The sequence below is a fragment of the Leiobunum rupestre genome, chromosome 4 (assembly GCF_980474605.1).
Source record: "Leiobunum rupestre chromosome 4, qqLeiRupe1.1.hap1, whole genome shotgun sequence".
Lineage (NCBI taxonomy): Eukaryota > Metazoa > Arthropoda > Arachnida > Opiliones > Sclerosomatidae > Leiobunum > Leiobunum rupestre.
Window position 1 is genome coordinate 9,372,823 of NC_143387.1, and position 288,358 is coordinate 9,661,180.

General features: G+C 36.5%; 2 protein-coding genes, 1 long non-coding RNA gene and 1 pseudogene across 3 annotated transcripts; 2 read left to right on the plus strand and 2 right to left on the minus strand.

The window, feature by feature from the left end:
- Window positions 1–56,248: 56,248 nt before the first annotated feature.
- On the minus strand, window positions 56,249–127,250 carry LOC149946021 (ATP-binding cassette sub-family C member 1-like). Its single transcript, XM_090171604.1, has 25 exons — window positions 127,010–127,250; window positions 111,587–111,763; window positions 109,832–109,945; window positions 106,591–106,728; window positions 106,132–106,275; window positions 104,807–104,865; window positions 104,610–104,738; window positions 102,587–102,778; window positions 98,583–98,757; window positions 88,369–88,623; window positions 85,767–85,970; window positions 85,203–85,349; window positions 84,082–84,169; window positions 83,164–83,351; window positions 73,201–73,377; window positions 72,960–73,127; window positions 72,690–72,892; window positions 72,252–72,354; window positions 71,669–72,193; window positions 66,438–66,637; window positions 65,620–65,746; window positions 63,358–63,606; window positions 62,055–62,380; window positions 57,690–57,884; window positions 56,249–56,448 (listed from the first exon to the last, which is right to left on the minus strand). Exons 1-25 carry the CDS (start codon window positions 127,049–127,051, stop codon window positions 56,334–56,336), a joined length of 4,440 nt encoding a protein of 1,479 aa, XP_090027730.1. The 5' UTR covers window positions 127,052–127,250; the 3' UTR covers window positions 56,249–56,333.
- LOC149946022 (uncharacterized) lies at window positions 94,247–94,801 on the plus strand (annotated as a pseudogene).
- An 11,303-nt stretch (window positions 127,251–138,553) lies between the features above and the next one.
- On the minus strand, window positions 138,554–173,168 carry LOC149946023 (ATP-binding cassette sub-family C member 1-like). Its single transcript, XM_090170710.1, has 19 exons — window positions 172,983–173,168; window positions 170,264–170,518; window positions 169,167–169,370; window positions 168,571–168,717; window positions 155,835–155,922; window positions 154,892–155,079; window positions 154,506–154,682; window positions 154,258–154,425; window positions 153,993–154,192; window positions 150,053–150,155; window positions 149,792–149,994; window positions 149,647–149,744; window positions 149,470–149,570; window positions 148,139–148,338; window positions 147,228–147,354; window positions 144,145–144,393; window positions 143,146–143,471; window positions 141,296–141,490; window positions 138,554–138,668 (listed from the first exon to the last, which is right to left on the minus strand). The coding sequence occupies exons 1-19, from the start codon at window positions 173,166–173,168 to the stop codon at window positions 138,554–138,556; spliced, it is 3,330 nt and encodes a 1,109-aa protein (XP_090026836.1).
- A 46,791-nt stretch (window positions 173,169–219,959) lies between these two features.
- LOC149946024 (uncharacterized) lies at window positions 219,960–220,394 on the plus strand. Its single transcript, XR_016480295.1, has 3 exons — window positions 219,960–220,076; window positions 220,156–220,285; window positions 220,347–220,394. It is a non-coding gene; the product is annotated as an uncharacterized LOC149946024 (long non-coding RNA).
- The last annotated feature ends 67,964 nt before the right edge of the window (window positions 220,395–288,358 follow it).

Here is a 288,358-nt window from a genome sequence, read left to right on the forward strand (position 1 = left end):
GAAGCTATAACAGCGTAAAAAGAGACTCCTACTGGGCAGTTATTAATATAGTCATATGTTTTTCGACAATTGTTCAACAATGGCTCGGTATAACACGTTTGTGATCAAGAAGAATGTTGTATAACCTGCAAATTCAAATCGAATGGTATATAGCACCATCCAGCGGGGATATAATTTTAATTCTGCAAAATTGATAATCACATTTTTCAAAACCAATTTTATATAACAGCATTATTTATTTTGTTCATTAAACATCAATATATATAGTTTAATATTTATATATATATATTGATCTAGTGAAAACGAAATTATTATTTTTATTATTCTGTGCGACATGATGTAATTTATTTTTCTAAATACCACATTTTATTAATCAATATTTATTTATAATAAACTATACCTTTAAGGCTTTATTTGAGAGATCGTTGATGTAATGTACGGCAATTTGGGATACTAGCATCATCGAATGAATCCCTATAAAGTCACTAGTACTTTTTCCAAGTTCGCGGGGAAATTGATCCACGGTCATTCAATAGAGTGCTAGTAGGACATTCCGTTTACGTTGAGTCACGCAAAACAAAAGTCACTTTAAACTAAACCTATCGTGTTCTTTGTCTTGAATTATCACTTTTAATCATATTTAACTAAAAGTTATAATAGCTAGCTAGCATTTGAGTACGGCGTAAAACCATGAGTTATGAAAAAGACTTCCAATGCCAGTATTCTATACAAAGTCGATCGTATAAATTATACATTTTGTGGTAATAAATACTGATTTTTCGCAAATGACTAAGCATGGCTGCGTCGTGTATATTATGTAAGGAACCTCTGGTAGGTGACGATCTTATTAAAGTCACTAAAAAAGACATTCAATGTATTATCAGTGCTAACAAAAGTAGACGAGATTTTAACTCGCAAAACTTAAATACGTTAGACTCAATCAGTGTACACTCTAATTGTCGCCGTACTTATATAAATAAAAAATAGCTCAATTTTTAAAGGTCAAGGAAAGTGAAAAACATTGTAACAAGAGTAGTAACAACACCCCTAACTTTCAATTTTAAGGAGGACTGCCTATTTGGCACAAAAAAGTGTGAAAATAAAAAAACTAATTCACGAACTCATTCAGCACGACTGGAAGCAACTCTTGAAATAAGAGTCGATTGAAATTAAGTGTAGGGATCGTCAAGATCAATGGGGCGAGGCAGTTTACCGTAGAGTGTGTTCCACAATAGACCTCGTTGCTGAAGAGGCAAGATACCATACAGTATGCCACACGGCTTTCGGGAGAGAGAAAGTGAAAGGACATCCGGTAAGACCATTGAAAAATGACCTGACCGAAGCATTTCAAAAGAATTGTACTTATCTTGTAGAATCTACCGATCTCTGTCAATTTTTTGTTCCGGAGCTTTACAGTCAATTTAATTCCTACTTGCCAATCATGCAAATAATTGGACTGAGAAACATTTTAAAAACAAATTAACGGAATATTTAGGTAATAGCATTGTGATCACTTGATAGCGCGGAAAAGTGAGCAAACTCATCAGCTCATATCTTAGTGAAAGTGTTCTTTTCCAATGAAACCAATTTCTTTGAACATTTTTAACAGCACTCTATACTACTATCTCATTGAAATGTTGTTTCTAGCACCTACCGGTGAAAAAATATTAGAGATAAGGGGCCCCGCGGGCGGGGGAAACGGGAGTGAAACGGGCCCCTGTGGGGGTAAGCATTCCCCCCTTTCCCCCCATTTTGCGTGCATTTTCGGTAGGTCAAAAGGTTAGCTGATTTACGAGGTCAATAGGTTAGATGATTTACGATGTTATAACCCCTCATAAAACCTAGGTGGTAACCCCCATTTTAGGTCAATAGGTTAGATGATTTATCGCCCTATTCGGCAGGTGGTGTGGACTGGCACGATGTTATGCAAACAGCGATAAACCATTAAATAGGTCCGTCAAAACCTATCCGTCATAGTGAATGTCGGGCCCCTGTCTTTCGAGTTGGTAATAAATAGTTCAATGGGTTTTCACCGACAAACACTTTTCCACCGTATTTTCAAACACTGTCGCTGTCTTAGGGCCCCTAAGGGTTGTAAAATGGTACCGTAAAATAGCGGGTGGTCATCGCTAAAAGTGTTTTGAAAAAAAAAGAGCAGAGTGTGTACAAATTATAAGTTTTTATTTATATATTTTTCGAGTACAGGCTGTATAATACGATTTACATTGAAAATACGTCTTTGGAAATGTATTTTATTTATATCATGGGTAATTACGTCGATCTTCGTAGGGTATATACCGAAGTTCACTCAAAGGGTTGAAACGAACCATCTGAAATTAGCGTTTTTACGAGCATTTTCATTAAATGTTCTACCTCGAGGCGTTTGATGGTAAGAGTTACGATTACGTCGCCGTGTCCCTCGGGGTGGTTGTTGGTCCGCCGGAGATGTATTTTTCGGATGGCGGGATATCTTGGCCCTCCAAAGCGGCGGTTGACGGACAGTTGGGATAAAATTTGTCGTGTTCCGCTTGGGGTACGTCGCCGGTTTCCCAACTGCCTAACTGTCCGTGGCAGAGGTAGCATTCGACTATGCCGTCCGAGTCTACAGCGAAAAGTCCGGCGTGGGCCAAGTCTTCCTTGTTCACGTATACGTTGTCCCATTGCTTGAACGTTTCTAGCCGACCAGTTCCGGTGTTGAGAACCTCGTGACTAGCTATCCCGATTCTCTTTGAGCTACGGAATAATATTTCTGGGTCTAAACCCCAAAATGACGTAATCTATAAAAATGACGTAATTTAAAAATGACTCACTAAAGATGACGTAATCTACACCATGAAACGTAAAGATTACGTAGAAGCGTTGTGGTTTTCATAAGCCAGCCTCTATGGGAAAGAAGAAGATGTCTCCGCTTAGGGTACCAAAGAAATGCTGGATATGCTCGGAAATATACCGGTCCGTGAGAGGTTTCAAACAACATTTAATGACTCATTTATCGTGTAATACAATGAAAGAAGATTCGGATCTGGCGTGTGATTGTGATGCGAGTGAATCTCTCCATTACACGGAGGCCGAGGAAATGTCAGATGATAAAATTATCGATTATCTTAACGAACTTATTGGGGCATGTAAAAAGCGCGGTGCCACAATGGTATCAACCGAGTCAACTACATCTAACCTGCCAGCCGAATTAAAAATGACAACTGAAAAGGAAATGGCTGCTCTGATTTATTTTCAAGAATATTGTAAAACTAATCAAATTCATAAAATTAAAACCATTGTAAAGAAAATGTGAATAAACGTTTTTATATTGAATACATTGTTATTTTTAAAGGTGACCGTATAAAGTAATTTTTACATTGGTAAATTGACCCTTAATATTTTTAAAATTCTAAAATACGTTTATAATATTTTTCCAACGTGGGCGAATGAATGGACACAATGAACTATTAATTACGTAATCTAAAAAATGACGATTGTTCGGTACCACACAGCGATTTTGTGAGATTTCACAACGGCGCAATTATTAGGGTCACAGTGAAAATGACAATGTTTAGGAGCACTTATACAAAGAATGGTAGATAATTTTGGACAGTCTAAATCCTCGACGTTCTTGACGTTAACTCCTATGAAATCCGATAAAACTTTGGCCTTTACTAAACCTTTACAAAAAAAAACGTGAACCCTTGTTCTTTTATATAATTTGCGATGGCTCCTAGGCTGTTGTAGTCTTCCCGTCCGTCGTCCCAACGGAGATCGCAAATGTTCCAATACAACCATCTACACTGCCATTTATCTTCTTCCGTAAGACTGGAATATGGATATGGTGGTTTAAAGGTCCAGACGTTATGCTTCTCCGTTTCCGTATCGTAAATAGCTAACTCTTTAATTATCATTTCTCCATTCACACGGAAAAAGTTTGCCTCGATAAAACATGTCCTTTTCATTTCTAGAAATAAACTTGTTTTAAAAAAAGCTTAGAACATGTAATTAAGACTTCGCTCTGAAAACACTGAAGCTTCCATCAGTCCAGTAACTTTACCATATGAAAATTTTTCATCAGGTCAATTGAACCCAAAACATTTTTCTACGTTATTAGTTTTTTTGCACAGCTATTCTGACTTGAACCGGGGTTTTTAATGCTTGTTGAATTGAACGGATAAATTATTTCAGCTTTTATACAGGGTCTTTTTTTTTGCTCGGAAAAGTGTTTTTTTTTCAAAAACTATTTATAGTACCGATTTCAAATTTGGAAGGTCAATTCTCTATACCGGGGGACATCAGTTTGAGAAATTTGAGCGTTTTCGGTAATGTTTTTCACCAATTTTGAAAAATTATTTTTCGACCACTAGGTGCGAGATAAAAAATTTCTATTATAAAGTTGTAGGCCGTCATCGAAAACCCTTAAAAATTGTTCACTCGACGAAAAACAACTTATTTATCAGTGAAAATTCGAGCTTGAAAAATTTACAAGTTGGTGAAGCCAAATTACGATTGTTTGAAACGATAATTGAAAAGGGAACAAGTCTAATACAAACGTAGTAGAGTTTCCACACTTGAAAAAATGTACACGTTTGGTTTTTAAATGCAGATATTTTATTCACATAAATTTTTACAAAACATTTTCAATAATATCACCATTGGCTGCAACACAGGTTTGTGCGCGGACAATTAAGTTCTCAAACGCTTTCTCTACCATTTCTGGTGTGACGTCTCGGCAAGCACTGATTATTCGTCTAATGAGTTCCTCCCTAGTTTCAATGGGCGTGGCGTATACCTTTGCTTTAACGAATCCCCAGAGAAAATAATCCAGCGGTGTTAGGTCAGGTGACCTTGCTGGCCAATGCACTGGACCATTTCTCCCTATCCACCTTTCAGGAAACTCGTTGTTGAGGTGCTCAGTTACTTGCCGGGAAAAATGCGGAGGGGCGCCATCTTGCTGAAACCACAACTGACGTCTTTCAGCCAATGGAAGGTCGTCGATTGCGTCACTCAGTTCGTTCTGTAGAAAATGTAAATACCTTTGGCCGTTGAGGTTCGTCGGCAGGAAAAAGGGACCAATCAAACGGTTTCCAACAAGTCCAACCCAAACATTGACCCGTTCAAATTGAACCTGGTGATGATATTCAAAACCCCAATGTGGGTTGATGTCAGACCAAAGATGGCTGTTTTGATGATTAAAGGGCCCATCTCTAGAAAATGACGCTTCGTCGGAGAACAAAACATGGCGCAAAAATTGTCTATCTTCTTGGACAGCATTTAGTAACCAGTTGCTAAATTCATAACGTCTTTGATGGTCTCCGTCAATTAGTCCTTGGTGGAGCGTAGCTCTGTATGGGTGATAGCGATTCTTACGCGCAGCTGTGACGAGGATATGCCACAAAGTACGCGAGTACATTGTTCTCGAAGTCTAAATCCGGTTGACCCAATCCGCGAAACCTAGGTTGCAAGTTACCAAATTGATTGAAATCGTGAATTGCTCGTCTTACTGTATTTACAGATGGTGCTCCATTTGGATGTCTTTCTGCGAAGATTTCAGTCACTCTTCTAAGGTTTTGCGCTGCTTCTCCATAGTAAATGGCAACTATCTCGGTACGCTCAGCTACTGAATAACGAGGCATTGCTCGAAATATTATCAAACACTGATAATAATCTCCCAAAGTTTTCCTTTAAATACCCAATGCATGTTTAGGATTGACCTATAGCCTCGTATTTTTTAAATCCGGTCGTTTTTTTAACCAAAGTTTCAACTGGATTAGGTAATTCGGTTTCAATTATCGTTTCAAACAATCGTAATTTGGCTTCACCAACTTGTAAATTTTTCAAGCTCGAATTTTCACTGATAAATAAATTGTTTTTCGTCGAGTGAACAATTTTTAAGGGTTTTCGATGACGGCCTACAACTTTATAATAGAAATTTTTTATCTCGCACCTAGTGGTCGAAAAATAATTTTTCAAAATTGGTGAAAAACATTACCGAAAACGCTCAAATTTCTCAAACTGATGTCCCCCGGTATAGAAAATTGACCTTCCAAATTTGAAATCGGTACTATAAATAGTTTTTGAAAAAAAACACTTTTCCGAGCAAAAAAAAAGACCCTGTATAAAGGATATCGGTTGGATAGAAAAAAATCTTATTCAAAAGCTGAAGTATATTTTATTATTTAACACCATCACTTAAAAACCACTTTGCCCAAGTCTGATAAGCTGAGTTGGATAATTTTTCGATTCAATTATTGTAATTCTGGGAAAAAAATTGCATGTAATTAAGTTATCGCATTGAAATAAGCTTCCGTGTTTTCATAGTGAAATGTAAGGGAAGTTGGCTTTAAATATAGTGGAAAATTACCTTTGTTATTCTATGTTCACCCATTGAGTATGGTAGCAGATGAAAAAAAATTAATTAGCCAAAGTAATACTGTTATATATGCAAATATTTCACTCAGAATCAAAATTATTGACTCCCAAAAAATATTTAGCTATTTTATTATTAACATACAGAGCTAGTCAGACTTAGGGAAGCGTGTTTTAAGATAAGTTAAAAATGAATTTGGGGAAAAAAACTGCTTGAGTTTTTAATTTTACGTTACAGAGTGGCTCCCATTTAATGTGATGATTCTGAGTGAAAATTTTTCAAAAGTCAAAGTTATTGGATTGCATGAAACTTTAGTGTTTTCAGGGTGAAATTTAAGGGAAGTTGCCGTTAAATATAGTTGAAAATTATCTTATTAAGTCGGTGTTCACCTATTGAATATGTTAGGAAGTGAAAAAATTTCATTTAGCAAGCTTTTATTAAATTTTATTTTGCAATTTTGGTATCCACCCTGTATCGTATATTTAAAAGCTCAAGCTTTTTTTTCCAACTTAATTTTAAACTTATCTTAAAACAAGCTTCCATACATATAACTGAACCCAGAAATATTTATCTACGTTATTAGTACGCTACGGAACTATTCTGACTTGCCCCCCAAGGTTTTTGTAGGGATGGTTAAATTAGAATAAAAAAAAAATAATTTCAGGTTTTATATAACTGATATAGGGTGGATCCAAAAAAAGTAATTTTTTTTTTAAATTGAACACCATCTCTTCTGAATACCTGTGTTGGGTAATTCTAAGATGGTTACATATTTTTTTCGATTCAATAATTGTAATTCTGGGAAAAAATTGCACATAATAAAGTTATCGCATTGAAAGAATCTTCAGTGTTTTCATAGTGAAATGTAAGGAAAGTGGAAAATTATCTTTGTTATTCTATGTTCACCCTTTGAGAATGGTAGCAGGTGAAAAAATAATTAGAAAACCTTATACTGTAATATATGTAAAATTTTCACTAAAAAGCAACATTATTAAACCCAAAAAAATTTAGCTATTTTATTATTACCTTACAAAGCTAGTCAGACTTAGGGAAGCTTGTTTTAAGATATGTTTAAAATTAACTTGATAAAAACAATGCTTGAGCTTTTAAGTGATACAGAGTGGATACCCAAAATTTAAGAAAAGCTTTGCTAAATGAAATTTTTGCACTTCCTAACCTATTCAAGGGGTGAACACAGACTTAAAAAGATAATTTTCAACTATATTGTAAGGCAACTTCTAAATTATCGCCCTGAAATACTGAAGTTTCCTTGAATCCAATAACTTTAGCATATACAATTTTTTCATTCGAATCATCACATTAACTGAACCCAGAAATATTTATCGCGACGTAAATACACGCTGGGTTATAAATTCATATATAGTTCTTATAACAGTTTCTAGTGAAGGCTACCAGTAATTAAGAATTAACATTACAACTAAATAATTATATATAAAAATAATGTGATTTCTAAGGTAGCTTTAAAAAAAATAACCTAAAACAATCTTACTTTTGAAAAATGACTCTTTAATATCAAAAATCGTCTGTCATACTCGGAAACAATTAATTGATCACTGATGTCGTTTCTAATATTTCTTCAGCTTTTAAAGAAAAAAAAGAGTTACTCGAGAATGGTTTAATAGTCTATATTTAAATTTAAAGTTATTCTTATTTTGGATTCCACTTTCACAATGGGAAAAGTGTCTTTCTCAAATGTTGTAATTGCACTAATAGATATGATTGTTAGAACTATTTTAATCCATAAGATAGAATCGTTCAATACTTTGCGGATATAAAAAGAGGGACTCGTTTAAATGGAAATATTTTTAAACTTCATTTTAATATCATTAGCGTGTAAGTGGTGCATATACCCAATATTGAACCGCAAGTTCAGATATGCAAATACATAGAAAATGCTATAAAAACCTCTTAACTCTACTTTTAATACATAAAAAAAAATCCGATATTCAAATATTTCAAAATACTCAATTAATGTACTAAGTTACGTTTAAAAAGAACCTTTCGTACACATTCATTCATCCAATTGTTAAACATAGATTCCAGATTAGATGGTGTATGTATGATGGGTAAGACTCTTGTCAGAAAGATGAATTCTGCATTTAATATGTTAAATACATTTCGACTATACAAATATAGTTTTCGCACTTTAAATTTAAATATAGACTATTTTACCATTCTCGAGGATCTTGCATATTGAAATTGTTACGCATACAGGGTTACCCTTTAATTTTGGAATAGATCACCAAGCTAAAAATAAAAAAATTTGGTAAAAACTTACATGGCTACGTCCTCATCCGAGAACAGCGGAGATGGATTTCTAGTGGACTTGGTTAGATACAAAAAAAGAACAGAGTTGTGATGTCTTAGGGACTAAATCCCTGGGTTTTTATACCCAAAAGGACCCCCCCCCCCATACACACTTTGCCCTCCCCCCATACGTAGGGCCATTTGGGATGTAAAAACAAAAATCTATGAGAATCCCGCGTAGTTTAAACTGAAATAGTTAAGAGGTTCTATTCCCGCTACTAGTTTATGGGCCTCCATAAAATTCTACGCGCAAAAAAACATTTTTGGTGGGAACACTCGTTTGTTATAACCATTTTAGCGCTAAGAATCCATACCTGATGTAAAAAGTTGGGGGCCACTTTTTCAATTTATTCGACATGGTCTCTACAAATCATAGAATGTCGTAGAAAAATAAACTGTTTTTATAATACACTCGGGCTCTTTTTTACCAAAACGACACTTTTAGCTAGCAAGGGGGGACACCCGCTGTGTCTATTTTACGTATGGGGCTAAGGGCACAGTTTAAAGATAACTTCCGGTATGGAAGGTTCTATTCCCGCCTCTCCCGTTAGTCGGCTTATCGCTAACAATCCTAAAAACGCATTACTATAGTGAGTTGCAGGCTAAGAAAGACAAAATATATAGTACAGTTGGCGCAAGGATACCTCAGATCATTTCCGGCCAGTCGACCGCGCGTAATTTAAATTTGACCACTTTACGGTCAATTTCAAATTTTGTGAGTTTCATCGTTTTTTCGCGCCATCTAGGAACCGAAATTGGAATCTATTTTTTAATTTCATGTTGTCACGAATTTAATTACTGAATACAACTAAAGAAGGTTCGATAATTGAAGCTCCAAATATTTTAAATAGCCCAAGAGGTTACTATAAAAAGCATGATAAAGGTTTATTGTTAACAAGTAAAGATAAAAATATAATTTTAAACGTCTATAGCTCATTAAGACAACGTTACCCCCAAGAAAGCGTGGTTACTATTTTAAAAGAAACTGCTGATTTAACTGGTAAGACGTAGAAATAAATTTACAAAAATAAATAATTATACATACTATTTTTATTGTATATTGTATAATTTATAATTTATACTATTTTAAATTTAAGAATGATAGGAATGCCTTATCTTTTAATTTTGCTCGCCACCACAATTATTAAATTAAAAAATAAAGATTCCAATTTCGGTCTCTAGATGGCGCTAAAAGACGACAAAAAGAGCAAAATTCGAATTTAACTGTAAAATGGCCAAATTCAAATTTCGCGCGGTGGAATGACTGGAAACGATCTGAGGCATCCTTGCGCCGATTGTACTATATATTTTGTCATTCTTAGCCTGCAACTCACTATAATCGCGTTGATTTTACTTTTAATGGGACTTGTAGAATCTCTTTGGTTTACCAATATGGGCGTCGCTATACACATAACACCGCAAAATTTGACTAATCGCGTAAGTCATTGAGTCAACCCATTACGTCATCCTGATTACGTCATCAAATTATTATCTATATATAAGACATTCACCCCCGTCATATTGAAATTGTTACGCATACAGGGTTACCATTTAATTTTGGAATAGATCACCAAGTTAAAAATATAAAAATTGATAAAAACTTACATAGCTACGTCCTCATCCGAGAACAGCGGAGATGGATTTTACATTTTTGGTGGGAACAATCGTTTGTTATAACCATTTTAGCACGAACAATCCACACCTGAAGTAAAACGACACTTTTAGCTAGCGAGAGGGGACACCAGCTGTGTCTATTTTACGCGCTGGGGGTAAGGGCCATTCTCTAGCTAACCTTTACCCCTTAGCGCCGATATTCCGTAAGACGGATGGCTTTGCGCATCGTGAAAGTGTTTGAAAATAATGTTACACGGGGAAAGTGTTTGTCGGCGAAAACACAAAAGGCTCGACCCATTGAACTATTTGGATTTATTACATAACACCACTCGCACGTGGAGAAACGTGTTTGACATATGCCGTAGGGGGACATTCCCTAAGATGGATAGGTTTTTGACATGTGGTTGAGAAATAATGATGGACCTATTGACCTATAGGTAAATGGGCCAATTACTCGGGTTTATAGCTACTGGCTGTTTGCATAACATCATGTCAGATGATTCCACCACCCCTACCGAATAGGGACGCTAAAGGGGAGATCCTCCAACTAGTCGCGTTGATTTTACTTTTAATGGGGCTTGTAGAATTTATATATCTTTGGTTTACCAATATGGGCGTCGCTATACACATAACACCGCAAAATTTGACTAATCGCGTGAGTCATTGAGTCAACCCATTACGTCATCCTGATTAGGTCATCAAATTATTATCTATATATAAGGCATTCACACCCGTCATCCATCGGCAGTACACTACAAACCGTTTCTCGAGCATCATGTCTAAACGAAGCTGTGTAGATAACGTTCCAGGGCCTACTAAAATGTCTAAATTTGATCCGACTCAGCGGAAAGTTAACCCTCGGTATTCACTTTCATCCGAGCTTTTCGTTACTACGGGGTTTACGTCTGAACTTGATATATCTGTAGCTCTATGCAATAAAGTCTCACACCAGGTCTTTGAGATGTCTTCGCGCGCCTGGGATGATTTAAACGGCCACTGGGAACAAATAAATGATCCCCAACGGCTGCCCTTTCGATCACCGTTCCCGCTATCTGATGCGCTAGTGACCGCCGCCATGTCTGACCAAAAAGAATTAACCTTGCAAAGTACGATATCCGAAGCGTCGGTCATAATCAAAGCGCCGGAAACTAGAGAATTGGACAGACTCAAATATTTCATTAATTCGCACATTCAACTCCTTAAAGTGAACCAAAAACTCTTTGAATTAATGGGTTACGTTATAACCGATAATAATCGTAAAATTTACGAAATATTGTATAAAGAACCATGTGCACCCAACAATTTCTTTCTATCGGATGAACATGAAAGGTATGATACCGTTGTCCGCTATGCGTCCAATTACGTAACAGCATTTAAAATTATTGAAGATTTTAAAGAAACAGTTGCCAACCAAAATATGTTTTGCGTATTTAACTTTTACAATTTGTTCACTATGGTATCTACAAACCATAAATATATTAAAAATGAATTGTTTTATCTTTAAGCGTTTTTTTTTCATCCGCTTAATGTACTGTAACGTTGAATGTATAAATAAACACTTATAATTTGTAAACACTCTGCTCTTTTTTTCCAAAACACTTTTACCGATGACCGCCCGCTATTTTACGATACCCTTTTACAACCCTTAGGGGCCCTAAAACAGTGAAAGTGTTTCTCGGCGGAAACCCTTTGAACTCTTTATTACCAACTCGAAAGACAGGTGCCAGACATTCACTATGACGGATCGGTTTTGACGGACCTATTTAACGGTTTATAGCTGTTTGCATAACATCGTGTCAGTCCTCACCGCCTGCCGAATAGGGAGATAAATCATCTAACCTATTGACCTAAAATGGGGGGTTACCAACTAGGTTTTATGAGGTGGTATAACATCGTAAATCATCTAACCTATTGACCTCGTAAATCAGCTAACCTTTTGACCTGCCGAAAATGTACGCAAAATGGGGGGATTGGGGGTGAATGCTTACCCCCACAGGGGCCCGTTTCACCCCCATTTCCCCCGCCCGCGGGGCCCCTTATCGGTAGACGCCCCCCTTATCTCTAATATTTTTTACTAAAACCCGAAATTATTTCCGAGTTTTCTGAAATTTAGGATTTAAAGCTATCCCACACTAGAAATAATACCCTGAAAATTTCGCAACTCTATCTCTTGCAGTTTGTGAAAAAAATTCCCAGTCAGAGCAATTGAAAACACCCTGTATTTCTATGTACTTTTATTTCGTTACGTTTATGAGAAAATTTGAGACGCAAACGGTACATCACGTTTTTAAACTTAATCCCATAGTCTGAGCAATCGCTATTTAGGGTTAGCAGAATCTTATTCCTAGAAGTCTATGATCAAATCACGGCTTATATACACAGCTTAGAATTCAAAAGCGATAAGTGGAGGACCGTTATGAACGGAATTATGGCGTTCGATGCGCCATCTATCGATTAATTGTTGAAATTATTTTTAGATAGTATTTGAGTTTTTATGGAATTTGGAGTCCGGTGTTTATTTTAATTTAGGAAGACAATTGAAATAGTGTAGAGGTCTGACCCCTAGATTTCAACTCAGGTTTTGTTTCTATAAAATTAAAACAAGTAAAAATAGTCAAAATAACTTGTTATTATTTAATGTAAAGAAATAACAACCACTTGAAAGTGAACGGCATTTGGCCAAACAAAGGATCAATATATTTATACTGAGAGATAATAACTTTGTTGAGAAACTCCGCTAGCATCATGGTCATTTAAACAGGAGACCAGAGGGCGAGTAAAAACCGTTACTAGGATGTGCTTGAATCGCTTTGCGAGACGTCAGTTTTAGGAACCCAATGAGATATTAGGCGATGTTGATTTAAGAAGGGGGAAGTTGCCACACCAATAATCGTCTCAACATAACCATTCTCCCTTAGTAGAAAAGATGGGAGAAGGAGCCACATCAATAATCGTCTCAACATAACCATTCTCCCTTAGTAGAAAAGAAGGGGGAAGGAGGCACACCAAAAATCGTTTCAACATAACTGTTCTCCCTTAGTAGAAAAGAAGGGGGAAGGAGCCACACCAAAAATCGTCTCAACATAACCATTCTCCCTTAGAAGAAAAGAAGGGGGAAGGAGCCACACCAAAAATCGTCTCAACATAACCATTCTCCCTTAGAAGAAAAGAAGGGGGAAGGAGCCACACCAAAAATCGTCTCAACATAACCATTCTCTCTTAGTAGAAAAGAAGGTGGAAGGAGCCACATCAAAAATCGTCTCAACATAACCATTCTCCCTTAGAAGAAAAGAAGGGGAAGGAGCCTCCCCAATAATCGTCTCAACATAACCATTCTCCCTTAGTAGAAAAGAAGGGGGAAAGAGCCACATCAAAAATCGTCTCAACATAACCATTCTCCCTTAGTAGAAAAGAAGGGGGAAGGAGCCTCCCCAATAATCGTCTCAACATAACCATTCTCCTTTAGTAGAAAAGAAGGGGGAAGGAGCCACCCCAATAATCGTTTCATCATAACCATTCTCCCTTAGAAGAAAAGAAGGGGGAAGGAGCCACATCAAAAATCGTCTCAACATAACCATTCTTCCTTAGTAGAAAAAAGGGGAAAAGAGCCAAATCAAAAATCGTCTCAACATCACCATTCTCCCTTAGAAGAAAAGAAGGGGGAAGGAGCCACACCAAAAATCGTTTCAACATAACAATTCTCCCTTAGAAGAAAAGAAGGGGGAAGGAGCCACACCAAAAATCGTCTCAACATAACCATTCTCCCTTAGAAGAAAAGAAGGGGGAAAGAGCCACATCAAAAATCGTCTCAACATAACCATTCTCCCTTAGTAGTAAAGAAGGGGGAAGGAGCCACACCAAAAATCGTCTCAACATAACCATTCTCCCTTAGTAGTAAAGAAGGGGGAAGGAGCCACACCAAAAATCGTCTCAACATAACCATTCTCCCTTAGAAGAAAAGAAGGGGGAAGGAGCCACACCAAAAATCGTTTCAACATAACCATTCTCCCTTAGAAGAAAAGAAGGGGGAAGGAGCCACACCAAAAATCGTCTCAACATAACCATTCTCTCTTAGTAGAAAAGAAGGTGGAAGGAGCCACATCAAAAATCGTCTCAACATAACCATTCTCCCTTAGTAGAAAAGAAGGGGGAAAGAGCCACATCAAAAATCGTCTCAACATAACCATTCTCCCTTAGTAGAAAAGAAGGGGGAAGGAGCCACCCCAATAATCGTTTCATCATAACCATTCTCCCTTAGAAGAAAAGCAGGGGGAAGGAGCCACATCAAAAATCGTCTCAACATAACCATTCTCCCTTAGAAGAAAAGAAGGGGGAAAGAGCCACATCAAAAATCGTCTCAACATAACCATTCTCCCTTAGTAGAAAAGAAGGGGGTAGGAGCCACATCAAAAATCATCTCAACATAAACATTCTTCCTTAGTAGAAAAAAGGGGGAAAGAGCCAAATCAAAAATCGTCTCAACATCACCATTCTCCCTTAGAAGAAAAGAAGGGGGAAGGAGCCACACCAAAAATCGTTTCAACATAACAATTCTCCCTTAGAAGAAAAGAAGGGGGAAGGAGCCACACCAAAAATCGTCTCAACATAACCATTCTCCCTTAGAAGAAAAGAAGGGGGAAAGAGCCACATCAAAAATCGTCTCAACATAACCATTCTCCCTTAGTAGAAAAGAAGGGGGAAGGAGCCACCCCAATAATCGTCTTAACATAACCATTCTCCTTTAGTAGAAAAGAAGGGGGAAGGAGCCACCCCAATAATCGTTTCATCATAACCATTCTCCCTTAGAAGAAAAGAAGGGGGAAGGAGCCACATCAAAAATCGTCTCAACATAACCATTCTCTCTTAGTAGAAAAGAAGGGGGAAGGAGCCAAACCAAAAATCATCTCAACATAACCATTCTCCCTTAGTAGTAAAGAAGGGGGAAGGAGCCACACCAAAAATCGTCTCAACATAACCATTCTCCCTTAGTAGAAATAAGAGGGAAGGAGCCACATCAAAAATCGTCTCAACATAACCATTCTTCCTTAGAAGAGAAGAAGGGCGAAGGAGCCACACCTAAAATCGTCTCAACATAACCATTCTCCCTTAGTAGTAAAGAAGGGGGAAGGAGCCACACCAAAAATCGTCTCAACATAACCATTCTCCCTTAGAAGAAAAGAAGGGGGAAGGAGCCACACCAAAAATCGTTTCAACATAACCATTCTCCCTTAGTAGTAAAGAAGGGGGAAGGAGCCACACCAAAAATCGTCTCAACATAACCATTCTCCCTTAGAAGAAAAGAAGGGGGAAGGAGCCACACCAAAAATCGTCTCAACATAACCATTCTCCCTTAGAAGAAAAGAAGGGGGAAGGAGCCACACCAAAAATCGTCTCAACATAACCATTCTCCCTTAGAAGAAAAGAAGGGGGAAAGAGCCACATCAAAAATCGTCTCAACATAACCATTCTCCCTTAGTAGTAAAGAAGGGGGAAGGAGCCACACCAAAAATCGTCTCAACATAACCATTCTCCCTTAGTAGTAAAGAAGGGGGAAGGAGCCACACCAAAAATCGTCTCAACATAACCATTCTCCCTTAGAAGAAAAGAAGGGGGAAGGAGCCACACCAAAAATCGTTTCAACATAACCATTCTCCTTTAGTAGAAAAGAAGGGGGAAGGAGCCACCCCAATAATCGTTTCATCATAACCATTCTCCCTTAGAAGAAAAGAAGGGGGAAGGAGCCACATCAAAAATCGTCTCAACATAACCATTCTTCCTTAGTAGAAAAAAGGGGAAAAGAGCCAAATCAAAAATCGTCTCAACATCACCATTCTCCCTTAGAAGAAAAGAAGGGGGAAGGAGCCACACCAAAAATCGTTTCAACATAACAATTCTCCCTTAGAAGAAAAGAAGGGGGAAGGAGCCACACCAAAAATCGTCTCAACATAACCATTCTCCCTTAGAAGAAAAGAAGGGGGAAAGAGCCACATCAAAAATCGTCTCAACATAACCATTCTCCCTTAGTAGTAAAGAAGGGGGAAGGAGCCACACCAAAAATCGTCTCAACATAACCATTCTCCCTTAGAAGAAAAGAAGGGGGAAGGAGCCACACCAAAAATCGTTTCAACATAACCATTCTCCCTTAGAAGAAAAGAAGGGGGAAGGAGCCACACCAAAAATCGTCTCAACATAACCATTCTCTCTTAGTAGAAAAGAAGGTGGAAGGAGCCACATCAAAAATCGTCTCAACATAACCATTCTCCCTTAGTAGAAAAGAAGGGGGAAAGAGCCACATCAAAAATCGTCTCAACATAACCATTCTCCCTTAGTAGAAAAGAAGGGGGAAGGAGCCACCCCAATAATCGTCTCAACATAACCATTCTCCTTTAGTAGAAAAGAAGGGGGAAGGAGCCACCCCAATAATCGTTTCATCATAACCATTCTCCCTTAGAAGAAAAGCAGGGGGAAGGAGCCACATCAAAAATCGTCTCAACATAACCATTCTCCCTTAGAAGAAAAGAAGGGGGAAAGAGCCACATCAAAAATCGTCTCAACATAACCATTCTCCCTTAGTAGAAAAGAAGGGGGTAGGAGCCACATCAAAAATCATCTCAACATAAACATTCTTCCTTAGTAGAAAAAAGGGGGAAAGAGCCAAATCAAAAATCGTCTCAACATCACCATTCTCCCTTAGAAGAAAAGAAGGGGGAAGGAGCCACACCAAAAATCGTTTCAACATAACAATTCTCCCTTAGAAGAAAAGAAGGGGGAAGGAGCCACACCAAAAATCGTCTCAACATAACCATTCTCCCTTAGAAGAAAAGAAGGGGGAAAGAGCCACATCAAAAATCGTCTCAACATAACCATTCTCCCTTAGTAGAAAAGAAGGGGGTAGGAGCCACATCAAAAATCGTCTCAACATAACCATTCTCCCTTAGAAGAAAAGAAGGGGGAAGGAGCCACACCAAAAATCGTCTCAACATAACAATTCTCCCTTAGAAGAAAAGAAGGGGGAAGGAGCCACACCAAAAATCGTCTCAACATAACAATTCTCCTTTAGAAGAAAAGAAGGGGGAAGGAGCCACCCCAATAATCGTTTCATCATAACCATTCTCCCTTAGAAGAAAAGAAGGGGGAAGGAGCCACATCAAAAATCGTCTCAACATAACCATTCTCTCTTAGTAGAAAAGAAGGGGGAAGGAGCCAAACCAAAAATCATCTCAACATAACCATTCTCCCTTAGTAGTAAAGAAGGGGGAAGGAGCCACACCAAAAATCGTCTCAACATAACCATTCTCCCTTAGTAGAAATAAGAGGGAAGAAGCCACATCAAAAATCGTCTCAACATAACCATTCTTCCTTAGAAGAGAAGAAGGGCGAAGGAGCCACACCTAAAATCGTCTCAACATAACCATTCTCCCTTAGTAGTAAAGAAGGGGGAAGGAGCCACACCAAAAATCGTCTCAACATAACCATTCTCCCTTAGAAGAAAAGAAGGGGGAAGGAGCCACACCAAAAATCGTTTCAACATAACCATTCTCCCTTAGTAGTAAAGAAGGGGGAAGGAGCCACACCAAAAATCGTCTCAACATAACCATTCTCCCTTAGAAGAAAAGAAGGGGGAAGGAGCCACACCAAAAATCGTCTCAACATAACCATTCTCCCTTAGAAGAAAAGAAGGGGGAAGGAGCCACACCAAAAATCGTCTCAACATAACCATTCTCTCTTAGTAGAAAAGAAGGGGGAAGGAGCCACCCCAATAATCGTCTTAACATAACCATTCTCCTTTAGTAGAAAAGAAGGGGGAAGGAGCCACCCCAATAATCGTTTCATCATAACCATTCTCCCTTAGAAGAAAAGAAGGGGGAAGGAGCCACATCAAAAATCGTCTCAACATAACCATTCTCCCTTAGAAGAAAAGAAGGGGGAAGGAGCCACACCAAAAATCGTCTCAACATAACCATTCTCTCTTAGTAGAAAAGAAGGGGGAAGGAGCCAAACCAAAAATCATCTCAACATAAACATTCTTCCTTAGTAGAAAAAAGGGGGAAAGAGCCACATCAAAAATCGTCTCAACATAACCATTCTCCCTTAGAAGAAAAGAAAGGGGAAGGAGCCACACCAAAAATCGTTTCAACATAACCATTCTCCCTTAGTAGTAAAGAAGGGGAAGGAGCCACACCAAAAATCGTCTCAACATAACCATTCTCCCTTAGAAGAAAAGAAGGGGGAAGGAGCCACACCAAAAATCGTCTCAACATAACCATTCTCCCTTAGAAGAAAAGAAGGGGGAAGGAGCCACACCAAAAATCGTCTCAACATAACCATTCTCCCTTAGAAGAAAAGAAGGGGGAAGGAGCCACACCAAAAATCGTCTCAACATAACCATTCTCTCTTAGTAGAAAAGAAGGGGGAAGGAGCCACCCCAATAATCGTCTCAACATAACCATTCTCCTTTAGTAGAAAAGAAGGGGGAAGGAGCCACCCCAATAATCGTTTCATCATAACCATTCTCCCTTAGAAGAAAAGAAGGGGGAAGGAGCCACATCAAAAATCGTCTCAACATAACCATTCTCCCTTAGAAGAAAAGAAGGGGGAAGGAGCCACACCAAAAATCGTCTCAACATAACCATTCTCTCTTAGTAGAAAAGAAGGGGGAAGGAGCCAAACCAAAAATCATCTCAACATAAACATTCTTCCTTAGTAGAAAAAAGGGGGAAAGAGCCACATCAAAAATCGTCTCAACATAACCATTCTCCCTTAGAAGAAAAGAAAGGGGAAGGAGCCACACCAAAATCGTTTCAACATAACCATTCTCCCTTAGTAGTAAAGAAGGGGGAAGGAGCCACACCAAAAATCGTCTCAACATAACCATTCTCCCTTAGTAGAAAAGAAGAGGGAAGGAGCCACATCAAAAATCGTCTCAACATAACCATTCTTCCTTAGAAGAGAAGAAGGGCGAAGGAGCCACACCTAAAATCGTCTCAACATAACCATTCTCCCTTAGTAGTAAAGAAGGGGGAAGGAGCCACACCAAAAATCGTCTCAACATAACCATTCTCCCTTAGAAGAAAAGAAGGGGGAAGGAGCCACACCAAAAATCGTTTCAACATAACCATTCTCCCTTAGTAGTAAAGAAGGGGGAAGGAGCCACACCAAAAATCGTCTCAACATAACCATTCTCCCTTAGAAGAAAAGAAGGGGGAAGGAGCCACACCAAAAATCGTCTCAACATAACCATTCTCTCTTAGTAGAAAAGAAGGTGGAAGGAGCCACATCAAAAATCGTCTCAACATAACCATTCTTCCTTAGTAGAAAAGAAGGGGGAAAGAGCCACATCAAAAATCGTCTCAACATAACCATTCTCCCTTAGTAGAAAAGAAGGGGGAAGGAGCCACCCCAATAATCGTCTCAACATAACCATTCTCCTTTAGTAGAAAAGAAGGGGGAAGGAGCCACCCCAATAATCGTTTCATCATAACCATTCTCCCTTAGAAGAAAAGAAGGGGGAAGGAGCCACATCAAAAATCGTCTCAACATAACCATTCTCCCTTAGAAGAAAAGAAAGGGGGAAGGAGCCACACCAAAAATCGTCTCAACATAACCATTCTCTCTTAGTAGAAAAGAAGGGGGAAGGAGCCAAACCAAAAATCATCTCAACATAAACATTCTTCCTTAGTAGAAAAAAGGGGGAAAGAGCCAAATCAAAAATCGTCTCAACATAACCATTCTCCCTTAGAAGAAAAGAAGGGGGAAGGAGCCACACCAAAAATCGTTTCAACATAACCGTTCTCCCTTAGTAGTAAAGAAGGGGGAAGGAGCCACACCAAAAATCGTCTCAACATAACCATTCTCCCTTAGAAGAAAAGAAGGGGGAAGGAGCCACACCAAAAATCGTCTCAACATAACCATTCTCCCTTAGAAGAAAAGAAGGGGGAAGGAGCCACACCAAAAATCGTTTCAACATAACCATTCTCCCTTAGTAGTAAAGAAGGGGGAAGGAGCCACACCAAAAATCGTCTCAACATAACCATTCTCTCTTAGTAGAAAAGAAGGGGGAAGGAGCCAAACCAAAAATCATCTCAACATAAACATTCTTCCTTAGTAGAAAAAAGGGGGAAAGAGCCAAATCAAAAATCGTCTCAACATAACCATTCTCCCTTAGAAGAAAAGAAGGGGGAAGGAGCCACACCAAAAATCGTTTCAACATAACCGTTCTCCCTTAGTAGTAAAGAAGGGGGAAGGAGCCACTCCAAAAATCGTCTCAACATAACCATTCTCCCTTAGAAGAAAAGAAGGGGGAAGGAGCCACACCAAAAATCGTCTCAACATAACCATTCTCCCTTAGAAGAAAAGAAGGGGGAAGGAGCCACACCAAAAATCGTTTCAACATAACCATTCTCCCTTAGTAGTAAAGAAGGGGGAAGGAGCCACACCAAAAATCGTCTCAACATAACCATTCTCTCTTAGTAGAAAAGAAGGGGGAAGGAGCCAAACCAAAAATCATCTCAACATAAACATTCTTCCTTAGTAGAAAAAAGGGGGAAAGAGCCACATCAAAAATCGTCTCAACATAACCATTCTTCCTTAGAAGAGAAGAAGGGCGAAGGAGCCACACCTAAAATCGTCTCAACATAACCATTCTCCCTTAGTAGTAAAGAAGGGGGAAGGAGCCACACCAAAAATCGTCTCAACATAACCATTCTCCCTTAGAAGAAAAGAAGGGGGAAGGAGCCACACCAAAAATCGTTTCAACATAACCATTCTCCCTTAGTAGTAAAGAAGGGGGAAGGAGCCACACCAAAAATCGTCTCAACATAACCATTCTCCCTTAGTAGAAAAGAAGGGGGAAGGAGCCTCCCCAATAATCGTCTCAACATAACCATTCTCCTTTAGTAGAAAAGAAGGGGGAAGGAGCCACCCCAATAATCGTTTCATCATAACCATTCTCCCTTAGAAGAAAAGAAGGGGGAAGGAGCCACATCAAAAATCGTCTCAACATAACCATTCTTCCTTAGTAGAAAAAAGGGGGAAAGAGCCAAATCAAAAATCGTCTCAACATAACCATTCTCCCTTAGAAGAAAAGAAGGGGGAAGGAGCCACACCAAAAATCGTTTCAACATAACCATTCTCCCTTAGTAGTAAAGAAGGGGGAAGGAGCCACACCAAAAATCGTCTCAACATAACCATTCTCCCTTAGTAGAAAAGAAGGGGGAAGGAGCCTCCCCAATAATCGTCTCAACATAACCATTCTCTCTTAGTAGAAAAGAAGGTGGAAGGAGCCACATCAAAAATCGTCTCAACATAACCATTCTCCCTTAGTAGAAAATAAGGGGGAAAGAGCCACATCAAAAATCGTCTCAACATAACCATTCTCCCTTAGTAGTAAAGAAGGGGGAAGGAGCCACACCAAAAATCGTCTCAACATAACCATTCTCCCTTAGTAGTAAAGAAGGGGGAAGGAGCCACACCAAAAATCGTCTCAACATAACCATTCTCCCTTAGAAGAAAAGAAGGGGGAAGGAGCCACACCAAAAATCGTTTCAACATAACCATTCTCCCTTAGTAGTAAAGAAGGGGGAAGGAGCCACACCAAAAATCGTCTCAACATAACCATTCTCCCTTAGAAGAAAAGAAGGGGGAAGGAGCCACACCAAAAATCGTCTCAACATAACCATTCTCCCTTAGAAGAAAAGAAGGGGGAAGGAGCCACACCAAAAATCGTCTCAACATAACCATTCTCCCTTAGAAGAAAAGAAGGGGGAAGGAGCCACACCAAAAATCGTCTCAACATAACCATTCTCTCTTAGTAGAAAAGAAGGTGGAAAGAGCCACATCAAAAATCGTCTCAACATAACCATTCTCCCTTAGTAGAAAAGAAGGGGGAAAGAGCCACATCAAAAATCGTCTCAACATAACCATTCTCCCTTAGTAGAAAAGAAGGGGGAAGGAGCCTACCCAATAATCGTCTCAACATAACCATTCTCCTTTAGTAGAAAAGAAGGGGGAAGGAGCCACCCCAATAATCGTTTCATCATAACCATTCTCCCTTAGAAGAAAAGAAGGGGGAAGGAGCCACATCAAAAATCGTCTCAACATAACCATTCTTCCTTAGTAGAAAAAAGGGGGAAAGAGCCAAATCAAAAATCGTCTCAACATAACCATTCTCCCTTAGAAGAAAAGAAGGGGGAAGGAGCCACACCAAAAATCGTTTCAACATAACCATTCTCCCTTAGTAGTAAAGAAGGGGGAAGGAGCCACACCAAAAATCGTCTCAACATAACCATTCTCCCTTAGTAGAAAAGAAGGGGGAAGGAGCCTCCCCAATAATCGTTTCAACATAACCATTCTCCCTTAGTAGTAAAGAAGGGGGAAGGAGCCACACCAAAAATCGTCTCAACATAACCATTCTCCCTTAGTAGAAAAGAAGGGGGAAGGAGCCTCCCCAATAATCGTCTCAACATAACCATTCTCTCTTAGTAGAAAAGAAGGTGGAAGGAGCCACATCAAAAATCGTCTCAACATAACCATTCTCCCTTAGTAGAAAATAAGGGGGAAAGAGCCACATCAAAAATCGTCTCAACATAACCATTCTCCCTTAGTAGTAAAGAAGGGGGAAGGAGCCACACCAAAAATCGTCTCAACATAACCATTCTCCCTTAGTAGTAAAGAAGGGGGAAGGAGCCACACCAAAAATCGTCTCAACATAACCATTCTCCCTTAGAAGAAAAGAAGGGGGAAGGAGCCACACCAAAAATCGTTTCAACATAACCATTCTCCCTTAGTAGTAAAGAAGGGGGAAGGAGCCACACCAAAAATCGTCTCAACATAACCATTCTCCCTTAGAAGAAAAGAAGGGGGAAGGAGCCACACCAAAAATCGTCTCAACATAACCATTCTCCCTTAGAAGAAAAGAAGGGGGAAGGAGCCACACCAAAAATCGTCTCAACATAACCATTCTCCCTTAGAAGAAAAGAAGGGGGAAGGAGCCACACCAAAAATCGTCTCAACATAACCATTCTCTCTTAGTAGAAAAGAAGGTGGAAGGAGCCACATCAAAAATCGTCTCAACATAACCATTCTCCCTTAGTAGAAAAGAAGGGGGAAAGAGCCACATCAAAAATCGTCTCAACATAACCATTCTCCCTTAGTAGAAAAGAAGGGGGAAGGAGCCTACCCAATAATCGTCTCAACATAACCATTCTCCTTTAGTAGAAAAGAAGTGGGAAGGAGCCACCCCAATAATCGTTTCATCATAACCATTCTCCCTTAGAAGAAAAGCAGGGGGAAGGAGCCACATCAAAAATCGTCTCAACATAACCATTCTCCCTTAGAAGAAAAGAAGGGGGAAGGAGCCACACCAAAAATCGTCTCAACATAACCATTCTCTCTTAGTAGAAAAGAAGGGGGAAGGAGCCAAACCAAAAATCATCTCAACATAAACATTCTTCCTTAGTAGAAAAAAGGGGGAAAGAGCCAAATCAAAAATCGTCTCAACATCACCATTCTCCCTTAGAAGAAAAGAAGGGGGAAGGAGCCACACCAAAAATCGTTTCAACATAACCATTCTCCCTTAGAAGAAAAGAAGGGGGAAGGAGCCACACCAAAAATCGTTTCAACATAACAATTCTCCCTTAGAAGAAAAGAAGGGGGAAGGAGCCACACCAAAAATCGTTTCAACATAACCATTCTCCCTTAGTAGTAAAGAAGGGGGAAGGAGCCACACCAAAAATCGTCTCAACATAACCATTCTCCCTTAGTAGAAAAGAAGAGGGAAGGAGCCACATCAAAAATCGTCTCAACATAACCATTCTTCCTTAGAAGAGAAGAAGGGCGAAGGAGCCACACCTAAAATCGTCTCAACATAACCATTCTCCCTTAGTAGTAAAGAAGGGGGAAGGAGCCACACCAAAAATCGTCTCAACATAACCATTCTCCCTTAGAAGAAAAGAAGGGGGAAGGAGCCACACCAAAAATCGTTTCAACATAACCATTCTCCCTTAGTAGTAAAGAAGGGGGAAGGAGCCACACCAAAAATCGTCTCAACATAACCATTCTCCCTTAGAAGAAAAGAAGGGGGAAGGAGCCACACCAAAAATCGTCTCAACATAACCATTCTCCCTTAGAAGAAAAGAAGGGGGAAGGAGCCACACCAAAAATCGTCTCAACATAACCATTATCTCTTAGTAGAAAAGAAGGTGGAAGGAGCCACATCAAAAATCGTCTCAACATAACCATTCTTCCTTAGTAGAAAAGAAGGGGGAAAGAGCCACATCAAAAATCGTCTCAACATAACCATTCTCCCTTAGTAGAAAAGAAGGGGGAAGGAGCCACCCCAATAATCGTCTCAACATAACCATTCTCCTTTAGTAGAAAAGAAGGGGGAAGGAGCCACCCCAATAATCGTTTCATCATAACCATTCTCCCTTAGTAGAAAAGAAGGGGGAAGGAGCCACATCAAAAATCGTCTCAACATAACCATTCTCCCTTAGTAGAAAAGAAGGGGGAAGGAGCCACCCCAATAATCATCTCAACATAACCATTCTCCTTTAGTAGAAAAGAAGGGGGAAGGAGCCACCCCAATAATCGTTTCAACATAACCATTCTCCCTTAGAAGAAAAGAAGGGGGAAGGAGCCACATCAAAAAGCGTCTCAACATAACCATTCTCCCTTAGAAGAAAAGAAGGGGGAAGGAGCCACACCAAAAATCGTCTCAACATAACCATTCTCCATTGGAAGAAAAGAAGGGGGAAGGAGCCACATCAAAAATCGTCTCAACATAACCATTCTCCCTTAGTAGAAAAGAAGGGGGAAGGAGCCACACCAAAAATCGTCTCAACATAACCATTCTCCCTTAGAAGAAAAGAAGGGGGAAGGAGCCACACCAAAAATCGTCTCAACATAACCATTCTCCCTTATTAGAAAAGAAGGGGAAAGGAGCCACACCAATAATCGTCTCAACATAACCATTCTCCCTTAGTAGAAAAGAAGGGGGAAGGAGCCACACCAATAATCGTCTCAACATTACCATTCTCCCTTAGTAGAAAATTACAGTATTAGTATTACATACAAAAAATGTATGTCCAGTATCTAATCATCTGCCCGTTAAATTTTGCAAGCTTTTGGCACGTCCCTAATATAGCCCGTTAGAGTTGCACCGTATACCAAAAAATGTTTCATTATATTATTAGTGAAACTAAACTTTCCAAGTTTTTACTCTCTCTTTACCTAGAAACGCAAGGCCTCTGCTTTTCTCTATGATAAATTGTTCTATGAACTCTCATTCGTTTATTTGTTGTTAAATTTTGCGGTTAGGTTTTAATACAATTGAGTTTTTCAGCTTATTGAAAAAAAGCGGCAGTCAAAATTTGCTAAAGGAATGAATAAATCACGTTTATAAAACTATTTTCAAGAAAATAGGTAAAATTTTAAACCATTAACCTCTCCGAGTCTGAAAATTTAAAAAAATTGTCAAATGTCCCGTTTTTGTAAAACGTTCGACACGGCACCTTGCGCGATTCCGACGAAAGCTTACACGTTAGTAATATAGTTTTAGTGGGAAATCCAAATTTTTTGCGCTAAATTCAACGTAGTTTCTAAAATTGTTATTTTTAAAATTGTGTAGGTTGCTCATGCCGGTGTGTTCAAACAAATAATTCAAGAAGTATTAAATGTAGTCCCGTAAACCATTTTACACTATAAATTAAGGCGGTAGAGAGTACCTAGGAAAAATTTAATTAATCTTTTGAAATTAGTTTTTTAATTAAAAATTGTAGAAAACGACGATTTTTACTCGAATGTCGCTAACTGAGTTAAACTAAAAAGGTTTCTGTCGCGAAGCTATTAAATCTGAAATAAATATTGCAGTTTATAAAAAGTAAAATGAACCCAATAAACACGAAAATCGCGTTGAAAAAATTCTAGGAAACTTAGTTTTTGAATTATAGCTACCTGAACCGATTAAATTTTTGAAAAACTACTAAACGGGCTATTGTTTGAGGGGGAATTAGGGTATAAAAGACAACGAAATACAAAAAATAATACAACCATTAGAGAGCTGAGATTTCAAGCTACAAAATGCATTATTAAAAAAGAAGTATATGAGAAACCTTCAACCCAAAACATAACATTCAATTGTAGGCAATTTCAAAAAAAAATTTTGTTTGGAGTGTATGGAATTTTTTTGGCGGGAAAATGACCGGCAAATATGTTTTTCCCCCAATATCTTCGTTAATAATACTTTTACAAATATACTATTTGAAGTTAATACAGCGATACTGTTAATTACAAAAATAATTCTGAGAACCTTCTTGGCAAGAATGTTCTTATGTGAGTTTTGCGTCTGAGCAATCGTTTCTGCGCAATCGCAGAGCCAATGTTTTTAGTACGTCTTCAATTTTTTAAAGAGGTGGAAAAAAATATGCCATACATAAAAATATCACAATCGAAAGATGGTAGGCTCTTATAGAAATTCCTATAAGTCCTTAAGTATGCGGTGCCGACTTACGCCATCATGTTGTATTCGCCTTGGGTAATAGCCTAGCTGATTATTATTATTAATTCAAAAACTATTTACCCAAACTCAACTAATGAGGTGTCATTCTTCTTCAAATTTAATTATACTTTTCAATTTCTACAAACGTTGTTTTTATCAAAAGGTTAAAGGTCAGGGGCTTAAAAAGTTAAAATCTCTTTAAATTATAACGAAAAACGGTATTTTTCTACCATATCACTTATTAATTAAACTTCTAGTAATATTACAAAGTGGCCCTATTGCTCTGAAGAAGGCTATATTTTAATTGACTTAAATTGATTAAGTAGTTATTTTAATATTAGATAATAATTGATACCCTACCCTTCGTTATCTATAATAAGAACGACCTTGGTTTAACGCCCATTGGTCAGATTCCCATGTTATATTCTATGGGAAAATTTCCATTTTGTGTTGTCAAAAACATTTTTGGTTGCCATGGCAAAACGGTTGCTTATGGAGACATTTCCCTTTAGGGTGTTTCAAGTTACATGAAGGTCTACCAAACCCCCGAGTTTGAACCAAATCGGTGAGTTACACCTCGGGTCGTCTCCTTGTGAGTATTCAAGTGGGGATTTTTTAACATTAGGTACTTTTTTGTGTTTTTTTTGGTTTGTCAAGGATTACAGTAATGCAAAAAGTTTTAACCGCAATTTATTATTTAAAAGGATGTGATCAATGTAAAATTGTTACTTGCCAGCAATTTTTACAATGGAAAATACGACATATTTCGAGATTTGTGTACGTGTTGGATGAGGTAGGACTGATGACGAGGACGATTCTTTAAATTCCTAGATTTTAATACTTTTTGAATAACAAAGGACTGATGACGAAAAAGAAAAAGGGTGAAATGCAAAACAGTACTAAGGGTTGGGAATTTTCACCACATTTAACGCTTTTTTAAACCATACTATGTCATATTATATGTCATCTGTGTGATGTTGACTTAAACAACGTCGAATTTATTCGAAGTATTGGCGCCTGACGGCGCCGCGCACTCACTTCGCTCGAGCGCTGGGGGCGCACGGTGCCTCCCCAACCCCATACTAAAAAAAGCTATGGGCCATCTATAACGCAACCTAGAGGACGCATCAAGCATCGTCAACCCGATATAAATCCAACTAACTTAATAATATAAATAACCTAACCTAACCTAACCTATTTTCCCCGCCAAAAACTCTAAAATGCGTTGAAATACGGCGAAAATACCTAAAATAAAAAAATAAGTTAGTAATGTTTTGCATTACCACATTTTTATTTTCCGTCATCAACCCCACGTTATCCAAAATGCATTAAAATCTAGGAATTTAAAGAATCCTCCTAGGGAAAATTCAGTGAAAAAGGCCAATGTTTAAAAATTCATATCTTTGTAAATTTTCATTTCCGCAAAAAAATAACATTAAAATAATCCCCATCTTGCCCTCTATCCAAAAAAATATATATAACACAAATAGGGTGGGGGCAGCTATTCTACACTATACCCAAAATGGGCTGTTTTGATGAATAGGCCAATTATATATAATTTTGAATTAACTATATCTTTTTCAGTATTTATTTCCGACAAATAATTTTATCGGCAATAGATTCCTTACGAAAAATACAACATTATAGCACAATCAAAACAAATATATAGGATAGGGACCTATTCTTCAAAATATACAAGATGGGCAGTGTATTCTCCGAAAGTTAAGGAAGGTTCGTTGTTTTTAAAGTTCATTTTGGACCTGTACATGTTTAAATTTAACTTTTTAAGTTTATTATTCATTACTCTCACTGAACGGTTCACCTAAAGCTTTATTTCATACTGTTATATTTTATATATTGAAGTTGGAATTCCAAAAGTAAGATTTGCAGTGTATTCTCCGAAAGTTAAGGAAGGTTCGCTGTTTTTAAAGTTAGTTTTGGACCTGTACATGTTTCAATTTAACTTTAAGTTTATTATTCATTACTCTCACTGAACGGTTCGCCTAAAGCTTTATTTTATACTGTGATATTTTATATAGTTAAATTGTAATTCCAAAAGTAAGATTTGGATAGATATTAAAATTAAGCTTCGAGAAACAGCAATTTCTAGAGTACATTTTTCATCCGTTAGTCTTAATTTTTTTTAAGGAATAGTATTAAATGGCTTAGTTTTATTTTGCTTCTGATTTAAAAATTAATTATTGTTTTTTTTTACATTTGTATAAGGAAGGTTATTTAATTTTTTAATAGGTTTAGTTCGAAATTTATTTTGTTATATAAAAATTAAATAACTATATAAATTTTGTAATTTATATGTTAACTGCTAATACTTGAGTTTCCAACTTTCGAAAACCTATCGTAAAAATTTAATAACCTTATATAATAAATTTAAATTCTTAATTTTTATGCAGAGTTCGTGTTATTACAATCAAATTGTACACTTGTTGCTGGATTTTTTCCTTTATCTTGTATTTTAATGTTTTGAATAAAAGTTTAATATCAAGTTTGGCTTTTTAAATTATTTGTTCAGAATACGATATCCAATGAACGTCCTAGTTTCATCCCTATTGAGCCATGATTAAACCAAATTAAAAGCCTAAAGACATCTCTAGGTTTAATAGAAAGACACCCAGGGGACGACCGCCGTAATCGCCGTTGGACGTCCGAAAACTCGTCCCCGGGACGTACTACGGACATTTGGACGTCCTTTAACGTCCAACCGACGTCAAGCCCGGATTTTGGGATGTCCTACGGACGAAGGCAAGATCCGAGTGTGACGTCTATCGGATGTCCAAAGGACGTTTTTGTGTTTGCTGGGGTCAAGTCGGGCAGTCTTGAAACTATTGAATTAAAAGTTTCATACACCTCAAATGAACAAAATTTTCTAAAATTGCCTACAATTTAATGTTATTTTTTGGGTTGAAGGTCTCTCATATACATCTTTTTTATTTATTCATTTTGTAGCTTGAAATCAAAGCTCTCTAGCATAGTATTATTTTTCTATATTTCATTGTCCTTTATACCTTAATTCCCCCTCAAACAATAGCATGTTTAGTAGTTTTTCAAAAATTGAATCGGTTTATGCAGCTATAATTCATAAACTACATTTCTTAGAATTTTCGAAACGTGATTTTCTTGTCAATTGGGTGCGTTTTACTTATTATAAACTTCAATATTTGTCTCAGATTTAATACCTTCGCGACAACAACATTTTTAGTTTACCTTAGCTAGCGATATTCGAGTAAAAATCGTTGTTTTCAACAATTTTTAATTAAAAATCTAATCACAAAAATTTAATTTAATTTTTCCGAGGTACTCTCTACTACCTAAATTTATAGTGTAAAATGTTTTATGCGACTACCTTTAATGATTCTTGAATTATTTGTTTGAACACACCGGCATTTTCGGCGATTAGAAAATGAGCAACCTACACATCAATCGTCGTTTTCAACAATTTTTAATTAAAAAACTAATTACAGAAATGTAATAAAATTTTGCCTAGGTTCTCTCTACCACCTATTTTTAAAGTGTTAAAAGTGAATTATTTTTATGATTCACCGGCATTTTTGGCGATTAGAAAATGAGCAACCTGCACATCAATTTAAAAAAAAAATCATAATTTAAAAACTACGTTGAATTTAGCGCAAAAAATTTAGATTTCCCACTAAAACTATCTTTATTACTAACGTGTAAGCTTTTGTCGGAATCACGCGTGGTGCCGTGGGGAACCTTTTAAAAAACGGGACATTTGAGATGGAATGACCCTACTCCAAAATGAATGGTGATATCCGTGAAAATTGTGTTACAATTTTCTTTAAAGATTTCTTATTGATTAAAGATATCCAGAGTTTTGTAACGTCCTTTTAAAAGCACATTTACTTCTATGTAACATGAAAGAATCATTCTTATAAATGTCGATTGTGCAATACAAGTTTGCTCATTATAAGTTTTATCATTATAATTACTCGTAAGTTCGTCAAATAAAATATGAATTAATTGTCTAAAAGATTTTCGTTCAACGGTAACACTAGCTCTGAAATTTTTTGAATCAAAATATCTATTTAGCTTGCAACGAAATCAAGGACGAGATAACAATAAGCTAAATGATAATACTCGGTTAGACAAAGAGTGCCTTGTCTCCACCCACTTCAGATAATTATAAAAAAAGAGAAGCACATTATCTTGAATTAGTGTCTTTGAACTGAAGGTTTCTTTTATTTACTTAGAAATCGTTATCAAGCCGGTAATCGCTTTTTAATCATATCAACTTTAATCCATTGACGTTCAAAGATTACCACATTTATTATCAGTAAAGTGAAAGTTATTATTTCTATATTTAAAAATCGCTCATCTTTATCTCTAATAGTAATAACAAGATGGATTTAACGTTAAAGGGCCACATAATCGTATGAAATATTCGTCCTTCAAATCAGGAAGCTCCTACTCTACCACCTCGCAAAAGCAGATCAAAGGAATGGTTATTGGCATTTTTCAAGCTCTGTTTCTGAAATCAGAACGAGTCTGTGGCCCTCTAACAAGGAGAGTACCCGAGGAGTTTATTGCCGATTTTGTTAAAAGTCTGGCGTAATGTATACCTATTTGAGATATGAAATTTCCCAAAAGGAGACGTTGCACAACCCATTCGAATTACCATGGCAACCAAACATTTTTTGACCACTTAAAACAAAAATAAGATTTTGGTGGCACAGGGAGAAAACTCGGAACCACTCCTTACTCGTTGAGTTTACAAGTTATCTCCCCACTGGTTTAATGGGTTTCCCCCCGAGTTCTTCGGTTTCCCCTTCCATTAAAACTTGTTGAGTTTATCGGTAATTATTATTATTATTATTATTATTATTAGTGAAAGGGGTGAAGGGCTAAGGACCCATTCACGCACTTCGACCAAAGGTCCATTGTGCAACCCCGAACCTTAAGACTTAAAAAGCCCGATATCCGACACAAAACGGAGAATCCTTTTGGCCGGTATATTGTAGAAATCAGAAGTTTCCAGTTGATGCATACCAAGATGCTCGAATCTTTGGGCCGCGTAGTAATCGCACCTACAAAGCACATGAGAGGCGGTTTCCTCCTCAACCTGACAAGCCCTACAGATTGGATCATCACTGATACCAATCAGGTAAAGGTGTCTGTTAAGGAGACAGTGACCTGTAAGTAGGCCAACGACCAGCCTGATATTATATTTGGAGAGCGAGAGCAGCTCCTTAGCTCTCTGCCTAGAGGGGCCAGAGATAAACTCTTTAGCCTGCCTTTGGCTATCCATCTCAAGCCAAAGCTTGAGTTGACGGTCTGTCATGGAGTTAGAGATAAGGCCGCGAACTATGCCAGAGGGGATAGGAACTGCAGGTTCGGGACCAAAGAACCCAGCCTCTGCCCCCTTCTTGGCCAGGACATCAGCCTTCTCATAACCATAGTACCCCCGATGGCCAGAAACCCAATAGAGTTGAACTTTATTGTTGGTACCTAGCTCCGAGAGGATATTCAAACAGCTGAACACCAGTTTTGAAGAAACCTGAAACTGGTTGAGAGCCTTGAGGGCTGCCTGACTATCCGAATAAATTTGGATAACCTTGCCATGAAGCTTCTTTTTGAGACAAAAGTCAACACAGAAGCAGATAGCGGCAATTTCCGCCTGAAAAACGCTAGCATAAACACCAAGGCTTTCAAAGAAGCCGAGATTGCTAGTAAGACAATACATACCCGAACCAGATCCAGAGCGGGTCTTAGACCCATCGGTAAACCAGACGATTTCTCCTCTGGCCCCGAGGGTACTATGGTTGGCCCACTCCGTACGGATTGGATAGTAAGTATTGAAAGACTTACTAAAATGCAGCTTCGTAGCCATCATATCAGAACCCATTAGGTAGACAGGTAACTGACATGAAATGTCCCGATAGATCTTGGTGTGGCTATTAACCCAAATATTCGCCTTCCACCAACCATTCTGGTTGAGCCTGTAGGCTCCCATGGCAGCAGCTTCTTCTATAAAAAGATGAAGAGGAAGAATGTTCAGGAGAATTTCTAGAGAAGCACTTGGGGCTGTTCTCATAGCTCCTGTGATGCTGACACAAGCCAGCCTTTGAAGGGTGCGCAGATCACTCTGCCTAGTCTTAATTTGGACTCTAGGCCACCAGACCACTGCAGCATAAGAGAGCAATGGTCTGATGATCATGGTGTACAGCCAGAAGACCACTTTAGGGCTAAGACCCCATGACCTGCTGACTGCACTCCTGGTCCTCCAAAGTAACATCTTAGCCTTCTTAACTATAGAGTCAAGGTGGGGCTTCCATGTTAGTTTGTTGTCAAGAATAACACCGAGGTATTTCACCTCCGTGCTTTCGCTCAAAATAGTTCCAAATAAGGAGATATTATTAAAAGAGTTTTGCAGCCTTTTACGAGTAAAAGGAACAAGAACCGTTTTATTAGGATTAACCGTAAGATCAACTTCCCTGCACCAGTTTTCTACTGATGCAAGAGCCCTTCTCACTAAATCGCTAATAGTATTGGGGAACTTACCCGTGAAGATGATGGCGATATCGTCGGCATAGCCGAAGCAGCGACACCCATCCATGTTTAGCCTCACCAAAAGCTCATCCACAACCAGGCACCACAGCAGAGGTGATAAAACACCACCCTGCGGGCAACCACGGCTGGTGGCGATCATAAGGGATTCACCAAGCAGAGAGGATACCACCACACGATTCGTCAGCATAGCTTTGATCCAGAGACACAGAGTGTCATTAATGCCAAAGTGCTTTACAGCCTTCATGATGACTGCGCTGGACACTTTATCGAAGGCACCCTCAATATCAAGGAAAACTGCTAACGCTATTTCCTTATAGTTGATAGCCCTTTCAATGCAATTAGTTATGCCATGAAGGGCAGTCTCAGTAGATTTACCTTTTTGGTAGGCATACTGAGCCGTGGAGAGAGGAGAATGAGGAATAACCTCCCCCCTGATATAGTTGTCTACCAATTTTTCCAGAATCTTTAGAAAAAATGAAGTCAAACTGATTGGCCTGAAGGCCTTAGCCTCGAGATAATTAGATTTCCCCGGCTTTGGTATAAAAATCACCCTAGCAAGTTTCCAGGTGCTAGGAATATATCCAAGGGCAATGCAAGCCCTATAGATTATACTCAACATCGGGCAGATAATATCAATGCTCTCTTGCAGCAGAATGGGAATTATAGGGCTTAAAAGACTTTATTGCCCAGATAAGTCTGGAGTGCGTGACAATTTTGTTTGCCACCGCCCAATCCTCCCTTTTGGTACGTGCAATCCTAAAGGGAAGGGGTCAGAATCAGTACTGTTTGTAATTCTGGAGTCAGGAAAGTGTACATCTAACATATGAGTTAGAGTCTCCTTACCCGACGAAGAATGGCTACCATCTTTCAACTTAATAGTGTCAAGATGTTTAGTCTTATCGTTGACCATAATTTTCATTAACTTTGCCGTGCTGGGAATATCAGAGATATTTTTACAGAAATTCCTCCACGAGTCCCTCTTGGCCTCGCGGATGGCCTTATGGTACGCAGTGAGGGTGTGCTTGTAGGCAACCCAATCACCCGACCTTTTAGCTTTGTTAAAAAGCCTCCTAGTTTCTTTGCGAAGTTTGCCAATCTCGTGGCTCCACCAAGGAACTAACCTTGGTTGGTTGGCAGACTTCACCGGACAGTTGCGGTGGTAGGAGTCGATAATGGCATGTTGCATGCGATCAACAGCCAAATCAAAATCCAGCACTGATGACAGCCTAGGCTTATCATCCTTCAGATGAAGATTTAAATCATCCCTAAAACCAGACCAATTGGTTCGCCTGGGATTGCGAAGTTCGGTATAAACCGGAACCACATTCATCCTGATTTTATAGCAGATGTGTCTGTGATCCGACAGTGATGGTTCATTGGACACATGCCAGTCATTAATTAGCGCTGCGACATTTTCTGTGCACAGCGTGAGATCAATGACCTCACTTCTATTACGAGTAATAAAAGTTGGTTCATTGTTCCTATTAAGAATATGAAGTTTTGTACTAACCACATATTCCATTAGTTTATCAACACGATCGTTGCAGTCACTGCTGCCCCAGATAACATGGTGAGCGTTCGCATCACAACCTATAATGAGTTTCTTTCCCGACCTCTCACAGTGGTTTACCAGATTGGTTACCTCCTGTGATGGTGGGGGCAGATCATCATCAGAAGGAAAGTAAGCAGAAGCCAGCGTCAATTCATCATTCCCACCAGCGATAGGGGAAATGATATTAACCACGGCAGTGTCCCTAGAGAGATAGATTGAAAGCGGAAGGGCATGAATTTCCTTACGTACCAATACACAAGCTCTAGGTGAGACGGAATTATAGTCATAATAGACATTACCTGCACTATTAAGACCATAGACATAATAAAGAAATAGACACCTTACGCGGAGTTTGATTTGCCAAAAATATACGGGAGCGATAACTAGCAGACAACCGATATTTGTTCCGTATTCCTGTGGTACCACGTTTAAGCGACGCCTGTCGATTAGGCGAGAAAATACAAAATCATCACGTGACACGTCACACATGTTCGTGTTTGTAATCTTTTAGGTACTCTGACGTGATTCGCGAATATTTTGGCCGTGAGAATTTAAAATAAGGTAAATTTTTATTATAATTTTTAAATAAGTCAATTAATTCTTTCAAAACCCAAATAAAAAGCAGCAGATGATCTTATAATTAAAAACAAAAACATTCTAATTGCGAAATGATATTTTGTCAAAGGCTTAAGTATCTATCCGGTTTGTTGTGGTTATGGCTTGTTATGGGAATATTCTGAGATTCTAAATTGTAAACAAAAGTAAATGGAATTTTGATGAAAAGGATGATTCTACCTTGGATTAATAATGATTCTACTAAAGGTATGTAGCTATTGTCCTTGAAATAAAATTAGCTTTGACAATTTAAGTTTGATGGCTTGACCCTTCATTTCTAGATTTTTGTCCTTCGCTAATTTGTGGAGTCTGAGCTTGCAATATAAATTAATAACTTTCTTAATGATGATGTTCGATGGAAACCAAACCAGAGTTGGAATGGCTTTTGGTGCGACCCACCTTTTGCCATTTACAATTTGTATATCCCGTTCTAAAAAGTGATCATTACAAATTAAATCATGATTTGAATGTGTCGCGATTTACAGCAATTGTCCATTGAGAAAGTATTGTAGGTTTCGTTATAAAAAGATTTTAAATAAGAATGAATATTCATAAAAATAATATGATAATTTAATCCTACTTATGGAATGAAACCTTTTCCGGTATTGTTTTACTTGTTATTGCAATGCATAAAAACACTAAATTAACCTTTTTTACCAAATAAAAACAAGATTTTTAGTAGAAAACACTTTTTCTATAACTTTTTAATAAAAAAATCACCAAAACGAATTATGAAACATGTTAGCTAACATAAAATTACTACCCGTTTATCAAATTCACCCCTAAAGTTTCTGCGTCTGATTTTAAACCGGATAAATATTCCTAAGCGTTAGGTACTACATGGCCTAGGCCAAGCGCTCACTACTCCTCGTAACGTCTCTGTCCTGGCTTCCACAAGCCTTTGCTTCGTAACGGAGACAATGCCTTTTGGAAGGCAGGACGGATACGAAACAGAGAGCCAGTGGGCGCCTAGTCCAAAGCGCCACTTAAGTTTAGTGGCGCTTTATAAGTAGGATTAAACTATCATATTATTTCAATGAATATTCATTCTTATTTAAAATCTTTTTATAACTATAGGTTTCCCTTATCTAAACCTACAATACTTTCTCAATGGACAATTGCTGTAAATCGCGACACATTCAAATCATGATTTAATTTGTAATGATCACTTTTTAGAACGGGATATACAAATTGTAAATGGCAAAAGGTGGGTCACACCAAAAGCCATTCCAACTCTGGTTTGGTTTCCATAGAATTAAAACAAGTAAAAATAGTCAAAATAATTTTTTTATTTAATTTAAAGAAATTACATCCAGTTGAAAGTGAAATAGAAAAAACCGGTGATGCTAACTTATCACCTTTAAATTTTGACCAAGGATCATTTCGTGTAGGTTTAATTATGTTATCAAAATTTGAGTAAGATCTCCTTGGTTTTTAGCCAATTTTGTTTACTTGTTATGAAGAGATATTCCTCTCTCTATAAAAGAAATGTAGTCTAAGAACTAGAACTTGCTGTATTACGAAATATTGTTGGCATGGACATCTTACCAGATCACCACGAACATGTTTGATGCTGAAGATGGAATCGAACATCATCATTAAGAAAGTTATTAATTTATATTGCAAGCTCAGACTCCACAAATTAGCGAAGGACAAAAATCTAGAAATGAAGGGTCAAGCCATCAGACTTAAATTGTCAAAGCTAATTTTATTTCAAGGACAATAGCTACATACCTTTAGTAGAATCATTATTAATCCAAGGTAGAATCATCCTTTTCATCAAAATTCCATTTACTTTTGTTTACAATTTAGAATCTCAGAATATTCCCATAACAAGACAACCACAACAAACCGGATAGATACTTAAGCCTTTGATCATCTGCTGCTTTTTATTTGGGTTTTGAAAGAATTAATTGACTTATTTAAAAATTATAATAAAAATTTACCTTATTTTAAATTCTCACAGCCAAAATATTCGCGAATCACGTCAGAGTACCTAAAAGATTACAAACACGAACATGTGTGACGTGTCACGTGATGATTTTGTATTTTCTCGCCTAATCGACAGGCGTCGCTTAAACGTGGTACCACAGGAATACGGAACAAATACCGGTTGTCTGCTAGTTATCGCTCCCGTATTTACCCCCCGTAGAATCTTGGGTCTATTTCTTTATTATGTCTATGATTAAGACCAAGGATTTTACCCTTGGCAATCCAAGGTTCCTGAATAAGAGCAACATCAATTTGCTCCTTATCAAGCCTACGACAAAGTACAGTGGAGGCTGCCTTGCAGTGATGAAGATTTATCTGTACCACCTTAATGCTCATGGCGACAGGCCTAGATTGGAGGTTGACCGGTGTCACCTCCCCCCCAGCGGGGGGTGTGGAGACCACACCACTCCCGCTGGTTGGGTTAGCACCACCAGTCTCCCCCACCATTGCTCCATCTGGCTGAGCCACCATGTCTTGGACCTCTTCACCGTCCGAGACACTGAGGTTTTTGATGTCCTCTGTCAGCGTATCCCCTTCCGAATAATCGCTGAGCAGAGGCTCTAGGTCCTCTAGTCCTGAAATGACCGAGTCGTTAGACTGGTATTCATTAATAGGTGTAGGATTAACCACACCCTCTTCAGTACTTACGACTGGGGTTTGATTTGGGTGACTGAGTCGTGTTGAGTGTGGTATTAAGCTAATAGTACGCAAATTGAAGAGACTTAAATTTTATTGTGACTACTACATTCCTGGCTTCTAAAAACCCACAAAACTAATTTCTTTCCTTTTTTCAAAACCTCTGCGCGTTCATATCCGCGCGTGATAAAACGCGTAATCATGCGCGTCAAAACAAAAGTCCGACTTTTTATATAAACAGATATAGCAGGATATTACATTTCTCCCTTCACGGGTAAAAGAAAAAAAAACAGAAAAGAAATTTAGTAACTTGTAAACATATAATATATATCGTTTTTTTTTTTTAAGTTAAAAATGCTTCGGCGATCAGATATTTTGTCTTGGGCGTAAAACGATTCTTCCATTGCCATTCCTTTGTATTTCCGGTACGCTATTTTGACGGGGTGCTCTGGCGCGCGGTATTGCACCTTGAACTATCCGATTCTGTATAGGTGGAGGTATTGGAGGCTTGTGGCGTAGTTTCGCATTAATATTTTGATTGAAATAATTTTGATAAATGTCATCGTGCGGCTTCGTAGTTTGTGCTATAGGGAGAGACGATTTGAGAAATTTTAATAGGGAACAGTTTCTAATCAGAAATTTTCCTTGGTTTTCAATTGTCACGCTCGAGCCTTTGATTTTGACTATTTTCCATGGTGTCGTATCGTAAAATGGGTCAAATTTGTTCCTTCGAATGAGCTTTGGTAGGACTTGATCCCCGAGACTGAACGTATGTGTAGATGTATGGAGATTGGTATCCGCTTTCTCCTTCATCCGGCTTTTGTTGAGCCCATCTTTGACTCTGACGGTTGCATCAAATGTTGGCGAGGCCTTTGGCACACCAGGTAGCTTGGTATTGATGTCGCGATTGAAGAATAACGTAGCCGGTGCTTTGCCTGTCGTCGGGTGTGCTGTAGCTCTAAAATTCATTAGGAAATTTGGGAGTATGTTTTGCCAGTTAGTTTGATCTATGATGGCAGTTCGTATAACTTTTGCTAACATGGGCATCTGTCGCTCAATAAGCCCGTTGGCCTGAGGCCAGCGTGGTGTTATCCGGTGGTGGGTGAACGCCAGTTCCTCGGAAAAACGTTTAAATTCGTCTCCATTGAAAGGAGGTCCGTTGTCACTTTTGACTAGCTTTGGAATACCAAACATTGAGAATATGTTTCGTAACGACTTAATAGTGGGTGTCGAAGATGTGGTTGAGAGGCTTATTGCAACCGGATATCTACTGTATTCGTCGGCGACTACTAAAAGGTAATCTCCGGAGGGTGTTGGTCCAAAAAAATCGATGGCTACAGAGTGCCAAGGGTGTTCCGGGAGCGGAGTCATAGATATGGGTTGATGCTGGTGATGGGGAACTGTGGCTTGACAAGCTATACAAGAGTCCAAACGCGTTTTTACTCTGTCATTCATGTTAGGAAACCACAGTTTGTCTCGAAGTGTCTGTTTCGTTCGCACGATTCCTGGGTGGCCTTCATGAGCGATTGTTATGGCTTGCTCGATTAAGCTTTGTGGCAAGATAATGCGGTCACCTCGAAATATGAGGCCGTCTTCTTCGGTTAGTTCATGGCGAATGATTTTGTATGCGTTCCAAGATTTTAGGTTGTCTCCCGTAAGGTGTGTTGTATGCCATAGCTTGTTATCATATAGAGCTTTAATGATTTCCAGCCGTACTTCATCGTGCGAGATTTCTTCACGTACTTTATTAAGATTTATAGCACCAAGAGATATTGTTTGAGCTGACGCAACTAATGAGCAATGTTTGTTGTCTATAGTTGAAAGTTGCGGGTGGCGCGATAAGTAGTCCGCTGGGTTGGATTTTCCTGTTTGGTATGAGGTTGTGAAAGTATAGTGTTGTAAGCGCAGAATCCAACGCTGAATACGGGACGAGGTAAGGGTTCTTGGGTTGTTGAAAATGGTCACAAGGGGGTTGTGGTCAGTAAGTACGTGAAAGTTTGATCCGTTAAGGTAATGTTCGCAACCAAAAACAATGGCGAGAGCTTCGCGTTCGATTTGAGAGTAGCGTTTTTCCGTATCAGTAAGGGATCGGCTCGCGAATCCTACGATGTGCTCGTGACCCTCGTGGTCATGTTGGACCAGGATTGCTCCTAGGCCAACTGGACTACCATCAACAATGACAGATGTTTGTTTTGCTGGGTCAAAGTATTTGAGGGTGGTACAATTCTTAAGATTCACCTTGATGTTATCCATTGTTGTTTGATGCGTGGAGGTCCATATCCAATCCGTGTCTTTTTTAAGCAGGTTTCTCAGTGGTTCGGTTAAAGTAGCGTAGTTGGATAAAAATCTGGCGCAGTAGTTGACTAGGCCTAGGAAACTTCGAAGTTCGCTGACGTTTCGGGGTGCTGGAAGACACGTTAGGGCTTCAATTTTTTTGGGGTCGGGTTTAATACCGTCACTTCCAAATACATGCCCAAAGAAAACTAAGTTAGTTTTGGCGAATTCGCATTTGTCTTTGTTGAGAGTTAACCCCGCGTCTGAAAGTCGCTTTAAGACCTGCTGTAGTTTTTTAGCATGGTCGGCTGGACTACTGCCTCCAATTAGGATGTCATCACTTGTGTTAAGTGTATTTTTGATGCCGGAAATAGCCATAAAGTGGGGCCAGTAGCGGGTTCGATAATGTCAGATTGAATTAAACCGTCGATCTCTTTTTTGACGAGTTCTCGTAGATGAAACGGGATACGTTGATGGCGTATAGCGGTTGGTGGTACGTTAGGGTCAATGTGAAAGTGAGCTTTGTAGTTTTTCATTTTTCCAAGCCCCATGAACAAGTGGTGATACTCCTTCACGACTGACAAGTAATTAAGGGGCTGTATCGTGGATATGGAAAACGGCGACGGAGATACCTTCGAACCCCACGCTCAACGATTTATCTTCTAAACAGCGGGAAATCACTAAAACAAGGACACTCACGTATACTAATCTTCGGAGTTCAAGCTAACCCTAACTTTAACGAACTTCAAGAATTTTTATTTCAGTCGCGAACCTCAACACGCGCTCGTTTTCAAATCATTTTTGAAACAGCTCAAATAATTTACAGCATTTTTCGTCTAAGCCTAACGGAAAATGGCCTTCCTAACGCCCAATTTCCCACCATTTTCAATCCAGGAAAATAGAGAAAACGTCGCAACTCGATGGGAGAAGTGGTTACGCCGTTTCACTACTTTCCTGGACGCCTTCGCAGTCAATGACCCGACGAGAAAAAAATCCATGCTTTTACATTATGCCGGAGAAGAAGTCCAAGACGTTTTCGACACTCTAACCATTATACCTCCACAGGCGCAAGCTGGTATACAAGCCCCAGACGTGTGCGATCTAGCAGTCCAAGCACTTACTCCACATTTTCTACCACATCGCCACACTACCTACGAAGTTTTCAATTTTCGTCAAGCTAAATAAGGTGCGTCTGAAACCATTGACGAATTCCAAACCCACCTACGCACTTTATCAAAAACGTGTGATTTCGCTGATGCGGACACCGAGATTATGCGACACATCATTCAAAACTGCAACTCCAATCAACTGCGTCGACAGGCACTTCGTGATCCAAATATCACACTCAACGAGCTATTAGCGCTAGCACGATCTTACGAACAAGCCAACATACAAGCTATGAAAATGGAAAATCGAGATACGCAGCCTTCCACAGACCTAAATGCTCTAAAAAATTCATTCATACCCACTCATTCTGGTCGACAGCAGCCTTCTAGCCAACAATGCCGTAGCCGCAATCCATCGGCACAAAATCAACCGACTCCATCAAATGCTTCTGGACGGCGCTACCCGACTCCTCATTCTGATCACTCACAACCGCCTCTCAATTGTTTTAATTGTGGTGGATTATTCCCGAACCCACAAGGACGTTATAGCTGCCCAGCTAGAAATGCGAGTTGCACTTGGTGTGGAAGGCTAGGCCATTTCGAAGCTCTATGCCGTCAAAAGCAAACCGAAACGAACAAACAGCCATCCCATTACGTTGCTAATGCTCTTTATTCAGGGGCCTCCGAGCATGCTCAAGTCCCATTTCTGAGCGATGAATATGATGATGGCAACGAAGGGCTTCAACAGGAAGGGACCCTCCATACTCTTAACTACCAACCAACTCGTGCCTAATCGGCTTACTGACAAATCTGAACTTATTCAGATCTTTGATATCCGTGGAAATGTCATGGAAGCACTTATTGACACGGGTGCTTCAGTAAACATTATAAACTATACCACATACCGAAAAATGAGCCCACTGCCAAATCTTGAAGAATCAACTTTAAAAGTTTACCCTTTCGCATCAAAGGAACCCTTACCACTGCCTGGGACCTTCGAGTCCACCATCATGTACAACGATCAAAAAGCTGACGCTGTTTCCCATGTTTTAGATCCCTCGAAAACTGCTTTCAACATAATTGGCGCTTCAACTCTTCGACACCTTAATCTTTTGCCAACGCTACCTTCCATATCCACGATACAGCCCCTTAATTACTTGTCAGTCGTGAAGGAGTATCACCACTTGTTCATGGGGCTTGGAAAAATGAAAAACTACAAAGCTCACTTTCACATTGACCCTAACGTACCACCAACCGCTATACGCCATCAACGTATCCCGTTTCATCTACGAGAACTCGTCAAAAAAGAGATCGACGGTTTAATTCAATCTGACATTATCGAACCCGCTACTGGCCCCACTTCATGGCTATCTCCACTTGTTCTAGTACCAAAGAAAAATAGCGCGGAAATTAGGATTTGCGTTGACATGCGTCTGCCGAATCGTGCCATCATTCGGGAACGTCATATACCTCCAAAAATGGACGACATCATACTCGCCATGAATGGCATGAAAATCTTTACCCGCCTCGATCTTAATAAGGGTTATCACCAAATTGAACTCGACGACGAATCCCGTGATATTACTACCTTTTCTACGCACTTGGGACCGTTTCGTTACAAACGCCTTATTTTTGGGGCTAACTCAGCAGCGGAAATCTTCCAAAAAGCCATTGAAGAGACTATTTCCGGCATCAAAAATACACTTAACACAAGTGATGACATCCTAATTGGAGGCAGTAGTCCAGCCGACCATGCTAAAAAACTACAGCAGGTCTTAAAGCGACTTTCAGACGCGGGGTTAACTCTCAACAAAGACAAATGCGAATTCGCCAAAACTAACTTAGTTTTCTTTGGGCATGTATTTGGAAGTGACGGTATTAAACCCGACCCCAAAAAAATTGAAGCCCTAGCGTGTCTTCCAGCACCCCGAAACGTCAGCGAACTTCGAAGTTTCCTAGGCCTAGTCAACTACTGCGCCAGATTTTTATCCAACTACGCTACTTTAACCGAACCACTGAGAAACCTGCTTAAAAAAGACACGGATTGGATATGGACCTCCACGCATCAAACAACAATGGATAACATCAAGGTGAATCTTAAGAATTGTACCACCCTCAAATACTTTGACCCAGCAAAACAAACATCTGTCATTGTTGATGGTAGTCCAGTTGGCCTAGGAGCAATCCTGGTCCAACATGACCACGAGGGTCACGAGCACATCGTAGCATTCGCGAGCCGATCCCTTACTGATACGGAAAAACGCTACTCTCAAATCGAACGCGAAGCTCTCGCCATTGTTTTTGGTTGCGAACATTTTGACATTTACCTTAACGGATCAAACTTTCACGTACTTACTGACCACAACCCCCTTGTGACCATTTTCAACAACCCAAGAACCCTTACCTCGTCCCGTATTCAGCGTTGGATTCTGCGCTTACAACACTATACTTTCACAACCTCATACAAACAGGAAAATCCAACCCAGCGGACTACTTATCGCGCCACCCGCAACTTTCAACTATAGACAACAAACATTGCTCATTAGTTGCGTCAGCTCAAACAATATCTCTTGGTGCTATAAATCTTAATAAAGTACGTGAAGAAATCTCGCACGATGAAGTACTGCTGGAAATCATTAAAGCTCTATATGATAACAAGCTATGGCATACAACACACCTTACGGGAGACAACCTAAAATCTTGGAACGCATACAAAATCATTCGCCATGAACTAACCGAAGAAGACGGCCTCATATTTCGAGGTGACCGCATTATCTTGCCACAAAGCTTAATCGAGCAAGCCATAACAATCGCTCATGAAGGCCACCCAGGAATCGTGCGAACGAAACAGACACTTCGAGACAAACTGTGGTTTCCTAACATGAATGACAGAGTAAAAACGCGTTTGGACTCTTGTATAGCTTGTCAAGCCACAGTTCCCCATCTTCAGCATCAACCCATATCTATGACTCCGCTCCCGGAACACCCATGGCACTCTGTAGCCATCGATTTTTTTGGACCAACACCCTCCGGAGATTACCTTTTAGTAGTCGCCGACGAATACAGTAGATATCCGGTTGCAATAAGCCTCTCAACCACATCTTCGACACCCACTATTAAGTCGTTACGAAACATATTCTCAATGTTTGGTATTCCAAAGCTAGTCAAAAGTGACAACGGACCTCCTTTCAATGGAGACGAATTTAAACGTTTTTCCGAGGAACTGGCGTTCACCCACCACCGGATAACACCACGCTGGCCTCAGGCCAACGGGCTTATTGAGCGACAGATGCCCATGTTGGCAAAAGTTATACGAACTGCCATCATAGATCAAACTAACTGGCAAAACATACTCCCAAATTTCCTAATGAATTTTAGAGCTACAGCACACCCGACGACAGGCAAAGCACCGGCTACGTTATTCTTCAATCGCGACATCAATACCAAGCTACCTGGTGTGCCAAAGGCCTCGCCAACTTTTGATGCAACCGTCAGAGTCAAAGATGGGCTCAACAAAAGCCGGATGAAGGAGAAAGCGGATACCAATCTCCATACATCTACACATACGTTCAGTCTCGGGGATCAAGTCCTACCAAAGCTCATTCAAAGGAACAAATTTGACCCATTTTACGATACGACACCATGGAAAATAGTCAAAATCAAAGGCTCGAGCGTGACAATTGAAAACCAAGGAAAATTTCTGATTAGAAACTGTTCCCTATTAAAATTTCTCAAATCGTCTCTCCCTATAGCACAAACTACGAAGCCGCACGATGACATTTATCAAAATGATTTCAATCAAAATATTAATGCGAAACTACGCCCAAGCCTCCAATACCTCCACCTATACAGAATCGGATAGTTCAAGGTGCAATACCGTGCGCCAGAGCACCCCGTCAAAATAGCGTACCGGAAATACAAAGGAATGGCAATGGAAGAATCGTTTTACGCCCAAGACAAAATATCTGATCGCCGAAGCATTTTTAACCTAAAAAAAAAAAAAACAACGATATATATTATATGTTTACAAGTTACTAAATTTCTTTTCTGTTTTTTTTTCTTTTACCCGTGAAAAGAGAAATGTAATATCCTGCTATATCTGTTTATATAAAAAGTCGGACTTTTGTTTTGACGCGCATGATTACGCGTTTTATCACGCGCGGATATGAACGCGCAGAGGTTTTGAAAAAAGAAAAAGAATTAGTTTTGTGGGTTTTAAGAAGCCAGGAATGTAGTAGTCACAATAAAATTTAAGTCTCTTCAATTTGCGTACTATTAGCTTAATACCACACTCACAACCGCCTCTCAATTGTTTTAATTGTGGTGGATTATTCCCGGACCCACAAGGACGTTATAGCTGTCCAGCTAGAAATGCGAGTTGCACTTGGTGTGGAAGGCTAGGCCATTTCGAAGCTCTATGCCGTCAAAAGCAAACCGAAACGAACAAACAGCCATCCCATCTCCGTCGCCAATTTCGTGTCTTCCGATGGTCGTGTTGAGTGTGGTATTAAGCTAATAGTACGCAAATTGAAGAGACTTAAATTTTATTGTGACTACTACATTCCTGGCTTCTAAAAACCCACAAAACTAATTTCTTTCCTTTTTTCAAAACCTCTGCGCGTTCATATCCGCGCGTGATAAAACGCGTAATCATGCGCGTCAAAACAAAAGTCCGACTTTTTATATAAACAGATATAGCAGGATATTACACCCCTGTCCAAACCTGTCTGTGCAGCAAATCATGCCGCTTTGATACTCACCATCCATCAGAAAAATCCAACGGATGGCAGCCGGTTCCTCGGACTTGCCCAGAACCTTCCAACAGCTTGTGTTCAGCGCACCGTTGAAAGTTTGAAGACGCCTTAGAAGAACTTTAGGGTCCTTCGTCCAGACGTCCCTCGTACGGACAGCGACCTTAAAAGGTTTCGGCAGGTCACTGGCCTTTGTTACCAAAAGCCTTGTTCCCTGGAGAACCTGTTCGTTACGGTCGAACTCCTGACTTAACCATTAACCTGTGAAGTCATCCTTGCACAGGTAAACCAGGGCACCTCCTTTCAGCTGGAATTGCAGGATTTGAGGAAGAGGGTTACCCGAGGGTATCCCGTCTATCCTCTCCAGAACTCCAAGCTGGATGGCGCCCATTTCTGCCTCGGTTAAGCCGTTCGAGGGAAAGCCTTCTTTTATGATGGCCATCCGCGTCGAACCCACAGCTTCGCTGAAGGTCAATGGCTTGCACTTTTTGGCAGCCTGTTGTTGAGAACTTGGAGAGTCTTGGTCCGACTCCCTTGTTCTCTTGTTTGAAGAGGAATTACCCTTTGAAGAGTCGTCTACCTCCTTCTTGTTTGTCTTACGACGCCTGTTCCTCTTGCGAGTACGAGCATTTGAAGCACTTACCTTGCTTCCCTCCGTCGGGGTACTGTCTTTGGTTGACTCCGGCTTCTGATGCTGGGTACTACCGGAGGCAGACCCTAGCACCATGGGCTCGGTATCTTCCAAGACAGACCCACGACCTGAACTTGTGGAAGGGAGGGTAGTATCCTGAGATACACCCTTCCCCTGGCTAGAACAGGGTGCTGTCAGAGACAGACCCTTGCTCGATGGTTTTTTGTTTGTTTTTTTTTGTTATTGGATTTCATAAAAGATCCCACGAGAAAAGAGGAAAGTTTAAGAGTTTCTTAAAAACCAACAACAACAAAACAGTGTATATGATATTCTCGAATGTAAATAAAAATCGTAAACATACCAAAAAAATCACAATATCCAATACACCATTAGAAGAGGTTACATCTTATAATTATCTTGGACTTTGGTCCGACCCTCATCTTAAATGGAGTGCACATATAAACATTATCTCGAAAAAAATAGCTTTTGCAATCTACCATGTAGGCCGTTGTCACCCTATCTTCGGGGTCAAAACATCTAAACAACTTTATCATGCCTTCGTGCATTCGCACCTTACCTTTTGTATTACTATTTGGGGTAATACATCGCTTCAAAACCTAAACCGCTTAGTGGTACTCCAGACAAGAATTATTCGACTAATCGAAAATAAACCTCCACTAGCCCACACCGCCCTGCTTTTCCGACAAAACAATATTTTAACTGTTGCAAAAAATTATTTTCAATGTTTAATCACTGTATAGAAATGTATAAATAATCCATTCAACTATAGCCGTCTCTCCGCATATTTTACTAGAAACCGTACACATTAGAAGTGCCTTTCGCACGCACTGAACTAAAATTAAAATCTATATTTTGTATCGGCCCAAAGTTAATGAATTTACTTAATCTCCCTTCTACAATTAACCTATTTACTTTTAAAAACTAGCAAAAGAACTTGTATTAGAGAACTAAGTTTATCTTCTTTGTTTTCCTTTTTTTTCTCTTTGTTTGTGCGTATTTCCGCCAAGCTGGCTAAAAGTCGTCTTCCAACTTGGCCTAACCAGTTAAGAATTTATTGTATCACAATGGTCTATAAATAAAAATTATTATTATTATTCTTATACCTAGGGGAATTTGAAAGACACGTTCGAAGGTCTGAAGAATATTATTCTCAAACTTGCCCAGAGCTTCTGTGATATTGCCTTTAGTCTTAATTAGTTCTTAAAGGGTTATAAGATTTTCGGAATTTGGAGGTAAAACCACATCTTCCAAGCGAGACGAGCGTAGAAGATTTACGTGTGAATCAGCGCCATAGTGGCTGCAGCGTATTTTTTAGAAAAAATATTTTCCCTGCTGGTGATAATCCCTTTAAGAATATAGAATACACCCAAACTAATGAATTGTGACCGTCACATATATAGTCCTTGACAGCGTTTACAAGTAGCGACAAAGATCTCCAATAGTACCATCTGGACGATGGCGACTGGATGCGCTTAGAATCATTAATGGCTATTTTAAAAGTAACGATTTTTTTTTCAAAAGTAACTTGCAATGACCTCATTTACAATGTTCGTTCAGGACTTTGACACCGCAACAAACCCTATCTCGCAATCGAAATACTGCGCAATATCTTTGGTTATGCCAATATACGTGTGGGTAATGGAGAAGTTGGACCGACAAATCGGCAACTCAACGGGTAGCATTAAAGTAGTTTGCTCAAGTGCGAGGGACAAATTGGAAAAATTATTCAAGCTCTCTCAAAGCACTGTTTACCGGGTGTTTAAGGGTAAGATTACCTTATATTATAATAGTCTATTTGGTCACCATGTTAACTTACTGTGGTTTTTCCATTGTTAATTTAGTTTTAAATCCTACTCTAAAAATAGAATTTGGAAAAGAACACTTTGACAAGAACACGTGCAAGAATATAAAGAATAATGTCATGTCTGTTTACACGGCTCACTATGAAGAACAGTTGCCTAGTTTCGAAACTACACCGAAATCTTTAGAAGTCGAGTTCTTAGCCTTCTACCCTAAAAGACAAAGAAAAAATAATATAGGAGCTGAATTGCTTCAATATTTAAAAATCAACGTTGTTCCACCTCACACTTATATACTTCAATGGTGAAAGGTAAATGAGAAGCTCGTCTACTTTGATATTTGTTTACTAAATTACCTGATTGATTATCTACTTGAAGGTTCATGTACGAGACTGTAGCCAGAATGGCGCGAGACTTGCTTTCAATTCCTGGTTCATCCGTTCCTCCAGAAAGAATATTCTCTTAAGGAGCTGATTTGGTTTCAACAAAACGTTGCTCTTTGAAGACAGAAACTATATGCGCGGCCATGTCTCTTAAAGACTGGTGGACCATGGTTGACAAAAATTGAAAAAAATATAGTTATTATTGATTCAATAAAATGTAACGATTAGTACGTTTAACCTGGTAATGTTTTTATTTTGAATCGTTCTATTCTTAAAGGCTTGGCTAGAACGTGGCCCAAGTGTCCGGTATTATAACGATTATAAGTTTAATTCTGATTTCTATAAACCTGGAGTTATCTGTTCGGATATCTTTTTAATGCCACAGATCTGAACTATAAAAAAGCTATCAGTTATCGCTAGCGGATAATTAAAAGTTACCGTATCAGATCAGATGTAATATCTGGAAATTAATCGAAATTAAACCAAATTGTTTACAATTTGTAGAACCAGATATCAGATATACCTCAAAAGATCAAAATTAGAAGCAATAAACTTTGGTAAACAGACTGTAAAGCCCTCTTCAGTTTGGTGTGTAAACCGAGGGGTCGGACATTCCCAAAAAAAGCTTACGGGATTTCGACGAAGATTTCGCGATTTCATAAAATTTTGCGACTTCGTCTGTGATTTCGCGATTTCTTCAGGGATTTCGCGATTTCGTCAGAGATTTAACGATTTGTTCAGAGATTTCGCGATTTCGTCAAAGATTTGGCCATTTCATAAGATTTCGCGACTTCGTCAGAGATTTTGCGATTTCGTCAAAGATTTCATCAGAGATTTCGCGATTTCGTCAGAGATTTTGCGATTTCGTCAAAGATTTTGTTTGTGATTTCGTGATTTCGTCAGAGATTTCACGATTTCGTCAAAGATTTCGCGATTTCATAAGATTTCGTGACTTCGTCAGAGATTTTGTTTGTGATTTCGCGATTTCGTCAGAGATTTTGCGATTTCGTCCGAGATTACGCGATTTGGTCAGAGATTTCCCTATTTCATAAGATTTTGCGATTTCTTCAGAGATTTTAAAATTTGGTCAGAGATTTTGAGATTTCGTCAGGGATTTCGCGATTTCGTCGGAGATTTCTTGAAAAGTGTACGGGATTTTGTACAAATGTCCGACCCCTCGGTGTGAACTACTAATTACATGACGATGTAATTTAGTAATCAGTCATTGCCTTACTCCCTTTCAGACTGGTTTCGCGCTGTCTGAAATATACATCATGGAGTACCTAGCGGTATTTCACGAGGTCACTTCGAATTTGTTTTTACGATACGAATGCCTAAACAATCACCGATTTTACTGTATATTTATTAAAGGGAAACGCAAGTGGTCATGCAGGGGGAACTATGTTTTCTTCAACAAGCCGTAAGTAGGTTTTCCAAGGATGATTTTATACAGCGCGAAAGCCTTATTCTCCTTGGTGTAGCCACGTGGCGCAATTTCGCTCTCATTCGCGAATTTTTCGATTTTCTTCGCTGAGTTAGCTCGCAATCAACGAATCAAGGAATTTAGGCCTATCTTAATTTATTTATTATGGAGAAAAGAACTGGGTTAGTTTCCGAGAGTTGGACTTTGATATTTTCGATTTAACAATGTTTTGGAATAAAATTATTTGTGAATTGAATATTTTTAATAATGGAAGTTGAAACATTAGGCCTTTGACGCGGTAAATCTCTGCCACTAGCCTCACATTGGATTAGGAAAATTCAACACCACACACACTCCTATATCCCGTCTCCCTTAACAATTTCCCTATCATTATACCCCCTACAGAATATTTATCTTTTTTTATTACATTTATTTTGTAGAAGTTTAGGATCCGATTTGTCGGTAAGCACGGAGACTTCACTTTCCTCGGCCATTTTCGCGACTAAAGAATGCATGGATTTTGCGTAAATACCGCGAGAGGCGCATTTATAGAAAATAAATTCGGCAAATATGGTTCTGCTTTTTTTACAGAGGGAAAAGTTATGGCAGATAGCGCATGCGCAGTCGTTCTTTTTATCTATAAGATAATTTACCCCCCCCCCCCTGCATGGTCACTTGCGTTGCCCTTTAAGTAATTATCAGTGGCGTACATAAAGGGAGGTTTCCGTGTCAAAACCCCTCCCTTAATTTTAACTAAATATCTTTGTTTAACAACTTAAAAATTAGGAATTTTTGTTAAGTATGTTAAATAACCCTTGGTTTACTATAAACGGTTTATGTGAAACAATCCCTAAAGGTCCACATCGGCGTTTATGTAATCATGAGTCAATGTTTGTGATGTCATCGCGTGTAAGGCTACATCCCCAGTAGCAAAATTTAGTCGGGCCAACGTCGACAGAAATTAGTCGGCCGACTTAGTCGGGTCTGAGTCGGCCCACTTAGTTGGATCAAAGTCGGTAGGCTTGGTCAAATCGTAGTCGGCTACCCCGTCGAAATGTCACCGACGCCCGACTGCACTTTTTTGGGTCGGTCGTGAGTCGCTTCGTCGGGGTCGGCCCAACTTATTTCTGAACTGATGGCCCACCGTTATAAAAACTAACCTGCCAATCTTTATTATTATGCTTGCATATCAGTCGGCAAAACTATAATTAGGACGATTGCAGATCAGTCGGCCCTAATATTTTTCAGTCATTTAGCCGACCATTAAAGATCAGTCGGCCTATCCTTTAACCGACCAAAATTGTTGTATTACCGACCCCTATAAAGTTAGTCTCGCAACTGTATTTCGAGGGTTCGTTATACCTGATACCTACGAAAGTACCATATTTCAAATATATGTCAAACTAATGTATTTATTTAAACAATAATTCTTCAATATGTTTTTACAAAAGTATGATTGTTAAAGAAAAGTTACAAAAACTTGGTTACCACAAATACTGTTTAATAAGAAAAGTCATTTAAAATGTATAAAAAGTCAGCCGAACAGATAAAAAAAATATTATACATTTTATTATCAAATACTTATTGACTAAAGGCTGCATTTAAATTATTCAATAAAGCAATATCACAATGTTTAAAAAACGTTATTAATAAAAACATTGACTATTCTGTTATCGAATACTTCTTATTTCTAGCTAGGTATATTTCAAGGCATTAGCACTAAAACTGTATCATTCAATCAATAATGTTTTTCATATATCACAGTTCAAGTTTTGATTCGGAAAGTAATCTGAATAGATAACAAAAACCTACAGCTTTCCATTACACATTTTAAATTTATAACAAATTATTTTAGTTTTGAATACTATAGCCATTTAAGGTCAAACTTTGGACCCTTTAAAAAATTGAAATTAAATTATAATAAATTATTCTAAAACATCCAATCAATTTTATATGAGATGAATATCACAAAAAGTAGTATAAAACTTTAATACCCGTAAATTAACAAATTTTAATACCGAAATAATTTTTCCCTTTAATGAAAAAAAGCTCGGAATTGATAACATAACAATTTCTTGGGTACCTACAACTTTAAAAGATAATGATATTTTATACATCCAAGATAATTAATGTAAAACCATTTAGAGCATTATCAAAGGCCAAAATAACAATTTAACCAGTGTATACACCTACTAAATTTGAAGCTAAAGCAAGTTTTACCGTTTTTAATCACTTTTGTCCTGTTCTTCGTTGTTGTTGTTGTTCATGGGATTTTAGACGACCTCCTTCTCTATCTTTTGAGTGTTTAAACCACATTTTCATGGCAGATTCTACATCCATTTCTATGACAACTTTTAAATAGGTTGACACTTTAACAGCATCTGGAAATACACAGAAATTGTTCAGATGAATTGATTAAAGTGTAATTTATTCATGCCCCGAGTTCAAGAGGGGCCCCCACCGGCCTAATACAAAACCATTCAATATTAAAAATTTATCTTTGAAATAATGAGTAAACGAAGGTATATCTAGGCCCTATTTTCGTATTTCACGTTTTATTACGACGGGTGGACAACGTCGCCGCATTTTTAGTCTAAGCTGATTTCTACCCTCGATAATTTGTTTTCTATCACTAACAGTTTTGGGGACACAGCCTATTTTTATATATTAGTAGACCCTAGTGGTTTGAATGGGCGCATCAATAAAACATCTTCAAGGAAATTGCCAAGAAGTCTTAACTTCCTAAGCAATATACGGACAGACGGTACATTAATAATTTAAAAAATGTATACTGTTATTTTAATGTTAATTACTACAATTAGGCTAGTAGGCTAGTATACTAGTCTTTTATATCCCACTTCAATATTACTCGACTCAAATACTCGATGAAAAATTTCGTACTAGATATCCTACTCGATTGCCTACTCGCACAACGCTAGTGAATTCGAATTGGAATGTAATTAATGGTTATTAATTTTTAAATATATAAAAGTTTATAAGAATTATTTTTGTTTTTAACTTTTTTACAGTTATTTATTTCAATTCCTAGGTGCTAGGCCGACTTTCTCTGGAGCTTAGGCTGATTAATTTGAAAACTTCTGTTACATCTCTAAAGAAGTGAAATCAGATAAAGTGACTGAGATAAATATTTCTAAACATATTTTTATTGTAAAAATTATAGATAAGTTGTTTTAGAAGAATTTTTTTTTAAAGAGTATGTAATATACGAATATATTTTATTCGTAGCTTTGGCTATGGCCTCCATTTTGTGCGGGATTTTTTCTCTAGGGGAAAAAGCATAGGTGACGTCGTGTCACGTGATACTGAAATCACTGTATACACCGAATTTAACTATAGGCGAATATTTTAGGAAAGTTCATGATTTAGGGGGTGCAGTTTAGAAGGTGAATTTGGCGGCCCCCACCACTTTTTACTATTCAACGGGGAGGGGGCCCCCAAAATTAAAAGTGCCAGGGGCCCAAACGTATGTAAAGACGGCCCTGCTTAAAGCATCCTTCAGCTTAAGGTCTTTAAATCAAGCTTTTCATTCGGGCTATTCCAATTGCAGCGAAGAGAAAGTTTTTGAGAAATCAGCTTTTTCAGAACTTGAACTTGAAATATAATCTCCTTCATCCGAAGTAGCCTCCGTCTTCCTTCCACTATTGGCAATACCATCACCATCTTATAACCTAATTTGTTCTGCAAATTCTAACCTCTCATCTTCTATGCCCTCTAATTCATCATCATTTACACCTTCTATACCACCATTGCCTAGACCTTCCGGCCCCTCTAGGCCTACACCTTTGTCATCTTCAACCCTTCTCAATTCGCTTTCTAATAAACCCATATTTTTATCTTCATCCAGTACCACAACAGTATCAGAATCTATATCACTGTCTAAATAAATAATACTTTTAAGAAGGTTCTGTTTATATCTAAGCTTTTGTCTCTTAGAAACGTCCAACGAATGCTTGTAGTAATGTAGTTTGGTCTTTTCCTTTTACATCCATTATATACTAGTACAAGGCTTAGGTAACCCAAGTAAAGCAGTTTTAAAAAGTAGGCTTAATAAACTTGTAGCTTTCTAACAAAAATAAACTTCTAATCTTTGCGTTAAACATATTTTACGGCACAATAATTAATAAAAAATAGTATTACATACCTTAAGGAATATTTTTAGGAATTTAATTTACAATAAAAGCTCGAAAAGAACTTCTAACAAACAGCGCAGATCTCTATCCACCTCGCGGCTGGTAAAATAATGTAACGGTCGTAACCGCGCATTTTTCGTACATCCCAAAGACTGTCGCGAGAAGGATTATATAGTCTTTGCTACAGTTGTAGTTTTGATTAGCAGGAATGACAGTCAAGGTTTTCAGCTCAAAGAAAAATTGTACTCTTAGCTAACCCTAAAAATCAAACAGGTGACAAAAATAAATATTAAATAAGGGAAACTAATATTTATAACAAATTATAGAAGAAGCAGAAATTGAAAAAACTGGCAGCTCTACTACGTTTTTTGTTATAAATTAAAGCGATCCTTTAGGTTTTTACGGCTAAATAGTAAAATCTTTGTCGGTCCGACGTTATTGATAGTTGGGCCAGCCCTAAACTTCACATGCATCTCAAGAATGATGCGCAATGCCTTTTGCCGGATTTAAAATACTTTAAAACAACTTTTATTCAAGGAAAAATGTTGAATAAATGCGCTAAAAATTAGGTCGGCCCGATAGTTGGAAGTGAGTCGGTATGACGCCCAAAATAGGAATCGGACTTTCAACCGACCGTCCGACCCTAATCCTACCAAAAAAACGGATTACGTGTGCTACTGGGGATGCCTCGAGTGACGTTATATTTAAACGAAAAAATGATAAAATAGGAAAATTTAAATACTGGGGTAAACCTTTAATTGGTGAAAACTGAAAAGTATCTATAATGCAAACACTGTCCAGGAATTTAGAGAACGAATTAGCTTAATTTGAATAATAAACTATAAAATAAAATGTCTATAAAATTTTGTTACTTATGGAAAAAAAATTTCAGAGATTTTCAGATTACTTTAAAAAGGTTCACAAAGACCCATACTAGATTGGTACTATAGAAGATTCCTTGGCTGAAAAATTAAATCCTCTGAAAGAAGTTCTTGATGAATTAGCCTTTTTCAATTCCAAAATGTTTCTGGAACAAAAACTAAAATGATGAAAGCATTGGAAAATATAGGTTCCGACAACCCTCTACGACGTGTAAAGGTTGAGGCAACAGCAGTTCAAACGAAATAGTTGTACGATTTTGTGTCACAAATCACAAACAAACTATTTAAAGCTTTGTATATTCCTCGGGATTTTTGAACTGAAGGTCCAAGTTCTTGGGAAAACTACAATGATTTCCTTTAACGTCGTCCTAGAATTGAACAACTGAAGGTTGTAAATGATGCCGCTGAAAGTGGTATTTCACTAATCCCGTCTTTCAATGGAATACTTACCAACCAAGAAGAGCAGAAACAAAACCTTTTGAGAGTAATAGAAAAGCATCGACAAGAGTATCCAAACTCAAATAAATCTACCATGATTCCATGAATACTCAAAAGGGTCTCAGGAAGTGATAAATTTTGTTTATAATACCAACCAGGCTCAACCCTATGTAAATCACTTTAAAATTTAATAATATTATATTTTCTTGATTTTTTTTGTGTTTCTTTTCAACGGGTGCATGAACAATTCCTGGAAAATGAAGACCTTTATTTTTTGTTATCACCCTACCCGAAATACTTAAAACTAAGTACACCTAATATTAGTAATATTATAAAAAATCCAAAGAACTATTTTACAAGATTGGCACTTTTGGCAAGACTAAAAAACGTTGAATCTTCTTTTTGTAACAAAATACTCGGAGCGTCGAATTCTGAAACGGTACCATGATCAAGGACTAAAACCCTGCAAAAGATTGAAAATAACTAAATAAATTCCAACGTCATATATAGAATGTAAACAATCTATTTGTTACAAATACAAATTTTTATTTTTCTACTACTTTTAACAGGGGATGTAGAAAATTAATTTCAGGTTTAATATAAGCCGTATATTAAAGTAAACGACAACAATTTCCAGGCTTTTTTGTATATCAAAGTTAGAACTCGTGAAAGGTAAAACATACATGGTTTTGTGCATGTAATACTTTAATTCAGTGATGCCCAAACGCTGGCCTGCTAGGTCATTTATTTTGGGAAGAGTTAGATTCAAAATGTAAAATATAGTTCGCCAATAAGTAAGCGAATTGTACAGGTATTTTTAATTTTTCGTTTTCTTTTTAGTTTTGTCTAAAATTTCATCTCGTTTTTGTCGAGCTCTACTTTATTTCAAAATAATTTTGTTTATAAATAACAGCATGAATTATATCACGATCACCGTTTTTTGCCCGAGTTAGTTATAAATGTAAGCAGAATGCATTTTCTGAGGGTCAACGAGTGTTTGAATATTTTGAAAAACTGGATTTCATGATGAATTCGTTTCATTCGGATGTTGAATTTGGTCCGCCATCAAAACTAATTGCTTTTCACTGCTCTAAATAAGATTTAATCGTATGTTTCAACCCGATTTTGAGATTTTTTGGTAAGTAACTGATATATAGGAAATACACCTTATAGTTAACACAAGGTTTTCAAAGGCATTTGAAATACCGAAAATAACCAATCTTCGGAAACCTGTTGAAAATCCACAGAGATTAAGTTCGACGAACCCCCAAGCATATCATTTTCCAGATTTAAGCGTCAGTGAAAAACATAGCACTTTCGCCTCGCATCAAGAGTAGCCGGGTTCGATCCCAGCTTGTGGCACTGGGTGAAAACTCGGAACTACTCCTTCCGCGTTGAGTTTGCAAGTTCTCTCCCCACTGGTTTAAGGGGTTTTCCACCGAGATCTTCGGTTTCCCCTTCCATAAAAACTTGTTGAGGTTAACGGTAATAGTTAGTGTAGGGAGCTGTTGGCTCGAACGCGTGGCATGCAGAGCTTGCCACCACCCTCGTACGCATTGTAACCCGGCCACCTGAATTAATGGCTTCAAAAGTCGCTTGATGACTTAGGCCTAAGGTGGTGCCTTGGGTATTAGTCTAGCTGATTATTATGATTATTATAGCTTAAGGGTAAAAAAGTTTGTTGAAATAAAGTGATTTTATTACCTATCATAATCCATGATAGTGTTCAGTCGGTGGGCAATTGTCAAAACTGTGGCATTAGCAAACTCTTGACGTATGGTGTTTTGTATCAGTTCGTCTGTTTCCAGGTCCACAGAAGCGGTTGCTTCGTCCATAACGAGAATTGTGGTGTTTCGCAACAAAGCTCGGGCCAAGCAGACCAATTGGCGTTGACCCACACTATAACATTAATAAAACAAAATTTAATTTCGTTGACTCTTTGGAAGCAACTAATGTCAGTAACGCCATAGCCGTAGAAATAAATTTCTTCCACGTAGTGATCTATTTTATCAAGAATGAGGTTGGCTTAACGAAGCTTCCGGTTCACCTCGTGGTCGATTCCCAGAAGGAAAACCTCACCCTACCACCTTTACCTGTGTAGGATTTCCCCCTTTTAGAGAGAGGGGAAGATACACCCACACAATTGCAGATCAGGGAAACAGACGCTTAAGTTGTGACTTCTAATTCTCTTTTAACCTTGATTTAATATGTGTTCACTATTTTACGTGAATAAGAAAATAATAAATATTTGATACAACATATAACACTTACAAGGAGAGTACCCGAGGTGTTTATTGCCGATTTAGTTCAAAGTCGGCCGTAATGTAGACCTATATGAGATATGAAATTTCCCAAAAGGAGACGTTGCACTACCCCTTCGATTTGCCATGGCAACCGAAAATGTTTTTGACCGCTTACAACCAAAATAAGATTTTTCCCTTATTTTACCCAAAATGTGTTACAAATTTACCCTAAAAATGTTTCAATTTACCCAAACTTGATGAAATTTACCTAAAGGTGGTCCAAATTACACATTTCGTGATTTTCAAAATTTTTCAAAATTTTCGTAGCTAGGACCCTGTGAAACCGAGAAAATCCAATGGTTTTCCAAATTGAGATTTTATTGTTTTAAGTGATCAAAAACATTTTCGGTTGCTATAGCAAAACGAATGGGTAGTGCAACGTCTCCTTTTGGAAAATTTCATATCTCATATAGGTCTACATTACGCCCGACTTTGAACAAAATCGCCAATAATCACCTCGGGTACTCTCCTTGTTAGAGCGTAGTAATATAACGATAGCCTGATGGTTCCATGTTCCCCTGGTTTAGAAGGAGAAGGCACTTTACTGTCGTATTTTGGATCAGGTGCCCGCAGCCAGCGTCCGTGACGTACAGAAATCCGCAAGTGACGACAGACAACGAAGTGCTCTCTAATATTGCATCCTCAAGAATAATTAAAGCTGGTTTTAAAAGTCGTGAAAAAGCAATAATATTTTATAACGGGAGACAATAGGTGGTTCCGAAAAAGAATGTTGGCGCAGAGGCTCATGGGAATCTGTTAGTTTTTCTGAAAGCGTTATCTGCTTCAAATCGTCTGCAGATACCTAGGCCCGCGTATTAGCGGTGTCCATTTATAATGTCTTTTAGGAATGTTGTTTAATAATAATAAATAAATATAATAAGCTTTGCTGTTATATATATATATATATATATATTTCATTTCAGAAAACTGAGTCAAATAAAAGTAACCACCAACATTATGGTATCGGACAAAACAGTTTTGTGAAGAGAACATTAATGATCACTCTACCCGACAAAAAGCCACAAATCACTTTCAAAATGGATATAGAATGTTTAAAGGAGGAAAAGTTTCCAACATTTTATTGAGTACTGGTCAGAGTGAATCAAGTGTTAGTCCATTGTCCGTTTACCTAAAATGCAAGGTACAAGCATCATTTACCTTATCGCGGAAGTATGAAACAGCGGCTAAACTTAATGTAACTACTGGGTCAGTTGAATCTGGAATGTGTAACTGCAAAGCAGGAGCTGGTTGTGTATGCATACACGTTTCTGCCCTCTTGTGGCATATGCTAGATTGCCTAAGGGAAAATAAGCAATTTATACCTGACGATCAGGCGTGCATGGAAAAGGCAAAAGCTTGGGGAGTTCCGAAGGCAAAAGGGGCTCTAGCTACCAAATATTTTAAAAAGTAAATTTTTTTGGCGGCACAAACCAAAAAAAAAATAGTAACGGTTTAATAAGCAAAGCAAATAAATTAAAAAATTATGCTTCCATAAAAAAATTCCCGAGGGGCTAACCACTCTTAGAAAATCTGTACACCGGATTACGCTTAGATTACCACTGCCAAAGGCAGGGACTTCAAAGATTACGCGTAGTCCCATTAGTACAGTCAAAGGTACACTCTGTACACCGATTACGCGGAGTGATCAGCCCCTCGAAAATTCCAAACACCTGAAGATGACGAAAACACGAAAAAGATAATAGAAATACACGCCTCAAGGTTTAAAGAAAGTAACAAGATACTGTTTATTAGTAAAACATTGGAAGAAGTAAGTTTTCAGCCCGTGATACTTTTCATGGAAGATTTACCACCAACCACTAAGGAAGTGCCTGAATTAGATGATAGAATTTCACTGCCCATCAAAATATTTGATATTTGCCACTGTGATAAGAAAGTATTAGAAGTCATAAATAAAGTCAAATAAAATAAAAAAGGGGTGCCTTTGGAAAAAAATTGCAGCGGACGAGAGATAAAATACCGACGAATAATGCAGCATTAATCGTCGGTATTTATCAGATGATCTGGAGACCTTTTCTACAGAAATCGGTCAGCGAGCGATAAATTTTTTGTCGACGGACTGAGCGACCACTCCGTAACTACAATTGTTCTGAATTTTGGAAATGGGTATTCTACTCCTCTTATTCGGCGATGTAGTTACTAGATCAGTCGTTCAATGGTATGAACGACGGAGATTTTCAACCAAAAATTCCTCCTATGAATTTAGCCAATCACGACGTCCGTTGCAAAGGGTTTTGCAATGAGCTGCTGCCGGTCAGCTGAGGAAAAAACCCAAACAGCACACTCTGCGTCACACGTGGTTATTGTTGGCTTCATATTGTCGTGTTTTAGGGTTAATTTCATAATTAAAATTAAAATGGCAACTAACAATGGGAAAAGGTCGGGGAAAATATCGGATATACAAAGAGAAATAATGGTGAATGATATGAGTAGTAATCCGGAGTTTTTATCATCAAAACAATCGCAAACGTTCACAAAAAAAGGCTTAATGTGGGAAACATTAGCTAACACGCGAAACAGTGATGGAAGTGGTAAACAAAAAAGTGTAATTTAAATCGAAAGCTTGTGATTCATCACTCTTTGTCTTCTTATATCTCGACGACCTAACCTTAAAGCTATTTCAGCTAATCTAAATATTTGCAATTCGATTACTGCTTCCGCCATTTTATTGAGAATATTGGTCGGTGAGATCTTAACTACACCATCAGACCATGTCGTTCACTGAACGATAAATTCGGGTAGTTACCTAATATTTGTTTTAATCTTAGTATGCCTTTCATAGCTTTTATTCGTAAATAATATTTCAACCATATATTTAAAATTACCTAAATTAGTTTTTACCGTTAATTTTTTTATTATAATTAAACATCTAAAATAAACCTCAGCTTGCTAGCTGTGTAGTATCGCAGATTCCCTAAATTCCTTCAATTTTAAATTCAAATTATTTCCGTCTACTATAAAAGAAAATAATTATCAATATAATTCCTATAACGGCCACAGTTCAAAGGGTCAGAATAACAAGGCGTTTTTATGTAAACATTTTCAACTTATAAATATGTTAATCAGTTTGCATAAACGCATTGACAACTATTTTCGATTATTCATTTCATACAATAAAATATTTTGTATTTTAAAATTATTATACAAATAGCCAAACAGATTGAAGAAATGCATATTCTAACTAAACCATTTCCTAATGTCTGTTACTTGGGATTTACCAAGCCCTCAATGCTACCCTTCAAACTTAGTTCTTTTCTGAATTCACAGTTTAAGCGGAAATTTATTTTAGTTCTTATTATTGGAATGATTAAAGTCTCAATGAAGTTAAACTTTAATTGTCATTTAACAATTTTAGTTAAAACCCTAAAAAAACTTCAGCCTGCAGATTCGAAAAGACCTAGGGTACGTTCAGCAGCAGTCAACGGAAAAAAACCCGATGGGTTTGATATTTTCCACCGATGAGCTTTTTCGTCATAATGACGTCGTAAGTTGCTGAACGCTTTTATTCAGTCATCGGTGTTTTTTAAAATGGCGTAGCTTTTATAGTACTTTTACGTCAGTAATGACGTCAGTCATCGGAAAAACCGACTCTTCCAGCCGATGACTTCGGTGAGTAACCGATGACTATCGTGACGTCAAAACCGGAAACGCGAAAAAGCGTACAGTAGGAAACCGATGTCACCGATTAGTAATCGGTGAGTCCGATGAGCTCTGCTGAACGTAGCCCTAGATGAGTATTTTAACAAACCTCAAATTATTTCCACCTTCAGTGATCTCGTGAGATAGTCCTTTTTCCAGTGACTTGATGAATGTCTTCAAATGCGAGTGCTCCAGAGCCGACCAGATTTCTTGATCCGAGTATTTGTTGAAAGGATCCAGATTCAGTCTTAGTGGGCCGGAGAAGAGAACGGGGTCCTGAGGAATGATGGTCAGTCTGGAGCGGAGGTCGTACAGGCCCACTTTGGCGATGTCCACGTCATCGATCAGGATTTGACCAGACGAGAGTTCGATTAGTCTGAATAATGCCATAGTAATGGATGATTTTCCGGCTCCAGTGCGACCCACTATGCCAACCTACGAAAAACATTTATCATTAAATTGTATGGCTTTGTCAGAGAATTTCTTATGTTTCAATTTATTTTAATTTAAAGAAATGATCATTATTATTTTTTTTAATATATCATCTTCTTACACTTTAAATTTACCGCACAGGCATGCGTCTTCAACGATTGTGAACGATGGATAAAATTGTTTTTTGTGCGTTGTTTCAGTGCGCAAATCTTCACTTTTGATATTTAATTAAATTTCCAATTAAGTTAAACGATCTTAGTTTTAGACTATAAAAGAAGGTTGATATTATAAATTTATATTTATTGGGAAAATTAACGAAAATTATGATTGTTTGACAATTTATGTAATGTTTATATTTCCATGGAAATTTGTGCAATGACGATGAATAAGATTAAGTTGTGATAGCTATTGGGCGCGTCAAAATTCTAAGAAGGAATTCTACTGAGAAGAGTTCTTCGATAGAAATTTTCTCCCCGTGGGAACTTGCTGAAAAGCGTCAAATGTAAAAAGATTCTTCTAAAGATGGCGGCTTACCAGAATGCCACGAACGTTATAAACTAAGCATTTGACAATAAATATTATTTTTACACGATTTCACTCCAATATATGAAGAAAATAATTATTTTTTAATTTAAAAGGAAATATTTAATTAACTAACCATTCGATTTCATTTTCGTCCAAAAAATTTCATACTGTATATTTTCTTCAGCATCAAGTATACTGAATAGAATATTAGCTGCCATTGTTATTTAAAATCCCCCCCCCCAAGTGATAATACTCACTATTGATGGAAGAATTCTTTTAGGCTAAATTCCAAAAAATTGCTTTAAACTATCGCGGTCATTTTCAAAGATACATGTGTTAATGGAGCTTTGAAAAGCCCTTAAATATTAACTGTGGGTCATCGATGTACCCACGGAGTTATAGTTCGCCGCTTGATTTGTTAAATTTATTATCTTAATAATTTTTCGTATAAAAACCTTTTCTTTGGAACGTATTTCGAAGGAGATGTTATTCAGGACTAGGTCAAGTCCTTCTCTGTATCGAGCGCAGCATTCTCTGAACACAAGTCGTCCTTCATTAGGCCATGAAGGAGACAGTGCGAGTTCGGTGGTTTTCCAGGAAGCTTCCGAAGACAAATGAGAGTACTCGTGAATGCGCTCCACTGAGACACTATGGTTTTCAACGTTGATTGTATTTTTTACCAATTTTGGAATAAGTTGTAAAATCTGCAGGTATAAATATTAAATTTTCACAAAAAATAGCTAAATTGAAACTTGTTTTTAAGTTTTTTACATAATATATTAATCTGATTTAGTTGTTTGGCTTCAATCATAGTTTAAATTTATTGGTATAAATTGTATCCGGCCACAACTACATTTTCCACGATAAATATCAGATAATGATAATTCTTCGAAATCTGGGTCCTGAAGTAGTTTTTTTATAAACCGATTTTTATTAGTACGATTCATGAAAAATACTATTCTTGCAGTTTTAAAGTGTTCTACACAGTACAATATTCTGAAAGGGAACTATTTTATGTTAGAACGTTTACCCAAAATTTGTTCTACAAAGCACAACTTTATTTGTTTTTGACGATTTTTTAAAAAAATTAAATTTAGTAACCCAGTAATTTGCAAGGCGTTTATATTAATTTAAAAATTAATTCTATTTAACCGTCCGCTTTGATAAATGCCTCACGCTATTGAAGTCCAGTTTGCATGGAAGTGTTCAAATTAAAAATTATACGATGTGTTTCTGAGTCTGTTCGCTACTGAAAAAAAACCGCACTGATCATTAAATGACATGTCAAGTTGGCTCGCTACTAAACTCTGAGTCCCTAACTAAGAGGAACCAGATCCCTCTGGATTTAAGGTTTTAGTTTTAGCTTATTTCCCCTTGTTAATGATTTGAATTGATTTATGAGTTGGTATCTTGATAATCCACGGAGTTCGAGCTCAGCACGTCTGTCATCCCACCCTAACGCTGATTGTTTGCGAGCAGCAAATTGGAACTGGGAGGCTCTAACATTATTAGAACGGCTTCAAGGTGTCTTGCGCTAAGCATAAAGTGCAAAATCTAAATAAATATATTCTAAACAAGGCAGGCTGTATAAGAAATATTTTTCAAGATTTCAAATTGATGACGATTTTAGTGTGATCCCAGCTTTTAGTATTAGGCAGCCTTAAAATATTTTTTTTTATCCAGAGCAATTTATCCACCCACAAATCAATATTGTACAGAAATAGTATTTCGGACGAAGACCACCACTTAATCGAGTATTACAAAGGACCACTTAGTCAGGCTATTAAATTGAATACAGAGGGCATCTGATTTTTCTTGGACAGTATTTTTTAATTTCTTTATTTCTTAAAAATTTAAAAAGATTTTCATTTTCTTCAAAATATTTTTAAAAAAAAAATTTCATGTGCTTCCAACATTTTTTTTTCAACCGGTGGTGATAGAACAAACTTCAATGAGAAAGTTGTAAATCATAATTCAAAATGTATTAATAAAGTGGTTCGGTTGAAAAACGATTTTAGAAAAAAAAACTTTGATTTGAGGCAAAATTAAAGAATTATGATATACTGATGATCTACCATGAAAGTAATTTACGAAATTATCAAAGAGGGCTACTGCATCCTATGACTAACTTGGTTTTTTCTTGACCCCAAACTTTATTTTTATGTTTTCAAGTATACTTTCTTATTGAACGTTTTCATATAACACTTAGGCCTACCTGTAAAAAAATTTGGAAAAACATTAAAAACCTTTTCAAATTTCTTAAATTCAGAAATTCCAAGTTTTCGATTTCATACGAATAAAATTAAATTCTCAAAACTTTACCTATAATAATTTATAGTTAGGGCTTACAGATTATTAAATTCTTTAAAAAAAAGTATATAATTCTTCTATATCTAAATAGAACTTCACATAGTTCGGTGCGTGAACACAGTTACATTCTAGAATGTTTTTCTAAAACCTAATAATATGATATTCTACATTCAATTGTATAGTTAGAAAATTATGGACGATAATCTGAATTTGACAGTGTAAATTAGAGTTATATATATTACCTTTTTGAATAGAATGTGTGCAGCTCTATTAATCACAACAATATGTTCTCAATTAAAGACAAGCGCTATTTCGCTGAGAGTGTAGGCTTTTTGTTGGATTGTATTATTGAATCTGATAATGTCATTCCGCCTTACTGTTCTAATATCTCAGTTGAGGATACTCACTAAATAGACGTTTGCTATGATGAACCCAACAACACCTGGTGAAATTAAACCTTTGGCAATTGTGGTGTAAAGTGCAGCGCAATAGAGAAAGGAATTTCCCACCATTGCTAATCTTAAGTCCAGCCACCTGTTTGGGAAGAATAGATCAATATATTAATCTGACAAAGATAGTGCGATAACAATAAATACATATAATATTAATAATTGATTATGAAATATAATATCGAAAAATATATGAATCAAAAGCTTAAAGGTTTGGCCCCCGCGTTCATAACATTTGATTGGATTATAGTCGCTCAATATCTTCCGTAGTTTCAAAATGATGTAACCTTGGGTCAATTTTGAGTGATTGTTAAGTTGTTCTCGAAATCTTTCTTAACCAAGGTTGGGTTTTTTGCATTCCATGTAACACAGTTCATGAAAAAGGGATGATTTGAGAATAATGAAAAAGGACCGAACTTTTAACGGAAATTTTTTTGTGTGTCTATATTATTTTTTATTTACAATCACAGGGCATACCAAAACCTTGTATGAACAAGGACTGTAATATTGAAATGAAATAATAAAACACAAGCGTACTCAAGTATGTGTTACTTGTAAACGCATAGTGTTTAATGTAAAAATAACCATTGTACAAAAACATTTCTGTGCAATAGTGGTTTTTAAAATAATTGAATCAACAAGGATGACCAATTGTGACACCAAATTATGAATAACATCTGCATTTACTGAGTTTTCAGAGTTTATAATAGTCGTACATGAATAATTTTCTTTGTAAACAACTAAACATTTTCCCTACGTGAAACCAAATATGTTACCTTTCAGTCATTTCTGTCATATAATTAACAGCAATGCTGCTGTCGATGAGTTTGCGACACTCGGCCAGAAACCTGGGAGACGCCCGGCAAGCTCGGATGATAGTCAAGCCACTGAGAGATGTCGAGAAGTGGGAAACCACAAAAGAATGTCTTGTCGACGAAATATTCTTCAATTGCCGACTGACGGCGACGTAAAATCGCTATTAAAAGAATTTCTAACATATATCATACACGTTGCATTTATATGACACCTATATTATACAGGGAAACAAGAAAAATGTTCTTCAAGAAATTTTGTATTAAGTTTATATTTAACGGCCTTATCCTGGCATAATTAATATAAGTGTACTTCGACTTTTTTATAACGTAAACCACACTTCTTCCGAACCCGTTTCCCGCCAGAAAAACGAAAAGGTTTCACAAGGAACAGTCATGTTTGAAAACACTGGAGATTATATACTAGCCTTCTACTTTTTCTAAACATGGCCGTTCCATGTGATATCTCCACACTTGCAGTCTCTGTTACGCCTATTTTTTGCAAAAGGAGTAGAGCGATAAGACTGAAAAGTGCCTTTATTAATAAATACCAATTAAGAGACACTAGGCACTTTTAATTCGGTTTTGGTTCTTTATCTCATCAATAATGAGAAAGGCACGGTCATTTAAAATGTGCTGATGAAGGTATTTGAATTCGAAATGTTTAATAGTAATAATCAGCTTTTCAAAACAATAGACACTATGCGACTTATATACAGAGTGTCCTTATTTGCTCTGACTGGGAATTTTCTCAAAACCTACAAGAGTTAGAGTTACAAAATGTTTACGGCATTATGTCTAGTATGGAAACGCTTAAAATAAAATGTTTCACATTTTTGAAAAATTTATTTTTTGGCGGGTAGGTGTCAGACTGAAAATTCCAATGAGAAAATTGTAGGGCACTGTCGAAAATGTACTTAGAAACAAGACGGCCATGGCCGTAGTTTTACCTCTCCTCGGAAAAGTTTGTCCAAGGAGAAATAACAGGAGGACTGACTCAGCCTTTTTCTATTTAAGTTTATTTAGAAAGGAGATGCTACCGTCACCTGGCTGTCGTACTGTACTAAATAGAGCGGAAAATTTAATCTTCTGTTATTCCTCCATGGTTTGTCTATGATATTATATTTTTAATTTGAAGACGTGGAAGTCAATGTCTCAGGTGTAAAAGATTCTTGTCCCCGACGATATTTTAAATAAAAACCATAAATTAGTTCTAATTTAATTTCTTAATTAGAAAAATTATAGACTTAATTGACGTTATTAAGTTTAACAAGTCGGACCAGGCCGTAATATTAGTTCCACATCAGTGTATTCAAATTTCGATAATGTAACACGAATTGTTTTCGAGTTATTAGCACTCTCTTGCAATTTTCTCTTTTAGACAGGGTGATTTTGGTAAAAACTTTATCGACTTCCTATTACCTAAAATCCGATCGGGTTCAAGCTATTTATATCTAAAACGTGACGGGGAATACTTTTCTAATTTGAACCAACTTTTTAACACTTACGGTTCTCGACATACTTTTTGTATGACCTTGAAGACATGGTTAAAGGTCATCGACATTTTCATAGGTTATTCCCCTTCACACTCTATGCGACCTAAAAGTTTGAAATTCGTACCTAAAACAGTTTGAGATATTCACCCTGGTTCATTTTTTAGTGGACACCCTGTTTAATAAATTTACGTTAGTAAGACCTCGTAACCGTAAACGGTGGTTCGGGAGTAGAACACTCGCGGTGGCCATATGGGTTTTTGTTCAATAGACAAGTAGCAACATTTGAAATCCTCTACGAAATAATTTATATCGAACAGAAAATCCCGTTATTTAAATTTAAATAAGAATTAAAATGTAAAAGTCTTTTAACTATTAATATACGCGTCCGCTTAAGGTGAATATCTAATTTTCAGTTATGCTTAATAGGTATCGGCTGTTTTGTAGAAGAGCACTCGCCTGCCAAATAGAATAGCCCGGGTTCAAAAACCCACCCGACGGTATAGTAATTTTATAATAAGACGTATAGCGTAAAAATTTGGATGCTAAGACGTTTATCGTGATCCTTAGTGCTCTGTCCGTCCCCAAAGACAATCAGTAGAAGTTGAAGAGTGAAAACCCCGTACACGCACAACCACAACACCCACACACGTGGCAACACAACACGCGCAACACCAACACCACACCCACCCACGTCACATCGCGAATTTACATTCCGGCGTTTAAAAACCATTAACCCTTTTCCAAAATTCAATAAACTGTGAACGCGCTTTTTATTAAACTTTGTCCCGAAACTGAGAACACGTTTGCAGCCAATGTCATTGAATCCAAGAAGATACGAGGTGATGAATAAACAAGTTTTTCATATGGGGCAATATCCGGTTTTGTGCGCAAATTAAAAAAATTCTTAAATTAGGTTCATTTCAAAGATAATTCATACAATAATATCAGAGAATTTACATGTAAGGTTTAATGATATCTCCATTGGCCAAGATGCATGTTTCGGCACGAAGGAGCATCTCTCGAAACGAGCCGGCGATCATATCAGCAGTAAGAAGTGCGAAGGCTGCAATAATTCGTTATCGTTAATCATCTATGCTCGCAATGGGTGTCTCGTTAACTCTTTCTTTGATGAACCCCATAAGTGAAAGTCCATCGACGTTAGGTCTGAAAACCTCGGAGGCCATCGAACGGGACCATTTCTAACAATCCAACGCTGAGGGAACTCGTTGCTGAGATGCTCCGCAACACATTGAGGTTTATACATTACCGTCGTGTTGGTAATATAGTTGTTTTTAATTTTTCAGAGGAATGTCTTCTTACGCGTCTGCCACTTCGTTCTGAAAGAGTGCCAAGCAGTTTTGTCTACTATCTCCCACCAAATCCGCCCGAACATTCAGTTGAAATTGTATATGATTATTATGTTGTTACGGCGGTTGAAAGGTCAATATCTCCCAAAGGAGAACTCGTCGGTCACCAGAAGTTGAGTGATGAAATTTGGTGGAGGGTAGCTAGATACGGATGGAAGTGGTGGTTGTGAAGAGTTCTTGAAACGTAGTTCCTTGATAACCTAAGATCGTCGCTTGCACATTTAAAGGTTGCTAGAGGGTACGCAGCAAAGTAGGCTAGAACGATTTCTTTAATGTGGCGTTTTGAACGACCTTGTCCACGGAACCTGGGATTGACGTTTCCGTGGTTGTCGAAGTCTCGAACAGCTCCAAGAACAGTGTTGTGCCTTGGTCATCTGCCAGGATAGCGAATACTTAACAATTTACTTACTCTATAAGCGTTACGATTGGCTTCTCCGTAAAATACCTCGACCATAAAAGCGCGCTGCACACGAGAATAAAGTGTCATAATTGTTGATTACACTCAATAAATGTTAGAGAATGGTTTAAAACTAAAAGATTTCGCTTTTAATAGTATCTGACAACTGACGTTTGTGCAAAAGATACAGTAAAAGTTTTATTAGTTGGCCTCCGGTTTTTTTCATTTGATGCTAACCATTAAGCAACGATACGTCCTGCACATACTCGTTTTTATGTACAAAGTCTATTACAATCAAGTTCCGGAGTATCTGGCTCGACGATTTACGCGTGTTTCGTCGATACATAATTATAGTACTATGAACAGCGTTACATCATTTTACTTGAAAAAACTACCACCAACGTTTGCCAAAAGTAGTCCAAGATGTCGTGGAATAACTTTATGGAATGCTCTTCTGACTAAACTCATTTCCAGCAACCCTTCGTTTTCAAAATTTAAAGATCATGTTAATGACTTTATTTTCACATTTGCTTAACTTTGTATTTTATTGTTATTATTATTCAAATGTTAAAAAAAATTTAAAACTTAATGTACACTGGATCCAACTGGAAATCAGTATAGTCATACTGAGTTGGATATCCATAATAAAGCCTTATTATTTTTATTATTATTATTATTATTATTATTATTATTATTATTATTATTATTATTATTATTTTTATTATTATTATTATTATATTATTATTATTGTTATTATAAATCACAAGCAAAAACATATTTTAACACTTATATAAATTTGCGCACAAAATTGCTTTTTTGATCGCCTCATATCTTCGTGAAAAATTGGTCTTTTTCAATGGAATTTTTTCTTTGTACAATATCGACAGTGCTCTACAACGTTTTCAAAAAATATATACAATTTTCAAAAACGTGAAATTTTTTCTAATTGTTCTGGAAATTTGGATTTTGAGCGTGCCCATATTCGAAATAATACACAGTTAGAAAAAAAAGTTTGATTATAAACCCCCATTGTACTTAAAGAAAATTCCACAATTTCAAACCCTCCAAAATCCTTTAACGGAAATTTTCAAACCCACAAGGCTTAAAAATGAGCACTTTTATGATTATAAATTGAACCATTAGAAACCCTTTAAAAACTTCCTAGGGTTTGCAACAAACCCCCCCCCCGTGTATTTATAGATTACATTAAAATTTATTAATTTAATTTACGGCTTGGTAACAAACTTTGGCGATTGCATCGGGCGCGTTTCGAACCCAAGCCCTCTAACACGACAGGCGGGCGTTTTACCACAGAACCACCGAAAGATGTAGGATTGCAACGATGTTTAGAGAAACCATTTTGTGGGAAGTCCGTCTTCCTTTACGTTTTATGAAATTATTATACGGCTTGATATCAAATTTTGGCGTAGATGGCGTGAGATAATTTAAAACGTGCAGGGTTTGAAAAGGGTTTTAAAAAGTGATAAATTATTATTTTTTTCTATAGGTTCTTAAATGGTTTTCCATTGACCTATAGGGGTTTCCTTTAAACATTTCAACCCTTTTCAAACTATGCAAGTTGCCAAAACAAACCTTAAGGGTTTATAATTTTCTCCTAAACCTCTTTTAAACCCAAAGCAAACCCTAATAAAACCCATGGAAACCCTTTTTTTCTAACTGTGTACCCAACCATTTCGCAGTTTTTGAGAAAATGACCAGTCAGAGCAAAAAAGACAACCTGTAAATAGTATAATCAATATAAAACATATGTTAACGAGTTTTATTGCGTAGAAAGGGTGAAAAGAACTTTATACCACGCCAGTTGACAGATCCCTTCGCCCACTACTACCCTTAACCGTAACCGTGCGTTTTACTGGTAAAAAATTACTCTTTTGAAATGACCGTAGAGATTTATAATTAACCAAATACACTTACTTGGAAAATAGCAGAAGCCGATACGACTACAATGACAGCTATTATAAATGCTGGGAGTCCAATACACACTCCTACTATGGTAACTACAAATTCTAAAAATGCCGTGGGGCATAATCGTAGAGACTGTTGTAGGTCATTGTCAACGATATCAATATCCATGGAAAAGCGATTTAGCACTCTTCCCGTGGGAGTAGTATCGAAGAAGCTTGTTGGCGAATGAAAAATACTCCTCAACATCAAAGAATGCAAAGCCAGGGACGCGCGCAAGATTGCTACTGCGAAATTTATATTCACAAAGAGCCACATAAAACTGTAACCGAACCCTAAGACACCATAAACTGTCAAACGCAAATCTCTCAGGGAAGTGTCTTGGGCATCGCCAGAGCTTGCATCTTCACTCCACAAAGCCAGCCAATATGAAGAATACACGACCAATGAATGTTGGATTGCCGAACCAGCGAGCATAAGTGAAATGAAGTGGACACCCATTGCTTTGAGAAAATCGCGGTACACAACGAATGACACCTAAAACCAGTTGAGCTTTTAGATATTTCAGAATTTAACTAAAAGTACTTTGTCTTACAGTGCCTTTTTTAATTTTTTCTTCACAAATAATATTGCATAATTTTGTTTCGTTGTTATTCAGTTTAACCACTGACGATTCTTCTTCTCTTGAGCGATTAACCCTAGGATTGAAAAATAAGACGAATCACGTTTAAAAAAAAGATAAAATGTAATTTCAATTTATTAGGTACCACTAGGATTCAGAATATAAATTAGATGTAGATAACGACCCTAAAGCCATCAAAGCTGAGGCTCTAAAGGGCATATATATTACAACACATTAAACCCCAAAAAATATGTTTGATTAAAACAGATACAGATATATTTAAAAAAATAAAATCCTTTGCAAGAACTATATCTTCACCCTTACTGAAGCACGAGTACTCTTAATTCAGATTTGATCTTTACGAAACTTTCATTTGGCTATATAATTTGTCATCGGTGTTATTTAACATACCAAGGTCCTTCTTCACGGTCGTTCATGTTATTTTGATTTTGCTCATTCGTATCCATATGATTTATAAAGAATTCGTGAGCTGCTCCGTCAGTGTTCATAATTTGCTTAAAGGTTCCTTTATCGACGATTCGGCCGCTGTCCATGAAAAATATTTGATCTACTTGTGGCAGAAATGTCAAGTTGTTCGTTACGAAGACTCGAGTCTACATAAAAAAGTCTTCAAATGGTCGGTATCTTTTGAAAATAAGTGCTACTTAGATAATATCTCACTTTGTCTCTGAGAAGTCCATTGGAACTTATAACCTGGTCGAAGATATGTCTACCAACGTGAGCATCCACAGCTCCCAAAGGATCATCCAACAAATAGATTTCGTCGTTCAGGTACACAGCTCTGGCTAAACTCACCCTCTGTTTCTGACCTCCACTCAGGTTGATTCCCTAAATTATTAGAATAGTCCAAATTAAAAACATAAATAAATAAAGTCACTTGACAGTGATTTGGCGTACTAACTTTTTCGCCTATTTCGGTGCGATCGAAGGCAGGCATCATTTCCAAGTCGACTTCCAATGCGCAAGCCTTGATCACTTCCTGGTATCTTTCCTCATCCATCGGCTTCAGAAACAAAATGTTTTCTTTGAACGAAGTGTTTAAAATCCACGGCTGTTGAGGCACGTATCCAACGGTTCCCTTAAAATATATTTCAACCATTAATCTATGGTATTAAAGGCAAGTTCATGGATAGCTAAATTTTGGTCTTAAAACAATGGCATAGACTTAAAATGCAAAATAAAATGTTTAATAAATTTTTATTGCAATTAGTTCAATTGCTATCATTAAATAATTAACTGTAAATTTGAAGAGTAGACGCCTAAGCGATAGGCTTCTCCGTGAAACGACTGGACAGGATGTTTATTGGATAATAGTACGGGTAAAAGAGGCCTAAAAAGAGCTCTCCAGCGGCAAAATTCGTCCCAACTTGCAATGTGGCCTAAAAATTCTATTTTGATGTCTACTTTGAGGATCCGATGAGTCCTTAGGGGCAAGGGGGACATTGTGGTCGTCCGGGGATAAATTTGTAGACACGGGTGGTGGTTTAAATGAATATTTTCGAACTTTTTGAAAAAAAAACACCATTTACGGTTCGCACATATTTCGTTATAGCTCAGGAACTATTCATCCTACGGAATTGTGGTTGGTCTCATTCGATTCGGCACAAAGTAATACGCACGATTCGAAAGTATGGTTGGCCCTGGCCAAATGGTTGATATACCTTTTCAACATTTAGTTAAATTCCAAAAAAAAACCTTTGTTTAGTGTACTTTTGGTCAGACCTCCGAAACTATTAGTCCCAGCAATCCGCGGCGTGTCTCATTCGACTCAACGTTAAAACATAGTACAGAAACGATACCCAACTTGACCGGATTGCTAAATTTAACATTTGGGGATTTTTTTTTTCATATTAGAGAAAAAACCACACGATTCAGTACAAATTCGACCATAACTCGGAAACGGTTCATCATACGGGCATGTGGTTGGTCGCATTCGAATCAGGGTGAAATGTTCCATCGGGAACAACACCAAACACGGCTCAAGTCGGTGAAAGCAAATTTAGGGGGCAACTGCCCCCTCCTGCCCCCCTTGCCCCCCCCAAAAACTGTGTTGTCCACCCCGCATCGCTGCGGACTCATTGGATCCTCAAAGTAGACATCAAAATATAATTTTTAGGCCACATTGCAAGTTGGGACAAATTTTGCCGGTGAGCTACCCTCTTTTACCCGTACTATAAGGGGACGCGAAGCTGGGATTGGCTGTTTTCGATCGTCTCTTTTTCACGATTGTAGGAAATTAGCTTTCCCTAATCGCCTTTTCAAGTTTTCATGTAAATATAAAATGCCACGAATTAATCATTTTGACCTCGAACCGGAATACACTGAAGAAGAGCTAAGAGAGTTAGAGAGGGTAGAACAAATCCGTGGTGATTAAAATTTAGGCGATATAAATATCGAGGAAATGATTGAGAACTGTTCTTGTGGAAATTGTGTTCCTGACTGGTTAGACCTTGGTACCAATGAAGAAAAAACACAAATATTGAAGAAATTTCTAAATGAGCGAGACATAAGAGCGGGTTTCATTTGCTGCCAACAAATTGATAACATTCTTCAATTGTTAAATGAAAACACTGATCATCCTTGTCAATGCATTACTCAACAGGAAGATTATCAAGTCTTGCGCGGTACTAGAGTGCGAATTTTAAGGGCATTTTATACAAATAATTTACAATCTACGAGACTTCCACGTGCCCCAGCTGTGTTGGCCAATCGTACTTATCGATATACTGCGGCTGCCCCATGGCAAAACCTTTTAACCAACAAATTTTTGAAAAATTTGATTTTTACGCATCTGTATTACTAAGGCATGCACAAAAGTACTGTAAAAGTTTCAGGTAAAAGTCATAAATATTTAACTATTTATGACTTAAACATGGTTTTGGATTTTATAATTTTCGCATTAAAAACCACGTTAAAATCTTTTAACTTAGGTTTTGAAAAAGTTAAATATCTCAAAATTACGATCGTGTTGGTTAAAAGGTTTTGCCATGGGACAGCCGACTGCATATAGGAGCTGCACTCATCTAGTTTACGAAAAAAATTGGAAGAAATGTTAGACGTACGTGTTTTGCCAGTTTGTGTAATTCTCAATGTAAGAAAGAATTATCCCGAAGTTAACGTTAATGATTATAAAAGTTACAAGCCTGGGACTGAAGTTGAACAGTTTAGGCTCATTAACCTAGAATAATGGATTAAGATCTTTTACCATTTGATCCATATTAGTAAGGGTAAATATTTTAATCATAGTTTTAAAATTTATGTTATTTTTGTTCCCTAATGTTTACGTCTTTTCAGTGATATTGTCAAGTTCCTCAATTATTTTACTAGTAATTTAAATGCTTGGTTATTTTAGTCATATTTATAGCCAAAAATGGTAATTTTTTATTTCTGTTAAAATAATTTTTAGAAAAACTTAGTCAAAACAGACTTAAATGAGAAATGTTTGTAGGTAAAACAGATCTAAGTTAGAAACAAATTTGTGATATAACTTAATTTTAGTCAAAAAATAATTTAACGGATCTGTATGAAAAATACGAGATGGATGGTTTATTTTAACAAACGCATTTAAAATTAAAACCAAGTTAATTTTGTTCAACAATGTTTATTGTTTTTAGTGATATTGAAAAGTGCCTGAATAATTTTACTAGTAATTCATTAACCTTTTGTCCAAAAATTAGTATTTTTTTATTTCTGTATAAAAAATTGAGAAATTCTAAAAACAGACCTAGGTGAGAAATGTTGTAAAAAAGATCGAAGTGAGAATTAAATTTGTGATTATACCTTAATTTTTAGTCAAAAAAATAAATGGGCAAATCTGTCTTTAAACAAAGTCATTAAAGGCACACTGTCAATTGCATTTAAAAAGACTTTATTGGTGAATATGGCAGCGGAGGCCTTCACACCATGTGCATCATACAGAATTAGACTACAAATTTAAAGTATATACAAACAGCGATAAAAAGATAAATACACAAACCAAAAACAAAACTATTGTACCCGGCAAAGTTAACGAATGCCAACGGCGCGGAGCAGATTACACACGTCCGAAATAATCGGTAGTACACCTCGAGAAAAGGCCATACGGAGACCCGATACAGAGTGGAGAAAGTAACCTGCCGTAAGCGACGCCAAAAACGAATGGCGGGGACCGCTAGCCGCCCGACATTCAAAAAGAATGTGGTGAAGCGTCTCTATCGCCGCGCACTGACCGGAGCGACACACCGAAGACGTTCTTAAGCGAAAACGGAAAAGCACCGCAGCAGTTGGAAGCCGGTCACAGTTAACACGTGCTACTAACGAGTCTTGCCAACGTGGCAACCGAAGACCCGCAATACAGTCCCGTGACGGATCAGTCTTGTACCACCCGACGCCCCGAGCCGAAACAAAGTGGTTCCATGAAACCTGCCAAGAGTCCGTAACCAGAACCGAAACCCGTGTTTTAAGGTAGCTTCCAGGTGGCGCCACTGCTGCAATGCAACACACTAGAAATATGTAGCTAACTTCATTTTTTAATTACAAAAATGCCCTTGACAGTGTGCCTTTAATGTTAGTAATAGTTATCATTAAACAGAATTATCAATTAACGTGATAAATATAAACAAATGATTTTGATTGTTATGGTTCCTAACAACTTTTTTTATCAATGTGAATTAAGGGCAACTATGGCTCTCGGGAAATATTTTAAATAAAACTACATTAAAAATTTGCCAAGTTTTGAAATATGGTAATTTCTCTAAAAAAACTGCGCTTTTTAGGTGCAGTGATTAACTCGGTCTTATCAGGACAAGGAATTGATGCTATTGCATGTGATAGAGACCTCCAGTGGCGGAATTTGGAATCACCGAGTGAGAGGTACACTCTGTTTGAAAAGTCTTCGACAGCTGAAATTTTTGCCCTCTTTTTAATTCTGCTAGAAAACTATAATAGATAGCTCGATGAAACCAATTGCAACTTTTATTTATTTTCCAATATCTTTCGTTATTTATCGGTTTCGTCCGCCAAAAATTAATAGTTTGGCGGGAACCGTCGAAACTCATTTTTGACAACTGTTTAAATATTGGTTCTACGGCACTGACTCGCGCGTTTTTGAATTCACAATGGTCGATTCATATTTAGAAAGTGGAAAAATTATCCCTCTACAACCAACGGTTGAGAAGTTATCGCGTTTCCAAATTGTCATCGAAGTTGCGTTATTTATAATCGCTTGATGAATTTTAGGTGTTTCCTAGTTTCGAGGAAAGTTTGGAAACGCTATAACTTCTCAACCGTTGGTTGTAGAGGGATAATTTTTCCACTTTCTAAATATGAATCGACCATTGTGAATTCAAAAACGCGCGAGTCAGTGCCGTAGAACCAATATTTAAACAGTTGTCAAAAATGAGTTTCGACGGTTCCCGCCAAACTATTAATTTTTGGCGGACGAAACCGATAAATAACGAAAGATATTGGAAAATAAATAAAAGTTGCAATTGGTTTCATCGAGCTATCTATTATAGTTTTTTAGCAGAATTAAAAAGAGGGCAAAAATTTCAGCTGTCGAAGACTTTTCAAACAGAGTGTACAGTCGTGGCAAAAAAAATCTTTTCCCATAGCGTTACGCGATTTTCGAGGCGTCTCAAAATGGTTCTTAACCTAATTAAATATAGTTAATAAATAATAAATATTAGCGAAACGGCTTCAGAAAGACTCGAAACATAATCTATTAGCGTTTTGAGATACACTGGAACTTTATTTTCTAAGTAAAAAAGGGGGAAAATATGTCATAATTTTTTAAGCCTCGGCGAGTCGGTGAATATATTTTTCGCATCAGCTGTGATTAAAAGCATTGGTAAAAGTAAACAAAATATATTGTATGTTTTCTCTCGAAATGGACAACTCTCAAGTTTCGCTAGTTTATCTGAAGATAATTCCAATGTTTCAGAGTAAGTTTATTAAATATTATTCATATTTAACTGGTCAAATATTTACTAATATTTATTATATCTTTTCAGTGTTATTTCAGTTGTGTCTTCTCAATTGAGAGCTTCAGTTTGCAATGATATTCTCAAGATGTCTTCATATTGTACCTGTAAATTATTTACTAATATTTATCCATCTCTTGTATAGTGCCGCTTGTAAGAACCTTGACTTTTACCAATGCTTTTAATCACAGCTGTAAGCAACCAGCTGATGCAGGACGCGAAAAATATATTCGCCGACTCGCCGAGGCTTAAAAAATTGTCATATTTCCCCCCGTTTTTACTTAGAAAATAAAGTTCCAGTGTATCTCAAAACGCTAATAGATTATGTTTCGAGCCTTTCTGAAGCCGTTTCGCTAATATTTATTATTTATTAACTACATTTAATTAGGTTAAGAACCATTTTCAGACGCGTCGAAAATCGCGTAACGCTATGGGAAAAGATTTTTTTTACCACGACTGTACCTCTCACTCGGTGATTCCAAATTCTGCCACTGGAGGTCTCTTCACATGAAATAGCATCAATTGGAGCCATATTAGTGTTTTTTTCTTATTTTTGGCAAATCTACTAGAGGAATATTCTCTTCATCCGTCAATTTTCTTTTAATTATGTTTTCTAGGATAGTATATATGAAACCATATGTTTTAGGCTCTTTAAACGGTCTAGCGTGCCATTCACCGGTAGCTTTGGAGAAATAAAAATCTAAATCTTCTTTGCATTGTTTCTGTGCATCTAAATGTTCTTCTTTTTCAAAATAAAATTTTCGGCTGATGTTTAAATTGTGGTCTAATGCAGTCAGCATGATTCTAGCTTCCATGACGCCACTGTCAAACTTCTTCTGTTTAGGACAATACTTTAGCATTAAACTGTGATACGACTCCAAAGTTGATGTATGTGAGAATGCATTTACTTGTTTAAGGTCTTTTAGTAGATTTTTGTTCAGAATAATGTTTACAAGTGTATCATGACCAGGTGTGTCAGCCTTAAGCCATTTTTTTTCCTAGCTGCATCTTGTGATAAATCTTCATGCATGCAAGATTGATAGTGAGGAAGGTTTGGAAAAGTATGTACGTTAACTTCCGACTTGTTCACGATTTCAAAATTTACACATTTGTTTGAGTCTTGATCCATGAAAGTTACACTACAGTACTTTGCGCTGTGACCTACCGAGTCAAAACATTTGCTTTAAATGTGCTATAACACTAGTTTGTTCTTTTCTCCAGGCTGCTTTTAATTCAGGAATTACCATATTTCGTTGTATATCGTAATAAACAGAATTTATTCTGTGGAAAGTTGACCCCGAAAGTAAAATGATAGAAACTAGAAGCAAATTTCCAGCAGGCATTCGACCTAAGACTGGTTGAGATTTCCAAAAACACTCTTGTGACCACCTGTACAAATTAATTTAATACTCAATTGTGTTCCCTCGTTCTCGCTTCTCGAACATCCTGAAATATCAATTGGGCTTGAACAACTACTTTCGTGGCATCACAAACGACATAACAATTTGACAAGTTGACTTTCAAAGATAATGTATTTTTCTCCGGGAGTAAATTTGCTTGCAACGATACGTCTGATTCCAAACTAGGCGCATAAAATGAGTCTTTACAATAGTCAAAATTATCCTGCTCTGACTGTTCAGAAATTTCACCAAGGAGAAAAAGGTGATTGATTTTTCAATGGAGTAGAGGTAAAAACCATTGGCGTTGTTAGCGTACGTCTTGGACTAAATGTGTGAATTGATAAGATCTTTCACGGCCAAAGCGACTAAATTATCTTTGAGATTAGCCAATTCCAATTTGATACTTTCTTCAGTACATGTATCAGTTCCAACACTAATTTTATCAGTTTCAACCATCAAAGCAGATATAGTTTGTACGAAAATAGACCTTGTAATGGGTATTGAAATAATTCCTGCATCAACCTTTTGAACTTGAGAACCAATTACTTTTGAATCGCTAAACTCAGTTGATAAACTATCGCATTGAGTTTGAAGTTGTAATTCAACTTCAGAAGATTCTTCAGTGGTCTGTTCAATCAATTCAGAAGATTCTTCAGTGGTCTGTTCAATCAATTCAGGAAGATTTAATGTTGTAATTGAACCAATTTTGAGATGTTTACTTTTTCTATGACCAGTGCCTCTGATTTCTATGCAATCAATAGTAAAATGATTTTCACAAGCCCTTAGGTTAGTGCTGGGTGGCAAAGGCTTAGACGCTGACGGTGACCCAAAATACGGAGCTCTTACATGTTCTTTCGCGAACTTAAGTTATTTTTGCGCGAGTTCGGGGTTTTTTAAATAATTAGGAACCCTATATAAAGAAACCCCAAATTTTGCAGAAAACATTTTCACCCTTTTATTATACAAACTGGCATTATGATGTTATTTATTTATTTATATGTTAAAGCCGGTGGCCGGATCATCTACAGTACTGATTTCATGGAATAATACAGCCAATTTCGATGACCGGCGTTCGCGCGAACTGCTCGTCAACGAAGTTGGGCTTGGTACAGCAGCCAATTAGGACACGGTCCGAAAACTTTGAGGGGAAACCAAAATACAGGGGGCTATGGCGGCGCGCATTATAATTAATTAAATGCTTCTAAGTTAATTACAATTATTTGTTGTTTAGTAAAACAAATTTTATTTTGAATTTAGGGTGCGTGCCATTGTTTTAAGACCAAAAGTTAATTATCCCGGAATTTGGTTTAAGCGAGTCTAAAAATATTAATAAATAATAATTGCACAATATAAAAAAATAATCAGCTCTATAATAATATAGAGGAAATAATTCTTATCACTCTAGAAGTCACCGTGACCTTCCTCTACACTAAAAATACATCCGGGTACTCGCACAACGTAATTGGGTTAGCGAGGGTCCTTCAACTAATAAATCTGTCTAGGGGATAAAATAAGCAGAGTTATTAATAAGCAGTTTAGAGATTGCCAAGACTGATATTATTTATTTTAAACACTAATAAAAAAATTCCTAACTACCTAACCAAATACTAAATAGCTAAGCAACAACAAAACTATAACACTTTTCGCAACATATATGAAATAACTAATACTTGTTCAAAACTAAGGTGAGTGCATTCGCTATTCTACCCTAGTCCGACAATTCATCCAATAGTGGTGACGAGAATAGGGGAGACAAAGACTACGGGAAACGGCGTTTCTAGCAGGAAGAATTAGGAGATATACTTAGGCGCTTGGTGTGACCTTATGGTCTTACTGGCTGTGGTCGAATCTAACTGATATAACTGATGGTTTAGCAACGTCAAGATCGTCTTTCGCAGATTCGGAAGTCGAAGACAGTGATGAATCGTGAACAACGTTGTTGATGGAGCCGTTAGGTAACGAGGCTTCTATTCGTCGAGTTGATTAAATCTTGAGCCTTGACCAACTCGCTGGTATTTGTAAATGCTGAGTATTTCGTCAAGTTAGCACGTTAAATGAAAATGAGACATTAACGGCCAAAGTCCGTTGAACCGATAAAAAAGGTGTCCGATTTTTAGTAGTGTCCATTACGAACCAGGGGGGCTATTCTGTAAACATTCGAACGGGAATTCGATTTCGATATCCTATACCATGTCGAGATCGACTTCGACAATTTGCATTGATTTATGCTTGTTCGAAATCTTTACCGAATACCATTCGTCGAGATTTTGAAGTTCGAAATCTAGTTTTCGATCGAAAATTGGATTTCGAATATTTACAGAATAGGCCCACAGCTCCCGATCTTAACTGATTTTTAATTCTCTCTTTTATTTTTAATCTTTTTCAACCCTTTTTCAAGAAGCTGTTAGGATTTTATTTTTATTTTGCTCGCGTCCAAGTACGCACTTTTTTTTAAAACTCGAGCTTCTATCTCCGAAATTAGCAACAACCGTTTTTATTACCACTCTACTCTGTCTCGTAATATATTTGAACGCCAAAACATTTTTATAAAAATAAAATGATATGCAGTCAAAAATTACAATTTTACTATTATACATATTCCAAAAACAATATCTCGGCAACCTCTTAACGGTTTGGAAACTATTGATAATTAATGAAACAAAGGGAGTGGGGAAACCTTATATTAGAAAGAACCTCGCTAAACCATACTGGATGATTGACGGTTAAGGGATTGGCCACTCCCCCACCGAAAACGTTCCAACTAACAGATATAATCAAATAATCAGCTAGGCTAATACCCAAGGCACCACCTTAGGCCTAAGTCATCATGCGGGTTACAATGCGTAGGAGGGTGGTGGCAAGCCCTGCACGCCACGAGATCGAGCCAACAGCTCCCTACACTAACTATTACCGTTAACCTAGACAAGTTTTTATGGAAGGGGAAACCGAAGAACTCGGGGGAAAACCCCTTTAACCAGTGGGGAGAGAACTTGCAAACTCAACGCGGAAGGAGTTGTTCCGAGTTTTCACCCAGTGCCACAAGCTGGGACCGAACCGGGCTCCTCTTGCTGCGAGGCGAAAGTGCTAACCACTCCGTCACCCCACCACGTTCAAAGACACCCAATCCCAAAATATCTGACCAGCAGATACCTTTCGAAAAGGACGATTAGAATTTCTACATTGTATTTAATGATTTAGCGTGAAAGATAGTACTGGCTCATATTTTTCGTTATACTAAATTAATTTTAATTATTTGTTGTTTAGTAAAACAAATTTGTTTTTGCATTTTAGGTGCGTGCCATTGTTTTAAGACCAAAAGTTAATTATCCCGGAACTTGCCTTTAAGCGAGTCTAAAAATATTATATAAATAATAATTTCACAATATAAAAAAATAATCAGCTAGGCTAATACCCACCTTAGGCCTAAGTCACCAAGCGACTTTTAAAGTCATTAATTTAGGTGGCCCCGTTAAAATATTTAAGTCACAAATTGAATGGTCTTACTTCGATAACAACTTCTCCCTGTGCCTTGTCCATCTCGCAAAGTAGAGACGCCAGAAGGGAGGATTTGCCGCAGCCAACAGGCCCAACAACTGCCACCAACGATCCTTTCGGAATGGAAAAGCTGATTTCGTTCAACATTGGTTTCATTCCCTTTTTCCATCTAAAGCTAGCTTCTTCAACGACAATATCTAAAAACAATAAAAAGTGCACATGAGATAATCGACCAAGTTTTTAAATAAAATATTAATGGTTTGTTTTCCCAGTTATTGAAAGTTAAGTTTTGAATAACAAATTTAAACAGCATAAATCAAGTTTCAAGTTGTCAATGGTAACCAATTTGTTGAACATATAAATATAGAACATATTAACTGATGATGTCAATAGATTTGCTGCGGTTTGAATATATTTCGAAAAATTATACTTGAAATAAATTTAAGGTTAAAAGTATGACGACTTTAAACTGAAAATAGGTAAATATTGCGATTTCCCCTAAAAAGATATTCTACAAATATTATTTTGTTAACGGTTAGTTAAACTTGCTTAGCACTTGCAAACACCTGCGTAGTGTTTGCAAGTTCTCTCTCTCTCCACAAGTTTAACGGATTTCCCCGAGTTCTTTGAATTTACCTTTTCATTGTAAAGGTTAATGGTAATAGTTAGCTGTTGGCTAGCGTGGCATGATAGGCTTGCCACCACCTTCCTACGCAATATAACCCGGCCATCTAAATTAAAGACATTAAAAGTCGCTAATGATTTGGGTAATAGCATATCTGATTATTATATGCAACTGATGGTTATTTAAGTTTAGAGGTCACCATGCGAACTCCAAATGTACTCAGGAAACGAACGTTTAAAGTATTTTTATTGAGTGGTAAAAGTGTCGCAAGATTTAATAGCGAAATATCTTCTTTGCCTCACCATCGTGTTCACTGTTCCTTTTCAAAATGTAATCCTCCAATTCATCACAGAACAAGACTTTACTTATCCTTTGAATAGATACTTTGGCCTTAAAATAGTAAAAACTATAAGTATTATTTGGAAATGGTGTTTGCCATTAAAGATAATTTTATAATTCCCATTAAATATAAAAGAATCATAAGTAAAGTTTGTCACAAGATGATCAAATATTTTTCATGGACAGCAGCCGAATTTTCAAAGATCGAGCCTTTAATCAAATTACAAAAACGAATGCAAAAAAATCAAAAAGCACGTATTCATGGAAACAAGACACCGAGCATGCGTCATGCGCCATTTTAAATTGAACAGGAAATCCCTCCGAGTTGTGTGGCGTCATTTTCAGCCAAGTCAGAACAAAAACCTTCCTCATCGATATAAATATATTTTGTCACGCACGCTCTTTTTAATAAAAGTTTCTTCTATTCGAGCAAAATAGTTAATTCCTAATTATTTTAATAATTTTTAATTGAATTTAATTGAATAGAAATTGTACACTCTGTTTAAGAAGTCTTCGACAAGTGAAATTTTTGCCGTCTTTAATTATGCCAGAAAACTATAATAGATAGATCGATGAAACCAATTGCAACTATTATTTATTTTCCAATATCTTTCGTTATTTTTCGGTTTCGTCCACCAAAAATTAATAGTTTTGGCAGCTACCGTCAAAACTCATTTTTGACAACTTTTTAAATATTGCTCTTCACAATTTTGAATCGTTTAAAAACTTACTATAGACGGGTTGGAGATATAATTTTCTAAATGAAGCCAAATTTAAAACACCGTTGTAACAAGGTTAACCCAAGTTAACTAAGGTCAAATGATTTTACTCCCCACCCCAAAGCATGCATTAGCTTAGATTTTCTTGGTTTTGTTTCTTTTGTAAATTGGTTAAAAGGTTTGTAGTTTTTGATTATAAAACTGAAAAAAAATCTCAATTTTCAGGAATGAAAAAAAAAAAACAATGGCTTATATTTAAAAAGAAGCGCACGTTGTAAGGTTTACTTATTATCATCAACGATATTATTTGTTATTTTTTCGTATAGAAACATAGTTTTTCTTAAATCACAATAAAACCATCTTACCAGAATACATATATTTATTATCTCAGGAAGTTCGTATAAAGGTTTCTTTATCATGGCTAAATATAGGAGACACAAAAATGCTTTTGAGGGTGTCAGGAAATGCGTCTTATCTTGCAATAAATAAACTCCAAAGATTGACAGGCTAACCTAAAATTAGAAATGAAAGTTCACGGGTTAGATTTTAAAATTATCTGCTGATTTATTCAACAGGACTTTATTCAGAAACACGCTTTGCCTACAGCAAATTTTGGAAAAGTTTTTATTTTCCAGTTTTATTTTTGTGGTTTAACTGAATTTAATTTGATTTATTTTTAAATATGAACCTTTAGTTTGAAATGAACAATAAATAAAGAAATTTATAAGAAATCAAATACCACTTATTTTAAAACGTTATACCACTTTGAGACAGAGTTAGCCATATTATTATTAAACTTGTGAAAATTTTAAAATTGATACCCTGAATTGGTTTTCTTAAATGTACACTTTTACGTTTGAAATGTTTTTATAATGTGTATAAATATTAATATGTATATTTCGGCCGAACATAAGAGCAATAGTACAAACCAGACCAGGCGTTAAAATGAAGAGAGTCCTCGTCATATTTAGGTAGTTTATTTGACTTCGAAAAAGAACAATTTCCCGTCGCCGAAACTCCAAAATGATGTCTTCGAATGATTTCTCCCAAGCGTACATTTTCAAGACCCGGATTCCATTCAGAACCTCGCTCATCATTTTCATCCGTTTATCTTTGACTTTCATCAAATCTCCCTAAAACTCAGAAATCAAGATAAAGGAAACAAAACTTGTGAGTTAATCTACAAAGAGTAACGCCATAACTCGAATCAAAAGTCGCAGAATTGATTCCGAAATTAAATGAACAATTGAGAATTTTTTGATGACGAAATGTTTGCTTCGTGTAAATATTTTAGAAATCAGAATCTTAGTAGCCAAGTAAGATATTCCATTTATTTCTTGTAACATTTTAGTTACTTTAAATTTTATATATTCGAAAAAGCCAAATATTTTTTCGATATTTTTAATACTTGATTTTGTTATATTCTTTAAATACACTCTGCCCAACTATTTCACAAAAATTATCATATTTAGGAATAATTTTTGCCAAAGAAAGGTGTTAACAACTAAAGGATTTTGGTTCGGATGTGCACAATGAACCAAAACTAAATTATACTGACATCCATATATTTCTCCGGTCCAGCCTGATTAACACTGTTAACAAAGATCTACCTTCACCATGCATTTGTAATTCACACTTGCCATTTTTGGGGTAGATGAAAGTGAGTTAAAAAAATGAAAGGTGAAGTTATACAGGATGTTACAAATTGCGTGATCAAATAAACTTGCTCTAAAAGCATAAATTGTACAATAACCACATTTTAGGGGTATGTGCTTTCTTAAATATACTCTAGAGGTTCTAAATTGTGTCACACTCAAACTGGGAACACTTCTTAGAAAATGTTTGAAAGATGTCTGTTTTTGTTTTACAATTCCAAAATACACTTTTTTAAATTTAGAGATTTTAATAATAACAATTCCTACAAAAATATCACTTATATGGTCGTCTTTAGAACATAAGATGCCCCTGGGAAAAACGACGCTTCTTGTGCCTCGACCACAACAGGCCTCTTTTGGCATTTCTGTTTGGGGTTCCTATAATCTTGGGGGACCTGGTTTTTGCTCCATTTACTCATAAAAAAGGTGTCCCCAATTTCCGCATCATATTAAGAATTACAAGACAACTAGCTTTAATGTATCTAAATTGTAATTATACCTGCTTGGGAAATTCAAGGACCGATCTCTCGATAAAGAACACTAATAGTAGAAAGACGCAGTGGCGTAACTAGGAACTCTGGGGCCCCCCGCGAAAAACGACTCGGGGCCCTTTTAAATAGCACCAATTTTAATCATAAACGTTTGGGCGCCAGTAGTTCTCGGGCCCCCTCCCCCCACGCTGCGGGGTCTGCGGGGCTGCTATTTACGCCACTGGAAAGACGTAAGACGTGTTTCTGAATCTGTTACAAAAGTCAAATCAACGTTGCATATCTCAAACCCGTTGTGTGGGATGAATGGTCTGACGGTAAGAATGTACGTTGGGACGGTGTCGGAGTCTTCAGGTAAAGGCCATTAATAACGCAGAGCTTGCTCGCGGTTCTAAATTTTGACTCAACGCTACTCCACTCAAAAAAGTTTTCCATGTCGATGTTAAGACCCCCTGCTAACGCAACCTTTGTTCGACCTTTCTAGTAGTAAATTCAAACCAAATTCGACTGTTAGGAGTGCCTCGTAAACAACTAACTAACTGAAGTATTGTGACCTTTAAATTCTAAATAAAGTTAATTTTATCAATAAATCACGTTATTATCGAGAAAAAGGTTTACTTTGTATGAATAACTAATGATGACTGCAACTATTAGAATTTTAACTTTAAATACTCAATACATCATTGACTAAATTACATATCATAGATTCAACAATGGTATTTTTCTTGGTCATGGTATATATAATATAATAAAAATGAATTATTTACGACAAATTCTCATGACTTTAATTGCTTGTAAAAGAAGCAAAATACAATAAAACACGTGTTTTATTATATTTTGCTGCTTTAACAAGCAATTGAGGCAAATAATTTAATTATTTTCTAGCCAGAATCAGCTAAATTTCGTTTTAGCAAGTACTTTAAAAAAATTATCGAAACCTAAAAATTTGGTTATCATTGATAATATACATTTGAGAAAAGTAGCATACATTGAAACACCCTTTGAAAATTCCGTTTAAAACAGTAAATACACTACATTATTTATGGACTCATTCTTCTATTATTTTTTTATACTACCTCACGGAGTAGTTTAAACCAAGAATGCATTCCGGAAACTAAGAATATGGCGTTATATAAATTGCCCCTGGTATCATTCACATACTTCGTAACGACAGTTTGTCTACCTTTCAACAACAAAACGTGAACCAAAAAAGGGGTTTATTGGTGATAAAAAGTAAAACGAAAAATCGAAAGCAGACAAACTTTTACTAAGCACGCGAGAATGGTACTTGAGTTCATTCTTGATGAAAACATTCGTTTTGATTCTTGATAAGGGGAATTTCCAAAACCCCTTTCCCAACAATTAATAGTCAAGTTACGTCAAATCACCTGTAAACGTTTGACGTTCTTCGTGATAGCCGTGTTCGCGGGTATCGAAATTCCAATAATAAGAACTCCAGCAAAGGCAGCAATACCGACTTCAGTCCACAGAAAGTAAAAAGCGATGACTATTTGAAAGGGAGACGACCAAGTCGGGTTCATTTGTTTCGCAAGAGTGTCAAATTTTGACGCATCCACGACCATAGTGTTTAGTATTTGTCCCAAAGATAGGTTTTTTTGGCTTGTGAACGAGATCCGGAGTACCTTCAACGAAACAATTATATCAAAAATTAAGTTTAGAAAAATTATATATAAACATTCAATCAGTTGGTACGATATTTAAGGTTTCCATTATTAATCAACTTTAATAACACTTATGATTTGACATCATGGTAGTACATTAAAGCATTTTAAGGAACGCAGATCAGAATACCATATCGGTATCCCTTGGTATTCAATTCTTCGCCGTTATCAAGAGAAGTTTCGCCACATCCTTTCTACGGAGAGCTTATTTGAGAAATTTCGTTTCATTCTATAGCGGTGTATTGCTGAAGGGCATCTTCTCTGCGCCATTAAGTTCTTGCGGATGGGCTAGGCATAAGTATGGCACGCCATCCAGGACAAAATTATACCAAAATATATATCTTACTTTTATAATATAAGGCTTCTTATTCAGAAATATAGGTCTAATTTTTCGAAAGTCTACGCTTTAAAAATATAAGGCTACATTTTCAAAAATATGTTTAATTTAAAAGAAATATAGGGCCTTAAATTTAAAAAATATATGTTTAACTTCAGCAGGGTTGTAGAGAGATGGTTCGATCACTTAGCAATTCTACCATAGGAGAGTTTGGCTAAAGAAAAAGTGGCAATAGATGGCGCGCCCGACTCTGTGTAGCCCCTTCAGATACTTATGGGTGTTCCCCCAATGCATAGACGTACCGAGGTGCAGCCTAATTTATAGGAAACAACGGGAAATTTAAATTTTACAAGCTTAGTGGTATCGCTTTAATTTCGGTTTCGTTTTTACACGTGTTAATTTTAAGGAAATTTATTTTTGAATATTTATAATTAGCGAACATTAAATTTCAGTTTCTCAGATATTTATTTGAACTGAAATACAAATTTTGTACTTGAATTAATAAAGGAATACAACTGACCGTACTTTTGCCTTTTGGCTCTTAATTAGCTTCGGTTTGCGTAGATTGTTCGCAAATTTCAAAAATTAAATTGTTAATCAATTTATAACAAAGCGACAATTAACTAATTTAGAGATCATAAAGAACCGAGATCGATCGACACGAAAAATTGGTAGTGTTCCCTTTCCGTAGGTACTCCTGTGTAATGAGGTAAAGCCTACAAAATATCTGTAGGGGCTACTTAGCGTCACTAGCGCCATCCGTGGTCGAAAAATATTTCGCCAAATAAAAAATCATAGTGATCGAACCATCTATCTACAACCCTGACTTTACGGAAATATAAGACTGAGTGTTTCGAAAATATTGGACAATAATTAGTGATAAAATACAATCCTACTTTAACGGGAAATATAGTCCTACCTTTTCGCCATATATATGGCTACTACAAACAAAAATATATGGTTGCTTTCCGGTTGAAACTACGCCACTTCATCGCGTATTTTGAGAATATGCGAACTACAGTAATATCCTACCGTAGTTCCACCATTGGTATTAGTTAAAATAATAATAATAATAATAATCGGCTAGGCTAATACCCAAGACACCACCTTAGGCCTAAGTCAGCAAGCGACTTTAAAAGCCATTTATTCAGGTGGCCGAATTACAATGCGTAGGAGGGTGGTGGCAAGCCCTTCATGCAACGCGAGCCAACAGCTCCCTACACTAACTCTTACCGTTAACCTCAACAAGTTTTTATGTAAGGATTAACCGAGAACTTGCAAACTCAACGCAAAAGAAGTTGTTCCGAGCTTTCAGTATTCAATAAACCATGGCAAATACATTTATTAATCAATGATAAAATGTTTAAATTTTAGGCCGGCCCTAGAGATGAGTCGCCCCGGCTCTTTTTTAAAGACCTACCCGACCCGTTTAAATAATACCAAATTCTTTAAAACTGATACTCGACCCGAACCGCGGCCGCCTTTAGCGGGCATAAGACACATCTTTACTTGGTTCTATTTTACATTTTTGTTCATATAAGTTTGTGTTGCTTAAAAAAGATGATATCTACAGGGATTTAATAGAAGTTAATTAAAAAGCCATAATTCTTAAGAAAAATGAACTTTCAATTACTTATACATCTCCCCCAAAAGAACCCTTGTCGTTGACCCGACTTAAGTTTCGATCTCACAGTCCGATCCCCGCTAGTAAAAATATTTTAAGTAAATAAATTTTTTTGAATAAATCTTTCGGTGCAATTAAGATGTAAAAGAAATTAAGATTATAGAAATATTTGTCAGGGATAGTGATTTAAAACTGCAAAATTTTGTGTCTCGAAATCGAACTGGTTTGGTTTAACAGAAACGGTAAGTTGTGGTAAAACAGTATTTGCGGATAGTAATAGTGGCCAGTTTAAAAAGCACATTTTATGTGTAGAGCGCTAAACTCGAACTGATCTCTCAGATTTATTTAAGTTGTAAGGGCACGAACCTCATGAAAACTATAGCAGTTGGATATGCTTTGAGACCGAACCTCGTGGAAGCTGTTTCAATATGCAATATGCAGTATAAAGAAGTAGACGGTACGATATTAGACAAAAACGTATCTTAGAAACTTCAGTAACAAGCTAGAGTTATGATGCTTGATAATATAGGATTGTATACCATTGAACCGAATCCCATTCGTCCGAATTTACCATTGAGCCGAATTGACAATCTTGCCTAAGATAGAGACCTCTAGTGGCGGCGCTTTGCGTCCTCCCAAAGGTAAATATTATCCAATTAAAAGTTTTTCTCATAGCGTTATGCATGTTTTAGTAAAGTTTTAACAATGAGTTATGCTAATTAAAAATTGTTAATAAATAGGGAAAACTAGTTCAACGGCTTCAGAAATGTTCGGAAAACGAACCATTATCATTTTTAAGTAAGTGAATAAACAATTTTCATCTAATAAATTCCATGAAAATAGGGTGAGTTGGCGATGTTACTTAAGCCTCGACGGAGTAGGCGGTAATTTTCAAAGCAGACAGCAGGACGCAAAAATAAAATTTTGACGTTCTGCTATCTGCTTAACCCGCGTTTTTCAAACAAAATAGACGGTTCACCCAAGGCTTCCACTTGTCAGTCTGGTGAAATTTCAAATATTTCTAAGTATGTTTAAATAAAATATGTTTTATAATTAATTGGGTCACTTTTGAGAGTACTTAAAGATTATGTTAACCCAAAGGACCATGGACAAAACTTAAGTGGCATGACCAAACTATTAAAAGATTTTCCACTCTCCTTTTCAGAAAGTGATATTAATTTGTGCTTAACCCACTTTATTTAAACAAAATGGACAGTTCCTCCAAGGCTTCCACAAGTCAGTCTGGTGAAATTTCAAATATTTCTGGGTAAGTAAAATACCTGCAGGAGCTATTATTACATTTAGCCAAAATGTAAATGCTGGGTCACTGTGTTATTTTTATTTCAAAGACATGGTTACCGGTTAGTATTACTTACAGCCCTTTATATTTTTAATTAGATTTAGAAATAAATTGAAAATATCTGGTGGAAAATCTTGCTGCGTCCCTGGTTGTACAAACAATTCAAGGAAAACTACCCACACTAGCTTTCATACTTTCCCAAAAGATAAGAAACTATGTAAATTATGGGTAACTCGTATCAACCTTCAAGGCTCATATGGGAAGTATAGCTTGTGGACTCCATCACTATCAAGTAGAATTTGTGGAGCTCACTTCAACCTAAATGGAATTAAAACACGTTTGGATAAAGTTCCTAAATATTTTCCCTGGAAAACATACTCGGATGAGCCACCATTGAACACCCCCACAAAACATATATAAAAAAAAAGAGCGGACCAAAAAGTAAAGATTTCTTTGGCTATACTTCACATACTAATAAATATTTATTTGGTTTTAGGAAAGTTGTTTGATTCTGGTTTAAACCAAAGTCCAGATATAGTAGACAACCTCCACTCTACGGAGCTTGACTTTTCAATGGGGGCTGAAGTAACAGTTGAACTTCCAATAAAAAAAATGAAGAAAAAAAAAGATAGTAAAGATGTTTCTATTGGTGAAAATACCTCTTCAGGGAGTGATTGCGATCATTTAAAAGGTAGTGTACATCAAGGGGCACGAGGCAATGGTCAGGGCCTCCAAGTGTGTTATGTTATATCGTTACTTGAGAGCTGAGATCAACTAAATTGGTAAAAACTAGGGGCGTGCAAATACTTTTTTTTGAAGACCAAATCAAATATCAAATATTTTTTTTCAAGATCATCAAATACCAAATCAAATATTTGAAAAGTCAAATAATTTGGTCAAATAGTATTTGGTTAAAAATATTTGATCAAATACCATACCGTATTCAAATATCAAATACTAATTTGGTTTTCAAATACTGTCAAATAATTTAACTATTTGGTTCTCAAATAGTGTCAAATAATTTAACTATTTGGTTGTCAAATAATATGCATATTTGGTTTGCAAATTACTAAATTATTGAAATCATGCCAAAATTGAAGGGAAACTTTTTTAAAGGTTAAAAATAGTAAACAAAACACTAGTAATTTAACAAGAGTAAAAACTTAATACTAAGTACTAATCAGTCTAACTATTTATAAGTATTAAGTGACAATTAAGTCTAAAAGAAATATAATTTTAAGTGGTTTCTTACCATTAGTGGAACTTGTTAAAGTTGAAAGTTTAATCCGTCTTAATCTTGAACTTTTAAAATTAAGTCTACTTTTTAAATGAAACCATTTAAACCAGCATTATTAATGCGGGTTTGGAGGTTTAACATAAATAAATTTAAATAATTAATAAATCTAACTAGTAACTAAATAGTATTATAGTAGTAAAGAGACCTCAGACCAAGTTTCTTTTACACTATTCCAGCTTATATTGATTCTTGCTTTAAGTTTTAGCTTAATTTTCGCTTTCATTTTTCCATTTTCAATTTTTGCCAATGGCAAAAGCGCGCCAGCTTTAAAATATTTGGCGGGAAAACCCAGACAACTTCTAGCTGTTAATTGATTATTTGAGAAATTAATAAAATATTTGAAATCAACAAATACTATTTGAAGACCCCAAATTATTTGATTTTGGAACTATTTGATATTATTAAATACATTTTATCGTTTAATTTCAAATATCAAATTATTTGATTTGGTATTTGGTCCAAATAATTTGGTAGTACCTAATATTTGGCACACCCCTAGTAAAAACAATCAAGATTTATTTTTGTTGTTCGTTAAATTTCGAAATTTTACACTAAAATAAGGTAGAATTTATTTCATTTCAATTACAAATGAAATATTTATTCTAAACTAACTTACTCCTCCTTGTATAAACTTTGGGGGCAATCCCCCCCCCATCAACTGCTCCTCCTGGATCTTATGCCTTTGAAATGTAAATGGCGGGTACATAATTTTATTCTGTTTTAGATCATAACTACTCATATACAGAATCAGAACGAACTGAAGATTTAATCAAATCAGTTTTGGAAAAGAACTTATTAATTGAGACATTACTAGAAGAACTGAAAATTTGTAAACAGAAAAATGAGGACTTAGAAAAAAATATTAAAGAATTAGAAACTGCACTCCATGAAAAGAGTTGTAAAGTTATACAGATGGACTTGCAAAACCAATTGGAATGTGCTAAGAAAAAACCTGAGTTTAAAATTGAAGCTATTTTGGGAAATGAAAGTGCCCTACATTTTTACACGGGTTTTGACAACAAACACATGCCCCATTCTTTCAAAAATGTTTATCCAACAACCAGAATGATCTTAGATTGTTCTGAGATTTTTATTGAAACTCCATCAGATTTCAGAGTGCAGAGTCAAACTTACTCAACATACAAGTCTCGTAATACAGCGAAGGGCCTTATAGGTATTGCACCCAATGGTTGGATTTCTTTTGTTTCTGACTTGGCACCTGGAAGGCTTTCGGATAAAGTAATCACCGTACAAAGTGGTGTGATTCGTATGCTGGAAAAAGGGGATTCCGTAATGGCAGATCGTGGGTTTTTAATTAAAGAAGAGTTAAATGAGAGAGGAATAACTTTAAATATTCCACCATTTCTGCATGGAAAAAAACAATTAAGTGTAGAAGAAGAAAACATGACTAGAGAAATTGCAAGTGTAAGAATACACGTAGAGCGTGCAATACGATAAATCAAAACCTTTCGGATTTTAAAATATACATTCCCTAACTCTATGAGTGATAAAATGAACAAAATATGGAAAATGTGTTGTTATTTATGCAATTTCTCTCGTGATCCATTGCTAGATAGATAAATGTTAAAAATAAAAATCATACAATTTCTTTAAAGTTATATTAAAAAAAAAAACATTGAAATGTTGCACAGATAAATATTTTTTTTTATTCAAAAGACTGCGGTAAAGGAACTTTAGTACATTTTATTTTACTGAATTGCTCAAATAAAGTCTATGTAGACTTTTGTAGAGTGTACTGGATATAACAAATATGTAAATATAGTAAGAACTGGTTATAATAAATATGTAAATATAGTAAGAACTGGTTATAATAAATATGTAAATATAGTAGGAACTGGATATAATATGTAAATATAGTAGGAACTGGTTATAATAAACATGTAAATATAGTAGGAACTGGTTATAATAAATATGTAAATATAGTAAGAACTGGTTATAATAAATATGTAAATATAGTAGGAACTGGATATAATATGTAAATATAGTAGGAACTGGTTATAATAAACATGTAAATATAGTAAGAACTGGTTATAATAAATATGTAAATATAGTAGGAACTGGATATAATATGTAAATATAGTAGGAACTGGTTATAATAAACATGTAAATATAGTAGAAACTGGTTATAATAAATATGTAAATATAGTAGGAACTGGTTATAATATGTAAATATAGTAGGAACTGGTTATAATAAACATGTAAATGTAGTAGGAACTGGTTATAATAAATATGTAAATATAGTAGGAACTGGTTATAATATGTAAATATAGTAGGAACTGGTTATAATAAACATGTAAATATAGTAGGAACTGGTTATAATAAATATGTAAATATAGTAGGAACTGGATATAACAAATATGTAAATATAGTAGGAACTGGTTATAGTAAATATGTAAATATAGTAGGAACTGGTTATAATAAAAATAATTTTTAGCTAGGCACTACCATCAGCCAGCGACCTTAAATGCCATTACAGGTGGTTGGGTACTTATATATAGTGTGGACTAGTTATAGTAAATAATAATTGTATAATATGGACCAGTAACAATAAATAAATGTGTGTGGTAGATTATTCATATGAGATTAAATTTTTAAATCATTTGATATATAACTAGTTTAAAAGGTATCACAGTGTGGTTTAAAATGTATTTTTCTAATTTATATAATGATTAAAATAAAACTCTGTTAATTTTGGTTGACAGTTGTTTGCCCATAACTCTGGTTCAAATTCTATTCTTTCTAAAATATAACCTTCACCGATGAAAACAAAGAAGTCGCACCATTTAAGCTGAGTAATTGCAAGTTGTCCCTGCATTTGAAAAAAAAAAATTGTGAGATCTTTTTAAAATAAATTTTCCATCTTGTTTTTTTAAATAATCAGGTTTGAGTTTTTCAAAACATTCCTCAAGAGTAAATTTCAAATCTCTGCCCTTTGCCAAAGTCTTTATTTCTAAAAGACCCCATTCTTGGATACTTGTATCGTATACTAGACGGTCAGGGCTAGCTCCCAGAAAAAGTAGTTCTGGATTTACGCAAAATCCTACTGGGTAGACATGTTTCACAGCATTCTGAATCTCAAGGTACTGAGCCACAGCTTCATTTTCACAACTTAGTCCATCCTTCATAAACTTAGTTGCTACAGTTTTCTCACTCTTCAATCTTTTAACAAAGCCTTCATTCACTTCCTTTCTCCTTTGAATGATCTCCTTGAACTGTGAAGCTGTTATCCTTAATTTTCTTTCAGCTTTCCACTCAAGGCATTCTGATTGGATTCTTGTTCTCTCTTTTAAGGCCCAAGCTTCTTCCATAGTTAAAATTAATATCACAGGTAGTTTGGTTTTAAAACTTTCATCCAATTTAAGATCGCATAATTTAACTGGCAAATTTGGAGGTATTATATTTTCTAAACAGCTTTGAACTATATTTTCAGAATCTTCTATTCTTATTTCAGAATTTGTAGTTGGCATTACTGGTTGAAAATTGCAATCTGATAATAAATCTTTAAAAAAACTTGATTTTGAAAGATTATTTGATGTTAATAAATACTTTGTATTTTTTTTTAAGTAAATGATGCTTCTACATCAGCTTTAATTGATATTAAAGACTCTCCATAATGTAACAAAACATTTCCCGCCTTATTACTTTTATACATTTGATACCCCGATTTATTATGTTTTTCCGCTTTAGTTTGCCCTTGATAAAAATTAATATCACTTTCTGAAAAGGAGAGTTTAAAATCACTTAAGAGTTTTGCCCATGGTCCTTTGGGTTGACAATTTATGTCGTAATCTTGTTATTACTCTCAAAGGAGACCCAATTAACCTAGAAATAAAATATATCAGTATATTAATTATAAAACAAATTTTATTTAAACATACCCAGAAATATTTGAAATTTCACCAGACTGACAAGTGGAAGCCTTGGGTGAACTGTCCATTTTGTTTGAAAAACGCGGGTTAAGCAGACAGCAGAACGTCAAAATTTTATTTTTGCGTCCTGCTGTCTGCTTTGAAAATTACCGCCTACTCCGTCGAGGCTTAAGTAACATCGCCAACTCACCCTATTTTCATGGAATTTATTAGATGAAAATTGTTTATTCACTTACTTAAAAATGATAATGGTTCGTTTTCCGAACATTTCTGAAGCCGTTGAACTAGTTTTCCCTATTTACTAACAATTTTTAATTAGCATAACTCATTGTTAAAACTTTACTAAAACATGCATAACGCTATGAGAAAAACTTTTAATTGGATAATATTTACCTTTGGGAGGACGCAAAGCGCCGCCACTAGAGGTCTCTATCTTAGGCAAGATTGTCAATTCCAATCGACCGAATATCCCGTTTTGCGCGGTTTTCATTCAATATAATGTTAGGGATACATTTTTATATAAATATATAAAATATACAATACAAACAACTACGCTACATTCGGTCAAATCGGATTTCGGTCGTATGGGAAAACTCATAGAAGCGAATTCCCATTCGGCCGAATCATACGATTTGGACGAATCCTAACCTTACCTTACCTTAGCTCAACCAAAACTATAGCCAATACTATATGTCTTTAGTGTCTGTTTGACTTATAATACTTGCAATATATTCTAAGTATTGCACTGCGCGGCGCCACCCCAACCCCATTCTTGCTAAAACAATGGGCCGTCTACAACGCAACCTAGAGGACATAGTAACTAGCCAAACGCACCTAGTATTGCCCAATCCAATACTAATCCAACCTAACCCAACCAAACCTAGCAAATCAGATATTACTTAATTCCGTTGAATGGGACCCCGTCAACTGTCGTGCTATTTTTATAAATATCTTGGCTTTATATTGATTCGTTCGAATGGGAATTCAGTTGTTTGGGATATAACCATAATTTAGCTGTAACTGTCATATTAGGTTGTCAATCTCAATGTTGTGAATTAATTCGAATTCCATGTCAAAATTGATTGTGATGTTTCAAATAATGTAAGCAATGTAACAAAACCACTAATTTTTAACCCGGAACTAAAATGGACTTCAATGTATATTCCATCAAAATTTGCAAAGTTTAAGTTCAATATTATGCAGCTGTTGCAGTTAGAGAATCCTAGCAGGCAGCTCCATTAACCGTGGATAAAAGTTATCACGTTTTGATGAATGGAAGAAATAAAATGTAATCTTATATTACAATTTTATTAGCCTTTTGATAGCGAATGCACATTAAAGTTGACTTCAATTGCAACCCCACTTTTGTTGTTATTATCGCTTAACAAAATTGTGTTATTCTACCATTAAATCAGATCTTCAAGCAATAAATTAAATTAACTCTACTTCACAAAATTCAATTACACTTTTACCTTTTGGTAGAGAGTGTACATCAATGTCGACTTCAACTGCAATCCTAATTTAGTGGTTTTTTTCACACTAGCCTCTGAAATGAGACACTGGACGACATTGACGAGGAACATGAGAGAAGCGTAGAAGATGCCTTTCCACAAAGGTTCGTCGTTTGACGCGAACTCGATCAATAATCTGAAATAAAATCGAAAAATTATCTGAAGGCAGATTTCACCGGGTAACAAAAATATTTATATAACATACCTATCTAAGTTAATATCATCAAATTATATAAAGGGTGTTAACCAAAACTCATACAGAGTTAATTACCCAAAATGTGTTTAAGGTACTAATTAAAAAATTTAAGGGTGTATAACGCGTCATTCAACGATAAAAATTTCAATAACCTTCAACAACGAATTCAAAGTCATTCAAAATGCATCTTGAGAACAATTAAAAATAGAAACTTGGTTCTAATTGGAAATGTGTTTCCCATCACAAGGTATGTTGAAATGGTTACACCCGACGTAAGGTGACCAATTCGAACTTGATAAATTCTTTATCAAACGCCAGAAATTCAAGAGACGACACTTAAGCTATAAACTCCTAGCTTTATGGAATAACAATTTTCATGGCAAACTTTAGTTATGGTGAGAAAATTCGATAATGGAAAATGTATGGTCATTTTTCATCGGGTTCCAAATAATTGGTTTAAATAACGTTTGGCGTGCATTTTACTAAATGAAACAATCAGCAAATAATAATTCTTGAGCTAAAATTTTTAGGACCTTGAAATATGCTATTAAATCTAGTAAGTCATGGATCTCTTGTTGCCTTAGAACTAGAAGTTTTTTATTTATTGGCCCTTGCGTGTCGTCTTTTGTTCATTATTTCATTTACAACCTTCTTGTGTTTGGTAAAAATGTCTCAAGTACTATGAAAAAAGTTTGTGAGCACGCTCTACAACCTTTTTAATTGAAATTTTCGTCTACCCCCTAGCGGTAAAAAAAATTTCCTTAACCCATGAAAAATTTCACGATTTTTCCGAAATTGACAAATTGCAAAGATCTCTTCGCTTTTTCAGAATATATCGTTTTTGAGAAAATGCCTGTTGCGAACCAATCGACACACCCTGTATAGGGTCATTCCACGACAAATCGACCAAATTTTTTGAAATTTTCCACTCTACCTTCTTAGATTTGGATAACAATTTGCCTTAAGGGTTATTCTGGTCGAGAAATCCGATTTTCAAATTTTTTTTAATGTGCGATAAGCGGTTTTTGAGATATTCGCTATAGAACTTTACCAAAAAGGGCCAAAAAGGCCTGGACACCGAAAACTTGGAAATTGATATCTCCGTCAATAAAAGTCCGATTGTAATGGGATAAAGCTTATTGTAAAGCATTTTTCTTATACAAACCAGCATAAAATTTTAAAAATTCTATATTGAATTTCTCAGTCTCAAAAAACAGTTTAAATTGTATGACCTTTGACCTTTACCTGTGTCCCCAATTTTAGTGAAATAGAAATATTGTTTTTCGAATTCCCCGTTTATGATTTAGTCGAAAAGATCAAAATCCCAAAGTAGTATATTTAGTTCTTTAGAAATAAATTATTTTGTACAACCCCTCGTGCAGTTTTAGAGATATGGAACTTGGTATACATATCTTGTTAGTCCAGTCGATTTAAATTAAAAAAGGGGTGTAACTAAAAAAAATTTCAAAAGAATTTTTCTCTTTTGCAATGTGTTCCTAAAATCGGTCTGAACAGCCCCTGAAAAATTTTCATGAATCCCACCTTGGGAAAGTGGTCAAAAGTGGTCACAGGTGGTCAAGGTAGATTTTATTTGGAAAATACGGTCGGGGAAAATTAAAAAAGTTATCCTGACTTCATGCTTTGAGATAAAAGGCTGAAATTTGGTGAATATACTTCACAGCTATAGGGGATAATTATAGGTTAAAGCTTTTCACCGCCGCCATCTTGGATTCAATATGGCGGACGCAAGTTCGGTGTAAATCTCGGAATATCTTATCAAAAAACCTTATAACATATGCAAATACTCTTGATATTGTATATTATCTATATTTCCGGTTTATCACGGGCTTGAACGGTAATAATATTTTCCCGCCATTCGTAAAATACAATATGGCGGCCGTTTCACCCTACAAGAGTGAGAATCACAATTGTTACTGGGACGATTTAGTTTGGACTTATTCTAAAGGAACAGGGTTTATCTGTTTCTGTATCTATTTACGGTACGGGGCTATACAAATCTATTAGTCCATGTTTGGTGGTACATCAACTGATACTTTGACGGTCATTACATAGCCTTTTTTTTCAAAAGTTGCATCTAAGAGTTCACTTGTGAAACCCGAGAGTATTCCCTTAACTATTTGTATTTGTATGGAAATAAAACGTCAAAAATCTGAACCATAGTGACCGGGGATGGATATTAGAGGGTGGTCCGATAACGATGGACTTAACACCAGCTATAATTTGCTTACTAAATTTAGTACGCTGCAAATGTACCAAGAGGTGCTCCGATAAAAGTTGTCGATGCAAAAGCCAAAGCCTTAATTGTTCGTCGGCCTGCGGACCTTGCCAATTAGCTATTTGCGAAAATTCATTGAAACCGGATATTGAACTCTGATACCGAAAATATTTAAGTTTTAAAATTTTTAAAATAAATTATTTAGGTTAATTTCATGTTTCTTTTTTAAATAGTGTTTATTTTGACGGGAACGCTCCGAGAATGTAGTTTCCTATAGAATAAGCCAAAACTCGGCATAAATCGTCCAAGTAACAATTGTGATTCTCTCTCTTGTAGGTTGAAACGGCTGCCATATTGTATTTTGCGAATGGCGGGAAAATATTATTACCGCGCAAGCCCGTGATAAACCGGAAAAATAGATAATAGACAATATCAAGAGTATTTGCATACGTTATAAGGTTTTTTGATAAGATATTCCGAGATTTACACCGAACTTGCGTCCGCCATATTGAATCCAAGATGACGGCGGTAAAAAGCTTTGACCTATAATTATCCCCTATAGCTGTGAAGTATATTCACCAAATTTCAGCCTTTTATCTCAAAGCATGAAGTCAGAATAATTTTTTTAAACTTTCCCCGACCGTATTTTCCAAATAAAATCTACCTTGACCACCTGTGACCACTTTTGACCACTTTCCCATGGTGGGATTCATGGAAATTTTTCAGGGGCTGTTCAGACCGATTTTAGGAACACATTGCAAAAGAGAAAAATTCTATTCAATTTTTTTTTAGTTACACCCCGTTTTTAATTTAAATCGACTGGACTAACAAGATATGTTTACCAAGTTCCATGTCTCTAAAACTGCACGAGGGGTTGTACAAAATAATTTATTTCTAAAGAACTAAAAATACTACTTTGGGATTTTGATCTTTCCGACTAAATCATAAACGGGGAATTCGAAAAAAAATATTTATATTTCACTAAAATTGGGGTAACAGGTAAAGGTCAAAGGTCATACAATTTAAACTGTTTTTTGAGACTAAGAAAATCAATATAGAATTTTTTAAATTTTATGCTGGTTTGTATAAGAAAAATACTTTACAATAAGCTTTATCCCATTAAAATCAGACTTTTATTGACGGAGATATCAATTTCCAAGTTTTCGGTGTTGAGGCCTTTTTGGCCTTTTTTGCTAAAGTTCTATAGCGAATATCTCAAAAACCGCTTATCACACATTAAAAATAATTTGTAAATCGGCTTTTACGACCAAAATAACCCTTAAGGCAAATTTTTATCCAAATCTAGAAAGGTAGGGTGGATACCTTTGGACGATTTGTCATGGAATGACCCTATAGTCGTTTCTAAATTCATCAGTGACACAGTAAAACTCTCAGCTCACATGTCCTCTCAATTATTTTTTAACTAAAATAAAGTTTTGATTTAATTTCACACTTTCAAAACAATGACAGAAACGTTTTAGCAGTTTGTACAAAATGAAAGCTCCGCAAAACAAATTAAAATTCAGAGCTCACCTTAGAAATTGGGGATTAGCAAAAAGTAACGCTCCCGCGAGCACCCTGAGCAAAATGGTTTGGAAGAGAAGAAATCCAAAAGCTCGTAACAGTAAAGATGATATTCCTGGATTGTGTTCTGTCAGAGGAACCCTTGTTTGAGTTTCACTATCAGAAAGCAAATCTTCCATTTCGTTTCTTTCAGGAAGCGTTCTTAATCAAATAAAACTAGTGAATATTAATTAAATTTAACTTTTACACACGGTAATATCTTTTGTAAGATAAATAAATAAATGATGGACTAGCGCGCCTTTTACAACCCACATGTTCACCTACTTTGAATTTGAAATTTTACGATGTGCTCGAGTCGTATATTTGAGAGCTTAGAACCAGTAAACCACCAGACACAAACGTGCAAGAGCTACACCGCGGGCAATTGCACTTTCATCGAATCGAGACTGTTATTCGGAAAAACTATCACCTTTTACAGCTGGACCCAGACACAAGCCATATTTTCAGTTATGCGCCTAGATTTTGTTACCGCCGTGATAATAACGCTTGATCTATCCATGTTTCTAGCTCCTTGCCGGGACATGATGCCAGCGCGACTTACGAGGGTACCCATAGGTTCAATCGCTCGCGGTGTTACACTTGCGCGTTTGTGTCTGGTGGTCTACTTGTGCGTGGCCTGAAGTGGGATTTCCAGATCAAAGGGTCGATTACCTGCACGACGTCCAATCTCGTTTACGCTCGTAGCTGTAAAGTCCGCTCGATGCTCTACATCGGTGAGACTGAAAGGCGGCTCGCCGACCGGTTCAGGAAGCATCACAATGCCATCAGAAAGACGCCGGCAAAGAACCACGTCACCCAACATTTTAATCACGTTCACAATGACGTTTCCATCCACGTCATGAAAACTACTAATCTTCCCACGAAAGGCCGCCACACTGAGGAAAACCGCCTCATTTTTAATTTAGCCAAAGAGTTTCCGTCGGGGTTAAACCTTAAATTAGTTTTAAGCTAGGTTGGTTCGTTTTTTTGGGAGTATTTGTTATGTTTTTTTTTGCGGTCATCCCGACTTTGTGTTTTTCCCGCCCGCATTCGACATTGCTCGGTTGTCGTCTTTTTCGAACGTGGATGGTTTTTTGGTTGTCGGGTAGGGGTTTGTTCGCGAGCATTTGATGTTTGGTTCCCTCGCCCCTCGTTTTTCTAAAGTCGTTTATTTCCCCTTTAATTGTTAATCAAACTTATTGCGAAAATTCCACTTTTATGACAGTCCTTTTTAGCTTTTGTCGCGTGTTTGTATTAGCTTTTTGTTGTCGCGTGTAAACGTATCGCGCCTCGCGTCTTATTTTGATTTTTAAATTGTCGGTTAGCTCTTATTAATTTTTACGCCTTGAAGGCCTATCGGCCAAAGTACCGCACAGTTCCCCCCCCCCCCCCACTTCTTGGTCTCATTCCTTGTTCGCATTTTTCCTATTAACTCTCTTGACTATTGGTGGCTCTGCTGATTTACTTATTTCATAAAATCGCTCGATGACTTAGGCCTAAGGTGGTGCCTTGGGTATTAGCCTAGCTGATTATTATTATTATTATTAAAATAACAAACCGAATCAACAAAATCTAACATAGTTAATTTCCATATCGTTGAAAAATTTATCGGATCTAATTAAAGGGATTCGTATTAAAAGAAAACCATAGAGTAACCAACTCGCATACAGTGGAAGGCTTTATGGAAGGGCATGAAACATTAATCCTAACGAATAATCTGGTTTGTTTTTAAGGAGTGAATAAATATAGTCCGGAGAGCGATGGTGTTGTTTTTATATTTTTTGGTATAAACATACTTTTTAAACCAGATAGTGTAGCATCAACTTTAGGCCAACTTGTTTATTTCTCGTCTCGAAGACACAACGTTGTGTGCTAAAAGTGTTAACAAGCTTCGCTGATAGCATTCCACTCTGTGTGAGTGAGTTACTCTACGGATAAAACCATTGAACACATACTACATGTAGTTTCATTAGTATTTATCATTAGAACATACTTTTGATCATTTGAACTATATTTCCAAAACTTTCCAAATTTTTCGCTCGCTGTGAGTGCTTTCTCGGTGTGAAGAAGATCGAAAATATCAGAAGGACCTAGGGGACTTTTCCAGCCTTTCCAAATGGTACTGGTACCGGATTAAAAACAAGAAATTAATTGTGATTGCGATTTGTTATTTATTACGAATGAACTTACTAAGTCAGCCAGGAAAATGTTAATCGGGACCAATTTGAGGCTGTAGATTCGGGTGAAGGCTACTCAAGAAATGTGTGTTTTTTTTAATTCCTGGCCAAAATGCTAAGCTTAATGTTCTCTTCTAGATGCTAATTTAGAGGTGCAATTTTAGATCACCGTAGACATTAGAAAGACAAGATTTTCTTAAATTTTCTGATTGCGAGATACTGTGATCAGTATTGGATAACGTTTAGCTTAGAAATCGTTTAAAGCTCTTTCACAAGAAATTAAATCTATGCTAGTGCATGCCATTTTTATCAAACCTATTTACTATATAAATTTAAGATTTTTAGGGTATATTAGAAGTAAGGAAAGTCTTCAATTTATAAATTTAAGAAAAAACTAAACATATTTTGTAGTTTTATAAAAATTATTTTTCAACGGTAGGTGGTAGAGACAAGATTTGAATAAAAAAGCTGAAGAGCGTACTCTGAAACTTTCAATTAAAATTGTTTCTTTTAAAATCGCCGTTTTTTCACTAAGGCTTTACGTCATATAAAATAAATTAAAACTACCCATATTAAAATGTTGGGGTGAAACTGAATGTTAATTATGTATTCAACAAATATATTTTTCTTATCAATTCAAAGTGAAGAAGTTTTTTTTTAATCATTATAAAACCCTTCCGATAATTCCTATCTTGTCGGCCGTAGAGGCCTCCGCATGATGCATATCAAGAAATGACCCTGATTCATATCAGGAGATACACCACGGTAACTTAAGACCCAGTCTTCTCCTTGAAACTGCTTACAACCAAGGGAAAATTTCAAGGGGGGGGGGTGCTGACGGAAGTTTCACTGATTTTTTATTAGGTGCCCCCCCAAACCCACCCCCTTAAATACGCCCTTGCTTACTACAATAGTCCCCATTCCCCCGAGCTCTTCGGTTTCCCCTTCCATAACAACTTCTTAAGATTAACGGTATAATTAGTGTAGGGAGCTGTTGGCTCGCGGGGCTTGCCACCACCCTCCTACGCATTGTAACCCGGCCACCTGAATTAAAGACATTAAAGGTCGCTCGATGACTTAGGCCTAATGTGATGTCCTGGGTATTAGCCTAGCTGATTATTATAAAAAAAAGTAACAGTCGAGTGCTACCATGTTGTATATTTTGGAGCCAATTGCGTTATTTATAGTGTGTAAAAACAATTATAAACTTAATTATATTCTAATGCTCAGTGAAAATTTTAACCCTGCCGATTTAAGTGAGGCTAAAAATTTTTTTTCGAATACAATCTTAATGATGGATAAGTGTTTTACAGTAAGGGTAAAAATTTATTTTCTTACCAATGAATCTCTTGAGTCATTAAATTTCTTTTGATAAATGTTATCATTTCCTCTGTCATTCAGAAACGAAAGTCCAAACATTGTTATAATTAAAGTGTAGTCTATCACGTAAAGTGTGAAGGATATATGGTCCGTAATCCCATTCTGTAACACCAAAAATCATACCAAAAACATTTTCTGTAAAAACCTCCCGACGGACTAGAATCAAGGTAAACAAAATATAATTAAATTAAAAAAAATATACCCGTGTATTACAAAGAAATAAACAAATAGTTTTTCATATTCCTATCTACCATTCAAACGAACATTTTTTATCTTGAGACGGTCCCTTTTTTAAGATTTAAAAAAAACACTACTACATGTAAAGTACTCTGTTATTATATGTTTTTGACAATTTTGAAAAATTAAATGGGCCGTTTCAAAATTGATTTATTACTAAAGAATAACCAAAAAATTTACCTCTGCAATCGCCCTTTTTATGCGCCATCTGAGGGTGATAGTTTCCGAAATTGTTGAGATGAAAAAATAGAAAATAAATATACTGGACGGTTGAAGAGAACGTGTTCTTTCCAGCAATAAATACAAAATGACCAGTATCTGAATAACAAAAGCAGAAGTTGATGGATTACCAAATTAAGTAAAGAAAAAACTCCTCGAAGCTCGCACGAGCACTAAATAGGCGATAGAATAAATTGTTTTGGTCTTAGCTAACTTGTCAAATGTTCCCGGAAATTCGTCATAGCACTGCCAAAGATAATTTAGACTACGTACCCTAGATTGGAAATGCGGCGAGATTCCTACGGGCTCCAGTCTAACCACGCGATTCCCTAGTTGCGGGGGGGGGGGGGGGGCAATGTAATAGCGTGGGGGTAAAAAGTCTGAAAAATTCAGTTCGGTTCAGTTTTAAATCTCGTATCCGAGGTCGGTGCTGGCTTCTGGCAGTCGAAACAAAAAAAAAATCGGGACTGGAGGACGAGCCCCGAGGTTTCGACCAAGTTTGATTTGAAGCGTAAATTTTCTTTATTTTACTGATTGGAATTTTATTTTACCAAGGTGTAAACTAAATATGGGAAAATCTTGCCAATTCAAGAGTTGTAAGAACTATCACAAATCATCTTTAATCATAAGTTGGGTTAAATTGAATTTGTAGCGAAGTTTATTAATAACGTTGGTGCCTTCAATTGTAAATATGGACAAGTACTGTCAAGTAGGCCTAATGGAATGCTTCATTTGTCATCATTTTTTATTGGATTTGCCTTAATTAGAGATCGGAGTTTGAATATGAAATTATCCAATTATATATTTTTATTCATAACCGCAAATTATCCAAACAATATACGAAAAAACCGATTATTTTTGCATGTTAAATCGTTGTTTATTCATATAAAATGTTCGTAAAAAACAGTAAACCAACAATTTCGATGATAATGAAAATTGTAATACTAACCATTCGGCTTTTTAGATTTGGGTTGTTTCTGTTGAATAAGCGTGAACCCTTTTTAGCTCAAGGCCCGAACGAGGACCAGATACCGAAGCAGACGAACCCGCTGAAACTTTTCAGACTAAACTTCCACCCCCATCTCTCCCACTAGGGAATCGCATGAGACAACGCATTTCGCGTACGTTTCTACCCCCTGGCACTGCCAACTTCTAGAACGCGCTTCCGCGATCGGGGTTGGATGTGGCCGAAACATAGGGGCTACTTCACTAAGCCTAGGTTAAAAACGTGTTTAATTTTTTTACAATTTTCTAGTCAAAGACTTAAAAGGCCTAGGTTTTTTTCTGCCTGTCCCCCTTTAAATTAACTTAGTGGAGCAGAAATACCCTGGTGGTAGGCCAACCGCTGAACATGTTGGCCTAATTTAAAGGGGGACAGGCAGAAGAAAACCTAGGCCTTTAACATTACTATCACAATAATAATACTAATGCCCGGTCATCGTTAAATTAAGTTTAATAAATTAATATTTTTTCTATTAAAAAAGTATAAATATTTAAAAACATAACATACCACAAAATTTTAAGTATGACTTTCTTTAAAAATTAAACTTTTAAAGATTTGTTTAACGTTTCTACCGTTTGATGGCGCTCAAATGTTTCCCGAAAGAAATTTTACCCAGTATACCTTGCAATTTATGCTATCGCCTATTGTAACAGTTAGGTAATTATAACAATTCATAGTAAAATAATAATAATAAAAAAATATGATACGCGAAGATTTACTCATAATAATGAAATTGTTCGTCGATCGAATTTAAAAATTATCAACAGCGATAAAATAACAACAGGGTCACACGATTAATAAAATAATGTAATTGTCTAGTTTCTGTCATCGAGGGATCAAAACAAATTTGAACTAGTTCCCGTGAAGTGGCAAAACATGATTGGACGTTACAATGCCAAATGTAAACAAGTAATGAGACTGCAATTTATAATTAAGATATTTTTATGTAAGCGGGTTAGATTTAAGCTAAGTAATTTGGGGTTTATTTATCATTTATTCTGAAATTAACGGTTTCCATAATTAGTAAAACCCTCGAAATGTAATTTAATGCTTAATCAATAAATATTAAATCAGACTATATTTAATAAACGTACACCAAACCTTGACCACCAATCGCTGCTTAGGTTAACAAATATTGTTAAATATTTTTTAATCACCTTAATCCATTATCATTTATATTTAACAATATGAACTTGAGCTTCGAACCTAGAAAGTGAATTATTGTAACGAAGAAGGACCCTTTGACATTCGAAATCTCATTGTTGATGTTTCGTTTATTTTAAACACGTCATTAAAATGGGAAAGAAAAGTCAGTCAATAAAAGAGGCTTTCTAGTCACCATGTTATTTTCAATGGAAATATTTTAATTTGTTGTTGTCAAAAACATTTTTCGTTGCCATGGAAAAACGGTTGCCCATTGAATAAATTCCGTTTAGGATTTATCATGATACATCCAATCCCCCGAGTTTGAACAAAATCGGTGGGTTACACTTCGGGATGTCTACTTGTAAGTGAAAATCACAGGTCTTTAACTTTTCCAAATGTTATATTGGTTGATACAATTAATATGATGATAGTTTTTGCTATAAAAGAAGAAAACTGCGATTCCATTTATTTGTATTGGATTTTTTCATAACAATATAGTTATCAAGTTACGATGTTTAAGAACTCAGATATCTTTTTACGAATGTATATATAATAAAAATTAAAAAGGTGGTTAATTATGTGGGATTAATTCTTTGGATTAAAATCAGGTTACTAGAGACCACCTATTTTTATTACAAAATATTGAAAAAATGAAAACATTAGTTAAATTAATGTATATATTGCAATGCTTTATGGGTAATATTTAAGAACAAGACGATATTACTATTTTTCATATGTGATATCAGTTATCGAAATCGGTTGAGTGGTTCTAGCGCAAATTATTGATAAATAAACCTTAAATTAGCCGCCCACTGAACCACGATAGAAATACGGAAAACGCGGTTTTCTGCTATGAATCACTTTTAGTACATGGCTAAACTGAAAACCTTTTAACTAAGCGTTTTATTGATCCTCGGCCTCAAGTACTACTTGCACAGGAGGAAAATAGCGTTTACATTTCAGGTTCATTGTCAGGGTATGTGGAACTTGGTTGAGCATAACAGATACACCATCAATTTTTCTGAAGGCTGGCAAGGACTTAGAATGACTTACGTATGTTCCCAATTTGAATCCGGATGCCAGTGTTTGGATATAAGAACCACTCCCTTCATATATAGAGTATATTAAATTCGCTGATAATATAATGATTAAAATTGATACGATAACCTGGAATTAAAAAAAACAAATGCAAATAAATAAATTATTTTCAAGTGTACACATTGAAAAAAGTTATACCAACTTTATGGAAAGAATAGTAAAAAAAGATAATATTTTACTTTGTACTGAATGAAAATTCGCTTTATTTGATTACGAATTTTAAATAAATCTTATAAAAGGGCAAGTTTACAATTTTAATTATTCGCAATCTATGCCTTATGTTTTAAATTTTTATATAATTTCCTAAATAAACTTAAATTAAAGTCAACGACGGATACTTGATGGTTAAAACATTTTTATTTAAAAAAAATGTTTTAACCATGAAGTATCCGTCGTTGATTTTAATTTTAGTTTATACATCGAGACCATGGTCACAAGATTTAATTTATACGAATTTCCTAAATATTTGAAGAGTTTTATTAATCTACGAATAACCTTCTTAGGCGTGAATTTTGTGTGAAATATTTTAAATTATCAATTCAAAAAAGGCCACTCTACGCATTCTTTTAGTGTTTCGGAATTTTAAGACACGACTAGAGTTCTCAGCCCCTAAAAAATACATCCATTATACAGGATGTTTCAAAAGGTTATGCAAAAATTTTAAGGAGTTGTAGGGGATGAGTTGAGAAGTATGCCTGTTTTTTTTCTATTTTCCTACGATGCGTTAAAAGAGCGCCAGAGCGCTTCAGAGGTGTAGCGAGGGGGGATCAGGGGGGAATCGGCCCCAATGGCTAGGGGCATCCTAAGGGTGCCCAAAGTATTACATGTAAAATGAATTTGTTGGATTATATATAACCTAATTTTTCTTGAAACTTGAAAAGTACAGTTTTTTTTTGGTTAAACAACACTAAATAAAGTGGTTTTCTTGAGGCAACGGAGGGGGGCGCCAAATTGTGTTTTTCCCCGCGCGCCAAATATCCTCCCTACGCCACTGATAATAGCTCCTGGAAGTGGGCTGCAACGAGCACATAACCCAGCAGCAGGGAAATGCGATTTCAGGAGAACGATGAATTATATAACAAAAAACAAATGAGTAAATAAGAAATGTGCAATGAGTTTAATAAAACACGGAAGAGCAAAGTAGGAAAATGCGTATTTTGTACAAGTTACAATAAATGATCGAAGTGTCTCTCACACAAAGAAGGAGGGGATCGCATACATTTTGAAATACTCCCGGTGTGTTCCGAATCTGTTCGATAGCGGCCTGGATCCTTTCCACCAAAACAATGGCAAAATCTATTGGCGTGGCGTAAAAAGATCCTTCAGCCCTGCCCACAAGAAAAATAAAAAGTCTGGCAGCTTAATTCCAGGGACTAGTTGGCCACACTTTGAAGCTCTCTGGCGCTCTTTTAACGCATCGTAGGAAAATGAAAAAAAAAAAACAGGCATACTTCTCAACTCATCCCCTAAAACTTCGTAAAGTTTTGCAATACCTTTTGAAACACCCTGTATTTTAAATATGGCCATTTCAACTTTTATTTTAACAAGAATACGAATAGCAAATAACAGTTTGTAGCTCGCTAGGAAATCAAATTATTTTAGAAGGAAACTGTAAATGTACAATGTTTAAATGTAATGTTTAAGAAACTTTGGGCACCCTGAAATCCTTATTTCACATATAATTCAGTCATAAACTGAAATGCAGCTTACAATTTTGGTCAGTAAGACTTTTGTCCAGTTGATGGTCCTGGCTTTGGACTGAAATAAGAGAACGATGTTCACCGGCACCAACAGCCAAAGAACGGCGCAGGGGAGCCACACCAACACTGTGTTGTGGAAACATGGCGTGAATTCTGGATTATCCGTATTCCACGTCAAATTTGAGTCCTTCAAATGAAAACCGGTACAGCTGTTATTGTAAAATATGCAGTTCGCAACTTCTCTACACGGTTCGAAATAAAAGTTTAATTCTAGACCTCTTAAGTGCTTAAAATATTTAAGACCATTCAGGGTATTGCTATAGAATATATTTAAACCTTCTGCTCTACAAATTCAGTCCTTTAGAGTACTTATTTTAATTTTTGAAACATTTTACTTCATAAACAGCAAGAGGTTAGACCTTTCAAACTCCTATAGTCCTTTATAGGCTCTAATATATTTACACCTTTATACCTATCCGAGGGCACTATGTCCCCTAGGAGGGGTTTTACAATCACAGTGTCTGTCTGTGGGTCTGTCTGGGCTGCGAACGCGTACGTATTTTCGGTGCAAAGTGTACTCACTGCGTTCGCAGTTTCTTGGAATTAGGGAAAAGTTTTTTCCAAAAAGCCCTCTTTTTTTCATAAATAGTATAATTGTTTTTTCATTTTGAGTTAGTATAGGGCCTGATTCGAGCCCTAGCCCTCCTGCACGACAGGTGAACGTTCTACCAAAGAACCACGGATACCTGTTACGCTTCACTGAAAATGTGAAACTCTTCCGAGAAGAGGTAAAATTTGGCTTGCCAACTTGTTTTAATTTTTCAATACGACTCAACAAATTAACCATAAACGTGACCAGATTAAGCTGTTTTTCGAATGAGCATCCCTGAAGTCACGGAATATTAGGGGTATTTCAGTATTGCACCGAAATTTTTGTACGTATACTTTGACGCCTTAATCAATATACTCTATACAGGGTCTTTTTTTTTGCTCGGAAAAGTGTTTTTTTTCAAAAACTATTTATAGTACCGATTTCAAATTTGGAAGGTCAATTCTCTATACCGGGGGACATCAGTTTGAGAAATTTGAGCGTTTTCGGTAATGTTTTTCACCAATTTTGAAAAATTATTTTTCGACCACTAGGTGCGAGATAAAAAATTTCTATTATAAAGTTGTAGGCCGTCATCGAAAACCCTTAAAAATTGTTCACTCGACGAAAAACAATTTATTTATCAGTGAAAATTCGAGCTTGAAAAATTTACAAGTTGGTGAAGCCAAATTACGATTGTTTGAAACGATAATTGAAACCGAATTACCTAATCCAGTTGAAACTTTGGTTAAAAAAACGACCGGATTTAAAAAACACGAGGCTATAGGTCAATCCTAAACATGCATTGGGTGTTTGATAATATTTCGAACAATGCCTCGTTATTCAGTAGCTGAGCGTACCGAGATAGTTGCCATTTACTATGGAGAAGCAGCGCAAAACCTTAGAAGAGTGACTGAAATCTTCGCAGAAAGACATCCAAATGGAGCACCATCTGTAAATACAGTAAGACGAGCAATTCACGATTTCAATCAATTTGGTAACTTGCAACCTAGGTTTCGCGGATTGGGTCAACCGGATTTAGACTTCGAGAACAATGTACTCGCGTACTTTGTGGCATATCCTCGTCACAGTTGCGCTAACGCCGCTGCTGATTTGGGTTGTTCTGCAAATCGTGTGTGGAAAATTCTTCGTAAGAATCGCTATCACCCATACAGAGCTACGCTCCACCAAGGACTAATTGACGGAGACCATCAAAGACGTTATGAATTTAGCAACTGGTTACTAAATGCTGTCCAAGAAGATAGACAATTTTTGCGCCATGTTTTGTTCTCCGACGAAGCGTCATTTTCTAGAGATGGGCCCTTTAATCATCAAAACAGCCATCTTTGGTCTGACATCAACCCACATTGGGGTTTTGAATATCATCACCAGGTTCAATTTGAACGGGTCAATGTTTGGGTTGGACTTGTTGGAAACCGTTTGATTGGTCCCTTTTTCCTGCCGACGAACCTCAACGGCCAAAGGTATTTACATTTTCTACAGAACGAACTGAGTGACGCAATCGACGACCTTCCATTGGCTGAAAGACGTCAGTTGTGGTTTCAGCAAGATGGCGCCCCTCCGCATTTTTCCCGGCAAGTAACTGAGCACCTCAACAACGAGTTTCCTGAAAGGTGGATAGGGAGAAATGGTCCAGTGCATTGGCCAGCAAGGTCACCTGACCTAACACCGCTGGATTATTTTCTCTGGGGATTCGTTAAAGCAAAGGTATACGTCACGCCCATTGAAACTAGGGAGGAACTCATTAGACGAATAATCAGTGCTTGCCGAGACGTCACACCAGAAATGGTAGAGAAAGCGTTTGAGAACTTAATTGTCCGCGCACAAACCTGTGTTGCAGCCAATGGTGATATTATTGAAAATGTTTTGTAAAAATTTATGTGAATAAAATATCTGCATTTAAAAACCAAACGTGTACATTTTTTCAAGTGTGAAAACTCTACTACGTTTGTATTAGACTTGTTCCCTTTTCAATTATCGTTTCAAACAATCGTAATTTGGCTTCACCAACTTGTAAATTTTTCAAGCTCGAATTTTCACTGATAAATAAGTTGTTTTTCGTCGAGTGAACAATTTTTAAGGGTTTTCGATGACGGCCTACAACTTTATAATAGAAATTTTTTATCTCGCACCTAGTGGTCGAAAAATAATTTTTCAAAATTGGTGAAAAACATTACCGAAAACGCTCAAATTTCTCAAACTGATGTCCCCCGGTATAGAGAATTGACCTTCCAAATTTGAAATCGGTACTATAAATAGTTTTTGAAAAAAAACACTTTTCCGAGCAAAAAAAAAAGACCCTGTATATAAAATATGTAATCAATTTTTTAAAGACTTCACTTTTGTATAATATTCCAGGTGATTGGCATTTCTACGCATTGTGTTATTTCAAAGAATATATTAAAAAAATAAAAAGTACTAGTCGCGAAATTGGTCCTTATGTTTTATTTCTTAGTTGAAGGGAATTAAATGAGATTCACAAAGACTAAATGTAAGTATATCATCTTTTTATACCTTTACCACAGGGGCTGGAAAAGGTTTAGTTTTAGGGCTGCTTGCCTTTCAATACCCAAAAGGTACATGAACTTTATAGTAAAGTAGGTTAAAAGTAAATTGTATGAAATGTTTGGTATATAATGGTTAGAAATAAATTAATTTTCCAATTTTAGTCTTTTTATAAACCCTAATTTTTAACAGTTGGAAATTTAAAAATAAAAAATTATTTGCTCTGATTACTCTTTTGAAACTTTCTATTGCAAATTTCCACACTTAATAGAGGATAGGGTGAGACACTCCATAAGTCTGAATTTATTTTGAATTTGCGAACAGAAATCACGGTTGGTAAAAATCAGAATTTGATTGGTTTGATGTGCTTCCATCGTCAATCAAGTGCGAATCAGAATTACTCGACTTTTACCGAGTTTTTTCCAATGCAATTTTAGCGCATTTACTTTTTATCAAAGCCAAAGTGTGAAAGATCAATATTATAATACAACCAGTAAAAGACCATTTTTGAGAAAGGTGATATTTTAAACATCTTTGTAATCAATAAGGTGCTTTCAATACATTGTAATATGAAATACACCTTTTAGTTTTTTCTCAAAGCGAGCTTTGATTCAAGTAGGTCATTTTGAAAATATTTTGAGATGATGTCTCGCGCAAGTGTTTTTATATTAATGGTTCACTACAAATTGAAATATCTTATTAGGATCATTAAAATCTCGCGTTGAGAACACCAATAAATGTCACAGCATATATCACATTCTTATTATTGTGAGCCTAATCTTTTATCACTATGTACAACAAGGTCATTTTCGTCACCAAATAAGATCAGATACACCTCCATGTGCATAATAAATAAGTCTTTTATACTAATTGAGAAATTATCTACATCAGAATATAACTTTGCTATTAATATTAATATTAATTGAAAACTAGGTTGAATCTAAGACGTGGATATATCACTTTCATATCAATTAAAATTAATTAATTGCATTGATTTTAGGTTACTGAAACCCAAAAACGTAACGTGGATTTCCGGAAATGAGTAGTTCCGGGAATATTTCCAAATTACAAATTCCCCCTTTTTATTATGATGGCCGGGCCATTGTTCAATAACTAGTTCATGATCTTCGAAGAGAGATGTGATGTAATCGTTAAAAAACTAACGTTATCTTATATTGTTTTGTTTTATCATTTGTATATAAAGTCATGGTTTACATTTTTAAGAAACAGTTAATGTTCTGCTTTCGAATGGTATGTCTTGATTCGAGCTTACAACACATGGTGGCAACGGTAGGATTCCGGTAATTGAAATCAGTCGGGATTTTTTTTGTTTACGCGTTTAGTGTGTCCCTATTTTAGTTCGTTCATCGTGTTAGCAGGAAGAACAAGCTTAGACCGCGCTTTCAGAAGACAGGACTAAAGACGGATCGTACGGTGAACCAAACTTCGTCTGATAGCCACCCTCAGTGTGGAAATTGTGGATGGAGACATCACAAGTCATCTATTTGTCCGGCCAAGGCTGCGAAATGGAATAATTGCCAGAGGGTTGGTCATTACGCAAAAGTCTGTAGGTCCAAGAAAAGGGTCCAAGCGGTAAAAAGCCAAGATACTGATGTATTTTTCATGGGATGAGTTTCAAGTGTCAGTTCCATTGAGGTACAGCGACGATAGTCTCAAGTAATTCTTATTAACAACTCCTCAATAACGTTCAGAGTTGATACCGGGGCCGATGAAACGATTATAAGCAGAAATTCAATCTGCAGCTGTCACCGCCAGAGAGACCATTAATTGGACCGGGCAAAGGTTTCCTACGATGTGATGGGGCATTCCGTGCAAAAGCTGAATACAGCGGTTGACAGATTCCTATCATGGTCTTGGTCGTTGATGGGCTAGATCAACCACTGTTGTCCAATACTGCAAGTGAGCAGCTTGGACTGGTAAAGCGACTTTTCGGCGTGGAACTTCCGGGACCTAACACCTCTGTCAAGCCTAAAGAAGAGTTCCCTGAATTGTTTGAAGGGCTGGGGCACGTGAAGGCTGCATATACGATTAGACTGAAGCCGGGTGCAAAACCGTTCGCACTCTCAAATCCAAGACAAGTTTCACTTCCGTTGATGGTCAAAGTCAAGGCGGCGTTAGAGAAAATAGTCGAGATGGATGTGATTGCTCCGGTAGACGAACCAACTGATTGGTGCTTTGGGGTGGTAGTCGTGCGCAGCCCCAAAAGGAAGGGGTAGTCCCCAAACCTGAACAGTCCGTTCGTATATGTGTCGATCTAACGCCACTTAACCAGTACGTGGAGCGACAACTTCATCATTTTCCGGTTACTGAGCACATCCTGGAGCAGATTGGATTCGCCAATTCCGGATTTTGGCAATTTGGTCTTGCTGAAGAATCTCAATAACTGACGACCTTTATAACTCTATTTGGCCGTTTCAAGTTTAAGCGGTTACATTTTGGGATCTCCGCGACGCCGGAGTTCTTCCAAAAGCGGATGTCAGAGCTGCTTGTAAACCTGGACGGCATTCTTCTTGATATGAACGATATCCTCATCTTGGGTTGTCACGATGTGCATCTTCGGAAGGTACTCGGGCGTCTGGGCAAATATGGTCTAACTTTGAATCCGGATAAATGTGAGTTCGGCGTTTCAAGAATAAAGTTCCTTGGCCATATTATTGATAGTGAAGGGATTCACCCTGACAATCAGAAGATTCTCGCTATTGTGTAAATGAAGCCGCCAACAAACACTACTGGGTTAAAGCGATTTCAGAGGATGGCGTCGTATCTGGGACGATTTTTTCCGAAGAAAGCTGATCTGGCACACCCACTGACGGCACTACTTCGCGGTACAGCTGGTTGGCTTTGGGGGCCGAGTCAACAGGAGGCTTTTGACGAGATCAAGAAGTCCTTAACAAGCTCACCTGTCTTGGCCAGCTATCATTCTTGGCGGAAAACGATCGTATCTTCTGATGCCTCGTCGTATGACCTGGGAGCCGTTCTAAAACAGAAACAGGATGACGTAAGCTTCATGCCTGTTGCGGGGCGCTGGGTCACTGGAACCTCATGGGTGTTCCACACTCGTCATTCTGTGACCTACTAAGGAGGGTAGTTTGCAGTGGAAGAGGAAGCCACTCTAGTCCTCAGCTGTGCGAGGGTGGGTCTCGGGCAGCCCATGGTGTCGCCTTTTGTTGGGCCGTGATGAGGGCGTTTGTTTGCTATATGTGAGGCGGTCAAAATGGCTGTCTCACTGGCCGAACGTTGTTTCGCAAAGCGCACTTTTGTCCAGGGCTGGTTGTTTAAGGTGGCCGCTGTAGTGCTTAAGGGGAAGGGGCGCCATTTGGGGTTGTAAAAGCCCCCCAGAGGCTCCCGCCAAAATTAAATGGACGCCATTTAACACTCAAACTGATTTGCACGTCTACGCTCTTTAAGTGCTTCGTTAAATATTGATTTTTGGTTAGAAATAATAATTTAAATTACAAAGTTAGCGCCGAGCTGTACATAAATTATTATTTTTTAATAAACCACAAAATTTACAGGGTATACCAGTGATTTGTGTGATTAAATATATTTTATAATATTTCCAAAATCTGAAGGTCGAATTTCACTTCCTTCAGATGACTGTACATCTATTATGGGCACTTCGTCTTTTGGATATGAGAGGGAAGAAACTACGCCTGCTGGTAATCAGCCATTTTTAAATCGGTCATCAGTAACGTCGTCTTCTCTCGGCAGTGGTTCATCGTCAAGAACTAATTCAAGCTCTGACACAGAAAATGATAATGAAAAATACCTGATGCTACTACACAACAGCTTGGATGTTTCAACTCCACCAAACGAAAATGACCCAATCGGAATTAAAAAAGCTTTTATGGAGAAGCATCCAATTCAATTTTGTGAAGGAAAAGGAACTAAATTGCTATTTGACTCGTCAAAACTTTATTACCGACTTTTGCCAAATGGTGATAAAATTCACAGAAAATGGTTAACATATTCGATTAGGCTTAACAAAGTGTACTGCTCCTGCTGTATGGCGTTTGGAGGTAAAGATCATAGAGATTCATCATTTATGATCGGACATGACGTTTCTCCTAAGCGTACTCTATTCTTCACTACCCTCCCCCTTTTCGGCTCTCCGTTGCTACGCAACTCGTTTTGAAATTTTTAATCTTTAGGCTTAGTGTCTCTTTTCGGTTTAATAGTCGCAAGCCAGATTTCCCGCACGGTACCGACGAGTCCCAAATAGGACGAAACCGGTCCACCGTTGGAATTTCAGGCTTCTTTATTTCAATTAATTTAGTTTTGCACTCGAAGATCTATTTGGTCCGAGATTCGAGTCTTTTGGTTTGCTCGAAGACCTATCGGTACGAGCTCTTTGTAAGTTTTTAAATTTCTTCAAATTTGTTTTGGGTTTACCTTTTTTTCCCTTTTCATAATGGACTTATCTACTTATTCGCTAATTTTTTCATATTTTTAAATCTGTCGAGATTCAAGAAGACTCTCCTTATCATGAACTCGCGGCGAAGGCAGCTTTTCTAAGCCTAAAAGTTCGTGATATTTCAACTCTTCTGACTAGTAACCAAACCAAAAAGCGAGAAGGAGAAGTTCACTACAGAAGATTGGTTGTTCAACGTTTAATTGATATAGTTTTGTTTATTGGAAGGCCAGGCATTGCGTACAGAGGGGTAGTACAAGGGGCGTATACCCTTGACTCTAGAGAAAATCATGGTCATTTTCTTGAACTGGTCATGTTGATTGCCAATTATGATGTGATTTTACAAAATCATGTCAGAAGGTGTATTTAAGACAGCAAAAAGCACCGACTGAAAATAATGAGCAAAAAATGGCTGCAAGAAAGTTAACTAAAAGACCGAATGAACTAGGCTCTTTGTTGTCATTTTGGTCAAAAAACTTTATCAACAAGCTAATCAAAGTAAATGGTTCGATGGGCCGTAATGTTATTTGGCAGGACTTTCACAATAGCATAATATAAACCATGATGGTAAATAGTACACAAGATGTAGCTGTTATGGACCCGTTGGCAATTTGCGTCCGCTATGTCATTCAAGGAAAGATATATGAAAATCTTTTAGAAATAACAGTAGTCGATGATTCAAGTGGACTTGCTTGGTACGAGCTTATATAATCAAAATTAGCCAAATGTGGCATTCCAACATCAAATATTATTGCTTGTTCATTTGACGGAGCTAACAACAGGAAAGGCTGTTATAACGGTCTACAATCTCACTCGAAAAAGGAAAACAAAGATCTTATTAACACTTACTGTATGGGACACGCAGTGAACTTGGTAGTAGCTGATTCAACAGCAAAGCTGCTCCACGCAGAAAACGTATTTGGATTAGTGAAGGAAACTGCTGTTTTTTAAGCTCGTCTTACAAAAGAATGGCCGTATGGGAGACGGAAACAAAAAAAAACTTATTGCCCATGAAAAACTGTACAGGTTGCAAAAAAATAGGAGCCTCAAGGTGGTGGAGCAAGCATAAAGCACTTTCTTCGATTTTTGACGAAGAGTTGTTGTGAGGAAAATGTAAACACAGGGAAACAATCAAATCTTATTACTGTTTTAAAATAAATAACAATTGGAAGATTTGACTGCAATCAAAATTCACGGCAAGAAATTTGATAAGTCAATGGTCTAAATTTGAAAACCTATTTATTTCAATTATTTAACTAGATTTATTTCTGGTTACATCTCCGGTTTCAAAATATTTACAGAGTAAAACCATTGACTATTCTACCTCCTCGAACTTGGTAGAGACGCTGCTTCAACAAGTAAATGATAAAAGGAGTGATAAACACTTTGAGGTTCTGTATTAAAAAACAAAATATTATGCAAGTAGAGTGAATAGCACTTTAGAAGATAACGAAATTGATGTAGAAATAGAATTGGATTTCAAGAAAAAAGAACTTCAAAGAAAAAGGTAAAGTATGAGATTGTGCTAGGACAAGTATCGAAGAAAGATTTAGTCGAAACAAAGAAATTTTAAACGATTGTTCCTGGTTAGACATTGAAAAATTCAATGAAATTGTAAAGCTTGATAGTTTTCCTACGGAAGTCCTTTGTAGAATTTCTAAACTTCGTAAAATTGAAAGAAGCCGGTGTTTATCATGCGCCGTTTCTGTTCTTTTTGAACTCTCACAATCTGGACTGTTTACTAATAACCATTAACCTGTATGTAGCTTACAAATGTGTACTCACTATACCTTGTACACAAGTCACCTATAAAGGGTGTTTTTTAAACTGAAAATAGTTAAGGTCTTGTCTAATTAAGGTCGATTCTTATGTCTAATCTCCTTTTCATGAACGTAAAAAGATTTATTTTATAACTTGGGTGAAGATATACTTATAGATGAAGTAGCTAGGACCAGTGAAGAACTGACCAAAAAGCTTTTAGGTTAGTAAAAAAATCAAATTATTCAACACATAGTAGTTCACAGATCACAGTTTCTGTAAAAAGTTTTAAGCTTAAATGTTAAGGGTTTTTGAATTTACCAACTAGTGTTTTTTATTTGTTTCCCTATAAACAACTATTTAGATATTATTCCATATCCGCACACCGCCCGGTAAGGTGGGCCCTCGGCTAGCGACTGAAGAGGGGCTCCAAAGGAGCCAGTCCGGGCCTGACGGTAAAGAGTTTCTATTACAATTTTCATTACAGTGGGTATTTGGATTGACTTTTTATTGATTCCTAAGTATTTGAATTAACATTGCGAAATGTGATTGTTTAAGGAACATAATACAATGGGTTAGTATTTTTCTTAAAAAAGTGTACCGCACTTGTATATTTTACTTTCGTGAGCGTTCTAATAATTGTTTATTTTGTATTTTATATTTCTAATTTTTGTTGCTTTGTTAATTTAATAACGTTTTAGGCCCGAAGTTGGTTTTTTGTTTTATTGATATTAAAATTTGTTGAAGGCAATAACATTTGTAATATTTATTTATAATCAAATATATTATACCGGTTGGGATAAGACCGGGATAACATTTTTAGGAGGACGTTCTTAGTACGGTGGTATATCGTTGAGTGCTGTGTCCAGTAGTTAATACGCCCAAGGCAAACTCTCCCGAGGAGAAGTATATTTTGGCCGAGGGGCAGGTCACTTCCATTTTGGGTGCGTCTTAATCATACTAAAATGATTAAATCAGGGTAATTGTGATAATATCAGGGTAATCAAGATTAAAAAATCTAATCAAAATTAGAAAATCTAATTACGATTTAAACGAGATTTAATCATTCTAATCATGATATAATATATTAAATCAGGATTTAATCATTTAAACGAGATTTAATCATTCTAATCGTGATCTAATCATCTTAATTATATTTAATCATTTTAATCACGATTTAATCAATATAATCGGTCGAATCGAGAATTTACATTAAAATCAAAACTAAAGTACGATTTAATCATACTAATCACGATATAATTTTTTAATCAGGATTTAATCATTTTAAACAGATTTAATCATTTAATCATAATTAAATCAGATTTAAACATTCTAATCATGATTAAACTTGATTTAATGAACTTAATCGTGATTAAATTGAATTTAATCAAAATTATCACGATTAAATCGGATTTAATCTTTTGAGGGGTGCGTCGTTAATCAAGGAAGTGACCTGCCCCTCGATTTTGGCAAGCTTGCCATATTGTTTTCAAAGTACACCGAAAATAATAAGAAAAGTTCGCCAGTTCGCAAAAGAAAACATTTTAAGACAAAAATGAATGATAACCTCTACATCTAGGAGCAACAAACACAAGGAGAACGCAGCTAGCCTTTAAACACGCTAACGAAGGGTTATGTACGAGTTTCATTGGACGAGCGTCACGAGCCTTTACGCTGAACGTTTTACGAGCGGGGGGGAGAGAATTTTCCGAATTTTCCCCTTCCGACGGCAGCAGGCGCTAAAGCGTCTAGCCAATGAAAAACGTAAACAAGAAAATCCACGACTTTTGACGGGTTGCGTTCTCCTTGTGTGGGGTGTTGTGTTTGTTGCTCCTAGCTCTCCATTAGTAAAAGGACCAACAAATACGCGTGTTATTGTGCAAGAATTCGAAACAAATTATTGAATAACGTAAATCGAGAAGAGATGTCAAACGACTCCAAATGGAAAATACTCTTGAAAAACAAATTAAAATATGAAAGTGTAATAGGAAAAGGTTTTAACAAAACATCAATTTAAAGTTTTAAGCTTTGCCTAAAAAGTCCAATGGGAGGATGAAGCTATAACAAGAGTTTTTGCTTTACGGTATCATCAACAGCGAAATATACCTTTACCAAATATCTCAACACGATACGTTAAAGTTGGATTACATGATTCATGAATATTATGAAAACAAATGGAACACATAAATAATCATCAACAACAGCGAAATATACCTTTACCAAATATCTCAACACGATACGTTAAAGTTGGATTACATGATTCATGAATATTATGAAAACAAATGGAACACATAAATAATCATCAACAGCGAAGTATACCTTTACCAAATATCTCAACACGATACGTTAAAGTTGGATTACATGATTCATGAATATTATGAAAACAAATGGAACACATAAATAATCATCAACAACAGCGAAATATACCTTTACCAAATATCTCAACACGATAGGTTAAAGTTGGATTACATGATTCATGAATATTATGAAAACAAATGGAACACATAAATAATCATCAACAACAGCGAAATATACCTTTACCAAATATCTCAACACGATAGGTTAAAGTTGGATTACAAGATTCATGAATATTATGAAAACAAATGGAACACATAAATAAATCTGTCATTTTAATATTTTGCGAAGTTAAAGTGAAGTCAGTATTAGAATACGAAGTTAAAAAATTACCAGATCATGGGAGAGCATAGTCAACCACAAGTAATAATGGTTAGAGGATTATTTACAAGTTGGAAGCAGCCAATTTATATTGGTTTTGTTGAGAAAATGACCGCTTCAATTTATAATGTCGTAGCTTGCGTAAACGACAAGAATCTGTAAATCAAGGACTTTGGAAAGAGCTAGGTATTTCCATTAACAAAACTTTTTCCAAATCCAATTAATCCCCCAGATCCAATTTATTGTGTCTTTGGATGCTCCTTTTTTTAAACTAATTCGAAACCGGTTTCACGTAATAGGCTTTAATTATAATGGCAACCTTATATCGAAAGGACCAATGCTAGCCTTATTTAAATTAGACTGTAATGAATTGTGCACCTGCCACAGAAAACTCCACTTGGCATGTGAAAGAACGCAACGTCAAAATGTAAGAAAGGAAGCAGAGTTGATGCCTCATACCGTTATGAAAGCTGATATAAGAATGAAGTTTGGTGAATTAGGAGGGTATAACGGAGATTTAATCAAAACTGTCAATCAGTGGTTTGCCATCATGAACAGCTATGCTTAAGATGATTCTTGTATGACAAAAACTGGATTTGGAATGCACATTAATGAACAAATGAAGCATTGACCAAGCTGGCTGACCTAATGAAACACGCACTACCTCTTAAGAAAGGTACAATGCAAGTTTTTTAAAAAAGCATAATAATCGCCATTAATTTTCTATGAAATCTATATTACCAACTTAAAAATATGGGGTTAAATAAATCCTAACACACCGCCTTAATCAACATTGTATCGATAATTTATTTCCTCAGTGACCTACACGAGGTGGCCTGGATGATCATCCGACTCTTGTTAACGCGCTCTTCAGAATTTGTATCGTACAGAAGTATATAATTACGACAGCCGCTATACAAGATGAATACTACTATATAAAAAAAATCCGAAATGACCCCAGATGACATTGAAATCAGCGACTTTATAGATAATGTGTTTTAAATAAATAAAAAGTGCTTTTGATGTAGGAAATCTATCAAGCCCACCAACAGTGCGAAAAACTACGTAAAGTTTTTCAAATAAGGATTATAACGAGAAAATGATTAAAACACAAGCAAAGATAAACATTGAAAAAACAAACTCAAACAGATAACGTAGGAGAAGATCTAGCTAGTTGGAAGGTCATTGAATTCAATAAAGCTTTTCGTAACTGATCTGAAATGTTTAAACAACTTAGAACTTCATCACTGCTATGTCTTCCCAACGTTGGTGTCGCAGTTAAGCTATGGTGGAATTATTAAACCATCTCATAGCTTTTTGAGTGATGTTCGTTTCTTTCAAGAAGAATTTCTAAAATACCAAGAAACGAATGAAGAAACTATAAGGATTGGGAACGACAAGGGAATTGTTAATGTTGTAACCAATTTAATTTAAACAGAGCAGTCCAAATACCCAAAGGAACTCGTTTTTGATTTAATAAAAAGCGAAGAATTATAAATATGAATTGCAGTAATGAAATAAAAAAGTTAAGCCTCAAGATCGGAAAAAAGAAAAAGATGAAAAATATTACATCCTGAACATTTTTACCAATTATATTTGTTACAACTAAATTGTCTGCTACAAATTACCCTCCGTTTTAATATTCCTAACCTTTTGTTATTTAAAAATGTATTTTGAATCTTTTGGACGTTTTAGTTTGGGAATTTCTATTAGTGTTTTATAGCGGATGAAAAACAAAAATATGGTGATTGTTATGATCTCGGGTTTCGACTTTTTTTAATTTTTTAATGGAATAGTCAATTTTTAAAAATATAATTTACCATTAAATCTAAATTTATATTTGTGTATGAGAGCTTATCGAATGTAAAACTAGATATTGTGATATTAATTATATCCTTAAGCAATATTAATAGTATTAAATTTCATTTGACGTCCTATATTGTGACGCAATATTAAAGGCATTGAATTTCATTTAAAATCCTATTATCAAGGTCATTCGTTTGAATCGCATACCTATTAGAGTTCCATACAATGTTCAGTTGTGATATTAATGACTGATCATTGTACTCAAAAGCTCAACTATTTTAAAGTTTTGTTATTCAAAAATTTACCATTAAAACTAAATTGAGCATTTAGTTTAACAAAATCTAGAAAAATATTTAAAATAATTATTATTGCAATATTATACTAGTTTGCATGTAAAATAACAATAAGTATAAAATTAATAATTTTACTACATAATATTTCTTATATAATAATAATATAAATAATACATTTCAAAATATTGAAATCGCCTTTTATTTTTAAACCCTTCAAAAAATACAAAAGTAATTACTAATAAAAGGTTGCAACGCCAGTTTGTCTAATGCGACAAACACTTGGTTCGCAAATTACCACTTGCAAATTCTCGATAACTATTTCATAATTTTTCGTTTGTTTGCCAGTGACGGCGGCGATCATGGCTTCTGGATTGTCTTCGCCCACTGCGCGAAGTTAATGAAGTTATAATTTCCCAATATTACTAGTACCCGGAAAATTGCCTAGGAGAAGTTAGATTGCACGTTGAGGTGGATGAAACGTTCAAAACTCTAATTAAATACAACCGAGGCCAGCCATTACCAGGATAAACCATATAGATTTTCAGTATGGTTTGTCGTGAGATCAAACAAAATCTTATTTCCAAATAAAGAACAAGGCTTTGTGTTATAAAGCTAAATGAAAAGGTACCTTGCTGATGGTAAAATTATGGTATCAGACTACATGTATATGACATCCTACTTAAATTGTGGCTTGCGTTACAGGTGCGATCATCAGTAGTAGGGTTCTGCTACCCATGCTGGATTTGTCACCTGTCCGGGCTAAGTGGACGCTGGCGTAGGGCACTTTGATGATAGACCTCTGGTGGTATGGTCTTAGTTACTAGGTACACCGGGCTATAAATTCTGACACACTGTTTAGGGTACCTGACAAAGCAGAATTATACAACATTATGTGCCAAACTGTACTAAAAAGGGGAAATTTTCAATTTGTAAATATTCCCGGAGCTTCTTATTTCTGGAAGTTCACGTTAATACTTTGTTTCAGCAACCTTAAATCAATACAATTGCCTGATTTTAATTGATTTAAAAGTTATCTCCCCTACACTAAAATTTTAAGGAAAACTACCTATATAGCCTGTTTTGGTAGTATTTTGGCTAAAATCCTGGAGATAATTTTAGTAAAAATGGATTTTGTTAAAAATGCAAAAGCCATTAGCCCAAAGTCAAGCGGATGCAGAGCGTTATTATGCACTTCTGATTATAGTTATGAAAGTTGGCATTTAAATGGAAAATACGCGATTATATGTCTTCCACCCAATCCAACCCTTGAACCGTATCTGACACATTTTAAGTGAACGATTTATTTGTAACATTGATAAAGAAAAACTTCAACAAAAATATCCAAACACTTACCCAAAATGGTGATTCGCATAAGCTGTTCAAACTATGCAACATTTTTTAAATTTACTTACAAAACTAAATAACGTTAAATCGAATAAATATCGAAAGCTAAAATGTACGAGCTACCTCGAGCCAAACGCAGAGTTTTTCAAAAACACGACTAGTCAAGCTGTGGTACAAATTACAACTACCTTCGACCGCGAAACATTTTTGAAGCGTCTATACCGTTCGGAGTTACATCTGCACGTAATCAGAATTGCTCCATTTATTTTGTTTAATGATATTGTTTTAAAAACTTGGTTAATCTCCGAAACAAAAGAGTGAATTTTAAAGAATTTCTTCGTTTTAATATGAAATGGTTCTGAAGGATGAAGTCTTTTTTATCATATCAGGCTTGACCCAGTAACATTGCTAGGGATAACGATAGCAAAAATATGTTAGGAGACGTAGGAGGATTATACTACCAAGACGGCAAGCTTATCTGTGTAAAAAATTAAATAAATTCAGAATCACGTTCTCTTATAAATCTATAAACATTAATATCTATCCTTTCGAAACGTGCCTCTTCTTGAGCCCAGTAAATGATGGACCTTTGGTTATATTTCACCTATTTTTCTGGGTATCTGAGCTTTTTGTTAAATAAAGCGTTAATAATCAGCTAGGCAATACCTTACGCCTTAGTCATCAAGCGACTTTTAAAGCCTTTAATTCAGGTGGCCGGGATACAATGCGTAGGAGGGTGGTAACAAGCCCTTCGTGCAACGCGAGCCAACAGCTCCTTACACTAACTTTGACCGTTAACCTCTACAAATTTTTATGGATGGGGAAACCAAACAGCTCAGAGGAAAACCTCGTAAGCCAGTGGGGAGAAAACTTGGAGACTCAACGCAGACGGAGTTGTTCCGAGTTTTCATAATATGTTTCTGCACTGAGGAATGAACTGCCTAGCAAAGGAATAAATTATTGGTTTGAAATAAAATGAAGTATTATAGCTCCTGTTAAGTGTTCTGAGATACGAGAAGTGTACGCTGTACATTTACGAAAATGTATTTCTCGTTTCCATGACAATTCGCCGTTTGGAAGGTAGAGGCTTATTTGTCATTTCGCATGTTTTCGATGGTTAAAGTGTAGGTGTGATTTGGCATAACGTCTGTTTGATAAAAATGTTTTTAGAAGGTGCCCTAAATTGCTCTAGCCAGCGGGTATTCTCAAAAAGCATTTCATATACGTTTTTAATTAATTAATTAATTAATTAATTAATTTCAGGAAAATTTAAAAGTATTTGATGTTTTAGATTTTTTTTTACTTTTGACCGATAGGTGATGGAAGAAAAATGTCAAGAAGAAAATTGTAGAGCATACTTGAAAACGTACAAATAAAGTTTGTTCGATCAAAAAAGACCTATTGGTCACTTAGTTATGAGTTCCCGAAAAAAAAACAAGTTCGTCGTAAGAGACAACTGGATTTTCCTGGAGCCTTAATTGTTTTTTAAGACTAATTCATATTAAGGTATCACAAGTTCATTTCATTTATATAATTAGTGAAATAATGTTAAGCTGGTCCAACTTCGACCTACTGCTAATTTAACAAATCATGTATATTTTGTTTAATTTGTACAAAGGTTAATTTTCGATTTAATATTTACGTTCCTTAGGATTGGTTTTACAATCACCATGTCTGTCTGTGAGTCTGTCGGTCTGGGTTGCAAACGCATACGAACTTTCGGGGCAAAGTGTACTCACTGCGTTCGCAGTTTCTTGGAATTAGGGGAAAGCTTTTTCCAAAAAAGCCCTCTTTTTTGTCATAAAAAGTATAATTTTTTTTCAATTTACGTTAGTATCGGGCGGGATTCAACCTGAGCCCTCCTGCACGACAGATGAGAGTTCTACCATAGAACCATGGTTACATGGTACGCTTCCGTGAAAATTAGAAACTCTTCCGAGGAGAAGTATATTTTGGCTTGCCAACTTGTTTAAATAACAAATCACCTTCGCAAGTTATTTCCATTGAGCAACGCCCTTAAATGGTAGAATTATTGTTTGGTAAAGCCAATCATAACGGCCGTAGAATATTTCATTTATTAAGTATGAGCTACCCTAACACAAATCTAATAATAATAATAATTAGCAAGGCTAATACCCAAGGCCCCACCTTGAAGCTGTTCGAGATTTCCAGTGGGAATCTCATTCCTTTTGAGTGAGGTGCTGGTCGACAAAACGTTAACGACGAAGACGTTGCATATCCTCAAGCAAGTATGAAAATAAACTGATAGGTTTACGGTTTATGTTTACCCTCGACTACTTCCAAAAGGTCTAGTGTGAACGCGGCTTATTTGTCTTAGGCAAAATCTAAAACCACCATAGGATTCCTGGCGTCGCACACATGTGCCTTTTTATATGTTCAATTATTTGGGTTTATTTAAAATAATAATAAAAATAATCAGCTAGGCAAATACCCAAGGCACCACCTTAGGCCGAAGTCATCGAGCGACCTTTGAAGCCTTTAATTCAGGTGGGCGGGTTACAATCCGTAGGAGGGTGGTGGCCTTTCATGCCACGGGAGCCAACAGCGCCTTACATGTTTTTATGGAAGGGGAAGCAGAAGAGCTCGGGGAAAAACCCCATAAACCAGTGGGGAAAGAACTTGCAAAATCAACGCAGAAGGAGTTCCTCCCAGTGCCACAAGCAGGGATCAAACCCGGCTCCTCTTTCTGCGAGGCGATAGTGATAACCACTCCGCCACCCCACCCGCAATATCATTAATTAAATTATATAATTCTAATATTTTAAACGGCTTCCGTAAAAATGGACGATTCAGCGTATCAGTTTTAAATTTACATTATTTTTCCGTATCTTTACGTTATCGGTTTCACTTTAATAACCTTGGGTTTTATAGAAAGTGCTTTCATATGAAGGAATTTTATTCGAAACTAAATTTAAAAATAATTTGGTTGAATTGAATTATTCTATCGCCTTCTGAAAAAGGGACATATTTTATTCAAAAACCAGTTCTGTTACGGTCAAAAAGAATGGGCCGAAATAATTTTATTTTTAACCCGAAATAACTAAAAAATAATTTTTTTTCGATTTTAGCCCAAGAAGTGCAAGCGCAGACCTAGGTTTGTCAAGGGGCCACGTCTGAAGGACCCTTCATAGACATAACTGGCATCTATATCAATCTACACTACATCAAACTCTTCATGACGGAGATATGGATCGTCGATTTGAATTTTCTAACTGAATTAGCAATATATCAATAGAAATCCCGACGTTTTGGATAAGTGTTCGTGGTCAAGGGGTGGACCTTTTTACCACCAAAACATGCACATGTAGAGTGATGTGAATCTTCAGTGGGGATTTTCTTACCATAACCAGGTGCAATTTCGGTTGAACGTGTGGCCGGGTCTTGTCGGGGATCGACTCATTTGCCTTTTCTTCTGTCAAATCGACTTATTGAGAAGAACAACTAAGCTCTGTCGCAGAAAGAAGTTGCGGGCGATTTGGAAGACATTCCTTTGGCCAACTACGGACGTATTGGGTTCCAACATAACCCAGCAAACCCCACATCAAACACGAGCGGTTGTGGAGCACCTTAATGCTGAGATTTAACAAAGATGTATTTTAAGGAATGGTCTACTGCTTTGGCTTCCGCGGTCCCCAGAATTCTCACCAATGGACTTGGCCTTTGGTGCTTCATCCAAGCTCATGCGTATGCGAACCCTGTTACAAGCCTGGAAGGTTGATGTCAACGATTTATTGATGATTTTAATAAAGTTACTCCGATATGATCCAGCGTTCATTTCGAGAAATGGTAGATCGTGTTGAAGCATGTATCGCAGCAAACGGAGGCATCATCGAACCGTACTTCTAATTTCTAATTATTTTTGGTTGTTTAAATAAAAAATTATTATATGCAGAAATAAATCTTATTCTGTAAGTACTATGTTTTGTAATCTAGAAGGGCAAAGTTATGCCAGCTTAATTTAATCTAACTAATTGATTTAAATAAAATAATTTGTGATACATTGATATGCGTAAGGGTTCAAAAATAATTTAAGCTCCAACAACTAATTTGTTTTCATGACCTCATAACTAAGTGACAAATAAGTCTTTTTCGATCGAGCAAACTTTACTTGTATGTTTTTAAGTATTCTCTACAACTTTCCCCTTGACATTTTTCTTCCATCACCTACCGGTCAAAAAAAATTTCAATTCTTTTTTTCTGAAATTTAGTATTGAAAACGTTCAGAACTAAATACAAATACCCTGCAAATTTCAAAATTTATCTAAAATTGATTTTGAGAAAAACACGTGGTCAGAGCATTTTGGGACACCATACAGAACCAAGAACCGAATTTTTCATTTAGGAATATTTAAATATTTTATTAAGGTAACGTATATGAATATTTAAATGCTTTTTATGATCCTACAAAATTATGTAAATGTTTCTTAATATAATTTAATGTTTGATTTTTTGTAGCGAGAAAATGGTAAATGCTGTGTAACAATTGGTAGGTTTCCTGTTAACTATTTTTTTCTGAATAAACTATAGAGACGAGTTGGGTACTCGATTAATTCGGGCTTTTTACTACTGTCCAAATTCGTTAGTTGTGTCCAAACGCGTGTGTTCTTGTTTCGTTTTCAGGTACACTGCTTTACCTTAATATATTTTCACCAATTTATAATTGAACAAGTTGGCAAGCCAAAATATACCTCTCCTCGGAAGAATTGTCCCTAGTGGTATTAATTTCTCGAGATAACCCTTAAAGATATATCTCCGCAATTTAGAGTTATTTGTTAAAAATATTAACCCATTTCTATCCCGCCCGGTATAAAATTTTAATTATAATTAAAATAATTGAGACGAAACGACCAATTTTAATTTATTCAGAATATCATAAGTTAAGTAGTTACAACAGTAAGTTAGACGTACTATAACAATGCACAATTGAATTAAACCCTTTTACAGAACAAGTTTATCAGTTAAATATAATACGAAGCAAATTTTAATGAAATATCTACAGAGGCTTTTTGGAATTACTCGCTTACGAAATACTTGCCGCATCTTTAACGCTCATTTTATTTCAACACTCGCCCTTGATGAAGATACCGTAGATATCTGGTAGTGGACGACTCGTTCACTTCCTGTTGACGTTGTGACGCATACCACATGAAAAAGACCAATGCCGTCCAATTTCCAATATCATATAATGACTCGCACACCCAAGAAATCATTGACTGCGTTAGAAATCGTAGATATCCAAATATCCACACTAAATGTATTTACAAGAAGCAAAAACCTTACCATCAACAAAGCACAGAGAGCCACTTGACTAACCGACAGCTATTAAAGCAATTAACGTTAAATTATCTCCTTTGAATTAACAGAACTATATATAGGTTGTTAAGAAAGTGGACCACCCACAGGGTCTACCCTTTAACCCTCTAATCTCGGCTGACTGCGCTAAAACAAGATTTAACCTTTAAAAAATACCAGATTAGGCCTTCATAAATTCATTAATAAAAAAAGACTTTATTACCTATTATGCATACGATGCCTGTCTTAATTTCAGTGAATCTAAGCAGCTATCGGTGGTTCTGTGGTAGAGCGCTCGACTGCCAAGCCGAATGGTCTGGGTTCGAAACCTGGGTGGCGCATTTGTTTTTAATCAATAGAGAAACGCTAAATTAGAATTTCTTCGATGCAATAATTTCAATTTCAATTCTATTTCAATTAAACCAAAATTTCGTAATCTATTAAATACGCTTCCGATAAAGCTGAAGGTCTAATTTTCAATAAGGCGTAACAAGTGTCGGTGGTTCTGTGGTAGAACGTCCGCCTGTCAATCAGGAGGTCTCGGGTTCAAATCCCGCCCGATGCGATCGCAAATTGATACTAAGACGAATACCGTGTACAACTGGTGGAAACCCTGCCATTGGACGTTGAGAGGTAGCATTACACTCAGCACTCGGTCCGTCCCAAAGTCATTAAGAAGAAGTTGGAGAGAAAACGCCCATATAAACACAACAGACTCAACATGCACAACCATCAGAACACAAACACAACAAATTCAACACTCACAACCTACGCATAAACATTACATAAACGTAATACACCAAACCGTCACGACGGTGAGCGAAAAAACACCATCCAAACCAAACCGCAAATGCATCCGTTAACGCTCACCGTCACACGGTGGTTTTGCCAACCCTTTGAGAAACTGCGTACGCAGTGATTACACTTTGCACCGAAAATGCGAACGCGTTCGCAGTCCTGACAGACAGACAGACCCACCCACAGACCTACCCACAGACCCACCCACAGACCCACCCACAGACCCACAGACAGACACGGTCGTTGTATAACCCCTCCTAGGGGACTTTGTCCCCTCGGAGAGGTAATAATAAAAAGGACGTACATTCGAAAAGACCTTGGGGGGGGGGGGGGCTGGTGCGGTTGGTTGTACATCTGTACCCTCCGTTCCACTGCCACTGAATAGCTATTTAGTAATTAAATAATTTAAACAAATAAGTTCCATAAAGAACATAAGATTTTCACTTTATATGCGCTCCTCTGCATTCAAAAGCTTCCCATTGCAGAAATATAAATTTTCGAAAGTAACTAAATACGCGACAGTGTCCGTCAGTCGCAAAACTCTTAAAAGAAAGCCGAATAAAATATATCAGTGAGGGAGTACGGCTTTTCTTTTTGCACGATCCTATACGATTCGTTCAGCGTTTTTAAAGCTTATTCGAAAAATAAGAAATAATAAACCAATGTAAATTTGTAGAGGGGCAATAACATTCATTGTCTCTTCCAGTTAAATTTCTAACATTGCCCCATTGCCCCCTTTGGGTTCCTACGCCGGTGATCGGAAATAAGTGTATTCGTAAGAATTGTATACGTATGTGTATACAAGTGTATAAGTAAGTGTATCAGCAGTAAGATTTTGCCATTTGGAGCCGTTGCAGCCGTTGGAGCCGTGTGGTTCCAATTGTTTTTAGCTTACCTAAGCGTGGTTGGTATAAGAAAAGGATTATCGGTACTTAGATTACAGATTAAGCAATGGCGGACGCTGAAACTTAAAGTAAACACGTGCGGTGTGATGGATCAATAGTTTACGTCATTCCATATGAGGATAGAGTAAATTATACATCTCGTAAGTCGTGTTTGTTTACGCAGCGAATAAAATGTGTGTACGAACCTAAACTGGAACCAATACTGAAACTTAAACCAGAACGCATGGAAATCAGTGATTGTATGCCTTTGTAGCGCGTGACTGGTATTTGCTAGTAAACATTGTAATACAGACGCATTGAGTGGGGGGAAAGGTATAACACGTTTTAAGGTCAAACTGCAACTGAAAGTATTAAAGGTCGATATATTCACAGTAAAAAAGCCTCGAAAACCCAAAGATAAGCATATTTTCTCGGAATTCTTCGTAACCACAACCAGACGTTGATTTCAAAGAACATTGATAATGTAAGTACTTTATCTTTTATACTTAGTAATTTTGTGAATAGTATTAAGCCTTTGTCGTTTTAAATTAGAGATTGCGTTACTCTACAGCATGGATGTATAAATGAACTACGTACTCTTTGCGCCATCTGTAAATGATTTTTGTAGTTGTTTCCCCTTCGGGCGGAAGTTACGTATGTCAGTTTTTCGAGCGTGCGCGGGGGGGGGAGGTTAAAATTGTTGTCACGGATTTGATTTGAAGCGTGGTATTGCAAAACTTTCTTTAGAAATCGGCCTAAAATGTGAGTATGATATTGTCTTGAATTCTACAATTTAAATAATATTTTTTTAATAATTTAATATGAGTTACTCGGGTCAGCACACCTATGAACAGGGCCGTAACCAGGGGGGGGGGGCGGTCGGGCCGTGCCCACCCTGAAACGTATGGTTATTTTTTATTTTTTTCCATTGCGTGCCCCCCCCCCCCTGAAATCCAATCCTGGTTACGGTGCTGAGTTTAGTCAAAGACAATTTAAATAGCGAGAATGAAGATTTTAGTTCTGACTCAGATTCTGAAGATTTAAATAGCTCAAGCACTAGTTCAGAAAGGTGTTGTAAGTTTTGACTTAAAATTGGAAATGTTTGAAACTACATTAGCAATATCTTGTTTACAAACAACGAATTTGTCGAACGAAATGTCGTTTCATTTCTCCGCTAGCTAGTTTGTAAGAAAGGCTTAGTAATTTTGACTATTTTAGTGATTTGGAAGAAAGAATGGACCAGTAATTATATTGCTTACCAGACCTGCGCAAACATATAATCGAAATTGCTACTGGTGGTGATAGGGAATTCCCAAGTCATTACATACGAGGTTGTTTTGGTGATGAAATGGCTCGTTTCTCGAAAATGAATATTCGTTAGAGACCAAGAGCAAACGATGAAAATAAGGGTATTCGTCGAACATATCTATAATTCAGTTACAGATCTCTCACGGCGTTCCATGTCTGTGTCATCTACGAGCAACAAACACAAGGAGAACGCATCTAGCCTTTAAAACGCTAGAGCAGTGTTGTGTACCAATTTCATTGGTCAAGCCTTTACGCTGAACGTTTTACGGGTGGGGGTAAAGACAATTTCTGAATTATCCCCTTCCGACGGCAGCAGGCGCTAAGGCGTCTAACCAATAAAAACTGTACACAAGAAAATCGACGACTTTTGACTGGTTGCAATCTCCTTGTGTGGGGTGCTGTGTTTGTCGCTCCTAGGTGTCATGTTGTTCTCCGTGGAGGGTTGCTCGGTATAAATGAAAACTGTTATGGTGAAGAAATCTCCAGATATAAGTCTTTGCTACACCAAGCTCGATACTTTCAAGTTAGATTACCATACGGGGATACACAATGAAGAATGCAAGGATAATATCTTCATTGTCGATATTCGGCGACTTTGTCCACTGAACCTCTGTTTAACTTTTTCACTGTTCACGAAACCCAGCTAACTACTCGAAGCATAGTTTATAACTAGTTTAAATAACTGGCTTATTAAAAAATCTTTACCATAATCTCGACCATAGAACAACTCCACAACAAGAACGAGCTGATCGCGAGAGTAAGGTGCACTAGAATTGTATTAACAATTCCAAAAACAAGTTAAAATATGGAAAGTAAAGCTTTAAATAACCAGCTAGGCTAGGCTTGCGACCACCCTCCTACACATTGTAACACGGCCACCTGTTCAAAGGCATTATGCGTAGCTAGATGATTAAACAGTAATGTTAACTCTGCTTTGGAATCGAAGTCTAAAACCAAAAAAAAAGGAGTACAATTTTTATCGCGTTATTGAAAAAGCTCTTACCGCACCTTCTTTGGACCAACTATTTAATTGATTTCCTCAATTTAAATTTTTCAAACAATCATTCTTGTGGACAGACCATTATGCTTAAAGTCTTCTGAAAAAATAGCTATTGCCAGCTTGTTTTTTCCAGATCTTACACCTTATCGAACAATTGACCTTTTACGAAAGAACCAACGTTACTATTAAATTTTTGACTTTGCTCTACAAAAATTTGTTGTAAGTAAAAAAATTTCGTTAGCAGATCCTTCAGACAAGGCTTAGTGCCTTTTTAATTAAAAATCTCAAATATGCAAATTTTACGAAGTTTTTTATTTACAACAAATTTTAACAACGCATATAGAATTGCTATCTAATTTTATTTCTAATTTGCTCTACAAGTTGCTGTCGGAAACTTTTCAACTAGAACCTATGGGTATTTATTTTTAATAAACCGTGCACTGTTTTCCGATATTCAGAAATTAATAAAATAACGCCTTCCCTACGTAAAAAGTATACCTTGTAAATTTTAGGTTTCTATAGTTAATGGTTTTTGAGAAAAATACCGGAACAAGCAATTTCGAACGCCCTATATAATCTAGCCGATGATGAGGAATCGGAGCACGAAGAATTACTTCCAGATTTGTATGACAGTAATCTGTATTATGAATTGAAAAAATATTTTTTTTTGAAATTGTGCAATTCCCAAAATTTAAAATATTAGAATTCTTATCGTTATGTCCTCCAATTCCTCAACAGCCTACGCCAGATAATATAAACAATCTATATTTGGAATATCCGGTTCTTTGAGAAGACTAAATGCTTCTTTCGGAAGAGGTAGATTATTACGTATGACCGTAGTTTTAATTAATGAGAATTTGGACCGGATATGATCTGAGGAAGGACGAACAATATAGTCTCGCTTACGTTACTATTCTTAAAATAATCATTTTAGCAAAATTTAAGTTTTGAAATAAACAATTACTTTTTTTTCTTTCAGAAATTCCCAAATCTAGGCTAGGTTTGGGCATTATTAAGGATCATTTCTAAGGTGGCCGATCTAACAATTTTTTCACTGTCTGTACACCACCCAAACCGAAAAGATAATTTTGAGTTTAAGGCAAGGGTGGAAAAATCCAGATTTGTTATAAAATGTTTATCAATTTGGTTATATCCGTAAATTATTCGTTTTAACGCATATATTGTAATATTAGAACAGTTTTGAATACGTTCTTACCAATGTGTCATTGATTTAACTCGAAAGTGTGTTTTAACAACCAGGTTATACGTCTGGTAGTACTTGTTTATAAGTCAAAGCCAATACTGGATGAAGGTTTAACTTAGAAAACGTTTAAAACCTTTACCAAAGCTCTACAGTGAAGTGAATCGAAGATACAGGTAATTGTGTATATTTTGTCCGCCATCTTGGAAAATCACGCTCCAGAGTCGTGGATTTTTAGTATGTAATTCCGTCTTTACATGTTTGCCAATTTTTATGTTTTTGGGGTGATTGTTGTGCTATTCACAAATACGAAACGCGTTTCCGAGGCTAAATTCGATTACAATCAAAGAATGCTTACTGTTGCTGAGACTAACTATTATATTAATTATAATTTTATTGTCTACTGAAGTTTCGCAAAAGCTGATAGCAATAGAGCGTTCTATAAAATCACCCCAAAACTGGCCAAGCATTTCATACAGACTATAGAGCAAGTTCAGCAGGACTTGTTTTTCTTTGGTTTAAGAGAATTCGGCTTATATCCGGTCTTTATATGAATATTTTCATGATCCAAGTCTCATTTTAAACCCGTGGATTGGGGACGACTATTTTGCTTATTTGCCATCATAAATTTATGGCGCGGAAAATCGGAAATTAGTGAAGCCTAGGTTAGCAACTATGCTACTCCTAAAAATCGACTGCTCTCAATTTATTACGGGTTTGCCAGATAAATATTTGTCTCTCACACGAAAAACCGGCCAAACCTTCACCTCCTGCGAACTCAAAAGGGGGAAAGCACACCACACCGATTTTATAGAACGCTCTATTAAAATACAAATGATTCCGTAGACAATATTACCGAAAAAGTGAATTTCTAAATTTTGCACGTCAAATATTTTAAGAAACATAAATGCAAATTAATATTATATTTTCTTGGAAAAATGACGCAGTTGTTAAAGGCTTGATTTAAAATGCGCCTTTAATAAAAAAAGCCTCGTTCTGGAAAAAATTGATCTAACTAGTATTATTTATATAATAAAATTTCCTAAGAACTATTTTACAAGATTGGCACTTTTGGCGAGACTATAGAAAGTAGAATCTTCTTGTTGCAACAAAATACTCGGGGCGTCGAATTCTGAAACAGTTCCGTGATCAAGGACTAAAACCCTGCAAAAGATTGTGAAAATAAAATGATCAATTCCGACGTTATGTATAAAATGTAGACTAAATCTATTTGTTACAAATACAAATTTAAAACCTTGCTACGACGTTTTACATTTAATTTAAGTTTTATTTAAGCCCTATATTATAGTAGGCGATGAAAATTTCGAGGCTTTCTTTGTATATCAAAGTGATAACTCATCAAATGTATAAACAAAACTGGTTTTGTGCAACTGATACTCGAAATCAGTGTTGCCCAAGCAAGACTGCTATGTCATTTATTTTGGGAAGAGTAAAGTTCAAAATTTAACAAATGGCAGGCATCTCTGATAGTCCGCCGTTTGGTGAGCGAAATGAACGTTCATTCTATGGTCTGTTTAGTTTAGTGTTAAATTGTATCTCGTCTTTGTCGAGTACAGCTTTATTTTCAACCATTTTACCTCTCCGCCCCTAGGAGGGGTATTACAATCACCGTGTCGGTCGGTGTGTCTGTTTGTCTGTCCAGGCTGAAAACGCATTCGCATTTTCGGAGCAAAGTGTAATCGCTGCGTTCGCAGTTTCTTGGAATAAGGGAAAAGGTTATTCCAAAAGCTCCCTCTTTTGTCATTGAGTGTATTATAATTTTCTTTTACGAATTGGGAGTGTACGTGAATAATCTTCGACGTTTGGGACGGACCGAGTGCTGAGGGTTACGGTAAACATCTCAACGTCCAAATGGCAGGGTTTCCACCAAATGTTCACAGTATACCTCTAATTATCAATATGCGATGGTATTGGGAGGGAATTGAACCCGAGCCCTCCTGCATGACGGGCGAGCGTTCTACCAAAGAACCACCGATACATATGTTACGCTTCATTGAAAATTATAAACTCAGCTTAGCGGAAGAGTATTTATTAATACTTTTTAAAGTCTAAATTTTTTTACGTATGAAATGTTATAGGTAAAATCTTGTTTTAGCGCAGTCAGCAAAGGTAGATGGTTAAAGTGTAGAAACCGTGTGTGGTCCACTTAGTTAGTTTTTTGTAATTTATTTACGGGTTTTCTTATCGACTTAGATATAGTTGTATAAATGTGGTGGCGTTGGCTTAACGTTTATTGATATACTAGCTGTCGTTTAGTCAAGTGGCTTTCTGTGCTTCTTTAATGGTAAGGTTTTTGCTCCTTGTTAATACATTTGGTGTGGATATTTGGATATCTACGATTCCTAATGAAGTCATTGATTTCCTGGCTGTGCGAGTTATTATATGATATTGGAAATTGGACGCCATAAGTCTTTTTTACGCGGTATGCAGTGTTGGGCACCGCTCATCTCATTGTGAGCGGATTTGTTATTTTGAGCGAAAATGAGCGGTAAAATATCTTTTTTAAAGAGCGCAAAACAAATTTTACCGCTAAAAAAGAGCGGAAAGAGAGGAGCGAAAGTTTTACCGCTCAAAAAAGAGCGGAAAGAGAGGAGCGAAAATTTTACCGCTCAAAAAAGAGCGGAAAGAGGGGAGCGAAAATTTTACCGCTCAAAATAAGAGCGGAAAGAGGGGAGCGAAAATTCTACCGCTCAAAAAAGAGCGAAAATTTTACCGCTCAAAAAGACGTGAGCGTAAGCGGCTCTATGACGAAAATGCCCAACACTGGCGGTATGTGTCACAGCATCAACATAAAGTCTACGAGTCGTCCACTACCAGATGTCAAATAAATCTATTCTACAGTATCTTCATCAAGGGCGAGTGTTGAAATAACATGAGCATTAAAGATGCGGCAATTTTTTCGTAAGCGAGAAAAATACAAATACCCTGTGTAGATATTTCTTTCATTAAAATTTGATTCGTATTATATTTAACTGATAAACTTGTACTGTAAATAGGGGTAAATTCAATTGTGCGTTGTTTTAGTACGTCTAACTCACTTAATTTATATTATTCTGAATAAATTAAACTCGGTTGTTTCGTCTCAATTATTTTAATTTTAATTAAAATTTTATACCGGGCGGGATAGAACCGGGATTACGGTTTTAGTAAATAACTCTGAATTGCGGAGATCTATCTTTAAGGATCATCTCGAGAAATAAATACCACTAGGGACGATTCTTCCGAGGAGAGGTACATTTTGGCCAGAATTTTGTTAGAATCATTGTTTTCCCCAATTCATTTGTAAATATAAGCAGAATGCATTTTTATAGTGTCTACGAGTGTTTTAATATTTTAAATAACTGGATTTTATCATGAATTCGTTTCATTCGGATGTTAATCCTTAACCGTATGTTTCGGTCCTTTTTTTGAGATTATGGGGTTAAATCTTTAAATAAACTCAAACGAAATATTTTAAAGGGGAAAGGGTTGAGCAAAGAATACAACACTGTATTTTTTAATGATACTCGACTCTCAATATATTACAAGTGTTATTTATAGTTAAGCAACTGATTGAAAGGGAAGAGAGTTAGATGTCCCCCACCTTAAGGTTAATACGAGGTTTCCAAAAGCATTTGAAATACCAAAAAACCAATCTCAGGAAAACTAATGATTATCCCCAGTGATTAGGTTCGACGAACCCCCGAGCCTATCATTTTCCAGATTTCAAGCGTCATTGGAAACATAGCTTAAGGGTTAAACATTTTTTGGAAATAAAGTGATTTCATCACCTATCATAATCCATGATGGTATTCAGTCTGTGGGCAATTGTCAAAACGGTGGCATTAGCAAACTCTTGACGTATGTAGTTTTGTATCAGTTCGTCTGTTTCCAAGTCCACAGAAGCGGTTGCTTCGTCCAAAACGAGAATTGTGGTGTTTCGCAACAAAGCTCGGGCCAAGCAGACCAATTGGCGTTGACCCACACTATAACATAAATAAAACGAAATTTAATTTAGTTGACTCTTTGGAAGCAACTGATGTCAGTAACGCCATAGCCGCAGAAATCCATTTCTTCAACGTAGTGAACTATTTTATCAAGAATCAAGTTGGCTTAACGAAGCTTCCGGTTCACCTCGTGATCGATTTCCGGAAGGAAAACAACACCCTACCACCTTGGCCTTTGTAGTATTTGCCCCTTTGAGTGGGAGGGGAAGACATAATTGCAGGGAATCATGGTAACAGAGGCTTAAATTTCGACTTCTAATTCTCTATTAACATGAATATATTCTGGATTTTATATGTAATCATTATTTTTGGTTGAAATAAGTCAATATTTTTTTATGCAACATCTAAGATCCCAGTTAGAACGTAATAAAATAACGATAGCCCGACTGTTCCATGTTCTCAAGATTTAATAGGAAAGAGGGCACTTCACGGTCGTCTTTTGGATCAGGCGCCCGCAGCCAGCGTCTGTGACGTACAGAAATCCGCCAATGACGACGTACAACAAATTGCTCTCTATTATTGCATCTTCATTATTCTTCAAATCACTCAAGAATAAATAAAACTTCAGAAATATTTTGTTTCAAAAGTCGTGAAAATCATTAAATTGTATCAAACAATCGAATTATTACTCATTTTAGCACATCACATATTAGTTTTAACTTAGTTCCTAGTTTTTAAGCACTGCCATTGCTGTGACTGTGATTTTATTCCGTCTACTAAGTACTGTAGTTGTTTTTATTAATTTCGTGCGTTAAAATTTTTAAATCACGTTTTTTTTGCGTTTTCGAATTATCGCGCCGTGAACGGGCCTTGGCGCCATTTTCGCGTCCTGTTAAGGCTATAGTTCCCACTTAGCGAAAAATCCAGTTTTCGTGAAGCGAATTGACGCATGCGAGTGAAATTTAGTGAAGCTCAAAGCTACGACAAAAATTAAATTCGTCGCGAAAGTCAAGTGGGAACTCGGCTTTACTATGTCTAGCGGGAATTTCGTACGCGGCGGCTTGCAGCCGGGTAACGCTACTCTTTCACCGTCTGGATTTTTGCGTCCGCCCCGCCGCCTCGCTGTTACGGCGGGCCTCCGCTTCTCGGAGTTTTCTCTTTGTGATTGACACGAGTGAGACGTGACGTCAGCAGTTGATTAATAAAAAGTAGGAGGAGCTTAATTGTGCCGAGTGCCCCAAAATGTGAAATTTTCGGTGGCTTATTTAAAAATTTATACGTAATAAATTTAAGAAAAAAAATATTTTTGGAATCTGTGGAAACAGAACTATAAGAAAAGTCACACGATTTTACAATTTTCAACCAATGAAATATCGCGTCGGGAACGCTTTACATACAGAAAATATACTTTGTATATTAAAATTATTATACAAATTGCCAAAAAGATTGAAGAAATGCATATTCCATTTAAACCATTTCCTAATATCTGTTCCTTGCGATTTCCCAACCCCTCAATGCTACCCTTCAAACTATGTTATTTTCCGAATTAACAGTTTAAGCCGAAATTTATTTTATTTCCTTTTTTGGAATACTTAAAGTATCAATGGAATTGAACTTTAATTGTCATTTTTAATTATAGTTAAACCCTAAAAACACTCAGATTCGAAAAGACCTAGATGGGTATTTTAACAAACCTCAAATTATTTCCACCTTCAGTGATCTCGTGAGATAGTCCTTTTTCCAGTGACTTGACGAATGTCTTCAAATGCGAGTGCTCCAGAGCCGACCAGATGTCTTGGTCCGAGTATTTGTTGAAAGGATCCAGATTCAGTCTTAGTGGGCCGGAGAAGAGGACGGGGTCCTGGGGAATGACGGTCAGTCTGGAGCGGAGGTCGTACAGGCCCACTTTGCCGATGTCCACGTCATCGATCAGGATTTGACCAGACGAGAGTTCGATTAGTCTGAATAATGCCATAGTAATGGATGATTTTCCGGCTCCAGTGCGACCCACAATGCCAACCTACGAATAACATGTATCATTAAATTGTATGGCTTTGTCAGAGAAATTCTAATGTTTTAATATTTTTAACTAAAACCAATGATAACTATTAATTATCTTAATCATCTTCTTACGCTTTAAATTAGCCACAAAGGCACGCGCCTTCAAGGATTGTGAACGATGGATGAAATTGTTTTTTGTGCGTTATTTCAGTGAGTAAATCTTAACTTGTAATATTTAAATACATTTCGTTTTAAGTTAAATGGTCTTAGTTTTAGACTATAAAAGAGGATTGATATTACAAAATGGTATTTATTGGAAAAATTAAAGACAATGATGATTTTTCGTTATTTTATATAATATTTAAATTTGTTAATAATTGTCTACGAAATTTGTACAGTGGCGATGAATATGATTTAGTAGAAATAGCTATGACACTTAAAAAAAAACAACACTAAATTCCAATACGTTTAAAACAAGCTTAAAGCTATAGCATCCATCTTCAAACAGCCCTAAAATATAAACTGTGGGTCATCGAAGTAACAACGGAAATATAGCTCGCCGCTTGACTCGTTAAAGGACACAATGGAAAAATCATAGTTATGGTTAACTTGAGTTGTAATTTAAGCTAAATTGTGAAAGCTGCTACTGTGCGAAATATTACTTTGATTTTAATAATTTTACTGATAAAAACCTTTTCTTTGGAACGTATTTCGAAGGAGATGTTATTCAAGACGAGGTCAAGTCCTTCTCTGTATCGAGCGCTGCATTCTCTGAACACAAGTCGTCCTTCATTAGGCCATGAAGGAGACAGTGCGAGTTCGGTGGTTTCCCAGGAAGCTTCCGAGGACAAATGAGAGTACTCGTGAATGCGCTCCACTGAGACACTTTGGTTTTCAACGTTGATAGAATATTTCACCAATTTTGGAATACTTTGTAAAATCTGCAGGTATAAAGAAAAATTCCACCAAAAATAGATAAATTTAAACAAGATTTTAAGATTGTTATATACTATAATAGTTTGAATTACTCGTTCCGGCATCAATCATAGTTTGAATTTTGTGTTATAAATTGCTGACCTCAGCACATTTCACGAACAATTTAAATGTAGATAATAACTTAACAATTATTAAGTAGAGACTATTAACCTGTACTTGTTTGTTCGTATTTGGGATGGCAAAACTTGAGAACGACTCCTAGGTCTGTTACATTTTTGTAACGTAAATTTGAACTATGCTGAATTAACAAGTTGGCAAGCGAAAATATACCTATCCTCGGAATAGTTGTTAATTTTCAGTAAAGCGTAACTGTATCCGTGGTTCTGCGGTAGAACGCTCACCTGTCGTGTAAGAGGGCTCGGGTTCGAATTCCGGCCGATTAAAAAATTATACTACACCCAATGACAAAAAGAGGGCGCTTTTGGAAAAACCTTTTCCCTGATTCTAAGAAGCTGGGGACGCAGTGACTACCCTTTGCCCCGAAAATGCGAACGCGTTCGCATACCTGACAGACAGACAGACAGACACGGTGGTTGTATAACCCCTCCAGGGTACAAAGTCCCCTCGGAGAGGTAAAAAGGTTGAAAGTTAAAATAGTATACATTCTTAGAAATCCGGGTTTTGAAAATGTTCTTCATTAAAGCATTATTATTAGAACGATTCCTGAACACACTTCTGATTTGGAACTAAGTTATGTTTGATCGTTTACCTAAAATTTATGCTCTACAAAACACAACTTTGTTTATTATCGTGCTGTTTCCAAAAAAATGAATAAAAATCGATAACTTATTTCTAAAATTAAGTAATTTAAGGACTTTTGAATTATATTTAATTTTAAATACATTTAAGCTTCCGCTTCGATAAATGTTTCACGCTATTGAACTAACAATTGTAAGTTGCGCAAGATATAGTCTCAAATTTGAACAGTGCGGTACAAAATCCGTACCGATCATTTAATGACGTGTCAAGTTTGCTGTCTGCTAGACATTGCGTCCCCAAACTTAGAAGAACCGGATCTACATTGATTTAAAGTTGTAATATTATGTCCGCCTTCCTCCACAAGAGTTTAAAAAAGTAATTTTGAACGATAACAAATGCCTTCTGATTTCGGAACCTCAAGTACCCATTATGCAACTGTCTTTTCTAGAGTGCTTAGGCCCCATGACACCACATTTCACCGTTTCATTAAATTTAACATTTTGTCGTCACTTTGCCCAAGTTGAAGCAGCTACAACTATTCCGTAATTTATTTGTTGTGTGGAAATTTTAACGGGGTCAGGTTCAAAGTTATCACCATTTTGATCAAAGATCGTTCGTAATATATTGCAAGGTGGCCTGTTTATCTTACAATTTTGAACGTTAAAATTGATATGACAGGCTTAAAATTTAGATAATAAAGGCAATATTTTGCACTTTTTTAACAGTGCTTTCTTTTTGTTGTAGATTGAACAGTTTATGATAAGAATCAAAATAGTTTTAACATTGGTTATTCAATTGCCATTTCAAAAGTTATTTATTAAATTCAGTACCAAAACCTAAAAATATTAGTAGCTGAAATTCCAATTTTAATGACCTTTAAATAATGAAGATAAGTTTAAAACAAGGAGAACTGTGAAGATATAAACGTTTTGAAAATAACTGTACTTTATATTTAAAAGTCTTAACGTTCAAAAATAATTCGTCAGTTTGAATGTATCTTGGTTATCAGCTAACCAGCAAATTTGGAACTGGAAGGCCCTAATAATTGGACTTCAGCTTATCGGTGGCTTGTGTTTAATATAAAGTGCAGTATCTCTTCACCCACAAAATTACATCCAAATTTAGATTTAATTTTTTTGTCAGTCTTAAGATGTCATAAATATATCAACAGTTTGAAAGTCTTAGAAATATTTTTTTTTTGATATCAAACTAATGATTTTTTTAGTATTTGGAACCGGAGATAATTTGTTTTTATCCCGAACAATTTCTTCGCCCTCAACTTTATATTTTCCACAAATAGAACTTCAGCCGGAGACCACCAGAAAATCGAGAATTATAAAGGACAAGCTAGGCACGGTTTTCATTCAATATACCGTTAGTGATACATATTTATATATCGTAGGTTACGTGACGATAGTATATCTAATTTGGACTAAACCATGTCTTAAATAATTATTAATTCGTACCGACGTGTATTTTTAGACCTATTTCCCTTGAAATTTGATATTTTCCGGGTTTAATTTTGGAAAATAACCTTGATAAGACCCGACGTGAAATAGTTGCCTACCATATCTAACCTAACCCAACCTAACTTAACCTAACCTAACCTAACCCAACACAACCTGAACTAACCTAACTCAACCCAACCTAACCTAACCCAACCTGAACTAACCTAACCTAACCTAACCCAACCTGAACTAACCTACCCGAAGTGAAAACGAACCAGATTTAAATTTCCCATTCAAGTGAATCCCGCCATGCTGGGCTATAAACGAAAATACTTATCGGTTCAATGGGATTCGGTCAGACGGGATTCGGTCCAATAGTATACAACCCCATAGTTAGGAATATATGGACGATAATCTGAATTAATCAGCGGAAGTAAGAACTCTGCTCTAAAAACAATTTTAATTTCCTTTTTGAGTAGAAAGTGTACAGTTCTATTGACCACAAAAATATGTTATCAATAAAAGACAAGCGCTTTTTAACTAAGAGTGTAGGCATTTCGTTGGATTCTGAAAGTGAAACTGATAATGTCATTCCACCTGACTGTTCTAATATCTCAGTTGAGGATACTCACAATATTGACGTTGGAGATGATGAACCCAACAACAGCTGGTGAAATTCTCCCTTTGGTGATTGTGGTGAAAAGGGCAGCGCAATAAAGAAGGGAACTTCCGACCATTGCTATTCTTAAGTTCAGCCAACTGTTGGCAAAAAGAGGGGTCAGTTCTACCTAGAATAGTTTATTCAACTGACAAAGTTAGTGAGGCAACTATCAATTCATGGAAGATTCTGAAATATTACATCGATAGTTACATGTATAAAAGCGGTAAGTTTTTGACTGTACGCTCATAACATTTCAGTCGATTATGGTCGCTCTTGAAATTGAAATTCAAGCAGCTGGTGCTTATTTTCTTTCAAAGTAACGAAATGATGGGACCCTCGATCAATTTTTCGATGAATGGTAAAATCTCTTAACCAAGGTTGGTTTTTCTGCATTTCCAGTATGAAATTGGAACTCTCACGAAAAAAGGAAGATTTGAGCCAATTTCAAGAATAATGAAAAAAGGCAATACTTTTAAATGGAATTTTTCGTTACAGACAACACCAAAGGTAGATTATCTCTACTCATATTTTGTTTGTATCGATATTAAATATTTCAATAAAAATCAAAAAATGTTTTAGGGAAAGGGCCCTCGCCATATTTACCTAGTTACAATAACTGGGCATACCAAAACCATGTATGAACTGACACGGCAAAATTGAAATAAAATAGCAAACACAAACAAGTACAAGTATGTGTAGTTTTTCAACGAACAGATTTGTACGTTAAATTATATATAAATAACCATTCGTAAAAAAGTTTTACTAAAAAAAGTGTCAGTAATTGTGCAATTATGGATGTCAAACCATGACACGAATTTAGTTATCTTACATAAATTAATTTTATTGGTTATAATATACTTTACGTGAAACCAAATATGTTACCTCTCAGTCATTTCTGTCATATAATTAACAGCAATACTGCTGTCGATTAGTTTGCGACACTCGGCCAGAAACTTGGGAGACGCCCGGCAAGCTCGGATGATAGTCAAGCCACTGAGAGATGTCGAGAAGTGGGAAACCACAAAAGAATGTCTTGTTGACGAGATTCTCTTCAATTGCCGGCTGACGGCGACGTAAAATCGCTATTCAATTAATTTTAACATAAATCATACACTTTGCATTAAAATGACTCTGATATTATACAGGGAAACAAGAAAAATGTTCTTCAAGAAATAATTTATTAAGTTTATATATATTTAACGGCTTTATCCTGGGATAATTAATAAAAGTGTACTTCGACTTCTGTATAACGTAAGCCACACTTCTTCCGAACCCATTTCCTGCCAGAAAAGCGAAAAGGTTTCACAAGGAACAGTCATGTTTGAAATCACAGGAGATAATATACTAGCATTCTACTGTTTCTAAACATGGCCGCTCCATGTGATATCTTCACACTTTCAGGCTCTGTTACGCCTTTCTTTCGCGATAGAGTCACCTTAACGTGTTAAAAAATACCAATTTAAAGAAACAGTGCTCTTTAAATTCGGAAGTACAAATATGGTTCATGAATTGTATCAATAGTTGATTCGGAAGACCGTTTATAAATTGTTGTTTATCTTTGTATTTTCATTGCTTTGTTTTAAATGGAAGAAATCTATTTTTTTAATTTATATTTTTTTTCATTTACTCAATAATGAGAATGGCACTGTCATTTGAAATGAGCTGATGAAGGTATTTGTATTTTAAAGGTTTAATAGTAATAATAAGTTATGCATAACAATAGACACCCTGCGACTTATATATATCTTATATATATTATCTATTATAAGTAGCATAAGATATATATAATATAATATAATATAGTGTAATATAGTGAAATGTAATATAGTGTAATGTAATATAGTCTAATATAATATAGTGTAATGCAATCTAGTGTTATGTAGTGTAATATATAATATATATGAAAGATAAAAATTCGTTACATTTTCATATTTAATATATTATTATTAAATATGCAAATGTAAAGAAGTTTTTATCTTTCAAAAATATAAAATCACATATTGCACTTATAAACAAGTTAAGTCGTAATATATAATATAATGTAATATACGTCAATATATAATAAATGTAAACGGATTATTTTGCGTAGAAGACTGTGAACCAACATATCTCTACACCCAATTCTACCCTTTAACATAACCGTGAAGTAAACTGGTAAATAATTAATCTTTTGAAACAACCATAAACATTTCTAAATAACAAAATGCACTTACTTGGAGAATGAGGAAAACCAAAACGACCACAATAACAGCAATTAAAAATGCTGGGATTCCAATACACACTCCTACTATGGTTACTACAAATTCAAAAAGTACTAACAGGATAAATCGCAAAGAAAATTGTAGCTCATGGTCAACGATATCAATATCCCTGGAAAAACGATTAAGCACTCTTCCCGTGGGCGTTGTATCGAAGAAGCTTGTTGGCGAATGAAAAATACTCCTCAACATCAAAGAATGCAATTTCAGTGACGCGCGTAGGGTTGCTACTGTAAAAATTATATTCACAAAGAGCCACATAAAACTGTAACCGAACCCTAAGACACCATAAACTGTCAAACGCCAATCTCTCAGGGAAGTGTCTTGGGCATCGCCAGAGCTTGCATCTTCACTCCACAAGGCCACCCAATATGAAGAATACACGACCAATGAATGTTGGATTGCCGAACCAGCGAGCATAAGCGAAATGAAGAGGACTCCCATTGCTTTGAGAAAATCGCGGTACACAACGAATGACACCTAAAACCAGATGAGCTTTTAGTTATTTCAAAATTCAACTAAACGTACTTTGTCTTACAGTGCCCTGTTCAATTTTTTCTGCACAAATAATTTTCGATAAATTCTTTTCGTTGTTTTTCAATTCAATCACTGGCATTTCTTCTTCGCTTGAGTGATTATCCCTAGGATTGAGAATTATGACGAATAACGTACATAAAAAGAGTCGAAATTGTTATTTCAATTAATTTGTACTACTAGGATTCGGAAAATGAATTAAATTTAGATAAAGACCTTAGGCTAAGAGTCTTCTACCTTAAAGTCGTCAAAGCTGAGACTTACATATATAACGTTGTAAAAGGGAGATTGGGCAGTGGCGAATACGGTTGTCACGCACTCTATACTCATTTGGGCTATGTAATATCATTTAAGCCCTATCAGTCACAAGGACCTGATGGGACCTTTCCCATTCTGTTGCAAGAGGGAATTGATTATCTCTGCCCATTTCTGCTAAGGAACTAAAGGGCTGGTATTGCCCTAGGGCATACAAGGGCGTATCCAGGATTTTATTTCAAGGGGGGTCATCAGCATTTCGTTTTGAACCCCCAACCCCCCCCCCCCTTAAATACGCCCTTGAGGGCATATACCAAGCACTCGGAAACTGTCTCGGGCCATATCATATTCATACCCAAGCCTAGTTAGACAAATTACCTCGAGAAGAAGGCGTTTAGGCCAATTAGTCTTATGTCTTTTCTCTTAAATTTTTTTGAAAAGTTGGTCGACAGTTATATTAGTTAGGAAGTTATCTCTCATACACCTCTCTCTTCTGCTCAGTTTGCCAATCAGAAAGGCATGTCTGCTGAGACCGCCCTTCATGGCATAAGCAACTGCCTCGAAAAAGCAATTGAGTTCAAGGAAATAGCGTTAGCGGTTTTTCTTGCTATCGAAGGTGCCTTCGATAGGGTATCTAGCGCAGTCATAATGAAGGTTGCTAAGATGTTTGGTATCAATGACACATTGTGTCTTTGGATCAAATCCATGTTAACAGACCGGAAAATGGTGCCTTCCTTATGGTCTCCACCAGCCTGGCGGTGGATGATCTCACGCGGAGGCTGAATAGGGGGGAAATGTCGCTGTTTTGTTTACGCCGATGAAATTGTCATCATTGTCACTGGGAAATTATCTGTCACAGTTAAGGATGTAATGAGGAGGGCTCTGGCATCAGTCGAGTGCTGGTTCAAAGAGGTCAACCTCACGGTTAATCCTAGTAAGATGGTCATGGTCTCAATTACTCGTAAATAGCTCCAGGGATCGTTTAATGGTATTTCCTTATTTCGAACATACCTAGTCGAAAGCAACGAGGTTAAATACCCCGGTTTCATCCTTGATAGCAAATTAACAGGTTAAACACATCTTGATTATATTATCTAGAGAGAAAAATGTTATTTTGGAGGGTTAGGAGTACAGTCAGTAAATCGGGGGGCCTTATTCCCAGAGTTGTATCATGGCTGTATACTATGATCATCAGACCCATTCCGTCTTACGCAGCTGTGGTCTGGTGGCCAAGGGTTATTTAAAAACCATGCAGCCTGAACTGCGCACCCTGCAAAGGCTAGCATGTAGTGTCATTACAGTAGCTATGAGAACAGCCCCAAGTGCTTCTCCAGAAGTTCTCCAAAACATTATTCCTCTGCATCTTTCCATAGTGGAAGCTGCTGCTTTGGTGCTTTTAGGCTTAACCAAAATGGTTGGTGGAAGGCTAATAATTAGGTAAATAGCCACACCAAGCTCTACCATGATATTTCTAGTATAGGGAGTTACCAGTAATTAAGATAGGTTCTGATATTTCGGCTGCTAAATTTTACTTTAGTAAGCTTTTTGAGGTTAACTTTCCAAACCTCACGAATTGGTCTAATACTACCCTCGGTACCAAAGGTGAGGTGGTCTGGTTTACCGATGGGTCTTAGACTAATTCTGGTACAGGTGCGGGAATGTACTGCCTTAATAATAACTATGGTTTTTTACGAAAGCCTGGGGGAATACGCTACTGTTTTCTAGCAGAAATCTCTGCTATCTGCTAATCTGCCGACTATTGTCTGGAAAAGAAGCATCGTGGGAAGGTTATTAAAATCTACACAGATAGTCAAGCCACTCTTAATGCTCTCAACCAGTTAAGTTTCACTTCTAAACTGGTTCTTAGATACTATGATCTCCTTTTTGATCTTGGGACGCACAATTAAGTTCAACTTTATTGGATACCTGGTCACAAAGGGCACCACGGGAACGAAAAGGCTGACGCCAGGGAGGGTGCAAGAGCTGGGTTTAGTGGGCCTGAACCTGCTCTACCCATCCCCCGTGGCCTGGTACACAACATGGTTTCCAAGTATATGTCACACCGTCAACTCAGGCTTTGGCTTGAGATGGATGGTCAAAGGCATGCCAAGGTATTTATCCCTGGCCCCTCTAGGCAGAGAGCAAAAGAGTTACTCTCGCTCTCTAAGACGAATATAAGGCTGGTAACTGGCCTACTTACAGGCTATTGCCAACTTAAAAGATACTTAAATCTTATTGGAGTAGGTGATGAACCAATTTGTAGGGCAGGAGGAAACTGCCTCTCGCATTCTTTGCAGATGTGACTATTATGCGGCTCAAAAGTTTGAGCATCTTTGTATGCATCGGTTGGAGACGCATGACATCTTCAACATCCCGGCCCAACGCATTCTTAACTTTGTGTCGGATATAGGACTTTTTACCTAAAGTCACAGGTTGGGGGTTACAAAATGGACCTTAGGTCAAAGTGCGCGGCTTGCCATGTGCAATAAAACCGCGTTTGATTCCCTTCCAGCACGAATTTGTTCATTTCCACCTAAGATTAAGTGTATTTTATATTATATTATATTATATTATATTATATTATAAATTTCTTAATATCGTGCTAGGTGGCGGTGGCTCAGATGTAAACCACTAACTTATCAATCGGAAGTCCGGAGTTCGATTGTCTGCCGATCCTACGCTATCTTATCTAGAAAAATTGAATATCTTTTCCGATTATATTAAATTCGTTCTTATGCCTATAAATTTCGCAGTATCAAGTGAGATGGTGGTTTCTTGGTTCCAAAAGACAGGTCAAATAAATCTAAAGACCTAAGTTCGATTCTTGGCTGATCCATTGCGACCGTATCTAGAAAATGTGTTTATGGCTTATGTTACGTGAGCTCCTATTCCTAAAGGTTTTATAAATTGGCGAAGCGTCGTCAAACAGTTGCCTACCATACAACAGAACCGGGTTCGATTCCCGTCCGGCACGAATGTATTCTTTTCCATCCAAGAATACATTTATTTTTCGCTTACATTATCTCGGTTTGTATTCCGAATTCATCTATTGAAATACAAGTTTCGGGGGTTCAATGGCGGAACACGCATGCAGGTGACCCAGTTTTGAAACCCGACCTATGTTATTGGCCTTGAATATAAGACATGTATCGTAAACAATTGGAGGAAGCCCTGCACTTTGGATGTTGTGACGTTTCTCGTAAACCTCAGCACTCCTTCCCTCTTTAACGTCAAAAAACATTGCCTATGAACCACACCACACAACACAAACAGACCCTAATACCAACACCACCAACAAAACACACGAAAACACCCAAGCCGACTGCAATACCGCTTATTGTATCTCAGATCACGTTAATGGTAATAAAAGTTGCCTTTTCTTCGTCTCTGGAAACTGCGAACACCGTGATAAAAATTTTCCCCGTGACGTGAACTGCAAAAAACCGTGCTAACACTTCCCTTAAGGTTGCCAACTTCGAACACCGTTCCATCTCTTTACCCGTGACGTCAACTGCGAACACTTAGAGATACACTGCGAAGACAATACCTCTACGTGAACAAGATTACTCGGAGAGTTAAAAGTAACAGCTTTGCAAGAAGGATATCTTCACCCTTACTTGAGCCAGAGCATATTTAATTCAAATAGGTTCTTGACGAAATATCCATTTTGCAATAAAATTATAACATACCAAGGTCGTTCAGGGTGGTTTGTGTAATTTGGATTTTCTGCATTCGTATCCATATGATTCATGAAGAAATCGTGAGCTGTCCCTTCAGTGTTCATAATTTGATTAAAGGTTCCTTTATCGACGATTCGGCCACTGCCCATGAAAAATATTTGATCTACTTGTGGTAGAAAGGTCAAATTGTTCGTTACCAAGACTCGAGTCTATAAAAAAATGTCCTTATCTGGTGGTTATCTCTTTAAATGAGTACTCTTAAAGGTTTTCGAACTTTGTCTCTGAGAAGTCCATTGGAGCTTATCACCTGGTCGAAGATATGTCTACCAACGTGAGCGTCCACAGCTCCCAAAGGATCATCCAACAAATAGATTTCGTCATTCAGATACACAGCTCTGGCTAAACTCACTCTTTGTTTCTGACCTCCACTCAGGTTGATTCCCTAAATTATTAGATTAGTGCAAATTAAAAACATATTTTGTGTAAATTAATAAAGTCTTGACAGTGATATGGCGTACTAACATTTTCGCCTATTTCAGTGCGATCGTAGGCAGGCATCATTTCCAAGTCGACTTCCAATGCGCAAGCCTTAATCACTTCCTGGTATCTTTTCTCATCCATGGGCTTCAGAAACAGTATGTTATTTTTAATCGAAGTGTTTAAAATCCACGGCTGTTGAGGCACGTATCCAACGGTTCCCTTAAAATAGATTTAAACCATTAATCATTGATCTATGGGATTAAGCGAGTCTAAAAATATTACATAAATAATAATTTATCAATATAAATATAATCAGCTAGGCTAATACCCAAGGCACCAACTTAGGCCTAAGTCATCAAGCCACTTTAAAAGCCATTAATTCAGGTGGCCGGATTCAATTATTTAAGTCACAAATTTAATGATCTTACTTCAATTACAACTTCTCCCTGAGCCTTGTCCATCTCGCAAAGTAGAGACGCCAGAAGGGAGGATTTGCCGCAGCCAACAGGCCCAACAACTGCCACCAACGATCCTTTCGGAATGGAAAAGCTGATTTCGTTCAACGTGGGTTTCGCATCCTTTCTCCATCTAAAGCTAGCTTCTTCAACGACAATATCTAACAAAAATCAAAAGTTTACATGAGATAATCTACCCAATTTGTTTAAATAATATTAATAGGCCTGCTTAGATTAAATGCATTAAAAAACATGAATTTACCATGAATAAAAACCCTGCCCTTGTTTTTATAGTGCATATTTCAATTCAGATATGGTGTTACACATTTAGTAAGAGTATACAAGTTTGGCGCACAAAATCCAAATACATTGTTTTCTTTTTCGAGATAACGAACTTAAACTTTTTTTGTATTTTAATATCTCATATTAATAAAATAATTCTTTTCATTCTATAAATCAAGTTCTTTAAAAATGTTTTGTTTTCAAAGTTATTGAAAAGTGTATTTTAATTACTTATTAAAACTGACTAAATCTAGTCTCAAGTTGTCAATTGTAACCAATTTGTTGAACATATTAATAGAGAACACATTAACTGATAATTTTAAAAGATTTTATGCGTGTTGAATACATTTTCAAAAAATAAAACTGAAATAGCTTCGAGGTAAATCGATCAATAAATGTAAAGACTATAAGCTGAAAAAGATGTAAAGATATTCTATAAATAGATCGATGCTGATGGTTTGTTTAACTTGCGTAATTGTTGAAGTGAAATCACTAGGTATGCTGCTAAAAATATGGTGATGGAAGTTCAAAATCCACCATGCCAATAGTATTCAAGAAACGGACATTAAACGTATTTTTGTTGAGTGGTAATGGTGTCGTAAGATTTAATTGTGAAATCTTTTCTTTGCCTTACCTTCGTGTTCACTGTTCCTTTTCAAAATGTAATCCTCAAATTCATCACAGAACAAGACTTTACTTATCCTTTGAATAGATACTTTGGCCTTTAAAATAGTTAAACTTTAATTATTATTTTAAATGGTGTTTGCCATTAAAGATCTATTCATAATTTCATTACAAATATATTAAAATTCTAAATTATGACTTTTGTTATGTAAAGTCGTATCTTCGCAAAGAATAAATTGACATTGAACCAATATCTTTCATGGATAGCGGCCGAATTTTCAAACAACAATCCTTTAATGAAATAACGAACACTAATGAAAAAAAACCAACAAAACGCACGTATTATTTGAAACGAGCCACCGAGCATTCGTCGCACGCTGTTTTAAAATGAAGCAGCAAATCCCCCTAGTGTTGTGCGGCCATTGGTTAGTTAGTTTTTCTCTAACGATTTTGTTTGAACCCATCTCCCATAATAAATAATTTTGAATTGTCAAATTCACGAAAACATTTTCTACGATCTTATTTCTTAGGTCTGACCATTAAAGATGAAATGACTAAACACACATCGTCATATCAGGAATCATGCTCGTAGTAATGAAAGGAGGGAAAATCTAGTTAAATTGCTCTTCTTAATTTAAATCGTTTAAAAACTTACTATAGACGGGTTGGAGATTAAAATGCTGAATGAAGCCAAAATTTAAAACACCGTTGTAACAAAGAAAACAAATGAAAACTTAAAGCGTTACCGACGCGATATTTCATTGGTTGAAAATTGTAAAATCGTGTGACTTTTCTTATAGTTCTTTTTCCACAGATTCCAAAAATATATTTTTTTCTGTAATTTATTACATATACATTTTTAAATAAGCCGCCGAAAATTTCACCTTTTGGGCACTCGGCACTACTAAGCTCCTTCTACTTTTTTTTAATCAACTGCTTACGTCACGTCTCACTCGTGTCAGCAGGGCCAACTTTGATTTCTCGCGCATCTCTCGCGCTACAGCGGCCATCTCATTCGTTGACGTTCCTGTGTTAACCTATGAGCAAAAGATGTGTATGACGTCAGCGCCCCTAGCGGATTATTATTTTTAGTATAGTTTTTACATTGGGGACAATATAACCACCGAGCGTGGCGCTGAACTCCTACACATTATAGTACAGTTTATAGGGGGAAAATCCTTGCTCGCGGAATTTCGACGAATGTGTTGGCCGTAGTAGCGCGAACAGCGCGTGATCAAAGTTGGCCGTGGTGTCAGTCACAGTTTCAAATATAAAACTCCGGGAAGCGGAGGCCCGTCGTAACAGCGAGGCGGCGGGGCGTTAAGCTTGTTTTCCACTAGCGCGCGTCATAATGTTATTTTCTTTACGCGCGTAAAGAAAATAACATTATGATGCGCGCTAGTGGAAAACAAGCTTTACCCGACTGCAAGCCGCCGCGTACGAAAATCCCGAGCTAGACATAGGACGCGAAAATGGCGCCAAGGCCCGTTCGCGGCGCGATAATTCGAAAACGCAAAAAACGTGAATTAACAATTTAAATGCAAGAAATTAATAAAAACAACTACAGTACTTAGTAGACGGAATGTTTAGACACTCTAAAAACACAAACACAGCAATGGCAGTGCTGAAAAAACTAGAAACTCAGCTAAAAATTAACGACAAACCCAAAAACGCGTCGTTCATTAACCCTAACGATCTCGATAGTTGTCAATCAGAAACGCTTTTTAACTCTTTACGTCACTTCAACCACACCTACCCGGCAAATTCCAAAAATTGCTTTTCAATCGTAATTTGTACTTTTAATTTTAATTAATTATTTAAATTTATTTTAAAGAAAATAAATTTAGGTAATAGTTTCTTATGACCTTATACTAATTTATAAAGTATCAGTTTGATGTTCATTAAATATTGCGTCGGTAACGCTTCAATTAACTCCGATTTACCTATTCTACTCCCCACCCATACGCACACTGTGCGACGCATTAGATTAGATTTTCTTGGTTTTGATTTTCCTGTATATTTGTTACAAGTGTTCTAGCTTTTGGTTGTAAAACTTGAAAAATATCCCAATTTAACCTTTTAGGAGACGCGCACGTTCTATGGTTTAATTATCTTCCTTAATACCCTATTCAGACGAGGCTAATAAAACTGGGTTCAGTAAACCAAAGTTAAATTTTTATAGCACATTTCAGTATAGCTAAATAAGCTCTGGTTTCAAAAACGGGATCTAAACCCGTGTTTATAAGCCTCGTCTATAAAGAGTATAACGAAGAAATCCGAACTGTTGTGGCAAATATTAACTCAATTTTACTTTCACGTTTACATAGAGGCACATACATGTAGCGGCTAGCCTGAGACGTTCACAAACTGTTGGATTTCACTCTGTCAAGCAGCCGATAACTCCATAGAGGAACTATCCCCCAGGAGAGACTGACGTGATACTGGCCGTGCACAAACTCAGCGGCCGGGGTTTCGTAATGTCTTCCCCCTTTTTTAAGCCCCTCTAAGAGTGGGGAGAGCCTTTCAATGTCTTTGCTTCTCACACTGCGCATTCTCATTGACCACGGTGGAATTTTTCCAGCGCCTTCTTTAAATTTAGGCCATAGAGGGGATAGTCTGTTCCTGATGTTGTAGATTATTCATTCGTGGCTAGCTTTATTTGAAAAATGGTTATCAGTAAGAAATGTTGGTATAGTTATTGTACTAGTACTTTAAAAAGTAATGTTAGTTCCAATCTAAAATTCTACGCATTTCCAAAGCCAAAAACACAATTAAACCGTTGCAAACAATGGCTAGAAGCATGTTCAAGAAGCGATTTGTCTCCTGACAATATAAACAAAAGGCATTACGTTTGCTCTTTGCATTTCATCAATGGTTCTGACCCAATTAAAAATTTTACAAAAAATGATATTCAATTTGAGGTAAGTTAAACATGAGTTAATTTTTTTTTTGTCATTGCCCAAATATTTACCCTACTATTTTTACTTTTATCTGTAGGAAAACGAAGTTCCACTTGACCTTTCATTGAAACATGAAACCTTGAAATTTAAAATTTGTGAAAAATCAACCAAAATACCAAATCTTTACTCTTCTCAAAACTTTAATAGTAACGGTAAGAAAATAAAATTCCACTCATTATTTAGTGCACTATTAGAATTTGTTTCATTTAAATTTTATATTAGATTATCCAACCTAAATGTTTTCACTTAAATCACAGCATAAGTCGTAGATTGTAAAAATTAACCAGCTTTATTTTTCTTTAGATTTCAATGAAGATTTTTTTTAATAACTTTGAAATAGAACTAATACAAGCAACATCAGAAAATATGAAGAAAGCAATTGTCCCTGAAGAAGAAAGACGTATTTATATGGAGGTTTCACAAAATCATAGAAAAATTATTTTAAGCCAAAAGGCTAAAATGATTCTGTCACTTCTGAGTAAGAACAAAATTAAAGATAAATCGACTTATCAAATGCAAGCAAAAAAATTAAGAACAGACCCTGATTTGCTAGTTGAAATCGAAAACTCATTTAAAACATTTGAATATTTTAAAACACTAACAGAAATTACGAAAAGATTTGTAATTGCAAGCTGGATTAGATTATTTTTTGAGGTGCTTTTATTAAAATGGGTTGAGTTAAATCCAAAACTATATCCTCAAGTGGAAAAAAATGAAGTAAAACCACTTATGAACCAAATTAAGACACAAAAAAAACTGATGAAGTAATCCATCATATAGCTGGCTACATTTTCAGACAAATTTCGAGGAGATATGAAGAACTAGAATTAAAAAATCTGTTTAAAAATTGCCTTTTCGATAAACAACACAACATTGAAGACTTTGCTAAATGGTCCCGAGATTTAAGCAGGGGAAGGGTCATTCCATGACAAAACGACCTAGTTTTTTTTAATTTTAACACCCGACCCCTTTCGATTTCGCCAAAATTTTGTATACAAGGTTTTTTGGGCCTAGGAAAACGATGTTGACAGTTTCATAACGATCGGTTCAGCCGTTTACGAGATACAGCATACGCGTTTTTTCAAAAGTTCGCCTTGACCCCCTAAATGTTTTCTAGTATATCTTATGACATAATTATCGCAAAATCACATGTAATACCTCATTTTAAAGACAATGCGCACCCTAATATGAATATTTAATCAGAGTTGTCATTTGACGTAAATGTCATTAAAATCTGGGCCTTTAAATAATTTGACCTTTGACCTTGCCCAGACACCTCAGTCGTAGGTCAACGATTTTAGCATTTTTAAAATTCCCACTATCGAATACATAATAATCACTCAAAATCTCAAAGTTATATTTGTAGTTTTCGAGATATTAATTTTTGAAATTTACCCCACCACACACAAAATGAAATACCAAAACCATTTATTTTTATAGTTTACACACCAATTAATTTTTTATTTACACAAAACAGCTTAAACTTCTTTATACATGGAAAAGGCTTTGGTAATTTTATTTTTATCGTGTTCTTTGATTTTATAGCCTTTCGAATTTGGTAAACCTACAAGAATTTCAATTGCACATAGAACATTTTCACTTGACACCCAACTGCTATCGATCCTTCTGGGCCATGTGTATTTGTCCGAAATACCAGGGGGACGCAAAAAGTTTACAAAGAAGTCTCCAAACTCTTCTGATACTTCCTCAATTAATCCAACGTAAAGTTGGCCTTTGTAGACGCTGGCTACCAAATTTCCCACTTTAAAGTTTTCAGCCTCTTGATTTCGAGTATCTGACAATTCTAAAGTCGAAACCTTAACTGTGGTTAGCGAATCGTCATTAGATAACGGAGAAACCATGATTTCATTTAACGATTTCGGAACGAATTTATGAAACCCTCGAGTTCCTTTTACTGTTATGGCTTTAGAAAACCTTTCTTTTAAAAGTTCCTTTTGTCGCTCAATTTCTTCGTTTTTAACATAGATGAACTTGATATTTTCGAAGTTTGATAGGCAGAAATTAAACATATCTGTTGGAGTCAAAATCTGTCCAGTCACTGGTCGCTGAAGACTGACTCTTGCTGTTTTACGCTTCACTGTTCCGCCAATTCCGTCACAAGGTCCCTTGCCATGAGATGTGGCAAAAAAATGCCATTCAGCGTCCAAACCAAAATCTTGTTTGTGGCAACAGAGATTAGAAAAGTTGTATTTGTTTTTATACTGTCCAGCACATCCATCCGTAAAATAAATTAGCTTTCTAACATTAGGAACATGTGTTTTTATATTTGGAATTAGATAAGTTAAAAAACTGTGAACAGTATTGGTTGTATGTGTTCTGGTATCACTGATAATACAAAAATTTAAGTGGTTAAGTTCTCCGTTTTCGACTACCCTGAAGTAGATTACGAAGGGATGCACTGCCGCTTGAGAATTGTCCCAATGGAACCCTTGTGCTTCGTCTTGAATTACGAAGGAATTGTTCTCCGCAAAATCACCGAGAACAATTACGTCACCAGGTTTTAGAGTTTTTTTGAGGTTTTTAAGATAATTAGATTGCGACTTAGATGTGTAATGATGACGCGTTAGTTCAAGTAGTTTAATGGCCAAAGAGTCGAAAAAGTTTTCAACACTCTCGCTCAAGGTCATGAGCTTTGTGCTGTCAGTTGTCACCCATTGCATGAACTTTATATTTTCAAAATCTTCTAAAAGGTTCGTTAAATATTCATTTTCAAGTAGACCATTTTTCCCAGGACAGTCCTTGCACACCCTCATCATACAATTCCTGTTTTGAGTGTCACACACGGTGAGCGCCATGAAATCGATATCACATTTTAAAGGACAAGGAGACGGTAGAGCTGATATCATTAGCTTGACATTTTGGTGATAGGTGCAGACACACACTGAATGTGTACCTGACGAACCTGCTAATACACACCAAGGTGGTCGTAGATAACAAAATGACGAAAATCCTAACGTCAAATCATGCTCTTCCTTGAATTTGTTATAGAGCTCTCTCAGGTTCAGCAGTACAAGCCTCTTTTGATGATGTTCTTTTTGACCTGTCTCGTGGTTTCTAACTGACACAAACTCCTTTTGTCCAGGTGTCATACGACTGTTATCGTCATTTTCGTAAAATTCAACGACCTTTGATTTAACGTCTTCGGTCAATATTAATCCCTTCGATTGTTTCTCTGGTAGCGAAAGAATTCCTTGACTAGATTTAAGATTCCTGCTTCGTTTGACCATGTATTCTGGTGCTCCAAATTCCTCCATTGTGCGTTGTATTCCAAATGGTGACAAGGTCAGGATCTGAAGCTTTTCGCCGTATGATGTCTTGGAGTTATTGAATTTCTCTCTCAGTTCGTTCAAAATATTCTCATATAATCGATGTTCTTCGAGCTTTCTAAAAACATCGTCCGTAACCATATTATCGTCTGTTTCATCAAGAGAAATTTCCATTGACTCTTCTAATTTGCGTTTCAATGAATTGTTCACAGCGTTTAACTTAGTCCTGCTTAGAATTGTTTTTTGGCGAGATGACAAACCTTCTGTACAAAAGTTAAAAAATATATGTATTTATATATGTATACATATATAAATTCTTTCAAATTGAATATATTTCTTACTTCTTTTAACAGGAGATTCTCCCAAGTTTATTAGAGTTTCGTTAACTGCCACTAAAGCTATAGCTTTGTCGTCTTGCGTCGCATCTCCCGATGAACAAGGTTGACTAAATGAAAAAGAATCGCTTTCTTGTGATTCTTGTGCAGTGTGAACTTCTGAAACGTCCAACTGTATTTGGAGTTCATCCTTTACTTTTTTTCCAGCAGACATAAAACACTGGATGCACAACTTATTTTCAGCGATAACTTCAATTCCTCGTAACTTTAATTTTTTGAACAAATCCAATGAAATAGTTTTTAGGATGATAAAATACGCGAAAAAGTAGATAAGTCCATAATTAAAAGGGATAATATAGCTAAATCCTAAACAAATTTGAAGAAAATTAAAAACTTACTAATAACTCGTACCGATAGGTCTTCGAGCAACGCGAAACTCGGATCAAATAGATCTTCGAGTAATAAACTAAATTATTTTATTTTATTTTTATTTTTAATTTAGTTTATTATTCATATTAGGGTGCGCATTGTCTTTAAAATGAGGTATTACATGTGATTTTGCGATAATTATGTCTTAAGATATAGTAGAAAACATTTAGGGGGTCAAGGCGTATTTTTGAAAAAACGCGTATGCTGTATCTCGTAAACGGCTGAACCGATCGTTATGAAACTGTCAAAATCGTTTTCCTAGGCCCAAAAAACCCTGTATCCAAAATTTGGGCAAAATCGAAAGGGGTCGGGTGTTCTGTGGCAGGCGTTTTGTCATGGAATGACCCAGAAGTCTAATTATTTTAAATAGTGCGGGATTTCATTTATTTAAAGAAATTAATGTTATTTGCAAACCTTACTTTGAAAATTGTTTATTTAATTCAAATTCAGACAGAAAAAGCGAAATTATAAAAAAAAATCAAAGAAAGTAGCGTAATTGCCAAATGGGAGCAACTGTGGGGTGACAATAGTTTATATACTAGAGAAAAGGCACTGAAACTTTGGATAGATACTTTTATCAATTGTAGGGTAAAGCACTGAAGGATTTTTACAAAATTAAATTTACACAGGCTCAAAGAATTAATTTATCAAAGAAAAAAGGGTTAAGACGTACACTCAAAGAAAATCATGAAATAAAGGGGAACTTCTGAAATTGTAAAACATTATAAGATTGTGATAGATCTAGTCAAAAAACCATTAGTAAATTTACTTTTTTTCTTTCAAATGAATTTATTTCATGTTGGTAAAATGTTCCTAATGAGACCACGACAATGGATATAATTAAAGAAGTTGGTTTTTCTTGAATTTTGTTGTGTTTCCTCGACTTGTTTTATTTATTATTGGTTTCATAATTTTGAACTTCCTTTCACTAAAACTAAAATTTAGTAAATCCGGATTTTCGTGGCATCCAACTGCTCTTCTGTGTTTTCCAAAGTGTCTTTCTAGTTAATCTTGGTTGAATTTATCGGTTAAAATTAACTTGGCGCCTTTGTTTAGTAAAAATATTACAGCTTCAACCACAGAATGAACTAAGGAGAAAAATTGCGTTACTAAACTAGTTTCACAAATTAAATACTAACTACAATCAGTGCTCCCCAAAACGTATGGTCTAACATACAATTATTTTGAATGGTGTGCCCCCCCCCCCTGAACCAAAATCTTGGCTACGATACTGACTACGATACTTACCTGTAATATGAATTCCTTCTAAGGTCTCTCTACTGAGTTGCATTTTTAATGTTCCTTCTTTGGGGACATCGTAGGACTCCGCTTCTTCCTTTCACTCGCTTAGGTACCCCAGAAAATCATTCCGGAGCCACTTAAATTAATAGAAAATAATTATCTACTACCATTCATACTAATCAACTAAAAATTAAATAACTCAAATCTCCAGTCGGTGTATATGGATCTACATCACAATTTCTATGGCGTTTTCCGGCAGACAAGTTCCTAGTGTTTAACATCAAAGTCAAAAAATCTGTGGAAATATTTCAAGAATGCTACTGTTTCTGATGCTTCCTCGCCAACTAATTTTTCCACCGCTTTTGCCACAGTCATACTTATGACTTGTGTAGCTAATTTCACACGCATAGCGTAAAATGGTTCCAGAGTAATGTGGTTATTTGTTAACTTCGGACACAATCTTAATTGGGAACTAGAATCCTTTTTAAACATTTCTTCAACGTGAGACCAAAGCATATGTTTACCATTTTTCTTTAAGAGTCTAGTATTTTTTTGTGAACCACTATGAAATAAGCAGTTCCTTACTGTTTTAATTAAGTGTGGCGGATCTGATATGTAATATATAGTTCTTGGTTCATTTTTTGCCGAGTAAGGATTTAACGACTTGTAGCTTACTCCCTTTTCTTCATCGTAGTCTGTACTCATTTTCATATATTTTTGATTTATCGCAGACTTGTCACAAGTTACTGTTAAAATTTTGAATCCATTTGTTTCCAGAATTTCAATGGCTTCTTCCATTATTGAAAATAATTCCTTTGCTTTCATGACGTGGCATGGAAAATATGCTAGAACATGTTTAAAATTTGTTGTCAACCCTTTTACCATTAGAACCATAACGTGGGTAGCAATCGGAAGATCTTCATTAAATATTCCATTTCTGTTTGTTTCTTCGATTTGAAGTTTATTTCCTGCCTCATTTAAATGATGAAACCCAACAACTTCACCAGTGTTAGCTCGATATATCAAGTCTTCCTTGATTTTCATCTCATCCACAAGTAGACCAAAGTATTTTTGATGCTCTTCTACTGATTCTAGGTCTATTTTTTGTTTCGTCTCTTGAATAGCTTCCGCTAGGAAGTGGTATAACTTCCGTAAATGCCTCATAGGCACATGTTGATTTGGACTTCAGGTATAAGCACCATTTAATAATGGCGGGAGGCCATTTTGCAGGCCTCATTCTTTTCTTTTTCAAAAGTTCAAATTGCTCTCTAAGTAGCAGGCGATCTTCATCTAAAATACCGTCAAATAATTTGTTTTGAATGCCAAGAGTTTTAAATTTTAGTTGATTCTTCAATTTAACAATTTTAGGTTGAAGTCTGTTAATTTGTTTTTTCATTTCTTGTTTTTCACAGTAATTTCTCTTACAAAGCTGTTGTTGATTTTTTGTCATATTGCGAGTATTTACTCTTTTTAGAGGCTGGGCTTCAGATTTCTTCATTCTTCTTAATCTTTTTGTGAGTATGCTTCTTATATGTCCACAGTCTTTACATCTCGTTATATTAATTCTTTTTTCAAAGATACCTTCGCAATTATTTGAATGTACAGCATTTGTAAAATAATTTACAAATCCAACTCCACTATAGATGTTGTTAACTTTCATTTCAGTCTCTGTGTTTCCAGTGCAAAAATTTAATTCTTCTAATAACTTTAAAAATGTTAACAAGTCATTCATCGTTTTAATTGTATTAGGAAATTTTTAAGATTTCTTGAGAAAATGATCATTATTAATTGGTTTATTGTAAACCGTAACTTTTACTTGAAGAGCCTCAGTTATTTCTATATTAAGACATCCCACAGTCTTGTTATTGCTAGTGCAATAGGCCACCAGAGAATTGGAATCCGAAGATTTAGAAAGAACCCCGTTTCTCGTGAACTCACAATTTTGTATTTGGAAGTTCAAAAATTGGGAATATATATCGTGTAGGCCAATGACACTGCCTATCTCATGGGAATCCGAACAAATTTCCATATCTTCATTTATTCTAACTTCAGCGGGTGAATCAGTCGGGCTTTCATTATTTATCATTGTTTTATCTCGGTCATTAACACAACACGTACTGATGGTTTTTTCACATGGTGCACTGATTTCTAAATAATTTCTTGACACATTATTTACTTGTTCTTCATCAAATACCGTTACTTGTTCTTCATCAAATACCGTTACTTGTTCTTCATCAAATACCGTTACTGACTCAATCGCTGATATAATTTCATCAATTATAATTTTTATGTCAGAATTTATACTTGTAGAATTTTGAGTAAGGTTGTCTTCATCACATACTGTTACTAAATCTATCACAGATGTGATCTCCTCATTTATAATTTCAACATCAGAATTTATACTTGAAGAACTTTGAACTTGGGTACCTTCGGCATCTGTTGGATACTATAAAAAATTATATTACTATTGATTTGAGACCGCATTGAAAAATGTATGCTGATACTCACAATCATATATTTAACTGGAACATACTGCATTGGATTTGGGTATTTTTCGGTTGGCCCTTTACCACCAAAAAAATGTTCAGAACACACAAACCGATCTTTAGTTATCCGGTCTAAAGTTAAGAAATCTGGTCTTCCACATGCTTTTATCCATTCCTTACATTTATCAAGTTTGGCTTTAGGTTTTGGAAATGGAAAGAAACGTATATCTTTCATATAAACACGCTTCGCTAATCTAGAATCATTTCGGCAGTCTCTAAAGCAGCAATTTTTATTTTTCGGCATTATTTTATTGTTAAAAACACGAATAAGCCACGAAATATTTATGTTTCAAAGGCTTATTATTTTGAATCAGATGATAGCATAGAGAAACTCTTCCGGTCCTCTACGAAAACGAGACCAAATTTGCTTCTGCGCAGTAAACATTTATGCCCCTCTCTCACTCCGACGAGAGCAGGCGATGACGTCAAAAAAGGGGGGAGGGGGTTGGAAGACGCCTGCCTAAAGCGTTAACTCGTTTCTATAACATTCTCTCTCCTGGGGATAGTTCCTCTATGACGGCTCAATGTAAACTGAAAAGGGTTATTAATTATGGCAATTTAAATATTAAAAATCGATTAATATTCGATGGTCCGTGAAACTAATTCACCTATTTAACTCTCGTAGTTTATTATTACCATCAAAGATATTACATCTTATTTTTCTGATATAGAAACAACTTCATTAAAATAAATAGAAGACTAACTTACATATAAAATAAGAGATAATTTTTTTAAAACATTACAACTTTAATTGCGCAATAAAAGCAAGTTAAAAACATATCTACATATGTATCAACGACGACGACTAGTTTCGCGTCTCATTCGAGAGCATCATCAGGTCTGAGTTCGGGAGTTGCCGTGTAAACTTCGTTCAAAACTTCGTCACGTGGTTTCACGGTGGGTAGCTCGAGCTCGAACAGTTTTTTATGCCCAAGTTCCGCGACCATGGCCCCAGGCCCATTGTCTCTATTCAGAACGATTTGTTTTTTGCGATATTTTAAAATTTCCAGAGATTCGCGTATATTAAGTTGAGTAGTATTGTCTAACATAGAAAGGATTTTTACATTTAGGAAATCGATTATGTGGTTTGGGTTAAATTTAGTATGTTCTGCTAGCGCTGAAGAATAGTACTTTTGGTTTTTGACATCGTTTTTGTGTTCATTAGTGCGAAATTTTAGGTTACGTTTGGTTTGGCCAATATAAATCGCGTTACAGTTACAATTTATTTGGTAAATGCCGAAATTATAATTAGTTGGAATTTTTTCGTTTAGGGTACCTATTACGTCTTTAATTTGATTAAGGGGTTTAAAAACAGGTTTATTTTAGCTTGTTATGAGACGCGAAACTAGTCGTCGTCCTCGTTGATACATATGTAGATATGTTTTTAACTTGCTTTTATTGCGTAATTAAAGTTGTAATGTTTTAAAAAAAATTATGTCTAAAGCAACGTTCAGACTATGTGAAAATATTACGTTTGCGTCGATCGTTTCGGTTCTTTCGATTTCTTACACCGTTCAGACTTCTCAACAGAGACTTTAAATTTTCGCGCGTGTCGTTTACATTTTTTCATTTCGTTGCGGACTGCCTAGATGGCGTCTCGGTTTAAAGCTCAAAACGTTCATAGCAGACATTTAGCCTTATGCCTCATCAGCGCTGACTCTAGGTAGTGGCGACCTTTAGAACCATAGAAATACTATAACCAATCAGAGGTGGATAAAAAATTATTTCAATTTTTTCGCCGTTATTACTGAGCTCTGAATGGATGAACAATCACCTTTTATGTTAATCTCCGTGTAAGGTTGGTTCCTTTCTGAACAGTGAAATGAACGAACCGACGTGACCAACATAACCGAAATGACACTACCGATGCTAACATAATATTTTCACATAGTCTGAACGCTGCTTAATAGAAACAACTTCAATTGAAAAATTATCAAACAATCTTACCAGAATACATTTATTTATAACCTCTGGAAGGTCGAACAAAGGTTTCTTTATCATGGCTAAGTATAGGAGACACAAAAATGCTTTTGAGGGTGTCAGGAAATGCGTCTTATCTTGCAATAAATAAACTCCAAAGGTTGACAGGCTAACCTATTTGAAAATGAAACTTCATGGATTAGACTTTAAAATTATCGGTTGATTAATTCCACGGGACTGAGCTCAGGGGCCCACTTTGCTGGCAGTGAAATGAGTTGTTTTATTGAGTAATATCATTATGTGGCTCTAAGCAAACATGTTTAACCGAATTAAATTGTCATGAATAAGCAATTTCATATGTTGTTAAATATTCAATCTAATCAACAAGTGAGAAAGACATTTATCAAATATCAAAACACATATTTTGATAAAAACACCACCAATTGTTTACAATTTTGTGATAGAGTTAGCCATATTATTATTATAGTTCTGAAAATTTTAAAACGGATAACCCTGAAATGGTGTTCTTAAATGTATCCTTATACATTTTAAGTGTTTATTTAATTGATTTTTAATACTAGTACTTATTTTGTCCGAGCGTATGTTAGAACAAAAGAACGAACCAAGGCTGGCGTTAACATGTAGAGAGTCCTCGTCACATTATTGTAGTTTATTTGATTTCGCAGAAGAACAATTTCCTGTCGCCGAAACTCCGAAATGATGTCCTCGAAGGATTTCTCCCAAGCGTACATTTTCAAGACCCGGATTCCATTCAGAACCTCGCTCATCATTTTCATTCGTTTATCTTTGACTTTCATCAAATCTTCCTAAACTCAGATACACAGATAAAGGAAGCCAAACTTGTTAGTTAATATACATAGAGTTACGCCTAGTCATTCCATGTCAATTCGACTAGCGGAAAATTTGCCAAATTTTTAATTTTAGTGATATTTTTTTACGACTAGAGTGGCTTGAGAAAGTGAGTTTGTGAAAGTCTTAGACTTTTAATTAAATTATTTGCAAGGTTTTAGTTTTTTAATTTTGAAGCTATTTTAGATTTGAAATTTTTTAACTTAAACTAAAGAAAATATACATTTTAAGCATAAAAATATTGCTGAATCCGAATATGACCGATTTTGCTACGAAAATTACGAAACCAAATAGGTGTCAACTTTAGGGGTCAAAATGAATTTTGAGTGGCCAAAAATGTTCACTTCAAAATTTTTTTGAAGGTGGTGACAAGTCGAAATTTTAGAATCAGCACAAGTTGAAATCTATTTCGTTTCGTAATTATGCTACCAAAAATTAACCTTCATATAAACAAAACTTTTATGCTTAAGATGTAAATAAATTTCATATCTAAAATTTACGCTACTCCAATTGACATGGAATGTTTGCTTCGCGTAAATATTTTAGATATTTCAAAAATGTAAATATTCTTCGATATTTTTATCAAGTGTATACCCGGGATATTTATTTTCATTAGGTTAATTCATTGGTACTAATTGAAAACATGGTAAAACATACTCAAACTGGGAACCAACCAATATGTATTTTGGCGGACACTTTTTAGAAAATGTTTGAAAGATGTTTTTAGGTTTCACTATTCATATTATAAGTATTTAAATGCATTCTTCATTAAAACAAGTATTTGTTCTTGATAATAGGACTTTCCCAAAAATATTCCCCAACAATTAATAGTCAAGTTACAACAATTCACCTGTAGACGTTTGACTTTCTTCACGATAGCTGTGTTGGCAGGTATCGAAATTCCAATAATAAGTACCCCGGCAAATGCAGCAATACCGACTTCAGTCCACAAAAAATAGAAAGCGATTACTAACTGAAACGGAGACGCCCAAGCTGCGTTAAGTTCTTTTGCAAGCGTTTCAAACTTTGTTGCATCCACGACCATAGTGTTCAGTATTTGCCCCAAAGTTAGGTTTTTTCGGCTAGTGAACGAAATCCGGAGTACCTTCAACGAAACAAATATAGCAAAAATTAGATTAAAATAATTTATATATATTTCTACGAAGTGTTTTATATTTATGGTTTCCAGTATTAATCGACTTTGATCAAACTTCTGTTCCAACATCATGACCTGCACGCAAAGACGGTTTTAAGGGTTGCAACTTAGAAAATCAAACCGCTCTCCTTTGTAATTCAATTATTCGCCGTTATCGAGAGAAATCTCGCCACATTCTTTCTATTCAGAGCTTATATAAGAAATTTATTTTTCTTTCCATCACTGTCTACTGCTGAAGGGCATCTTTCCTGCGCCCTTACGTTCTGGCAGATAGGTAGGCCCACATTAATGTCTTCCACGTGTACATATCACGGTGTGCTATACGGTGGTGACATCTAACTAGTTAGTCATAGCACAATTTACTCTCTTCTCAGAATGGATTATACTTAATTGATATTTAATTGGTTTTTATCTCGTCTAATTTTAATGGTATATTAGCACTTGTTTTTAATAATCATACGGGAACACTTTGATTTTGACCACTATGCCGGTGCCCTTTGAATTTCACAATCATACTAGTAAACCTTAAATTTCACGAGCATACTGGCATCCCTTCAGTTGGAACAAACTTAATTCAGATTCTACGATATGTCAAGAATGATTTTATAAAGAGACCTTACTAAAAATATTCTACCGATATCCCATCTTATTTAGATTTTACTTATTGGTGTTCTTTGAGAGACTGAATCAAGCATATTAAGCTACTATCGCTTAAATATTAAACATCATACCGGTATTCCTTGATTTTCAACATCAAACCGGTTTCCCATGATTATCAAAAGCAAACTGATATCCCTTAAGTTTTCAACATTTTTTAAATATCCCATGATTTTCAACATAATAATAATCAGCTACGCTAAAACCCAAGGTACCACCCTACGCCCAAGCCATCTAGCGAATTTTAATGCCTTAAACAAGGGGCCGCGTTACAATGTGTAGGAGGGTGGTGGCAAGCCCTTCATGCCACGCAAGTCAACAGCTCACTAAACTAACTTTATTTTCTAAATTATAAGGATTTCCCTTGATTTTCAACATCAAACTGGTATCCCTTGTTGTTGAATATCAAACTGGTATCCTTTTTTTTCAACATCGAACTGTAATCCCTTGTTTTTCAACATCAAACTGTAATCCCTTGTTTTTCAACATCAAACTGTAATCCCTTGTTTTTCAACATCAAACTGTAATCCCTTGTTTTTCAACATCAAACTGGTATCCCTTGTTTTTCAACATCGTATTAATAATAAAAATCTGCTAACTAATACCCAAGGCACCACCTTAGGCCCGAGTCATCTAGCGACTTAAAATGCCTTAAACCGGTGGCCGGGTTACAAGCCCTTCATGCCACGCGAGTACCCTTTCATATTAACTACCATACTGATAAATCACCTAGTTGTAACCCGGCCACCTGAATTAAAGGCTTTAAAAGTCGCCCGATGACTTAGGCCTAGGGTGGTGCCAACGTTTACTTATTTAAAAAAAAAGATGAGATCTGAAGCAGGATTTAATAGAGCTTAATTTGAGTACCTATCAATTTAAATTTAACCAAAATTTAAATAACATTTCGCCAAAAACTAGCCATCTCGTTCACCAGCTAATACGGCACAAGTATCGATTCCACCGTCGGATCCCCGCTTGTAAAAATGTTTTAAGTAAATAAATAAAAATTTATAGATTTTTCGTTGAAATTAAGAATTAAAAGAATTTTATTTTATAGAAATATTTTAGAGGGATAGTGATTTGAAACTTTGATGTTGAGTGTCTCCGAATTGAAATGCTTTCGGTTAACAGAAACGGTAATCAGTATTAAAATAGGATTAGCTGATAGTGAAAGTGGCAAGATTCAAATATTATTTTTATGTGGGAACACTAAGAATGATCTGATCTCTGGGTTTTCTTTTTGTAGTGGTATCGTGAAGGCTTGCCAACTGTTTCCAGGAGCGCGAACCTCATGAAAAATAGCAGTTGGATATGCTTTGAAACCAAACCTCGTGAAAGCTGTTGCAATGTGATATGCAGTATAAAGTAGTAGACGGTACGCTATTAGCCAAAAACGTATCTTAACAACTTCAATGACAAGCTAGAGTTAGGATGATTCATAATTTCGCTGTGATTGTCATTTTAGTTTGTTAGTCTCAATGTTGGGAATTAATTCGAATTCCATGTCGAAATTGATGTATCACATAACGTAAGCTGCCTCATTAAAAAAACCGATAGTTTTTAACCCGGAACTAAAATGGATTTCCCTGTATATTCCATCAACATTTTCAAAGTTTAAGTTGAATATTATGCAGCTGTTGCAAGCATTTGGAGAATCATAACACACAGCTCAATTAACCATGGATGCAAGTTATCACCTTTTGATGTATGGAGGTTCTAAATTGTTATCTTTATTATTCATTATAATTTTATTTACCTTTTGGTAGAGAGCGTACATTAAAGTTGACTTCAATTGCAATCCAAGTTTGATTGACTTTGTTACACTGGCCTCTGAAATGAGACACTGGACGACATTGACGAGGAACATGAGAGAAGCGTAAAAGATGCCCTTCCACAGAGGTTCGTCACTAGATGCGAACTCGATCAATATTCTGAAAAACATGAGGTTTAAAAAATCTGAAAATTATCTGTAAGCCGATTTCATCGGTTACCAAAAATATTGAAAAATAGTTATTTTTTGAATTTCATCAAATTTATTAATTAATATATATATATATATATATATATATATATATATATATATATATAGAGATATATATTTATATATACATTATCTATCTATATATATATATATTCATATTCTTATACAGGGTCTTTTTTTTTGCTCGGAAAAGTGTTTTTTTTCAAAAACTATTTATAGTACCGATTTCAAATTTGGAAGGTCAATTCTCTATACCGGGGGACATCAGTTTGAGAAATTTGAGCGTTTTCGGTAATGTTTTTCACCAATTTTGAAAAATTATTTTTCGACCACTAGGTGCGAGATAAAAAATTTCTATTATAAAGTTGTAGGCCGTCATCGAAAACCCTTAAAAATTGTTCACTCGACGAAAAACAACTTATTTATCAGTGAAAATTCGAGCTTGAAAAATTTACAAGTTGGTGAAGCCAAATTACGATTGTTTGAAACGATAATTGAAAAGGGAACAAGTCTAATACAAACGTAGTAGAGTTTTCACACTTGAAAAAATGTACACGTTTGGTTTTTAAATGCAGATATTTTATTCACATAAATTTTTACAAAACATTTTCAATAATATCACCATTGGCTGCAACACAGGTTTGTGCGCGGACAATTAAGTTCTCAAACGCTTTCTCTACCATTTCTGGTGTGACGTCTCGGCAAGCACTGATTATTCTTCTAATGAGTTCCTCCCTAGTTTCAATGGGCGTGGCGTATACCTTTGCTTTAACGAATCCCCAGAGAAAATAATCCAGCGGTGTTAGGTCAGGTGACCTTGCTGGCCAATGCACTGGACCATTTCTCCCTATCCACCTTTCAGGAAACTCGTTGTTGAGGTGCTCAGTTACTTGCCGGGAAAAATGCGGAGGGGCGCCATCTTGCTGAAACCACAACTGACGTCTTTCAGCCAATGGAAAGTCGTCGATTGCGTCACTCAGTTCGTTCTGTAGAAAATGTAAATACCTTTGGCCGTTGAGGTTCGTCGGCAGGAAAAAGGGACCAATCAAACGGTTTCCAACAAGTCCAACCCAAACATTGACCCGTTCAAATTGAACCTGGTGATGATATTCAAAACCCCAATGTGGGTTGATGTCAGACCAAAGATGGCTGTTTTGATGATTAAAGGGCCCATCTCTAGAAAATGACGCTTCGTCGGAGAACAAAACATGGCGCAAAAATTGTCTATCTTCTTGGACAGCATTTAGTAACCAGTTGCTAAATTCATAACGTCTTTGATAGTCTCCGTCAATTAGTCCTTGGTGGAGCGTAGCTCTGTATGGGTGATAGCGATTCTTACGAAGAATTTTCCACACACGATTTGCAGAACAACCCAAATCAGCAGCGGCGTTAGCGCAACTGTGACGAGGATATGCCACAAAGTACGAGAGTACATTGTTCTCGAAGTCTAAATCCGGTTGACCCAATCCGCGAGACCTAGGTTGCAAGTTACCAAATTGATTGAAATCGTGAATTGCTCGTCTTACTGTATTTACAGATGGTGCTCCATTTGGATGTCTTTCTGCGAAGATTTCAGTCACTCTTCTAAGGTTTTGCGCTGCTTCTCCATAGTAAATGGCAACTATCTCGGTACGCTCAGCTACTGAATAACGAGGCATTGTTCGAAATATTATCAAACACTGATAATAATCTCCCAAAGTTTTCCTTTAAATACCCAATGCATGTTTAGGATTGACCTATAGCCTCGTGTTTTTTAAATCCGGTCGTTTTTTTAACCAAAGTTTCAACTGGATTAGGTAATTCGGTTTCAATTATCGTTTCAAACAATCGTAATTTGGCTTCACCAACTTGTAAATTTTTCAAGCTCATATTTTCACTGATAAATAAATTGTTTTTCGTCGAGTGAACAATTTTTAAGGGTTTTCGATGACGGCCTACAACTTTATAATAGAAATTTTTTATTTCGCACCTAGTGGTCGAAAAATAATTTTTCAAAATTGGTGAAAAACATTACCGAAAACGCTCAAATTTCTCAAACTGATGTCCCCCGGTATAGAGAATTGACCTTCCAAATTTGAAATCGGTACTATAAATAGTTTTTGAAAAAAAACACTTTTCCGAGCAAAAAAAAAGACCCTGTATACTAGCTTTAATACCCGGTTTCGCCCGGGGTCTTTTTGATTTGTACTTAATAAAAGTACGGTATCATAACAAAACCGTCTTCAGAAAACTTCGTATTTTTATTTCCTTCTGATGATTCTTTTTTGGGAGAGCTAACAATTCTATAGTTTTAATTTCCAAATGACTTGTGTTGAGTTCGTTGAAGAGCCCACAAATTCGACCCATCTACCGGTCCGTCAATGTAGAGCCTAGGGGGCGTCCATTAATTACGTGAGGCGATTTTGGAGATTTTTCGACCCCCTCCCCTCTTAGTGAGATTTGGTTCGTCCCCCTTCCTTCCCTGTAGAGTCTTCAACTGGGATAGCAGATGTCGGAATTGTATTAGACACTACGTTAATTGGGAGAGCTATTCCGACTTTAAATTCAAATGACCGACTGAAAAATCATTTGAATTCCTTTTACTAATTCTAAATTAAGCGCAAATAATATTTCATATACAAATGCATACGTTTAAATTATACATATTTTTACTTTTTAACAATATAATTTGACAGCGTTATATTTACGAATCAAAGGTACTAAAGAAAGCCTAAAGAACAAAGTAGTAAAATTTTCACTAAATGCGCAACATTTTTCAACACCCCCCCCCAAATATCACGTGAGATTTTAGAAAATTCGTATTTTTAGTGTAAATACGTTAAGGCCCAAACACACGGTTCACAAGCGATTTCGCCTGCGAATTTTCACGCACGCGCCCATGCGCCATGACTTCCATTCTATTTAAGTCACGCGACGCGACGCGATTTGCCAGCGAAATTTCGCGCGTGAAGGCTATGTGTGCATCACCCTTCATTTTCGTTCGATTTATTTATTTATGCGCAAAGGTGTTATTGTGTAGGATTAGGCATATTTCAGTGGATAATCATGTTTTACTTAATTTTACCCAGTATTATCACAATTTTACACTGTTTCTTGCGGGTAAACAAAATACGTGATATTTGCCGAAAACCCCTCTCTCCTCCACGTGAGATTGGGTGAGATTCAACTCGACCCCTCCCGCTCCTAAACGCCTCACGTAATTTATGGACGCTCCCCTATGGGCGACTAAGATAAGCCCTTCCCGTCAAAACCTCCAGCTGAGAGGTGAAAGTCCAAAGTCGAGTAAAATAAAACTGAAAATTGAATTAGATTAATAACCATGTCAGGTATTTGAAATTAGGCGCGTTTAGTTGGAAATCAGGCCCTGGACATTGAGTTAAAATTTCAAAGCTCTAGAGCTGACCGAGTTTTTAGGAACATGACATACATACAAATAAATAAATAAATAAATAAAATTAAAAGGACAAACTTTAAGACTTATAGTTATAGATATATATATATATATATATATATGTATATCGATATATCTGCAGGGTGTTTCAGAAGACAGTACAGTAACTTTGAGGTGTTATAGAGGTCGAGTAAAGATGTATGACTGTCTTTGTCGCGATCCTCTGCACCGAATAGGAAAAACGCTAGAGAGAGTTAAAGTTTGGCCTAAAAACGCCTAAATGTAAGCTTCCAACGAACACAAGAAAGCCGGTTTTAAAGGGGTAGTAGGAAATTGTACTACCACAAAAAACTCTAAATATTCGAGTGCAAAAAACTTTTATTTTTTAAAGCAAATGCTCAAAATGTCGTCCTCCAGCTCCTAAACAAAGTCGGCAGCAATGAAGAACACGCCAAACGGACGAATGATTGTACCCCAACGAATACGCGACAGCACGTGTATACTGGTCGAAGGTTCGTTAAGGAAGGCCTGCAGAGACAATTGAGAAAATAGACCAACAGACCTTGAAATAACGTTTTTAGTCGAAGCGAAACAAATGAGTAGACATGTTGCTAGAAGAAATGTCCAGTCCTGTTTGGAAACCGCCTAGCAACAGGTCTAATAATTTGTTTCGCTGCGACTAAAAACGGTATTTAAAGGCCTGTTGGTCCTGTATTTTCTCCATCAGTTTGAGATTACTACCCGTCATGGAGTGTTATCGATATACCACTGAAGAACTTGCGGACATTCATTTTACGTACGGACGAGCGGATGGTAATGCAAATGTTGCTCAACAACTTTACCGTGAAAGGTACCCGAACAGAAATATCCCAAATCCAAGAACTTTTACGAATGTCCATCAGCGACTGCGCGAGACAGGTGCAACACGGGTAAGAAATTACTGTTAACTTTATTTTGAAGACGAGATATTTAGGATATTTCTTTAGGCAATCAATCAAGACCTTGGCCGCCCAAGGGATATGCGCAATCCCCGGATGGAAGCGGATGTCCTGCAGGCCTTTCATAACAACCCTTCAACCAGCACATGTGCTGTCGCGCATTCCTTGGGGTACAATCATTCGTCCGTTTGGCGTGTTCTTCACGATGACGGACTGCACCCTTATCACCGGCAAAAGGTGCAAGATCTCAAAGCGACCGATTTCCCATTGCGCCTGGAGTTCGCACGATGGTTTTCCGAGCAAACCGCCCAAGATCCTGTTTTTCCAAGATCTGTACTGTTTAGTGACGAAGCCACATTTTCCAGGGAGGGCATATTCAACACGCACAACCAGCATGAATGGGCCCACGTCAATCCACATGCGACATTTACCCGTGGATTTCAAGAAAAGTTTAGCGTAAATTTGTGGGCTGGAATCGTTGGAGATGTGTTAATTGTTCCTTACATGTTGCCGCCAAGACTAGATGGGACGACGTACATGGTTTTCCTTCGTGACCTCTTACCTGACCTTCTTGAAGACGTCCCGTTAGCAATTGTAAGACACATGTGGTTTCAGCATGATGGGGCTCCGGCTCACTTTTCCTTGCGGGTACGAGCGTTCCTCGACGAGCAATATCCAGGGAGATGGATTGGCAGAGGCGGTCCAGTCAGATGGCCTGCAAGATCACCGGATTTAAACCCACTTGACTTTTTCCTGTGGGGGTGGATGAAGGAACTTGTCTACGAGACACCAGTGGAGACGGAAGTGGATTTGGTCTAAAGAATACACGCAGCTTCGGAAAAGATTCGTACCACAATTGGAGTGTTTCAGGCCGTACGTTCATCCCTTCTTCATCGCTGCCGACTTTGTTTAGTAGCTGGAGGACGACATTTTGAGCATTTGCTTTAAAAAATAAAAGTTTTTTGCACTCGAAAATTTTGAGTTTTTTGTGGTAGTACTACCCCTTTAAAACTGGCTTTCTATCTGAGTTTTCTGTTCGTTGGAAGCTTACATTTAGGCCTTTTTAGGCCAAACTTTAACGCTCTCTAGCGCTTTTCCTATTCGGCGCAGAGGATCGCGACAAAGACAGTCATACATTTTTACTCGACCTCTGAAATACCCTGTATAAAGATATAGAATCTGATGTTTGTATATATATATATATATATATATATATATATATATATACTGTACAGGGTGTCCATTTTTAATCGAAAAAGTGATTTTTCTCAATAACCGTTGTAGTTAGAATTTTCAATTTTTTTGTGTTAATTGTCAGTACCGGGGGCCATTGTTGTACACTCTTTTTCAAAAGTCTTTGGATGTGGGCGATTTTGCAGTAAAAACCGATTAATTCAAAAACTGTTAATCGCAAAGAAACGGAATTCGAGAATATCAATAAGGGTATCGTTGTCCATCAATTTCAGTTGTTTGCGTGACCCAATTTTAAGCACGCGCCAAAATACGCGCATTTCCCAAATATATAACTTTCTAAAATATTGATTTTAGGAGAAAATAAATGTGATTTTCAGAATCAGTGGGGTCAATTTATATTTAGAAAGTGTCACTGTAGTTGTCGTATCTTCGTTATTTCACGAGCAATTCGCGCGTGATTAAATTTCAGATTTTAGGTATTGCCTACTTCGCTCACTATGTCAAATGGAACTTAATATCAAAACATTCTATTATAGAGTATTTATTAACGCCGTTAATTTTTTATTTATGGCAACATGTTATATTTTTACTATCTATAAAACACTAATTGTTTTTAAATGGTAGAGCCGCGCCTCGAGTTAGGATGCGATTAGGGTTTTTTAGGCCACAGCCTTGGAACACGCGTATTCCTTATAGGTTGCTTTTCTTATCATTAATGCGCTGAAGATATAAACACAAATGTGGAGTTAAACATAAAAAACTTCAACAATAAGACACCAACAATAGTCGCTTGTGAAAACTAATTGGTGAGCAACAGCGCGAACTATTCAGCCTTTGGTAATGCTTCCAGGTGAGAGTTATTTCTAACAAAGGATCTGGGACAATTTCTTAAAGCGAGTCTACTATTCGTTCTATATTTGTTCCGAGTGGAAACCAAGTTAAAAGAGTCTCAGAACTTACGGGGGCTGGCGACTTACGTAGAATATTTTAAGTTATCGCTGCGATAATGGTCCCCCCCTACAAGCAGCTTCGGCGCCTATACTTCGTATTCCTTCTGTTTTCCCGGTATGTATTTATTTACGGTACGGGGGTATACAAATCTATTAGTCCATGTAACCAAGTTTTAGCAACTTGCTAAGATACAGGTAGCCACTAGCCGAACCCTTTAACTCTACCTACACTACGAGAAAAACAACTTGTTACTAATTATTTAAATAAAATTAGGAACACGAGCAACGTAACGAGATTATTCGTGACCGAAAGTAACGTTTTAATTTGTTGGTTAACTAAACATTCAATTTCAACCCTTTCTTATATACTGGTGTCTACATATATTGTTGTTTTAAAATTTAAAATTAAACCGCGTTGTAACCCGCCCACCTGAATTAATGGCTTCAAAAGTCGCTTGATGACTTAGGCCTAAGGCGGTGCCTTAGTTATTAGCCTAGCTGATTATAACAAATAATACATATGAGCAAAGAGTATAAAAACTACGTAACCTAGAGATATAATGACGGTCGAAAGCAGTAATGGAAGTTGTAGCAACCGGGGGGGGGGGGAAGTCACTCAGTGAATTTGCACTTCAAATTTCGGTACCGCAGCGCCACTACGGCAGTTTTAAGTGGCAATCATTTTGATTTAGTTCAACATTCTTGAAAATTCCTTAAGGAATTGGTTACCTTTAGGACTTGGCAACGTTAGAGAACAAACGCCTTATTCTTCACTTTTTGAAAATAAACACCGAAACAACGAATCCACAAATTCTAACTAAAAAAATCACGAAACAGTAACTAATTACTATCACTTTTTTGAATTGACAGATATTAGACAATTAAATATCCAAAATGCCAAATTTAGCACCTCCGCAACACCGTAACTGCCATTTTTCTCCGGTTTTATTATTTATTGTACTAAATACTGCCGTAGTGGCGCTGCGGTACCGAAATTTGAAGTGCAAATTCACTGAGTGCCTTCCCCCCCCGGTTGCTACAACTTCCTTTACTGCTTTCGACCGTCATTATATCTCTAGGTTACGTAGTTTTTATACTCTTTGATATGAGGCTCACTATAATACAAATTAGGCTTACTCTAATAATAATTTGGCTTAAAACAAATTGATTATTTATTTAATAGTCAAGCATACAACCCCCGTTTGCCAAACATTTTCGTAGTCGTCTACGGAAGGACATACACAATCTTCGAATATAACCTTGGGGCACCAAATCGAAGGCATTTCGCACCATTTGTAGTAAATCTTCCCTGCAATCATCGCCCACAGATTTTCAAACGTTGAGATACCTTCCGTGTCAAGGAATGCGGTCACAATTCTGGCCTTGTGTGCGGGGCAGTTGTCACACATAAATTCAAATCTACAATACAAAAAATATATAAATATTAAAAGCTATATTTATTTTTTAGATTTGAAAAAATCTCACTCCGCCCCGTGATCCAGTCCAAAAATGGCGACCGCAGACGGAATCATCGCTTCTCGCAATACATTGATGTAGGTGTGGCCGGTCAATCTTCCTTCAACATGGTGTAGGATCCCGGCTTGGTTGTTTCCGATACAAACCCACATATTGACGCTAAATCACCTCCTCGAGACCCAGCAAGTGGGCGAAGATGAGGAGCTTTGAAAAGTCTATTTAAAGTAGTGTCATATTTAATAATTAGACTATTTTATGCTTGTAAAAGTATTTTTTACAAGCATACAATAGCCTAATTGTATTTACTACAAATGGTGCGAAATGCCTTCGATTTGGTGCCCCAAGGTTATATTCGAAGATTGTGTATGTCCTTCCGTAGACGACTACGAAAATGTTTGGCAAACGGGGGTCGTATGCTTGACTATTAAATAAATAATCCATTTGTTTTAAGCCAAATTATTATTAGAGTAAGCCGAATTTGTATTATAGTGAGCATCATATGTATTATTTGTTATAATCAGCTAGGCTAATAACTAAGGCACCGCCTTAGGCCTAAGTCATCACGCGACTTTTGAAGCCATTAATTCAGGTGGGCGGGTTACAATGCGTAAGAGGGTGGTGGTAAAAAAACAGCTCCCTACACTAACTATTACCGTTAACCTCAACACGTAACATTTTTGTAATATGTGGTAATTTTTGACACGACCAATTCTTGTAATGCTAAATTCCTTAATGAACCAGACCATTTAAACAACTGGGACGTTTAAAATTACAGCTAGATGAGCTCATTTTGTTTAAAATATAAAATGCTAAATAATTCAATCGGAACGTAGAATTAACCATACTTTTGAGAAAAGATTTAAGTAACAAGAACGTGGAATCGAGGCGAGGATCAGCGCGCGCTACAGCTATTTCCGGTTTCCCGAAAATTATTAAACGCTGTCATACAGTTGTTACGCCAGTTTCTTACGCTTTTACAAAAAGGCAAATTTACTCTCCGCCATTAACGGTTTAATTTTAAATTTTAAAACAACAATATATGTAGACACCAGTATATAAGAAAGGGTTGAAATTGAATGTTTAGTTAACCAAGAAATTAAAACGTTACTTTCGGTCACGAATAATCTCGTTACGTTGCTCGTGTTCCTAATTTCATTTAAATAATTAGAAACAAGTTGTTTTTCTCGTAGTGTAGGTAGAGTTAAAGGGTTCGGCTAGTGGCTACCTGTATCTTAGCAAGTTGCTAAAACTTGGTTACATGGACTAATAGATTTGTATACCCCCGTACCGTTAATAAATACATACCGGGGAAACATGGATTAATGGATTTATATACCCCCGTACCGTAAAATAGAAGGAATACGAAGTATAGGCGCCGAAGCTGCTTGTAGGGGGAGACCATTATCGCAGCGATAACTTAAAATATTCTACGTAAGTCGCCAGCCCCCGTAAGCTCTGAGACTCTTAACTTGGTTTCCACTCGGAACAAATATAGAGCGAATAGTAAACTCGCTTTAAGAAATTTTCCCAGATCCTTTGTTAGAAATAACTCTCACCTGGAAGCATTACCAAAGGCTGAATAGTTCGCGCTGTTGCTCACCAATTAGTTTTCACAAGCGACTATTGTTGGTGTCCACATTTGTGTTTATATCTTCGGCGCATTAATGATAAGAAAAGCAACCTATAAGGAATACGCGTGTTCCAAAGCTGTGGCCTAAAAAACCCTTATCGCATCCTAACTCGAGGCGCGGCTCTACCATTTAAAAACAATTAGTGTTTTATAGATAGTAAAAATATAACATGTTGCCATAAATAAAAAATTAACGGCGTTAATAAATACTCTATAATAGAATGTTTTTATATTAAGTTCCATTTGACATAGTGAACGAAGTAGGCAATCCCTAAAATCTGAAATTTAATCACGCGCGAATTGCTCGTGAAATAACGAAGATACGACAACTACAGTGACACTTTCTAAATATAAATTGACCCCACTGATTCTGAAAATCACATTTATTTTCTCCTAAAATCAATATTTTAGAAAGTTATATATTTTGGAAATGCGCGTATTTTGGCGCGTGCTTAAAATAGGGTTTCGCAAACAACTGAAATTGATGGACAACGATACCCTTATTGATATTCTCGAATTCCGTTTCTTTGCGATTAACAGTTTTTGAATTAATCGGTTTTTACTGCAAAATCGCCCACAGCCAAAGACTTTTGAAAAAGAGTGTACATAATGGTTATCGATTTTCAAATAATATTTAAACATTTTGAAAAAATAAATTTTGATGTATTGGAACTCGTCAAATTTTGCCAATGAGAAAAATGTAGAGCGACGTCGAAAACATAAGAATAACGTTTGGTCGTTGAAAACACAATAATTTTTCACGAAATTACAAGCGTTTCAAAATTGACTTAACGGGTAAACAAAATAATTGGAAAAATCAAAAACTAGAATCTTTTGGATGCAGTGGAAGTCGTAAGACAATATAATTTTTGAACTAAATATTCTTTTTATTTATTTAATGCAAGATTCTAAATTTCTAACTCTCATTTAAATGCTATATTACCATAGAACATTTTCGTTCAGTAAATACTCGGGGAACCTTCAAGATATCACGTATCTAATTTCGGGGATATTGTTCTTGGACTTTTTGTTTTTTTATTAAATTTAATATAAATAAATACAAATTATATTTAGTTCAGTCGAACAATAATATTGTCTTACGACTTCCACTGCATCCAAAAGATTCTAGTTATTGATTTTTCCAATTATTTTGTTTACCCGTTAAGTCAATTTTCAAACGCAAGTAATTTCGTGAAAAATTATTGTGTTTTCAACGACCAAACGTTATTTTTATGTCTTCGACGTCGCTCTACATTTTTCTCATTGGCAAAATTTGACAAGCTCCAATTATTCAAAATTTATTTTTTCAAAATAAAAATGGACACCCTGTATATTACCTTCTATGCAGTATGCACGCCCAAGATAATTGTCCGATTCGCACGAAATTTGGCCTGTGGCATTGTGGCCCCTGCCGTCAGGTTATAGGGGCGTCTTGAGGTTGCTAACCTTCGTAGTTTTTCACCACGGGACCAATAACCGGTGATCGCAAGACCGAAACCCCTGACCTCACGCTGTCAAGAGACGCGGGTTTAAGAAACACGGGAGTTTATATCTCTGGCTCTTATTGCCTCACTTAGCTGCTGCATGGCACGACCTTCGACCATTTTCGTTCGCGTTCGTTCTCTTTTCTCAGCCCCCCGCCCCCTCCCCTCTCTATCTGTGTCAAGCAGACATCTTGGCCCGGGCCGTATTCATTCCACGCATATCCATAATACCAACCGGCATGCCATTGGATTGTGTACAAAAAGGTTTATCATAATTACATCTTAATCTAATCAAAGAAATCAAATATATGTTAATATTACAAGATATGATATTTTGCACTATTAAACGTTTGCAATTTAAAAAAATTCCTTTTTACTATTTAAAAATAATTTAATTTGGATATTTAATGTAAAGTGCATGTTGTTTCCGTTTTCTAAACCCCAATTTACTCAACTAGCTGAAAGCCCGGTCGGAGGCCGGGCTTTCAGCTAGTATAGAATATAACAGAATAGAATGTGCAATAAAACAATTATAAAAAACCAGCTAGTTATTACACATTGTCGGTGTTACAGAAACATACCTTACATTAAATTAAAATTTAACCATAAATAACAACAATAACAAATCCGGATATATATATATATATATATATATATATATATATATATATATATATATATATATATATATATATATATATATATATATATATATATATATATATATATATATATATATATATATATATATATATATATATATATATATATATATATATATATATATATATATATATATATATATATGGATATATATATATGGATATATATATATATGGATATATATATATATGGATATATATATATATGGATATATATATATATGGATATATATATATATGGATATATATATATATATGGATATATAGATATATATATATATAGATTTATAAAGATAGATATAGATATATGTATATAGATATTTATATATATAGATATATGTATATAGATATTTATATATATAGATATATATGGATAGTTAGATATATATAGATATATATGGATAGTTAGATATATATAGATATATATGGATAGTTAGATATATATAGATATATATGGATAGTTAGATATATATAGATATATATGGATAGTTAGATATATATAGATATATATGGATAGTTAGATATATATAGATATATATGGATAGTTAGATATATATAGATATATATGGATAGTTAGATATATATAGATATATATGGATAGTTAGATATATATAGATATATATGGATAGTTAGATATATATAGATATATATGGATAGTTAGATATATATAGATATATATGGATAGTTAGATATATATAGATATATATGGATAGTTAGATATATATAGATATATATGGATAGTTAGATATATATAGATATATATGGATAGTTAGATATATATAGATATATATGGATAGTTAGATATATATAGATATATATGGATAGTTAGATATATATAGATATATATGGATAGTTAGATATATATAGATATATATGGATAGTTAGATATATATAGATATATATGGATAGTTAGATATATATAGATATATATGGATAGTTAGATATATATAGATATATATGGATAGTTAGATATATATAGATATATATGGATAGTTAGATATATATAGATATATATGGATAGTTAGATATATATAGATATATATGGATAGTTAGATATATATAGATATATATGGATAGTTAGATATATATAGATATATATGGATAGTTAGATATATATAGATATATATGGATAGTTAGATATATATAGATATATATGGATAGTTAGATATATATAGATAGTTAGATATATATAGATATATATGGATAGTTAGATATATATAGATATATATGGATAGTTAGATATATATAGATATATATGGATAGTTAGATATATATAGATATATATGGATAGTTAGATATATATAGATATATATGGATAGTTAGATATATATAGATATATATGGATAGTTAGATATATATAGATATATATGGATAGTTAGATATATATAGATATATATGGATAGTTAGATATATATAGATAGTTAGATATATATAGATATATATGGATAGTTAGATATATATAGATATATATGGATAGTTAGATATATATAGATATATATGGATAGTTAGATATATATAGATATATATGGATAGTTAGATATATATAGATATATATGGATAGTTAGATATATATATATATATATATATATATATATATATATATATATATATATATATGTATTAAGATCAACCAGATATTTTCTTTGTGTGTTAATCACAAAGTTTTACGTACAACTAGACCATTTTATTTGGTGCATAGAAAAAAATTTCAGAGCTTACCTAATAAATTGCGGATTTGCAAAAAGTAAGGCATCCGCGATCACTCTCAGAAAAACTATTTGAAAGAGAAGAAATCCAAAAGCTCGTAACAACGAAAAAGATAATGCTGGATTGTGTTCCATCGGTGGGATCCTTTTTTGAGTTTGGCTTTCGTTTATTTCAGGAGGCGTTCTTAATCTAATAAAACTGATGAATATAAATTGAATTTCACTTGAACAAACGGTAATATCTTTGATAATATCATAAATAAGCGCAATGCTGGGCTCACGCGCCAATTACATACAACATGGTCAATAAATGTATTTTTGAAATTTAACGATGTTCTGACCTGACAAACGGTTGATATTTTATTTTATATACAGATCTAACCGAAGCTTAGCACTTAATTTTAAGTTTGCTCTTTTTATACACTGACTCGGATCCACCATCGAAATTAGATACCCATCCAAAGGCCAGCAAATAAGTATTATAAATAAAGAAATTAAATAAATCACTTTACTGGAAATTATTGTAATCTTCAACCACTAAGGGGGATATAATCCGTCGTTGAAATTGATTACTTGCTTTTTAATGCGCGAGACAATGCTTTTCGATATGAGCGTCAATATTTCGTTTCGAAAAAAATCATGTCTTGGTTCCTTTAATCAGTCAAATTTATTCGTCAAGGAGTAAAGCGCAACAATGTTAGGTTTTATTAATTTCATTAGTATAAAATATTGTTAATAATATATATATATATATATATATATACCTTGAACACATAGAAGTTACATAAATGAATAGATAAATCATGATTAATGATAGTTTGACATTAACTCTTCTCAACCTCTAGAAATTATATTTGAAATTTGTGGTTTACCAAATTTAATTTTTTAATTTCATCTGGTTGACCTAATATTTGTTATATGTAATATTACTAGGTTATATTTCTTGCTTAGACTAGTTTTAATAATTGCTAAATATTGATACATACTTCTGATCAGTTGAGCAATACTTCCAAAACTTCCCAAATGTTTCGCTCGCTGTGAGGGTCTTCTCGGAGTGAAGAAGATCGAAAATATCAGAAGGCCCTAAGGGACTTTTCCAGCCTCTCCAAATGGTACTTAACCGAATTATACCATAAATAACGTTATTTTGCTTGCAATTTGTTGTTTATTAAGTATAAACTTACTTGGTTAGCCAGGAAAAAGTTAATCGGGACAAACTTGAGGCTGTAGCTTCAGGTGATGGCTACTTGAGAAATATTATTTTAATTCCTGGCCAAAATGCGAAGTACAATGTACACTCTGTTCTAAAAGTCTTTGCCCGTGGGAGATTTCGAAAATTTTCGCTCGTCATTTCTTGTATAGTTGCATCAAGTTGAAGCGGACATCGGTAGTAGATAAATAAAATGTTTAGCTACAAATTGGCCAAAATAATTTTCTGGATAGACTTATAATTTGGCCTATTTTGGCCTTAAAGAGGGGGTGTCAACTTCTTTATTTTTGATCTCAGGTCATTTTAAACCCGATTGTCGTGTTCTCCGGGGTTGATTTATTTTTAGAACGTGTTGGAATTATTCAAATCGACGCATTGGTTTAAAAGATATTAACCAAAGACATTTTCACAGAAATTGAGAAATATCTAAACATCTCACCAAGCCATTTAAAATAATATATGTTGACGGGTTCTGTCGCCATCTATAGTTCCTAGAAGTAATATTTTTTGTTTAATTCTAAATATGTAACAAATTGAAGGTTAACATAAATATTTTCTGGCGTCGCCCCTGTTCGTTACTCAAATGAGCACATGAAAACATTTATTATTTTAAATGGCTTAGTGAGATGTTTAGATATTTCTCAATTTCTGTGAAAACTTCTTTGGTGAATATCTTTTGAACCAATGCGTCATTTGAATAATTCCAACACTTGCTAAAAATAAATCAACCCCGGAGAACACGAAAATCGAGTTTAAAATGACCTGAGATCAAAAATAAAAAAAGTTGACACCCCCTCTTTTAGGCCAGAAAATGATTTTTTCCAATTTGTAGCTAAACATTTTATTAATCTATTACCGATGTCCGCTTCGACTTGATGCAACTATACAAGAAATGACGGTCAAAAATGTTCGAAATCTCCCACGGGGAAAGACTTTTTTGAACAGAGTGTACTATTCTAGATGTAAATTGACAGGCAGGTGCAGCTTTAGATCACACTCTTAGACATTAAGAATACAACTGTTTCTTAAATGATCTGATTGCGAGATACTGTGATAATTATTGGATAAATATTATCTTTGAGCATAGTGATCCGAAACGGTTCAAAGCTCATTTATCAAAAATTACACCATTGGACCACAACACCGTATACAGTGTTTCAATTTGCTCGATTAAGCCATTTTTTAAAATTTATTTACAATAGAAATTTAAATTTTTGAGGGCGTATTAGAGGTTAGGAATCTCTTAAATGGATACATTTCGGAAAAAGCTAAACATATTTTGAAGTTAAAAAAATGTCTTTCACCGGTAGATGGTAGACAAAGGTTTGAATATAAGAAAGTTGTATAGCGTACTTCGAAAATTTCATTAAAATTGTTTCTGTTGAAATAGGCGAATTTTCACTGAAGTTTTACATCATATAAAATAATTTGGTACTACATAAATTAAAATGTTGGGGCTAAACTGATGTTTGTTATGTATTCAACAATACATATTTTTAAGATTTTTTGAAAAAATCTTTTTACTATTAATAATGGATTCCAATGAGATCTTCTGTCGTCGGAAGTTTAGGTCCCAGCACTATATAACGTATCACGAAATTAATTGCGCAACGTATCGGAGATACATAATGGCACGCTTCAGCCCCAATCTTATCCTCCTAACAGGTGTTTGGTATACGTTTTACTTCATAAATCCCAAAAGGTAAAAGTCGAGCAGGTTGTGGATTTTGAAAGCCATTGCAGTAGCAGAGCGAACTCAATAGGTGGTTTTTTTTTCGTTTGTCCGGGGACAAAAAGTGTCAACTTTTTACCCTAAGACGTTTTATTCGCCTGTTCTCGGGGTAAGATTTACCCGGTCCCGAATTTTGTTCGCTTGTTCCAGAGCTCTAAGGTTACACTTTTTACTCCTCCTCGAAAGGAGGGGTATAGGGAGTAATCTAGCTTTGTCGTCTGCTTAAATTTAGTTTCACGAAAACATGACGGGAAACTTTTTATAAATAACCTTTAACCTTTAACTACTCCCTTCTTACTCCAACTCGTTTTTTTCGTCAAGACAGAATTGAAGTAAAGTGACGTCATATGGCTACACTTTTTAACATGCTCAAAAAACCCAGAACAGGCGAAAAAAAACCACCTATTAGTTAGATAACGCAAATCATCACTATGTTGATATGCTGGGGTGTTGTCATGTTAAAACCAATGTCTTCTGCAATTGGCCATTAGCATGACTTCAAACAAATACCATCTCTAACCAGTCCTGCGGAAACGTAAGGTGTGAGGGTTGGCGTCATTCCCCAGGTTGTTTTATTAGAGTTACGAATCTTGTGAAAAGCAACAATCATCGGATGCTTTGATTGGACGCGGGAAATCCGTATGACCTTTATTCATATATCTGATCCTGTTACCAAATTTATATCGGCGTTACATGCCCCCATTACGAAGTGCCTGATCAACGGTCGCACGATATGGAATTCATTACGATTCAGGACTGTGTAGACACGCAATTGACAAACCACAATCGTCGCTCTTGGGTTTATCGCTTGTTTGAGGGTACGAAACGAAACTTGATAGTCACTTTGAGGTCGAAGATTCAATGCAATTTGCCTTGGTTTGACGTTACTAATATTATAGAGTCCCGAACAAATAAATTAATGGTGGTGTGTGTCGGTTTTTTGATAGGAATAACTGATTATCTTGAGTTCAATTAAATTAACCAAAAATTATTATCGAATTAAATAATGTGTTAAATTAAATAAAGTATAATTGATTTGAACAAATATCTATTAATGCTAGTGTCAAACGTTAGTTTGGCCTTCGACACATAATGTATCACTGACCTTGGAGTCTGACGGACCATTAAAAACAAGAAACTGTGAGATATAACATAAAAATTAGAACATACAATGTTTCTTAACTAGTGTTGCATGTTACTCCTCATTAAACATTTCAAATTGGGTTCCAATAAAATCTTTGAACAATTTAGTTAATTAAGAAATGTGTTGTTAAATGTTGACACAAAATATACATACATTTTTGCCACAAAACTTAAATTTGGGAATATCCAACTTTTTAATCATAACCAGAAACTCAGAAAAATAAGCCAATTTCAACAGAACCATTATAAAATATAAGTTTCAAAGTATGCTCATTGAAGCTTTCCCATTGAAACATTTTTAACACCTGCTAATGAAAAATAAATTTTTTAAACTAAGAAATGTTTTTCTTTTTTTGAAATTAAAAAATTAAAAAGTTCCCAAATAGCACATCAATTACATAGTTTTTGTGGTTAATGGCTGGTTAAGGAAATTTAATAGAATTCTGGTGGTGAGCTACAATACTTCGTTATTTAGGCTTATGAGCGTACTAGGTTTCAAAGTGATACGAAAGTGATCAAAACTCATTTGCACCTTTTCACTAACTTTTCTCACTTCAAAATAACTTTTGTAAACTATATGGATTTATTCCAAAATTTTGGTTTACAGGGACTATCTTGGTAACGTCATTACCAAACAAGATCATCGGAAAATACTCGAAGATCACGCCTTCTACCATACCACAAATAAATAAATGCAGTCAAGTTGGTGATTTACATCCAAGAGCCATTTGCATTTTAATTGTCCCTAACCGCTTTGAAATACCAAATGTTATTCCAATGGTCACTGAAATTTTTAACGAAGGTTGTCTACCTCGAAAATTAAACTAAAGCTAAAATTTTGAAATCCTATAATAACTTAATCATAGTGTTTTACAGTAAAAGTACACTGTATTTTCTTACCATTGAATCTCTTGAGTCATTTAATTCATTGTCATAAAGGTAGTCAATCTCTTTGTCACTCAGAAACGAAAGTCCAAACATTGTTATACCTAAAGTGTAGTCTATCACATAAAGTGTGAAGGATATCTGGTCCGCAATCCCATTCTGTAACATCAAAAATCATACAAACTTACTATTCTTTTAAAAAATCTCCCTACTAATTTAAATTGAAGAGAACAAAATATAATTTAATTTAATAAAATAAACTACTGTAATGCAAAGAAATATACGGGTGTATTTTTGCTCAACGACCATTTTATGGTATAAGACACTGTTCTGTTTTTTAAGAACTAAATTTAAAAACTACCACATAAGTCTGCTTCTTTGTTTATATAGACAATGTTTTTTGAAATTAATAAAAATGCTGACTATAATATGAATTTTTTTAAAGAATGAAATGGGTCATTTCAAAATTGATTCATTATTAAAGAAAACCATTAACTAACCTCTGAAATCGCGCTTTTTAAGCGCCATCTGAGGGTGATAGTTTCCGAAATAGTTGAGATAAAAAAATAAAAAATACATATACTGGATGGTTGAATAGAACGTGTTCTTTCCAGTAATAAATACAAAAAGACCAGTATCTGAATAAAAAAAGCAGAATTTGATGGATTAACAAATTATGAAAAGAAGAAACTTCTCGAAGCTCACACGAGAACTAAATTGTAACAGTTAATTAATTCATAATAAAATGATAAACATTAAAAAAAGTTTTAAAAGCTGCGCCTGTTTATTGAATTATCATAATATTTTAGTTTTCTGTCGATCAAATTTAAAAGTTATCAACAGTGATAGAATAGAAACACGGTCACACGCTTGAAAAAACAATGTTATGGTTTAGTTTCTGTCATCCAGAGATCAAAACAGGTTGCGAACTTGCTATTGACTATTTTGTGGCTGCCGGTTCGTGAAGCAGCGCGCAACATAGGTTTTAAACTAGTGCCCGTGAAGTTGCAAAACATCATTGGACGATAAAATGCCAGAGATAAACATGCTATGGGACTGAAATTTATAATTATTATATTAAACACCGCGGCAGCGATGTGTTTTTAGGGGTCGTATCTTCCTCCGCCTTAAATTGATTTTTATTTTGTTGGGGTGGTTTTGGGCATACTTTCCGCGTGGTCTTGGCTGTGCTACAGAAAAATGGCTTTTGAAAATTCGTAAAAGTGACTCTACCCAAATTTTCCAAAGCACCCCTTTTTATAAATGGGCATATATTAATACAAAAACAGTTATTCAAACTGAAAAAAAAACCCAAAAAAAAAACAGTTTAGATGTCGTTGTAGGTGCGGCGATAAAGGGACATATATTTTAATTTTTACTTGATATTTCAAGTTAATTACAATAGTATTTAAGTATATTTATGTGGACAATAATGACGTCGTTCATCCTTTCAAAACAGGGTTCACTGCTCCTCCATTTTTAACACAAAGGTATGCATAAAATGTTAAAACTTATTATTATTACTTTTTAATTTTTTGTTACAGATCATTGCAATAAATAAATAATACATAATTAAAATAATAAATTTTAAAAGTTGGATGTGAAGGGATTTCAATAAGTGCATACCTTTGGACCAAATGCAACTAAAAAGAATGTGTTAAAAATGGAGGAGCAGTGAACCCTGTTTTGAAACGCTGAATGACGTCATTGTTGTTCACAGAAATATACTTAAATACTATTGTAATTAACTTGACATATCAATTAAAAATAAAATGTATGTCCCTTTAAGGCGCGCACCTACAACGACCTCTTAACTGTTTTTCAGTTCGAAGAACGGTTTTGTTATAATTTTTTCAATTAGCAGTTTAGATTCCAGATTACTAGGGGTTTTCTGAGGTGGGCCGTTTGACCATAGCTTAAGAAATTCACCGCTTTTTAAGCTCCTAGTATTGTGAGGAAAATAACGTTTATATTTCAGGTTAATTATCACGAGCTGTGGCACTTGGCTGGGCACCATCAATTTTCCGAATGCTGGCAAAGACCTTGAATGACTTACGTATGTTCCCAATTTCAATGCGGATCCCAGTGTTTGGATATAAGAACCATTTTCTTCATATATAGAGTATATTAAGTTGGCTGAGCATATTATACTTAAAATTGAAACGATAACCTGGAATTAAAAACAATGAAAGCAAATACATAAATCCTATTCAAGTCAACATGTACACATTAAAAAAGGAATGGTCAGACGAGTAAAAATAAAATATTAGACTTTATATTCAATGGAAATTCGGGTTTTAATTATGAATTTTAAATTATCTTTCATTCAAAAGGGCAGGTTAACAATTTTGATTATATACAATCTTGGTTTTATATTATTAATTTTGATATTATTACCTTAATATCTAAAGCGTTTTATTGATCTACGAAAAACCATTTTAGGCGTAAGAGTATCATATAATATATTCTTAAATAACTATTCAAATTAAGGTCAGTTTATGGATTCTTTTAGTTTTACAGAATTTTGAAACACGACTAGTGTTTTTAAGATCATTATATTTAAAATATGTCTGTTTGGCTATTATTTAAACGTAGCAATTAAAAGCTTGTAGCTCGCTAGAAAATCAAATTATATTTGCTGAAAAAATATATGTACAATTTAGACTCTTTAATGAACCATTGTCGCCATGTAACTGTAACCTTCAAACTCTACGTAGTGGAAGGGAGTAAAGCCAAGGTGTAAGGTAACGTGCTCAGGGCTAAATGGTACCGGGGAAGCGAAAATGTGTTACCACTGACGATCCATTCGGGTAACCAGGAGAAAGCCCGTTGTAACTAGCCTTCCACGTTTTACTTTTCTCCATACTCGTGGGATCTTTCATGGGTCATCCTCGGATGTTACCCAACCCTCAAAATATCGCAACACAATGCACGTCGTTAGGCTGCGAAACTTGCTTAGAAGGAGGTTCAGTGACCCTTGGGTGACAAAGAAACATCTTCACCAAAGAGGATCAGGTCTTAGGACCCCAATACGTCGCCTGGGTTTTCAAATATGTAGCCAAAAAGGCTAAACAGCGTTTGCCTCCTAGGTTCAACAGTGACGCAGTAGGGTTGCCTAAGATGACTATTGTTAAATATGGCTCAAGCGTGGGATTCTAGGGAGAAATGATGGTACAACTTTGGGTGAACCTCTTTCTCTCATCAAGAATTTCCTTCTGGCCAGAGGTGCCACTACCTCTGTGGGAGTGCTCCAACTGGAGAGTGGTTAACGAAAGCCTTTGTCCAGAATGTCTGTGTTCTGGAGGGCACGAAACTTTTATAGCCAGGGAACTACCAAAACTGGTCAAGGACGCCTTGAGGACTAAGGATGTCTGGACGAAAAATCCCAAGGTCCTTCCAAAGAGAGGTTGTATCTTTAAAACAACCACCTCAAAACGAACCGTTGGGGAGTAGTCACCTCTGTCTGTGCCAAGAACTTCATCCGCTGTACATTCCAGATTGATGAAAAATCCAAACACCCCAGTGCAGCCTGAATTGTTGGCAGAGGACTCTGCTACTAAAATTTGGGACATAGATCTTGCAGGAGAACTGGATGACATCACCTTCGGCTCCTTTCAGTTCTGGAAAGGGGACACTAACTCCTTTGCTGGAGGCCCACTTTCTAGACTAAGTCGTTGATTCAGATGACTCTTCGGTTCAAAAGAATTAAAATAGTAGATTGGGATGTGGAAAAAAAATTTAACTCACTCCAAGTTAATGGGGGTTATAAAGCCATTTAAGGTTGTCTTTAGTCCCAAACCTGGGAAAACTAGTTATCTCGAGGCTAAGGAAGTTATCCTACACATTCTGGAGAAATTAGTTGATGGACAAATAAGTGCTACACCAGTGTCTGATGCCCAGTATGCCTATCAAAAGTTCAAATCTATTGAGACTACCCTTCATATGGTATAATGAATTGCCATGAGCGTACAATTTCGTTCAAAGAAATAGCATTAGCTGGTTTTTTACTGCGAGGGGGCTTTTGATTAAGGCTCAAAGGCTGCCATTCTAAATGCTGCTAAACGTTTTGGTATACATTAAAAGTTGTACCTATGGATCGATTCTATTTTGACTGCCCGGGTCGCGACGGCCTCCTTGCTTGGCGAATCACCTGAATTAATGGCTTCAAAAGTCGCTTGACGACTTATGCCTAAGGTGGTGCCTTGGGTATTAGCCTAGCTGAGTATTATTATTTTCACTGAGGGTGAGCACTAGCCGGGGCTGCCCTAAAGGGATTGTTCTCTCACCACTACTGTGGTTAAAGGTTGTGGGATAGCTCTTAATGAGGCTAAGCAGGGATGACTGTTTTGGTTACGCCAACGATGTCACAATGATAATAACTGGGAAGTTCCCAGGAACCATTTCGGCTATGATGAGAAAAGCTCTCACCTTTATGGAATGCTGGTGTAGGAAAGTTGGCCTCGCTGTCTATCCTGATACGATGAGCTTGGTTCAACTGAGGTGAACTACCTTGGTGTCATTCTTGACAGTAAGTTAAAATAGAAGCCTCATCTTGATCTTACTATCAGGAAGGCTTAAATCTTATTCTGGAGAGTAAAGGGTACCATAAGAGAGTCTTGGGGTCTTAGCCCAAAGGTTATTTATTGGATCTAAACTATGAAATATGCAGCAGTGGCAGTGGCGGATACTTATGGGGGGCACCCTTTCTTGACGCGGGCGGCCCAGCAACAAGCGTGGTTCACGGCAAGGGGAGGGCGCACCCCCGCCATGTAAATTGATTATTTTTTATTACACCCATAGCTCAAGATGTCTTTAAGCGCCCCCCCCCCACTTGATTTTTTTCTGTATCCGCCTTCTCTTGAGGTGTTCCATTTTTATATAGAGAAGGTTTCAATTATGAGTTCCTACCGGCTACTACATAATGGTTGGTTGAGGTCTACTAATTAGGAATGCAGCCACACCCATTTTTCCGGCAATATTCTTGTCATTTTCGGATCTTATTGATGGGTTCTAACAACATGGCTGCAAAAGTTACCATTTGAAAAGCTGTTTAGTGTTTACTTTCCAAGTCGCTTAGATTAGGCTGGCAACGCCATTTTTGGAACCAAAGGTGTAATTGTTTGGTTCACGGATGGCTATAAGACTGACTCAGAGGTGGGAGCGGGGGTTTACTTTCAGACTTAGAAGTTTGGCCGATATTTCTGCCATTTTCATCTATGTCTATAGTTAGAAGAAGTATCGGGGCAAGACTGTTCAGATTTTCTAGGACAGCCAGTTTATTATCACTTCTAATCTCGGAGCGATCTGGATCTCCTTTCAGAACTGGGTACCCATAACAGGGTTCAACTCTATTGGGTGCCTGGCCTTAGGGGGAATCATGGTTATGAAAGGGCCGACACTCTGGCCAATGAGGGTGCAGAGGCTAGGTTCATATATATCTCGGCGAAGCAAATCTTAGGTTTGTTTTGGAGACTCGGTATTTCCATGTCTAAAATGCTGGGGCTGCATAATGGACCTCTGGTCGAAATTGGGCTTGACCCAACCACCCTACCCCTATTACTAATAATTATAATTATTATTATAATATTAGCTAATTCAACAATGTGTTTCGAGTTTTTATCTGTACTTTTGTATTTCAATGCTCATATTAGTCTCCAGTTTTTGGTACGAATATTTGCAATCACAGTTTCTCAGTAGAAGTCTCGGTCATCATTTTAGCGGGCCGAAAAATCATAGTTCTCCAATGACCAATTTTCAACAATAGCTACCTCTTTATTGGTTAAGCGCTGCCAACAGTGTGTACATTTTGTATTTCAATTTAATTTTCGTCATTCTACCACAAGAATGATGGTCACACGCTTTATGTATCCTGAGATTGGACTAAACGAATTTGAAATTCTTACGTCTTCTTTAAAATTATTAAAGCAGACGACGAAAAACAAGCAAAAACTGGGCAAAATAAGCCCTACAAACTAGGGGAAAATATATTTGCCAAAAATCCTTGAATTTGGGCTAATGTACCTTACCTCTTAAATTGAAATTTTATTTGGATTCTATATTCAAAACCAATCTTAGACATTTAAGCTGTGCGGGAATCTATAGGTTATTTTCGCGTTAGATAAAATGAGTGCAATATAGCTGCATAAACGTTGCAGTTGTTGATCAATCATCGAACGTTCTACTTTATGGACCCTTTAACACAGGTTTTTTAGGATCACGGATTATTTAGATCTTATTGCACATATAGTTTAGTCATAAAATAGAATCATGTTTACAATTTTGGCCAATAATCCTTTTGTCCAGTTGATGGTCCTTGCTTTGGACTTAAATAAGAGAATGATGTTCACCGGTGCCAACAGCCAAAGAACGGCGCAGGGGAGCCACACCAACACTGTGTTGTGGAAACATGACGTGAATTCCGGATTATCCGTGTTCCATGTCAAATTCGAGTCCTTCAAATGAAAAAGGGACAGCTATCATTAGAAAATATGCAGTTCCCAATTTATCTAAAAGTGTAAAATAATTATGTATTTTGTTCTGAAAACTCTTTAGAGACTTTCTATTGTAAAAATTTTAAATGATTGGCATTCAATTTAAGCAAATTTCCATTTTAAGAAGGGTGTCATTTTAAAAATCCTGGTCATCAATAAGATGCTATCAAAACTAAAACACCTACCCAGAAATCTAAAAATTACCACTAAGTACATGAAAATATGAAATATGATTTTCTCAAGGCGAATTTTGATTTAAGTGGGTCATTTTATAGATAGTTTGAGATAACGTCTTGTACAAGTGTTTTTATATTAATGGTTCACTATAAATTGAAATATATTATATAAATCATTAAGATTTCGCTTTGAGCACCCATAAATGTCACCGGATAATATACAGGTTCTTGAAAAGGACAGACAGCATTCTTTCAATTGTGAGCCTAATCTTGCGTTCCCACTGTGTACAACTAGGTCGTTATCGCTACCATTATTATATTTTCCCACTGCACTTCAAGAACACCTCCATGTGATCATTAAGTGCGTAATGAATTGGTATTTTATATTTAACTTACGAGAAGACTACCCGAGGTGATAATCACTGATTTGGTTGAAACTAGGTGGGTATGTAGACCTTATGGTAACATAAAATTTCACCAAGGGAAAAATTGCAATGGGCATTAGTTTTGCCATGGCAACCGAAAATGTTTTTGACAACACAGTATGTATATTTTCTCATAGAAAATAACATGGGAATCTGAGCACTTCTAAGGGTACCTCCCTGTGAAAAATTTTAAAAAAATTTCAAATTTCAAAACCAAAAAAAATAGATCAAAATTGACAAATGAAATTAATTTTATGATATTTTGATGAATTTTGGTCAATTTGATCAAAATATGTAAAAATTGATCAATTGTTATTTTCAATGGGTCAATATACGTACTGAGTTGTCAAAAACATTTTCGGTAGCCGTGGCAAAACTAATGCCCTTTGCAACTTTTCCCTCTGTGAAATTTCATGTTACCATAAGGTCTACATACCCACCTTGTTTCAACAAAATCGGTGATTATCACCTTGGGTAGTCTCCTCGTTAGTGTGAGTAGTTATGTACAACAGATATCGAAATTCTTAAGCGTTTATTACGCAACTAAGCTATTATTATTAATCCACAAATCCAAAATTCAAGAATTTTCTTCTAATTGACTTTAGTTGAAAAGTTCTTCAAAGGGAATCCTTTGTTTTGTTAAAAATCGCAAATCTAGTCGATGAGAGTATGCATTTCTGATTTAAGTTATGAAAGTCGGCATTGAAATGGATTATACGTCATTCTTAGTATTCCCGCACCCAAACACTTTCATAATTTCTTGTAGAAATAAAGTAAATTATTTCCATAATAAAGATTTTAAGTGAACCAATTATTTGGGACATTGATACAGAAAACCTTCAACAGAAATAGCGTAACACTTACCCAAAGCGGTGATTCGCATAAATTGTTTAAACTATCCAACATTTTTTAATTTCACTTACGAAATTACAAACACCAAATAACGATAAAATGTCTTACGAACGTTCCGCGTGAAATCAAATAAATATCGAAAGCTCACATGCACACGCTACGTCGAAACAATCGCAGTTTTATGATTTGAAAACACAACTAGTGTAGCTGTGGTAAAACAAACTACTAATACTTTCAACCACAAAACATTTTTGAAGTACCTTTACGGTTCGGAATTACACGATGCGAGAGGTATATGAAGCAGCCCGTGATCAAACGTGCTGTAATAATTGTGATGGATGACGTTTGGTTTATCTAACAAAGAGACTCCTTACAGCACCCGAAAAAATGACGTTTCGTGATATTATTTAGCAAAGTATATTTAACATTAAAAATCAGAGCGTTCATTTTTAAATGTTTTTCCGTTTGTATATGTTTTCTTTTTTATCAGGCTTGATACAGTAACTTTGTAAGTGATAACGATAATAAAATATATGTTATGAGACGTAAGAGAAATATAATACCGCGCCGACAAGCTTATCGGCGTAAAAAAAAATTAAAAAATTCAGATTGACGTTCTCTTATAAATCGATAAAACAAGCCTCTTCTTGGGCACCGTAAATGATCAACCTTTGGCCAAATTCCATTTTTTTTCTCAATGAATTTGAGCTTACTCTTTTAATAAGAAATTTGTTTAAAAACTGAGGAATTAAATACCTTCAAAAAAATAAATTATTGTTTTATAGGTCGAATACCGATATGGGAAAGCCCACTAGAATTTTCAAATAAAATTCTACTCATTTATCAATGTTTTTTCTGGGGATATTGTTTTGCTTTGAGATAAATTAACTAAAACTCTTTCTATTAAGTATTTTATTGTTGTTATATCTCAGCTATCTACCAAGATTTCCGTGTTTTCCTTAAAATATTTAGTAAGGCGTTAAAGAAGGATCAAGTGTGTTACAGTGGCGTAGACCAGGTGGGGTTTCCGGGTACAGACCCCCCTTGGGCCTACCTTTGACTGTATTAAATTAAGATACTTCGACCCCCCTTAACGGATTTCTGGCTACGCCACTGCTGTGGTACGTTATTTAAGAAAGATCAAAACTAGCATGCAAGTGCTGTATTCTGAAGTTGTTTTCATTTTCAATCTATTAACTATAGGAGGGGCAGAGGGCAATGCCACTTCCTAGAATTTTTCTGGGAGGGGCAACTAATGTTATTGCCCCTCCAACCTTTAGTCAGTTGAAATCTTCATAAGACTCAAATTATCATTTTAAAAGCATATACAGTTTAAAGAACCTCAACTAGGTTTAAATTTCAGTCTTTTCCCGCCAATTTACATAGTAGTAACAAGTACACATGCATTCGGAGAAGCTACACTCCATTAAAATTTAAAAACCATTCTCCAGACCCCTTTTCGTTTATCTTTGCCCCCTCCAACTTCTAGAACGTTCCTACGCCCCTGAACAATAGTAACTGATATTTATAAATTTTTTATGCATATAAATTTCTATTATATCTGTTTTAGCATATGTTTCTTATCTAATCATACGTTGAAGATATTATATCGAAATAATAACTAAGTCTATTGTGGGAAAGCCCAAAGTAAGGTGAAATTTCTTAAAATTTTGATTCCAGGCTTTCTGCATTTTACGCGAATTTTTACGCATATTCTACGTAAATCTATGTACTTTAAACGTGAGGTTATTACTGGATAAAATTATTGCGTCTATGAAAAAGGTGGCCGCTGCGTCACTACGATAAACACTGCCTGTTGAATATAGGTGACATTTTATGACGGCCAAAGCCAAAAACATTTCAGTGCACTTTTCTGGCATGTTTTCGCAGTACCTTCATGTTTCACGTTCCTCTGACATTTCGCCGTATGTAACAACTCATTTGTCATTTCACATGTTTTCGTTGGTTAAGGTGTAGGTGTAATCGGGCATCAAGTCCGTTTGATCAATGATGTTTACATATGGCTCTAGTCTAATCGTATCTGAATTTTTTTTATCGAAATAGTAAAGTTAAAAGGAACCACCTATGGACTGCAATGCAATGGATGAGATAATTAGCGAATTAGTAGATAAGTCCATTATAAAAAGGGATAAAAAAAGCTAAACCCTAAACGAATTTGAAGAAGATCAATTTGGTCCGAGTTTCGCGTTTTTTGTTTGCTCGAAAACCTATCGGTACGAGCTATGTAAATTTTTTTCAAATTCGTTTAGGGTTAAGCTTTTTTTATCACTTTTTATAATGAACTTATATACTAATTCGCTAATTATCTTATCGAAATAGTTATTATCTTTACTAAGGGGAGGCCCAAAGAAATAGACCATTTCTGACAATTTCGATTGATGTCCTTCAGCAAATTTCACCAAATTTTACTTACTCTGCGCGTAAGAAGCGTTTCTCTGCTGTTGCGATTAAGCATTTACTCAATCCCATAGTCTTAGCGTATGGTTTAAACTATTTCTTTTCGGTTTGAGATATCGCATCGAGACTAAGTATATATAGACTGCCATTCAGACATTCCCCCTCATGTTCAAGCTCAACTAGCAGTGATTTTAGTTGGTTAATTTACGCATGTTTTCCCATATTCATTAAGTCATCCCAAAGGCGTCTGCTAGCGGTCTTTTTCCCTTTTCGTATGAAAGGGAAAAGGTTGGGCCAGTTTTTAAATAGGTGAAAAAATGCGTAAAAACTAAATCATTTAGAGCATACATTTTTAAAAAAGAGGTCATTGTATACCTTAAAATAACAAAAACTCAATGTGGGTTTCAATTATAATTTTTATTATTACGGTTTTCAAAAATATTTTATAATCGTAGAACAAAAAACCGACCTTCTGGAGGGCCATTTAGATAATACCAAACTAATATGAGAAATTGTATACTTTTCGTGTAACAAAGCCGAAAAACAACGTTTAGCTTTTTAACATATTTGTGAGATACGAACATGTGTTTTTCCTTTACGCGTGAATTTATCATCTAAATCCCAAACCCTTCGGAGTTTGAAACATCAAGACCAAAATTTTTATAACATTAAAGGCGTTATGGTGCACTTAGAGGCGTATAACTTTGGAACATCTCGAAAAATAAACGTGAACCGAAACATGCTGTTTAGATTTTAAACGAACTGTTTAGGAAGAAGTAAATGTTTAGACTATAGCTTTTACTCTCATCCAGCCAAGAACGCCATTTTCCTTTTCCTATTTAGCCGAGTTGGTTTATATAATTACGTTTTTCAAATCGATTTTAGGTTAGTATTCTAATATTATTTTTAATCTATATACAATTTATAATCTTATGAAATTGCTTCTACCAATTTTCCATAAACAGCAGTAAATGTGTAAAATTTAAAAGAAATATCAAGATTTTCTTGATATTAATTTTACTAAATATTTAAGTCTTGTCCTTATTATAAACTTAAGCGTCGAAAAAATTATGGTCTGCTATATCAATCTGTTACTGAGAAAGATAGTGACATCATGATTTAGAAATAATTTAATAGTTAACTCCTAATTTTCTAAATATTCTTTGATAAAATTCCCGATATCGTGAAGCTTTTAGTTAGGATGGGTGCATTCTCTCAACCCAAAATCAATGAACATCAGAAGAATAAATATTTATGGTCGGTCATATCTTCCTGTTACTGAAAAGCTTAATTGTTCAAGATTTTGAATTAATTTATAAAATTAAAAATAAATTTCACAGACATAGGTTAAAAAACTTAAAACGGAAGGTGAAAATTTTAGTTTTTTATAGTGAAGTGTAATTTCTTCAGCCCCAAAACATTTTAAAGACTAAGAATAAGTATTTCTGGTCTGATATATAATTCTTTAATTGAATAGGCTACTTGCAGCATGATTTTCTATAATATTAACTTCTTAACTCCAAAAGTCCAAGATATTGTTTGACAAAATTTCCAGTAACGTGAAGTTTATCTTAGAATATGTTATATAATTCAGTTTTTCGAAAAGTTATTTACTTCATGATTTTGAATTAATTTAAATTTTTAACCTCAAATTTTAAAAACATTTTTATCCGCTGAAGATCGTTTAACCATTTTATTTCAAATTTGAAGATAAAAAATTAAATTATTTCAAAATCTTATGGCAATTAGTTTTTTTTAAAAACAATGATATATCTGAACATACATATTTTTTCTTTTAGCACTAATTTGCCCTCAACCCCAGAAGAATATATAACATAAATATAAATATTTATGGTCTAATTGGAAATTTTGCTGCTGAAAAGCGAATTTCTTAATTTTACTAATTTCAATTTTTTAAACCTCAAATTTCCGACCCAGCGGATGAAAACAATGTCAATATATTAGAGTGCAGTGTAATATCTTCAGCCCTAAATCATTCTTAAGGAAATGAATAATGATTTCTGGTCTCATAGCTAATTGCACCATGATTTTATTTTAGTTAATCTTCTTCACGCTCAATTAAGAAATATTGTTTGATAAAATTACTAAGAATTAATGCATTCTCTCAACCTGAAATCATTTATAGGATTAGGGTAAATATATCTGGTCGGATCTATCATTTTGTTATCAAGAAAGCTATTTACATCATGATTTTGATTTCAATAATTGTTTTAACCTAAAATTTTAAAGAAGTTGTTTAGTAAAATTAAAAATAAGACGTTTTCCTGACGTGAATGTATCCTCCTTGATTTTGATTTAGTTTAATCCACAAATTTTAATGATGTTGTTTATAGAATAACCAATTAAAGTTTATCAAGCCCTTAATCAATAAATTGGCAATATTTTGTCTTTTCTTTAAATTCAACTTATAAAGAAACAAAAAATAAGAAATGTGAATCGTACTCATTTGACACAGTTATGAAAAAATATGCTTGTTTTTTATCAAACCTTTATACTGTAGTGTATCATTTGTAACATTGATAATTTTACTAATCAATTTTCTATAACCATTATGATTCGTCATTAAGATAAACACATTTATACCTATAGGCCTAGAAAGGTTTAAAACGCCATCTAATGAAAACATGTTTAAAACCTATGCCTAAACAAATGTAGAGCGTAAACACGAAGCGATCTCAAACGTGTTAAAAATTGAAACAAATTTACCCTTAGGACATCCCGTTTTAAATACTCGGGGAACTTAACATGTTTATTCGTTAAAAATATTTGACTTTAGGAACAGTTATATTTAAAATTTTGACGTTTACGAAAACGTTTAGATTCTATAGGTTGTTTCTGTGTATAGGTGCCAAGAAAATATAACGCCTATTAATAAGCAATCATGACAGCAGGGTTTTGACATAATGGCAATGCCCACATTTTGGTGCGAAAGGAAGATTACAGGTTAATATTTATTTTATATATATACATAGCAACAACGCCCTCACTTATATTGCTTGCAAACCTACACGTAATCTACCTTTCCTGGATGGAAAAACGCCCCTCGATTATTGCCAGATTTAGACGCCATTCCTTAAAAGGGTGAATCGTTAAAGCCTTATTATCTCACACAGATTCTTATTCAATTAAAAAAACCAACCGCCTAATGAGGGGAAAAGGCTCAGTTCAAGATCATCTGATTCTGGCTGTCTCTGAAATATTAAGGAAGTTAGAAAATATGCCGTTAGATATTAATATTCTCAAAGTGAGAAATTTATCCCGTGAAATTACTACTCAAAGCGAAAATGATCGTTGAAACCGGAAACCAAGCAAAAGCCAACAGAGGAGCCTCAATCGAAATCTATACTGCACAGTATAAACACGCGTGTTACTTCTAACACTACAGTGGTTGCTTCAAATCTTTTCTATAAGTTATCATAAAATCATCAAAAACGACTAAAACGTAATAACTTAACCCACTCCAAAGAAAAGGGGTCCCAATCACAAACCAACGATGTAAACGAGGGAGTGGTCAAACTAATGCACCGGCTCAAAAGTTGAATGGCAAAATAAAATTAAAGCTAAAGGGTTCCAATTCCCAAACATCGCTAAAGGCTGTCCCAAAGCCAAGCTACCTCGTCGAAAGGAAATTTTTGTCACAAGACTACATCCGATTCTTACGTATCGGGAACTCAAGGAATGCTTAGAACGTTTGAATACGTACGTTTTGAAACTAGTAGTAGGAAAGTACCGGTTCAAGCCCGAAAGGTAAAATTTATAAATAGAGGGCGGTTCAAGCCCAAAAGAGGCTGCGGGAGGCTGCGATTGAAAAACCGAGTGCGTTCCAGTCCAAAAGAGGCTGCGGGATACTTCGAATGAAAAACGGAGTGCGGTTCAAGCCCAAAAGAGGCTGCGACAGGCTGTGATTGAAAAACAGAGAGTGCGGCTCAAGCCCATAAAGGTTGCAGGAAGCTACGATTGAAAAACAGAGTTCGGTTCAAGCCCAAAAGGGCTTCGGGAGGCTGCAATTCAAAAACAATGAGTCTGGGAGGCTGCGGGAGGTTGGGATGCTGTTATTCAAAAACAATGAGTCTGGGAGGCTGCGGGAGGTTGGGATGCTGTTATTCAAAAACAATGAGGCTGGGAGGTTGGGATGCTGTAATTCAAAAACAATGAGGCTGGGAGGTTGGGATGCTGTAATTCAAAAACAATGAGGCTGGGAGGTTGGGATGCTGTAATTCAAAAACAATGAGGCTGGGAGGTTGGGATGCTGTAATTCAAAAACAATGAGGCTGGGAGGTTGGGATGCTGTAATTCAAAAACAATGAGGCTGGGAGGTTGGGATGCTGTAATTCAAAAACAATGAGGCTGGGAGGTTGGGATGCTGTAATTCAAAAACAATGAGGCTGGGAGGTTGGGATGCTGTAATTCAAAAACAATGAGGCTGGGAGGTTGGGATGCTGTAATTCAAAAACAATGAGGCTGGGAGGTTGGGATGCTGTAATTCAAAAACAATGAGGCTGGGAGGTTGGGATGCTGTAATTCAAAAACAATGAGGCTGGGAGGTTGGGATGCTGTAATTCAAAAACAATGAGGCTACGAGGTTGGGATGCTGTAATTCAAAAACAATGAGGCTGGGAGGTTGGGATGCTGTAATTCAAAAACAATGAGGCTACGAGGTTGGGATGCTGTAATTCAAAAACAATGAGGCTGGGAGGTTGGGATGCTGTAATTAAAAAACAATGAGGCTGGGAGGCTGTTAGGCTGTGAGCCGGGTAAAGACTTTGAGGGACTGTGAGTCAGGTAAAGCCTGTGAGAGGATGGGTGGCTTCGAGATGCTGCGACAATGGGGGACGCTTTGGCCATTGTGAGAATACGGCTGTAGGGATGCGTACTTCTCCGTCTCCTTTTTGATTGACACACCCCGCTTTTGAACAACTGAAGAAAAGGAGAGGATAAACTTGATTGACACGAAGCGCGTACGATTCTCCAGTACAACGATATATAGTATTATTTACGAGGATAGAGTTAACTACGATATAAAATATTAACAGTATTTTAATATGCTTATTAATTTAAAATTTGAGCCGTTAATTACACAGTATTTATTGTTATTTATTGTGCAATGTAATAGTATAAATAGTCGAGAAATCTGAATCGGAAAAACATTCTCAGATGCAACCAGCAAGCTATACGTAAGTATATTAACATTTATTTTTTTGAAAACGTAATATATTAACATTTATTTTTTTGAAAACGTAATATATTAACATTTATTTTTTTGAAAACATACTAAAATATATTGTTAATGACTTTGAATTCAGAATGGACGTAACGGAGAGAAAGTTGTAAAAGAGTTAGCGGCCACGTCGGTCGAGACGGCTCCACGCGTCACTTCGTGGTATTTCCTTCCCCATACTCTCAAAACGAACTGACCCGTAGCATACAACGGCAGAACACCTATATAGTTAGAAGAGTTTCACCATAGGTTAAGTTGGGAGTTTCGATAAGTCTCATACGACAGACTGAAAGACTGCATTACAATGTCTGTGGAAGATTACCAGCGTGTATTTTGTAAGGGAGATGAAAATTTTTTATTTTTATTGAACATAATAAACCGTGAAGTTATTGATCTAAATGTAGTCGGGTATTCAAAAGCATCCGATATGAAAGACGGCCCAATGTTTGAATGTTTAATTGAACATAAATCTATTTGTAAGAAAAGAGCCTGCGCTTTAGAAAAAAGTATTTTGTATTCTGAGTGGAAATAAATTTTTATCCAATGAATTGTACATGATTTTAAAGTAATCTACGATATGCGTAGATAAATTTTAACGATACTTCATGTGTTATTTCATATAAAATTTCCGCTTCAATGTTCGACACTTCCTGAAATTGCTCTTCCGAGAGATCGTATCGCACATCTCTCCGACACACAAAAAAAGCGTAAATGGCATTAAAAATCCTGAAATCGTTTAGAAATTTAAAGATAAGTTTATTTTATATTGGAAATATATTTTAATATAACTTACATGAATCCATGCGAATTTATGTCGTAGAGCAGATACGGTACTTCATAATCACTACTTAAATTTCTCAATGGTTGACGACACATGTTGATAGGCTAGCCACAATATCCTGGAGTGTATACTATCTCCAGGATTTTGTACGAATGGAAACTACATGTTTGAAATGTACACCAAGAGATCTTACACGTATCAGTTTCAATTTATAATGTACATTGGGAACAATTCGTATTCCTATACGAAAGGTGTGGGAGATGGGGGTGGAGTTTCATAACCTGCAGGAATGATGTTTCTAACCGGAATTATCCCTTCACTGCCATGATCATTTTAATAATAATAAAATCAATTAAGTCAAAAATACTTTTCAATGACATCCAGTCCCGGTAACCCTGCGGATTCATCCCAGTCCAGTTCGTCACTAGATAAAACTAAAGGTAATGTTGCTTGGCTGTCGTCAGACTCCGAATCTGAAAATTCCGACGACCCGTTGGAACTCATTCGGACCCGAGTCATTTTTTGATTCGTATTTCGATTTGTAGAAAACGATTTGGGAAGGATTTTAACGCGGTTTGGGGTTTTTATGGTCAAGACCCATAGTGGTAAAAAATAGTAGGAAAGGTCCTTTTTTACCCAAGGTTTTTCGAAGATGTACAAAGAATACACAAGTGTGGTATATTATAATCCTAACCGACGCCATAGTTTACAAAGAAGTTAATTTGATTCTTAGAACGGAAATTACTGTTTGTTTGTAACAGCTACGGTCGGGATGAAGGGGAAAGTAAAAATCAGGTGCTTTCAATCAAAAGGATTACGCTTTTATCCCCCTTGCTAGAAGATGTACTAACAAGGAGACGACCCGAGGTGTTACACACCGATTTCGTTCAAACTCGATGGTAGACCTTCATGTAACTTGAAAAATCCTAAAGGGAATTTATTCAACGGGCAACGGTTTTGCCATGGCAACGAAAAATGTTTTTGACAACATAAAATTGAAATTTTTCCTATTTAAGCCATATCGGTTCATTTTCACCCATTTGGTTCAAATTGATCAAAATGTGATCAATTTTGATTTTTTTCGTCAATTTCTAATTTTTTTTATAATTTTGGTATTTTAAAATTTTTCAATTTTTTAAAATCTTTCATCGGTCCAAATCCCATGTTATTTTCAATGGAAAAATTATAATTTTATGTTGTCAAAAACATTTTTCGTTGCCATGGTAAAACCGAATAAATTCCCTTTAGGATTTTTCAAGTTACATGAAGGTCTACCAATCCCCCGAGTTTGAACAAAATCGGTGTGTAACAACACGGGTAGTCTCCTTGTAAGTGCTAGGGTAAAAAGGACTATCTTTTAGATTAATTCGCTACGGATTCTTATGGGACAAAAACGAGGGTATTCTGAAATCAGGTGTTTTCCATTACGGGTCCGAGAAAACTTAGGCGTACTTAGGTTACCGTGATTGACAGAATCTCTAAAAAAACCCGGGAAAGTTTAATTCCTTTCATGAAAAAAAACAAAACTCGTCAATCAGTTAATATCGCACGTGCGATTTCAGAATAAAAGCTTATTTCCAAATTTTACGAAAAAATTTCCTTTTTAATTATTTTACTGATCATAAAATAAAAGAATTATTTATAGTATATAAGTGACACATTTCCAACTGTAATTCAGAAAATTGCGCAATATTTCGTACTTGGGGAAAATCGGGGAAACAACCCCACTTTATTACACCACCTTACGCTGGGTTTTTCGAGTCGGACAGCGTCAAAGCTTAGGCATACGTAAGCTTAAGTCAGTGAGAGATTAGGAAAAATAGGCAGCCAAAAATTGCACCATGATGTAATAGGCATACTGGACAGAATAAAAAGGGTCAGAATGTTCCGTTAAGGTAACATTCAGCCTCGAGATGTTTTCCTGTTCAATTTGCTCCACTGGTTTCGCCATGTTAATTCAATGCATGGTAATATAAAAGCATCTTGTTCCGTTTGCGGAAAGAGTTTCAAGCGAAATGACAATTTACTTCGTCATAAACGAAAGTTTCATCTGGACGGTACACCCGTAGTTAGACCAGTATAGCCCCAGCCCGGGCCTTTACATAGGGTAACTATATCCAATACGTCCGTAAAGAGAGTAGCACCACAAAAGCCACGACCTCGAAAAAAGATTAGGACCGATAATGGTAAATATTTCATTTTTATTAAAATTTATAAATTACAAAAACGTGTTTAGGTTCAATTCCTCAACCATTAGCAGTTGTTAAGCAACCAGAGGATACAGTTTCCATAACCGAAAATGTCTTAATCCCAACACATCCATCCCGAAACCCGCGGAAGTCATCCCCACTCCACGTCCCTCGGACGCCACCGCTGCGTCCGTTCCGAGACCCGCGGAAGCCGCCTTCGTTCATCAACCAGCCGTACTGACCACTTCGGCCACCCTATCTCGACCGTCAGTCTCGCAGTTACCCGCTACGCAGTTTGTACGGACCGAAACTCATTCATCATTCGACAGTAATCCCAGCGAGGGACCCCAATATTTTCCAATTCTTCAACAAGTTCCAGCAGGATAAAATATTATCCCACTGCTTAAAAACATAATTGACGATGCCGTCAATAACGTAAACGGAGATAATTCTAATATGGATATTTCTATGGACTTTATTGTAAATACTCCCAATCCCGAAATCACTAACACCCAATACGAAAGGGTGCTTGGGGCGCTCAAGAAATGTTTAATGACTTCATTCTATCTCCGCAAATTGACGAGGTCTTATCCCTTCAAAATGACCCAGTCGTCCCCCCTTCTCAAAATGACCATCCGCCATCTCAAGACGATGGTGATCTGGACGATTTTTTAAAAGATTACGATTATTTAATGAACGCTCTGGGTGATGAAAGGATGCTGAAGCATTTTGAACAACTGGTAGCCCCACCGCTGAATGAACCCCAGCCACCACCGGATCAGCAACTGGCTGTTCCACCGCAGAATGAAACCCAGCCGCCACAAGATCAACAACTGGCTGTTCCACCGCAGAATGAAACCCAGCCGCCACCGGATCAACAACTGGCTGTTCCTCCGCAGAATGAAACCCAGCCGCCACCGGATCAACAACTGGCTGTTCCACCGCAGAATGAAACCCAGCCGCCACCGGATCAACAACTGGCTGTTCCACCGCAGAATGAAACCCAGCCGCCACCGGATCAACAACTGGCTGTTCCACCGCAGAATGAAACCCAGCCGCCACCGGATCAACAACTGGCTGTTCCACCGCAGAATGAAACCCAGCCGCCACCGGATCAACAACTGGCTGTTCCTCCGCAGAATGAAACCCAGCCGCCACCGGATCAACAACTGGCTGTTCCACCGCAGAATGAAAACCAGCCGCCACCGGATCAACAACTGGTAGCCCCACCGCAGAATGAAACCCAGCCGCCACCGGATCAACAACTGGCTGTTCCTCCGCAGAATGAAACCCAGCCGCCACCGGATCAACAACTGGCTGTTCCACCGCAGAATGAAACCCAGCCGCCACCGGATCAACAACTGGCTGTTCCACCGCAGAATGAAACCCAGCCGCCACCGGATCAACAACTGGCTGTTCCACCGCAGAATGAAACCCAGCCGCCACCGGATCAACAACTGGCTGTTCCACCGCAGAATGAAACCCAGCCGCCACCGGATCAACAACTGGCTGTTCCACCGCAGAATGAAACCCAGCCGCCACCGGATCAACAACTGGCTGTTCCTCCGCAGAATGAAACCCAGCCGCCACCGGATCAACAACTGGCTGTTCCACCGCAGAATGAAACCCAGCCGCCACCGGATCAACAACTGGCTGTTCCACCGCAGAATGAAACCCAGCCGCCACCGGATCAACAACTGGCTGTTCCACCGCAGAATGAAACCCAGCCGCCACCGGATCAACAACTGGCTGTTCCACCGCAGAATGAAACCCAGCCGCCACCGGATCAACAACTGGCTGTTCCACCGCAGAATGAAACCCAGCCGCCACCGGATCAACAACTGGCTGTTCCACCGCAGAATGAAACCCAGCCGCCACCGGATCAACAACTGGCTGTTCCACCGCAGAATGAAACCCAGCCGCCACCGGATCAACAACTGGCTGTTCCACCGCAGAATGAAACCCAGCCGCCACCGGATCAACAACTGGCTGTTCCACCGCAGAATGAAACCCAGCCGCCACCGGATCAACAACTGGCTGTTCCACCGCAGAATGAAACCCAGCCGCCACCGGATCAACAACTGGCTGTTCCTCCGCAGAATGAAACCCAGCCGCCACCGGATCAACAACTGGCTGTTCCACCGCAGAATGAAAACCAGCCGCCACCGGATCAACAACTGGTAGCCCCACCGCAGAATGAAACCCAGCCGCCACCGGATCAACAACTGGCTGTTCCTCCGCAGAATGAAACCCAGCCGCCACCGGATCAACAACTGGCTGTTCCACCGCAGAATGAAACCCAGCCGCCACCGGATCAACAACTGGCTGTTCCACCGCAGAATGAAACCCAGCCGCCACCGGATCAACAACTGGCTGTTCCACCGCAGAATGAAACCCAGCCGCCACCGGATCAACAACTGGCTGTTCCACCTCAGAATGAAACCCAGCCGCCACCGGATCAACAACTGGCTGTTCCACCGCAGAATGAAACCCAGCCGCCACCGGATCAACAACTGGCTGTTCCTCCGCAGAATGAAACCCAGCCGCCACCGGATCAACAACTGGCTGTTCCACCGCAGAATGAAACCCAGCCGCCACCGGATCAACAACTGGCTGTTCCACCGCAGAATGAAACCCAGCCGCCACCGGATCAACAACTGGCTGTTCCACCGCAGAATGAAACCCAGCCGCCACCGGATCAACAACTGGCTGTTCCACCGCAGAATGAAACCCAGCCGCCACCGGATCAACAACTGGCTGTTCCACCGCAGAATGAAACCCAGCCGCCACCGGATCAACAACTGGCTGTTCCACCGCAGAATGAAACCCAGCCGCCACCGGATCAACAACTGGCTGTTCCACCACAGAATGAAACCCAGCCGCCACCGGATCAACAACTGGCTGTTCCACCGCAGAATGAAACCCAGCCGCCACCGGATCAACAACTGGCTGTTCCTCCGCAGAATGAAACCCAGCCGCCACTGGATCAACAACTGGCTGTTCCACCGCAGAATGAAACCCAGCCGCCACCGGATCAACAACTGGTAGCCCCACCGCAGAATGAAACCCAGCCGCCACCGGATCAACAACTGGCTGTTCCTCCGCAGAATGAAACCCAGCCGCCACCGGATCAACAACTGGCTGTTGCACCGCAGAATGAAACCCAGCCGCCACCGGATCAACAACTGGCTGTTCCACCGCAGAATGAAACCCAGCCGCCACCGGATCAACAACTGGCTGTTCCACCGCAGAATGAAACCCAGCCGCCACCGGATCAACAACTGGCTGTTCCACCGCAGAATGAAACCCAGCCGCCACCGGATCAACAACTGGCTGTTCCACCACAGAATGAAACCCAGCCGCCACCGGATCAACAACTGGCTGTTCCACCGCAGAATGAAACCCAGCCGCCACCGGATCAACAACTGGCTGTTCCACCGCAGAATGAAACCCAGCCGCCACCGGATCAACAACTGGCTGTTCCACCGCAGAATGAAACCCAGCCGCCACCGGATCAACAACTGGCTGTTCCACCGCAGAATGAAAACCAGCCGCCACCGGATCAACAACTGGTAGCCCCACCGCAGAATGAAACCCAGCCGCCACCGGATCAACAACTGGCTGTTCTTCCGCAGAATGAAACCCAGCCGCCACCGGATCAACAACTGGCTGTTCCACCGCAGAATGAAACCCAGCCGCCACCGGATCAACAACTGGCTGTTCCACCGCAGAATGAAACCCAGCCGCCACCGGATCAACAACTGGCTGTTCCACCGCAGAATGAAACCCAGCCGCCACCGGATCAACAACTGGCTGTTCCACCGCAGAATGAAACCCAGCCGCCACCGGATCAACAACTGGCTGTTCCACCACAGAATGAAACCCAGCCGCCACCGGATCAACAACTGGCTGTTCCACCGCAGAATGAAACCCAGCCGCCACCGGATCAACAACTGGCTGTTCCACCGCAGAATGAAACCCAGCCGCCACCGGATCAACAACTGGCTGTTCCACCGCAGAATGAAACCCAGCCGCCACCGGATCAACAACTGGCTGTTCCACCGCAGAATGAAACCCAGCCGCCACCGGATCAACAACTGGCTGTTCCTCCGCAGAATGAAACCCAGCCGCCACCGGATCAACAACTGGTAGCCCCACCGCAGAATGAAACCCAGCCGCCACCGGATCAACAACTGGCTGTTCCTCCGCAGAATGAAACCCAGCCGCCACCGGATCAACAACTGGCTGTTCCTCCGCAGAATGAAACCCAGCCGCCACCGGATCAACAACTGGCTGTTCCACCGCAGAATGAAACCCAGCCGCCACCGGATCAACAACTGGCTGTTCCACCGCAGAATGAAACCCAGCCGCCACCGGATCAACAACTGGCTGTTCCACCGCAGAATGAAACCCAGCCACCACCGGATCAACAACTGGCTGTTCCACCGCAGAATGAAACCCAGCCGCCACCGGATCAACAACTGGCTGTTCCACCACAGAATGAAACCCAGCCGCCACCGGATCAACAACTGGCTGTTCCACCGCAGAATGAAACCCAGCCGCCACCGGATCAACAACTGGCTGTTCCTCCGCAGAATGAAACCCAGCCGCCACCGGATCAACAACTGGCTGTTCCACCGCAGAATGAAACCCAGCCGCCACCGGATCAACAACTGGTAGCCCCACCGCAGAATGAAACCCAGCCGCCACCGGATCAACAACTGGCTGTTCCTCCGCAGAATGAAACCCAGCCGCCACCGGATCAACAACTGGCTGTTCCACCGCAGAATGAAACCCAGCCGCCACCGGATCAACAACTGGCTGTTCCACCGCAGAATGAAACCCAGCCGCCACCGGATCAACAACTGGCTGTTCCACCGCAGAATGAAACCCAGCCGCCACCGGATCAACAACTGGCTGTTCCACCGCAGAATGAAACCCAGCCGCCACCGGATCAACAACTGGCTGTTCCACCACAGAATGAAACCCAGCCGCCACCGGATCAACAACTGGCTGTTCCACCGCAGAATGAAACCCAGCCGCCACCGGATCAACAACTGGCTGCCCTACCGCAGAATGAACAACCACCAGATCAACAATTTGGTCCTGTGGTAAACCATATTGAAGACATTCAAGCGCTTGGCGACGCCATTTTCTCGGTGCGTACAACCGCTCCAGATGGTATTACAGATCCAGTTCTGTTCATAAATGAACATCGTGTAACCCTCGAAAACTATATAAAAAACAAACTTACTGCTAAGAGGGGTATTAAATGATACCTAGTTGTGCGAGCACGGTTTACCCGTGAGCTGGCGGATACCGGTCAAGAAGTGGAAGTGCTGCCGTATTTTCGTGGATTTCTTCATAAAACATTAACTCCCGAGACAATATCCCACCAACTAAATTCCAGTGTTTATGGAACAATTCGAAGCTATGGGAAGTGGTTTGGTATTAGACAGAATCTTATTTCTTCAAATATACATTATCCAATACCAACCATTAGCGGGTGGTACATATTTTGATGTGCCGCCTGTGTTAAGAAAGAAACACGCGCTTATCAATATCAAATCAGACGACAGCAAGTGTTTTTATGGAGTGTTTTGGCAAAATTTCATCCAGTTCAGAACAATCCACAACGTTTACAACACTACATACGATACGAAAATGAACTAAACTTGAAGGGAATTACATTTCCATTTGAGTTAGATGCTTTCAAACTTAAGAAGTTTGAAAAAAAACCAATAACATTTCAGTAATTATTTTCGCGTATGAAAAAGGTGTGTTTCCGCTTTATGCGAGTGAAAATTACGTACCAGAGGAAAGAGAAGTTGATCTCTTAATGTTATCAAATGGACAAACGGGACATTATTGTCTTATCCGTTATTTGAGTCGTTTACTCGGTGACATGACCGGTTACGAACATAAAACATATTATTACCGACGATGTTTGAAGAGGAGTGCGGGGGTTTGAACTAGAGGGGTTCACGAAGAACATATTAAAGACAGTAATGTTCATGAACCACAACGCGTGGTGATGCCACTGAAGGAACCAGTCTTTAAATTCACAAATTTCAGCTGGCAACAAATGATAAGTTTAAACTCCAATTAAATATTGAATGGAAATAACATTTTAAATTTTAATTATAGATTCCCTATATCGTTTTGGCGGACTTTGAATCATTTCAATCACATGTTTCTTCATGTCTGCCAGACTCCACTTTATCTTCCACAACTACATTGTCTTTACATGTAACTTGCGGATTTTCATAAGCGATAATAGGAACTGACGGTGAGTTTAATCCTGATTTACTGCATAAAACGGAACTTATATATATATAAGTTTAAAATTACGTTTCATCGACAGTGTAAGGTTCTTACCAGCTAGTCTTGAAACATTAGTTGGGAACTTCGCCAAAGAGGGGCCAGGGAAATTTTCTACAATGAACTCCGTGTATAAACCTGAGGACGTAGAATTACTTTTGAGAAAAGGTGTCTATCCCTACGATTATATTAGTAGTGGAGAACGTTTCAACGAAACGCAGTTACCACCTATTGAGTGTTTTTATATTACACTTACCGAAGAGCATTTAAGTCAAGAAGACTACTGTTATAATAGATGGCGCTTCACGCCTTTTACGCGGGTTCTTATCTATTTGTATTTCCGGATCTCACACAGTATATAAATCTTTGTAACAAAGAGAACGTACGTTGAATGCAATACAGCCTTTTCAGATCTTCTTTATATAAATTGAATAATTAGAACCAAATACAACATGGTGTCAGAAGTAGGATAGTTAAAGTTTATTCGTTAGATTTTTTTTTTCTCTATATAACCTTCGCCATGGCAATGCCATCAGCCTTCTGGAGTCCGGAGCATTTCGATCCGTCCAGTATCAATCCTGCCGCAGCCTGGACCGCGTACAAGGAAAATTTCAAGATTTTTCTGTCACCACGAAGTTATCAACCGAAACTGCAAGTACCCAAAATGCCGTATTTCTATAGACCTTGGGTCCAGCTAGGCGCAAAATATACGATGATTTAGTTATACCTATAGCACAAGGTCAAGATGAGCCTACGCTTGATGCCATTTATGCAGCATTTGACAGTAATTATGCACCGTATCATAATCCAGACTCCGATCGCTACACCTTCTTCCATACCAAGCAGAAACAACATCAGCCGTTTGACGAGTTCTTGACTGACCTCCGATCCCAGGCCCGAAACTGAATTTGGCGACGTTCATGACTCTCTTGTACGATATCAGATCCTTGCAGGCGTCTATAAGGCGGAGCTACGAAGAAACCTCTTCACCCGCCAAAACCTTACTTTGCTTCAGGCAATAGCCATTTGCCAAGCTGACGAAACTTCTACTGCCCATGCTGCACTACACCGAAATGAGACTTCCATAGTGCCTCCTTCGGCAAATATCGATGCCGTGTACCACCAAAGACAAAATAGCCTTCAATACCACCGTCCTAACTCCTGAACCCAACTGCGATCCAGAGTAATGAGGTATCCACTTCGACTTCAAGGTCAGCGAGCCCCGCAACGATCTCTACCTCCACTTCACCTGTCGTTTCCACAGCAGTTTAACACAACATATCGCCCACTTTCAACACAAACTCCATGTTCTAACTGCGGTCTTCTCCATTACCGGCAGGGTCGATGTCCTGCAGCGGCGTCCACCTGCCACAATAGCCACCGGAGAGGTCATTGGGCAGCCTCTTGCCACTAAACACCCTTCAAGCCCTTACTACCTCAAGTGCCAGCAACGACCAACTACATATGGATGAGCCTCCAACGGCTTACTCTTTTCAACCATCTCGATAATCAGGCAGCATACTTACCCTATTACGAACACTACCCGGAAACTTACTCTCTTGGATCTAGCGGATCACTGCCAACGGAAAACATACCATGACGATTCTTTTTCAATCCTCCAAGTACCTACATGTATGATTCGGATTTTCACCTTCACACCTTGACGGTTACATGTGACTCCAACACTTCCGACCCTACGGACAACAATGACGAGTGGTATGAATATATAAATCTTAATGAAACTTCAATTCTCTTCAATCTCGACACTGGAACCCAGGTGAGCATTCTCCCACAGCATATCTACGATAACTTACCAGTGAAACCTCCCATACTACCCCCACTTCGACGCATCGTTGCCTACACTGGGCCGATTACGGGCATGTCTACGTTTTCTTGCGCATCGTTTGCAGGTAAGTGACCGCTGACTTTCTATATAACACCTGCTTGCACCACAGCTATACTGGGCGCCAACGCTACAGAGACTTTGGATCTGATCCTCGGAGTACGCCAACCTCGATCACTAGCCACGAATATGGCTGCCTTAAATGAAGTCCGCCTGGAGCCCGATCCCACACGTATCATTAATCAGTTCCCGGACATTTTTGATTGAATTGGAAAATTGCCAATTAGGTAACACATCAAACTAAAAGCAGATGCTGTTCCTTTCATATCGGTTGCCCATAAACTTCCGCATGCCTTTCAACAACCCGTTTAAGAAGCGCTACAACGAATGCTTAAAAATTGTATTATCACGCCTGTACATACCCCAACAGAATGGGTCCATCCTCTTGTTGTAGAGCCTAAATCCGATGGAAGCCTACTTCTTTGCTTGGATCCGAGAAAGCTTAATCATGCCATACTCCGTCAGCACTTCCCATCACCGACAGCTGAAGATATTTTTTCTAAGCTGAGTGGTTGCACTATCTTTACCGTTTTAGACGCCAAGAACGCTTTTTGGCAATTCGAGCTGACAGAGGAAAGTTCATTCATCTGCACATTCGCAACCTCATTCGGTACGTTTCGGTTCCTGCGCCAACCTTATGGCATATGTACCGCTTCGGAAGTGTTTCAACAGGTAATGTCACTACTTTTCCCGTTGGACAAATTCAAGAACACCTGACTATTTCTTACTTGCTGCGACTGGTATTCAAGCACAAACTCCGGTTTTACAGACTGCTCGCGAAAATGGCTTAACTTTCATCTCGAGCAAGATTCAACACGCCATACAGCGGATAAAATATCTGGGACACATTATTACACCAGATAAAGTTTCAGTTGATCCGGAAAGAGTAAAAGCCATAGTCGATCTGCCTCCACCTACTGATGCTCAGGCCTTAATGCGTTTTCTAGGTATGGTGAACTATATAATGCGATTCCTTCCAGCATACTCTGAACAGGCTGCTCCATTGCGGGCCTTTCTTAAGAAGAATGCTGTTTTTCACTGGGATTCAAACGGGCGGAACGTCTACGACTCCTTAAAAACTCCAATATCTACTGCGCCAGTCTTTTCGATATACCAACTTCTGCGCCCTTTTATGATCACCGTCGATGCGAGTGCAATCGGAATTGGGCAGCTCTCATACAGGATGGCAAACCGGTAGAATATGCATCAACGAGCCTTACCCAGACACAGCAGAGATACTCGCAGATGGAAAAAGAACTAGGGGGCGTCCTCTTCGCTTGTGAACGATTCAAGAACTACATTTCCGAAACCCACGTCAATATTCGCTAGCGAAACGGGTATAGGCGGCGCCACAGTCGCTACCCCTGCAGCTTGGTTTGTCTGCGTACTTTGTTGATCAAAACAAACGATTAATATGGCGGATTGTAGGCGCAGAGGTGGCATAAATTGCGAAGTACCTTTCTGTAGTAATACTGCCCTTAAAAATATTACAATTCGAGTAAATCATGTAAATGGGGAGAAAAGAACGTTGGAGTTATCTTTTCACAATTTTCCGAAATGCAAAAATCTTTTTAATGTGTGGTTAACTAATATAAAATCAGGGAAGATGCCTAGTTAGTGGGCACAGATTTGCAGCGCCCATTTTAAAGATAAAGACTTTTTAGAAAGAAATGGTGAGACACAAATTTTACTTGTTATTACTAATTTTAAAGTTAATATTATTAAATATATATCATAAAAACTGTCATTTAGATGAAGATAATTCAAGAGACGCATGAAATGCAGTGCCATTCCAAGCAATAATTTACCATGTAGACTTATTACAAATCCAATGTAACTAAATGAAAAGAGAGGACCCTACGTTTTGTGAATCGTTTTAAAGGTGATCTGTTTTATTATATACTGCAAAATAAGGAAATGCTAATGAATTAAATTAATTTTAGGTCAAGCCGTTCGATTGTCATTATCGCTGGAAAATATTACATTGAGGCCCACAAAATTATGCGTTAAAAGGGCATATTTTTCTATCTTTGCCACTCTGATGGTTCGGTATGAGTTTTCGAGTTGATTAATAACATTTCGAGCTATTGCCGCAGATCCCAATATGATTAAAAATAATACTGTAAATTCAAATGGTTTTTATTTTTAATACTTATTTGAATATCTTAACGTTTTATTCACTTCTATTGTAATTTCTAATTAAGTGGTTTCTTCAATGAATTTAATTGCTTTTAACTTTGAATTAATTCTATAATACGTTTGTTTTTGCCTTTTTAGTTAACATGGCTTTGAGTAGAAAATTCATAACATAAATAGTTCAGTTCATTTGTTATCTACAAATACTAATTGGCCAAAATTTAAAATAGGAACTAATTTAACATATTAAAAATATAACTTTCCTTGACTAGAAATGTAAATTTAATTATAACTTTTCTTTAACTAAAATCTAAAATAAAAATTATATATTTGGACAACGTTTTTCTTCAAATATTGTCAGTCTCTCTTAATATCAATTAAAAATAGCCCTTGAGAGAATAGACAAAAAAATGAAAAGGCCTAGCTGAATTTTTCCATAGTAGCCTCTACAGTCGTTAGCCAGTAGATTCCTTCCTTTCCAACTTAGTTATTTTGTGCCACTGCCTCTTCAATTGATATTATCTTCGCTACAAATGGACTCTCCACAAATATTTCATCCCGACTAAAAGCTAGAAATAAATTTTTGAGACTAACTAAGTGACCAAATAAGAGTACATAAACCTTTTTGAGCCAGCCAAATTTAACCCTCGCCACTCTAACCATTTAATTACCGTACAATACCGAAGGCACAGTTAGTTCTTTTCCTTCATTTTACCCCACTTCTAAAGTCAGAAAGTTGGGATAGCTCTCAGTATCTTTATATATAAAATAGACCAGCAATTTACTGCATGTTTGCAAAAGCCTGAATTTCTACAATTATAAATAAAACAGGTTACATTAAAGAATTGGGTTTTAATAAAAAATATATTTACCCACTATTGCATGAACAATGGAACTTTCAATGCTGTGTTTTCCATCACCAACTTCAAATTTTAACTTTCGTTTTAAGCATCCGCACACCTTATTCTATGGATCAAGAGTAGACTACTCTCCAATATACTTAAAAATTTCAAGCATGGAGCGATTCACTAATATACCAAATAAAATTATTTAAAATACACTATACATTATACAAAATGCTGAAGCTACTAGTCTATGAAATTAGAACAATCTGGGCTTGTTCTAATGTGAAGATAATAATAAATTTCCTACATACCTTTAAAAACTTTCAAGCTGATCCCTTGTATAAATTCTCCAAGGCCTACTCATAGTGGTATTAAACTCGAATATTTATACTTATATTTACGAATTCAATACTTATTGACAGTTCAAAATTAATAAATAAATGTCGTATATACACCTTTGTTAATACAAAACATTAGAACACGCTTTAAAAAATATGCTAAAATCGTTAGTAAATCTCTGGTAAAATGTTTTAATTGATGTTATAAAACGCGCATTTTCGCATTACGCCATTACCCGTATCACCCAAATATAGTTCTAGGCAGTGTGACTAGGTGGCGCAGCTGTAGTTTTCGGTGGCGAATAGAGACAGATCACAAGCCACTCACAGCAATTGTACATAAACCCTTGAATCTTCTTTCCCCCAGGTTACAGCGAATGGTTTTGAGGCTAATGCGATATCATTTTACACTTTCATACGTCCCTGGAAAAAACCTTAAGATCGCTGATACCCTCTCTCGAGCAGCGCTCCCTCCGACAAGTTTGGACACTACCGAGATGGAACGACCTCGTGCGACACTCTATTCCCTAACGGTACTGTCGGAGGAGAAAGAACGAGCTTTTCATGAAGCCACTTGCCAAGATTCAGCACGTACATTTATCAGGGATGGCCTAGTTCGCAGAACAAGCTAAAACCAGCTGTTATCCCTTATTGGGCCGACCAGGTTGAGATCCACAAAGCCGGAGGCCTAATCTACCGAGGAGATCGTCTTGTGGTACCTAACACATTGCGAACCGAAGTAATGAAGTAGTTACATTCAGTTCACCCAGGGGTAAACGCGTGCCTATCAAAAGGTCGGAAGCATGTTTTTTGGCCGAAGATGACAGCAGGTATCATTCAGTACATCAAGACTTGTGAAGTCTGCAGGACTAGAGACCCGGAAAATCCAGCGATACCTATCCACCCACACAAAGTTCCGGAAATACCATGGGAGACTGTCGGCGCAGATCTTTTCCTGGTTCACAACCAGAAACTGGTAATCTTGGTGGATTTCTTTTCCAAGTTCATTGAGGCCAAAGAGCTGCGCAACACTGATACTGAAGCAATTATATGATTTCTAGAGCCTCACTTTGTACGGTAGGGCGCTCCACAACGGCTTATTTCGGATAACGGCCCTCCTTTCAATTCTACCCGTTTCAAAGAGTACCTTCGGAGATGGGGCGTCACGCGTATTACAAGCAGCCCACACTATCCCAGGTCGAACGGAATGGCAGAACGATCCATACAGACACTAAAGAACCTACTGGTAAAAGCAAGTCAAGAAGGAAAAAGCCTCCACTACGTTCTGATGGAATACCGGAATACCCCGATCGGACACCTTCCGACACCTGCACAGATGCTCATGGGGCGACACCTTCGAACTCAAAATACTACTTCCCGAGCAACTCTTCAACCTCAGTACCCGATCCGTCATATTCAAGCCGCGTTACAAGAACGTCAAAGCATGATGGCACAGGCGCAATCAAGAACTCACTACCCAATACCTCCAACCTTTTTCCCCGGCGATGCTGTATATTACCAGGATGATCACCGCTATTGGCTGCCAGCTGGGATCATCTCAAGAGCATTGGAACCCCATTCCTACCATATACAGACGAGGGCTGGCAAGAATCTCAGGAGAACACGGGTCCGCTTACGTCCACGATTACAGACGCCGAGGTGGACGAAACTTGTTGAGGTTAACGGTAATAGTGAGTGTAGGAAGCTGTTGTCTCGGTCGCGTGGCATGCAGGGCTTGCCACCACCCTCCTACGCATTGTTACCCGGCCACCTGAATTAATGGCTTCAAAAGTCGCTTGATGACTTAGGCCTAAGGTGGTGCCTTGGGTATTAGCCTAGCTGATTATCCGATTGCACATCTGCTGCCACAGACTACTGCCAAAGACCAAAACCGAAAGGCAGGATACAGGAAACATCTACTATGCAAGACATTCTACAATACCGGTGCCTCAACTTATCAACCTCCAAGAAACAGGTCTACTACCTAAACCTCCGCAAGAAGACCCAGTACTACCTGCGGTTCCACATTTTCGCCGGGAAGACATTCCAGCACCAGGGCCTTGGGAAAGCCGTTCACCTATCGTCAACCGACAGAATACTCTACTGCCCAGAGCTCATTCGTAGATTCCACCATCACCAATACCATCGACCTGTCCACCGTTCACTTGCTCACCATCATCTCTACCAAGAGCGAACCAGGTTACCCGCTCAGGACGCCACGTCAGAAAACCAAAACTTTTTGATTGTTAAAAAAAATAAAAAGAAAAAGAGTTGTTATAATAGATGGCGCTTCACGCCTTTTACGCGGGTTCTTATCTATTTGTATTTCCGGATCTCACACCGTATATAAACCCTTGCAACAAAGAGAAGGTACGCAGAATCCAATAAAACCTTTTCAGATCTTCTTTATCTATATTGACTACCAAACTTACAACAACTACAATCACGCTCAAGTTGTTTGGCGCGGATTAAATATTGAAAATTTCGGTAAGATTTTTTTATTAAAAATCATAAAAATAAATCAACTTTAATTTCTCAAAAAAGTTAATATCACAACTTATATGTCTTGACTGACACATTACTTCTAGCTGATGTTATTCAGAATTTTAGGAGTAATTGTACGAATTTTTGCCGCTTAGAACCTAAGCACGCTTTCACGAGACCAGGTAAACAATTTTTTTAATATTCTAGTCTAAAACTTTATATATTTATAGGGTTCGACTGGCAGGCCGCACTTTACATGACCAAGGTACACTTGGCTCTTCTTCTAGATTAAAAAATGCATTGAGAAGGGGCTAAGGGGCGGGGTTTGATCGATTTCCCATCGCTTCGCTGAAGCAAACAACAAATATCTAGAGTCGTACAGCCCCCAAAAAACTAATAGTTACATTTGCTATCTTGGTATTTTTTTAATTTTAATTTTAATGATAATGTTAATTACAGACTGTAGTAACCTGTACGGTACGGTGATGTGCAATGCCTTACCAATGAAACGGTTCAAATGGGTAGAACCTGAACCATTTAGCCTGGACGAAATCCTTAACTGTCCAGCCAACACACCAGAAGGGTTTATAGTTGAGGTTGATTTGGAGTACCCCAGTGAGCTTCACGATACTCATAATTGTTACCCACAACTATCTTTTCTGTCCAGTATTCTAACTTTTATTTTATTTACAGACAGTCTCACATACCACATCGAAACACCCAGATCTGTACAAAGATTTTGAACAAGCCAAAGATAAATACGACTTTTCCGGTTACCCCAAAGATCACTTTTTATTCGACGAAACGAACAAAAAACAATTAGGTAAATTCAAGGACGAACTTGACAGTGTCCCAATATTTCAGTTCGTAGGTCTTAGGCCCAAGATGTACAGTATTCTATCAACACAAAAAGACGTGCAAGGGTGTGTGCAAACGCTTTGTGTAAAAGCACTATATTTTTAAATAATTGATGAAAAAACTTCATATACGTAGAAAATTCTGACACTATCTCTTTAAATTTTTAACACCTAATAAAATTATATCTTTAAAATAATAAACAACTAAAAGTAGCATGTTATCAATTTTTATTTCATTTCTCTTTTTAAAATTGATCACAGCACGGTCACTTCAAGACAATTTGTACATTATAAACTAATAAACAAAATTGACATTAAATTTTTGAATAATCTGTTAATGGAACTATTAATAGAGTCCAATTTATATGCACTTTTGAAATCTTCATAAGTTTCATGGACAGAATTTAAATTGGGAGTTGATATTAGATTACACAAATGGTATACCTTTTTTTGAATTTTCTCATGGTTGTCTAAGTTGGATTCACAAGTACTACCAAACACTATATAACAGTAAAGGATTGAAGGCTTAATTAACGAATTGTACAATTTTACTAAACACTGCACAGATTTCAATTGTTTGGAAATTTTAAATGAGGCGCCTAATAATTTATTCGATTTAATTTTAGTCTGATTAGTATGAAAAGTAAACAACAGTTTATGATCAAAATGTACGCCCAGATCCTTTACAAACGCTTGTCTTTTTAAAGTATTCCCGTTTAAATTGTAGTTAAAGTATAATATATTCGTCTTACGTGTATAAGATACGACTATAGTTTTGTCGTTATTTATGGGTATGTTATTTTCCATACACCAGTTTTGAAGCGAATTTAAATCGTCTTGTAAGTATTTACAATCACTAACTGTCTTTATAGTTCTGCATAACTTATGGTCATCGGCCAATTGAAAGAGTTTAGTATACTTCATTATGGGAGGAATGTCGAAAATATATACATTAAATAAAAGCGGGCCTAAAGATGAGCCTTGGGGAACACCACAGGTGACACCATAGGAAACGTCTGTGATTTCGCCATTGATTTTTAAATAATTGTGACGATTTAATAAATAGTTCTTTACCCAATTATGTAATGGCCCAGATAATTCATGGTATTCCAATTTCTTTAATAATCTAGGATGGGAAACCCTATCAAAAGCCTTGGAAAGGTCTATATAAATTGTATCGACCTGTCCTCGACTTAATACTTCCGGTTGAACATAGTTGACAAAGCACGCAAGATTGGTTTCGACTGATTTACCACGCACGAAGCCATGTTGTGTTTCAGGAAGGTATATCCGAAACCAATCGTATAAGTATTTATGCATTAAGTAATCAAATACCATGGCAAGTGCGTTCAGTACTGTGATAGGGCGGTAGTTGTTAGGGTCGCCTTGAAATCCCTTTTTGAAGATTGGTGAAATCACACCAACTTTCCAAGTTTCGGGGAAAACTCCACTTTTTAACGATAAATTAAAAATAAATTTTAGAAGTTTTATTAAAATTTCACCGCACCCTTTTATGATAAAATTAGGAATCCCATCTTTTCCCGATACCGTTGTGGGCTTTAGTTTCTTTATAGCGTCTGCTATGTCTTTTTCAATAGTCCGTAGAGAAAAAAAGTTATTAGGTTGAGTTTCCGAAAGCGAGCTAAAGTCTACGTGAGGAAGTGCAATATCACGAGCGATGTTAGAAAAACAGGAGGAAAATTCTTCGGCGATGTCGTAGTTAGAAGTGAGTAGGTGGTTGTTTATCATGAGATTAAGGTGTTGTCTGGAATTTTTCCGTTTCTTATTTACGTAGAACCAGAAGGTTTTACTATCTCGACCAACGGAGTTGGATATAGATTTTTCATAAGCTAACTTGTCTCTTGATATTAGTCCTTTAGTAGTTGAGCGTTGTCTCGCGCAATTATCCTTATTAACGCTTGATGGTATACGTTTTATCTTTCTATGCAGGTAGCGCTTTAACTTTATAGCTTTAATTGAATCAACAGAAAACCAGTCCGGAAAGGTAAGTTTATTTTTGCGTTTACTAGTTGTCACATTTACTGAGCGGGCAGGTATAAATTTATCAATTGCTTTTTTTAAGGTTGTAGTTAAAGACTTTACGGCTTCATCAACATCAGTCATTTCATACAATGAAGTAAAGCTACTTCGTTCCATGTATTGGTAGAAAGAGAGGTAGTCCCCTTGCTTATATTTAAATGACGTACATTGATGACTTAAGCGGAGGTCAAGTGAATCGTGGTAAGTAAGGCAAAACGCTGGGTGCAAGACGTCTTCTTTCACTAGAGGAGAGTGTGCTTCGATCACAGCTTTGTTTTTGTTAACAAAGCAAAGATCTAAAATATTGGCTTGTGAGTTTCGTAAGTAATTTTCCTGGGTTAAACCAATAAATGAAATTAATTCAAAAATAAACTCTGATTTCTTTTGAGGGTAGTATCTACAGTTGCTATTATCAAGGCTATTCCAAATTACACCGGGTAGATTGAAATCGCCCAAAAGTATAATCTGTCCTTGAAATGTATGTAGTTTTAAAATAAGTAGCTCTGTTAATTCTTGGTATTTGACAACGTCAAGGCTTGGTGAAAGATAAATGTTACCTAAGAGCACCGATGTTCCGTCCGTTAGCTTTATTTCTAACCAGACGGCTTCAAAATTGGATTCTAAATCTTGCCGCCGCACACAATTTATGTCCTTACGTACGGCGATCAAAGCTCCACCTGCGAAGCCTAAACGATCATTAAGATGACTTGTATAAGAAACCGGAAAAAAGTCGGAGTCGGAGTGTTCCGGAGATAGGAAAGTCTCCGTGATACAATAGAGGGGTAAGTTGAAAGCAATTATATTGGTAAGAAGTTCCTCGGCTTTCGTACATAGACCACGAACGTTTTGATACAATATTTTAATTGTATTCTCCATTATTAATGGGACTATTGCTATGGATGGAATGTCGTTATGTGTTGTAGTTTGTTTGTTTTTTGGCTTGGAAAAGCGACGACACGGTAGATGGAGCTGCGAAAAATAATTTTTATAAATTATTTTATTGACGACACCGGGATTTGAACCCAGATAGCTGCTGGACGCGTAATCTCCAAAAGCGACGCCATTACCAAGCTAGCCACGGCGTTCTCTTCAAATTATACTCGGAACTTCTAGTCGTTTTTAGCGACGCGGGGGGATTTGGCTAGTTAAGTTGTCGCAATTGTCGTTCCTTTTTCCGCGTCATTTTACGTATATTTACGGCATTTAAGGTCAAGTGAACCTCACGGACGTGGCGGGAAGTTTGAATTACAGTGTGGGGCTACACAACTTTTACCGATGGCCAGTTTCAGGTCTGTCAGGTAACAGGGGGCACAATTTCGACCCCCCCTTTCATAACAATACGCACTCTTCGCCGTCAACTCTTTTACTTAGGATAGAACTTTTTATATCAAACGATAGAACGCGCAGTGCCGTTAATTTCCGCCCCCTACGACCAACCCCCTTAAAGGGAGAGTGACCGAAAAAAACAAGTTGGTCTCATTCGATAGAACTCTTTGACGCGCAAGCAGTGCCGTTCATTTCCGTCCCCTCCGACCAACCGCCTTAAGGGGAGAATGACCGGAAAAAAAACAAGTTGGTCTCATTCGATAGAACTCTTTGACGCACACGCAGATTTGCCGTTAATTTCCGCCCCCTCCGACCAACCCCCTTAAAGGGAGAGTGACCGGGAAAAAAAGTTGGTCTCATTCGATAGTACAATAAAAGTAAAAGATTGGAATCGTCTACGCTCGCGTCTACGTGCGAGAGTGAGACCAAAAAATCCAAAGTATTCGAACTTGGCTGCAAAGTATGCGACCATGGGGACAGAATCTCCGTCTTGCCATATTCTTAGTACATAAATACATTATTGAAATAATATGATTTATGCAGTTGTTAATAATCCATATTAAATATCTGCTCTAAGAAAATACCAATTTAATCACCGATATAATATAAAATTCGAGAATGACATATTCTATTAATTTCTGTTCTGCAAAATTAAATTAATGGTTTTTTTTATGAATTTCCGAATTTACATGACTTTTGGTGCCTAAACTACACAAATGTTTAATAAAAATTTCTTAAAAAAACATTTGAATTCCAATTTCAAAAAATAATAATTTAAAAGAATTATGTTCGTCGTGTTTTGCTTACCTATTTCACCTTTGATACGTTCCGTCTATCTAACGATAGGAAATCACATGGCCTCAACAGCTTTGGTATTATGTTGCCCACCAGGGTATCCTGAGGGTGGGTGATAGCCACTCTTTAACATAGGATGCAGGCCCTTTAGGGACAGAAACATTTTTCGCCCCTGGACATTGTTTAACGGGCTGGTCAACTAAGTAGGGGCAAGCAAAGTACTTGGACCGTGAGGCTTTATCAGAGTTTTGGCGCCCCTAGAAAAATTCCGCCCTAGGCACGTGCCTACTCTGCCCAATGGTTAATTCACCCTGATAGGATGGTAAATTATATATCAAACGATAGGAAATCACATGGCCTCAACAGCTTTTGAATTGGTTTGCCCACCCGGGTATCCTGAGGGTGGGCGGTGGCCACTCTTTAACATAGGATGGTAAATTATATATCAAACGATAGGTAATCACATGGCCTCAACAGCTTTGTATTGCTTTGCTCACCCGCGTACCCTGATGGTGTGTGGCGCCCAAGTTTTAATCCTTCAACTTAGGATAGTATTTTATATATCTAACGATATAGGTAATCACATGGCCTCAACCGCTTTTGTATTGGTTTGCCCACCTGCGTATCCTGAGGGTGGGCATCATCCACTCTTTAACTTAGGATGGCAATTTATATATCAAACGATAGGAAATCACATGGCCTCAATAGCTTTTGTATTAGTTTGCCTACCTGTGTCTACTAAGAGTGTATGGGTTTGCCCACCCGAATACGCCGATGTGGAACTAATATTACGGCCTGGGCCGACTTGTTTATTCTTACTGCCTTTGAGCCTAAAAATGTCTCCCGATGATACCCAAACAAACTTTCTCTTATTTTTTTTAGCATGGATTTTTGTGTCATATAGTAATTTTTTATTATACGCGGTTAGTTGGTCGTTTACGTAATTTGGTTTGTTTGGAAGAGCTTAATGGATGTTTTTAGCAACCATGCCATCCTTCCTTTTTTCTTTATAGGCTTTCATAATTTTTTTTGAATTTTTTCGTTAGTGAATTTAGTAATAAGTTTACTTGGTTTAATCCTATCTTGACCTATTTTAACTTTGGGTAGTCTAAAGCCGTATTCTGCATAACCCCCTAGGCAAGAGAGAAACCGCCCTCTTGCTTAAGAAGCTCCGGTTGGCTGAAATGTTTGGTTGGAATTCTCTTGCCTTTGCTTTTCTATTGGCTGTGGTTACGTCATGAGTGATACGTAACATTTTGACTTCCGGCGCTTGTTCCGCCATTTTGTTATGGCGCTTCCCGGAGCTGTTGCTGCTGTCCGCGCTCTAGCTGCGTTACAGCGTTAGGCTTAGAATAAATTGAAATTTATAGAAGAGACAACAGCTTGTAGACCTCTGTATCGCACACTAAAGGTATCGTCCAATTTTATTTAAAATTTTTATGAATAAAAACGCATGTGAGTTATTTCATTTCCACACAGCCCTGGAGGTAGAAATAATGGCGCGTTTTTTTTACTGAAATTGGGTTCGGGCCTAAATCCTCGGGCATCATAACCGTAGAAATTAATTTAACGACTAATCTACCATAACAGGTGGCTGCAATTTACCAGCAGTGACTGCTAGCAATAGCTGGCTTATTGCGTCCGTCTTTCGCTCTTCACAAGCCACCAGCCTTGGGCATCAGCGGGAAGCTTTTGCAACCGTCGGCCACTACTTCAAGAGCTGAAGCATTCCTTTCCGAGGTATTAGCTACTCAAATCAAAGTGTCCCTTATTTCTTGCTGAGTTTCCTTCAACTCTGCAATTTAAACCGCAAGTTTTTTTCCTCAGATGCGAAACCATCCAGGGTATCACCAATTCTCTCCTTAAACGGGAGAGAACGTTTCCTTGAAGACGGAACTATAAGAAGAATAGGGTTGAGCTTCAAGTAGAAGTTTCCCTGCCTACGACTGATGACGGCCAAGCAGCCAGAAACTGATTTGAGGAACGCATTCTCATTTCTCAAATCAGTCTCGTAGTGGATATTATAAAACCATCTCCCCACCAGGTATTCCTTTTTTTTGCAAATATTATTCATACTCATGTTATAAATTTTACCTGTAGATGTTTTTTGATACCACTTCTGTGATGTCGGGCCACAGCATAAAATAGCATCTGAAACTGATTGCTATCGCCGCCATTTTCTTTAGTTGATTGGCCATCTCTAAAAATGTATAATAGCTAAGGTTTATACGAATAATTCAATTTATTGCTAATTATTTATCAATTACAGTGCTATTTCATCCACAAACTAGAAGGTCTCTGGAGCGTTCCTTAAAAAACATTTAAATTTGTAATTATTAGTGCCTTACACATATTCGCATGTTGTGCCTGTATTTAAATATTTTGACTTTGCTTATTTTTGCATGTTAATGTTTGGGCTCTATTTAATTTGTATGTCGTGCAATGGTTTTTTTATCTTTTCCTCATTTTCAATTATTCAGTTATCCATTTTATTCAGCTTTTGCCATTGTATTTAAATTGATATATAGTGGCTTTAATATTTGGAATGTAATACGCGGTTTTTTTAGAAAGCACGTTACAAATATGAATGTTTACTCTGTACTTCTAGAAGCTGCTGGTATTCCGGCAAATGACACCTCTGCAATTAGAGCTTTTACCCTCTCTTCCAATGGGGTAAATTCTGGCAAATCAAATGCCGATCCTCCGCCAGTTTGTTTGATTTTCGCATTGATTGATGCGGCTCTAGCCCGGACACCAGATTTTAAAGTATTAAACTTCTTGCGGATGTCACAGGGATTCTTATCTTGAGAGGCAATGCATCGGTTATTTCGATCCATAATTGGTGCTGGGTGTTCAGAGCACCTTGATAAAATATATAACATAATTTTTACAGAGGTAACGAGAGAAGTTTCTAAATTCCTCCCAGCATGCTTTTATTAACCAGAGGTCTCTTAATTAAGATATGTAATACACGTATAAACCTATATGTTGTTGAAATTCTGAAAAGTTTCGTTCCTCCATCTTTTCACAAGAAAAGGCTCTGCCTTAACCTTCTTAGGTCCCATTACCTTAATTTTTTAGCTTGTTATACAAATAATCAAAACCAACAAAAGAGGATGTTTTTATTTTAACATATAGACAAAATTATGCCATTAATTGTTACAACATACTACAAATTGATTATGTTTATTGTAATGTTTTTTGTTTGTTTGTTAATTATTGTATTACCACGATTTAATTGGATTAAATAAATAGCAAATTGAAAATAGTAGCACCATTATTGCATGTTAATTCTACATTATTAAAAGAGGTTAAGTAATTCTTAAACCTTAAAAGGTTATGTTTTACGAACAATATTTGTTTAAATAATTTGTATGTAATAAAAAAGACTTAAATTTTTAATTTATGTTATAATTAATTCTAACAAAAATAGTTATTTATAATTATTTAACTTTTTAATTATTTTTAACAATAACAAATAGATGGCGAATAAAATGATATTTATTTTTAAGGATTACAAATAGATGGCGAACTAAATGTAGATAATTTGTGAGGGTCACAAATAGATGGCGAATAAAATGATATTTATTTTTAAGGGTTACAAATAGATGGCGAACTGAATGTAGATAAATTATGAGGGTCACAAATAGATGGCAGGCCACTAAGCTGGGAGCTGAAAATAACCAGACTATTAAGTTATTGCTTAGTCCAGGCCATATTTAATAGTCTATGAGTGAACTGCCGTAGGCTGAACTGAACGATCTATATCATCTTTGCGTCATACTAATGACGTGTGATAAGCCAATAGAAGGGCCAAAGCAAGAAGGCTTGAATGGGGGGGATGGAGAACTGTTTCCTGTGTATTTCAGCCAACCGGAGCTTCTTAAGCAAGAGGGCGGTTCCTCTCTTGCCTAGGGGGTCATGCAGAATACGGCTGCTTATTTGTAAAAGCGCAATAGTGAATTTATGCCACTTGTCCTTGATTTTATCGATTTACTAATAACTTTAAGAAAACAATTTGGTTCAGGGATGAATAAAGTTCTTTAGTTTTTAGGCTGTAAACCCGATTTTTGGGGTTGGTTTTAGGAAGCCCATATCCCTGAAACGGAGCACTTTAGGACCCATGTGTATAGGCATTGTTAACTCGTTGTCACCCAAAGAACACGCCCCTGAATTTTTGAAAACTTATCGGCTATAACTATGTATATTCAAATCTTTAAAATAAAATGTTAAAAATATAAACTGGATGCTCTTGATCTTTAAAATGGTGGCCTCTGCCCACAAAGTACGATCTATAATGGAGAATTTCATGTTTGACAAAAATAAATAAATAGCGTGACAATGATAGAGAACTCACTGGCCTTGACCACTTTTATATGACATTGCATTAGCAAAATTTCCATAGCCTTAGCAAATTTATTCTGAGCTGACCTTTTTGTATACACTTTTATAGCTACTCCGATGTCTTCAACGCAGTTCCTACTTTGTTATGCCCTTTTTCCAATACGCTGTTTAATGACTTTTTCCGAACCTTGTTGCGGCTCTTTCATACGGTGTAGCTCTATATTTGAGTTCATTCTAGATTTCTATGGAGTTGATTCAATATTTTTAAAAACCATTAGTCTGAGATTAATTTTTATTTAAATAGTACGCATGCTAATGATAAAAAAATTTAATGGTTAATTTAACTTTCTTAAATTAAATTTACACTAAAAAACAAGTCTGTCGTGTCTTAGCGACTAACACTCACTCATTTTCTACACTCGAGTGCTTGCAATTATTGAAAGTAATTTAAATTCATATTCTATTTATATTTACCCCTTTTTTACCACATCATTATTTTCCATTTATATTTTGGGTACTTACATCTGGCTGCAAAAAAGACATCATTGCCACTGGACTTAGTACTATGACTTCTCTTATCAATCACATTTCCTTTTTGAAATCCAATCAATTTTCAATGGAATTGTAAGAGGGTCTTTGGCATTTGCTGGTGTTGAAGCAGCCAATGTGGTCTCGACTGCTTCCAAAATATAAGTTTCCGCATTGAGTGTTTCCTTAAAATGTTATTATTAAAAACATTCTAATAAATTATAATTTACATGATAAAGGGACACTCTTGAAAATCAACCGAAGAGCCTTATATTACAAACATTACCTTGGGAAATCCTGCCCCTTCCTCAGCCGGAAAGCGTTCTAAAGCCACTGATCCATAAATACTGGTATTTAGAAATCTAATTCCGAAAAACTTTCCTTTCTGGGTCCACCTCCGGTTTCAACATTTCGGGTCTCTCTCCATTTTTTACTACAGTAAGACTGCCATGTTGTTAGTGTTTTGATTAAATGGCATATTAGCACAAAATCTAATAACGTAAATTATTAAGTCACTCTTACTCGTTTCCAATGTTCGAAATTTTTACTCGCTCCTACTGGGAATTTATTAAGTTAATCCGCAGCTTTTTAATTCTTTTAACTGTTAATATTTAAGAACCTCTTACACCTATTGGTTTTTACCTCTCCGAGGGTACTTTGTACTTCGTACCCTAGGAGGGGTTATACAACCACCGTGTCTGTTAGGCCTGCGAACGCGTTCGCATTTTCGGGGCAAAGGGTAATAACTGCGTACGCAGTTTCTTGGCTCACTGCGTACGCAGTCGAATAACGGTTTTAACACTTTAAAGGTTGGCAAAACCACCGTGTGACGGTGAGCGTTAACGGATTGATTTGCGGTTGGGTTTGGTTTGATTGGTCTTTTGTTAGTCAACGCTCACCGTCGCGACAGTTTTAATTCAGTTTGATTGGATATTCCGTTATTGTAATGTTTATGTGTAGGTTGTGAATGTTGACTTCGTGTTATGACGGTTGTGGGTGTTGAGTTAGTTGTGCTTGTGTTACGATGGCTGTGGATGTTGAGTCTGTTGTGTTTGTACGGGCGTTTTCTCTCCAACTTCTTCTTAATGACTTTGGGACGGACCGAGTGCTGAGTGTTATGCAACCTCTCAACGTCCAATGGCAGGGTTTCCACCAATTGTACAAGGTATTCGTTATGTATCAATTTGAGAATCGAACCCGGGTCTGCCTCGTGCAAGAGATTTACTCTTACCACTCAGCCACCAACGCTTGTTAAGTTACGGTGTTTTTCTAAAAAACAGCTTTGGCGAATGTCCTTTACAAAGTTATAACGTTAGGTACTATAATTTATTCTACATCATTTTAAATATTTGTTAATTATATTAATCTTATATTTAATGAAATATTTGTTAATTATATTAATCTTATATTTAATTAAATATTTGTAAATAATATTAATCTTATATTTAATGAAATATTTATAAATTATATTAATCTTATATTTAATGAAATATTTATAAATTATATTAATCTTATATTTAATTAAATATTTATAAATTATATTAATCTTATATTTAATTAAATATTTATAAATTATATTAATCTTATATTTAATTAAATATTTATAGATTATATTAATCTTATATTTAATTAAATATTTATAAATTATATTAATCATATATTTAATTAAATATTTATAAATTATATTAATCTTATATTTAATTAAATATTTATAAATTATATTAATCTTATATTTAATTAAATATTTATAAATTATATTAATCTTATATTTAATTAAATATTTATAGATTATATTAATCTTTTATTTAATTAAATATTTATAAATTATATTAATCATATATTTAATTAAATATTTATAAATTATATTAATCTTATATTTAATTAAATATTTATAAATTATATTAATCTTATATTTAATTAAATATTTATAGATTATATTAATCTTTTATTTAATTAAATATTTATAGATTATATTAACCTTATATTTAATTAAATATATATAGATTATATTAATCTTATATTTAATTAAATATTTATAGATTATACTAATCTAATATTTAATTAAATATTTATAGATTATATTAATCTTATATTTAATTAAATATTTATAGATTATATTAATCTTATATTTAATTAAATATTTATAGATTATATTAATCTTATATTTAATTAAATATTTATAGATTATATTAATCTTATAATTAATTAAATATTTATAGATTATATTAATCTTATATTTAATTAAATATTTATAGATTATATTAATCTTATATTTAATTAAATATTTATAGATTATATTAATCTTATATTTAATTAAGTATTTATAGATTATATTAATCTTATATTTAATTAAATATTTATAGATTATATTAATCTTATATTTAATTAAGTATTTATAGATTATATTAATCTTATATTTAATTAAATATTTTAGTATTTTAATGTTCACCGCCGAGCCATTGACTTCCTTAGGGAAAATATTAAAGTAAAGGAACCATTATGATAAGGCGGGTTTTTTTACTAATCGGATTAATACAATATCTGTATATATTGTTTATTGAACATTTGTTTATTCTTTGGTACGGTTTTTTGTTTTGTTTTAAATTTTTGTTAAATTCTTAACAAAATTTCGTTAAAACGCAAAAAGTAGTTCATTGTTACCTTTTAATAACGCTTAGAAAAAGGATAATTATTCAAAACTATATCAAAGTAATAATATAGCGCCACCGTGTGGAGAACTATCAATCAAACCGGGTAAAAAATATAATCTCTTCAATTTTTCGAACTTTAGTCAAAAACACAAAATAAAAGTATATAAGGCCGTTGCCGTCAATATAGAAGATATAGTCTTTCTTAGTTCTTGGCGGTCAGACGAACTACTACAGGACGGGGTCCTGGTGTCGGTCAAAAGTTATGAGGTAACTCTGCGGTTTTAATTATTATGTTCGGTCTTCGGTCAAAAAAGAGTTAAATTGTGTTTCGCGTTTGGAACGTGAGTGAATGGACTTTAGTGTATGAACAGTGCGTGTTTAAGACTGAAAGTGTTAAAGTAATTGTGAACTAACTCAAGTCAGCTGTCAAGAAAACCTGTAAGATAAAATTGATTGTTATTATTTTTTGAATTGGAATAACCTAATTATACCCTTGAAATTATCAACTCAACCTGTGAGGCTAATTAAGTAGATTGGAAGTAATTAGTAGTGAACAGCTCTCAGCTGTTAATTAAGACAGAGTTTATAGTTAGGTAGCTTGAATTTAGTTAAAGTTACTCAGTATAATTTATGATATTTACTTAAGTGTAAGTGTGTTTTGGTTTATTTTTTAATCACGATGAACTAAGACAAATCTAGTCTTAGACACTTGAGTACCAGTTCTGTACAATTACGTAGAAGGGATATATATTGTTGGGTTATTGATGAAAGTTAAATCTAGAACGTTCCATAGACTGTTCTGAATAAAAATAAACATTTATAATTTTGCATAATTCTGGTTGCCATTTTATTTTCTAATCACTCGCGCACAACATTACAGTTCTGGCAATCCCGAATCAAATAATTTTTCGATATAACGGCGACGGGAATTTATTATCGTAAATTTATCGCGCGGCCTTAGGGAATATTATTTTAACAAAATATCGATCAAAAATCGTTTAATTAAAATCGGCCCGATTCCGTTAAATTTAATACCAAAAAGCGAACGGTCGTTATAATACCCTCTGTAAATATTTCTTGCATTAAAATTTGCTTCGTATTATATTCAACTGATAAACTTGTACTGTAAAAAGGGTTTAATTCAATTGTGCATTGTTATAGTACGTCTAACTCACTGCTGTAACTACGTAACTTATGATATTCTGAATAAATTAAAATTGGTCGTTTCGTCTCAATTATTTTAATTATAATTAAAATTTTATACCGGGCGGGATAAAACTGGGATAACATTTATAACAAATAACTCTAAATTGCGGAGATATCTTTATGGGTTATCTCGAGAAATTAATACCACTAGGGACAATTTTTCCGAGGAGAGGTATAATTTGGCTGGTCAACTTGTTTTGTTAACAAATTCTGGGTTAGCTTCCAAAAACTCTATAATAACGGCTTTTTGAGATTTGTAATGCGATTTTTAGCTTCTCGACTTATTTGTTATACTCAAGGAAAAATTAATACACTTACCATTATTCAGAAAATAATAATAAGGTCTTAACAGACAGCATACTTAACCGAAGTATATATCAATTAGTCATACATGAGCCAATTAAACTTCTTCATTTAATCGTTTGCTTAGAAATTAATATATTTCATCAGTAAAATACTCAAACAGAATTTTTTTAGAACAATAAATTTATTTATTAAAATTTCACCGAAAATATTTGAAACCAATATTATACAAAAAATTAGTAAAATTTTCAAAAAAATTTATGTTATCTCACTTAATATATTTCACATTTGTAGGTTACAATTTTAAACTTTCAAGAAAATTACACTTTATATAATCAATGATACACTTTTAGTTATCAATAGACAGTTATGCGAATTAGAAGTGAAATAAAACAAATTTCCACATGCGAATAATGGTTTTTAACTATTCAAATATAGGAATTTAAAGAAACCCAATAAAAAAAGAACTAATCATTGTTTGAAATGGTATTTTGCCAATTTAACCCAACTGAAGTTTAAGGGATATTTATTTTGGCAGCCTGGCTTGAAATGATCTGCCTGGGGTGTAGACTCGCCTAGATGATCTTGTTTTTAGTTACATTTTGTCTTAATAGTTTGAGTTAATAAACCTTAATAAGGTTACTGAAGATGAACCTCTGAATTATTTCTGATAAGACTAACACGCATTAGCCTTAAGCTATGATATACTTGTTAGATAATGGCAACCTAAGATACTAGCCCTCGCTTCGAGGAAGCTGTGTACTCCGCACATGCTTGATAGGGCTTCATGCAGTTAATATTCCTGCTATAACTATTTTGTTTGTCATGCAACATGGGTGCAATCAACCGCTCCAATAATTCCAGGCAAGTTGATCTCGTCCAGAAATGGCTGTATTGGAGTTGTTGGAAACATAATACATTCAAGTTCGAGGATTTTAATAATGGCCTCAATGACTTCAGTTAAACAACGACTAACGCCTGAAAGCAGTGTGACCAGCATTAAGTTGATAACCACCTTTTGCATAGAAATGGAAGACTGTCAGCACCTTTATGTAAAATTCAAAATTGTTAATTACAGTAAAATAAAGATGTTAATTAGTTGTGGGCTTACCTCGATGTCTCTGACCCTCTAACAAACCACTTAGCACATCACAACTTACTTATTGTAAACGCAACGTTAACCGATTAATTTTGCCTAACGGTATGTTAACGCGCTGGTTTCCCTTTAGAGCAGAACCGAACTGACAAAGGAACTGCTAAGTGAGGTTGGTTGATTAAGCGCCATAGACAGTCATAATTTGGGCACTTACCGTCCTGAATAAAGGTGCAAAACCGCTTGTTGAGGCTAGAGCGCAGGGGGTAATCGCCCTCTCGTCGTTTAGATCAGCTATGCCACGTTAGACAGAAGGGTAAATAAGTGGTCCTCAGGGTCACTACACCTTATATAAAACCCCCGCACGGTTACTAAGATTCTACATACAAAAAATCATAACATGTCACTAAAGACATCCCACTCTAAATGCTTACCTCATATTTAGTAGGAGGATAGATAAAAACACGCCTGGAAATTGAAGATTTATCATTAGAGTCTGCACCCCTCTTTTTTGCAGCTTTTTTTTTCTTGTAGTTCACCGATAGGCAATAACCATAGGGTGTTTTGTCTAGAATTATAAATGAACGCGTTGAGCCTTTAATAACCACCTAATAGCCCGACTTTGAGAGTACTTCGGGTATGTGTGGCGCGTCTAATAAAGCTGCAATTACAACTTACTCTAACATGCTTGAGCAAGTTACCACTTACCAGTAGACGTTCTAGTCGTTTTTAATACCATATCACCAGGGCAATTTAAACATGTACACTTATTGTATTGCTAGTCTCTCCTACCGGAAGAAAAAAACTCTCCGTTCAGGAGAAACGGTACTGATTTCGAGCCACTTTCCTTTTTTACAACGTTGTCTTAGTTAATTAATTATATTGGATTATTAGTGCACGTCGTAAGACATCGAAGGTAGCTTAACTATTTCACCTTTGATACTTTGCGTCGATGTGAAACTAATATTTCGGCTGGGCCGCCTTGTTATTATTTTCTCCAAAATTGGCTGACGCCTTTTCAAATAACTGTCGTCGTCAGACATTATAGATCAAACTGCAGCAACTGAACCGCGAACGAAAACTATACTTGAAATCAATTCCAAGCGATTACGTAGTAAACTTAACTACATGTATAGCAGTTTTAGGAATAAAATATCTATATAATATTTTACAAAACGAACCCAATAAAAAAATAGATGTTGGCAAAAATCTTTCGCAAAGTCAGTTACAAAATAGAAGGTTAAATACTACACTGAAATAAGCTAGATAAAAATTAGTTATCAGCGGGAATAGTTACTGTTACATTTGAAATTTCACTCTGTTTTTACTTATTTTTGCTTAAAATCAGGTAGTACTCGTATTTAAAAAATGAATCTATTATCTAAAAATAAATACCTATAAACATATCTAGCTACGTCGGTATTTAGATATTTGTACCTATCGCTGAACACTGGCCTTTCATTGCCACGCGAGCCAACAGCTCCCTACACTTACTATTACGGTCACCTCAGACAGTTTTTTTGGAAGGGGAAGTTAAATAACACGGTATAAAACTCCTTCAAAATGTGAGGAGATAACTTGCAAACTCACCCAGTGCCACAAGTCAGGATCGAACCCGACTCCTCTTGCTGCGAGGCAATAGTCCTACCCACTCGACCACCCTACTGCATTTGACGAATGTCTTCTTGGTTGGCGATGTTGTTGGGTAGTAAGGTTACCTCAATCTCGACATTTAAATAAAACCGTTATTGCTTCGGTTGCATTAAATTAAAACCCAAATGATATACGTTTTTATTGGTTTTTCTGTGCTATTGTTCTGGATCTATTCTTTAAGTGATTTGACGTTTGTTATTTAAATAAAACCTTTTTATAAGCATCACTAAATATTTTTTTTTGGTACTTTAAGACTAAATTATTCATCTTTATCTTTACCCATAAATTTTACACATCCCTAATTAAGTAAATAAAAGTAATTTTTGTGAAACTTTTCATTTTAAACTTTTTCAACAATTTCTTCATTGTATAACTCAAATGTGCCCTTAATTACTTAAAATACACCATAAATAAAACCACTAAAATGAACATTCATTAAACCACTAAAATAACTTATTTACTGAGATTTAACTCAATTACTAAGCGATAACCAAATATAATATGCAAAACTAACAATTTGAGATATTTGGTACTTTTTATTAATTACTTAAATACCTTATTCTGGACAACGATCCGGTGCAAGGTTCAATAATATACGCCTAAAATTAAAATTTTAATAGAACAACGTAAATTCTTAAATTGTTGGACCCAAAAAAATTAAATATGCCTTTGAAAAGTTAAATAATCCCAGAAAATCAACCAAAACAACTACACGTAATAATAATAAATGAATAAAGTTACTAATTTAGTAATATATACAGAGTGGGGTAACATGATTACCCAGCACGATCGCCCATAATGAATAAGTTAGTAAAGTACAGTACTACACATTTGTAAGATATTTCAATTGTTATCATATTCTTAGCCTTTAATTATAATAAACTAAAGTAAAAACAGAAAATTAACTAAACATTGTAATAAAAAATATTGAAATCAAGCTAATGTCTGTTCTGTTGCTGGTGCTTCAACGTCGTCTGCTCATCAATTTTGCCAGTCACATAATATTTATTTTACAGGTTACAGGTTTTATTTTAGCCGTAATAGAATTAAACCGTTTTGTAGCAAGGCGGCTCACGAGGAGCTCAGCCATTGCAATAAAGATACAAGTTGATTTTAACACTCTAGTCTAATGTACGCTTTAAAATACTTTTTATGAAAATATCTGAAAAAGGTACCAGAACGGGACATACTAATTTTCGCAAGCAAACTTTTTTTCAAACTTTGAGCAAGTTTTGATATTTTCAGAAATAGCCAATAGTTTGCAAATCAAATACTAATTTGCGCAAGATTTTTGCAAAATTTTATCAGATATTGATAATTTCAATTCTATTTACCTCAGATATCATAGTTTTCAAAAATATTCTATTTTGCGCAAGGTTTTGGCGAACTATGATATCTGAGGCATATATAATTGAAAACACCAATAATCGTGAAAAGTTTCCAAAAACCTTGCGCAAAATAGTATATTTCAAACGTCGAAGTTTCTTCACATACAATCACAGACACGGTGATTGTAAAACCCCTCCTAGGTGACATGGTCCCCTCGGAGAGCTAAAAATTAGAGGAAGAAAATTACAAAAAAAACCTTAAGAGTTAAAACCAATCGCTTTTGCACATTTATATTTTATTCCGCAATCTATAAAACGTACACTACAATTACCAAACATATTTACTTGGATAAAACTGGATAGTCACCTTATTCGACAACGAAGCTCTGGATTGTAAAGCACGTTTCAGGCACAACACTCAAACTGAGATTGTGTAAAAACCGTGGTTAAGAACAGTTTTAATAATAACTCCTCATAATAAATATTACAATAAACATATTGATTTAATGTTCATTCTGTTTAATAAGGATTAAAATTTAATCATTTTAATCTTTATTCAAAGCTACATATTTCCTTTTAATTAGATTTAATCATGATTTATGGATTCGAGAGTGTCATAATAATCTCCCGCTCAGCAAAAACAATTGTTCAATATCATAAATTTCCAATCTTATATGGTTTGGTTTTTTGAAAAAGAAATGCTTTATCAAAAAATATTAATTATATTTTGAAAAACGCAATTTTGAATTAGATAAATCAACACTGAATTTTGCAATAACTAAACTGAAATTAAAGTATCAGTTAATAGAGAGCATTTTAATCAGAATTTACAGAAGCGACAATTAGTTTAATTTATGTTCAACAAGTGCCTAAAATTAAACCAGGGCTGAGCCAAATATTAAGTTTAAGCTATTAAATCCTGTGGATCCTGTTTCCTTTCCAACCTTGACTTTATCCATCCCGGCTGCGAGTATCGCTTTCGGGGGCGAATTTTCGGAAAAAACGGCTCGACTTGATTGTCCTTTCGTTATCCAGATAATAAAAAGAAGACGCCCAACTTTAAAAAAAAAAAGTTTTTAAACAGCAGCGAAAGAGTTTTACGCTTACGGCCAAGAAGCTTTTAAGAAGACAAAAAATCGAAGATGCGCGTTTCTTCAGGCGGTAATATCCCCTCGCCTTATGAGACGTCGATGCGGCAGTATTGTACGCGGCGGAAAGAAGACCGTACAAAATGTTTGCACCGTTAATGGAAGCCTAATGGAAATTCCTTTTCGCTTCCGTTGCTGGCCTCCGCGAAAGAAAAGAAACCCCTGTATAGCTGCTTCCCCAAATCCAATGTGTTTCCCAAATAATCAGAGGAGCTAGTCAGTTTCGACTGTTTTGTACTTTCTTTCTCTTCTGATTCAAGCGTTTGTTTCCTTTCTGATCAAGTCACTTTTCGATTATTTTTTTATTTTTAATTTATTAAATGAAATGGAGAAATTGACTAAAGCAATAATTTATTTTCTATCAATTGAATTTTATTTTAATTAAATCACATAACCAAAATAATATTATCATAATTATTTAACGGCTCTAAAAATATAATATGTATTACAAAGCCCTTGGATGAAAAAATTTGCGAATAAGTCGATAAGTCCATTAAGAAAAGGGATAAAAAAGCTAAACCCTAAACAAAATTGAAGAAATTGAAAAACTTACAAATAGCTCATACCGATAGGTCTTCGAGCAAATAAAAAGACGCGAAACCCGGACCAAATAGATCTTCGAGTGAAAAACTAAATTAAATCAAATAAATTAGCCAGAAATTTAAACGGTAGACCGGTTTCGTCCTATTTGGGACTCGCCAGTACCGTGCGGGAAATCTGGCCCTTAACGAGTTGCCCTTAGTTCTTAGCTGAATCTTAGAATAGTCTTTGTAAAGATACTTTTTCAAGCGGATACTAATAAGTTCATCAACGTATACCCACTACGAACCTTATATAGTTCGAATACATTTTTATACCAGAGAAAGGTTTTCGAGACGGCATTATAAATATTATTAAATATTTTGCGCATATAAGAATAGCACATTTATAATGAAACCAAACACTTTTAAGCTAACCGAACGTCACATAACCTCACTGCACACCATATCACGAAAAGTAAAAGAATATCCGTGTCTTATGAAAACCAAAAACTTTTTATTCGGGAACTGAATTGAAATAGGTGTCTCTATAAATTAAAACCATAAATATTAGAAATATGAAATTTTATTATCGGCTGCATGCGCGTGAGTTATTTAACCGCTTTACTTGCACGACAGTTTTTCACGCGGGTTTAAGATCCCAAAAGGTCTCACGACTGCAGCGCGGGCCATCTGCCTTCAAGAGCTACAGCTAAGTGACATAGACATTACATTGTCACATGACCTCTCGTATTTTATAAAAACACCTATTGTACATTTAACCGATAAAATAAAAAAAATCGGACATAAGAAACCTATTTCTTTTTTAAATTTGGACCATTGAATTTCAGATATGTGCAACACCATTCGGACAAATGTGATTATGTGTAATAAAAAAAAACATTTTCATTCATTTGATCATTATTATTTAAAATCGATTTAATATTTTTATATCATTTAGGGCTTTTCTTTCTAGCCATGTTAATTCATTGGCATTAATTTTGTCCTTCCACACAGCAGCTCCTTGAATATTTTAATTGACCTATTATCGTTGTAATTACTTATAATTACTATTCTCAACCATAGCCGCGTGTAGAATTTCCCGATGCCCATTATTTTCTTGCTTCGATAAACGGCGAAGGAACCTTACCGGGGTATATTTCCAGCGCCGTTATTTGCCCAGTGGCTGCCACCGACACATACACGAAGTTGTTGTCTTCGGTTACCACTGATGAAGATAGATTCTTTCGGGAAAATCAATATTAGCCGCGATTTTATAATACCGCCCGGCTAAAAGTGTTTACAGAGGCTCTTGAGGGGAAACTCGCCTGCAGTTTAGAATTCTACACCGGACTCAGCCTATTGGTTTATAAGCGCCGGAACTTCACTGACACTAGCGGGTTGAGAACTCGCCTACTTGGAGCGAGCCATTTCTTTACGAAAGGAATTCATCAATCAACGTCTTCGCCAAGCGCCAGTTTACGATAAAGGTTCTTCGAAGCCTTCCATTATTTAAGTTTAGGTGAACTCTAAAAGAGTCTCTCGTAGGTTTATTCTGGCCTATGGCTCGACTGTATTGAGAGTCTGCTAGCTTGATTTTCTTTTGACTGGAATTTCGCTGAGTAAAAACGACAGAAAATCAAACCGGATGACCAGATTAGTAAAAAACTTTTAAAAGTAAACATTTTTCACAGCGAGATTATAAACATCATTTATTTAATTGAAGTTTCAAAATAAATATCTTGATATCAACGGGTGGGTAGAAAGGAATGAAAAGACTCAAATCCAAAATTTAGGGATTAGATTGAGAGAAGGTTGTCCCTAGAGGTGGAAACGAGTCGTCAATCCTAAAAATAGTGGCTTGGTAAAATTAAGGGTAATCCTGAAGCTAATGTTTATTGGTTGGTTATTTTGGTCGTGACCTCGAGTGCGGGAAGTTTCGGCGCCGTCGAGGAGATCACTTGAAACGTTTTTTTTTAAAGAGATAGTTTCAGAATTTTTTTAGTGTATTACATTTTTGCATGAGGAATAAAATTTTTTAATGATAATAATTATGGTAATGACGATTTTTCTTGAAAATAAATAGTCCTAGAAAATTTAAAATATGAAACGGTATGCTTCCCGGCATTTCTTCAATGCCTTTTAGTGACATCATTTACGGGTAGATGTTGATATTGGTTGTTACTAGAGCGAACCGAATTATAATGTTTTGAGGGAAACAAGAGGCAAATTAGTAGGACAAAAATTTCACAAGCTTAATTTGAGATGTTCAAAAATCATTTAAATTCTTATGACGTCGGAATGGAAATTCTAACTTTAATAAAACCTTACTATTGTTTTACGTATAAGCATAAGTAACAGAATGAAAAAAAAAGGATGACAATTAACGAGGTTTACAACCACACTGACTTTCTTAGTTACTGCGTAATCAAGATGTTTTCTCAGAACAGAGCCCTCTAGTGTCTAAAACACGCGAGACTTCAACTAAACCAAAATATCCGGTTTCCGATAGATAGACGGAATATTAGGCTAAAATAATAAAAAATTAAAAATGGTTTTTTTCGGCGACTCGAGCTCATATTTTTTTATCACGCATGATTCGCACGCGGGCTTCTAAACAAAGCCAAAGCCCCTCGCGACTCCAGATCGTGCTCTCCGATATTAGGCTTAAATTTTTATCAAAAAGTAGTCATCCAAAACGATAAGTCGCGAGTCCAAGTCACAGCTTAAAGAGAGTATCAGTCCCGAAAAAAGGTTCGGTTAGAAAATTAGCATGAAAACAATAGGAAGTGTCATACTTATTGCAATTATGTTACTTATGGTATAAGGAATTTAATTATCAATAAACATAAAAAACCTTATTTCCAAAAGAAACAATTATGTAATAAGCTTTTGTGGTGGTTTTCGCCAAGGGCGTATTTAAGGGGGGGTTTTGCTGATGACCGGGGGGGGGTGTCTAATAGAAATCAGAGAAACTTCCGTCAGCACCCCCCCCCCCCTTGAAATTTCCCATCAAAACCCCCCTCGAAATAAAATCCTGGATACGCCCTTGGTTTTCGCTGTTCACCTATGCACTGTTAAAATTATTGAGCGCGCGCGTTTTTATTTTTGAAGGGAGCGCGCAAATTTACGGGACTCACACTTCTCTAAAATATTACGAAAGCGCGCCAATAGAATCAAAACAAAATTTTATACTCGTATTTAATCCTAACAGAAACTAGAATGGTAGGAATTAGGTAGGAAATCTTCTAAATTTCTTTCTCTCCACAACAATTTATGACGTCAACAACGGGTAAATGATTAACATATAAATATTTTTAAGTTAACTATCATAACTGAATGTGTGCCATAACATAAATTTTAAAATTTTGGACATAAAAATCTATCTGATGATGTACCCTAAATCACAAAATACTAAATGTGTTCAATCTGTCGCTATCTCTTTATTAATTTAGTCACGAAATTTCATTCTTGTAAATCTTCACCTTAAAGTCAAATCCACGTATCTTTTTATGGTTCGTGTCTACAGTTTCGTGGATTGCACTTTCAGGTGACGAAAATCTCCTTCGGTTTAGTTTCAGTTATTGTTTAAATATCTGACGTCAAAATAACCAAAACTTATATACATTCAGAGTGCCCTATAAATGAGCAGTCCATTTTAATTTATAGTGAAATTCTTCACCAATTATTGCATGGCGGTCGCTATTCAGCAGACATCTTTAACGATCGGGCGTCCGTTGAAATCCAACTGAAATCCACTCTGAATGTATATTAGTTCTACTGTTATCGGCAGATTTCCGAGTAAAGCCAGAGTTCCTACACAGTACTGATGAGCCCCAAAAGGGCGAAACCGGTTGACTGTTGGAATCCCTGGCTGAAATTTTGACTTTTGATATAACCAAAACTTTACATTTTTAAAAATGCGTTCTACTGGAATTGTAATATACTCTGGTGAGGTAAATCGCACCAAATGACGTTTTACAGTTTCAAGAGGACAGATTATATTTACAAATGAAGAAAGTTAGATTCGAACTTGACATAGTTGGTTTCGGAATGATATTAGGCATTTCGTTCCGCACCTGATGTCTCTAACAGAATATTGTTATTTTGAATGCAAAAGCAAGCCAGATATCCGAGTACAAAGAAAAACTCGGGAGAGTCCAAATTATGACTTTATCTTCGGTTCTTGTGTCATGGGTGTCAGTTACTGCTATTGCTTTTCTCCATTCCCAGTCGTAACATATTGGATGCAATCGCTCAAAATACGATAAGAGATACAAAGTTTTGAATTCTTAGAAGAAGATAGCCCTATTTTAATCATACAAATAATGATATTAAAAGAAAAAAATCTGGACCCCACATTAAAATATTGAATATTTAACATAAAAACCCTAATGCAATCATAAAAATAATTTAAGTAGCAGATCAAAACCTCAGTTATATCTTTGAATAATTTAAAATGATAAACATTCTGGTCCCACATTACCAATTATTATTATTACTGATGAAAATCCTAGTTCCCTCACACAAATAATTAATATAAAAGATCATAGAAGTGATTATATAAAATTAGAAAACTCGGGTCCCATCATACAAATTAGTAATATTAAAAGAACAAACCCTTGTCCCATCATACAAATAATATATATTAAAAGAACAAGATAGGTTTACTGAAACACCCGATAAGTATGTCGTTAGGGTAGCTAACCAGAAGAGACCCCACGCTGAGACTCGCGTATTTAAGTAACACGTCTGTATGGCCTGAGAAAACCTTTTTAAAACGGCCTTAACTTAATATTGTAAAATTCCTGAGTAAAATGAGAGTTAACGATAGAGTTCAACAGGCCGCAACGCCTGATTTTTCCCTAATTTTCGGTGCCGAAATTACTAATATTTGCGAAATATTTCCTTAATCCAGTATTTCATTTAAAAATAAATTTATTTCATTCGAAAGTTAATGAATTACGGCAATAAATAATTTCGAAATTTATATTTTTTAATATTAATAAATTAAAAAATAATTATAAATTTTCTATTTTATTTTATTTAGGCAAATACTAACATAATAATTACTATTTTAATAAAATAACTAATTTAGTAAGTTTTGAAATTAAAGGTTTGCTATAAAAGTAATTTGTTATTTAAAAAAACAATGAGGCTTTTTTCAAAACTAGTAAAATTAGTAATTAAGTAATTTCCAAAAATTAAAAAGAAACTGATTTAGTTCATTATTAATTTGCTAAATAATTAAGGTTTTTACCTTAATATCATATTCAATTTAACGACCACCTCCCGCGAAACACACTTAAAAGGTAGACATTTCATAACTACACCACATGTTTTAAAACCCTTTATACCAGACTTGGAATTAGCGGGAGTCTTGGGGCCAATGGCTCTTAATAAAAATCAGTGGGCTCTTAAAATAAATCATTCGAACGGGGGTTGCGGGCCACCGGGGCTCTCAACTTAATTAAAAAATATTTATTAAACATTTTACGGAAATTTCTGGAACATATTGATTTGTACGCCGTTTTTGAAACTCTGTTTTCCTACCCTATACGAGAGCGGGATCTAGCGTTACAAATGATTATGTGTGATATTATAATATACTTGCTTGTTTTAAAGTTAATAAATGTTATGTAAGTAACGTAACCAATTTTTATTTTCCTATTTTCCCTACCTAATTTTAGATTTTTTCCCCTGATCCCCCCCCCCCCCCCCCCCGCTTGGGCCAGTGGCTCTCAGTAAAAATAAACTGAAGGGGGGTCGCGGACCCGCAGGGCCCCCGTAAAAAATATCACTATTTCCAAGTCTGCTTTATACCAATACAAAACTAGAACCCATTACGTAATAGAAACCGCGCTTCCATCTGTAGAGATATTTTTTAATGATGTAATATATTATTAAGTAATGTTAAAGGAATTTTTTTGTATTTATCTTTAAAAATATAAAACAATAAAATTAACTATTGTTTGATAACGAGAAGCTAACAAAATTTTTAAAATTTTGTGTTAGTATTACTAGATGGCCGCATTTTATTGGCCATTGAAGACAAATCGATTGCGAAAGTTTAGCCTAGGAGGATTCAAGTGTACCTGGAGAAGAAATTGGTATTCCCCCGACCAATGCCTCGCGGCTCGGCTACAGCTGTCGCCTGGTATGTCAAATACTTGGACATAACGTTTTTAGCGCCACCTACAAAGCTTCAAAGTAACCTAGGAGTTATCAAAACATTCGTCTGCTAGACAGTATTTCGAACTTTAACGGTTTTTAGCTTAGGCCACGTCGAAGAAATTTTCCCGAAAACTATTTAATTTCAAAGAAAGTTGCAATGAATGTTAAGTTTTAAATTTAATTATGGGAAAATATTGTTGCATTGACAACTGTCGTAGCGATTCTAGGTGCCATAAAAATATAATATTTTATCCAGTTCCTAAACCAAACACGTGGTCATAGTTCACATTTTCCCCACTAGATGGCTCCGTTGTAGTTTTATGTCCAAGGGTTCGAGGCTTTGAGCAGTCTCTCCCGTGTCCCCCCGAATTCTTCTCCAGGTACATTTGAATCTTCCTAGATTTAGCGTTTACTATACAGAGTTGGATGTGTATAGCTTGGAGAATAATAAGCATAGGCGGTAATATAAGCAAGCGCGGGACAGGGGGAGTGGCCTATTTGGTCGAACGTACGTTTTTAAGGACATCTAGTGGTGAAGAAATTTATTTGGAATTTGATTTTAGGTGAGAATTCGTCTCAATCATCTGCTTTTATATTTTTTGAAGTTGACGCCGGTTGTAAGAGTTAGTCGCGTACGCGTAACGGTTATTAGGGTTTAGAATGAATTTTAGATTTTAAAATCGAACGTTTAATTAAATATTATGTGAAAATATTGTTGTAAAAGTGATTCGCGATATCACAAAAACTTTTTATCAGGTACCTAAGCCTGAGAAGATAAATGTTAATTTAGAACTCACTCAAAAATGGATTCCAAGTATTAACAGAGACACAATTACTTTATCAACTTTGAAAAAACATCATAACGTTTGCAATTTGCATTTCGTTGGTAATAAAGGGCCTACGCAAGAAAATCCTTTTCCATATCCATATTTCATAGAAGAACCTACAAGACAAGCTTTGTTTCAACTTGATATTAACAAAAATGGAACTAAATGTTATTCAAGTGTCCCCATTATTGAACCTGCTAAGGATGTTAAAATCACACCACCTTCGAGCAGTGAACCCCATCTAAAAATGTCTTCAGAGGATGTTATTTAGAATTCAGAAAAGCCATCGTTAATAGATAAAGGGACTATTTTGGACGTAAGTGAAATTATCACTAGTTCCGACCAACAGACCCCAATTGAGGTTACAGTTTTTTAGAAAGGTGAAAATACTGCCATTACGGAAGAATTGGCATTAATGGATGTGTAAATTGAGGACCAAAGTTTAAATATCAACAGCTCAGAAACACCACGTTTAACTGATAAAGTTATTTTGGATATACATGAAAATATCACAAGTTCTGAAGAAAAATCACTAATGGATGAAAGTGAAGATATTTCTAGTTCTCCAGAGGTCAAAAAAGATTTAAATTTGAAAACTCTCAAGGGTAGAATATCAAGAAAAAATCAATTTTCTTGTGCAGTTTCGTGCGAAACTAATAAATTAATCCTGCGCAAGAGAAATAAAAGTGTGTTAACGATTCGATTAGAAGTTTTGGAGACTATGGCAATCACAATTTGGGTGTTTAACAAGGAAGTGGCCACAAATCATAAACTTCTAGCCATACTTGGAGCTCATATATCCACATTTGAAAGGTTTATCAAGTGGTTGACCTTGATTGGAACTCATGCTGGGGAAATAATGAAGCTGTATTTGTACCTTATTTTCATACAAACATTTTTCGTGCACATTATTACCATCAGTCAAACAGTCTCCGTTCAGATTAGTGTGAATATTTAACCACTAAACAGAGAAATTATTGTCAAAAATGTCGGCTGCTCCGAAGAATTTTGATGAAAATAATTAAGCGCAAGAAAGCTAGCGTTGTCTCTCCAAAACAAACGAATCTTCGACTCCTAAATGCTCACGAATTCCGAAATAGACATGCAGATCTGATAAAGAAAAACAAGGCACTTCAAAGGAAAAATAAATCATTACTAAAAAAAATTCATAGCTCCGTTGAAAAAAATGGTGTAGAACTGACTCCGGAAAAGAGTAAAGAAATTGAACAAACAATTGCCACTAATCCTTTTGAAAATCCTGGGAAATTTTAGAGATTCTTTTTGCAGCAACAACTTCGCTTGGCTAAATCCCAGAGTACTAGACATAAAACGTGACATCCGGCTATCATTTATTGGTGCTTATACGTTAAAGGTAAATCAGCCAGTACTTATGAGACATTAAGACAAGCATTCACACTTCCGACTCGAAGCGGATTTAAGAAAGAGGCAATCCATGAAATGAGAAACTTGATCAAATATGACACTCTAAGTGAGTATCAAAAATACTTTTCTATTATGATAGATGAAATGAGCGTCAAACATGATTTAATTTACAAAGTTAGCGCGGGGAAAATAGTCGGCCTCACAAATTCAAATGAAAGCCAAAATAAAATTTAAAAAACTGACTGAAGTATTGAATGACGACCCAGTAAATAAACCCCCACAATTAGCAACACATGTCATGCAAATTATGGTAAGGAGCTTGACTGGAAATTTGAAGTATCCCTACGCATATTTTCCGTGTGATAAGATGAAGGCTGATGAACTTTATAGCATTTTGCGGGAAGCGATAGAAAATTTGGAGCTAGGAGGATTCAAGATTTTAACTGTAGTTTGTGATGTAAAGCCCGCATTTGCATCCGCAAATGTAGGCTTTGTCCCTAACAGTCTTTCCCTTTACTTCAGAGAGTTATCTCGTTGTTTTGGGCCAACGCTGCTGGGGAAGGTAGGGATGACTCATCCTCGCTCGCGTCGTCCACCTTCGGTATTTTCCGAAAGTGGCGACCTCTGACCCGAAGGGTTAAGAGCGTGGTAAAGGTACCGGTGACGCTTACTATTGCAACACAGTGAGTCCGCAAAGATTTCTTGGCGGGCTTTCTTCTCCAGCCAAGGAGGATATGACGCAAGTTATGGCTCGTGCTTTACGCGAGGCCTTGGATGGTTTTGCGACCAGCCGGGATGCGGGAGCACGTGCTGCCCAAATCCCGAGGGTTAAGTTAAATGTAGAAGCGCCGCTCTACATAGGGCCGGCCGACGAGAAGTCTCCGTTGGAATTCCTCGAGGCTCTCGACCGGTATCAGGCGGTTACGGGGTACAGCGAAGGGGATATCCTCTTGCAAGTACTACCGTCGTGCATGCGGGGACTCGCTGCACTTTGGTGGTCGTTCCAATGAGTGTTTGCCTCCTTGAACGTTTTTCGTCAGGCATTTCGCCACGAATATTTAGCCACCGATTATGCCAGGCGTATCCAAATTGAGTTGGATACCCGAACTCAAGGTGCGGATGAACCCCTGACGCAGTATATTAACTGTATAGCTGAATACTACCGGCGTATTGGGGGAAACGCCACCGAGGCTGATAAGGTAGCTCGAGTGTTACGGCAATGTCATCCGACATATCATCATCACTTAAGGGGAAAGGTATTTGCCACCCTGAAAGAGTTGTCGCAGGAGGCCAAGATTATTCAATCGGACCTTCTCGCGCAAGCCATTTATCGTCCCCCGCCCACCGCTTTAGAATCCCTAGAGCCAACTCTGGCTTACGGGGGAAATTTAGGACAGGTTGGGCGAGCACCCCCTGTTACTGGAGGCGCGGTGACTTTAGCAGCCACCGGAGTGTCGGCTAATTCTAGCCAGGTATCTCTGGGTGTTATGGGATCCTTATTGGCATTATAGGATTCAGAGGCAGTCTGCTAATTGGTCGAGCGCGGCAGTCGCCCCTCAACCAATGCAGCAAACTTTCCAGCAGAATCCTGTAGAAAGTTTTAGGCCGGTGCGCCAGAATTTAGTTTGTTATGGTTGTCGGAAACCCGGACATATCGAACGCCAATGCCCCGAGCAGGGAAACTGGCGAGGGAGGCCTTCCAATTAAATGGATGTACATCCAGGAAAGGGAGTGAGCCTCGGCAAAATTCTGACGTTTGGAAAGCCGGTAACGAGGGAGAGCTTCCAAATACTCAGAATTGCACTCCCTTGGTCAACTGGTGTGCGGACGGAACATTTGGCGGGACAAATCCCCCATTGTTACGGTTCCGAGCTTTGGAACATTCGTTTCTAGGCTTGTTAGACTCTGGTTCCTCCGTCTCTCTCTTGGGTGATAATTTTATCCCCATTTTTGAGAAAAAAGGGAGGAAAATGAGCGAAAATAGCACTACAGTTAGATTTGGCCGTGGCACGTGTCGTGTCGCGGGCAGTATCGGGCTTTCCATAAAGTGGGCCGGCGGCATTCGCCGCCAGCGCTTTCTTGTAGTTCACGGTCTGACCCCCCCTGTTATCTTGGGTAGAGATTTTATTGGGGCGGAGAGAATAGACCTAAGAATGAGCGAGGGAGGGTGGTCAATCGGCCCCCTACCCCAGCGCGTCGGTCCCTTCGATTCCGAAGAGGAAGGCGAAAGGGTAAATTATTGTAAGGTAGACAATGAGAGTCACGGCGCCGTGGGAACCCCCAAAGCGTTGGAGACGTTGGCAGTTTCAGAGGAAAACTCTTCTGACTCCGCGGAGGGACAAAACTCTTCCAAGGAGTGGGGGATTCCTTTCGACAGGAAAGCCATCATAAGTTCGCAAGTTACTGATCTAGGGTTAGCGAGGATTATCGCTGAGTTAGAGCGGGTTAGAAGCTCTGGGAGTCCGAATACGGTATTGGAAGCCGGGACAGTACTAGATCAGTATATAATGGACAAAGATGGCCTATTGTTTAGGTACTTCGCTCCTTGGGATGAGGAAGATGAAGACGGGCTTGAAAATGCTTGGAAAGTATTTGCCGGCCTCCAGGGGGTTTGCAAGACGTTTAAACGTTTGAAAATCAGAGTCACGTGGTCGGGGATGAAGTGGGACGTTATCTAGTATGTGAGGGGTTGCGGGGTGTGCCAGAAAAGTAAGCCATCCCAGCAGTTAACACCCGGGTTACTTACTAGCGTCCCCAGTGAAAGGCCTTTTGAATTGGTAACCGCTGATTTAATGGGTCCCTACACTCGAAGTGCCAAGGGAAATCAGTACCTACTCGTCATAGTAGATCATTTTACAAAGTGGGCAGAAATCTACCCGCTTAGGAAAATGACTACTGAGAAAATATGGGAGAAAATGTATGAAGTTTTCTGTCGATATGGATTCCCACGACAAGTTATAACTGATAATGCATCCGTATTTTCTAGTAAAAAGTTCAAAAGGGCCTGTTCGGATTTCGGCATTCGCCCTAAGACGACGGCCCCTTATCATGCTCAGGCAAATCTGACTGAGCGGATGAATAGAACTATAAAGCCAATGATAATTTCTTATGTCGAAAGACATAAGGACTGGGACGCCCGTCTCCAAGAATTAGGCGAGAGCAAAGCGACAGGGTATTCGCCCGCCGCTTTGAACTTAGGCCGAGAGCTTCGCGCACCCCTGGATTGGGAGTTGTTACCAGGAAATACTTCCGGTAATCGAAGCGCAGGCACGAACGCCGAGAAACGGAAAATTAGGCTGCATGATGCAATCGACCATGCACGCTTGAATTTACAGGATTCGAAGCTCACGCAAAAACTGCACTACGACAAGCGTCATCGAGATGTTTTCTACAAACGTGGAGACCTCGTATTGCGCAAAACTCATCTTCTTTCCGATGCGAGTCGTGGTATCACGGCTTCGTTGGGAGATAAGTTTAAGGGGCCGTTTGTAGTGCAGGAAAGGACCACTCCTTTGACATATCGGCTGGGGAACCCGAACTCCGGTGATTTCATCGGAGTAACGCACGTGTCCCAGCTGAAGACTTTCACCCCACCGTGGCAAGGAGATGACCCTCCGTGTGACGAAACCGGTAGGGGGGCGGAAACGCCGGACGAGAAGAAGGAAACCCTCTCTCGTCCCAAGAGGAAGAGACGGCGTAGAAGGGGTGAGAGCGCTGTAGACCCCCCTAAGCATCACTACAATCTGCGTTCAAAGGCAAACGCCTATTAACACTTTTTGGGTGGGGGTCTACCTTATTGCGGTGAACTTGAGATACCTTGAATTGTACGTAATTTTGGCTGAAGATTGTTGCGCATTCGCGCCATCTTTTAGCAATTGTAACCAGGATCGGGGAGGTCGATCCCGATCTCGCCGGTCGGTACGGGGAGCAGCCGCCTCCAGCAGAGGCCTTGCGACCCGTGGACGTCAGAATGGGCAGACGGCCCAAAGAACGCCGGGGCCCAAACTACAAGGCAGACGGCCTTAGGAGGACCCTTAAGGCATACCGCCAAAGGAACAAGGGGGCAGTTCGCCCCCTCCGCAACAGCATCACCGGCGTCCATTAAGGCGAGGCATACGCACCCTCAACGGATGTCGAGAACCTTGGTTACTTGGGTGGCGCCGATGGACCTTGGCCTGTTGACCTATTTCAGTGCCACCCGGTGGCCCAAGCAGCAAATGCTTGGGGTAGTGGAACGCCCCACTCCCCATGTCTTCCAGGCCCTAAATGGGTTAGAGTGTGCAATAACTGGTGGCTTTACCGGGGAGTCGGGATCCGGCTCTTGTAACCCATAAGGGCGGTGGCGCACTGGGAGATGTTAGCTCTGATCAAATGGTCCTATCTCCACCTCCGACTTCAGTCAGGTTTGGGCTGGATACTGAACTTCGGTTCAGGCTAACGGAGAGGGTCCAGGCAAACTGGCCGCCTCGGCGGATTGGGTAGCCTGCTGTGGGGCGGCGAGCCTCCATATGCGGGCACGGCGGTCCTGTTTCCCGGCCTTTTGGAGCCCACCGGGATCTCTGGTGCCAGCTGTGCCGGTTTACTTGGGCTGCTGTGTGCTCGTCGTTCCCCTTTAGGAGCTCTTTCCAAAGGGTTTGGCTCCTTACCTTCATAGGTAGGGTGTCGGCTGGAGTTGCTATAGCATCCATTCTAAATCCCACTGCTGTGTGCGAAGTGGGGATTGGTCCACCCATTGCTGCACCTTCTGCTGGGTTGAGTGGCTTGCGTCAAAGGTGAGACCATCAGTAGTAGGGTTCTGCTACCCATGCTGGATTTGTCACCTGTCCGGGCTAGGGGGACGCTGGCGTAGGGCACTATGATGATAGGCCTCCGGTGGTATGGTCTCTGTTACTAGGTACACCGGGCTATAAATTCTGACACACTGTCCCCATGTCTTCCAGGGGTGTACCGTGGGGAAAGAAGCTCCGCGGGTGTATCCTTCGGTGGCTGTCCCTATGGTGCAGGGGGTTCCCGTTGCCAAGTCAGTCGAGCCAATTCCGGTCGCTGAGCTTGGTGCCACCCCCACCCCAATCTAACCCCCCCCCCGAGTGTCAGGATCCGCCGTAACGATAGATCTGGACACTTTGTTATTGGGGGATAACGACGTCTCTCCCCTCGATAGCAGCGACGAGCACTTTCTCGACGCTATGGACCACCTTTACCTCACACCCGATGCCTAATTTTTGGGTGGGGGTGTGTAAAGCCCGCATTTGCATCCGCAAATGTAGGCTTTGTCCCTAACAGTCTTTCCCTTTACATCAGAGAGTTATCTCGTTGTTTCGGGCCAACGCTGCTGGGGAAGGTAGGGATGACTCATCCTCGCTCGCGTCGTCCACCTTTGGAATTTTCCGAAAGTGGCGACCTCTGACCCGAAGGGTTAAGAGCGGGGTAAAGGTACCGGTGACGCTTACTATTGCAACACAGTGAGTCCCCAAAGATTTCTTGGCGGGCTTTCTTCTCCAGCCAATTAGGTTGGAGACCGGTAGCGTCATCCGAGGGGCCCGCTATATAAGGGACGTCGGGACAATGGATTAACCCCCTCTTGGTTACGGACTCCGACCTAACCAGTCACATCTTGTATATTCTCTCTTCTAGAGAAAGTTTAGTTGTTTGCCATGCCTTGTAATATTTGGTAAATATATATATAGTATTATTAATAAAGAGTATTTTATAGGTAACTCTCGTACATGGTTTAGACATAAGCCGACAATTTCCAGGCTTCACAAATGGCGCCCAACGTGGGGCCTGAGTTGTTGAATGTACGAGAGTTTAGTTTATTTTAATTTTTAAGTGTAACTTTTGGGGTATGGGTTAGTTAAATTTTAGTGTTAGTGTATTTTTTATATTAGTGTATTGTGGGTACCTTTGTTTCCCAGTGGGTTTTCCGGAGGGGTTTTTGGGTTAGGCGGCTCCAGGGATTTTAGAGTCGTGGTTTAGGTCTTAAACATTAAAACCAGGTCCGGAATGGTTTTCGGAAATGAAGGGGGTACTGGTGCTGGAAACCCAGCCCAGGAGGATATTACGACAATTTCCAGGCTTCACAGTGATAAGGCTGGTATTAACCAAAAGTTAATTAAAATGTGTTGCGATGCTGAAGAGAGCCCTTCGCAAGTTGGTTACAAGACCAAAAATTGGTATTCAAAAGAAAATTATATATGTGCCACATCTAATCAAAACTTTAAGAAGTGGTCTCGAGTCCAGTGGTAGCTCCAAAAATTCCAGACCAAAAAAATGTAAACATATAATATGGTCACACGTAACGGAAACATTTAAGAAAGACTGTGAGCAAGAGTCTGGACTAAAGCTGGCTCCAAAAGTGAGATATGATCACATCCACTTAAATTCATTTATGCGGCTCAGGTCCTGAGCAAGACTTTTTCTTTAGCAATGAAATGACTCGTTGAAGAAGAAGCTTCCGAAACGACTAGATTTATTGAGATGGTTAATAATTTTTTCGACACCGTTAATGTTAGAAATTCAACATCTGGAAAATATAACAGGAACAGCTTCCAAGACACATATCGAAGTGTAAATGATTGGAGATTTAAATGGCTCAAGGAAACATTTTTGGGCTATTTCGATGATTGAGAAGCCCAAGTTGAAAATCTGGTTGTCCCTAAAGGTTTTGATAAACCTAAATTGTTGTTAAGTAGAGAAACTAGGGAAGGGTTAAGAATTACAATAAATTCCATCATTGAAGCCACCAAATTTTTACTCACTAAAGGGGTAAAGTTCGTTTACACCGAACACTTTAATCAATACCCCTTAGCAGCAAGTGGATCAAATGATCATCCTAACCTTATGAATAATCAACAAAGTATCCCGAACCTAAAAATTCTTGGAAACATGTCAAGGCTCCCATTAATGGAAATTTTACTGTTCTTCGTCACATTTTATGTATTAATAACTTTAAATTATAATTTATAATTGGAATTTTTGATCTAAACCTAATGGTTCTCGAGATAATTTTAGTATGACCTTGAAGACATGGTTCAAGGTCATACAATTTTCCAAATATTAAAATATCCTACCATGATGCGATTGTTTAGCAAATTTCGATAATGTAGCACGACTTGTTTTGGAGTTATTAGCGCTGTCTTGCAATTTTCCCTTTTACGCCCTTTGTGATTTTGGTAACAATTTTATCGACTTACAATTGGTCGAATCCGATCATGTTCACGCTATGTAGGCATAAAACGTGACGGGGAACACTTTTCTAATGGAAACCAACTTCCTAACACTTACGGTTTTCGAGATAGTTTTTGGATGACCTTGAAGACATGGTTCAAGGTCATCGAGGTTATCATTCTTCTTTGGCCCCCTGCACGTGCTACGTAACATAAAAAAAAATAAATTCCTAGAGAAAACGGTTTCTGACATATTGGCCCTGGATCGTCTTTTAGTGGACACCCTTAGAGGTCGGCGGATCAAATAAATTAACCGCAAAAATTTCAATTAATCATTAAAATGAGTATTATTTGATTTATACGAATAAATTATACGATTAAACAACGATTTAACATGCAAAATTAATCATTTTTTCGAATATTTCTGAATAATTCTCGGTTATGTATAAATATAAACAATCGTATAATTTCTTATTCAAACGCCGACCTCTAGACACCCTGTATCACATTAGGCTTTCTAGTTTTAGGAACTTTGGCTCTAATGGTTTTTTTTTAGTTTCGCACCCCTTTTTGGGTTTTTTAAAGTTTTTTCATTTTAATTTCTTGGCAGAGAGAAGAGTTCGCACCCTTTTTGGGATTGTTTTTTTTTTTTCATTTTTATTTCTTGGCAGAGAGAAGCTCTTTATTTGTACTCAAATGGAAATTGAGTGTAAATTTGTACTACAACGCATAAACTATTAAAAATTTAGAATATCGATATATCTTATCACGATAGGCAGGCTAAGCCTCTATAAATAAACTACCTGGCGATTCAAGGAGAGTGGTTTCACCTTGAAGCTCTCTCAAGTTAGTTAAATCATCACATTGGGGTTTATGCTAGAAATCCCTTTGGGGGCTGTCTAGTTTTAGGAACTTTTGCTTAAGTGAGGTTCTCTTTTTTTGTTTCGCACCCTTTTTCATGGCATTTTTGGCATGGTTTTTGTGTTTTCATTTCTTTGCGGAGACTAGCTGTTTTGAGGGAAGCTCTTTTTATCTCCTGCACTTCCGTTTTACACTTGTTTACAAAACCTTTTCCCAAACAATATAAAAATAGTTTGCATGCCATTTTTATTGCACCTACTTTTTTGTCATTCTCACCCCATAACTCTGAAAACGTAATTTTAATACCTGCGTTGTTTACCATATTGTTAAGGGTAATTTCCACTCTATCATTTTGTACGTTGCCTTGGTTTTCGAAGTATAGCTTGCCAAGTTCATTTATTTTTTCATTAACTGGTATGCTTTGTTTTTTAAGATCAATAACCCTCCATTGCTGAGCTCCTCAGTCCACTTTGCGTAGTCTTCTGACTTTGCACTGTCCAACTCCAGTTAGCTTTTTACGAAATGTCTTGCCGAAAAACCATATTTTAAGATTAGTTCTTGTGCAATATAACCACTGATGAATAACTTTTTCTTCTTATCTAATGATTCTTGAATAGTCATTAGTGGGTATGGCCTAGCTTGTTGTCTTACTGGCTTCGTCACTTCATACGCTTGACTGGCAATTTCAACTTTTTTCACCTTTGCGTCATTAAATAGTCTCCTCGCAAAACACTGAGCAAATTGGTTCTTTTCATTTTCATCCAATAATTGAAATTCCTGTTAATTACAAATTATATTAATATCAAAATTCAAATTTAAAAAAATATGGCTAACACGTACCGATAATTTAGAAAATGACTCTTCCATAGCATTTGAAAAATCTTCTTTAACAACCAATTTCGCAACTGAACATTCAAATGTACTTTGATCCGTGACCTTACCATTTTCCAACACTGGAGTTGTTTGTATAACGTTTCAGAAAAATATACTTTTTCGGGATTCGCAATCAGTTGATTAATGGCACCCTAGAATTAAATAGCAGAGTTATATTTTAAGCTTTACTTACATGGCAATGAACAACTAACGTTCATATTATCACTTAGATATGTTATATCTATGGTCCCCATTTTGTCTATGGCACTTTTATTTAAAAACTGAAAATGATTTCTAAAGACACCTTCCTCAATCGTCGTAATCCGAGCTTTAACATTTTATGTTGATCCTAATAGAAGCTTTTTAGTAATAAGAAATTCTTCTGGTTTGTTGATTTTGCTCCTATTGGAATTGTTATTCTTCTGTTGTACTATATTAAATAATTTAGTAGGTTAATGATTAATTATTAGATGGTAACTATCTGACTGTTTATCAATGTAATACTAAGGCTTAGAATCATGTTAGTAAATTTTTAAAAAAGTCCAAGAGAAATGAATACATAATTACCTTTACATATTTTCTTAGAAATGCAGGTGTAACTGTGTTCATCATAAATAGATTCCAAAAATATTTCGTTCTCCATTTTAAAATTTCCGGAATTAAAATGAATGTAAATTGATCTCATTTGCTCTGCTGTTACTTTGGTGTAAAAACCATGAAAATAGGTTCTCTACTTCTAAATTTGTTTCGGTAATGGCAGCACTAAACGACGTTCGACCAAAAGCGTCCTGAGCTGGGGAACCGACATTTTCCCCTCCAGAAATACTTTTATCCTCCAAGTATATAGCGGCAGTCCGAGAGCCAAAAACCCCTTGAATAATTCACGGGAAGGGGTCAAGAGTTCACGAGACTCCTAAAGAAATGTCTTTGGAAAACGGGTCAAGAGTTCACGGGACTCCCTGAAATTGTAACGTAAGCCAAGGTTTTTAAAATCATGTAGGCAAAAAAATAGAATTACATTTCTCTTTGAGTCATCGGCATAGACGTGATACTGCCCGTCACTATTTAAGCTCTCTGAATATTATTCGGACTCCCCTATCTACTCTCCACTTCTCATCCTCTCAATGACCCCCTTGCCTTTGTTATCTCTCTTTCTCACTTTCTATATATACATGTATACGTGCACAGAACGTGTGATTTAACACTACCTTAAACTCCTGTCTCATATCCAAATGGTATACGTGAAAATTAAATGTAGATTAACACCATAATGCAACCAGCTACAGTGACAACGAAATCATACACTGAATTAGTAACCATCCTGGATCAACAATTTAATCCGAAACCGTCTAAGATTGTCGAGAGATTGCATTTTAACAATCGTAACCGAGGGCAAGGGGAAACTATTGCAGTTTACATATCTGAACTTAGAAAATTATCTGAACATTGTTGTTTTGGTACTACTTTAGATGAAATGATTCGAGATAGTTTGGTTTGCGACATTAATAATGAGACAATGCAGAAAATATTACTCGCAGAGGATGATATTTTAACTCTAACAGATGCTATTCGTATTGTACAAGCAATTTTAACAGCAACGAAGAATTCTCATCAGATGAAGACACCGAACGGAGACCACGACTCTACTTCCAATGCTCATTATATATCCAACAAACAAAGACATAAAGATTAGAATCCAAAGAAACTGGAGAAGAAACCAAGTTCCCAACAGCAAGCATCAAATTACAGGTTCATACCTTATGCTAACCAATGCAATCGCTGCACTGGAAAGAATCACAAGAGCAATGAATGTTTGTTTCTGAATGAGACATGTTTCAAATGTAAAAAGACTGGACATATTGCCAAGGCATGTCAAGCACACATTCCACAGAAAACAAAGAAAAAAGATGATGTTCAGCACCGCCCTCAAAGCCGTGCAAATCACATTGATCAAAACAGTAAAACAAATCCTGAAGAATATGATTTTCCTGACTCCACCACCGGATATAATCGCCTGCTTCTTCAATGGGAAAAGAGTGAAATTTAAAGTTGACACAGGATCAGCGAAGATAAATTTCAGACCATTCCACACGATAGAAATATAAATAAATTCACTAAGACTTTAGGCTCATATACTGGAGATACCATTAACATAATTGGAAGTACAAATGTGAAAGTGCAATACAAGTCAAGAGTAGCTGAACTACCATTATTGATCGTCAAAGACAAAGGTGCCAACCTATGTGGTAGAAAGTGGCTATATTCTAGTCTCCAATCAATGAAGATAGCGTTAGTCAGCTTGAACAAAACAATTCTAGGTTGGAACAGATTCTCCGAAGACATGAAAAAGTATTTACTCCAGGTTTAGGAAAATTGAAAAATGTAGAAGCACATTTATACCTTAAGCCTGACGCAATTCCAAAATATTGCAAAGCACGAACGGTACCATACTCAATGACTGAGAAGGTAGAAGCCTAATTACAAAGACTGGAGAAGGAAGATGTTATCCTTTCTCCAAGTATGCCTCACCAATAGTCACTGTTATTAAGCCAAATGGATCTATACGAATTTGTGGAGATTTTAAGTCAACAACAAACCCTAATCTCAACACAGAGGTTTTTCCATTACCACGAGCGCAGGACATTTTCTGCAGACTTGCAGGATGCAAATATTTCACAAAAATAGACCTTAGAGAAGCTTACAATCAGATTCAGCTTGACCAAGAATCCCGACACTTAACAGTGATTACCACATCAAAGGGCCTTTATCAGTATAAAAGGTTACCCTTTGGTATATTATCCGCGTCAGCTATCTTCCAACGCCATATGGAAATGGTTCTCCAAGGAATGACAAAGGTGATGCCTTTCCAGGATGATATTTTGATAGTTGCTCAAACTGAAGATGAACACTATCAACAGATCGATGACTTTTTAGCAATCATCGAAAAGAATGATTTAAAACTAAAGAAAGAAAAGTGTCATTTCTTTGAAAAGGAAATATAATTTCTTGGACATCGTCTTGATGCTGAAGGTCTAAATCCTCTAAATGCAAAAATGGAAGAAATTATGCTCGCTCCGGAGCCTGAGAACATAGAGACTTTGCGTTCTTTCTTGGGAATGATAAATTATTATGGACGATTCTTACCAAACCACTCCTCAAATCTCGCTAAACTTCATAAATTATTACATAAAGGTACACCATGGACATGGGGTGCAGAGGAAAAAACTGCCTTTCAACGTGCTAAGGTATCGATACAAACTTCTAAAATGCTTGTGAATTATGATATTACCAAAGAAGTATTTATATCATGTGATGCTTCACCAAATGGATTGGGAGCAGTAATATCACACATGATGAAGAATTCCAAGGGTGAACTTGAAGAACGTCCGATCGCTTTTGCATCAAGAAATTTGATTACAGCAGAGAAAAACTATTATCAATTAGAGAGAGAAGCGCTAGCGATAATTTTTGCTGTTAATAAATTTAGAGACTACCTTTGCGGGAAGAAATTTACATTGATGACTGATCATCAACCCTTAGTGTCATTGCTAGCACCAAACAAGCCTGCACCACCGATGGCTGCAGCACGCATCCAACGCTGGGCACTTGTTTTATCGGAATTTCAATATGACATAAAATTCAGAAAAGGCTCAGCAAACCAAAATGCCGATGCCTTAAGTCGATTGCCACTTCCTAACACAAGAGCGAAGACTCCTGTACCAGCTGAGTATGTGTTACTGCTCAAAGAGATTGATGATAGTCCCATTACAAGTTTCAAATTGGACAAGTTAACTACACTGGATCCTATCTTGACTAAAGTGTTACATTATATGCGATATGGATGGCCTACAGCAAAGCTGGCTGACGAGCTCAAAATTTACAAAAAGAGACAATCAGAACAATCCAATTTTAACAATATTTTGTTTATGGTCAATCGAATAGTTATTCCTGGGTCTTTTCACACTCTATTTCTTAGAGATCTACATGACACCCACCAATGTGTTGTAAGAATGAAATCTTTGGCTTGCTCAAGGTTATGGTGGCCAAAAATAGATCGGGAAATAGAAGAATTTGTCAAACGTTGCTCTATATGTCAAGATAATTCGCCAATGCCGCCAGCAACATTTCACCAATGGCCAGCAAGCATACAACCATGACAAAGAGTCCATGCAGACTTCGCCGGGCCATACGAAGGAAAATACCTTTTGATTATCGTAGACTCTTAAAGCAAATGGATAGAAGTTGACGTGACACGCTCAACATCAACAGATGCTGTTACAACATGTTTAAGAAACCATATGGCACGTTTTGGTGTCATACTAACATTAGTAACTGATAATGCTACGTGTTTTACCAGTCATGAATTCAAAACTTTTGTTCACGCTAATGGTATTCATCACGTCACAACATCACCTTACCACCCACAGTTCAATGGACAAGCAGAAAGGACAGTGAGAACAATTAAGTCCAGATTGAACAATTTCCTTCTGGCACTTTAGTCACACGTTTGGCACGTATACTGATGACTTACAGAAGATCACCTTTATCATCTGGGAAATCACCGGCTGAGTTGATGTCTGGAAGAAATATTATCACGAGAATTGACTTATGTCATCCTACCCTCAGATCCACACCATACGTAGAGAGTACCAATAACTCTAGCTGCTATTCAGTTTCAAGTTGCAAACCCTATGTCAAGAATTATGGAAGAGGATCTAAATGGAATAAAGGACATGTCACAAACATCTTGGAAGTCTAATGTATGAAGTAGAAACTGAGTATGGCACAGCACGCCATCATCAGAACCAATTAAGACCGCGAATTTCACCTGTACCTGCAATTTCACAACAAAGGCCGTTGGAATTTCATAAGTCTCCACAGATAGAACGGAATGCTGTATTTTCTTGGATGCCACAAAACAGTGGAGCAACGATTCCCACACCTCAAAGAAACCATACTACAAACTCACAGTCATTTGGTCAACGACTACAACCAGCTATTCGTTGACCAATTGTATCACAGCAACTGAGACCCCGCAGTTTAATCCAAAACCGAATTGATTTTCTACCAGGAACTCCTAACCGTAATTCCAGGGAACCCCCACCAGAATTGGATGTGATTCAGAATCAAGAATGTTCTGCGCGTCCCCAACGAACAATAACAAAACCAGCAAGATTTTGTTAACAATAAACAAGTTGACAAGCCAAAATATACCTCTCCTCGGAAGAATTGTCCCTAGCGGTATTAATTTTTCGAGATGACTCTTAAAGATAAATCTCCGCAATTCCGAGTTATTTACTACAAACGTAATCCCGGTTCAATCCCGCCCGGTATAAAATTTTAATTATAATTAAAATAATTGAGACGAAACAACCGAGTATAATTTATTCAGAATATTGTAAATTAAGTAGTTACAACAGTGAGTTAGACGTACTAAAACAATGCACAATTGATTTTAACCCTATTTACGGTACAAGTTTATCAGTTAAATATAATACGAAGCCAATTTTAATAAAAGAAATATCTACAGAGGGTATTTGTATTTTTCTCGCTTACGGCATACTTGCCACATCTTTAACGCTCATTTTATTTCAAATTAAACATCTTAATCAGTCGAGAAAACGTTTAAAATAAATTACGAAGTAATGACGACCCAGTTAAAAACCAGACCAACACAAGTTAAAGCGCACGATGTATACAACTCGATAAAAATATCGACTGAAAAAACGAAATAAAATACAAATAAAACGAAAGATATTTAAAATTAAAAAAACTGATCGTAATAAAACGTGAAAATACCCTCCACGTCACGCACATTCGAAATACGCTGAAGTAACGTTATAAGTTGATACTATATTATAGTATCAAAAAATAAAAATTACGGATAGAAAAATACACAATAACAACCCAATCGATCAGACTTCAGAAACAAAACTCATAGAAAAATATTACAACGCAGTCAAGCAATCAGACTTCAGAATCAAAATAATTCATAGAAAAATATTATAACGCAGTCAAGCAATAAATTAGTTCAAATACTTAGAAATCAAGCAATAGAACCGGATAAGCTTTTGGGAATGACTAACGCTCTTAAAGGTTCCTCTAAGACTGGAGGATTTTGCGGGAAAAAGGAAATAAACTTAAAAAATAGTAGATAGAAATATAAGACAGAAAAAACCAACAATACCAAAGATTAGACAAAAAAGAACGTAATCTCGATCAGTTAAAAAACACAACAAAAAAGCGTATCCGAAAAAATAAACCTACTGACATATAAAGAGTTTAACAACGTCATTGAATAATATATTACAGATTTATAAAACAACGTAAAAGGAAACAATAACACAGCGGCAACGAATCATAAACACAGCGGCAACGAATCAAAGTCCTAAAACCGCGCTCCTGGTTCAATTCCCGACGAAATAAAAACAAGTTCACAAAAATAAAAAAAACAAAGTTCAATAAAAAATATCCACAGATATTGTATTAATCCGTTTAGTAAAAAAACCCGCCTTATCATAATGGGTCCTTTACTTTAACATTTTCCCTGAGGAAGTCAATGGCTCGGCGATGAACTATCCGCGTGGTTACAATGCGACCCGAGTTCAATTCTTGATCACGATCAACTTTTACATTAAAATACTTAATTATTTAATAAAATATAAGATTAATATTATTTATAAATGTTTAATTAAATATAAGATTAATATAATTTATTAATATTTCATTAAATATAAGATTAATATAATTTATTAATATTTCATTAAATATAAGATTAATATAATTTAAAAATATTTAAAATGATGTAAAATAAATTATAGTACCTAACGTTAAAGGACATTCGCCAAAGCTGTTTTTTAGAAAAACACCGTAACTTGACAAGCGTTGGTGGCTGAGTGGTTAGAGTAAATCTCTTGCACGAGGCGAGCCCGGGTTCAATTCCCGACCGGCGCCAATAAATCGCAAATTGATACTAAGACGAATACCGTGAACAATTGGTGGAAACCCTGCCATTGGATGTTGAGAGGTTGAATAATACTCAGCACTCGGTCCGTCCCAAAGTCATAAAGAAGAAGTTGGAGAGAAAAGGCCCGTACAAACACAACAGACTCAACATCCACAACCATCATAACGCAACCACCCCAAGCTCAACACCCACAACCGTCATAATACGAACTCAATATCCACAACCATTATAACACAAACTCAACACCCACCACCGTCATAACACGAACTCAACATTTACAACCTACGCATAATAACGAAATACCCAATCAAACTGAGTTAAAACCGTCACGACGGTGAAAGTTAACGAAAAAACACCATCCAAACTAAACCCAACCACGCATTAATTCGTTAACGCTCGCCGTCTTATGGTGGTTTTGCCAACCCATCGAGAAACTGCGTACGCAATAATTACCCTTTGCCCCGAAAATGCGAACGCGTTCGCAGGCCTGACAGACAGACAGACCCACCCACAGACAGACAGACAGTCACACACGGTGATTGTATAACCCCTCCTAGGGGACTTTGTCCCCTCGGAGAGGTATTAAAAAGGGAAGGTATTATAGTATAGATTAATATAACTAGATGGCGCTAAAAGACTAGGGCTATCTAGGCGGGAAAACATATAATGGAAACAAGTATGAAAGAGCGTGAACATGCTCCTGTAAATATGCTATACAAATAAAGAATGTTAATTGTCAATAGTTATTCATAGGATCTTAATTCATATAAAGAAGGACACAATACATAGACAGGGTGTTACAGGTGACTTTGTCATAAATTATATGGTTTTCGTTTACCACCTAGCGTTAAAAAATAAAAATTCCAAAACCGTGAAAATTGTCACGATTTTGCTAAAATTTACAAAGAACAACGACCTTACCCGAAAGTGAACATCACATTTCTAGGTAATATGGTTTTTGAGCCAAATTCCTGTATTTTAAAAATGTCATATTCAATAGTGTGACGGAATGTTTTCTCCCTTTTTGCTTTCGGGCCTTAAGTGAGAGCCCCTTATTGGTAGCCCAAACGTGGTCTATATTGCAGCTGGGGGCGCGATAGAGGAAAAGGGAAAAGGAGCGGAGAGAAAAAGTGGCATTCGGGTTTTGGTCCGCGAACAAGAATACAAATTTTTAAAACAATCGGAGTAAAAATAAAAGTTAATTTGGAAAACCGTTAATTCATTTATCCTTAATCTTTCTCAGTAAATAGAACCCGCGCTACCTTTGGTGTCAGAAGTGGGGTTTACTGCAGAACATTAATAGAATTACAGTCGCGGTAACAAACAACGCTCTGGCTGAGCAAAGCGTAGAACATTTCGCGGAACTTTCTCCTTTTTTGCCTTCGCGGTGGTTCAACAAAATGTGATAAACCGGTGCCCAAGCAGCAACCTTCGGCTGGGAGGACGTATATACGGGAGAGGCCGAAGGTATGCCGGGGGGGGTCGCCAACTAGCTGTCTTAAAGTAGGTGTAGACTAAAATTCCAGAGGAGACTAGAAAATCTCTAGTGCGCAACTGCTAGCTGCTAGGCTGTTGACGTCAACGGTTTGTTTTGAAATTATTTTGCCGCCGCCTAGGCTTATCGTTTTAACGTTGTGTAGTTGTTTAACTTAAATATGGTTTACATAAAGAGATGTTGCTATTTAAACTGCAAAAGTAGTACGAAATTTAAAGATCGGGCGGAAATGAAAAACGTAATATTCCACCCATTTCCGAAACCAAAAACCAAACTGGGAGAATGTAAAATATGGATAAATGCTACTGGGAGAACCGATTTAGTGCCAGAGAAAATAAACAAAAGGCACTATGTTTGTTCAAGGCATTTTAATGAGGGTTCAAAACCCTTACCTGGCTTTGGTGTTTTTGATTGGGTGGTAAGTAAATAACTTTCTCAAATTGATTGCTAGTATAATTGTTAATTTAGCTATTTAAATTTTAAGGATAATGATGAAAATTCATCATTACCGTGCAACACACCTTTAGATCTGTCTCTTAAAAAAGAGCAAAGCCCAAAACCCATCCTTCCAAATAAAAGAGACAGACCAAAGCTCTATTTTGCAAAAAATTTTGGCTCACATGGTAAGAGACTAAAATGAAATATGAAGATCGAGTTTTTAAAAAATAATTAAAATTTCATAGATTTTGACGAAGAGTTTTTTAAAAGCAACGAAAAGGAGTTGGTTGAAAATGTGCGACTGAATTTGATGAAATCCATTTCCTTGCCTAACAGTGTAAAAATTTTATTTGAAAATGCTTCAGTTCAATTGAACGACAATATTTTTTGTAAACTAGCCACTCTAAATGAAAAGCGTATTAAGGACAAGGCGACTTTTATGATACAAGCAAGAATATTAGGAAATGATTTTGAATTGCTAGATGAAATGGTAAATGTTTTTAACAAAATGGAACAATTTGAAAAATTAACGGAGGAAAATTTGGATTTAGTCATTGCAAATTGGGTGAGAACATTTCTAGAAGAATCTCTCCGGAAGTGGGTAATGTTAAAGCCAGACTATTCTCAGGGAGAGTGCAGCTTCACTGAATCTTGTGCACTTTTGACCAAAAAGGAAATTAACAACAAAGAAGATAACGTTATCCATCACATCGGAGGGTATATTATGAGAAAAATTTCCAAGCGTTATGAAGAATCTACATTAGAGGTACTTTTTGAAAATTGTGTAGATAAACAATTGACATCGGAATTGAGTTTTTCAAATTGGACTGATGTAATAAGTAGGGGAGGGTTAATACGCTTGACGAAACTAGGCTTTAATTTTTTCAAAAAGGTGGACAACGTAGCTAAACCATATTTTGAAACTGCATTAATTTATGTATATGATAACAAGAGAGGTAAACTGAAAGAGAGGTTGATGGAGAGTGATGTTAGCGAGGAATTTAACAGGCTTTGGGGTCAAGATGATGTAATTGGTAGGAATAGAGCTAAAACCATTTTGTATGATACTTACATAAATTGCCGAGGAAAAGCTCTAAAAAAGTTTGCCAAAATCAAAATGAGCGAAGCGCAAAGAGCTTCTTTAGCTAAGAAAAAGGGGCTACGTAGAGCTATGAAAGATAATGCCACCACTAACATATGCTGTTGCAAACTTAAAAATAATAAATAGAAGCATTCATTAACTTGAAATATTTGAATGGGCCCAAAGTTCTAAGTCTTTCATGCTTTAATTAACACTAATATTGTTTTATTTTGAGGTTCCTAAATTTACAGTATTTTTAAATTTGAAGGGGTTTGTGCAGTATTTTAAATGTGATATGTTATTTGGCTTAATTTTGTGAAAGTACAAAAGAAAACTGGCTTTTGAGGGAAACTACATTTTATTAGTTATTAATAAAATTTATTTTTCACCAAAGTTGATGTTTTAACTATTTTTTGATGTTCCTAATTTACAGTATTTTTAAATTTCAAGGGATTTTGCAGTATTTTAAATGTTATTTTGGTTAATTTTGTGAAAGGACAAAAAAAATTAACTTTTGAGGGAAACTCAAGTTACGTGGTTTTGGTTATCAAGCAAAGTTATTTACTTATATTTTTAACAACTTTGGTCTATTTATAATTGGCCTCATGATTTTAAATTTTTTTTCGCTAAACCCAAAATTTAACAAATCAGGATTTTCATTACAACCTGTGGAGCGACGGTGTTTTCCAAAGTGTCTTTCTAATGGGTCCTGATTGAATTTATCTGTTAACACAAATGGAGCTCCTTTCGATAACAAATATTTCACAGCTCCAATTACAGAAAAGACTAAAATAAATAATAATCATAAATACGGGTTAAAATTCTACTACATGATTTAAATACCTGTTACGTACAACCCTTCCAAAGTTGTTCGGCTCAGCTGCATTTTCGCAATTCCTTCTGCGGGGACATCTTGGCTTTCGGCCTCTTCTTTCCATTCTTTAAGATAATTAATGAAGTTCTCTTCTAACCACTATATATATATATATATATATAAAAACCTTATTAAGTATTTTTTAAATTTAAATATTTTCTATTAAAGTACCTTTAATCGATCATCTGATTCAGTTGTAAAGGCATTCAAATTTGGGTTTCTCTTCAGTTTGCCATGAATTAAGTTTCTCGTGTTCATGATATCGAAAAATTTATTGAAGAATCTTATGAATTTGACAGTTTCTGAAGCTTCTGGACCAACTAATTTCTCCATAGCAGCTGCTACGCTTGCGCTTAAAATTTGCGTGGCCAGTTTTACGCTCATGGTACTAAAGCTGTTAAGTTCAATATGGTCCAATGTCAACTTAGGACACAATCTTAAATGTGTAGATGAGTCTTTTCTAAACATTTCCACTACGTGAGACCATAAGATATGTTTCCCATTTTTTTTAAGCAAACGTGTGTTACTAAAGGCACTGTGAGAAAAACAATTTCTTGCAGTTTTGATTAGATGTGGTGGATCAGATATATAGAAAATATCACGAGGGTCTTTTCTAGGAGCGTAAGGATTTCTAGATTTATATGCAACACCCTTTTCAGTGTCCATATCAGTACTCATTTTTATGAATTTTTGGTTGATGGCTGATTTATCACATACAACAGTTAATATTTTAAAACCACTATTTTCGCAAATTTCTATGGCTTCTTGCATAATAGAGTACAACTCTTCAGTTTTCATTTCATGACATGGAAAGTAGGCCAAAACATGTTTAAAGTTGGTTGTGAGACCCCTGACCATTATCACCATAACGTGAGACGCCACTGGTAAATCAGCTGATGGTTCACCAGTCTTTCTTACCTCTTGCAATTTAAGTTTATCACCGGCTTCATTCAAATGGGAAAACCCGACAATTTCACAAGTGTTCGCTTTGTACACAAGATCTTCTTTAATCTTCATTTCATCAACGATAAGAGAGAAATATTTCTGATGCTCATCAACTTCATGTAAATCAATTTTTTCCTTCATTTGTTGAATTCCTTCCTGGGTAAACCCACTTTTAGAAGATAATATTGCGGTATAGGTATATAAAGTCCTAGGAGCTGGTAGTGGAATAACTTCTCTAAAAGCTTCATATGCTGAAGTTGATTTGGTTTTAACATAGGAACACCATTTAATAATCGCAGGATGCCACTTATGTGGGTTCTTCTTGTTTTTCTTCATCAACTCCATTTGCTGTTTCATTAAAATTTTTAGAAAGTTTTCCTTACTACAGAACGGTTCGTCATCGCTTATTCCTGAAAACATATCTCCAAATGGCTCAATATTCTCCTTTCGTATTAATTTTTCTAGTTTTCTTTGTAGTTTATTAATTCTACTTCTTAAAGCTTTTTTTTCATTTCTAACTTTTCTCAGTTTTTCTCTAGATTTTGTTTTTTTTTCCTTTATTTTTTTCTCTCTTGAAATTTTCTTTGCGATGACAGCTCTTAATCCGATGCAATTTGGACATCTACGCTGCTGGTTATTACCATTGATAAGACCCAAGCAATTTGGTGAATGCAAGGCATTAGTATACCGATTAAGAAAGGCACATTTTTGGCTAGCTTTTGAATAATTTAAAAAAGCTTCCTCATAGTTTCCAGAGCATGGTTTGTATATATCCAAAAATGTTAAAAAATTTATCAGTTTTGCAAAACTATTAAGAAATGGGAATTTTTCCGAAAGTTCTTTTTGATAATCATTTCCAATAACTTTACCAAAAATTTTCATTTCAAACTTGAAAGATTGATCAATTTCAATGCAAAATCCAGCTTCATTAAGCCTACCCGTGTTAGTTGCTACTAATCCGGGGAAATTTGGCTTTCGAAAAATAGCCCAATAAAACTCTTTATTTTCTAACTGAAATTTTAAAAATGAAGAAAACATATCTTCCACTGAGGAAAATATTTCCTCCTGTTGATGTAGTAAACAATCGTTATTTGAGAGTGATGATTCTACACAATCCACATCCAGAGATAATTGTTCATCAGAAAGTTTATCCGAAATTGAACTATCTCCCATCAATACAAAATTTAAACTTGGTTTAAAAACCGTTTCTTCTAACTGAACCCCGTTTCTTCTAGCTTGGTAAATGATATTATCTGGGACGGCATTTATGTCTGAGTTGAATGAAACACTGTGACTTTCGTTGGATGTTTGTATAGGTTCCTGTGATAATTTTTTTAAGTATAATTAGTTTCAAGTGAAATTATTCTAGTTTTTAGTAGTATCATACTTACAATCATATATTTTGTAGGGTGATAAACCATAGGGTCTGGAAACTTGGTCGTTGGTCCATTACTACCCACAAAATGTTCAGAACATATAAAATGATGCCTTTTAATACGATCAAGGGTAAATAAATCTGGTCTACCACAGTTATTTATCCAACGATTGCATTTATCGAGCTGAGTTTTCGGTTTTGGGAATGGAAAAAAGGCTATTCCTTTCATAAATTCCTTGTCAGACGACAGACTACTGTTTAAACAATCTTTGTAATAGCACTTTTTATATTTAGGCATTTTTAAATTGACGGACGTTTTGTTTCTTTACTGATTTATATAAAATAAGAAACAATTACATCTAAGCCTTAGACGAAAAAATTTAAAACTATTAAACTGGCAACTGCCGACGACACGACGCCACTAGAGTAACTACGTCACGAAATAACGCATGCGCGACGAAGAGAAACTACACTCCCCTAGCTACTCCATGAATAGAGATAAAGCGCCAGCTTTTACAAAGCGAACAGACTTCTCCCGTATATACGTCCTCCCAGCCTTCGGTACCGCGACGAAGCCATTCATCGAAGACAAAAATGACGGAGGAAAGTACACGCCCATTCATTTCTAGTGTAAATACTTTAGTTACTGGAATGCAAGACAGACCGCATGCTTCCGTCAGCTTGCCGGTTAATGGTATAGGATTACATTGCCCGAATTTTAGTGGAAGCTTAAACGAGTCAGGTCAAGATTGGCTCGATCAATTTGAAAGACTGGAACGCAGTTAGGGTGGTCAAATAGTTAAAAATTAAATTCAGTGGCAGCGAATTTCGTTATACTATTTCGAAGGTACGTTTCTATCATCTTCGATTTGGAAATAATCCTGTCTTTAGCGATTTTCTTGAATATCTAACACTTAGTGAAGTGAAGTGCAAGAAATATGGTGGGTTCATTGTACACTCTGTTAAATAAGTCTTCGGCCGTTGGGATTTTGGCACTTATTGGCGATTATCTCAAAAACTATGAATGATAGCAAGTTAAAACCAATTTTATTTTTAATATTTTACTAATATCTATCATACCTATGTCTTGATTCACGTGTAGCAGTTCCATATCCGCCGGAAACGCCAAATATCGTTTTTGACAACTTTTTTAATAATAATGTTACGCCCCTGAAACCTGCATTTTTGGATTCAAAAGGGTCGATTCATATATAGAAAGTGCCATTGTTTTCCGGCTACGTCGAACGGCTGCTACCGAAAATTCGAGTCTCATTCGGAAAATTCTAAAATGCCTAATTAATCAATATTATTAATCCGGCATATAACCACAGCGTTCCAACAACTCGTTAAATCAATATATATATATATATATATATATATATATATATATGCTTATTGTGTTACCCACAAAGAAACGACGAACGTGGTTTTTGCTCAACAATAAGATTTTATTTCTCGGTCGCCTCGAGCATTTTAGAATTTTCCGAATGAGACCTGAATTTTCGATCGGCCATATCTTAGCAGCCATTCGACGTAGCCGGATAACAATGGCACTTTCTAAATATGAATCGACCCGTTTGAATCCAAAAATGCAGATTTCAGGGGCGTAAAATCATTATTAAAAAAGTTATCAAAAACGATATTTGGCGTTTCCGGCGGATATGGAACTGCTATACGTGAATCAAGACAGGTATGATAGATATTAATAAAATATTAAAAATAAAATTGGTTTGAACTTGCTATAATTCATAGTTTTGGAGATAATCGCAAATAAGTGCCAAAATCCCAACGGCCGAAGACTTATTTAACCGAGTGTACTCCCCTTAAATTATGAAAAGGAGTTGAGGGGATACCATTTATACTTGGAAATGGTTAAACCATGGGGAAAATGAAGCTGATAAAAAATGTACAATTTTTTTTAAAAGCCAATAAAATAAACGTTTTCGTTGTATTTTGATTTTAATACTTTTAATTTTGCCTGTTTTCGTTTCTTCACTCTAGGATCATTAGCTCTACGGCTTTAATTCCTTGAGATTCTTAGCACTGTGCAAGAAATTAATCCCTAGACCTTAAAAACCTCATTCGAAAACTGAATTAACTTTATTATTTTTAAAATAATTAGGCATCTATAATAAGAGACAATATACAACATTTATCTTTCATTCCTCGAACAAATTACACTAATCAAACCTAATATCGGTAAATAATAATAATATTTAATTACTTACGTTAGAACGAACAACGGCACAATTAAAAACTCACTAGGTTTAAAATTCCCGAATCATTTAATTTCGAATAATTTAAAAGTTAAGAAACGAGACAACAAATTAATAAAACAGACAAAAATCCGACACAGTAGTGCTGTTTGTGGCCATTTTTCTCTTAGACATTTATTTACCCAAAGAGCCGTTTCAGGCGATCCAAGAATAAATCATTTTGACTTCGGGAGAATAACTATAATGAGACGGAACGCGACTAACATACTAAAATTTTCCTCCGGGGCAAGTGGGCTGGGCGCAGTGAAAAGTCCCCGGCGGAGATTACTTTTCGAACATGGTTGGACTGGGAGCTATTAGCTGAAAACTATTCGTGAGTTCTGAACCGTTAAGAGAACGGCCTAGGACTGAGCTGTGACGTCACCCAAAAGTTCTGGATAGTTCAGAACTTTTGTACGAATAGTTGTGATTCAAATTAGGATCGTACGATTTGACGTACGCAGCCCGATGTGCAGACGAATTTTAGAGATTTGAACCTTGAGTTCCGGCCAGTACTTGCTATTGAGAACGGTTCCGAACGGTTCAACAAAAGGTTCTTGTCTGCCAATAGTTTGCATTTGGGTAGTTCTAGAATTTTTTTGCCGAATAGTGCGCATGGGGACTGGTTGAACGGTTCAGAACTCACGAATAGTTTTCAGCTATAGAAACTTAAGCCGTTTAATAATCAGCTAGGCTATTACCCAAGGCACCACCTTAGGCCTAAGTCCTCTAGCGACTTTTAATGCCTTTAAACAGGTGGCCGGGTTACAATGCGTAGGAGGGTGGTGGCTATTCAGTTTACTGTTTCGTTAATTAAACATTTAACATTTAATATTAATCTCAATTTTGTTTAATTTTCAGTTTATTATCAAAACTAAATTTCTATGTTTATTGGTCGTTTTTCAAAGTGAATTTTGGTGGTAATTTTACATTTTTGAGGAAAATTCTGTAAGAAATAAATTGGAGATATTGCATCACTCAGCGAAACTATAAAATGCCTCACGTTCTCTGTGTTAAAGGATCCTTTGTAGTTTAACGGGTCTTAATTTGAGAAATTTTGGTGACGTCCAGCGGGATTTTTTGCGAAGTAAAATGAAAAAAAAAAGGTGAAATTCTTTTTGTGTTATTCTTCGGAAAATAAATTTAAGACCACTGGTCAAATCAATTACAATTAAATAGCAAAGATAATTACTATTGCGCTATCTCTTGCACTCTACAATTTCTTTATTTTCCTTCATTATTTTTTATCGTTTTCAGTTTAGGCGATTTTTTTTAATTAAACCGTCCATTTTCGCCTAGGACCATTCAATTTTAATACATTTATTGTTATACCTTTACGAATAAGTAAGATAAAGTTAAAAGTAAGACTTTAATTTTTACAGGTAACATATATTTTACATCAAACATGAATAAATAACTTCAAAATTAATTTTAAATACAAGTTATTTAAATTTTATCGTGTTGAGTCATAAAAACATTAAAATAAAGGTGTTAGTGACTAAAAATAAATAGTGCATGAGTCAGGCCAAATTAATTGGTTTCAACATGCGATACAGAGCGGAACTTTCAGGGCTGATAGATGATATAATGCGATAGCCAAAATTGGATTTTACACTCTCAAATCCGTAGCCTTTCAATATGGCGGCCATTTCAAGATGTTGGCGACACGGAATTTGAAATGCGCAATATCTCTTTTATTAGATATTTGTTACAATTGATCAGATATTAAAGTCATATTGAACCAAATAAGGCTCTTTTCGGTTAAATGACCGTAGGGACTAGACAGTCTGAATGTGTGTTTAAGTATCAAATGGAACAATTGATAGTTAGTGCTTTATCAAGATAGATATATTCTTACGTTGGTATTTGCCTAAACAGTGTACAGAAACACAACTAAATCTCAATTCTCTTAAATTCATAGGGTCTCCTTAAATCAATCGAACGAATGTTAAACCAGTAGGAATGCAATTGAAATATATAAGACAGAAAGGACGTAGCATTAAAGAATGCGTAAAAGAACATTATGCTGACGTAAAGCACAAAAGACTGGATAATTCAGGTTTAGCTATTCCTTTATAAGAATCTAATCATTTATTTAATTCAAATCTGTTACATTTAAAAATTCGGCCAAAATCCAAGAGAACTAGATCATCTTGAATCTGTCACGATTTTTCCAAACAAAAATCAGGCTTTTGCGTCAAAAGCAACCGCGAGAAGCTTCTCTATCGGCTTTTTTGTCGCGAGAAACAGATATATAAATTTATTTGATATAGACTTATTTTGAAATAAAAGAGCGTCAAAAAAGCAAAAGTGAAAAGCCTGAAAAATATCGTAATTGAAAACGGGGCTTAAATCACGTATATGGCCCAGGAAATGATAAACTCGATAATTTGAAAAAATGGATATTTTAAAAAGCATATGTAAACGAGGTTATAGATAAGAGATACATTTGTAAACTCCTGATGACGGTGCAATAACGCGACCGAAACTAGTCGGGTCTTACATTTATGTTTTAAATACATTTCTTTTCGTGTACTTTTAAAAAGCGTTGTCTTTCATTTTTAATTGGCTTGTTTTGCAGAAGTAGAAAATTTATGTTAAGGGCCCTAGTATATCAAAAAGTACAATCCAATAGCTTAACATAAGGTTATAAGTACGGGATCTAGTGAGTCAATCTGTTAATTCGAAAAATTATCTAATATTATTGTATATACACATCAAGGGCTTGTGATTGATCCTTTGGACCATGAAACGGTTAATTACAATAAGTGCACGGTTAATATTTTAGTAAATTTACATGAAGGTTTTCATATCGAACCTCTGGACCATCAAACGATAAATTCCAATAAGTGCACGGGAAATATTATATTATACATACATCAATGATAAGAGTTTTTTTTAGGACATCAAAGTGATAATTCCAAGGAACAATTTTAAAATTGAAGTTTTAGTCTTTTTAAAACTTTTCTCACTTACCATGCGAAGTGGGTTTGGATTTCTATACTTTTATTAGGTTTACCAATTTTATTTTAGGCTGTGATATATTATTTACTTTTGCTTATTGGTTAGAAAAAGACGCTTAGCTGTTAAATGGTAAATGACTCATGATAATGACCAGCATTAAAATTTCATTGAAAAGTAAGAAGATGAAAGGCAGTGCGACGTTTTTCACGGATATCTGCAGAACAATATCTATTTCTTTTTCGAATTTTTTTATTTCTAGTTCTCCTGAAAAGGTGACTTTTTGCACGTTCTTCCCATAAATTCCGGACTCGAAGTAGTACGAGGACCTGCATAAAAATTTAAATCTTAGTCGAAAACATGCTGCATAATGGAATTAAATAGAAGCAATAAAATGCACGTTAACATTAGTCTTTAAACAGCAAAAATATCATTAAGGGGATTATAAAAAGACCGTAAAGCACCCTCACGAAAGTAGTTTTTTGGCTAACTCTTGTAGTGAAATAATTATAATATATAATATAATTTGAATTTTTTTGCCTGTGATGTTTTAAACCGACATAATTTTGTAAACATTCTGCTATTTTTTAAACAATTAAGTACATTGTTATAAAAATCATCTTTTTAAGGTAAATTGTGTTACTAAGTTCATTATTTTTATTTTAATACTTTTAAATATTAATGTTATATATGCCCCATAATTATTTTATAAACTACGTTAAATTACACTCACTTAATTTATAAAATCATTATTATCAGTATTTTTAAAGAAATTGTTGCTAGCAACTGGAGACCGAATATTTTATTCTTAATTAAATGTGACTCATAAATATGCAAGTAAAGGTGAGGTTGAAACACGGTCTAGAAAATTCTACATTCGAAATGAACGAGCACTAGATCAACGCGGTAATACTTATTTTAATAATTAACATAAATTTTCGTGGTTATCATGAAGAGTTAACTTAGGTGGAGTAACTATATAAATAATTGACATTGGATTATTCACAATCTTTATATCATACCTTACGCCAAGGAAAACAGGAAAAAGTTAAGTTTTCGAAAAAGGCTGGAACATGTGCTAAAATTAAACCTTGGAGTTTATTATTGAGCTTTAGATGGTTCAGTCGTGGGAAAGGATTGAAATGAAAACATTTACATGAAAGGTTTAATGATTTCTTCGTTGGCCACGATGCATGTTTCGGCACGATGAAGCATCAGTCGAATCTAGCCAGCGATCATATCATGAGTTAAAGGTGCGAAGGCTGCAATTATTCGTTTTCTTAAATCAACCATGTTCGCAACGGGTGCCTTGTAAACTCTTTCTTTGATGAACCACATAAATGAAAATCCATCTGGAGACCTCGGAGGCCATCGAACGAGACCATTTCTTACAATCCAACGCTATGGGACCTCGTTGTTAAGATTATCAACAACACATCGTGGTTGATGCGCTGGTGCACCGTCAAGTTTTCTGTAAGTTTCCAGAAGAATGTCGTCTAACGCATCTGCTACTTCGTTTTGCAAGAGTGCCAAGTAATTTGGTCCATTAAGACGATTGGGAAGAAAAACTGGGACGATAACTCTTTCTCCGACCAAATCCGCCCGAGCATTCAGTCGAAATGGTTGTTAACGATGGTAAGGGAACCCCCAATGAGGATTTTCCTCACTCCCCATGTGGCTGTTTTGGCGGTTGAAAGGTCCATCTTTCCCAAAGGAACACCTTTCGGTCAGCAGAAAATGAGTGATAAAATTTGGAACATCTTCAGAATTAACTTGGTGGAGGGTAGCTCGATACGGATGGAAGTGGTGATTGTGAAGAGTTCTTGAAACGTATTTCCTTAATAACCTAAGAACGTCGCTTGCACCATTAAAGATTGCTCAAGGGTACGCAGCAAAGTAGGCTAGAGCGATTTCTTTAATGTGGCGTTTTTATGACCTTGTCTACGGAACTGGGATTGACGTTTCCGTTGTTGCCGAAGCTTGGGCTTCTGTCAGGATAGTGAATACTTAACATTTAATTTACTCTATGAGCGTTACTATTGGTTTCTCTCTAAAATAACTTGACCATAAAAGCGCACTGCTCACTAGAAAATAGTGGCATAGTTGTTGATTAGACTCAATAAATAAAAGTATGGCTTAAAACTAAAAGATTTCGCTGTAAATAGTAACTGACAATCGACCTTTGCGCAAAAGCAAACAATTTTTTTTATTAAAAGGCCACAGATTTGGATAAATCACCTGCAAAAACCTATTTTAAATTTGCGCACAAAACGGGTAATTGCCGCATATGGACAGCTTGTTTTCGTTTCATAACCTCGTATCTTCGTTAACAATTGATATCTTCAATTGAATTTTTTTTCATTGTACATTATCGACCAAGCTCTACAACTTTATCATTGTAATTTTTTATCTAGCAACTTCCCGCCAAAAACGTTATAAATGTTCCAATGTTCTCATTAAAGTTATAATAACCCAAGAATTTATAACTCTAACTCTTGTTGTTTTAGAAAACAATTCCCAATATACCCTGTATATTTCTTTAAAATCAATAATTAATATTAATTTAAATATCTTACATAGCTTGGTATCTCTCTCTGAATGCCACATTAATTCCTCTCCTGACCACAACCTGTTGGCAAATCTCGAACCGCTCTTCGCTAATGTGAATCGAATGCCCTTCTGCCGGATTCAAACCAAAAATCGGCAGAGCGGAAAGCATAGCTGATCTTTCAAGAAGCCCAACCATTTCTGATCGGAATATCTCTAGGTATAAGTTTATATCGATTCTCATATCTTCTCCATAAGCATCGCAAACTTCCATAAACTTGCGTAATTTCTGAATGTTTGGGATAGTTGATTTCTGTTAAAATGAAACATTTTCACATTCTTGAAAATTCAATAACAATATATTTCTTAATAGATCCATCAGAGCTTCGTGTAGTAAAGCGCTGCGGGACAAAGATTTTTCTAATACCATGATCCCTACCGCGGTAATGAATGACATTTCAATACAAATTTCGTGCCCAAATTTAAGGGTGGCGCCATTTCTACCAATTTCGTATCATATGCTTGACAAAACATTTTTTCGCCAACTTTGAAATTTGGGTAAAGGAGTTGATGAAAATTCAAGCATACCTTTGGTTAAAAAATATATCAATGTCATTGATTCTATTGATTGTAATAGAATGCTAAAATTATGTTTTATCTATGAAATTAAACTAATTTTCCACGTAAAGTAAAAACTATTTATGGGTTTTACTAATAATAATCAGCTTGGCTTATACCCAAGGTACCTTAGGCCTAAGTCATCAAGCGACGTTTAAAGCCTTAACCACGATTTATCTACACAGGTTAGAACTCAAAAGCGATATAAGGGGGACCGTTATGAACTGCAATCCCGCGGCCCAGGGAAATTATGCTCGACGCGCCATCTATCTATAAATTGTTGAAACTATTATTTTAGGTTGTGTTTTGAACTTTTTGTGGAATATGGAGTCGTGGAATATGGAGTCGTGAATTACCGGATGTTTATTTTAATTTCTGAAGATAATTGAAATAGCATTGTAAAGGTAAATTATTATGTTGCATCTTCATATTATTTATTAAATAAACTAGTCTGAAAAATTAGGTGGAGGAATATGGCTTAGACTTTAATCAGAAATGTCCTAGGCTTAGCCATTTCTCATGTTTAGTAAACACGGACATCGCTAAGCCATGGTTAACATTTACCATAAAAGTTAACGTGTTAGCTTTTATTATTAATCTAAGCGGCGCAGTCTTGCCAAGTTCCTCAAGCATATTCTTTCTAAATAATATTACTTGTTTATTGTGGTTGTTTTCTTATTAGGATGTCTTGCTACATATACAAATGTCCATCCCATAAAAGAGGTGTAAAACCCCACCTTTTTCGACCTAGGGATGAAAAACAACTTGAAGAATGGAGAAATTTAGTACAAAGAATTTCAAAACCGTTTACTGAAAAATCACAGATTTGTCATATACATTTTGCTCCTAAATATTTTGTATCCAATTTTATTCACAATATCAATGGGAATATTGTTAAAATACCTAAATGTCGCTGGGAAATATTACCTTAAGCCATTCCTGAATTTTATTTACATGAGAATGCTAACACGTTATTTTACATATCTAATTCTTCAAGAACAGTCTCAACGCCTACCGTTAATCAACATGAGTACATCACTAGTACTCCGAAACGGATGTTGGCGAGCTATTGAACTGGTGCCTCACCTACAAAGAAACTAAGTTGCAGATCTAAAGAAAACAGTCATACCGCCAACTTAGAAAACACGACCAAAAATAGCTTTAAACACGGTGCTAATAAGGTTGGAGTTTCAGCACAATTTCCAAATATGAATATTTCTCTGATAGAGAGCAATGAGGATGATATGCAGCGTAGGCTTAACGACTCATCATACACCGTCGATGGCATAGTAAATGTGCTAGAAAATGAGATATCGAAACATGCTGACATTTTTGATAATTGTTAACTTAAAAAAATACCACCATCCCAATTGAAGTTGGAAATAACACTGAAGATGTTTTTGAGAATATCAATGCCATTGATTTACCAAACGGAACACAATGGAGTGTTAAAAAAACTGCATATGAAAAGCAAGTTACATTTCTTTACCATGAAAAGCAAGATGATGGTACTTATTACCCAATAAAACAAGTAGTAATTGAACAATTAAAGTCTTCACAACATCAGTGCAGCGTTACGTTATTTATTAGGTTTAAAAATGTAGACTTGTTGCAGTTCCCAGATATTCCACGCTATTGCTCACATTTATATGAGATCAAAGAAAATCTGAAAAATGTTGAACAAATGACAATTTGCTGTGGAGTCCAACCTAAACAAAAGCTTCAAGATAGGAAGTTTGCTGAATTATGCAGTTTGGTTATCATGAAAGAAAATGAAAGCTCACGCTGTAAAACCAGATGTAAATCATGTGAACAGTTAATGTGGGGTCTTGCGAATGCTACAAAGTCTATTTCATTTACCACATATCCACGGTTTCCGTTAAAGAGCATGAAGAAAAATACTGGTTTTGCATAATTACAAGTACTACAAAAACAGAAGAGAAAATCTTCAAAAAAAGTCCATAAATTATCTATGAAACTTAACAAATTGCGTATCACAATTGACAACTTGCAAAAGGATCTTGCTAATATCAAAGAAACTGCGTTAAATGATATCATGGAGAGCCTGTAGCCAAACCAAAAGCTTGCTTTTCAAAGCTGCCTCGAAAATGCGAAAAGGAGTCTAAGATAGTTCCGTTACAAAACTGACTGGTTGTTAGAGTGTTTGATGCTCCGAATAAAATAACCGAAAGCCTACAGACACCTAAGAGACGAAAACATTCTTCAGCTGCCACATGTAAAAACTATCTTGCGTCTATTACGAGGAAGCCCTTGCAGTTTTGGTATAAATGAATTTGCTTTAAATGCTATCAAAAAAGAAATGGAGAACAAGGATAAAACTATTTTATTTGATGAAGTTAAGTTGAAAGAGAGTCTTTCATTCAATAAAGAAAAACATCTATTTGATGGTTACGTTGACTTTGGAGAAGAGACCAGTACAGAAGACAGAAAAAAGATCGCAGATCATGCGCTTGTTTATATGTTTAAACCATTCAAAAGTAATTGGGCCCAGCCTGTAGCAGTTTTTGGCTTTCGTGGTGCTAGTCCTGCAGCAATGTTGGGAAAATTGTTATTGTCTGTGATTATCCAATTAGAACAACACGGTTGCGAAGTTTTTCTCTGGTTAGTGATGGTGCGACATCTAACAAATCCATGTGGAACTTGTTTGAAGTAAGCGGAGAAATGGGAAATGTTAATAACAAAATTCCGCATCCATGCCACCCAACTGAGAGATATTGGCACTTTATTTGTGATGTCCCGCATATTATAAAGTGCATTCGGAATCATTTCATGAAACTTGATAAAGTTCAGGTATTTTTTTTGGTAAAATGGAATACTAAGGAAGGACTAGTTATTAATTCCTTTTATATTTTATCTAGTGGGGAGATCAAACTATTTATTTTTGTCACTTTACATTTCTTCTTGTTGCCGACGAAAATGGCTCTGGTTTGTGTGCAGTTAAATCATTAAGCCAAAGTCATGTAAGACCAAATCCTTTTCAGATTTTACAGGAACCTTAAATACAAGACTATGGAAAATACAGAGGGCATTGAAGAATTCACCAGGTTCATCAATGATCTCTTTGATGTGCTAAATGGTAGAGTGCCCTTTGATGGCCTTGACCCTAATTCCCCTAAGCTTTTGGTATGCTAAATATTAATGAATGTTATCATTTTTCTTCATTTTATTCTGTTACACGTTTTAAATATTTTCCGAATTCTGTAACATTATCATTTCCATTTAGATTTTAGAAGAATTTTTGAGAATTCGTGACCTCACCGAGTCAAAATATCCAGACAAAATGTTTGTTTCTATGCAAACTGCTGCTTCGATACGAGTGACTCTACAGTCCGTTATAGACATAGTATTTTACTTAACTGACAATGGATTCGAATACGTACTAACATCAAAATTAAATCAGGATTGTCTTGAAGTTAGTTATAGGAAAATGTTAGTACTAAATAAATTTCTTGACTCTTCTAATTTTTTTTTAGAAATTCTTTGGACTTATTCGTATGGCTGGAGGTAGCGACGAACACCCTACAGTTCCGCATTTCCTCCAACTCTACAGAATGGTATCTGTGTATATGCCTCTGCGACGAGTGACGAAAGGAAATTGTCAAGCAAGAAGTGACGATGAAAGTGTTCTGAATGACTATTCTGAGTGTCTAATACAGAGGGGAAAAGAAATTAGAGAAGAAAGGAAACAGCTTTCAGACAACATTGAGGCAGAAATTTTTGACAAAGTGTGGATCCTCGATAACGTTCCTGATGCTTCGGACCACCAAGATTATGCATTATGTTCCAAAACGGATGATTTGGTATACCATTTTTGTGGGTATATGCTTTTTAAAATTGCACGTTTCACAAGTTGTCAATCATGCTTTGATTCATTAACATCAAATGGTATACCATGCAGTTAAAGAATCCATTTATACTTCAATAAAATCACATGGATACTTAAAATACGCATCCAAACCATTATACAATTTAATTAGAAAAGTAGAAAATGCAATAGATATGGAAGCCCACAAAAAGGGCGTCAGGTATGACTTATTTTGGTCTATTATGGAATCCCTAGACCTTATAACTGCAAATGTAGGCTGTGAAGAACATTCGCAAACTCTAATTCCACAACTCGTGTACTATTATGTAGTCACGAGAATGCATTTTATGGCTCGTGAAGCCAACAAAAACAACATCACCAAGAAAAAAGATCAATCAAATCGAAAAAAAGCTAAAATATAATTTTTGTGTGTGATAATATTTAGAATAAGTTATATCAAAATTGTTAACATTTGTGATACCTTTTAAAATACCAACTTCCAAGATAGGAATCCCATGAAACTATTTTTAAAGTTCCTAAAAACCATTGCAGCTGTGATAGTTATTATTAACGATAATATTTTTGCTTATTCCTAAAAATGTAATACTGTGATACAACCATATGACTAAGTATTGTGATAAGTTACATAATATCATGAATATATTTAAATATATTCATGATAATACTTTTAAAAAATAAACTTTGGTATTATTTTATCTTGGTTTCTTTTAATTTACATTCTCATTTCAGTTTTCTGTAAATATTATTAATTATTTGTAATAATATAAAACACATGAAATGTTTAGGTCTTAAAATTTTGAATAATTCAATTATTTCTTTAAAATTCGAGCTATTTGCGCCTTAGGAATATGGGCCCGTTAGTAGCGCCACCTGCATTCTAACTTTAATAATTGATAATTAAATATAATTTTAATGAGTAATAAAATTGTATTTTAAAACAGAAATTTTTATTTTAGCTATTATTAAATTATGCTTACATTGAAAATAACATTAATAATAATTAGTAATTTTTTCACAATGAAAGTGGCGCTTGGAAACCTATAATTCCAATGGGGATAAAAGCTGCAGTACGTAACGGTCCCCCTTCTTTAGTACAGGCGAAAGTACATCGACTTCTAACCTGTGTAGATAAATCGTGCCTTAACTCAGGGGGTCGGGTTACAATGCGTAGGAGGGTGGTGGCAAGCCCTTCACGCCACACGAGCCAACAGTTTTTGTATAAAGGGAAAACCGAAGAATTCGAGGGAAAACCCCTTAAACCAGTGGGGAGATAACTTGCAAACTCAACGGAGAAGGAGTTGTTCCGAGTTTTCACCCAGTGCCACAAGCTGGGATCGAACCCGGCTCCTCTTGCTGCGAGGCGAAAGCGCTAACCACTCCGTTAATAAAATTGTTAAGTAGAATTTTAACATTACATTAACAAAATCTTGAAAACCACTTCCATCAACGGATAAGACTCTGGGTCCTTTAAGCACATCCTCGATTCTATCGTAATAATGTTCTTTGTCCTTTATAGCGATATGTGATAAAAGCGTCGCTGTGTAAAAGCATATAATAAAAAATGAGAAAACGACCCACAAAAGCCACATTAAGTTCGCAGGTTTTCCAATATTCCCAGGAACAGTTCCTAAAAAAGTTAAAGAAACTATGATGAAATTACAATTAAGACCTTCCT

What these genes read in the sequence shown, in the direction of transcription:
- LOC149946023 (XM_090170710.1), bottom strand. Translation starts at nt 173,168, where the DNA reads ATGTTTTTCAGAATATTGATCGAGTTCGCATCTAGTGACGAACCTCTG. An exon ending in TCATCTCCAACGTCAATATT is followed by an intron (nt 144,394 to 147,227) that starts GTGAGTATCCTC and finishes TTATACCTGCAG; the next exon opens with ATTTTACAAAGTATTCCAAA. An exon ending in AAATACGTTCCAAAGAAAAG is followed by an intron (nt 143,472 to 144,144) that starts GTTTTTATCAGT and finishes TGTTATTCGTAG; the next exon opens with GTTGGCATTGTGGGTCGCAC.
- LOC149946021 (XM_090171604.1), bottom strand. Translation starts at nt 127,051, where the DNA reads ATGTTGCATAGTTTGAACAGCTTATGCGAATCACCATTTTGG. An exon ending in TATGCGAATCACCATTTTGG is followed by an intron (nt 111,764 to 127,009) that starts GTAAGTGTTTGG and finishes TTTCATTTGAAG; the next exon opens with GACTCAAATTTGACGTGGAA. An exon ending in TAATAAATATATGTATTCTG is followed by an intron (nt 84,170 to 85,202) that starts GTAAGATGGTTT and finishes TACTATTTTAAG; the next exon opens with GCCAAAGTATCTATTCAAAG.